The sequence below is a fragment of the Elgaria multicarinata genome, chromosome 1 (assembly GCF_023053635.1).
Source record: "Elgaria multicarinata webbii isolate HBS135686 ecotype San Diego chromosome 1, rElgMul1.1.pri, whole genome shotgun sequence".
Classification (NCBI taxonomy): Eukaryota; Metazoa; Chordata; class Lepidosauria; order Squamata; family Anguidae; genus Elgaria; species Elgaria multicarinata.
In genome coordinates, this window is record NC_086171.1 from 14,882,675 (window position 1) to 15,171,032 (window position 288,358).

The 288,358-nt window shown below is 40.2% G+C and overlaps 2 protein-coding genes across 2 annotated transcripts; both read right to left on the bottom strand.

Moving 5' to 3' along the window:
• Nucleotides 1-14,778: 14,778 nt before the first annotated feature.
• Nucleotides 14,779-163,686, bottom strand: AGMO (alkylglycerol monooxygenase). Its single transcript, XM_063123615.1, has 13 exons — nt 163,377-163,686; nt 160,221-160,351; nt 142,317-142,468; nt 105,000-105,103; nt 101,789-101,884; nt 90,272-90,338; nt 89,951-90,016; nt 89,784-89,863; nt 87,982-88,116; nt 86,997-87,113; nt 79,487-79,569; nt 74,374-74,479; nt 14,779-15,939 (listed from the first exon to the last, which is right to left on the bottom strand). The coding sequence occupies exons 1-13, from the start codon at nt 163,617-163,619 to the stop codon at nt 15,859-15,861; spliced, it is 1,461 nt and encodes a 486-aa protein (XP_062979685.1). The 5' UTR covers nt 163,620-163,686; the 3' UTR covers nt 14,779-15,858.
• A 29,525-nt stretch (nt 163,687-193,211) lies between these two features.
• MEOX2 (mesenchyme homeobox 2) lies at nt 193,212-272,213 on the bottom strand. The gene is made up of 3 exons (XM_063118334.1): nt 271,659-272,213; nt 212,292-212,464; nt 193,212-194,306 (listed from the first exon to the last, which is right to left on the bottom strand). The coding sequence occupies exons 1-3, from the start codon at nt 272,206-272,208 to the stop codon at nt 194,082-194,084; spliced, it is 948 nt and encodes a 315-aa protein (XP_062974404.1). The 5' UTR covers nt 272,209-272,213; the 3' UTR covers nt 193,212-194,081.
• Nucleotides 272,214-288,358: the final 16,145 nt, after the last annotated feature.

Below are 288,358 nucleotides of genomic sequence, written 5' to 3' on the forward strand. Positions count from 1 at the left end.
AGAGATAGAAAACACAGCACTGCTACCAACCCTAACTTTGGGGAACAACTGAATAGATGGGTGCAAGGGGATGAGCTCCCTTAGGGCATGGACGTGCCCTGTGCACTCTCCTGTCCTTGGAGGGCCATCAGAGCCCTCCAAAGGTAAATCACTGGAGTGAATGCCTATCATGAGTTTTCCCAGTGTTTTTTTTAAATAGTAGCTCCACCAAATGCACAAACACAACCTGAAATCATACTAACAGATAGGAAACACACAGCAGTGCTACCCACCCTAACTTTGGGGAACAACTGAATACATGTGGTGCAAGGGGATGAACTCCCCTAGGGCATGTGGACGTGCCCTCACTCTCCTGTACTTGGAGGGCCATCAGAGCCCTCCAAAGAGTAACCCAGTGAAGCAATGCCTATCATGAGTTGAAGTGAGCGTTTGCTTCTTAAAGACTTGTACCTAGACAGGACCAATCAGATTGGCAGATGCTTCCCCCTTTGGGCATATCCACCACCACCCCTTACTGGTAAAAGACAGATATAGCCTTTTAAAAAAAGTTCTTCTTGTTGTTTATTCAGCAACACTGCTGCTTTTAATTCCACCCCTCCTTTGTTTGTTTATTTATTTATTTATTTATTTATTTATTTATTCCATTTTATATGCATTACTGGCTTATCCTTGGCTCACTTCCTTGCCCCCAGAAATGTCTGCTGCCTGCCTGCCTTCCCTCCCTCCTCCCCTGTCCGCCACACAGGGATGGTTTGTGTCTGGCTTTGACTCAAGGGAGAAGTCCTTCCTGTGCTCAATTAGACTTTTGGAAGTTCCAAATCCATTTTTCAAGTGTGGAAGAAGATTCATATTTAGGTTGATCTCTACTCCCCAATTCATGGCATCTTGGGATTTCCTTTGAAATGGCCCCATTGAGCTGTCTGCAGGTTTAAGCTCCGCCACAAATCAGGGGATGATGGGATTGCCTTGTACCTTGGCATGATTGTGGGTCTAGATGGCATCTGTGAGTGTGCCCACTTCCCTTTTTTTATCTGTCCAAATGTCAGAGAACAGTCCACGTCTGCAAATGGGGTGCCCGATTTTCATAAATTCCCCAAAAATCAGGGATGATGGGACTGCCTTGAGTCTTGGCGTGCATGTGTATCCCTGGATAAGCTATCATGGTGGCGAGTTTGAGGTTTTTAACGTGCAAATTGACGGAGCTATCGAAAGGGGTGTGAATGGGGTGCCCGATTTTCATAAATTCCCCCAAAATCAGGGGATGATGGGACTGCCTTGAGTCTTGGCGTGCATGTGTATCCCTGGATAAGCTATCATGGTGGCGAGTTTGAGGTTTTTAACGTGCAAATTGACGGACCTATGGAAAGGGGTGTGAATGGGGTGCCCAATTTTCATAAATTCCCCAAAAATCAGGGGATGATGGGACTACTTTGAGTCTTGGCATGCATGTGTATCCCTGGATAAGCTATCATGGTTGTGAGTTTGAGGTTTCTAACGTGCAAATTGACAGAGCTATCGAAAGGGGTGTGAATGGGGTGCCCGATTTTAAAAAATTCCCCAAAAATCAGGGGATGATGGGACTGCCTTGAGTCTTGGCGTGCATGTGTATCCCTGGTTAAGCTATCATGGTGGTGAGTTTGAGGTTTTTCACATGCAAATTGATGGAGCTATCGAAAGGGGTATGAATGGGCTGCCCGATTTTCATAAATTCCCCAAAAATCAGGGGATGATGGGATTGCCTTGAGTCTTGGTGTGCATGTGTATACATCCATGAGGTGTCATGGTGCCAAACTTGAGGTTTCTAACTTTAACAGAAAAAAAGTTGTATACTTTTTTAGCTTAATGCAATCCTATGGGGGGGGAAACGGAGCTCCGATCAGGATCCGGAGCTCCGCAGCGGAGCGGAGCGGACATAGGCGGAGTGGGGGCAGAGCAAAGCGGCCCGATCCACAAATCTTGGATCTGGAAGAGAAGCGGAGCGGGGGATCCGTGCACACCCCTAATAATTAGCTCATCCCAGACCCAGGACAATCTTTCTCAGCAGGACACTGGGAACAAGATGGAACCCTGTCCTTATAAGAGTTTGCCTCTTGTCTTTATGGAGTCACACTTGGATCAATGACTCTTCTGCATTATGAAAGGGAGAAATGTGCCCCCCAGTTTTAATTTTGGGAAAAATTGTACCTCGGCACAATTGTACCTCGGCTCAAAAATGTGGGAAACACTGCCAAACATTGTTATCAACACTGCAGGACCAAAGTTTAAAATTAAACCTATATGTAATAATCAAAAACATTTTCAGATATAATCTTAGCTGTATATTTAGGAGTTCAATAAGCAGGATAGTGCTCCAGTTGTGTTATATTCATATGGGAGAGAGACAGTTATATGTAAGGTAATCTTTTAACTCTGCAAATATCCTGGTTCTGTTTCAGGCCTTTATTCAACTGGATCTACCTCCCTTACTCTGAATAGTAGTGCATATTTCAAAGGAATGTTCCACAAAGCTCCAATAGATGTCAGTATAGAAATAAAAAAGAAATTCAGAAGATTAATGCTCTCAAGAAGGCAGGCAGTTGGGAAAGTCTTGTTTGCATTCAAAATCTGGTAAGGCTTGAAAATGGTTTGGTTAACAGTTAATTAAAGCTGAAAAGTAAAAATGGCACAAAAATGCAAATGAGCAAAGAGTTCGTTTTTATCGTTAAACTGCAATATAAAGTGAATGTGCACACCCGAGCAGTCACGTCCTAGAGCGTATTTTGACCTAACAAAACATGTTTCTATAAGATTCTGATCCTTAGTCACTTGCTTAGAAATGAGCTGCACTGAAATGAATGTTTACTGCTAAGCAGTTATAGAGTGTTCTGCAACATTTGAGCATGTGTGTGTGTACGAGAGAGAGTGGAACTCACTTTATTTGATTGTGCGGTGAAGGTTTTGCTTTGTGTGGCTCTAGGTTTTGAACTGATTGGATTGACACCAGTATTACTGCCCTCACTCATTTACTATTGGCTGTTTCTTGCACTATTGGGTATTAAAAATGGTATAAATCAGAAATCGTTGCTCGCAATCAAGCAAAATGCATGGAGATCCCTGGTTATATGTGTGTGTAGAACAGGGGAGGAGGGCAGAGTTGAGGTGGGAGCCAAATGTGCCCCAGCTCTCCATGGGCCAGATGATGTAATGGGGCATCACTACACCCCAGTAGTATGTCACCATTGCCCTGCTGAATGGCTGCCTAGAGCACCAACCAACACTTTGTGTCAGGACTGCTTTACCCACATCCAGTGGCAGAAGGTGTGGTGACAGTGAAGGGGCTCCAGTGAAAGCCATGGCTGGAGCACTCCGGCTACAGCCACTTTGTCAGGGCCACATTCTTCCTTGCGGGGAAAGCCATAGTGCAGGTTAGCACACTGCTCACCTTCCCAATTGGAAGGGTGAGCAGTGCTCTAAGGGGAATCTCCCTGTTATCTCCAATCATTGATTGGAAATAACAAGGAGTGTTACTCCCCCTGTTCCATCCTTGAACCTCCAACAGACTCCAAGGATCCTGAGGGTGGGGCTTGGTCAGGTCATGGGGCCCACGGAAGGAGCCAAAGCCTTTGCAGGCTGGATGGGAATGTCTGTGGGCAGATCTACCCTGTGGGCTGAAGGTTCCCCTCCTTGTAGAGGCCTAGGTGGATTGGAATGGAGACATATCCATGCTCTATCAGTAGTCTTGGCAAGCAGAGATTAATTCACAGTTATTCAAAAGAGGACACTGGTGCTAATGCTGTAAAGGCAATAGCTATCCTAGCCAATATAAAACTTGTAGATTACATCCAATGGTGGCTTTTCACTAGTGAAACATTCTTTTATTCATAAAAGGCAGGACATCCAATTTTCACCAATCCCCCTGCCTACTAGAACTCTCTGTGCTATATCCCATAGGATCCTTGACCCCCTCCCCCTTAAGAAGCAGTTTTGTTTGGGCTGCAAGGGGGAGGGGGTCAAGGATCTGCAGTGGCTATGGTGGATTGGTGAAAATCCAGTGCCTTCCCTTGTGTAAGCAGATATTTTTCTGCTACTGCAGAAAGTACTTTCACCTTAACTATAGCATATATTCCAGACTCTTTCAACAGTGTCATTGTATAAAACGCTGAGAAGCTGCCTCCGCTTGATATCAAATGTATTATATGCATCTCTAATACAGAAATCTTAAGACTTTCATCCAAGGACAGCTGACTTTGAATCTTTCTTAGATCAAGGCAACTTTGTCAGAGTCTGGAACATATGCTAAAATTAAGTGGAAAGTGGCTAAACTTTGGAGAGATGTGAGTGATCAAGGTTAATCATGAAGATAGTTCACAAGAAGAACATAACCCCTAGAGTCTTATATATGTGACATCAAGTTGTTTGACCAAGTAGCTTACATATCGAATTGCTTTACACAACATGTATTTAGACAATTATAGGAGTCAATCCAGACATCCTGCCTACAGCCCTGGACTCTGATCCAAATACAGGCAATCCTCCATGTCATGACACACTTAAGAAGAGTTATGGTTTAAGTCCCAGGGAATAATTCTAAATAATGAATGTGTTTTGAAAAACTCCATGAGTTCTCAAAAGGCTGGCTTGAATAGAGAGGTGACACATTTGGCTAAGTTGTTTACCATGAATGTATTAGGATCCAGAGCTCAAATACAAAGATGTAGGAAGTCTCACCTTGGTATGAAATTACCAACCTGCAATAGCTCTGGGGTTCCCAATTAAGGGGGGAAATGTGTTAATACAATTATTCTCTGCCTAACTCTGCAAATCACTTAAGTGCACCTACATATGCTGTAGCATAAATTAATTTTATTTCAAAATATATTTAATTGCCATTTAAAAACTGATGTCAGAACTAGGAGGAAAGAGTTCATAGAAATACTACTGGATGAGGACAGGGACACAAAAGTGTCAAAACTGGAACAGAATTTTGAATGGAGTTCAGAGATAAGATGTGATGAGATGCAGAGGGGAAAACCAGAAGGTCAGGCCAAAATGGGATCGAGGTTCAGAGAGAAAGAGTTAACAGCAAGACAAAATTAATGTTTTCCAGCTCAGGATCATGGCAATATTCTCCCAGATGTAGGAAGATTTATTTATTTATGCCCTGCTCATCAGCAAAGCTTGGTACAAGAGAGGTACGAATTTTGTCCTGTCCTTCATCTGCTCATTGACTCATGGCACTCAGGGAGGGGTGGAATTTTGGGACAAAACAGGTGTAGGGAAAGGTTTAACTACCTTGTGCCCCCCTCCCCCTTCCCAGAGTGCTTGCAGTAGAGTAAGAGAAACTCATATGTATAGCTCCACTTTGCGTGATTACCTGAATGTTTAGTTTGGCCAACATTGGCTGTAACCTATCGAGGAAATGAATATGTGGGCTGTTTTATCTGTGCCCACCCTGTTTTGTGTAAGCCCCTTCTATTATAAATTAAAGTCTCTATAGCAATTTAATCAAAGTTTCAGCAACTACAATATATTGAGTAACACTTTCCCAACCAACAAGAAGCGTTGACACATTAGTCAGAGTGTGAGCCTCCCAGCAAGGCCAGGAAGAGTAGTAACCACAAAGGAACAGATATTCCAAGATTGTAATACCCATCGTCTTGTTTTTCCTATCCTTTGAACTCTGCACATGCATATCAATCCTTGCCTATCATTGGTTAGAAAAGCTTACCTATTACTGTATTGTGATTGGTGAATTATATGAGGAAGTTCTGCCTTTGTTTCTGAGGATGTTACCCTATAAGTATGTTAGCTTTGCCTGACACTAGCAGGCAGTCCTTCAGATCCTCTAGGGGTTGCCACCTTACAGCACTGCAGGCTGCTCGTAATAAACTTTTTCTAAAATGAGAGAAACTGGGTCTTAGAGGTTTTTGGCTGCCACTCAACGAATCCCAATTAGACGGAATCTGCCTTTTCAGGGTTCCTCCACAAACCCCACGTGACTTCCCCACAATCAGCTGTAATTATGGGGATCATCTATGTTGCAGTGCAAATCCAAACACAGTACAAGAGCAATACCAACTTGTGCGGAATGTGGATGTTTTCTCCTTCCAAGTCTCCTCTGCTATCTCTGAGTGATTCCGAAAAGGTGACCTTTCTGCAGAAACACAGATTATGCCATTGCCTATGAATTGTCATTGCTGAAGTTGCACAGATGTTTATAGCCAATATTTTGAAATGCGTTTCATGCTCACTCAAAGAGCAGTTCGATCAATTGGGAGCACAGTTGCTAGTATTTGCAGTGCAGTTCTCCTTTCCCCTAATACCCTAGAAAGTGATTAAAAACACAAATTATTTTTTAAAAATGCTAACCAACACCCTGACAAGGTCCATTGGGGAAGGCAGGGGTGTGTTTCCATTCTGAAAAGTTTATTTTATGTATTTGGCTTTCCCCCCCAATCTACACCCTGTCCCACACTCTTGTAGCTGTCAGCCTCCCACATTTATTTTTCATACTGGGCTCTCTCCAAAGGCACTACTGGTGGTCTTCTTCACTGTACACGATGCAGCTGTTTCTCCCACACTGCACAGAAATCCTCTCCTGTGCCTTTTCCAAACTCCAGTCTCTTCCTCCCATGTTGGGCTCATGCTTCCAAATTTATTCAACATTGTTTGCAGCAATAGCCGATAAACACAAGAAATCACACACCAGCTGCATGTCTTTTTCATTTACCTAAATTGCAAGAAAGGTCCAGTTCTTAAATCTTGTAATACAGACATTGGAAAGGAGGAGGAAAAGTAGAAGAAGGAGACGAAGAAACAAGATGCTTTTTAATTGTCTGTGTTTCTTGGTTTATTTTAAAAGGCCACTTGTATTCAAATCTGATCATGAGAACTTCTGTATGAACAGGTTAGTTAGACTAAAATGTTTAAGTTGACTATACCTCATTCCTTCTCTAATGTAGTTGTAGGAATCAGACAACTTCACCTGTGAGGCATAACTGAAAATCCCATACTGCACCCTTCCCTGATTTGGTGTCCAGATGTGTTGGACTGCAATGCCCATAATTTCCAGCCAGGGCATGATGGGAGCTGTAATCCAACACATCTGGAGAGCACAATATTGGGGAAGGCTGCCATACTGGAACTGGATAGTTCTCTAATTCCTACAATACTTTCCACTTTGGATAATCATACCTGGCTTTTCTTTCTCCCCCATATTATCATAACGTATCCTCCCTCCCCAATTTTCTTTTGGCAGCACTTGACACTGATCACTTAATTGGTTTTTCAGGCCAGACATGAGATCAGAGAAACAGCACTGCTCTGTTACTGTAGCTGTCTAGCTAGCATGGCCTCAGGACTTCTGACATCCTCTTCCACCAGGTGTTTAAGCTAAATTCAACTCACCGACCCAAAAAAGTTCCTTCTACATCTCAGATGCTACATATATAACAGTATTGTAACAATTATGCACATGAATACCTGGCAACATCCTTATCATTCTGAATGATCAATCACTCTTAAATAGTTAGATCTTGTTATAGCAAATTAAGGCTACAATCCTGTAACCACTTACCTGAATAAGTCCAACTGTATCTCAGTTGGAGAGGGGCGAAGAATAGATAAAAATAAAAGGACAGGACAGGTCAAGGAGCAAGTCAGAACCAGGAGGCTAGAGCAAGGAGCAAGCCAGACATTGGGAGAAGCCTGGAGACAGGATGAAGCCTGAACCAAAGAACGTGCCAGATGGCTGGAAGGGTGTCAGGGATGCCGTAGCTGCATCCTGCAGTGCAAAGCCTTAGTTGATCTCTAAAGTCCCTTCCAGGTCTATGATTCTATTTTTCTTGTTTGAAGACAAACCAGGAGGCAAGAGCAAGGAATAAGTCAGACATCGGGACAGAAGGACAAGCCAGGCAGCAAGATTGAGGAGCAAGCTGGAACCTAAAAGTATGTCAGAAATGCAGGACAAACCAAGTAGAAGGAGCAAGCCAGAAGTCAGGACCAAACTAGCAATTAATGGTACAGGAACATATCAGAGCTGAGGAAAGTCTTATGACTCAAGCAGAGCTTAGTTTAGCTGGAAAAGGAAGTCCTTTATAGTCCTTCCAGGCCAAAAAGATCCAATTGCCAGCTTGGGTGGGTGGACCAGAAGTTATTCCAGTGAAAGGCAACCTGCAGTTCAGTGGCTCACCTTTTGGGGGCAGCTATCCACAGATCCCAGCAACTCTTGACTAATGTGACAACCTGTTCTCAGAGAACTCTGAAAATTAATTTACCTATCTAGGTTAAGGCTACATTTCATCACTCAGGAATTAAGAGCCTGATGAGGACAGGGAAGATATTGCAACAGCACTCTTGTCTGAAATTCACATACTGACTGTGGGATGAGATGAGGACCTTAAGAAGCAGAGGGCAGGCAAGGATATGAGGAAGTCTGGTCGGGAGGTGATTCAGCATGCCCTAATGACTCCAGGCATTTGACCCTGGCACCTGTTAGATGGCCAGACAGAACTCATGGAAAGGGAAATCTGCCATCCTGGAAGGACAGAAACTTTACCACTTGTGACTGAATCATATCATAGAATCATAGAATAGTAGAGGTGGACTCGATGGCCTTATAGGCCCCTTCCGACTCTACTATTCTATGATTCTATGATAAGATCCAGTCACAAGCAGTAAAGCTTGTTGGATTCTGTAGGTAGTTCCGATGATTAAGGGCTCATTTCAGGTTCCAAGGGAGGGCCCATAGGAGGATGAAGGCCCATAAGCCAGGGATCTCGGCCTGGGTATTGAAGTGTCAGGGAAGAGAAGGCTGGCAACATAATGATGCCACAGTATACCTGGATTTGCCATGGCATTGAACATAATCAGACTCTATGCATTATTAGTCCCAAGAACCGCCCAGATGTGCACCTACCAAAAAGCAAGGTGATGAACATTTTAAGGGAGAAAAATTTGGACAAAGGCATGTGGACTTTACTGCTTCTCCATGACATAAGCTGTGAGTTACTCATCCTTTGGCAACTGCTTAGCAATCTGTGAAAATGGGGATATGGTAATGGTCTTCTCATTTCATGGATGGAGCCTACAGACTAGGGCTGTGAACGGACCCCCCAATCCATTCCAGATCCCGATCAGCTCCTTTTGGATTGGGTCTGCTCTGCGTCAATCCACCTCTGCTCCGCTCTGCTGCGGAGCTCCAGATCCAGATCGGAGCTCTGCTTCCCCCCCATAGACTTGCATTGCAAAGGTTAAATTCCTATAACTTTTTTAGTTTTCAAGTTAGAAACATCAAAATGGGCACCATGATAGCTTCGAAATAGACCCTTATTCATACCAATTTTGAAGGAAATCAGATATCCCCTGATTTTTTGGGAATATTTAAAAGATTCCCCCCCCCCCCATTTACAGAAATTCAGTGATCTCCATTATTTTTAAGCTACACACATGGAACTGGGCACCAGGATAGCTTTCACATAGATCCTTAGGCATGGCCACTTTGAAGGAAATCGGCTCATGCCCTGATTTTTAGCGATTTTTTAACGTTTTAACTCTCAACCATTCCCCCAATTTACAAAACTGCATTCATCTCCGTCATTTCCCAAGATAAAGACATGTAACTGGACACCATGATAATTTCTAAATAGATCCTTATTCATGCCAATTTTAAAGGAAATCAGATCATCCCCTGATTTTGGGGGAATATTTAAAATATTTCAAAAAAAAAAACCCCATTTACAGAAATGCAGTGATCTCCGTTATTTGGTAAGCTACACAAGTGTAACTGGGCACCATGAAAGCTTCCACATAGGATCTTGGGCATGGCCACTTTGAAGGAAATTGGATTATCCCCTGATTTTGGGGGAATTTTTAAATTTAGTCCTAAATCAGAATCTTCTTCTCAGGTTAGCCACTTCAAAAATGAACACAGGGAGAAAAATGTCTCTGTATGCCTCTGGCTTAGTACCCCCCTTCAACATTGAGATTGGAGGATGCTTCATGGGGTGATCACTTATCATCACGATTGGCAGATGAAGCTGTCTATCAATGATGAAAAAAGCTTCCCCCTCCCGCTTTTTAACCATTCAATAAAAATTAATCGCAGCAAACCGCAACTCAGCTAACCACTTCGCCTCGATCTGCTGCCTCCCCGACCCGATTCAGATCCGCCTTTGGCGGAGGCGGATCAGGTCACTCTGCTCCTGCTTCTACAACCTGAAACAGAGTGTGGCACAGCCCTACTACAGACGGGTGGGTCTTCACCCAATTGGTACCACCAACCAGCTATGGAGGGGCTGTAGCTCAGTAGTAGAACACCTGCTTTGCATGCAGAAGGTCCCAGGATTGATCCTGCCATCTCCAGGTAGGGTTGGACAAACTCTTGCCTGAAACCCTGAAGAGCTGCTGTCAGTCAATGTTGACAATACTGGGCTAGATGCACTCAGTATAAGGCAGCATTCTATATTTATTTATTTGCAATATTTATATATTGCTCCTCATCCAAAGGATTTCAGAGAGGTGAACAACAAATAGAATAAAAGAATAAAAAAACATAGTAATAAAATTTACTATTTTAAAAAGAACAAAGTTCTGATAAAAACCGTGTTCTGGTATGTTCCTCTGCTTCTTCTCCTTGCTCCTTTCACTGCTTGGCTCACAGTGAGCAGTTGTGTGGGAAGCAACAGCACAGAGAAGAAACATTGGGCTCTAGGCCTTGGCAGTGGGCCTTGGCAGGGTCCAAGGATGAGAGTCAGATGCTGGCCCGAACAAAAGCTTCCTCCACCAGGAAACTGGCAAGGGGGGACAGTGTCCAGAACGGATTGGCCTCTTCCTAACATCCTTTCCCTTCCCTAAAAGGCTGACCACCTTGTGGGCTGGCTGTCACTTTTGCAATAGTACATCCTGTCCATGGACTAGGAGTTGCCAAATAGTTTGGCATTTGCAATAAACTTGTAGCATCTGTTGATCCCAGAGTGGTGTGCAGCCTTCTTTGCAACCCTGTTACCCTGCGAGGAACGAAAAGTGGACGAAAAGTGCTACATTTTCTACAGGGATCCTATGAAATCATGGGCAAAAGGGGAATATTGGACAGTTAGAACCTAAAAGTAGCCATCCACACTTACTTAAGCAAAAACAGCAACGTGATTGATGGTGTCTGCGGCTCTAGCAAGCTCTTTTCCTCAATGCAAGTCGGATACCAGAAGGGAGATATGATGACATGGCGTGAGACAGAAGGTAGCCCCAGGGTCTTAGTGTCAAATTATACCTCCATTTTCTTAGCATAGCTTCATTTCTTGTGAACACTTTTGGCAATTTATAGGATGACATAATGTTCATATTTAAAGACTCTGTGTGTGTGTGTGTATGTATGAGAGAGAGAGAGAGACAGGGACAGAGAGATAAATCCTGTGGTAGTAAAATCACACTTGCTGAAGTCCAGGGTTTGAAAAGCTCCATTATTATTATTATTTTGCTTCCTCTCCTTTTAATCTAAATTAACCAATGTTACCTGCTGTTAGGGCTGGCTGTTGCTTCTGTACTCACGTCAGCATGTCAGAAAACAGTTTGTGAAATACAGGTACATCTTGAGATTTAAACTGGGTGGGAATGATTGACAGAACAAAGTAGCAAAAAGGCAAGCAAGATTAAGTCAGAAAGAACATGAAAGGGATTGAAGGACAGTGCTGAACTAATGAAATACAGTGGATGGATACACATGCAAGACATTTTCATGTAACACGAAGGGCTGGACATATCAGTCTATTTCTGGTGTGTATCAGTTTCGGGTGTGTTCTTTCATTAATCCGTTCCATCCCATTTCTACATTAATGTGATTACACACACACAGTGAATTTAAATACATTTAAATGTGTATATTTGAATATATAATAAAATACACCAATTTCTCTTAAAATACATTTCCCTAGTGTATAAAATCTGGTTTCCCTAGTGTATTTCCCCTAAAATATACACTTGTATATGCATTTTGGGGTTTTTTTTTGAGCCAAGAACTGCATTGCAAAACCCAGAGAAACGCAAAATCTGAAGGGCTGACATGACCCACACATTAGTCCGGGTGTGGTGTGGTGGGGTGTGCAGAGCAACCTAACTAGCACTTATTAGCAATGGGGGGAAAGCACTGAATTGACACTGAATTTCAGCAGCAAATGGCCACTTTTCCCCATTGCCCTAGCAAGTGCTAGTTATGTTGAGCAAGTGTTAGTTTACACTAGCACAATAGCACTGGTTGAGATACTGCCGTATATCCATTCACTTCAAAATGCAGGCCAAACAAAAAACCTCAACCGTCCCTAGTAATATGTGGATAAGCATAACTGTTTTATTTTTTGGCACCATAAAAGATGATAGATACTGAGCAAGTGTCCTCAGAAATAGAACACCTTACCAACAGTGTTAAATTATCGCTGTTAACTAAACCCTACAAGCAGCGGTGCTTGAAGAATTCTATCTCTAAACTGATCCAATCTCTACACAACTATCCATTGTATTTCACACTTCTCTGAATTTTGTGATGTAGTTCTTAAAATGTATTTTAAAATGCATAGTTTGTGAGAAAATATATTTATAAATGTGTATAGAGAAAAATATTTTCAAAAACAGACATCTGAAGACTTAGATAGATGCATCCCCCCCGTAGATTTTAACTTTTTCTGCAGATGAAGATGGAAATGGGAGATAGCAGATTTATGAGTGAACATATTTGAAATGAACATACAGTAGTTATTGACCGATTTGTCCCTTCCTGCCTCCAGATGTCCATATTAAATAACTAGAGTAGTTGTTTTCTATAGACAGCTGGCTGAAACGGACTGTATTTCAAACAGTGTGTATTAACTTGTAGAAATCTCTTCCACTAGGTGTAGTGATGGCACTTACGTTGATCACTTTAAAAGGTATTATATATTCATGGAAGACATATACAGGAAACAACAACGATACCTAAAATAGAACTTCCATGCTTAGAGGCAGTACCAGCCCTACGTTATTATTTTGTATGTATGTATGTATGTAGTTTTTGTTTGTTTTTATTCTTTTATAAACTGCTTTAGGATTTGTTTCAAATTAGAAATGGTATAAAATTATTGCTAATAAATAAATAAGACATGGTCTACAAATCTTTCCATAGGTGAAGAAAAGACAAAGGCCTACGGTCCAGAAATGGGAGGAAGCTAAATAGGAGCAATGTCAAAGTCAATCATGAAACTTTGTGTGGGCCAGAGATGGGGGAGACCACAGACTAATTGACCTGGTTCACACGATCAAAATAAATTGTGGTGTGTGGTGACATAACTTGTTGGAGAGGGTTAAATACTTAAAAGGTTGTCACACAGAGGAGGGCCAGGATCTCTTCTCGATCATCCCACAGTGCAGGACACGGAAGAACGGGCTGAAGTTACAGGAAGCCAGATTCCGGCTGGACATCAGGAAAAACTTCCTGACTGTTAGAGCAGTATGACAGTGGAACCAGTTACCTAGGGAGGTTGTGGGCTTTCCAACACTAGAGGCATTCAAGAGGCAGCTGGACAACCATCTGTCAAGTATGCTGTAGGGTGGATTCCTGCTATGAGAAGGGAGTTGTACTCGTTGGCCTTCTAGGCCCCTTCCAACTCTACTATTCTATGATTCTAGGGAAACAACTCTCCATAACCCTACATCAGGTTATGGATTATGGAAATCATGTCCTGTACACACAGCAATTTAAATGGCTTATTCTGATCATGCGAAGTGGTCCGTTGTCTATCACATTTCAGTATGGTTCCAAATTATAAATTAACTGCACAAGGCCTGTCATCAGTTTGCAGTCTCTTCCCACATTTCCCTGCTGAGTGCAGATGACAGAAACCTGAGCCAAGCTTTCCATTGGTAATATAAAAGAAATGTCTTACTTTAGTTTTTGACTTTGCACTTTTGCATTGAGTTTTATGCTTCCTCTGGGAATGGTGAATGCTAAAGGCTGCAGGCACTTTCTTATTCACACCCCTAGAAATAGCTAAAGTGCCAACCAAAGGCGACTCTGTCAAAACATGACATGTTTCCTATCATTTGCTGTGAAGATGGCACAAATTGTACAGAAGTGCTGGGAATTGAAATGTATTCAGTGGCTTGTAGAGAGCTGAATAGCAAAGTTGATGCTGCTCTCATAACTCCATTAGAGGTGATTAAAGTGCAGATTTATTCCATACTACCACTTCCTGTCTCCCAGTTTATATACCCAAAAAACTCAAACCCTCCCCCTCCCCAGTAAAACCAGGAGTTGACAGTTTGGTCCTTCCAAGTATGACATATAATATGAAATGAAGGCAACTCAATTTCTCCATCTGGACGGCATTGGGCTGAATTCAGGATTTGTAATAAAAATGATAGTTAAGCAATTATGATGGGCATATGGGTATATTTGCAGGCCAGATCTGGGGCCAAGTAGAGTTGCCAATATCTTGGCCATGCAAACCCTGAGACACACAAATGCTATTAACCATTAATGACATTTTTTTTGCCATGAAAAATATCAGTTTTGAAACTACGCAAATCAAAACCAGCAAAATCATATCGATATGTCAATTCAGTGTATGAAATAAGAATAGTCCTTTAGAGCACAATCCTATGCATGTTCAGACAGGAAAAATTTTTACATCTCCCATGCTGGCTGAGGAATGCTGGGAGTTGTAGGACTTTTTCCTGTCCGAACACGCATAGCATTGTGCCCCAAAATCTTAGTAAGCACCACTTGCCAAATTGCTCCTTTCTCAGTTTATTCTTAGCTACAAGTAACCTTTGCAAAACATGGGCATCATCTACATTTTGATTCAGAGATAGGCCCAATTGAGATCAATGGGACTTATTCCTGAATAAGTGTGTATAGGATTTCATTCTGTGTTACTGCATCATGTTGTTTTGTTTAACAATTTCAGTCACAATTATTTATTCTTATATTGCAACCAAACAACTGCAATTGTTCCTAATGTTTCATTCAGTCACTCTATCTTCTTTATTTATAAGCCATTTTCGAATAAATAATTTCTAGCCCAATTGGTTTTAGAATAAAAACACACACACACAATCTAATCATAAAGACATAATAAAATCAAACAAACAGCAAAACAGTAGAAATGGAAATAGCAGCATTAAGAAAATAAAAAAAGGTCTTTGTCGGGTGCCATAAGCCTAGGCAAGTCTTCCTAGGGATAGAAAACTTTGACTAGAGCATCCAAAGGAAGGACTCCAGGGTGGCCCTGCCATGCAGAAGAATGAAGCGACCAGGATGGGGAGCCAGATTAAGGCTTTTTATAGTGTTGGTCCTAGCTGAGAACACACAGAAAAAATGTCTTGGATTGAGGGTCTCCAAAGATACACTTAATTCATGGGCAAGTTGATGTTGTAGTATATATTTCTTCAGATATCCAGATTGAAATTGAATTATATTTCCATATGTAATTTGTTTGCAAGCCCTGCCCCTGTTTATTCATGCATAAATCAGTGGAAGTTGCTCATCTATATAACTGATGTGAATATTGCCTTGACCTGATTTGTATTTGAAGAGAAAGAGTCAGATAGTTTATTTCCATCACAACATTCATTACTGCCATCAATAGTTAAAAAGCTTTACCCATTTGGTTGCACATGAATGAAGCTGATAGAAACAAATTTTTTTTGCATTATGTATGAGAAGGTCTGGTACTCTCTAAATATACAAAAATAAAACTTGAGGCATCTTAACGTAAGTTTTAATAAAATGTTTCAAAAATAAAAGAGAAGTGGGTGAACTTAAAAACTCATACACACCCATACATTCCTACCACATCCCTATACATGGAATGTATTTTATCTCTAATTAAGGTGAAGATTTGACAGATTTCCTTTTCAGATTTTCTTTTTTGTGCTGGAGGCAAGTTGCTTCACAAGCTGTATTCCCCAAAAAGCAACGCAGAGAGAAAATAACACCTGTAGTATAAGAGAGAAATACAACACATCAAATTCTCAATTTCAATACTATTTTCTCCATTATAAATTGAATCTAGGATAAATACAGGTATGTTGCCAAATCATGAAATTTGAAATAACAGTCTATTCACTATAGTAGTCCATTAGAAATTTGATACAGAACAGCAGTCTGTGCTAAATATAGGCACTATTCATCAAAAATTACTCCTATGCAAATAGGATTGAAATTATTAAGAACTATGCAAGAGTTCTCACACAGGTTCCTTAGAATATTTTGGATTTGTGGTATGCTAAGAATCATTAGATGAGGCCTGAGAAGCCTGGATCACAGTGCAGTACTTTTCTGTAAGTAGCCAGCCACTTATGTGCCATCTAGAATCCAGTCTTTGGGAATTAGTCAGGTAGACTGGAGGGAAGGGAGACATTTGCAGGAACAGAAGCCATATAGGAAGGACTGAAGAATAAGTAGAGACATGCAGCCAGGCTGGAAAAGTAATGGCAAGATACTGAAAGAGAGGATCATGTTAGAACAGAGTAAATCACAGCCCTCTCAAGGAGCTGGCATTGACTTAGAATGATGCGTAGCTGGAAGGACCAATTGTACATCCAGAGCAAGAACTATTTGATGGTTTGTTGCCAGGGAACATGGAAATGTTTGAAGAAATCAACAAGCCAGGATAATTCTTGAAGGTGGATCAGTGGAGATTGGTGCCTTTCATTTCTGTAGGTCTGTGAATCCATTGTGGGTTTCATTCAAATCCAGCCAGAACACTAAAGGAGCTATCCAAGGTGCAGAAAACCCAGGTTCAGTGCCTTGAACAGCTCCTTTAGAATTCTGGCTGGTTCTAGCCCTGGAGCAAATTCCATTCCATTGTGGTCAGGAATTGAAGGGAAGTAAACCCCATAGAAAAGACCATCCCTGAGTTCCCGTGAATGTGTGAAGAGGGAGCATATGAAATTAAAGAATGAGAATACACTGCACTACAGAATCCATTTGATTTCCATTAAAAAAAAGGGGAGAATAATAGCATGACCAATGAAAGCCAAGTACATTTGAGGCTTTGTTTCTTCAGTAATGAAGGTATGATATACTAGTCATGAGTCCAGATCATAATGCAAAATAAATATTGCATTCCAGTTTTTAAAATGGATCATGTGCCTAATTTTGCATGGCAATCTTGAAGTAAGCAACTGGACAGTATGGGTGATGGAATGCATTCATTCATCTGTCATTCATGCTCTTGTAATCTCAAGGCTGCCCTTGAGGTTTGGTTAATGGCTGCAGCTGATGCAGAACACAACAGCTCACCCCAGGAATGGAGTGGGCTGCTGAAATACATTACACACACACTCCAAGTCTACAGTGATTTCTCCAGGCTTGATTTGTAGCACTGTTTCTGCCTCACAGAGATTTACATAGCTTGGGCTAGCAAACACTCAATCCTCCATCACATGTATTGTTGTAATACAGATCACAATGTATAGAAAAAACAGGACAGCCAGGACAGATCTACACCAAGCAGGATATGACACTGAAAACGATTTGAAAACTGTATATGGAGTGTGTCCTGGGCCCCAATGTCACTAATGTTATAAACCATTTTAAAGCAGTAGTGTAGATCCTGTCCCCAGTGAGTCCTCAGACTATCACCATCCAATCCAATTTAGGGTCAAATCAGTGGGTGACATAACTGGGTGGGTCTTTCCTCTCTCTAGCTGTAAAAAGGGAGTACTTACCAGGCAAGAGAAAAGGAATTCCAAAGAACACCTCCTCTCTAACTGATAGTGGCTCGGGTGGTTGCCACCCAAAGCTACTGTTACAATGACAGACACCACAGTTGGCAGCAGTTCAGACAAAACCCAGGAAAAGGGGTGGGGTTTAATGGAGGGATGATCTATACAAAATGTCTTCCTCCATAAGGATGGGGCAGAGAACTCTGAGATGGAGTTCTCTGCTATTTCCAGTATCAAGAGGCTCTTGATACCTCTACATACCAGTTGCTTGGGAAGGTTGCTATTGCACTCATGTTGTATTTGTGGGTTTCTTATGGTTGGCACTATGTGAACAGAATGCTGGACTAGATGAACCCTGGTCTTATCCAGCATGGCTCTTCTTATGCCCTTATGGATATGAAGACAGCATCATCAGACAAGGAGCTTCACCAGAAACCTTTTGGGCATCAAAGTCAGCATTGTGTCCGTGTTTACCTGCCAGCTGGCCAGGGGTCAAGGCCATAAGGGCTGCTGCCATTGTGGGCACCTTCCACCTCCACCCCAGACCCGATGTATACTCAGGAAGAAAATGTTTGGACAGCAATATAAACAGTTAAGAGGACTCCAAAAGCAATTCTGTTTGTTTTCTCGTATTACCCATAGTGGAAATTGTGTATAGTGTATAGTGACGTAAGTAGGAAGTGTCAAGAAAGCCTTTAATTACTGTATTTCCTTTTAGGGTGTCAGATATGCTTTGGTGAACCCGTTCAGTAAAATTCAGAATCTCGTTAAACCCACCCCTGTCAGTGAGGATTGGGTAAAAAGGACCTGGAGACACCCCTGCCTATAATAGCAGGTGAGATTGGGTAATTTATCCTTGCAGATTGTCTTCTCCTCTACATCCCAACATGATCATTAACAGCAACTATGAATGCCCTGTTAACCATACCATACTTGCATAGCCAAGACTTGCTGCTTTTGGAGTGGAGTCAGGGCCTAAAATGGTCCAAAAGTACTCTCTCTCTCTCTCTCTCTGAACATATGGGATTTCTTTTAGGCCCTCTCTTCACAGGATCTTTTTTTTTTTTTTTTTTTAGAAAAAGAGAAGCAACACAGTGGCTATTCAGACGTGACTGGTGGAGGGGTAATTAGGGCAACTATGGAGCGGAGAGAGTTAGCAAATCCACAACATGCTTGCCTGTCACATGTCATATGGTTTACTTACGCTCTCCGCTTCGCAGTTAGTTCCCGGGTCTCCCATCATTGCCAGTGCCAGTGATCCCAGTGGCCATTGCACTGAGAAATGGTGAATGCCAGCCACTCCATCCATCACTATGCGAGAGCAACCATAGAGAAAGTCCGTGGTGGTTAGAGTGTTGTTGGAACGATGGAATAGTCTAGGCCACCATCTCTCTGGTTGCAGCCCCAGAGCCTGTTTTACACATGGAACAGTGAGCCACCCTGGACCCCCTTAAAACTGCTGCAGGGCGTTGGTTAGGCGGGGTGGTTTAATAACCACCATTGTTTGGGTTTCCCACACGCACATGACACACTAAGCCATCATAGTTAGCACAAAATGTTTAACTATCATGGCTTAGAGTTATACCTGAAAAGGGTCGATGAGTGAAAGTTGCCAAGGAACAAAAGGAGAAGAGTTTATTGTCCTCTTATTCCGCTTGTGGGTTTCCTAGAGGCATCTGGCTGGGCATGGTTTGAAACAGGATGCTGGATTCATTAGGTCTTTGCCTACTCCAGCAGGATTCTTCTTATGTTGTTTTTTAAATATATATGTCTGAGGGCTGTATTGGGATACCCAACCTCACCTGACACTCTGTATAGGGAACGTATTGGCTTGCATTTTTAATATATCCTTTATTGGGTATGCCAGGGCAGATGATGCTCACCACAGAATCCTTTCTTTCTTCTTATTTCTTAAAATACTTCATAGTTAGGGGGTGGCCAGCTGAGCATGTTCATAGTTACAGGTGCTCATTTTATCCATTTTAAAAACTTTAAAACAAACAATGTTCTACATCAAAATGGAGCTTATTCCCAAGTACATGTATTAACATTTGGGGCAGCAGAGCTTTTATCAAGATCACAGTGAACAGGGAAGTCCATGGCAGTGTGAGCAAAAGGAAGCCCATTCTAGGCATGAGCAGAGAAACACTGTGAATCAGAGCAGGTAGTATATAAATATGCACAAATACCCATACTATGCAATGAACCTGTCTGAAAAATCTCTATGATCCAAAGCTAAAATAGTAATGTTTGCTTGATGCAGAGGCAAAACGCAGCATTGACTGTATAGCTAATCTATAGTCTGTCTCTGCCAACAGTGCCTTCCAGAACCTAAAGTAATGGTTGAATGTATTCCTCCTCAGCTGCGACAAAAGCCTCTTGCTCCAAATATCAAACCCAAACATAAGCAGGGGAGGACACAACAGCAACAGCAGACTTTCTCCTGAAATGTTAAACGCTGCCCTCTGCCGGCTCTGAAAAGATTAACTAGGATATGAACGATAAAATACAGCTCTTCTCCTATTTCATCAGCACAAGAGCATCAGAGGCAAATGCTTCTTCATAGTCTCTGTACTAGAAAATATGTTCAAGGAACCTAAAGATTTGCCATCAACCTGATTAGATCTCAAGCTTGAACATAGTTTAAGTGGAGGGAAAAATCTGTTTGATGGCACAATCACAGGAAAAATCAAAATAATCCTATTCGTATAATCTGCTATTTAGAAAAGGGTGGAAGTTAAAATATTCAATATGGATTTCAGCTACGTCGAGCTCAGTTATTTCATACTGGTTAATATAACCATACTAGGCTTCATTAAGAAATATGACTATGGAAAATACACTGAGATATACCTTTTCATTTACTTTGGTTCCTGTCTACAGTCTCAGGGCCTAAGGGCGCAATCCTATGCATGTTTAGACAGAAAACAATCCTACAAATCCCAGCATTTTCCAGCCAGCCATGCTGGTTGAGGAATACTGGGAGTTATAGGACAAAGCATAGGACTGTGCCTTTAATTGGTAGTCCACTAGCAAACATATTTAACCAGAGGGACCATTAATATACTACATACTGAACAAAACCATTTACCGGCAAATTAGTTTGCATCTTTGTCTGCAATCTGAGGTCACTGAACTGTGTACTATTGCAAAGGGCTTCTTTAGAATTGAAACTTGGGGAGGAAGGAAACAGAAAGCCATTTTCATGCCCTGGTGCCTCAACCTGCAGAAAGGGCTACAACTCTGGGTCAGAAAGGAGATCATGCTGGCGGGGGAATATTGGGAGAGATGTAGGCCATTTTCTGTCTAAACATGCATAGGATTGTGCCTGAGTGAAATGGGGTGAAACGGGCAGAGAAAATGACTTCTCTATCCTTTCCTTGGACAGTGAAACTGGCGAGCAGGGCAGGGTGCTGAATATTTTCTACAAGGGGCAAAAAATTTACACCAGTTTCTTTGGGGACTCAAAGACTTTCTTGTTTGTTTTTTGGTGTGTTTTTTCGGTGACCACAAGTGACAACAACAGAGCTCCCATGTTGGCAGACCAACCACTCTTTTGCATCTCCCACAGTGTTCTGGGCATAGCAAAATCCTAGGCCTTTGTGGGGAGAAATATGGCAGACATCACAAAAAATGATGGGTAATATTTGCCAAAATCGTCATCTTTCTGGGTAGGGGCGTGTTCTCAGAAATATTATCACAAAATTATTTTTCTTAGCAAACTGTCCTAGTTTTTAAAGCTGCCTGGCTATTCATGCATTATGATTTTATGATATTTGTGATTTATACAAGATGCTGTGGTAATTATACTGCAGCAAACCTTGCTTGGATCCTATGGGATCGCGCTGGTTCAGGAGTGACCACCATATTAATTTCTAAGTGATGACCAGTGCATCACAGTAACATAATGAGGGGCAAAATGAGATTTTTGCCTGGAAAAAAAGCCAACCTTACATCAGTAAAGGAGGAAACCGTTTAAAATGGGTGTGCTTATCTGTTCTTTTTTTTCATGATAAATTTATGTTACAATCCTGCTTTAAAAAGATCAAACTCTTATTGCAAATTTTGTTTTTATTTAAATTATATTGTCTCCAAACCTAACTCTGTTTTTTAAAAAACATATAAGTTGTCTCCTGGCAAAGCTTGTTATTGTTTTCCTTCTATGTCAAAGGGATGCCTGAAGTCTCAACAATTGTTAACCTCTCCCATGGTGTGCTAACAAGAGGTCAGATGCTCACATGTGGCTTGCACCTTGGGGAATTGCTCTCAGTGTTCTGCCAGGGAAAGGGACCGCCCGAATGCTTTCTCTCATAAGTTCTAAGCCATAAACTGCATCCTACTTGATGAGCGGTGCCAAAAGTGGACCCAAGGGTACGCAGGGGCTTGGCTGATGGGAAAAATGAGTGCTTCCTATGGAAGCTACAGCTGTTTTCCTGAGAGAGAGAGAGGAGAGAGGAGAGAGAGAGGGAGAGGGAGGGAGAGAGAGAACACGCAGATGCCGGATTTTCCCCCTTCTTTCCGTTTTTGACTACCTGTTCTGGCAAGAGCTCCAATAAAGGGGGATGAACACAGCAGGCACCCAGCTGTTTTAAATAAGCCTTAAAAACACAGGTAATGGTTGCATAAACATTGAAAAAAATGTGAAAAGCATTTCTCTCCCGGCACTTAAAGCTTTTTTTTTTTTTAAGGTGTAAAAGTATGCACAAACATTCTCCATCCTGAGCAGAAATTTTACGACCAGACTAAAGCCTTTGATTATGAAATCAGACCCAGTTCACACTAATAAGCGCACGATGGCTGCTTAAAACCCTAGTAATGCAGAAACCGTTCCATATCGCATGGAGCTGTCTGCCATAAAGATCACGGCACACTGATTCACCCACACAGGACAAACCAAACAGTGGGTTGAAACCGTATTGTAAAAATCAGTGCATTCACATGCCAAGCATTTTACCCAAGATAGGCTCACCATGCAGAGCCAACCTCAAAGCCATCTCAAGCAGCCACCAGACAGTTCCCTTTTGGGGGGTATCAATTGGGCCTCCACCATGATCCTGCTCCTCTCCTCTCCAAACTCATCAAAGCTCTGTACTGGGAAAGAGCTGAAGCTTCTAAAGAAACGACGAAACATTTTACAGGGAAGATGGGCTTCTAGTAGTAAAGTGTAGGATAAAAGAATAGGGGATGGGCCTTAACTTACGTGATAGCGCACATGCCATTTATGTAGAAGGTCTGAGATCCAATTCCCGGCAACTGTAGTTAAAAGGGTTCCGGTGATGGAAAAGACCTCTGTATAAATATTGGGCTACATGGAGCAATTGTTCCAGAATTGCATTGCCCTCATGTGGAATGTGTGAACACTTTTGATCCTTCAGGGGGGAAGTGTTTATAAGAAGTGCATGCCTGTTTCATCTCCTCTCTAAGGGAGCCATTCTGCAGCCACTAGACAGTATCCAAACTCAGAGGCAGTGCTCCAGCCTTGGAGGAGGGAATCAGCTCTCACCCTACCTCTCCTTGTCCCTCACAGCCAGTGCAGAAAGAACCACACTAGCTGCTCTCCAAGGTTGGGGAAGCAAACTCAGAGAGAAGGTAAAGGGGTTGGGTCAGGTGGAGGGGAGAAGACTGGAGAGGCAAAGATATGAGTTCCCTCCCACTCCGAAATGCTTTTCAGAGTGGGAGGGAAAAAAGCCCATCTAGTGAAAATGCAGGCTGCTAGGACAGGAAGTTGAAGGTTGCTTCTGCTGCTCCTCCTGCTCTGCAAAGGAGAAGCACCAAACTCTGAGTTCAGGGGCTTACAATCATTGCAGACAGAACTCATTTTAGGACTATATTATTGAACCTGTTGTCCATGGCAGAGTAAACGTGAAATAGTGAATGCCTCGGCCTACCCCTCTGTCAATATCAATTCATGATAGTCTACCACTTCGTATCCCTTTTTAAAAACAAGTCAATCAGAGAACTCTCCGCACTCTAAATGCTTGCAGCTGTAAATTCTCTAGAAACAAATTGTTCACATGGACCAATGAACAATCTCCATGAAGTTTAGTTTTTAATAAATAAATAAATAAATAATCCTGGACTATTTCCCCCCTTCCTTCCTACCTAAAAACAGAACCAAGAAAATAGTTCTCATCTTTCTGTTGTCAAATGCTGTTGTGTATAAATTGCAAAGAGGCCAGGAGGAAAAAAGTAATGAAGAGTTTTCTTTTCAAGCCTTTCCTTTCCGTAGGAGCCATCAAAAATTATTTTAATGATTCCCCAAGAGCTTACGTAAGGTAATCTTAAATAGCTCTTGTTCAGGACAAGTGGTGGAATGCATTCTTGTATCGGTCAGCAAGTCTGTTTATTATCACCTCTTCCAATCCTTAGCAACATCAAGTTCACAAGCAATAAATTTTAAAAATAAGATATTGACTTATCAAAGTAATTTGAAAGGCAGAGCTTCTTTTAAATAAATCTAGCATGAATATCATGCTAGCAGAATGTGTGACTTACCCTACCGATTAGTGTAACCAAATTTTTGTGCAAAACAAACATATGAACATCAATTATCTCAAATGTTGCAATGCCATTTATTTATTTATTTATTTATTTCATTTATATCCCACCTTCTTTTCTCCTCAAGGAACTCAAGGTGACATATATAATCCTCCTCTTCTCTATTCTATCCTCACAACAACAACCCTGTGAAGTAGGCTGGGCTGAGACTCTGACTGGCCCAAAGTCACTGAATGACCTTCCATGGCCGAATGGGGCTAGAACCTGGATCTCCCAACTCCTAGTCCAACACTCTAGCCACTACACCATACTTCCTAGTTCATTGGTTAGGCCAGAGGCAGGCAGAAGTTGATTTGGGCTTCAACTCCCAGAACCCCCCACTAGCATGGCCAATAGTCAGGAATGTTGGAAGTTGAATCTGAAACATCTGGAGATCTGCTTTCTGCACACCCTGGGTTAGGCTTTATACCTTTGGGTCCCCCACCCCTGGGTTAGCTACGTGATGCATTTAAGAACGAAAGAAGACCTATGCTGGATCAGACCAAGGTCCATTTTGTCCAGCATTCTGTTCACACAGTGGCCAACCAGCTGCTCACAGGAAACCAACAAGCAGGAATTAAGTGCAACAGCACCCTCCTACCTATGTTCCCCACAACTGGTGCACAGAGGCATAGAATCATAGAATAGCAGAGTTGGAAGGGGCCTACAAGGCCATCGAGTCCAACCCCCTGCTCAATGCAGGAATCCACCCTAAAGCCTCTGATAATGGAGGTAGCATATATCCATCGAGACCGGTAGCCATTGATAGGCTTCTCTTCCAGGAATTTGCCCAATTCCCTTTTAAAGCCATCCAAGTTGGTGCCCATTACTTCATAATTTTTGTGAACTGCCCAGAGAGCTTCGGCTATTGGGTGGTATAGAAATGTAATAAATAAATAAATAAATAAATCTTGTGGGAGCAAATCCCAGACTTTAATTACATGTGGTGTGAGGAGGTACTTCCTTTTATCTGTCCTGAATCTCCCATCAAACAGCTTCATGGGATGACGGTGTTTGATGGAAGAGAGCCCCAGGTGTTGCAGCCTTTCCTCATAGGAGAGTTGCTCTAGCCCCTTGATAGTTCCCCCTTTCTGCACTTTTCCCAACTCCACAATATCCATTTTTAGGTGTGGTGACCAGACCTGTACACTACACAATATTCCAAGTGTGCTCACACCATAGATTTGTATAAAGGCAGTATGATATTGGAGAAAATAAAACTGCCATCCCTTTTCTAATTATATCTAACAAGGAATTTGTCTTTTTGTTTAAAGCACTACTAAATAATTGGCGTCATCAGCAAACTTGGCCACCTCACTGCTCACTCCTAATTCCAGATCATTTGTCAACAAGTTGAAAAGAATTAGTCCCAATACAGATCCCTGTGGGTATTGTGCAAACCAGAGAAGCTCCTTAGGTTAATGTCATCCTCATCCTGCATTGAGTGTCACTTCCAAGATGCCCTCAAGATTCAGGAAAAGTATATGTCATGGAAAACACAACAACCATTTTTTAAAAGTATATTAAGACATTTGTATGCTTTTTTTCTCCTATAAATGCCATTCAAGGAGGCTAACGATAACTACAGCAGAGGCTATATATGGAAGGTATTCATATTTCTTTTGATATATATTTTGGGAAGATTGTTAAGTGCTCTTTGTGGGCGAACAGAGTGAGAGAGATAATGGAAATTTTCTTATAGTTAATTTCTGTTCTTTGTGCAGCTCAGAGGGCATCCTCCATGTATGGACGGTACCCCCTACTGGACAGAATAGGCAGGGTCCACTCGAAACTTAGGCCAGATCTACACCAAGCAGGATATAGCACTATAAAAGCGGTATGAAAGTGGTATATAAAAGGCAGGAGCCACACCAAGCTGGATATAGCATTATGAAAGTGGTATGAAAGCGGTATATGGCATGTGCCATGGGCCCCAACAGTTGTCAATGCGCTTCAATACCACTATAAAGCAGTAGTGTGGTTCCTGCCTCTTATATACTGGTTTCATAGTGCTATGTCCTGCTCGGTGTAGATCTGGCCTTTGTCTTTCCAGCAGGAGAAGCCATCCAACAGTAACCAACTATGTCATTTGGCTAATGCAAATTTCATTCACCTCTAGTGCAATGCCAATAGCATTAACTTGTGTGACGGGTTTATGGGAAATACAGTCGCCCAAGCCAACACAATTGGCGTTGCACTAGAGGTCCCTTACATTAGCGCTACATACTTTATGTTAGTGGTATGTTGTACCTGAATTCTGCCTGTAGTCCCCAGAGCAGCTAGAAGAGCAAGATTGTCCCTCAATCCCTCTGAAGAAATTATTTCCATCCACCATATATGCCTTTTAGCTATGGAAGTTCAACTTGCAAGCTAAATAAACTGTCAAGCAGTTAGAGAACATGAGAAGATACAGTAAATGGTAACGGAGCACAGACAGGAATGGAAAATGTACCTGGGAGGCCCAATCTGCCACCTGTACAGGCTCTGTGGAGGCAGAAGCCCTAATAATTCTGTACTGTTCTGGAAGAAAAGACATGGGCTGAACACCCTCTGTGATGCTCAGAGAACAGACATTCGCAGTAAGAAAAAAATCCATTTTCTCCTGAGCCTCACAAAGGGCATTTGCACCTAGGGATATAGCAAAGCAATATTCCTTCAGGATGGGCTTCGTTCTATCAGTATGTCTCTACAACACTACCCTCTACAAGACAAAGGCCATTGATGCGAAGGAGAACTTGTCTATTTTATAGTCTATGTGGGCGCTCTGCAAATGTGCTCTATAGGAAAACTTTCCTTAAAGAGATGCTGCTACAGATGCGCCATAAAGGGAATGGGCTGTGATCTCCTCTGGCAGGGTTTATGCTAAGGCCTGAGGGAACTCCCTGAGGGAACAAGAAATAGTGGACCTCAAACCTTATTTCCCCGTGACTTTTCCTGAAGAGCTATGAACAACAGCTTGCTTTTTCCTATCCTCTGCCATTCTATGTAGACAGAAATGAAGAGCACCACGCACATCCAATCTGTGCCAGCTCTGCTCCTGGGGATGCATTGGATTTGGATAGAAAGATGGTAGGGAAAATTCTTGGAAAGAGAAGGAATTTCTTGGTACAGAGGAAGAATCAAATCTTAGCACCACTTTATCTGTATGGGAAATGCAAAACTGGGGGGTGGGAAGAAGGAACTGCCAGCTCCAGGCCCCTTCTGGCTGAAGTAATGCCCACCCAAAAAACTCTTGGTGGTTAGACATTTAATGTTACAGGTAGCCATGAGTTCAAAAAGAGGCCCCATGAGAGCGGTTAAAACCCAGTTCAGGTTCCAGGTAGGAAAACTGTGTACCAGAGGGAAGCTAAGGAAGGAGACTCCCCTCAGGAAACATTTGTAGTGTTGATGAGAAGATAACACCCACTTTCCCTCACAACCCAGGATGCTGTTCAGCACAGCTGCTTAACATTTTATGGTGTTGGCCTTTGTCTAGATATGCTTGCAGGAATTCCAGAATGACTTTAATGTTTCCTAAGGGAGGAACCTCCCCTTTTTTTTGTCATGACAGGAAGGTTTTCCAAGTAACATTGCATACCTTGTTTGTGGATATCTTCCTTATGAGGCCCCCAGAATAGCTGCCCTCAACCCACAGAATCTGAGGCAGTAGGAGAAGAGATTGTGTGGAGGTGCATTCTTCACTGAGCTGCAGACTGCCTCCTTCACCATGCTGCTGGTTTCCTGTCCTTCCTTCTCTTTTCTCTTCCAGCCTCTTCCTCCTCTCTCCTCCACCTCCCTTCCCTTTCCAACAGCTGTGTTGCTACCCCCTCACCATGCTCCTCCCACTTTACTCAGCCCACATTCTAAGGCCCTAAGAGACAGGCATGACACATGGAAGTGACTGGTTTAGATAAGGCGGAAAATAATTTTCTTTTGTTTTCTAACTTTGAAGGTTAACATGTCATAGGTTCAGAGTTCAGGAATTCAAAAGTTGTTGTCTTAGTTTTTTTTCTAGGTACTTCAGTAATTCTTTCTCTGTCAACCACTTTGCAATTCCATTCATGAAACTTCCCCTGAGAATTTTTGGAAGTTTTTTGATATTGCACTGTGGTGACAATTTTCTCTTGTGGAACGTAGATCATCCTTGCTCCTAGTGAACTAATTGTACAACTCAAACATCTGAATGATATAAAAGTATTAACCACCAGTAGCTGAATGGCTGGACACATAGCACCATTTACTTCTGCTATCTAGTCATGGTAGACTTGCAGTTTCCTCTAGTGTATTTAAAGATGGTACCTAGCATTGAACAGAGAAGAACTGAAACTGCAGGACTTCATCTGTAATTCTCATTTAAACTGTGGATTTTTAAACTGCTCATAGCTTGGAATATATCTTAATAAAGAGGTTGCCTGCCTGCTCATTTAGTGAACTTAGCAGCTGGAAGTAGCAGAGACAAGTATGAGATCAGCTCATTCCCTATTGCTTTCAAGGCCAAATATTTTACAAAGGAAGCACAATGCCCCTCATGATGCTTCATAAAAATGGTGTTATAAAGGAAACACAGCCTAGCCTTCTCAATCTGCAACCACAACACGGAACTGTAGAGAACTAAATGTAAGTATTGTGGCAAAAGGATAAAAAGTTGCCTTGCATATGCTTCATAGCATTGGGGGGGGGGGAGTTTAGCAAGCCAAAACTACCACCCTAGCAAACTGTTCTTTTGGCTCTCACTTGAATATATATTTTTTTCTCCACAGGAAATTGAAGGTGGTACCTAGTCTACGTATCACATCAACCTCTAACAATAGCCAAGTAATAAGCTAATACAGTTAAAAAGAAACATCTAAAAGTATGTCTGATAAAGGGTTACTGTACCTAAAAAAGATGTTATAGAGCTGGAATAGGGCAGAAAAGGGCAACTAAAATGATCAAGGAATTGGGGCATCTCCCCTATGAGGGAAGGTTACAACATCTGGGATTGTTTAGCTTGGAAAAAGTAGGCTAAGGGGAGACATGATAGAGGTGTACAAAATTATGCATGTTGCGGAGAATGTGGATAGGGAGACATTTTTCTCTTCTCATAATACTAAAACCCTGGTCATCCCATGAAGCTGATTGAAGGGAGGTTCAGGACAGATAAAAGGAAGTACTTCTTCACACAGCACATAGTTCAACTATGGAATTCACTACCACCAGTTGTAGTGACGGCCTGGATGACTTTAAAAGGAGGTTGGATAAATTCCTGGAGAAGGCGATCAATAGCTACTAGCCTTGATGGCTTTGTGCAACCTTCAGTATCCAAGGGAGTAAGCCTATATGCACCAGTTGCTGGGGAATATGGATGGGAGGGTGCTGTTGCATCATGTTCTGCCATTGTGTGAACAGAGTCCTGGACTAGATAGACCCTCGGTCTGATCCAGCATGGCATTTTATGTCCTTATGTAATATGAAAGATTTCCTTCACTGGTAGGAAAGCTCTAAATAAAGATGGTTTAATTTGTTTGTACGCTTCTTCAGGGTAAAAGCAGAGTTGTACCCTTAAGCTGCAATCCCAAACCTACTCACAGGAAGTAAGCCCCACTGCCACATGGGACTTCTTCTAGGTAAACGTGCATATGAGTGCAGCATTAAGCATCAATATATATTGAGAGATAACTAAAGTACTAGAAGAAAATAGGTCATGAAAAGGACAGAAGGGGACATGAATTTTAAGGAAATTGAGAAATATTTAATGAAAGATGATGGAATCACAAAGATAAAGAAAACTCTGCAAGAGTAAGGGGGAAAACACAGATGAAGACAGGAAGAAAAACGTGTGAAAAAGATTCAAATTGTGGCAGCGGCTGACTAATCGAAATAGATAGAACATGGGGAGGGTGGGGGGGAATGAAGTACAAGGATTTCCTGCTTATATCAAGAACTGCTGAAAATTATATGTGATTCCAAATTTTAAGAAAATTTTATTTGTTTTAAGGCTTTCCTCTCATTACAATTGTTTACCATATATAAAACCACCATATTAATATTCCGTGACGTTGTCAGTATAAAGATATTTCTTATTGGTTTTTAGCATTCCTTGGCAACAGATGTAGCCAATCACAACTATTTATGGTGAATCCATAGGGCAAGAGTAAATGTGGGGTCCTCTTAACATGTTTTTTGCTCTGCACCCACCAAATTGTTTGGCTACTATTGCATAAATTACTACATTCATTTTTGCTAGGGAAAAGGGGTTAAATTTAATACAGCTGGACAGCTGAACAGCTGCTTTCATGATTTAAATAAAAACAAGCTGAAATCCTTGCTGTCAAATGGGTGATATATGACTTGTAATGGGATGTTTCCAACCTTTTCTTCCATATGGCTGCCTATGTTAGGAAATACACACAGCCTACAGTCCAGCCAGGTTCCCAGAAAACATCTGGCTCTCATTCCTACTCTGTTAGTTCCAAAGTTGCCTCCCACAAACATAAAATGATTCATAGGGCAACATCCCTTTGCTTAAGGATCCAATTAGGATGCTTCATTGATAATTTTATCATGTGCCACAAGCAGAGATATGGGAAAATGGAACATGTTCAAAAATGGGCTCTTCACATACATCTGATTCTATGTTATCTACACATGATAAAGTTAACAATTCAGGCAATACTTCCGAAGTCGATTTCAGAAACAAGCTAAGATGAAGTTTATCTGTTGTTAGAATTAATGATCCATTTGATTGTAATTCTTTGAGTCAGTGTCTCTTAATTTTTTAAGGATTTTGTTTTGGAACAGAATGTAAAATAAATTATCTAGTTTTCAACAGTGAAACTGTAATCAATAGATTACAACAATGGGCTAGATTCAGAGTTGCCCTTCTGCTCTTTCCATTGGTGGAGGGAGTCGGGATCACTCAGAGGAACGGGGTGGGCGGTGCTTTTCGCTGATGCCTCCTTCTCCCTGCAGCTACCATTGACATCTCACACACTCCTCTGGAGGGTCCCCCAACCTCCATACCAGATATTTCGGGACATGGGGGCTGCGGGGGGATTGGCAAAAACCGACACTCTGTTCCCTTTTTGCAGCAGGGTCATCTAGTTCACAGCATTCCACTCTGCACAATTCTGGATCAAACTTTATAATTGGGAAAGTATGATCTTTTTTTCTATAAAAACAATAAAACAGTTTGTGTTGAGTTAGAGCTCCATCCGATGAGCATTTTATTGCACGCTCGTTACTGGGCACTCACAGATTTTTTGTAGGTCCCTCACATGACGTCATCTGCCTCCTGTGCCCCTTCTGCCCCTTCTGGCCTTCCTCGCACCGCAAGAAAAACCAGAAAAAGGCCAAAATATTTTTAAGTTGCTGCTCTCTCCTGCTGTGTGTGGGAGAAGCAGCGTGATTACAATGCCCGACTGAATGGGCCTAGTTCTCCTTGTTTACTTCCTGTTTTCAAAAAGGAAGTAACTGAACAATGAAACCAGGGGTGGAGAAGTGACGGTAGCCAGCGTTTTTTCCAAGGTGTGATGGAGCTTTCAGTGTCCCTTACATCCAAGAATGCACAATTTAATCAACACTTTTCAAGGGATATCTTTGGCACATTTTACAAGTTTCAAGGGATGAATACTTCCCCTTACCTTTGCTTCTGTCTCTCTCTTCTCTTTCTTCCCTTCTCTATTTCACTCCCCATTTCCTTTTCTGGGCAGAGTGAGCTGCTTATGCAGGAAGAGACCAATTGGTCTCTTCCTGTATTGCCAGCTTGTTGTGTTGAATTCCTCTTTGTGTACCAAGAAAAGAGTCCCTAAGAGGAAATGCAGCAAGTTGGTGGTGGAGAAGATACCAACACCTTCCTGCATCTCCAGTTCGCTACTCCCCCTTCCCAGCCCCGAAAGGAGCTCCTTTCTCAGTGCAGAGAGAGTGAGCTGGCAATGAAGGAAGCAATCACTGCCCACTTCACCAGCTCACTGCATTGGATTCCTCTCCGTGTGCTGAGGAACGACTCTTTTCTCAGAACAGAGATAGGAAATGTAACCAGCACTCGCTGTGTTGGTTTCTCTGTGAGGTTGCAGAGTGGGGCACAGCCAAGAAAAGAGGGCTGGGATTGGGGAGGGACCCGATGTGGAACACTGGTGGGCTTCATCTAGCCTACGATCGAGGAATTCCCCACCACTGAGTTTAAGCCATATTCAAGCCACCTAGCGGATATTTAACTGTGATTACAGCACAATGAAGTTCTTATACAAATTTACGTCTTCACCAAGGATGAACTGAGAGCATAATCCTATGCATGTTTAGACAGGAAAAAGCCCTGTTGGCTGGGGAATGCTGGGAGTTATAGGGCTTTTTTTCTGTCTAAACATGCATAGGATTGCATCCTTAAGGACTGTCTGGTCCCAGTAACTACTCATAGATACTGACATTATTGTAAGATAGTTGATCTTTACATATAGATTCCAACTGATTGAAAACTGACCACAAGTGCTCTTATTTCCTTGTATTTCTATTCTAATGTTTCTGGCACCAGATCTGAACCACAGGCAATCATGGAATCTTTTCCTCCAACTATGTCATCTTTGCCAGCAGCAATATCTTAGTGTAACTCCAACATTTTTCTGCAATAGTAAACTATTAATTTTAATGGTGTCTGTACCGCAGTATTAAAGGTTTATAATGGATGAGAATCAAAGTGTTTTTTGAGAGAATCTCATTATTTTGACAGACAGAGACAATGAAGCATGGGCACTCACTTTGCATACTTAAAAAAAGTGTATCAAAGGCAGAATAATATACACTATGGATTTATTTCATGCTCTGGTGAAGTTGTAACAAAGAACAGTTAAGTAGGTGTTTTTTTTTCTACTGTAAAAGCCCAATTTAATATAAAAAGGGGCCCATTTATGAACTCAGTTATATAGCCACACACTCATTTCCTGTATTTATATTTCCAGTTTTCTCTCATACATATGCCTTCTGAAATGTGTCTTTTAAAGGAATAAACTGCTGTTGAAAAACTATGAGGGTTGAAAAAGTACACTTCCTCCAATGCACTTGCAAATTTCATTATATGCGAAAGTAGCTTTTATTTGCAAAGGCCAATATTTCAGGGAGGAAGTAGAGTAGAAGGGCAATGGGAGGTGAAACTTTCATTTATACTTTCTATGACCTATAAATCTGAATCGTACCCAGATGATACACAACAATTATTCTCCTAAGAAAGAGGGAATGAAGTAGGTGGGAGGTTATATTGGTGTCAAGATGAATCCAACAGGGGCTGGGCTGAACATCTTTACAAGGAATTGGCATAACTATTCAAAGAGATTACTCTGCTTTTAAATAATGCTTCAAAGATCCCCTTCACCCTCAGTCACCCCTGACAATCACCTTTTCCTTTTTCTTCAGACTGAAAATAGTTAATTCATCTAATCTCTACAAGGAACATACTTTAATAAGCAGAAAGACTAATTTGGATGTCAAAGTAAACAAAACAAATGCCACCCATTCTAGTAATGCCAAGAGCCAATTCATATGACCCCTGTGCTGAGGACAAGCCTCCTTGTTTTCAAATCTGGGTTCAAAATATCCTCAAAGCATGCTTCCAGGTAGACAGTTCCTAGTGCTCCTAACCAGTCAAAAAGCATTGTGTGCCTATTCCACCTTTCCCTCCTTAATTTTCTTCTGGAAAGTAAAAAGATGGAAGAAGCGGTCAGAAAACATGGGAGGGTTACAAATGAGAGGCAATGGAATTTGTATTCTATGAATGAAGCAGGGCGATTGACCGGCTATAGCTCAGCGGTAGAAAAGCTGTCTTGTATGCAGAAGGGCCCAGGTTCAATCCCTGGCAACTTCAGGTAGGGCTGGAAAAACGCTGAACTGTTGTCACACCTGCCTGTTCACAGGACTTACCTGAGTCATCCAGCAGCTGCCCATCCTCGATGAGAGCTACCATTTTAAATGAAGATGGAGGTACTGGGGTTTCCTAGATCTAAGATTTCAAACTATGGTGGCCATAAAGGGCCATTTCCAGCCTAGGCTGAAAGCACCCCGAGTGAAATCAGGGGGTCCATGCACAGCCCTAGTTTTAATTTATAAAGCCTTACACGGCTCACGAATGCAACACTGATGAAACGGCTCTCCTGTACCTGGATACTGCGATCAAGGGAGTCTTGGAAGATGGCAACACAGGAGAGGGCCTTCTCAGTGTGGCCTCGACTATAGAATGAGCTCACCACAGAGGCCTGCCTGGTGCCAACATAGTCAGCCTTTCAGTGCCAGGTTAAGACTGCCCTTTACCCCCAGAAATTTAAGGGCATATGATGGGGCATTTATTTCTGTCATCTAAAGAGGTCTAGTATTTTATTGAAACTGTTTTAAATTTTGGATATTTATGTTTTTATGCTGTATTTTACACTGTATTTTTAATGCTGAATTTTATTGTCTTATGAATTGATGTAAACTGCCCAGAGAGCTTCGGCTATTGGGCATACTAGAAATGAAAATAATAATCATCATAATCATCATAATAATCATAATAATTTTAGCCCAGTCAAAGTGTGTGGTTGAATGGCAGGTTGCCCAATTATACAAATTGACACTGGATTACATATTACTGCACAGAGACATCTCTTCTGAAACATCAGGGTCTCAAAGTTTATAATTCTAATTATTCAAGCTTTCTCCTAAATAGGCTAAAAATATTAGGTCAGGAGTGGTCTATCTCTTTTCAGAAACATTTTGTCACTGACTCTCTTCCCTGTAATCTCAAATGCTGAAATTGCTGTGACCACTTAAGACTACAAGGCAGAAAAAAAAACATAATTTATTTGGGGGTGGGACTGAATACAAATTAACAAGTGGAAATGAGAAATGGCTCCTGGATTATGTGATCCTCTGTCAGTTTATAGATGCATAGTCATTCCACTGTCATGCTGCACATTTAGGGAAAACCCGTGACAGATTAATTTGAGTAAGATTTGGATTTCTGCTCATTCAAGATAACTGACATTTTTTCTTGACATGGCTGCCTGCCAGGGTCCATTTATAGAATCATTTAGCAATCCATCTTTTCCAGTGGGAAGGAATAATGTTACATCGCTCCTAGTCTTTTGGGCATTTCATTTTAGTATAATATACATGTGAAGTCTTTTTATGGGATGGTGTGATTCTTTCATTAAAAGGTTTCCAGTGTGCTTGGTAAGTTTTTATATGGATAGTCTAGAAATTTGGCTTGACTAATCTTCTGAGAGTTACCAAACAACCTTATATTTTGGAAGCACTGAGACACTGTTTGTGCCATTTTTTAAAAAAAGTATACATGACTCAAAAAGAGCATATTAGATCCATACTGAGATCTAATCCTATGTATGCCTACTCTGGAGTCTGTTCTAGGCCATTCAGTGGGGCTGACTCCCAAGGAGCCATGCATGTGAAAACTTAGTCATAACTACATGAGGTCCCATTGATTTAAAAATGAACTATTGCACTTATGTCCTTCTTGTGGGTTCCTGGTTGACGGCTGGTTGGCCACCGTGTGAACAGATTGCTGGACTAGATGGACCCTTGGTCTGATCCAGCAGGGCTCTTCTTATGTTCTTATGTTTTTTTGTTCTCATTGTAAGCTGTAGACTAGCCTTTGTTCATAATGTCTTGCTTTCAGTACACAACAAAGGAACCTGACTGCACTCACAGCTCTCTGGATCACAGCCAGCGTGTATGGCAAAATTTTCCTGTTTAAAATATGGAAGAAGAGTTCCCCTGAAAATATATTTTGTTCACTTTACATCTCATTTGTTATTTCGGACAGCACTAATTAATCAATCCATGAAAAAGTTTATTCACATGATTCAGTGCAAAAGTGTCTTAAGTTGGAGTAAATTTTCTTCAAAGACTATTTTGACTACTTCTACTTTTGATCAATTCCAGTTGTATTATTAATGCTCATATGCATGTCTGATGTCTTTATGATTCACTTTTTCCATCCGCTCACTTTCAGGTAACTTAAAAACAGATGAGGTGAAATAAAGGCTATTCCTTATGGAGCATCAGGATTTTGGAAATATTCAAGATTGCTTTATTAATTAAGTTGAAATCTTCAAGAGCATGGAGAATGTTCATATAGTGGGTATTGGGGCCAACTACACTTACTTGTTTGGCTGCACTGCCCAAAGATATATGGGATGAAGGCAAGGGACTAAGACAGAATTCATTTTGTTGTGTGCGTAAGATGTCAAGTGAAAATTCTTTCAGACTCTTAACTTGCACAAAACAAAATACAGAGTTTGTATACTGAGTGCATAAAATGTTTAAAATAAGGCCAAAAGTATCAGGTAATATGGCATCAACACACTTAACAGATTTCTGACTACTCGTCGTTTTGGACCTACTCCCAGTTTGAAAAGTTGGATCAAACTCACCTTTACTTTGCCAAACTGATGGAAAATTGAAGTTCAGTACAAACATGAAAGCACCATTTATTTAGAACAACTTCTTTAAGTGATCGGTAAATTCTTAAAATCCACATTCTAAAGTAGTTCTTTTTCATTTTATTCTGAACTAACAAATGCCAAACAAAAAGATCACAGTAGTAATAGAAAATGAATTCAGCCTGAAATAAATTCTAGAGCAGAGGAATAGCATCTCTGCCTTCCTATACAGAAAAAATATTTTCTTTTTTTCAGCAATAGCATGTGTCATCTTGTAGGGATTGATGTAGATGATTCCAATAACTGCAGACATTGAATCCAGACTAAATTAGTCATATTGTGTCCCTACTGAAATCAATAGACTTCAGTTATCCATGATTACATGAATTTCAATGGGACTGAAGTGTGACATAACTTATGAGAGAGAAAGAAAACTCTCTCGCTATCTACATTCACCACACTATGCATAATTTTGTACACCCTCATAATGTCTCTTCTTACTCACCCTTTCTCCAAGGTAAACAATCCTAGCTGTTTTAACTTTTCCTCTTAGCTGAGTTGCTCCAGCCCCTTGATCATTTTAATTGTCCTTTTCTGCACTTTTTTCAACTGTATTTTAACGGGGTGACCAGAATTATACACAGTATTCCAAGTAGGGTTGCACCACACATCTGTATAAGGACAGTCTGATATTGGCAGTTTAATTCTCAATTCCTTTCCTAATTATGCCTATCAAGGAATTTGCCTTTTTCACAGCAGCCACACGCTGGGTTGACATTTTCATTGAACTGCCCAGCACAACCCTGAGATCTCTTTCTAGTCACTGGGTGACTTTGGGCCAGTCACAGACTCTCAGCCCAACCTACCTCACAGGGTTGTTATTGTGAGGATAAAAAGGAGAGGAGGATTGTGTATGCTGCCTTGGGTTCCTTGGAGGAAAAAAAGGTGGGATATAAATGCAATAAATAAATAAATAAATAAATAGTGAGTTTTCCCCTCCATGGCAGAGTAGGGGCTGGAGGAGAGAAGTGGCTGGGCCAGAAAGGTAGTCCTCTGTGGGCTTTATGAAGCCACAGGACAGAGTTTCCCCATCCCTAGGTTAAACAATGCAAGGAGGGCCTCTTCCAGTACCCTTCAGCGTCCTTATATTGGCCCAGCATAGAGGTGGCATTACAATAGTGAATGATGCAAGAGTTCAAATGTCTTATTCTGAATTTAGAACTGCAACATAATGAAGAAGAGATCAATATTACTTCACTACCCCATTGAGCTTTCCACCAGAAGGCATGCTGCCAGACATCTGCATTTGCTGCGAAACCTGAGGTGCTTGGTGGGGATAACAAGGGTTGAGTGGAATGGGATTGCAGTTGAAAAGTCAAAGAGTTAAGCACGCTCTTCTAGCACACAACTTTGTTGCTTCAAATTTCATCATCCCAACACCACTTCACAAGCTAAGGTTGGTGAGATCAATTGTCTAATTGATCCTTCTGAGATGGTAAGAAGCACTACTGCCCTACAAATGCACTAGTATACACATAATTAAGAAACTCATTCGTACTTAAAAATGACCTGGTTTGCACATAATCAACAGCCTTCAATTGGCTAGGTTATTGGGTGTGACATGCAAACCCAGAGCCCTGAGTTGTGTAGGGGCTAAACAATCCAGCAGTTAATTGACAGTTTGCTGTTGGGTTAACTGTTGGGTTTCCACATCATCCTGTTGATCATAGCTTGTTGATTAAAAGCAGAAGTGAGGAGCATGAAGGAGGCAGTGCACTTGCTCAGACCTGCTTGTGCAATTAACCCATGATTTGTCATTATATGCAAACTGGGTCAATAGATTCCTGACTCCACGCTATCAAGAGGCAATGTTAATTTGCTAAGCCATACTGTTACAACATTGTAGTTCTTTGCTGTATGTGCAGCCCAGCTCTGAAACCTGGCCTTCCTGTACCTGAAAGGTGATTTAAAAGAAAAGCCAAAGTGACTGATGAAAAGCACTTGCCCACGTACAGCAGCAGTGTCGGTACTTTTTGACCGTATCCATAAGGCAACCATTTCTAGCTGCAGCTATATATCTTGGCTACCTGCAAGGAGCCTGCTTCTCAGTTTGTGTTTCTGCTAAGGGCCCCTATGGCAACAGATTAAGCTCTCCTTGACAGCAAGTATGGACAGGTTTAGGAGAAGTCTGAACAGGGGATCAACTGGGAGTTCAGCCACTGGAAGATTTCAGGTCAAAGCAGAGAGTCCAAGATGAGCAGGAGTTTAAACACTGTAGATTCCAGATCTTATACAAATGTTGGAACTTGCTCCCAAATAAACATAATCAAATTTTCTTTGACATGTAGTTTAGTTCAGTACAACAAAGTTGAAAGGCTTTGACATTTTGTAATATTATTTTAATGCCACCTTGACAAATGGAAAGTTATGGGTTTCAGTGGATAAGGTAGAGTCAGGTTTTAGCTATCTGAACTGAGAGTGACCATTCGTGGATCAAAAAAGACCACTTGGGGCTTTTTGAAATATTAATTATATAGAAGTTACGGTATAGGAGATTTAGATAATGGGAAACATACACCTCTGGGATCACTTCACCTTGGGGAGCTCTCCAGCTGCAGAGATGCACTCTCAGACTTCAGAGCAGTGGAAATTGAACCTGGTACTAGCCCTATGTTTCCTTGAATCTTAAAGATGACTTGTGGAAGAAGAATTGTAACATGCTGCATAAAAACATATTGCTGATGAATGGTCAAGTTCTGCATTGCTGAGTAATCTAACAGTTTACAAGTGAATTTTTCTCATTTGCATGATTCATTAACAATTAATCTTAATAGTATTTAAGATAATTCTAATATTGTTAATCCAATCTGCACGTTGTATTTTCAAAGATATCCTGATCAATATGGTGAAATACTGCAGATTTATTCATTTCTGTAGCTTATATCCTCAAAAAGTAAAGAATATTCTAACAGATGGCATGTACATAGAGTTGTTTCCAGAAGAGATCCTTGTCTGACATGAAGTGAATCAATTCCTACTTTTTAAATAACAATTTCACACTTCGTCCTCTGCTAATTAATGCCTGCCATTTAAAACAACCATCAACACTTACTCTGATGTAGTAATTCATAACTCATTGCAGCCATTCAAAGAAGCATGTCCTAAGAACTAAGGGCCAAATTAAATGTGTAACTATGCATGATAATTTTATTTCCGTTTGTGGAAACACACAGAGCCGCAGTTTGGATGGAGACCACAGTGTTCCAAGGAGAGAGGGTTAAACCTTCTCCCCTCAAAATCCCACTCTCCTAGTTGTGTTTTGTTTTTAAAGTAAAAAGTCTCCATTGGACTCAATGGTGGCTTTCCCCACCCTTTTAACCTTCCTGCTTTATTTTAACCCATGGTATAAATTTTTGGGGGGGGAAATGAGTAGGGGAAAGGTTTAAACCCCCCCCTCCTCCTGGAGCACTGTGGTTCCAATGCAAATCAAGGCCACACATGCTTACACAAAGGTAAATAAATCTATCGTGTATAACCACACTAGGCATGACTAGCCAAACATTTAGTTTGGCCCTTACAAACTGTAATTGAAAGGACACCCAGTACAATCCTCAAGTAAATAAATGAAAGTAAATACATAACTCCATATAGGAAAATGTTAGTATGCCATTTTGGAATACAGAATTATCTGGAAATTCGACTGTATACATTGCAGTCCTAATCCCAATTAGTTAGGAACATAAGAAGCTGATTCATACCAAGTAGGATCATTACTCCATCCAGCTCAGCATTATCTACACTTGCTTGCAGCAGATCTCCAGGGTTTTAGGCATGAGATTTTCCCAGTCCTACCTGGAGATGCTGCAGGTTGAATCTGGGATCTTTTGCTTGCAGAGCATGTTTTCTATCACTGAACTATGACCCTTCCCTGGGTCAGATTTCCCTCCCTTGACAGGGCATGCTTGGGATCCATGAGTGCAAGCAGACCATGTTACTACATCTGAAGATCTCCCTCTTGGGCCATGGCTAGATGAGAGGGGTTGAGGGTGACAGTTTAGCGATTTTATGATCGCAAGATGGTCACCCTCGTCTACACGCGGCGCATGACATCCCAGGGAGAAGAGGACGTTGTGGCCGCATTTTGTTTTTTTTAATCAGAGAGGAGTGCGGGAAAAGCGGGCTAAAAGGTTAGGGCAAAATCCCGGGGAAAGAGAGGGATCATCCTTCCCTGCTCTCAGGATCCCCTGTGCGCCATGTGGATGCACAGGGATGATCCTGGGGCGATCCCCAGGATAAGCCCTCGTCTAGCCAAGGCCTTGGTCACTGCTGTCATGTTTCACCAAGACCAAGAGTATCCATTGGGACAAAGAAAGGATAGATGTGTGGCTTGGTTCAGTCTTCCTGCCTGTCCCTGGCAAGGGATGGCTGTTGGTAAAGTCTATTTATTTACTATTCTATACTGCCCGTCATGTAAAATATATCCAGGTGATGTACCAAATTAAAACCATCATATATAGCTTCGGCTATTGGGCGGTATAAAAATGTAATAAATAAATAAATAAATAAATAAATATACACACACACACACACACACACACACACACACACCCCAAAACATAATCACTGGCCAACATTAAACTAACAGAGAATCAAAACGACAGGCATTACATATCATCAAAAGCTAAGGTGAACAAAAAAGTCTTCCACATGTGCCTGACTGGCATCAGAGTTCTTCCAATATCACAATTTTGCTGATATTGAAAGATTTGCTATTTGCTATTTACATTTTCAGTTTGTAATATGCAGCAAAAATACCTTACTAAGGAAGCAGTCTTAAATACACTTACTAAAGTGTAAGTCCCACTGACCTTAGCTGGACTTACAACATACTCATAGGTATGTTTAGTCAGGAATACGTTTAGAATACTCAGTATGCATTTGACTCACACATACAAACATTAACAGAACTCCACTTTTCATTGGGGGAAAAAAAAAACTTTAAAAAGGGTCTATACTTTATACAGATGTACAGTTATACAGTTCAAGTGCTTCCAGAAAATAAATCAGATTAAATTCTGACTGCTCTGTAAACAAACACCATTCTTATTTATTTAGAAACTGACAAGAGACCCAGCGTGGTGTAGTGGTTAGAGCGTTGGACTGAGACTCAGGAAATCTAGGTTCTAGTCCCCACTCAGCCATGACGCTGGGTGACTTTGGACCAGTCACTGACTTTCTCAGCATAACCTATCTCAATGGGTTGTTGTGGGGATAAAATAGAGAGAAGCAGGATTATGGGTACCCTGCCTTGGGCTCCTTAGAGGAAAGGCAGGATGCAAATGTCATAAATAAATAAATGGTGAAGGAATACAATGCCAATTTGTCTTAGTGACCATTCACACGTTTATAATTAAACATTATCTTCAGCAGCATGTGGATCATCCCAGTGGGGTCCAACATTTGTATGGTGGAACTTTAAATGATGTGAACCTCTATCTGCAGTCTATAGCGATCGAGTCGAGAAACAGGTTTATCTTATCTCCTGTTAGTGAGAATCAGGACCGAGAATGCAACGTTTTAACCACTGAAGTCAAAGGGAGTTCTGACTTCCCTGGGAGATTAGTAATCGTTTTCCTCACATCTTAGACTGGCGAGTGTGCCTGCTTTCAGTACAGATAGACTGGCATGAATATATGAAGCTGCCTTATACTGAATCAGACCATTAGCTGCTAAAATCAAATATTGTCTACTCTGAACCAGCAATGGTTTCCCAAGAGTTCAGGCAAAGATCTTTCTTATCTCTCCTACATGAAATCTTTTAAAATGGAGATCCCATGGTCAGAACTGAGAAGAAAACCAGGGCCTCTACCTTGCAGCGAAGGCTGAATCCTCCACCTCCATTCCTAAAGTTGGCGCAATAATTATGCCACTGGGACTTGATACAATGAGACTGAGCATGTCCAGGAAACTCCAATACTCTAACTTGCAGGACTGCAAGTACTTACAATTCTCACACTCCAGTTCATTCTGGATTAACCCCTCCCAGACCAGTGAGATGTGCATGTCTGGCTTCTTGTAGTTTGCAAGTGAATTTTAGCAAGGTAAGTGTGCTCCTATTTGTGTGGAAGAAACCCCTGCAAATTTTCTACCCTCACTGCAAAGCAGGCATGAATTTACGGGATCCCATTAACAAACTATGCGACAACATCATATAATAATTAGGCAGCAACGGAACAATTGTTTCAGGGAATATAGTCAAAGAGCAGCAACATGTACAAGACTATGCATATTGTCATCTTACACCCGTGCTTCTCTTAACAGCACATCAAAGAGTACAGTACTAGTGGAACTATGGACTGGCAATAAGCGCGCGCGCACACACACACACACACACACACACACACACACACACACACACACACACACACAGAGGCACAGAGCATCTAGCTTTCCACCACAGGTTAAGAATAATTTCCATAGAAGTCATGATTGCCACCATGGTTACATTGAACAACTGAATCTTGGATCTGAGCACACCTAGAAATGTACACAGCCATATGTAGCCTTTTGGGCTGAAAACATAAATCATGTACTGCTGTGAAATAAGTCATCACTCATCAGCTACATTTCATACTAATGCTATCATTGCACTCTCTCTGGGTAATTTGCTCAGAAGCAACAGCTGCTGGGATCCGATATGCAGGCATGTAGCTGAGCAACTTGGCTTATGTGAATTGAGGCAGGCTTGGTTTTCATTTAAAGAACAAATGCACACACACACACGGCTAGGGGCTTTCATTTAAACAAATATTAAACTTCCAAACAGAATCAGCAGAAGGATGGAAACTTAATTAGGCTTATCTTGTGTATAAAAAACAGGTTGGCACCTATATCACTGGGGAAAGGTGGAGCTGCATTGCTTCAAGCAGTATTTCCTGGGGCTCACCTTTTCCTGGAGGGAAAGACCAGGTTAGGGTATCTAGAGAACTGTGAGGGGATCTGGTCACATAAGGGGACTTTCCCTCTTCTTCCACTATGCTTAATCTCCTTTCCTCCCTCAACAAGCTGTCCCCGAGGGCTGGGAGGTCCTCTGGAGCAGTGTGGGATATGGTGCGAGGGACTGCAAATGGAGAGGGAGTCGGTAGAAACTGGACAGCTTACCATGTGTAAGAAAAAGTGCTTTCTGTTCACACACAAGGTGCTGTGGATCCCAAGCATCTGACCAATTTTTGGCCTAATCTACACCAAGCAGGATATTCCACCATGAAAACGGTATGAAAAGTGTATATAAAAGGCAGGAGCCACACTACTGCTTCATAGTGGTATTGAAGTGCACTGAGAACTGTTGGGGGCCATTGACACATACCATATACCGCTTTGATATCGCTATATCCTGCTTGGTGTAGATGTGTCATGGGTCCCATCAGTTGTCAGTGCACTTCAGTACCACTATAAACCAGTAGTGTAGATCCTGCAGTGCCCTTCAATACCGCTATAAAGCAGTGGTGTGGCTCCTGCCTTTTATATACCGCTTTCATAGTGCAATATACAGCTTAGATTAGGCTTTCCACTTGCTTGGAGACAGGGTATGACTGGCATTGGCTAACTACTTGATGTTTAGTTGATGCTCAAAAAGCAAAATAAACACATAAAAAGGAATAACAATAAATAATATGGGTCCAGGACTGTTTTTCCTAGTCCTGGATTGTATGGAGAGCCTCCACAGAGAGAAGAGAGTCTCCTTTTCAGGCCACCACTCTACATGAGCAGAGGGTGATGGAGGGGTGGGTGGGACTAGAGTGCATCTTCTCCTCATGCGTAGATCCTGAATACCTGAATAGTTATTAAATGCCTTCAATTTCTGGCCAAAGAGTCACAAGCTGGGCACAAGATGCATTCCAGGTTGCAGCACCACCACTGAAAAGACCCTGTCTTTCATATTGACTCATTGAATTACCAAGATGGAGCTGAGAACAAAGCCTTTGACACAAATCTTGATTCCCAGGCAGGCCTATATGAGTGCAAGCAATCCCTGAAGTATGTCATACAGGTCTTCAGATGCTAGAACCAGCACTTTGAACCAGAGTTATAATATGGTCTAAATGTTATGTTACCGTTCTTCTACAGTTTGGAATGCAAAACAACACTCTTAATAGTCATTTACACATGGGATGCACAAACGTTTTGGCCCCAAGGGCTATATATGAAGCTGGTTCAGGGGCTGCACATGTGTGCCCCCCCCTCCATTCAGGCACACACACATATGCAACCCAGTGATCCTGTTACAGAATACTCTTCATCATTGTTAGCAGTGGTGGAGAAAGGGCAATCCGTCTGAAGATCTCTGGGAGAGTGAGTGGAGAATATAGGCAGGGGTTGATAGCTAAGGGCACCCATGGGGGCTGCAGCAAAAGACTTGGGGGGGGGCAGGTTGTAACCCTGATTGACATTATATTCAACTGGCTTCAAATCTCATATATTTTAGTTGAGTTCCCAGATACCAATTGGTTTTAAATCTAAATATATCTAGTATATGTTAACTAGGCATAACACAAACACACACACCACACACGGTAGGGTACTGCCACCACAACACACACACTGAAAGCCAAGGAGCGCTTTAAAACATTTTTAGAAGACAGAACAGAAACCAGCCTTGACTAAAAATATCCTTTGAATCTTTTGATTATTTCGTTTCCCACATGCCCAATTTTGCGTTATTCTATGTTCGTTAACTTTTAGCCAGTTATTTCCTGGCAAAGATAACTCGGTGGCTTGGTTCCATTGAATACAACTCCTTTCCATCAATAAGCAGAAGGGCCTACATTTTGGCAGGATTGTTACTGATTAATCACAGCTCTCCTCAACATGCACACTGGATATCAAAACACACAATAGGAAAAAATGTAACTGTTAAAAAATGCACTGTTGTTTTGATTCTGTCGTTTGCATTGTACTAAACATACCGTACCAGCTGAAACTTTAAATCAGATACAGATGGCTTACCGCTACCTTGGTGTAGCACACAGTTAAGTCTGTGAAGCATTCTCCCTAAAAAGACATATATTAAGAGGATTCAGGGGTCCCAGAGTAGAAAGTAGCAGAGGCAGTAAGCCTATGTACACAAAGCGCTGGGAAACATGGGTGGGAGTGAGCTGTTGCACTTGTGTCCTGCTTGTAGGTTTCCTGGGGGCAGCTGGTTGGCCACTGTGTGAACGGAATGCTAAACTACATGGATCCTTGGTCTGATTTAGCAAGGCTCTTATGCTCTTAAAGTAGAATTACAGCTTTATAAATTAGAGCTGAATCCAAGCGGTTTTGGGGAAAGCCCTGAAAGAGCCCCTGCTCTTTGCGGCGATTAGGGAGACTGAACAGGAGCCAATGTGATTGCATGTTCAGAGTGGGGGGGGGGAGTTTCCTGCCATCACTCTGAATTAGCTTTGTGTAGACAAATTTCATGAATCGTATGGGATTATCATGAAGTCAATTCAGAATAAGGTAAAGAACACTGCCATCAATCTCATCTGTCACCTTGATGTCATAACGTAACCAAATCTGATTGCTTAGGTGTTAGCAATGACATCGTCATGCTATGTGATTTCCCAATTAGCTGAGGTCGTATAATCAAGATGAGGAAAGAAGATCCACTTCAAAAATAAAATAAAATACTGAGGCTGCTGCTAATGGCACAGTCAATATCAGCAAAAGCAACAGCAAGAGCTCCAGTCTTTGGTGGGACATTTTGCTCCCTCCCTCCAAAGCTTACTGCGGATAGAGGGAGAAGCAAAAAAATAATGACATGGGCACCAGAGCTTAGGTATAACTATGGCCTCTTTTATTTAAATGAGGTAACTCACCCCTCCCTGGGTCTGCATGTGAGAGTGCGGGAATCCAAGCATCTTGTCTCCAGGCAATTAACCCAGAATAAAGGTCGAGCCACTCGGCCAAGCCAGGAGTCGGATTAAAACCCAGCTCCTTTCTTAAGTGACATGTGTGTGCTCGGGGGGGGGGGGACCTCCCTGTGTCATTCCCACCTGGAGCCATGTAACCCCAAGTAAGTGAGACAGTGAGGTTCCCAAAGGCAAGCTATATCCTGGGTCAAGAGCCAAGCAGCCCCTGATGACCAGGCCTCTGAACCTGCCAATCACCGTAAGGTGCCCAACGAGTGCTCACCAACCTCTTCTAATATCCCAAGATTCCCGCACAACCCTACCAACAAATCCACCTATTTGCCCACCTATTTAATATTAGTCAAATTTAATATTCAACTAATATTAAATTCCAGTATGGAGTAGGCAAAAACCCTGTACATCACACCCAATATGTGGCAGGTAAAATTCCTACTCAGCCCCCCCCCCCCCCCCCAAAGGGGATGACTAGCTAATCCCATACTAAATAAAGGCGGGAGGGTGGGGGCCAGAAGAGCGAAAGAGGCCAGGGAGGTGTTTCAGAGGAGGGCAACGAGGATGTTCAGGGGTTTGGAAACAAAGCACTACGAGGAGACGGAAAGAACTGGGCATGTTTAGCCTTGAGAAGAGAAGACTGAGGGGAGACATGATAGCACTCTTCAAATACTTGAAAGGTTGTCACACAGAAGAGGGCCAGGATCTCTTCTCGATCATCCCAGAGTGCAGGACACGGAACAATGGGCTGAAGTTACAGGAAGCCAGATCAAAAGAGGCTCACAAGGCCCCAGCAAGAGCTCAACAGCTGCATGCATGCCAAAATTGCACACTTCCTCTTCCTGTGTCAATGGCAGCCACCACTGAAGCAATGGGGGTGGGATTGCACAAATTCCAGAGCCTCCATAAATTGTGCACTTCCCCTCCACACCAATGGTGGCCTTAAAGACCCCATTGACGCAAGGGTAAATGGAGCATTTCCACCATTATCCTTGCATCAATGGGGACTTTAAGGCTGCCACTGGCATGGGGTGCGGGAGGGAGCAGAGTGTGCAAATTATGGAGACTCTGGAAAATTGCGCAATTGACCCTGTTGCACAAGTGGTGGCTGCCACTGAAGCAGGGAGGGGAAGTGTGAGATTTGAGCAGGCGGCTGCCAAGCACTTGCTGGGACCTTGAGAGTGCTCGGGTGGCAGTCCGCGCTCATATCAGGAGTGCCCAACTGGGTCTGGGGTGCTGGATGAGAGGGGGTTACCCATGGCACCCTATTTCCAAACAGTCAGATAGTCAGATAATGAAACCATCTGCTATGGGAGGTAATGGGATCTCTGTCACCAGAGGTATTCAGGCATAGATTGGACAGCCATCTGTCAGGGATGCTTCAAGCTGAATCCTACACTGAGGAGGGGGATGGACCTGATGGCCTTGCAACTCTTTGATTCTACCTTTATATGTAAAAGGAAGCATGTGAAAAGCAGCATATGTTGAACACCAACATAAGTAATACAGTCCTAATTCTCTGCACACAAAAAAGGCAAAACTATCATCCTGACTAGCTCAGTACAGCCCCATCTGTATCATTATCATCATTCTTTTGGCAACTTACTCCAGAAGAGAAAGATCTAGCCTTGTGAAAGTTTGATTCTTTTGATCATTTGCTAAAACAAAGGAGTTGGCTCTTGTCTTTTAGTAACCCTGACAGTTGTTTAAAATGTACTTTCTTCCCTTTTTCTTCCAGTATTTTTCCCATGAGAATGGGTGATCACATTTCACATTTGAAAGACTCACATTTATTTTGGGAAAGTTCACTGTGAACATTTCTTCCTACAGTTTCAATCGTGGGTAAACAACATGGTAGCCACAAGAGGAAGAGAATAAGGACTATTTAATATTGGGTTGGATCCAGATTTAGTTATACAAAGAATAGATAAGGAATGAAGGAAAAATTATTTGGTTCGCACTTAAATATGAATGGACTTAACTAGCACATTCCAAACTAACCAGAACACAATTATCTTTCAGTGTTTGCATTTCTTGGAATTTTGCAATGCAGTTCTCCAATCCAAAAATGCATAGAAAAATATGTATATTAGGAAACACTGCATACTAATTAGGGGAAACTATTTGCAAAATTTGCATATATTGGGGAAACTATATACAAAAATGTATACAATTTTTTTTTGTGTATGAAAATTTGTACGAATATTTGTGTAAACATTTTATTAAAAAAACCATTTGCGAACTGATGAAGAAATACGATGGAATGAACTTGTGCTTGCAAAAATGTGAATATTACAGAAAGTGAAAAATTCATCCACCCCGTGAATAGATCCACTGAAATCAATGGGGCTTGTTAGTCATGGCCAAATTCACTTGAAACTCATTAAATTCAATGGATCTAAGTATAACTAAGGGCTTTTCTACATGAGGTTGTTAATTCTGTTTCTACTCTTTGTTTCATCACAAAATTGAGATCCAAGCACTACATGAGCATTTCCTTTCCTGCTCTTTTGCTGCATAACCTCTAGGTGGCACTGTGGTATAGAACAATAGCACAAATATGAGTGGAAATAGTGTTTTCTTTTGCTTTCTTTAAATAATACCACATTTACCCTGCTTTAAAAAATCTCACCAAATGTGCTGTTTAAAAACAGAAGTGAAACTGAAGGATCGTATCATTGTTTAAAGAATCAATAAACAGCTGTGAGTAGAAAATGATAAGTACATAATAAATGTTTCGTGTAGACAAGCTCTAAGTAGGATTATAACCAATTATGTCATTAAAATATCTAATGAACCTTTAAGTACCAGCAATAGTAATGGATGATCTTTCACCACTTCCATCTGGTGAGAAAGCTACCAGATTTCGAGTACGCAACTCTCAGTCACGTTTTATAATCTCAAGACATGGGTAGACTGAAATATATGAGGAGGATCCATAGCAAACATACACACTGCAATAAGAATATCTCAGGTTCAATCCTTGGCACCTCCAGTTAAAACAACAAACCTTTACAGGTAACCTTGGAAATGCATTTCCAGTCAATAAACAGTGCTGGGTTGATATATCTGATTCAGAATAAGGCAACTTCATGAGCTGTAGATAGATCTTTCAAATAGAAAAGGAAGATCTTGGACAGACATTATACATGACATTTTTATTTGAATATTTTGTCGCTGGAGGTTAAAAGTTTTGTGTGCATTGTTCATAAATGCCAAATAATCTTTCATAAATTATTTTTTATTGTTAATCACCCAAACCACAAGACTCTGGCTGATCAAAGTAATAATGTGCAACATCCATGAAAGAAATGTTGTTTTCTTGGCTCCAAGCTAGAATTTATGTGAAAATTCTATTAGTAGATTCAAACTTCGGTCAGTTTGTGTTTGGTTTACATTCCTATAATTTAAGTCAATACAAATTATGTTTTAACAGAAGCTGTTTTTTTTTTAAAAAAAAAGTTGTAAAAAAACCCATAGTCATTCTTACATATGTTTGGTTATTTCTTTTAGGGATATCATAATATTATTTATTCTTATAGTATACACATTATGAGAAGCAACAATTCGTATTGATGTAAGTATGGTAACAATAAATATGCAGGGGAATATGTGGAGAATTTGCTGAAAGCATGGAAGATTTTGGTATGAAGACATACAGGTATGGATCCAGATTTAAACTAGATCAACTGTGCTCATGGAAATGGCCTTTTCTGCTTCCTGACAAAAGCCCCTCCAGCTACACAGAGAGTCAGAAGTAGGAGTGTGCATGGACCCCCCGCTCCGCTTCACTTCCAGATCCATGATTTTCGGATCGGGCCGCTTTGCCCCGCCCCCACTCCGCCCATTTCCGCTCCGCTCCACTCGGAGCTCTGGATCCGGATCGGAGCTCCGTTTCCCCCCCCATAGGGTTGCATTGAAAGCTAAAAAAGTAAACAACTTTTTTTTGGTTCAAGTTAGAAACCTCACGTTTGGCACCATGACACCTCATGGGCGTATACACACGCACGCCAAGTTTCAAGGCAGTCCCATCATCCCCTGATTTTTGGCGGGGCTCTAACCTCTAACGCACCACCCATAACCCTAAGTCACACCCCTTTCGATAGCTCCATCAATTTGCATGTTAGAAACCTCAAACTTGGCACCATGATAGCTTATCCACGTGTCCACATGGACGCCAAGTTTCAAGGAAATCCCATCATCCCCTGATTTTTGGGGAATTTTTGAAAATCGGGCACCCCATTCAGACCCCTTTCGATAGCTCCGTCAATTTGCACGTTAGAAACCTCAAACTCGCCACCATGAAAGCTTATCCAGGGATACATATGCACGCTGAGACTCAAGGCAGTCCCATCATCCCCTGATTTTTGGGGAATTTATGAAAATCCAACACCCATTCACACCCCTTTCCAATAGCTCCGTCAATTTGCACGTTAAAAAAAACCCTCAAACTCACCACCATGACAGCTTATCCAGGGATACATACGCCACACGCCGAGATTCAAGGCAGTCCCATCATCCCCTGTTTTTTGGCGGGGCTTAAACCTGCAGACCCTCTCAATGGGGCCATTTCAAAGGAAATCCCAACATGCCATGAATTGGGGAGTATGAATCTTCTTCCACACTTGAAAAATGGATTTGGAACTTCCAAAACTCCAAGTGACCACAGGAAGGACTTCTCCCCCCTGAGTCAAAGCCAGACACACACAACATCCCTGCAAGGCGGGCAGGGGAGGAGAGAGGGAAGGCAGGCAGGCAGGCAGCAGACATTTCTGGGGGCATAAGGAAGTGAGCCAAGGATAAGCCAGTAATGCATATAAAATGGAATAAATAAATAAATAAATAAATAAACGAAGGAGGGGTGGAATTAAAAGCAGCAGTGTTGCTGAATAAACAACAAGAACTTTTTAAAAAAGGTTATATATGTCTTTTACCAGTAATAGGGGGACGTGCCTGGGGGAGGGGGAAGCAGTTGCCAATTTGACTGGTCCTAGTAGTGACCAGTCTTTTAAGAAGCAAGGCTGTCAGTTCAATTCATGAAAGCCATTGCTCCACTGCTAAGAAGTGGAACTGTCACTTCAACTCATGATAGGCATCACTCCACCACTAAGAAAAGTCGACCGCTCACTTCAACTCATGATAGGCATTGCTCCACCGGGTTACTCTCTTTGGAAGGCTCTGATGGCCTTCCAAGTACAGGAGAGAGTGGGGGCACGTCCACAATGAGATGCCCTAGGGGAGCTCATCCCCTTGCACCACATCTTTTCAGTTGTTCCCCAAAGTTAGGGTGGGTAGCAGTGCTGTGTTTCTATCTCTTATTATTGGCTTAGTATATGATTTCACAGGTTGTGTTTGTGCATTTGGTGGGGCTACTGTTTTAAAAAACACTGGGAAAAGTCCGTTCAGACTAAGAAAGAGAAGTTTCCCAGAATCCCAAGTTACTCGTTTTGCCTATCCCCTCCTCCAACTTTGGGATCATGTGATCATGACCGGAAGTTGACTCTGCCCCTCAGCAATCGAAAAGGTAATCTTTTTCCCGCCTTTACCCTACTTTTTAAAAAATTCTAGCGCACGACCCGCACCACGCAGAGAGGTGAGAGTAGTCTCAAAATTACTCCCATCCACGACTGTCTAAGCACAAGAATTTTCAGAACAATAGCTTCAAAAACAACCCAGTTATCCCCGATTCTTTTCCGCAATGCAATCCTATGGGTGAAAACCGCCGTTTGACCCGCGCTGTCCCTGTTTGTTGACCCGATTTTTAAAAAAATATAGCACGCGACCCGCACGATGCAGAGAGCTGAGAGTAGTCTCAAAATGACCCCCATCCAAGACTGTCTAAGCACAAGAATTTTCAGAACGATAGCTTCAAAAACAACCCAGTTATCTATGGGTGAAATGTTTCAAGATGGCTTTCGGAGCGGTCCGCCTGAAAGAGGAGCTCCGAAAAATGGTCGCTTCTCTTCGCCTTGCTTCTAGGGGTCCGCGGTCCGCTTCTACTCCGCCTCTGGGCAAGGCGGAGCAGGCCAATTCGCTCCTGCTTCTGCACTTCTAATAGGAGCGGAGCACATGCCTAGTCAGAAGTCCTTGCTGAATAAGGTGAGATGTAGTGCATGTGTGTGGGTAGATCTTGCAGAAGGCAGATCCTGGATCCAACCCTAGACATTCCACAGAAATATCCTGAATTGGCGGAATTACAATATTTGTCAAAAATTAAATTATTGTTGCAATTTCTGAAAAATTGAGTTGAATATAAAACATATATATATATATATATATATATATGTTTTATATTCAACTCAATTTTTGCAGGACTTTAGCAATGAATTAAAAAATCTGGTTAATTTATTACATTAGTGTTACAAGGAGAGTGATGTAAACATATTATGAACTCAGAAATTGTTTTCAAGAAGTAGCTTGATTAACTTGTCATCTGCACATTTTTTTTTTTTAAAAAAACTTGTTTTCAGTATTTATTATTGATTTAGATTTTTAATGAAGCACATCACTCAGGGCACAGTGCACATACCAATATTTCTTTCAAACTAGTGCATAATTATTCTAATTTCACTAGATCTAATTATTTCAATTAAAGCAGATCCAAAATGGTAATCTCCATTTAGATCAGGAATGGGTAATTTCGGTATTCTAGGGAGCTGCTTTATTCTACAGACATTGGGCAGTATCCAAGGGTAATCCAATGTAAACTACTCCCATTCATTTCAGTGGACTTACATCTTGTAGGAGTACCATTGGATACTGCCCATCAATTCATGGGCCAGAACTCCCGTAAAAGAGCAATGGAAGTAGAAGGCGCTGTGGGGCTTGCATGCTTAGCCCCACCACTGAGATCATGCTGGTCCTTCTAGCTATTTATGTGCTGAGGAATAACTTATGCAGCAGGGAGCCATTTCTTTCATGTGGTCCATGCACAGCAGATTTATGTGCTGAGTTGTTACTCAAATAGTGTATAGTTGCTTCTATGTTTGGGGACATTCACTCAAACACACTTAATTTGGGAAAATTAGCCCACACACACTTATTAGATTCAAAACAAAACAATATAGCGCATAGTGTTTCTTAAACACACACATGCACAAATGTTACAGTCAAGAAAGTGGGCTTGATTAGTAGACCCACCTTCCTAGCACATGAGGCAGTATACTGATTCTTTACAGACCTAACTAATAGCTATAAAATATGTGGATTATCGGAAATTAGAATTAGCTGAGTATGGAGGAGAGGTGTCGCTAGGGAACTAACAGAGGGTGGGGGGTTGGAGGCCTGTACACTAAGAATAGCATGGGTGCTCTTGAAATAGGGATCGTAGGAGTAGAAATGGACAGATTTATAAGAGAAGGAAAAAGGCTATAATTACCTAACTCAAAGGAAGGCAAATCAGGAGGACTTTGTTTCTGGATTGAGTTGCCAAAGTTGTAAAAATGCTATGAACACAAACTACCCTTGGTTGTCTCAGTTTTAGTTCAAATTTACAAAGAGTGGGGTATTAGCCTCAAACTATAGAACAACAATTTAGTTCAAAATATCTTTAGATAGAAAGCCTTACCAATGGAGGTTCTCCTCAACTTTTTCCATTTGGATTAGAGATTTAGCTCTTACTTGAAACTCTTTGGAAGCTGTTTCCCCACATCTTAAGCTTGTGTGGAAGCCACCACCACAAACAATACCATTGGCCTCAGGAACTGCAGCTCATACTTTGGACGCAAGCCCTCATAAGGCACCAATAAGAACACAAGGAGATGGTGAGCAGACTTGTGTCACGCAAGGAACCTGGCTATAGACATAATGGTGCTTTACCAGGTGGTAAAGCTTTGACTTTGGGCAAACTGTTGTGTCTGGGCAAGCGTCAATTAAAAATGAAAGCATAAGGGACTCCTAACGCCTGGCCTGGTAACAGTAGGCCTTCTGCTAGGGTAGAAAAGGATGCTAGAAAAGAGTCACTAGGAGTGATATTAATAGCCAATTAATTAATAGCACTCTTATAACTAAGACAAACATTGTGGTAGATGTCTACACAGGAAGGGTGAAACAACGAATATCCAAATTCTAAAGCACTTATTTGACAAAAAGAATATAAAGGCTTGATTTCTCAAGCGTTGAAATCAGGCTGGGCCAGAAGAAAGGGGACAAAGGCTTGCTTCTGACTCCTTATTATTATTATTATTATTATTATTATTATTATTATTATTATTATTAATTTATTTATATAGCACCATCAATGTACATGGTGCTGTACAGATAACACAGTAAAAAGCAAGACCCTGCCGCATAGGCTTACAATCTAATAAAGTTGTAGTAAACAATGAGGAAGGAAAGAGAATGCAAACAGGCACAGGGAAGTGTAAATAGGCACCGGGTGGGGTGAAGCTAACAGTATAGAGTCAGAACAAACTCAATATTTAAAAGCTATAGGGAAAAGAAAAGTTTTTAGCTGAGCTTTAAAAGCTGTGATTGAGTTTGTAGTTCTCAAGTGTTCTGGAAGAGCATTCCAGGCATAAGGGGCAGCAGAAGAAAAAGGACGAAGCCGAGTAAGGGAAGCGGAGGTCCTTGGGCAGGCGAGAAGCATGGCATCAGAGGAGCGGAGGGCACGAGCGGGGTAATAGTGTGAGATGAGAGAGGAGAGATAGGCAGGAGCTAGACCGTGAAAAGCTTTGAAGGTCAACAGGAGAAGTTTATATTGGATTCTGGAGTGAATTGGAAGCCAATGAAGAGATTTCAGAAGTGGAGTGACATGGTCAGAGCGGCGGGCCAAGAAGATGATCTTAGCAGCAGAGTGGTGGACAGAGACCAGCGGACTGATGTGAGACGAAGGAAGGCCAGAGAGAAGAAGGTTGCAGTAGTCCAACCGAGAGATGACCAGTGCGTGAACGAGAGTCTTGGCAGAAGAGACAGACAAAAATGGTCGAATCCTGGCAATATTATACAGGAAGAAACGACAGGATTTAGCTACTGCCTCGATATGAGGAATAAAGGAGAGCGAGGAATCAAATATAAAGCCAAGACTACGAGCTTCCTTGACCGGAGTAAGCGTGACATCGTTGACAGTAAGAGAGAATGAGAGGTGAGGAGCAGGTTTAGGAGGAAACAAGCAGTTCAGTTTTTGCCATGCCATCCTGAATAGAATGTGCAGGAAGGCTGTCTGCCTCTTGAATAACTTTACTTCTGGTTAGATATTTAAGGAAGCCTAGGACAGTGTTCTGAACAAAAGGAGTTAGTGGGCCCGTTCAGACAACATTAAGGGCCCTATGGTTAGCTTAACCATGCTTCTCTGTGGTTAGCACTAACCACAAGTCACACGCTCACACATGAGACTGTTAACCTTGTCCAGTTCCTAGTTTCCTTAACCACACAATAACCACAAAGCAGTTAGATGAGCACCTGAGTCTTCTGACTGCTCCAGCCCATATCCCATCAGCCCTTGCGTTAAGAGAGCTGCAGTTGTGCTATTTAGGCTATTTAGGCCGCACTACACTGCTAGCTCTATGGTTTTGGCCCCTTAAGCACAGCTGCATCGCATAAGATACCTTAAGCCAAAGTTAGTGCCACTAACTCTGCTGCAAAACAGGGTTAGTGAAGCTGACCACAATGTGATTAGCAGAGGCACCTGGTTAAGGAAAACACATCTCAGATGACATCGTTAACCCTGCTGCTTAACTAAAAACCCTTAACAAGCATGGTCAATGGTGACATCTGGACAGAGCCGTTAAGGGTGCTTAGAATAGGGCTGTCTGGGCTTTGACTTCACTGAACTAGTTGACATGTAAGGACACCCCAGGATTGGGTTATTTTCCCTTCCAGGACTTTTTACTGGCCATTGTAACAGGTATCCTCCTGGCTGGATGGCAGCAGGACAACTAGGCAGACATTTCCAAGGGTTTCCCATAGACAGCGCTTTTATTAAATCAAGGCATGCTTACATGTTCAAGGTGGCTCTTCACTTAGCAGCATTCCAAAACCTAATTATCTTTCTTGGAAGCTATTCCAGCCTTACCTTGAAGAACAAGATGGATTCCAGGGCCAAGGTTTCAGGGCAATGTCAATAAATCCAAGGGTGCAGCATATCCATGAACAGAGAGCCAGTATGTCTGAAGCTCCTCTGTAACAAATGCCATCTTAATCTACCACCATGTAGGTCAGGAGTGGCAACTTTCTATTAACACGATGCCACATGAACTTCGATGCCCCAGGCATGTGCTGGAGATTCCATTGTGGTCTGCAGAGTGCAAAATTATTTATTTATTTATTCCATTTTTCTGCCGCTAATAGCCGAAGCTCTCTGGGCGGTTCACACTTTATCATGATTCCTTGTGGTCAGAGGAGAGGGTCTCATCCATGTTGATCAGGCAACAATAAACTCTAGATTTGTTGTTGTTTATTCGTTCAGTCGCTTCCGACTCTTCGTGACTTCATGGACCAGCCCACGCCAGAGCTTTCTGTCAGCTGTCGCCACCCCTAGCTCCCCCAAGGTCAAGTCTGTCACCTCCAGAATATCATCCATCCATCTTGCCCTTGGTCGGCCCCTCTTCCTTTTGCCTTCCACTTTCCCTAGCATCAGCCTCTACTCCAGGGTATGCTGTCTTCTCATTATGTGGCCAAAGTACTTCAGTTTTGCCTTTAATACCATTCCCTCAAGTGAGCAGTCTTAAGATAGATGCTTTTGAACTGTGGTGTTGGAGGAAAATTCTGAGAGTGCCTTGGACTGCAAGAAGATCAAACCAGTCCATACTCCAGGAAATAAAGCCAAGGCGCTATGCGGACCTTTGTTGTCAGTGTGGTGTCTCTGCTCTTAACTATTTTATCAAGATTTGTCATTGCTCTCCTCCCAAGAAGTAAATGTCTTCTGATTTCCTGGCTGCAGTCAGCATCTGCAGTAATCTTTGTGCCCAGAAATACAAAGTCTAGATAGCAGACAACAATGTTGCGAAGAATCCAATTACTGGCCAATTACTACAGTTTTAGAGAATAATTCATGTAATTGATGTCTTCATTATTTAAAAGTTTAAAATAATTTGAGTCCAATATGGAATTAGTAGTAATTCTGCAGCTAACATACAAAAGCAAAAATGCAAACATATTTTAGCGTTTACAGATAAAACATTGCTTATGTCCAAATGAATTCTCAGTGTTGATAGAGCAACCTGGAAACCAAGCTCCAAAAGACCTTTGTCTCCATTGCTTTTCTCTAAGTTTAGTTCAAAGGATTCCAAGGAATATGGGAAGATTTATTAATCTCCCAAGACTCGTAAAATGGTTGTTTTTCCCTTCTCAAACTCCCTTCCAGGCGGAGTTCTTTATATTCTCAAATCCTCCGAAGAGCTGAGGCAGCGGAATTTTAGGCTTCAGCTTTAACACAGGAATTCTTTTCCCTTGGGCTGGTAAGCAGTAATGTATAATAAAGTTCAAACCTAAACATTATTTTCTCGTATTCAGGTGAGCAGAGAAACCTCAAAAATTACTGACAGCAAACCTTGCTGCATGGCACCACGGCACACATTGAATGGAACTAAATTATCAATACATTTCTACACTTACGTTAATGAGAATATAATTTAACTTGACAATTTACTTCCATATTGCGAAAATGTAGTGTAAAAATTTATTTGTTATGCCTAATGAGCCATAACAGACAGCTGTACAAATGTGCAATACACTATGGAACTCCATGGGGTCAGCATCCCAATTAAACTTTCTTTTCACTCCTACAGTAATTAATCCCCAGCAAATTTTGATGACACCTCTTGTCTGCCAGCCAACAGATTATATATTTTGTGTAAAGGTATAAACACCAAGATCCACAGCTCATCTACATCAGGAATGAAGACAATATAAAACCCTTTACCATGGATAATCAGAGATGATGCCAAAGGGTAGAGAGAACCCTTCCTAAATATTTCCTGCTCCCACAGGTTTGAGTCATGGTATATAAAGGTCCTATATATTATGGATTAAATCCTTATTCCCCTAATAATAGTCCTTGCCAGACCTTTGCTCCCCAAACTACTTTTACTGGAAGCACCCTTGATGATAATTAACTAAAGGATTTGCCCCCCTCTTATGAATTGCTCGCAACTATGGGTGTAGGTTCAGGTCTGACAATTGAGCCACCCTCACCACTACATGATGAGTGGTACTGCGCTGGTGTCAAAGGAATCCTGTGGATGCTGCATAACAATAGAGGATCAGAAAAGTTCTGCTGGATCAGACTAAGGATCTGTCTAGTATCCTGTTCCAAGTAGCTAGGTGCTCTCAGGAAGCTAACAGGCAAGGCATGGAGGGAATAATGTTCACCAACTGGACTATATCCAATGTTGCACAAGTGGACTTCCAATTGTGCAACACAAGTTTCCTCACCCCTCCACCCCTTGCATGGTCCCAAAATCTGCTCTGTAGCCCCTCCCAGCCCTACCAGGGGGGGCTGCAATGGGTAAGGGAAACAGACAGTGGCATCTGCCGAACTGGCTGAAGAAGATTTTTTGCTCCTCAGCATTCAAAGATATATTGCCTCTGTAATGAAAAGGTGCCATTTAGCCAACACAATATTCAAAGATTTCCAAAATGTTGGTGTGTGAGGATTCCCCTTGGCAGAAGCTACACTGCATCTTCTATGCTGTGGCCATGACAGTGTCATACAAAGCAGCCCAGGAGAGGAAGCAATTTGAATTAACTCGCTTAGATGGAATCCTAAGTGTGCTTTATCAACTGATGTCAACCCATTTGACAACCCTGGCAATTGCGTTAAAATATGATTGCAATTGATAGGTATCATTGCTGGATAATAGGCACAGTTAAGTGCCAAATATTGAAAGAACTTGAGGTCTGTAATACAAAAATGGAAGACGGTGTGTCAAGTAAGGGATTAGAAAGCGACATAAGCTAGTAACAGACTTGTCTGAAAGGATGATAAACTGTTCAACCACAACATAATGAAAGGACAGGATATGTAGAAGGTAACTGTAAGGTTGAAGAAAATGAAGCATTATGTAAAGTGGGGTCCCCCCCCCCCAACCTAACAACAGTACACTAATTCTACTGGAATGTGGCTATGCTAAAAAGGATACGACTGACCTTTATAGGAAAGGAAGTGAGCGTAACAGCACAACAAATCCAGCCGGGAAGTAGACACAGGAAGAAATTAGTTGAGCATAACACCAGGCTACAGCGTTTGAGGATTACCACAAGGCAGAAAAAGAACTGTTAGGGAGCCTGGAGAATACAATCCCATAAGAAATTAATTGTCTCTAATAAAGAAAACTGGGACTGAAAAAGGGTACAGAAACCAATAGGGAATAAGGGGGTATTGCTGCAAAAACGAAGTACAGAAAAGTAATTACAATGGCTCTGACTGAAAGGTCACAATAATTACAAAAATATAGGCTTTCAAAACTATTTGTGAAAGTGGATTTAATTTCTGGGGACTCCAAAACAGATTTTCAATACAGCTTTATCATTGGTTTACTCTTCTGTTTGCTTCTCAAATATAAATCAATTAACATTAATAGGGGAATATTATTTCATGCATAATTTTACCTAATTTTTCATTGAAATGTGATGAGCAGTGCAATTAGCACATTGGTACAACCATAATTTAAGGGCAACCCGTCACAATTCAATGAGCTTTTACCTATTTTCAGAGTAGCAATGGTTTTAGAACAGCAATTCTGCTTTGAATGAGTTGTAATGAGCATTTTGATGCAATTAAAGACAAATTATTTGCTTAGATATGTGTACTCAGTTCCACTAATAAATAGGGACAATATCTATATACATAGAAGATCAGAAAGTAGTTCCTGATAATATTCTGTTCTGCATTTTAAAAATGTTTTAAAATGATTTTTTTAGTAAATTAAAAATATACAAGCACTTTAGTGTTTCTTATAATTGGCCCAACACTCTGTGTTAGGACTATGCCCATTTAAGAGGATGCTTTTGAAGAGACAACTCAGAATTCTGGTAAGATGGAGTTGCTCTCTCTCTCACACACACTCTCTCTCTCTCTCACTCTCTCTCTCTCTCTCACACTCTCTCTCTCTCTCTCTCTCTCTCTCTCTCTCTCTCTCTCTCTCACACACACACACACACACACACACACACACACACTCACTCTCTCTCTCTCTCTCTCACACACACACACACACTCTCTCTCTCTCTCTCACACACACACACTCTCTCTCTCTCTCTCTCACACACACACACACTCTCTCTCTCTCTCTCACACACACACACGCACACTCTCTCTCTCTCTCTCACACACACACACACTCTCTCTCACACACACACACTCTCTCTCTCTCTCTCTCTCTCTCTCACACACACACACACACACACACACACACACACACACACACACAGAAATGTAACTATGCAACTGAGGGAATGCAATGACTGAAAAAAGTGTGAGATTCAGCTGAGAAAAAGTATTAAAAGAAAAAGGGGTTTCCCCCCAGTGGAGAAGTAGCCAAAAAATGGTTAACAAAATGCATAAAGCATGACACAATCAGGGCAACCACTACCTCAGGATGCAATTTTTAGTGATTAGTATTAAAAGACTGGATATTATATTAACCATACTGGAAAGACATTTCTGAGCCAAAAGAACTATCCATAGTAGAAGGAAAAATTGTTTCCAGAGAACTATACACATCAAGATAACTTAGCATAAAATGTACATAGGATTATTTCTCTCTCTCTCTCTCTCTCTCTCTCTCTCCCCCGTTACATTCATTCATTCATTCATTCATTCATTCAATGAATGCCTGCTTAATTTTTTAATCAATAAATAATCTGTATGCATATTCAAGCAATATATGTTTTAAAATGTTTTTTAAATAATGTAAGAAGAGAAAATATATCTACAATTATGAACATTTGCAAAGCTGAAGGTGTGTGTGTGTGTGTGTGTGTGTGTGTGTATGTGTGACACATTACAGAACTAGATGCCTAGAGTTATCAATCCATATTTGGAACATGGCCAAGATGTCTTTCTCAGAAAATGTCTGGCACTGAAAAAGAGATATACCAGGTGCTTCGACACATGCTGAATTAGATATCGTGAGTGTGTCAACTCTTGTAGAGCTATGGGCATTGTAATATAGGATTTGTAAGTGAGTAGCTGTTTCCTACTAAAAGAGGAGGTGATATATAGCTATATCTATAAATTCTGACTACATACTGAACAATCTAAGAAAAGGAGACTCTATCTATGCCAAGCTTCACTACAGAGGGTAATAGAAAAGAAGAAGAAGAAGAAGAAGAAGAAGAAGAAGAAGAAGAAGAAGAAGAAGAAGAAGAAGAAGAAGAAGAAGAAGAAGAAGAAGAAGAAGTGGCGGCAGCGGCATAGTTTTGGAACTCTGGTGTTACTTAGCAGATTTTCACAAAATATCACATTAGGGGCTTTCTCTTTTAGTAGGTATACACTTTTGGATTTCTATACAAAAATGGGAATATAACCTCCCCTTCTGAAGAAATTATTTGAACATGAAATTTCCATTGCATTGAAGGGATGTCAATATGAATCTGCTGGAGCAGATTCACTTTCCCCCAAAGTGGTGATACGTCACCCTCCTCAAAGAACAAACAAACTGAAAGGCTAAAGGGTAGATTTCATTGTTTTGCTCTATTTGTAGTGCTGGAGCTAGCTTTGGTAGAAAAGACATGCTTGCACAGCCTTCTAAAGAGCTTAATTCTTAAAGTTTTAATAAGAGCAGAGCTTGCAAGATCAATGAAAATTCCTACAAAGTATAACAACACAGGTTGTTTGTAGCCTAAGTAGCAAGATGCTAAATTAGCTTCCAAAGGACCTGTGCCATCTTTCAGTGTTTTCTATTGTGACCTAGCAAGCTCAGTTCTTGGACAGCCTTAACTAATAATAATATCACTTAGAAAACTTCAATGAATGTGAAACTCTTAGAAAGATAAAGGTGGGAAATAAGAGTTCAAAGAGGCAGAAAGGGAGATCAACCTTAAAATCAGAAGTCTGTTGATAAAATAGGGAGACTTCACAGGTTGGATTAACTATGTGTATTTATCATAATAAATAATTCATATATATATATATATATATATATATATATATATATACACACACACACACACAAGCAATTTGCATTTAGCACAACTCATCTGAATCATACTGAAGCTGCATCATATATTTATTATATAGCATCCCTAATGGATTGCAAGGGACCACTCTGGATGAGATACTGCATACTGAGGCCCAAGAATATGTTCCAAATTAGTTTTTCTACTGCAATCTTTAAACTAAAACAGTCTATTGCACTACTATTTCTTCCAAATTAGCTTCCCCTGAAGAGTTTCCTGGAACCCATTTTTGATTGAATGTCTACATTTATTTATAACATTTATATGCCACCTTTCTTCCACTGAACCCAAGACAGTGTACATAGGGTTCCCCATGAGTTTCATATCTAGGCACCAACCAGACATAGATCTCAGCTTCAACAAGATTAGGGTATCAAGTGCCTTCCAATCATGTTTCAGACATGCCAATAGGCCCAACATAACCACTGACAAAAAACAAATATTCCAGTTCCATGATTTCTCACCTAAACTAAATCTTCCAAACTACAAGTGATTTTTCCACATATTCCTAACTTTATAGCTAACACCCTTCTAGTTTTTATCAGCACCTCATTATTTCCATTCTTCACATAGATTGTCATGGTGACTAGAAAATAGCAGCTTTTTTGTATTACAAATCCCTGCACTTCCCCTGAGGGACTGGATTACTGCATTATAATACCAGTATCTGTTAGTTAATACCACAGCCTTCACCCAACTTCAAAGCAAAGATGTTAAAGTCTCGTTTTCCACCACAAGGCAGGTGCATTTTTATTAGTTCTTTTTTTTCAAAATTGTTATGACTTCACTTGTGGATACCCCGCCAACAACCATTATTGAAAGCTCGGCTGTAATTGCTATGGAACATGCAACGTCTGAAGCACGAAACCAACACTAGCACAGCCTTCTAACAATCAACTGGAACCAAGTGTTGCATCATTAAAACTGAATTACAACACAAGTTGTAGTGTGTTTTCCATGTGTGCTGTGTTAAACAATGGTACCAAAAAATAGGGCTATAATTTATAGAATCCTAATTTACTCAAAATTCACAAAGAGTGAGAGCAGCCCTGACAGAACCTGCTGGCTCTAATTTAGCCCCAAAGTGTCACGCATCATAATGAAATGTCTGCTTGGTTTTTATTGGAGATGGAAATGCAGCCTCTTCTACATTTAAACAGCTTGTCAGAAAGGGGAGACTCTACATTTGTAAAACAGATTTGAAAATGCTTGAGGGAAGATAAGCAAACTGGCAAAAACCATCTTTTTCTTAATTGCTTTCTTAAGAGAAAAATCCATTTACATCTGGTTTGGTCTGAAGATTGCTGGCTTGATGTGAAATGATCAGATGCCATTACCTACCTTGTTGCTGTTAATTTTCTGAGAGAGATTAATTGGACGGCAAAAGGGTTTTATGGTCTTGTCATGGCGTTGTAATTTAAAAACAATTGTTGATTAGTGGTAATACAATACCACCATTTAAAATACTAGTAAAATACTACCAAGAGAAATGGTCTGTTCAATTTACTGCCTTTCACCACAGTGTACTCCAGCTGGAAATATTTCACCATCACACTGGTATGCAAAAAGGGGGGGGGAGTTTAGCAAGCTCTGCAATCTTTCGGCTTAGTTCCGGAAATTTTACAGTGCCCAGATTCCACTGGAAAATATTTGGTCACTCATATGCTACCTTGGACAGAAACTTGTCTCCTGGAATAGAAATCACACTAAAACTGCCAGCATCCTTGCGCAGACAGGCTCTAAGAATATATATTAGGCAAGGCCTCTGCCAAATCACTTGTATCTCAAGCCAACAGTACCTTTCAAATAGACTCGGAATGCCAGCCGCCAAGCAAGAATTCATTATACCATGAATAGTTAAATATTATTTTAGCTTTCACATCTGCAGTTTTAAGCTTATACAGTAGCAATTCATTTGCACTTTGCATTATACCTGTCCACAGGTTTAGACACGGCGGCCAATCACAATATTCACACGTCTCACTGGTAGCTTAATAATCTTCTTTTCTTTACTTAAAATAGATGGCTGCACTGAATGCAAGAATTTCCAAAATATTTTTTTACTAATCCACAGAGAAACCACTACAGCTATTTTAATGGGTCCACATCATAGGAAAAACATCACACTAAATGTTTAAAATAATCCAATATGTCTGGTGGTGCAGCAATGTCTAATAAGTAGCTAATAAATTTAGACTTTTTTAAAAAAAATTACGAACTTACCAAATGAAATCAGCCAATATTCTTTCACATATATTTGCATACGTTTAAAATATACCACAAGATTTTCTATATGATAAACTTCAATAATACTCAGCACAAATCCCCAAATACAACTGATTCAGACAGGTGCACAGGTAATAGCCCATTTTTATTAGAATATTACTGCCCTTGCGGGCCAAGATTTGACAGCAGAAAAGACACAATTTTTTTTTATTGACTTTCTGTTGAGCAATAAATTAATAGCTGTGTTATAGTGCATCATATCTCTTATTTTGCAACACAATTAGGAAAATAATTATATTCTAAGAGTCAAGGCGTACAACACTTTTTCATAGAACTTTGATTGCTTCTGCAGAAGCTCTCATGATTTTGTGGACAGTTCAGGAATGGAAAGAGAACTTTTAAGGTGCATACACTACATTATAATTTATTCTGCCCAATGCATTTCTATTAAAGTCTTTATTGGGGCACTATAAAACAACAAAGTGGCTATGTTCACCCAAAACTGATGAGAGAGTTTATTATATTCGGCGGTATATACATGCCACAAAAAAATAAAGTAAATAAATAAACAAAATGGTAAACTGGCTTATCAGTAATGATCAAGTGCGCTGCTGTGCAATGCATTATCACTCCTGCTTGGCTCCTCCTGCTTTAGAAAACTTAGCATTACATCCAAACTCAGCCCCATTGCTTGTATCTCCTCTATCAAGTCAGGCTTATCGTTGGCTCCCAAATCCAGGCTTTTTAGAGGAGCAACAATCCAGGGTCCAGGTTTGAACGTAACACTAAGCTTTCTATGCTGATAAGTTCCTGGCTACAACAGCCACTCCCGCTTGCAAGAGAAGCCAAACTTGCATGCGGTATGGATTTACTGGTTGCCTTCAGGCATAAGAATAAATAATGGTTTATCATGATGTGAATGAGCCTAGGTGAGCTTCAGGCTCAAGTGATCCTTCTCTCCTCTCCTCCTTCAGGACAACTGTGAAGAGAATGGAAGCTATTACTTCTGCTTTCTATTAACCGCAGATAAGTGTTGCATTCAAACCCTAAACTGTGGTCAATTTTAACTATGGTTTATTGAAACAAGCCAGATTCATAAACAACTGTTTAAAGTTATCTTGTTTCAGGGGCAAACTAAACGTTCCTTTATGCATGCATAGTGGAGCTATGTGTACTATTTTTATTTACCCTTTTTAATCACCCTGCAGTGATAGTAATCGGTGGGGCATAAGGGAACAGAGGATTCTACCCTCTGTCTCCTCCTAACACACACCAAGGTTTGTCTGAATGCAGCCTTTGGGTCAGAAAATTCAAACTATGCTTTCCATAAATACCATGCAGTAGACCTGCTTTCTGTTTGTGGCACATTATAGTCTAGATTGAATAGCTTGATGAAGGGGGGCAGGAGAGGTCTGGGGCTCATTCCAACTATTACTCTGTGAAAGGGGATCAGGCTTATTCAGTCAGAAGCAGCCAAACACATATGTCAAGTATGTTTGAAGCTTCCCCACATCTTGAATATGCACATTTCCCTATTAAGAGCCTTTCTACATTTAGCTAAATATTACACGGAAGCAATCTGATATTTATATTGCACCCCATGAAGGAAATTATTTAAACAGGGGCTACTAGAGATGACCTTTCATAATAAGCATTAAAAGTGTTGTGGATTTTTCCAGATTACAACTAGACCTTGTTCTGATGAGCTAAAGAAAAATGCAGATCTCAAGGAGAATGTTTCTTTTTCAAGATAGGGTCAAAGGAAAGTCAGCAGAGAGCTTGCCAAACGGATTTGTATCAGATGGATCTTGAGTGAGCAAATAGAAGTCCAGGCATCTTGCAAAAACAGATGGTACTGAGTTATGCAGATTGTTTTTAGGAGGACAATCTAGTAGTATGCCAGCTGGTAGTTTGCATTGTACACCCCTGGAATAGATAGATGGAACAGGTAGATGGAACAGGTAGATGGGAGGGGCTGTGGCTCAGTGGTAGAGCACTTGCTTTGTATACAGAAGATCCCAGATTTCATCTCTACCATCTCAAGGTAGGACTGGAAAAACTCTTGCCTGAAACCCTGGAGAGCCACTGCCAGTCAGTGTTGACAATACTGGGCTAGTTAGACCAATGGTTTGACTCAGTATAAGGGTGCTTTCTATGTTCCTATATTTCTAAGGAAGGAAAGAAGGATTGCACCTACCAGTACTCAGTCTTTCAAGTAACTGGTTCTTCTTTGGCACTGGTAACAGAGATTGCTCATAGTGGCTTGGAACAATTTTGATGTTGGATGTGGCAGTAGCAGTAGCAATTTGGTTTAAGGCATTGCAGGCTCAAGAGTGATAAGCTACAAAGCAATTACATATTGCGGAGTAAGCCTCAGGCCTTGCCTTTAGCTTTATGTTAACATGCACTGTGCATTTGTGCAGAATTTCTTAGGGATTACCTAATAAGATTAAGGGCCTTCCTAGACGAGGCCTTAGCGCGCTTTGTGGGCCGGTTTCCCTGCTGTGCGTCCAGATGACGCACAGGGGAATCCGGCGCCAGGCCGCACTGAGGCCTTCTCTAACGCGCCATAAGTGAGGTCGCTTATGGCGCGCCTTTTTCACAGCCCCAGCCTCAGGCTGGGGCTGCAAAATGTCTAGGAAGGTCCGTGGCTTTTTGTGGCTACTCGAGTAGCCGCGAAAAGCCACAGACCTGGCACAGCGCTCATACGAGCGCTGTGCCCATCATGCTGGGGGGGGGTGATCCGGGGGGGAGATGGGGGGGAAGGCCGGACCAGCAGGAGAGGGGATGGCGGAGGGCGACGAACAGGAGACGGCGAGGGAGGGCGGATGGGGGGGCTTAAATAAAAAAACCCCTTACCTTCTCCGGAGGCTTCGGGCCCCACATGGCCTTTAAAAAAAAAAAACATGGTCAACGCTGCAGGGCTTGCATCGTCCCTACGCGTTGGCCGTCTAGGAGGCTGGGCAGCGCGCTTTAAAGTTAGCACGCCGTCGCCCCGCCTCCCTGCCGGCTTATCCCGGCAGGTCTAGCAAAGTCCTAAGTTGGTTTATTTGAGTCTGATATACCTTCAGGTCTCCATTAAACTCAGTATGTGAATACGTAACTGAGCTTGCGTTCTTCTTTGATACTAAGAGTGATTAAAAAACTCTTTGGAAAATAATATTTGATGTTGTTTAGGTTTGTTACAACAAGGTATTTTGGGCTCTTCATTAGCAAGAACATAGGATATTTCTAAAAGAACTCCCTTTTAAAAAAATTCCATTAAAAGGCAATCTGTATTTTTTCTAAACATTTTCCCACATATTCCAACTGAAGAATATTGATGGCCTGGTTAGTATATTCATTTGCGTTTTTCAAGCATTATGCCATTTGAATACCCTGCACAAGATTAAAACATAATAGAACTGTCATACCTGGGAGATTACAGTATATGAACAGTTACATGTGCATAATGATATAATTACACTTGATGGCAGTAATAGCACACAGCGGAGGCTATTAATAGCACACGGAACTCTCACAAGCCTCACAAATGATGAATCTCCTGAGTGTAGAAATAATAGGTTGATGAGCAGGAATAAGTTATCTATTTCACAGGATTTGTTTGCACAAAGAATAGATGGAGTGCTCAACGGCACAATTTATACTTGGGGAATAATTTAAGAGAAAAGAAATTTTATGTACTGGTTTTATTTAATGAATTTTTGAATCTCCCCTTAACTCCATGAATACTCAAGGCGATATAGAATAAAACCATGAAAACAATAAAACACAACTATCTTTAAACCCTCAAAAACAGATAGATAATACACACATTACATAAAAACAGGGGGGTACTCTAAAATTAAGGCGTGAAATGAATCACCAAAAGCTCGGCAGAACAATAATTTTTTTACCACCTGTGTAAAGGCCAATATGAGGAATCCAACTTAACATTTGAATAATGATCTTAAAAGTTATTAGAAGATTGCATGACTGTTCCTTGTAAGCTGCATTAGCAAACTAGGTAATATTTTTAAAAAGCTTGAAGAACCCAAGTTAAGATTGGGGAAAAGTTTAGAATCAATGTGTCTCCATAGATTCTAATAGGAAAAGGAATGTTATGTAAAGTGGGATCAAATCGTGTCATGAAATAAAAACAAAAACATCACATTCACGTTCTGACTGTTCAAACAATGACATTTAACACTTCAAAATTACAGACATTATGTTGTAATGAGCCTATAAGGACTGATCAAGATTCATTTCATTGCCCTCTATGGTCCAGTTCACATGTTCACATTTGATGTGGTAACGGCATCACAAGGTGATTTTGCCTCATTAATTTCACAGTGTGAATATTCTTATTCAAGCATCCCCATGTGGTGATAGGTGATACTTTCTACAGCTTGACAATTGACAGGATGACTGACACGGCAGGTTCTAGCTGTCATCACATGGACGGGCAACCAAAATAGTCACTGTATGAAACCAGTAAGGTAAAATAATCTCATCATAACTTTACCACATAAAAAATAAACATGGGAATTAATTCCATCTCTTCTAGGGTTTGAGTAAAAGTCAAGATGATGGAATGCTGTGAGGTGACTACTTCTAATAGGGACATGTGCGGGAACCTTCAGCCTGACCCTACTGATACACATAGCTGATGGCAAACAGGGATATTTGGGAGACACAGTGCATGACAAATGGGAAATTCCATCATAGTACCAAAAGAATTGATGAAACAGCGGAACGTTTATTGTAGCATAAGATCACTGGATGGCTGCCACTCTGAAAATTCATCCTACTGTGCTATATATCAGTTGCAATTCCATTAGAAGTTACTACCAGATATTAGATGAGTAGGATTCCACTCGCACGGCATTTAAGCCACTCCAAAACCAACTATTAGAATGTTATGTAAATTAGAATGCTACATCCCATCTCTATCCATCTTTGTCTCATGCAACTATCAGGGCCAAGCTACATGTTACCTTTAATAATTAGCATGTAGCTACTTCAGTAGGTTGTTGTTGTTTACTCAAAATTAAGCACGGGGGCTCTGATCAGGATGTTAATGTGGAAGGGGGGGGGTAGAGGGGATCTAAAGTTTTCTACCAGCTGTGGTCCAGAGCTGGATCAGGGGGCCCCTGCACCTGCAATATGCATGGGGAAAAGCCCCCATTTGCTTCAATGGGTGCATTTCTTCCACTGCAAATTGCAAGCAACGTCCCCCTGACCTGAATCTAGACCACAGCGGGGGGGAAACGGCTAAAGCTTCCTAGCCCCACCCACAAAGGCTCCAATCTGGATCAGGTCCTTGCCTTCACTCTTGAGAAAGAAAAGAGCACTGTCATAGCAGTATGCTACATTTAAAGATAACACGTAGTTAGGGTCTGAGGATGGAGATAAGCAGGCAGACTAGCAGAGATGAAAAGTCCAAGAACAGCAACATCTGTACCTGAGTGATGAGTTGGCTTACACTGATCAAGTGGAATTGATACATTTAAACAATAAAAGTATATTATATTCTTTCTCTATTTTTTCTTTTTTATGGTTTTCTTTTGCTGAAATTTATAATAAAAATAATAAAAAAGAGTGTAGGGCTGAGGAGACTATCCAGATTCAAATCCCTGCTCAGCTACAAAGCTCACTACAGCTCTTGGTCTGATCTGCTTAGTAAATAACCTCATCTTCAGTTAAGCAGCCATTGTGATTTTGGAGCTAAAAAGTCAAGGACAACTGTTACTCTGCTACTCTTTCGGAGCAAATGCAAGCCCTCGTTGTTTCTGTTGATCAGATGGGCGTTTGGTGAAAGTGAACTTGTTACCTTCATTGTTTTGGCTTCTTACATTTTATTTTAATTGATATGTTAGCATGGAAGTTTGATAGCATTATCAAGATTATTATTTTTTCCTATATTCTACAAAGCTCAAGGAGACCTAATAAACAGGCAAAAACCTTTTAAATCTTTTGAGAGGCTGTAGAGATATTGTTCATGTTTTCGAACACTGTGATTTTAGCAGTGGTTGATTAAAAGGTTTTAATATTTTATTATTTTATCTTGCTCTGATATTATGTTATTACATTGAGAGCCCTGCTTGGAACTAGTAAGGTGGATACAAATTAAATAAAAGTAATGGAAATGTTGTTCCATTCTGAAGCTATCGGTGCAAAGGTAAGTTCTGCCTTTACAGTTGCAGCTGTGGACTGGAAAGCAGACTCTATTTTCAGAGTTTTTACTACTTGCTAAAAATGTTATGAGAAGCAGTGGATGCTGATTTTTCAGGACGTAAAAGAAGTCATGCTTAAATATCTGAATGGGGTAGATATGAAATAGATTTTTTTTAGAGTTCAAATATAATTTTACTTTCTTTTTCCATCATTGGTACTTAAGGCAATCATGACAGAACAGGAAGCTTAGGATAATCACGATGGTCATCTGCAGCACAGAACAGCTTCCAAGAATTCTCATTTATTGTAAATATAAAATGTTTAAAGTATATTTTTTAAACGCTCATGTCACTAGACTTGGAAAGGTTTAGCTTCAGATTATCGTATTTATCTAGGAAAGACTGTATTCTGCACTTGTACACAAATGTATATCACTCTTATTATTGCCTTGACTTGTCAAATGGGAATGACATAAATATTGCCAGATGTTCCTTTTGTAGCAAGGACTACAGAAAACATCATAATTTCCAGTTTCACTTGACGCAGTCTCCCAACCTTGAGGTCCCAACAATAAATGTTTTGTTTATGTTCCTGTGATGAAACAGACTTTTTATAGTCTCATCTTCAATGATATACTTGACAGTTTCCAACTTGACTTGTTTCTGTCTCCTCCAAATCGTTATAAATATATACTTTCTGATTGTAATTAAGCTCTGTAAAAATTCTTCCCTTGATTTTACCACCTGAAACTGCAGCTGTTGGCTGACACTATCAAAGCCTCACAATTCCAAACTCACGTGCAATTCTCATCAAGGGCAGACATTTCTAATTGATTCCAGAAGTCTTTCTTTTGCTCAGTTCAGGGGGCAGGAGAAGAATAATGAGCAGCTTCCAAACGGTGGGTGCTGAGCTTCAGGCATGGAGATTTTTAAAAAGCTCCAAGTTGGCTGCCCCGCCAGAAATGCAGAGCAATTTTACGGTCAATTGGCCAGAGCATCTGGAACCATACATCATCAGCTTTAGCTGATGGTGGTGAAGCCAGCTCACACACCAGCTAAGGCTAAAATCGGCAATGACTCTGTCACACCCAAGTGGAAACTAACTTAATCTACTGAATGCAAGGTTCAGCCATGGTTTTTTTTCCAAGGGGCATTATTGCCCCCAGGGCTCTTGTCTTGTCAAGAAAGTCCACCTTACTAGACTACCAAGGCAGAACTTTCTTTTTGGCAAAGATAATATATAGAATATTAATATTACAAACTTAAGTTTGTTTAAATCTCTGTCTGCTGAGATTTTTATCACAAAGCTTCATGGGGGCTTCCTCCCATTACTTCCTCCCTCTATCTTCTTTTTTAGGTTATACAGCTATGGAGTGCTTTGCAATTCTTACAGTTGATAGGAGGGCTCAAGGCTCAGTGGTAAAGCACATGCTCTGCATGCAGAACGTAAGGTTAGGAAAGGATCTTGCTTGAAATCCTGCCGAGCTGCTGCCAGTCATGTTGACAATACTGGGCTAGAGGGACCAATGGACAGCTTCTTTTGTTCCCATGACAGTAGGAAACACCTTCTCTTTCCCACCAATGCTCACAGTATGGACTCCTTTCCTGCTACGCAGATGAGCAGGGCTGTAGAATGTGTATAGATAACTGTATTTTTTAGATTGGAGGGTAATAATTTTAAAAGATGACTCACCTTTTGATCTAAATAATCCCTGAAAGATGATTTAGGGAGCCAACAAGGCTCACTCGGGAATGCTGGGAGTTGTAAGGTTTTTTTCTGTCTAAACATGCATAGGATTGCATCCTTGCAGTTAAAACTTGCAACAATTTAAAAACATTAAAATGTTTTTCAAACATTGAAACAATTTGAAAACATTAAAAACAATGTATAATATACACAGACACACACACACACACACACACACACACACACACACACATATATATATATATATATTACAACAACTTTACAACAGCACCACAAACAGAAATTGAGAGTAGGAAGAGATTTTTACAGAGTTTTGAAATTGTAAAAGAGATATATGGAATAAACTATAGAACCACTGTTGCCTATGGTACATGCTTGTCTTTCTTTTCTTTTTTTACAAATGTCTCTGACAAACAAGTTTCTGAAGGACTCCATATAGCTGCAAAAGCTACTATTCCAGTATGAGAGGTTGAAGAAAGTGAACATGTCCCATGGGCAACTATAACTTTCAAATCTCAGAAGCAGTGTTGTCTGTACACCTTTTGAGTGCTTATTCTAAGAGTGATGGAAAAACTTCAGCTGATGTATTCTGGAAAGAATGAAGTTGTCCCTCTTCAATGGTGCACAATTTATGGGCAGAGAACACCTTTAACTCAAATAAAGAAGGAAATTTGTCACGACGTGCTAAGCTGCCTGGCCATGCAGGAATAATGGGATGGAATGTGTTAAGAAGAGAAAATGAAGATCAGTTGCACTGTAGGGTGAAAGTAATCTAGTGTGGAATGATGATCAGACAGGCCTTCCCCAATCTGGTGCATCCAGATATGCTGGACTACAACTTCCATCATGCCTACCCAGCATGACCAACACAACTGGAGGGCCATGAGCTAAAGCACTGGAGCAGGAGTGGGGAAACTCACAATCTCTCCGCCTAACCTACTTTCTTAGGGTTGATGTAAGGAAAAGTGGGATATAAATCCAATAAAAAGAAAAAGGTTTAGAGCTGAATTACTTGGGTGTTAAAATATACAAGTTCAACATAAACAGGGGAATGTAAAAAGCACCACTGCTTATGGATAAAGGTGGCAAGAATAGAAACAACAACGTGTTTATGAAAATGACAAATTGTTGCCACAAGATATCACAGTATGTTGCAGGGTGGCTTAAATGTCAGGTTCAGATTTTGTAAAAGAACAAGCCCTGAAACCCAATTCAAAATATAAGGAACTCTGAAGAAAGTTCAAAATGAGCTAGATCAGTAATCTCTGCAAACTACAATCATAGTTTTGGTTAATTTTGTTTAAGATACATGAATATAATTAAGATCTTCCTAGTGAAATAATAATAATAATAATAATAATAATAATAATACAATAACATATGACAAACATGCAAACAGAGAGAAGATAATAATAATAATAATCTGATTTGAAAACATAAGACTGCTACCATCACATCTGGTACAAAATTATCACTAAACTCACCTGGTGCACAATTATCACTCGGCTATGCATGCAAGTTGTGTTTTTATATATATTCCACACCACACTTCTAAATTATTATTTTATATATATTCCACATTTCTAAAGTCCAGATTGAATTTATATATCTGTGTATATGCACACATATATATTCTTTAAGATACTCTATGCTAAATAAAGTCATCTTACCTCATACGTCATCGACAGAAGTGCAATATAGGTTTTGAGATAACCAAGTTTATGGAGAGCCAGAAAAGCACAGCAACGGGCAGATTCCAAAGCAGCAGCTTCAGGTCTAAAAATAATTAAATCAACAGAAATTAATGTCTGTTTTCTGTTAATCAGCTCAGCTTATCCTCGCAGTAAGGAAGAATCACAATTACATCCCTAAAACATCCTTTTTTTAATGAATCAGTTGTGCACTTTGTTTGGCTGCAGTGTTCATGATCCAAACACTTCGTAGTCCCTGAGGTACAAAATGTTTAATTGTTTATAGGTTGTATCCATACTAACACAAAGGTTTGACCACTTGTGAAACTCTGCAGTCATCCGTGGAGAAATACTTTGATTCTACCCTTGCAAGCAGTCACGTAAGCCGATGTGCAAATGCTTCCTTATGACCATTACACTATTTATTTATTTATTTATTTATTACATTTTTATACCGCCCAATAGCCAAAGCTCTCTGGGTGGTTCACAAAAATTAAAACCATAATAAAACAACCAACAGGTTAAAAGCACAAATACAAAATACAATATAAAAAGCACAACCAGGATAAAACCACATAGCAAAATTGATATAAGATTAAAATACAGAGTTAAAACAGTAAGATTTAAATTTAAGTTAAAATTAAATGTTAAAATACTGAGAAAATAAAAAGGTCTTCAGCTGGTGACAAAAGGAGTACAGTGTAGGTGCCAGGTGGACCTCTCTGGGGAGCTCATTCCACAACTGGGGTGCCACAGCGGGGAAAGCCCTCCTTCTAGTAGCCACCTGCCTCACTTCCTTTGGCAGGGGCTCCCGGAGAAGGGCCCCTGTAGATGATCTTAAGGTCCGGGCAGGTACATATGGGAGGAGGCGTTCCTTCAAATAACCTGGCCCCAAATCGTTTAGGGCTTTAAATGTCAATACCAGCACTTTGAATCGGGCCCGGACCTGGACTGGCAGCCAATGAAGTTGTAAAAGGACTGGCGTAATGTGATCTCGCTGGCCAGTCCCTGTTAGTAAACGGGCTGCCCTGTTTTGTACCAGCTGAAGCTTCCGGACCATTTTCAAAGGCAGCCCCACGTATAACACATTGCAGTAATCCAAACAAGAGGTTATCAGAGCATGGATAACTGTAGCTAGGCTATCTCTGTCCAGATAAGGGCGTAGTTGGTATATCAACCTAAGCTGATAAAACGTGCTCTTTGCCACTGAGTTCACCTGTGCCTCAAGTGACAGTTCTGGATCCAAGAACACCCCCAAACTATGGACCCGATCCTTTAGGGAGAGTGCAACCCTTGGCATCTGGCATGGAGAGGCATGCTGTCTCTGAATATAAAGAGCATCCCCTGATTTTTAGAGAATGGCAACATTAGCACTGTGTTCCCTTTGGGTATGATCCAATTTGCTTCAAAGTTGGCATGCATAAGGTCCTACGTGGAAGCTATCATGGTGCCCAGTTACATGTGTGTATCTTGAAAAATGACAGTGATGAATGCATTTTTGTAAACCAGGGGAATGGTTGAGGGTTAAATCTTTAATAATTCCCTAAAAATTAGGGGATGATCCAATTTACTTCAAAGTCAGCATGCATAAGGTCCTATGTAGAAGCTATCATGGTGCCCAGTTACATGTGTGTATCTTGAAAAATGACAGTGATGAATGCATTTTTGTAAACCAGGGGAATGGTTGAGGGTTAAATCTTTAATAATTCCCTAAAAATCAGGGGATGATCCAATTTGCTTCAAAATTGGCATGACTAAGGATCTATTTAGAAGCTATCACGGTACCCAGTTACATGTGTGTATCTTGAAAAATAAAAAAGTTATAGGCGTTTTTATTTTCCAATGCAAGTCTATGCTGTCCATCACCACTGAGAAACCTCCGTTTTCCCCTCCTGCTTTTACCCATTAAATAAAAATTCATAGCAACTCAACCGTTGAACAGATTTTTTTGTAAATCTCCACAAATGACCCCAATAAGCCATCTCTAAGCTCAGTTATTTTCAGGTTTCTATCTTTAAAAACAAATAAGTTACATGTGGTTTTTTGGCCAAATGCAAGTCAATGGGGGAAAAAACACAGTTTGACCCAAAATAGCATCCGGAGCTCCAGATCGATCTGGACCGATCCGGACCTCCCCGACCTGATTCAGATCTCGATTTAGGTGGTCCGGATCAGCCCAATCCGCTCCAGATCTGAGGATCCAGAACGGAGCGGAGCACAGCCCTAATAAAAGTACGCTTACTAGAAGAATGCCCATTGTATGCAGAGCTGAGGAAGCAATATCTTGAGCCCTTAATAGTTGGGTTCAAGGATAACTCCTCTGTAAGCATAACTCTATCACTATGGGCTGGTATAGATCATTATACATCATATAATGCCAAGTTTGTCAAACCGGCTCTGAAGAAATGGAAGTCAGTGGCTGCCATAAAATAGGGTGACCATATTTGGGAAACCAAAAAAGAGGACACCTAGTGTGTATGTGGGGAAGCAGCTTTCTGAGACCTGCAGAAAGTACATTATTCCCCCGCCACCTTAAAGAACCCGATTGGAGTGGAGGAGGGGAAAGGATTTCATTCTGCACCACCACCACCCACTCCAATTGGGGCCTTTTCTATAATGTCCACGAATGACCCACTTTCCCCTTTAAGACCTCAATTGGAGCTCGGGGTGGGGGAATGATGTGCCTCAAGAAAGCATGTCATTCCCTCCTGCCATACTAATGGCAGCCTTAAAGGGGAAGGTGTGTCATTCCAGGACATTATTGAAAATTACAGAAAATCCCCCCTGACACTATGGAAAGAACAAAAACCAGGACAAATCCGGGGAAATCCTGACAGTTGGTCACCCTACCATAAAAGACTAAACTTGTCAATATAATATAACATGTTAGCAAATACTGTTCAGGATTACCGAATGTTTTAACTTGCTCTTATTAGCCACTTTATTAACACTTTGTATTTTGGTATTTCCTCTGGCTAAGAGGAGTATTTTATTATGTTTCTGTATGTGTATGGCCTGGTTGGCTAATAAGCAATATGTTGTTGTTGTTGTAAAAGTAAATCTACAAAGAAGCAAGAACAGCTGCCACTCGCCCTCCCTTGCCAAAGCCTTGAGAGTTCAGTATCGGGGGTGGGGTGGGGGAGGGAAATCTGTTAATGAAATGATGATCTCCCTGCTTTGTCTCCCACACTAGTCCCATGCTCTACACTCAGGCCACCAGGATTCCATAACAACATGAAGACAGCACACGAGTGTAAATCTCTACGTCCCATTTTGGGAGAGATCAACAGTGAAATTCACATGGGATTTTCTCATTGTGCAGAAAGCTCCCTACTCTTTATCAGTTGTCCTGTTTTACTTCAAGATTGATCAGCACTGGGCCACTAATTTTGCTATGATAGGGAATTATTCCTACAAATGAGGTTACTATGAAAGCTACAAATTAAATATGACTATTTACAAAAGAGTAGCATCTAAACAAGAACCTCCAAAGAATCCCTAAGTGGCCAATATGCTGTGACATTAAATATTAAGTGGTTTATTGTGGCATGATATTTTGTAGGAAACTGCCCTACTTCAAGTGCACCTCAGGGCACAATCTAGCAGGTAGTCTCTGGAATTATGGAATTAACTGAAGTTAACATGTTATTAGCAAGAAAGAAATTGATTGATGATTTGAGGCTGTGGACAACTATTGAGCTTTTTGAAGAAATTAGGGAACCAAGCCATACTCTGCTTATAATGTGATTAAGCGGTTGCCACGGTGAGCAGACATTTCCCTTGTGTGCTGGTGGCCCTGTTTGGAACGCTCTAGAGGTCTGCCAGATTTCTTCATTGTTGGTTTTAAGCATCTTTTAAAGACCTTTTTGTTCCAACCAGCAGTGATTTTAAATCTTCGGCTTTTTAAAGTTTTTATTTGCTGCTTTGAAACTTTATTAGATTCATATGCTGTTTGGTATGTATTGTAATTTTTTTTTATGCTTTCAATTATGTACACTGCTTTATATGATTCGAACAACAATGACAATTGTTAATGTCAGATACATCTAAGCCCCATCCTGAAACCTATAAACCCTAAACATGCTCTATTCCACAGGTGTGCAGAAGATAGATCGAGATCTACTGGTAGGTCTTTGAGTAATTTACAGTAGATCAGCAAGAGTTTTTGAGACCCAATTGTTTAGCTATAGCAACAATATTAAAAACATAAATTAGGTTGCTGAAATCTTGAGGAAAGACTAAGAGTGGATTTTTGTTTGAAGAGACTGTTGAGCTCAGTTCTGGTATTGAAAACAAACCTCTGGACAGAACGTGCTCTTAATTCTAAGGGTAAGTTCACTCCCTGAGCCACTATTTTCTCTATAGCTCTGATTGGCAGACCTCCTCATTCTAGTAAAAAAGAAAAAAGTAGATTCTGCAATCCTGCAATCTGCCTGTTTCTGCTTTACATCCTTACACAGCCTGTTGGCCCCAAAACATTCAGAGCCAAAGAAAAATTAACTCCTTTGCCAGTTCCAGAGGAAGGAAAAAAGAAAGCACACGGCAATTCCTTAGCAACTAACAGTCATCCCCATCAACTAGATGGAACCAGAATGTGGCAATACCAGTAGCACTGAAGATTAGCTGGCAACGTGAATGTTCTTCTGAAGAGCATGTAATTTGGAATGCTTATTTTAACCACAATCTTAGTGCTATTATACAGTTCTAAGCAATGGGTTTCGTATGTCCGTTGCATATAACATAATATTTTATCCACATCATGATTTGGTGCTGGCTACAAACATGGATGGTAAGCACTATGTTTTTTAGAATCCTAAACTTCCATCATTTATCATATTTTTTTCCACTCCCATGACACTTGTGTGATAGCACTACGGTCCTCAAGATGTCTCATCCATTAGCATCAGTGCCATTTTACAAGGTGGGTGAAGAAGACAGCTTTTCTGAAAAGTGTCTCTGTGTTTAATTTGCACAGTATCATTTTGGCATTTCTCCCCTGCGTGATTTCAATATTGTAAGAGATAATTTTGGCAGTCAAGATGCTTTATTTGTTACAGAAAAGAATACAGAAAATAAATGCTCAATTACCTACCTTTGCTCCATAAGGAAACCAATGGAGGTCAGTGTCAGGATAATGTAGCCAATTCTCACGAGAAGAGTTACCTGTGATAACGTCTGTTAAACCAACAAGCAGACAAATTACTCATTTAGGTTAACTCTCTGGAGGGATATTGTGTTCTAAACTTGCCAGTGAGGCAGCCTGAACTTTCACTCTCAATTATATTACTTCGTTACTGTCTGCTTTTAGAGTAGTTTGATACTTTGAACTTTACAACTAAAAATCCACTGCAGATTCTCCATTCCCTCTTAATGTCATTATGTTTCAAGGCTCAAGGTTACAAAAATTGGATATTTTCCCCCAAATCATTCTTCACACAATGTTAGTCTTGAAAATCATTCTCTCACTCTTATTATGGTTTCCTCTCCTGACATTATTTGAACCCTTGATGACCTGAACCAAAAGGAGTAGACCTGTTTTCCAAATAAATATCATATCACGTATCTGCTCTTCCCCCCCCCCACACACACCCGTAGTAGCATTACATTTTTGCATTTTCCAGTTTCAGTTCTCTAGAGAGAAGTGGCAACAGAAAACATTATCCTGTTAAAAGAAAAAGAAATTAAAATATGGAAAAGAAAAGAAGTCAAGCAGTTTGATAATTTATCGCAGTCTTAACATGATCTCACATTTACCCTTTTCCGTCTTAGCAATTCAATATATTAACCTAGAATCAGTGGAGCACTTGGAGTACTGAACATACATATTGGATTCCAGATGAACATTAAGTTAAGAATATTCATTTAAAGTCTGAAACAAGGACTCTGGACTTGAATTCTCAACAGAGATTAAGCATATGGGGTAAAATGACAGGATTGCTTCTTGACTTACTGCCCTCATGTATACCTAGGGGCATATTTTTCAGCTTCCCTGGGTAGGGTAGGCCCAGCAGTAATAGCGTTTAAGAGCAACTTTCTGCCAGCAAAAGAATTTTATTGGAGATACATCAAGGAGGTGAATGCAGACAGACGCTACCAAAAAAAAAAAAAACACTTTTCAAAATCGAATGACCTGATGCTCTGTAATAGCACTGCACAACGCATCACTCCAAGAGTTACATTACATGTTGATCAGCTAAGATTAATAGATTAATTACAGAAAAGCGTCCCCCTGATTTTAACCCATTTTGTTAACACTCTTCTCTCCTATACTCCATAGGAAGGAAGGAAGGAAGGAAGGAAGGAAGGAAGGAAGGAAGGAAGGAAGGGGATGAATATTATACAAGACCATTCAATATGACCCCCCTGGCAATCAAAATGATGATATCACAAGCTTCTACCGCATTGTCTAAGAGTGGAATGCAGCTCCCCTTTTATTATTATTATTATTATTTATTTATATAGCACCATCGATGTACATGGTGCTGCACAGACCACACAGTAAATAGCAAGACCCTGCCGCATAGGCTTACAATCTAATAAAGTTGTAGTAAACAATAAGGAGGGAAAGAGAATGCAAACAGGCACAGGGAAGTGTAAACAGGCACTGGGTAGGGTGAAGCTAACAGCATAGAGTCAGAACAAACTCAAAGTTTAAAAGCTATAGGGAAAAGAAAAGTTGGTGATTGAGTTGGTAGTTCTCAAGTGTTCTGGAAGAGCGTTCCAGGCATGAGGGGCAGCAGAGGAAAAAGGACGAAGCTGAGTAAGGGAAGTGGAGGTGCTTGGGCAGGCGAGAAGCATGGCATCAGAAGAGCGAAGAGCACGAGCGGGGCAATAGTGTGAGATGAGAGAGGAGAGATAGGCAGGAGCTAGACCGTGAAAAGCTAAGCCAATCCCAAGGGTGGGAGGGCCCTCTGGAATACCACCAGATGTGGCATAGACAGGCAGCACAGAAAATCACCCACCCACCCCAATATTTTTTTTATTGTAGAGTTGCAAGGGGGCTATAAGGCCATTGAGTCCAACCCCCTGCTCAAATTAGGGATTTCTACTTGTGCAAGAGCACTTTGGGAAACCTGCCACCAGAAAACATGTCTTCTTTCTTCTTCAGCCACCTGTAAAGTTAGGGCCATAAAGATAAAAGCTAATAAAAACAATTATTTTTGAGAATATTGTTAAAGGAGGAAAAGTACTGGATAACTCTTTTGTTACAATATGTAGCGGTATTCCACACAGAAGTGTAATTGATTTAATCTTTTCTTTTCTTTTTTTAAAGCTGCAGCTCTAGCAAAAACTGTGGCAGAAGAGCCCTGCACTGCTCAACTTCCTAGTGGAGTCTGTGAGCTGTAATTTCTAGTGAACCACATAGAGCTTGAGAACAGATCAAATTGCATGAAGTTGTGTTTGGAGTTTTTTGAGCTTAGTATAATCTATCCTGAAAGAACACCACAGCCTAGACCAGTTGCCTTTCCGATGTTTTGGAGTGCAATTCTCATAATTCCTCACCATGGTGGCAGGGGCTGATGAGAGTTGTAGTAGTCCCAGACATCTGGAGGTTGCCTACCCCTGGCCTAGGTAGTGTCCACTTCTCCTCAAAGGCATCTGTGGGAAGGATGCAGTTGGCCAGGATCCTCAAATTTAATAGCAGTGTGAACTCTTTTTGTCTGGGTTTAGAGAACTCATCAAACCACAAGTTCGAGGCCATTTTGACTGAGTTTTGTTTTACTGAAGAGCTGGAAACCACCCCCACAGTTCTTTTAACCAAAATTTTTAACTCCTAATAAACTAAGGAAACAGATTCACTTCCCTTAACCACCACCAACCACAACAAAACACAACCTACCTATTTTACAAGCCAACACACACATATCTCCCCAGCACTAATGATCAAACCATAGATTTACTTCCCTACTTGTGATAAACAGATGCAAAAGGACGATCTTTAATGTAATAGAACTTTTTATTAGTTTTACTCCATTTTTGCCATTAGGCAAGCTTCCCAATATTGAGTGGATAATGAGTAAAACAAAAAATGTTCAGTTAGATTTCAACTTATACCTGTTTCCCTAACAGCAAACATGGTTTGGGTAAGACGTTTAGCTTATTTTGGGAGGGGGGGGCAATACTGACTGCATTTTTTTTAGTGCATTGCAATGCTATTTTATCATTCCTTAATGCTTATAGTGCTTTATATGTGGTTTTCATTGCTATAAGCCACCTTGGGCTGTCTATAAGCAGCAAAAGCCCCGCGGTTATTGTAGATAAGGCACCGTATCCATTAGACGACACAAGTGTACCTTCACAGCCACTGTGGGGCTTCCCTGCAATGCTGCGATTTGAAAAAACTTTTACAAATGGAGTGACGTCAACACGACACTTCCGCTGTGTGACATTGCTCAGAGGGCAATCCTGGATCAACCCGGGGGCAGTGCCTGGTGGAAGGTGACCAGCGGTTGGTCGTCTTCCACCAGGAAGAGGGCAGGGGGCAGCTCCAGGACCTGGACAGTCACCAAGCAACCCTGCACTCCCTCCTCAGCATTGGGTATGCTGCCCCAGGAAAGGGGAAGCACAGGTTTGAAGCAGGAGGCACCACCAACCTGGTGCCGTGAAGACAGTCCCCTTGAAATCCTTTCAGGTGAAAGGACAGGGAAAACAGGGAGAAGAAATTAAATAGAAAAGTTATCAATTTGTTTAAAAGATAGAATGAAAGAACATCATGTTAAAAAAAAATGATTAATTCGATTCTTGTCTTGCCTCTTTCTTCCCTATGACTTATATGAGTTTCTTCGGGTAAGAGCGATGAGTTAGGTGATAGCTGAGGAATGTGTAAGAACTGGCTCTTGATGTCAGTGTATTCTGATTCTAGCCAACTAATTCCAGAGCCAAAATCAATACCTCCTTACCTAAAACTGCAGTCCCATGGCTAGTAAAGTGTACCTAACTCTCATTTCACTGAATAAGTGTTATTCTGATGCTATTGTAGTCCTGAGAGAAAAACCTACAGCATTAGTAGTGCAGAAGAATAGCAACCAATTTTGCACTTTTTTCAGTTAAGCACCAAATTTACATCATTTGCAGACTAACACACATTTATCATATTTAGATATGAAGGCATGTGGTATAACTCATCTGTGCGCATGCACAGCCAATTAAATACTGATTGTGTTTGAGCATGGTACAGCACACAGCAACTCATATAACAATTATATGCTTTTTCATCAAAGCACCACATTTACAGGATTTGTGGACTAATGCATACTTATGATTTTCAGATATTGGGGCATATGAGATTGCACATATGTGTGCACGATCATCTGAGTAAACATATTGATACAATGCAGAGCTGGAGACCAGAACATTCTTCTCATCCAGGCACAAAGACACAGAGAGACATCCTAGAAAGATCCAGAAGTGGAAGATCCTTGATTAGAACGGGTCTGGGGGCAAAATCATATCCCCCTGGCCTCCTTGACTTGCTATGACATGTTTTCCTGTGGCTGCATGAAAGGATCACAAAAGTGCAGCAAGTCCAAAAAGGATAACCTGCCATGTGCTGTTCTGGGCAACATGCACCCACTTGATTCTTATGAATCCATGCAGTTTTATATGTAGCTAACGTAGATGTTATTTCAAATTTTTGTGCACATTTACATGTGTATTAAGTCAAATTCCTAAAAATTACCATTATATGACTGTTCTAAGCTATTCTGGTATTTTAATGGTTTTATGAATTTGGTCATACTGTCTTGTTTGATGCTCTGTGTTGTACCTTGGGATATCGGAGAATCCATCATGGGTAAAATTAGTCAAGCTTTCAGCAGCTTGGCCCCCTGGGCTAGCTTGCGCATTTTTGGAGGTTTTTTTTTATATAATAATAATAATAATAATAATAATAATAATAATAATAATAATAATAATATATTTATTACCCGCCTCTCCCTCTGGATTGAGGCAGGGAACAACACTAAATAAAATATAATACATAAAATTAGTTAAAAGAGCATATAAAACCAATACAATATTAAAGTAACAATCACAACATCTTAATCACCATTTATGCAAAATGTGGCCATAATATGCTTAATTTGCATAAATTGTAGATGCAATTTGCACAAAATTAAGTATATTATGGTTGCAAATTAAGCAAATGGTGACTGCAATTTGCATAAATGGAGATTTTAAAAATATTTGAGGAAGTTTCCAGATTTTGAGGAAAACACCCATGGCTCGGTTCACCAATGCAAACAGAGCCAAGGGGTCAAGGGAAATCTGATGAACCCCCAAAGGGCCAGAACCAAAATGTTCAAATAGAAACATTATTTCAATCAGCTGTGCATACGCAAACATGCCCCAATACCTGGAAATGATCACTCTATATTAGCCCATTTCAGTCTAAGCAGGGAAAAGCTCTTATTTCCTATCAGCAGCTGATCCTTGGAAGAGGGGATGGGGCCAGGAGAAGGAGCGAGGAATCCCTATGGACCTTATCAGGTATGTGGTTCCCATCCATAGACTAAAGGCTAGGTGAAGCTGAAATAACCCAGAGGCTTCTAGTTCACAGATAAGTAATAGAAATGGCAGATTGATCTAATTGTTATGCATAGAAATCCAGACATATGTATTAAATAGACAGGTAACATGCTTTCTAGTTACAATTCTTATGCTATATAAGATACACTCTACTGTTGTTCTGTTTGTTTGTTTTTATTCCACACTGATATTTGAAATGTATGAACTGCAAAGTGGACCTTGGCAGGTAAAGCACTGATTTTCTAGGTGATGATCCCAAAAGAACAAAAAAAGAAAAGAAAAGGTAAGCATATTAGATCACTAATCTAAACGTTACATATTAAATGTCAGGTTTGCAAGCTATGGCAGAAAAGGAACGTGACTGCTATACTTTAGTGTCAATGCAATAGCCCTCTTTCCAATTCAAACATTATATACGTGAAACACAAACAAATAAAATAAATGAGAATTTATATACTGCAGTATTTGTTTAAATAGAAAAGTCTCTGGAACCACAGCAGGATCTTTAGTTACGAGTTAGCCACCACAACTTTTTAAATGTAGTTATTGGCAACCAAACAAAAAAATAATATTTCTATTGTACTCTTACTTGACTGGTTTATGTTTTTATATTTCATGGACCTGTTCAGATGATCCGCTAAGCTACGATTAAGCATTTTGATCTAAACATTATGGCTTAGTGTGTCATGTGAACCATCCTTAACTATGGTGGATACTTTGGCCATTTGCTGCAAAAGGGTTAGCATGTTGTCTGAACAGGCCCATGAGTTTAGCTCTCTTTTGTTAACTGCCCAGTGACTTTCAGGTATTGGCAGTATAGAAATGTAATAAAATATTTGCATACCTAAAAAATACATAAACTTTGGTCTTATCAAGTGATATTTGGTACTGCATCAGGCAAACAAGCTGGTGGAATAGAAATGAGTTTACAAAACAGTAAAATTGGCCAGACTGAATGTTACAGTATAGCAGAAAGGAGGTAGAAGTGGATCTGAAGTGAAACTGAACTGACAAGCTGTTGCTGCTCCAGTCTCTTACAGCAAAGACATGTACCACTAATATATTTTGAGTTGGATCCAAGTCCTAATGAAATTCTAAACCTGTTAGTGAAGTCTCATCTAACCAAATGCTGTCTTGTCCAAACATTTTCTTTCAATGTTTCTTATCTCTTTCAAGGAAAGCATTCCATGAGGATCTTAACGTGCAGAAAGAACCCTTTTGTGCTTATTTGTATGAGACCAAGATAGAGTGAGTGACTATACTAAGTTGAGAATTATAAAATTCTGCACTGCCTCAAGTGCATGGAGTGGAACATATGTCTAAAAATGAGGAAAACAGTTGTGTCTATTTCATGGATCAATGCCACATTTGTGACATAGCCAAGTAAAAAGGTTCCAGTTGTGTCTATGGGCATTTCATAATTCAATGTAGTGGAAAATTGATATTGATGTTATACGCCAAGTTATATTATTCACATACATGCTTTCTTCTTACGATAGTTCCTTCTGGATTTTTAGAGTGCTCCTGGAACACAGCCTTCCATCTAGCTCTACTTTCTGTGTCATTCCTGGGATCTGGATTCTGAAATGTGGACTTTTATACAGTCTTTCCATTCTCTTGTAATATTAGCCTTTGAACAATTATTCCCTTTCTTTGTGGAGCTCATTAGCTCCACATTATGCAATTTGCAATTTGAATTTATAATGGCGAAATACACAATGACTCTCTTATGGGGTGCTGTGATGAAAGTAAATTTTAGAAAAATAGTACTGAAGTCCTTATACTTACTTACTCAACTATTCTAAGAGTGGAGATGTTAACCCTGGTTAAGGAATGAGCAAAAGACTAAACCAGAAGATGAAAAAAATGCAGGAGTGACTAACCAGTAAAAGTAAGAATTCTCTTGCCGTTATGTCCACGTCTTGCCCTCAAATAGTTTTGTGTAAAAATAACTAGAGCATCCTACAGCTTTGTGAATCAAATTTTAACAGCAACAGACATTATTTGCTTTACATATGTGACTTTTTTTAAGCAACGCAAAGCAGCAGTTCCAAGGAAGGATGAATTTTACTTACAGATTTGGAAGCGAACAAATCAATATAAAATCCCAGCATTAAACCAAAATGAATTACAGCATAGACAGAAAGGTAGTTCGGCAATTTGTGGTTGAAGGGGACTTCATTTCCAGTGATCTACATTTAATAAAACAGATAAGAGAATTTATCTTATCACCAATTTATTTTTCTCCCATTTTTATTTCCAGTAGTAAAAATGCATTATTTGTCATAAACATTCTACTGATGGTTTCTTTTAAACAGAAGTTTCACTGACACCTTTCATCTATGTAACTGATTTCCTTTAAGTTGGTGCAATATCTGCATACATACACCATTACATTTCACTCCCCACACCGTTCTCTCTCTCTTTGTTAACATGATGTTTCATTTCCATGGAATAAATACACATTTCAAGCTTCTATACAACAGATGGTGCATTGCCTCCCCACAACTTGGGACCTGGACCAGATCTACACCCAGCAGGATATCACACTTAGAAAGTGGTTTGAAAACAGTATATGGGGTGTGCCCTGGGCTCCCAATAGCTGTTAATACCATTACAGTATTGTAGTGTAGATCCTGCCTTAGTAGATCTGGAAACACATACGGAGCCCTAACTCTTAAAAATCACTTGGAGAACACACATGAAATGATATAATCCCATATCTTAATTCTGTCTTCTCCACAGTTTTTGTACAATTTGTTATTTAGGTAACAAAGACATACCTGTAAATAAACCCCACTGGAAGCAATAGAGCTTAATTTAAAGTCAATGTGTTTAAGCCTAAAATGCCAATAGTTAGGACTGCCAAGATGTACAGAACTGAATTGTGTTACTAACCCAATTAGATTTATGGATTCATTCTACGAATCTTTACTCAGAAATACATCCCACTGAGATGGAGCTTGCTTTTAGGTAAGCATGTGTAGGATCGAATCTTTATAGAAACAGAACTTTTAAGACTAAGAAATTACATTAAATTGAAAGCCATATTATACACACCTCTGGAATGTCCTCAAGAAGGCCAAGTCTTGGCTTGCCTGGCCCCCACCCTGGCCCTTTGAAAATGACAGAAAGCTTATTGCAGAATCCAGGTGTATCCCAAAATGTTTTCCATACATAGGTTAAATGATGAAACTAGAAAGAAGGAAGTGATCGCATTGTTAACATTCAAATGCTCATTAAAAATACAATTAGCAAAAAATAGGTTTTCAAAACAAAGTTTTTGAAAACATTGTTATAGAGAAGTAGGATCTTAAATGACAGTTTGAAGTTGGCTTGTTCCCTTAACCACGGTTAACATTAACAAGCTTGTTTGGGTCTGGACATAATGAGAAAATATGGTTAGTTGAAACCAGAAATGAGAGTTTCCAGTCCTCTCCTTGCAGCCATGCCAGAAGACGAGAGGGGAGAGACAGCATGCAAATCTTGAGGCATGTGCATGTAATACTAAGCCATAGTTTAGCATTTTGTGTGAAAGAAGCCATTGCATAACCAAAAACCAAAGGTATTTCAAACAGATACAATTTAAAAAGAGAAAAGAAAATAGCAGTGAGAACGTGGGGAGTGGTTTTCTATGTATAAAGACTGATGCTCATTTCAAATAGGACATGAAAAGGGATTATGAGAAAATAAATTCAACATTTCAGAAGTTACATTTTGGCCCTGTTCAGAAGACACCTTAAACCACAGCTGTAAACCCAGTGAATATGACAAAAAGCATTCTCAGCATGGTTAAAGCCAAGGTTTAAGGTGTCTTCTGAATGGGGCCTTTGTTTTAATAGGAACTAGTTTTATCTCTAATGAGGACCAGCACCAAACATTTGGTGCTTAAGGAAAGGATAAATGCTGCTTTTCCCCTACTGCCTGATTCCACGTACAAAATCTGACCAGACTGGCAGCTGAATCAATACTGGCGAAAGGAAAGCGTCTTCCATTGCACCTGAGGACAGTCAAGTAGTTTAATGGGCACAGAGTGAGTCACATGGCAAACATGGCTCTATCCATTCTGCACCTGTTGTTGAAGGTTGTCACCTCACTGCCTAATAGTAGATCCTGCCCTGTCTTTAATCTATGCAAAACCAAATAAATTTAAATGAACAGCCCACTGTGGTGGGAGAACATTTACCTTGTGAAATCAGGGTCAGTTAAAAAGAGTTATATCAGAGCCAAGCTGTTGGCCTTGGTCATAGGAGAGTCCTATCAACAATCAATGTTTAAATATGTTCTTAGATTGTTGATATAATCAAGGTGATTTAGTGCTTTCTGCATCTGCCCAAAGATAGCCGTGCACAAATTCTCCTTTGTGTGCAGCATTCTACAATGATTATGATGGCCTCTTAGTTACTGTGCATTTTATCCTTGTTCACCATGAGTAAGATTCTGTTTAATACACTGATATTAGCAATAACTTCAATCACCACCGAAATGTGTTCACAGCGTTTTCAACATAGTGCTGCAGATTGCTTATGGGGTAATTTTCAGAAGATTGGCAGGTTAAATTACACTGATGACATGAAAAGTTTGTCTATGATCACGGCTTTGATACTACACTTCATTGAAAGGAACATTATGTAACTCCATACAAGGGTACTTTGTTCTAAAGAGAAAACAAACAATACTTGAGAGTCAACAATATTTTTTTAGAGACCAACTAAAATTAGATTAATTATTATCTTTGGAAGTGAACCAAAGACAAGCAACTGAAAACAACAAAAGCAATAGTCAACACAGTGAAATTTAATCCGCCATAGCAATGTTTATATTAATACATACAAATATCTTAGCAGACCAGAAAGTACTACCTGGATTTTGAAAGGTTCAAAGGTGTTTATTGGGTGTGTTAGGCCATATATAACTTTATCTTTTTCTGCAACAAATGTCCCTGTAGAGAAGAGGGGAAAAAATAACGTTGAGAATAAAATCACTGTTTGTAACATTAATTTTTGGGAAATCAATTACCTACACTTACCAAACATTCTGTCCCAAATAATCAGTGTGCCTCCATAATTTTTATCAATGCAATATGGATTTCTGCCTATGAGGAAAAAGTTTGAAACAAATGTTGAAACTTGGTTCAAATAACACATCCACGTTGGTCACATTTGAGTCCCACTGAAATCAAAGTGAAAAGTTAGACATAACTAAAGTCCTTTTGATTCCAACAGGAACAACATAGGACAACCTTAGTCTGGATCCAGCCCACTATGACTTTTATAAACAATTCTTTATATAGATACATTAAATAATATCAAAGACTAAATGCTACAAACATAGATATAGTATTGCCTACCATGATGAACTCTGTGATGACTGGGAGTGTTGAGAACAAACTCCAGTGGGCCAAGATTGTTAATCACCTTTGAGAAAACAAGTAATGATCTTGTTAATGATTATGGAGTTGGGCTAAATGAAAGCAAGAGGAAAACAGCAGATGATACGATAGGAGAAAGTTAAAGAGAAGAAATACAGTTTAAACAACAACAGCTTATCCTGAACAAACATTTTATAAGCAAAGATGGAAAGATGCAATAATGTATATAGTATTAATTCAAGAAAAACTTGATTTATGTAAGATATGCTATTGTCTTTGTAATATAGTTTTAACCCAACTGAGATTTTATCTGCTTCCAATGTTTGCTTCCAAGTCCAGATCTAAAACTCAGGGTAGTGTCTTCTACAAGCCACTTGAAGGAGAACTCCCTCTCTTAGGTCTTGTTCAGAAACCGCAAAATACATCACATGAGGCCAGATAAGCAAATAAAAACTCTCATTTATAGACTGACAAACATTTATTTATTACATCTGCATAGCACTTCACATCTAGACAGATTCCAGAGTGGTGAACAATAAAAATACAAAATAGGATAAAAGAGTAAAATATCATGTTAAAATAATTGCTATTTTTAAAAAGAAGCAAAATTCTGATAAAAATGTGGCTGGTCAATGAAGGAAGTCTTCCTGAAATAAAGGCTTCCTGAAATTTAAAGTAAGGGAGCAATCAGAGGATACAATAAAACAGTAAAGCAAACCTACAAGCTATTCGCTTAGCTAGCTTGTGCTTCTGCAACTTGTGTTGCAGACTAAACCTCAGGGAGGTCCAAGGCACATTCCCCTCCTTCTTCAGGGACTGATCTCTGGTTCGTTGCAATACAGACCCCACAGGCCTGCCTCTCCCTGGTCTGTTGACAAATCTCCTTTATAAGGTTTAGTTGGCCAAGGACAACAAGCTATTCACATACCCTACTCATACCCCTGCTCCTCATTAGCAAAAACAGCAGACAATCCAAAGACTATTCTTGGCCCCAAACTCATGGGATAGAATCTCTTAAAGGGAAAGAGTTGAATAGCAGGCATCAAGCACAACTTCATGCCACAATCTTATTACTATTTCATATTTCCCCCCACCCTTTCTCCAAGGAGCTCAGCATATGTAATGTCCTCCTACTACTTCATCCTCACAACAACCCTTTGACGTAGGTTAGGCTGAGGGATAATGACTGTCTCAAGGTCATCCAGTAGGCTTCACAGCAGTCTGGGGATTTGAACTTGTCTCTCCCTGGTCCTAGTCCAATTCTCTAATTTCCGTACCACTTTCCAACATTCGTTCAGCTTCAGTTCATGTTGAGCGCCAACCATGCTGCAACTCCCAAACTAAACAGCAAGAAATGCATCCAAAAAGGGCTGGCTCCTTGCAAATGAGCAAATTTGTTAAAAGGAAAGAATGGAATTCTATCAGGCAGCCATTCGTGAGTGGCACCTATTAATCTCAAAACAATGCTTTAATGCAGTTGAAGAAAATGTATTTTACATATTATTCTTGACTTCCCCACCCCAAATAAAGAGGTGCTAAATAATTTCTGAGTATGTTTTCTTCAGTGTGTAGGGCAGCTGTGTGGTTCGAACTTGAAAAGGTTTATGAACTGACTAATTTTCCCTGAGGAATCTTAGTTGTGGCCACATGTTATATCTGTCTTACTAATAATCTTATTTGTATAGGACACATTTGTATAAGATGATCCCTAAAGAGTCTGGCAATAGTGGATAGAAAGTATTTATTTTATTCTCATTATTCAAAAGCCAAAGACAACACAAGTATTCATATCTGAATTTCCACAAACTGCCAGCAAATTTTATCTTCAAGCCCAAAACGCCACCTAAGAGTGAGAAAAAGTTCATATTTCAAGGCAGCTCAGCTTCCATCATCTATCAAGTAAAAGAGTCCTACTGCTTTAAGCAATGTGAAATGCAATGGCTAAATTAATTTAGGTTGTAATCCTATCTCCACTTATGTGGGAGCAAGCCTCACTGAAATCAACGGGGCTTGCTTCTGAGTAAACATGTACAGGCGTGCACTGTTAATAAAGTAAAGAAGGGCTCTCCTTGAACCATAGCCCAAAGCCTGAAAAATCGGTGGTTTATCGAAAAGACCACACCTAACTCTGACATCAGAGGTGGTCATACTTGCTGATGATCAATTAATCACGGGCATTTGATTAGCAGCATTTCAGTTTGTTTTTAAAATAAATATTGAAATCGTTTTGTAAAAATATATCATATTTAAGTTCCCTACATGAAGAGTACTACGGACCGAATTAAACGTTTTGGCTTAGTTTAGAAGTGGGCTAGAATTGAATATTTTGATCAAACTAAAAGCGCTTTAAGATATCTTTTTTCTCACCCCTGCTAACAACATTGCTTACAGTATTAATCCTTTGAAGGGTTTCATATTATGCTCTGGCCCTAATCCAGACATGCTTGGCATAGCAGTGGGCTGTGGTTCACCAGTGAACAGAATTCTGATGCTGTCAGCCTTGACCACCTGCTGGAGGGGGGGGGGAGGCAGAACTGGAAGCAGGCCCACCCAAACAGGTGATTGATATTGTTAGAACTGATGGTGCTGGCCATGGGTTTCGCAGTGCTTCCTCACACCCTTGGGTGCTAGATATGTGTTTTTCTTCCTGCACAGCACTTTTTCGCATGTGCAGGATAGCATCCATGGGAAACAATTGTGCTCAGGAGTTTGTTTACATGCACAGGTCTCCTATTGCAGTACTGAGGCCATGATGGGCACAGCACTCCTTTGGTATTCCAGGAACAGTCTACAAATAAAAATTTCGTGCAAAACCATATGATACTAAAATGGTAAAACAATGATGAGAAACTTACAAATCACATGTATTCTTACAACTATTGCTACAAAAAAGGTCTTCATAGGACTTCCGAAATATGTATCATTACCCATAAATACTTACAGTTGTGTGAAAAAGAAAGTACACCCTCTTGGAATTGTATGATTTTACATATCAGGACATAATAACAATCATCTGTTCCTTAGCAGGTCTAAAAATTGGGTAAATACAACCTCAGATGAACAACAACACATGACATATTACACCGTGTCATGATTCATTTAACAGAAATAAAGCCAAAATGGAGAAGCCATGTGTGAAAAAGTAAGTACACCCTTACTGCTTCCATAAGAATTAAGATGCTAAGTAGCAGACAGGTGCTGCTAATCAAATGCCCGTGATTAATTGATCATCAGCAAGTATGACCACCTCTATAAAAGCCAAAGTTTTTTTCAGTTTGCTGGCCTGGAGCATCCAGGTGTGTGTTAACACAATGCCAAGGCGGAAAGACATCAGCAATGATCTTAGAGAAGCAATGCTGCTGCCCATCAATCTCGGAAGGGTTATAAGACCATTTCCAAACAATTTAAAGTCCATCATTCTACAGTGAGAAAGATGATTCAAAAGTGGAAAACGTTCAAGACTGTTGCCAATCTTCCCAGGAGAGGATGTCCCAGCAAAATCACCCCAAGGGCAGACCGTGCAATGCTCAGAGAAATTACAAAAACCCAAGAGTTACATCTCAGACTCTATAGGCGTCAGTGAGCATGTTAAATGTTAAAGTTCATGACAGTACAATTAGAAAAAGACTGAACAAGTATGGTTTGTTTGGAAGGGTTGCCAGGAGAAAGCCTCTTCTCTCTAAAAAGAATGTGGCAGCACGGCTTAGGTTTGCAAAGTTGCATCTGAACAAACCACAAGACTTCTGGAACAATGTCCTTTGGACAGACAAGACCAAAGTGGAGATGTTTGGCCATAATGCACAGGGCCACGTTTGGTGAAAACCAAACACAGCTTATCAGCACAAACACCTCATACCAACTGTCAAGCACGGTGGTGGAGGAGTGATGATTTGGGCTTGTTTTGCAGCCACAGGACCTGGAAACCTTGCAGTCATTGAGTCGAGCATGAACTCCTCTGCATACCAAAGTATTCTAGAGTCAAATGTGAGGCCATCTGTCTGACAGCTAAAGCTTGGCCGAAATTGGGTCATGCAACAGGACAATGATCCCAAGCACACCAGCAAATCTACAACAGAATGGCTGAAAAAGAAAAGAATCAAGGTGTTGCAATGGCCCAGTCAAAGTCCAGACCTCAACCCAATTGAAATGCTGTGGTGAGACCTTAAGAGTGCTGTGCATAAACAAATGCCCTCAAACCTCAATGAACTGAAGCAACATTGTAAAGAAGAGTGGGCCAAAATTCCTCCACAATGATGTGAGAGACCGATAAAGTCATACAGAAAACGATTACTTCAAGTTATTGCTGCTAAAGGTGGTTCTACAAGCTATTGAATCATAAGGCCTACTTATTTTTTCACACATGGCTTCTCCATTTTGGCTTTATTTCTGTTAAATAAATCATGACACGGTGTAATATGTCATGTGTTGTTGTTCATCTGAGGTTGTATTTACCTAATTTTTAGACCTGCTAAGGAACAGATGATTGTTACTATGTCCTGATATGTAAAATCATACAATTCCAAGAGGGTGTATTTTCTTTTTCACACGACTGTATAATACCAATGTAAGTCTGTCTTAAGCAATTAGGTACAAAGGGAGATACATCATATAAGTGGGAGGTTCACAAAAGCCCTATCTCATAACCAGAAATATGAAATCTATGTTTTAAAAAAGTTGCTTCCTTTGCAGCAGGAAAGCAAACTTAGTGGGAAGAAGGGAACTTGTATGGCATTTCTCTAAGAGCATGAATGCACCTCTGTTTGTAGTTTCAGTTTGTCTATACCAACAGTAATCTTTATTGTTTGGTACCTGTAGCCTTTGAAAGTCATTCTTGTTTAAATAATGAGAAAAGTTCGTGAATGTGGATTGAAGTTTCCAAGGGAAGCTTTACATCTTGTGTAACAACAACAAATGACCAGCAATTAAATAAGTTACTCATTAATGGGGGTGGAGAATAAGGCTTTATCAATGTAAATCTAAGTAAAACCAGGGGATCTTCCAGATGTTAACATTAATTGTGTGGCAGTCTCTGCAGCACATTTCCTGTTCCATTTGGGGGTTATCTACATTTGGGGGCTTTTACTCTGGCTCTACTGTTTCCCCAAGACAATCGTGGCATATGATGAACACCCTTCTCCATAGCGAGCACGGCTTTTCATGCTTTACAAACTGCGTTATTGCAAACTCATTTTGTGACAGATTTTCCCTTTGCAGCAACTTGAGTGTGGTTTCAGTGTCACCCAAACTGCCTTCTGTGCAGGCTGGGGAGGGAGTTCCAATTGTGTCATTAAAAAGGGAAAGTTGTGTCATTAAAGGATGGAGTGCAGCTATGTAGGAGAGTAGCGAGCAAGGGGGGGGGGAAGCCTGTTGTTCCCAAGCTTCACTCTTACAAACAACTGCAGCAACAAAGGTGAGTATTGATATCAACTGTCCATTGCCCTCAAAGGAGCCTTTTTCTTCTTGAAGTAGCTCTTCATCAGCACACAAGGAAAGGGGCGGGGGGGGGGGGAGCCTCTATTCATTCATTGCCCTGTACCTACACAGTGATGACATTCATTTCTACTCATGCAACTCTGCCCACCCATCCCTGAACTAATGCAGTTTCAGGTAATGTTTGTCCCATGTAAGCATGTGTGCTTTTGTAAATATACACCACTTTACTGGCTACCATTTCCCTCTGGGAGGAGCTAACCTGATTTCATGAGAAATCCGGATTTCCATTGAATCCCCTCAAAATCCATCTCCATGTAGATTTGGCACAGGATAACATCAGAAACCAATGGGCCGCATAGGAGTTCATGTTGCATCTCTTATATTGACACCAGTGTAATGCAACTGGGGCTCAATAGTACAGTGAGGCTTCCGTTACCAACTTATACATATAGTAAAAGACCCAAACTAATATTGATGCCATTCATAAACATATAGATGCTCTATCTGAGATATACATTGCAGCTTTTTTAAAATCTAAGTTTTGATTCTCCATGGTACCTTAAATATGTGTATCAATGTAAATTAAACTTAAATGGAAGTGAAATGCCAGCAGGGTTAGGATCACTGTCCATTTTGTTCAGTTGCATTGAGCCCTTCAGAACTAGTTTGTTCCCTCATATTATTGTAAATATTATATACTTCGCCCAAGTCAAGGTGATAAAAAAACGCCTTATAGAATATGAATCCATATTTGAGACCATCTGGTGAGGAAACATAAAAATAAAAGCATGATTTGCTTTCTCTACTAAAGCTGTTGTATTAATTCAAGAGAACCCACCCATGTATTTATACAGATGGAACTGGTGGCCATATTTGCCATGTGAATTCTCTACAGGGAACCTGGGGAAAGGCAGAACCCCTAGGATATGGACTCGTCTGCCTGCTTTCACACTTTGAAATTTTCGGCAAACCCTGATTTATTCACCGCCAACTGTTTTCCTATCTGATTAGGCAGTTTTCTACTCCAGTAAGCATGTAATATGGAGGTAGCCAAATTTCCACATTGAGGAGTGAAACAATAATATTTTTGGTTTGGAAGTAAAACAAGCTAAAGGAACCAGCCTGTTGGGATCATAAAGGGATTCATGGGGATCTGAATTTCTGATATGACTGTACTTTAGGAATGAAGAGGTGAAAGCCTAGTTTTAATGGATAGTCAGGGGTAGAAACTGTTTATACAATAAATACAAGGGTATTAAGAAACGTGTTTATAATAAATTATCTTGAAGGCAGAATGTTGTCATTCAGGCATGTTTTTTCTTCTTTCTGAACCAGGACCTGAATGAACTTAGCATTTAATGTAAATATTTCACCTCTAATTTTCAATAAAAGGTCCTGCGTCTCAAGCCCAAGGCTTTCCTTCAGACAAGCAATAGGCAAAACTGATCATTATAAATAATCCAAATTTAAAGCTTGCATTAATCCATGTGGTGAAAAAATATGCCACTCTAAAGAATGTACATATAGCACAATGCTATGTATGTCTATTCAGAAGTAAGCACTGTGGAATTCAATGGGACCTATTCCCAGGTGAGTGTGTATAGCATTGCAGTCATAATCAGAAGTTTTATTTAAAATCAGTGGCATTCCTAAGGAAACACCATTGAATATCTTTTTACTCTACTGAACAGTAGACATATGAAAGCTGTATGTCACGGTGGGGAATGTGTGGCCTTCCAGATGTTGTTGGACCACAACTCCCATCACTGTTACCAGCACAGCCATAGTGAGAAATGATGGGAGTTCCAATCCAGCAACGTACCTGAGAGAACACCTTCTCCCTTACCTAACTGCGCAGTCACTGATGTCATCTGAGGGCATGTTCCTGGTGGTACCATATGGACCTATAGTCCGACTGAAGTCAACCAGGACAAGAGCCTTGAGTGTGGAAGCTCCCTTCCTATGGAATTCCCTGCCGTTGGAGGTCAGGCAGGCGCCAACATTGTATTGTTTTCGGTGCCTCAGGAAAATGAGCAGTATATAAATACTGTAAATAAATAAATAAATAAATAAAATATCTGAAGGGCCACATGTTCTCCACCCCTGTGGTATATATTTATAGAGAAAAAGTATCAGTTGACATGCCACATAGTTAATTTCCTAGTACACCCTTTCCCCAAAATGTATTATATTAAAATATAGGTGATAATGTAAAGAATGGATCCACTGAATATAACAAACACTAAAGCAAAATGCAGCACATACTACATGTGCAAAACTATTCATACGTCGCTTCAAATACCTGATACATTTCAGAAAGTATTTTCTTTCTTAAGGGAGTGATCTGCATCAGTTTTAATGGATATTTTGTTCATAAAGCATTATATTAGCCAATACATCTATCATTTTTTCTGAGCATACATGTATATTGTTATAATTTTACCCCTGTATTGTATTCTGAAGTGTTTCAGGTTTGCAAAGAAGATAATGAACATGAATAATTCTGCACCAGTGCTCTTATATATTCTGTGTTTGGACCATTTGCATCGTTTCCCCATAGTGAATCAAAATTACCTTTTGAAAAATGCCCTAGGCAGCACCAGCCAAATATGCATGTTGATCAAGATAAGAACATAAGAAGAGCCCTGCTGGATCAGACCAAGGGTCCATCTAGTCCAGCATTTTCACATATTGACCACCAACCAGCTGTTGACCAGGGACTCACAAGCAACAGCACCCTCTCACCCATATTCCCTAGCGACCAGTGTATATAGGCTTACTGCATCTGATACTGAAGGTAGTGCATAGCCATCAGGGCTAGTAGCCATTGACAGCCTTCTCCTTCAGGAATGTATCCAACCCCCTTTTAAAGCCAAACTGGTGGCCATCAACATATCTTGTGGTAGTGAATTCCATAGTTTAGCTATATTCTACTATGGAAGGCAAGAATGGACCTCCTATTCCAGGTAATGGTGGGCATGTTACAAGCCTGCCTGTACCTGGCTAATAACCACCAGCAGAAACAGAACTAAAGGTCTCCATTGAGCCTTATGTACTGTAATCCCCTATTACATCCACCTCTTTTTGGTTTTGTTTTGTTACACTGTTACAGGTAACATTTTCCCTAAGCCTTTTAGGACCTGATCCGGCCCTTAATGATTCTATTTCATAAGCAACCTTCTTGTGTTTCTTATTATATCAGTAATTTAGACAGGAACAACTGAACACCACTTCCTTTAGAAATTTAGTAGCATCATTTATCTAATATATATATATATATATATATATATATATATATATATATATATATTATATGAGAGAATATCATGCAGGGCAGTTATTCATGATTTAATGCTGCAATAGAGGTAGCTCCAAGATGAGAGAGGCATTTTGTAATAGAAGCACACATAATTAAATATAAATATACAATTCACATCTGTCAAGACAGCAACATCTGAACAAAATTACATTTATTTCTGTCACAGTAACACCTGGATCCCTTTCTTTATAAAAAGCAGGACTGTTTTATTTGTCCTAACAGCCCATTGTGATTTTGGTCTTTTATTATAACGAGCAGAGTGGCATAGTATAACATTCAGATTTATAATATTTTCAAAGGTAGGGTTATATTGTACATAAAAGGCCAAGTGTAACTGCACAGCAAGTACACCAAAGCAATATGCACAGGAAATCTGAAAACATAGTTTCTCTAATCAGGATATGAAGATGTGGGTACTTGACTCACAGCACTGTATGCAGCTTCCTCACAGAAGTATGTGGGCTACTTGACTAAAAACATAACTTGAACATATCATGTAATATAAAAAACAAAAAAACAAAAAACAAACCCTAAGTAATTCAGAGCTGGGGTAACACGTAAGCATTTACTCTAGAATGAAATATTTAATATGTGGGCCTGTTAGGAATTATTTGTCACATGCAGCAACCTGAAAAATGATCAGCCCTCAGTGGGCTGATCCCAATCGTCTGGCATACCAAAAGGTTCAGTTGGTTTTCATAGTACTTTCAACAGTCTCAGTCATGTCACCTGAAACCTTATCTTTCAATAGTCCCAGCCCTTCCTCAGGAAATGTCTAGGTCTATCTAGATCTCCTGCCCTGCACTCCTATGCTTGCTTGCTTGCTTGCTTGGAAGTAAGCCCCTCTGAGTTCAATGAGGCTTACTCACAGGTCTCATAGACAACACTGAAATAAGGGAATCTCATTGGTTCAATGCTGCTTAACCACTCCTTCAGGTGGTAATGAAATTGACAGAAACCCAGAATTTCCACCATTAGCTGTAGAATTCATGCTTTTAAAAAAGAGGCGACAACAGCAGCAGCTTTTTCCTTGATAATGGTGTGCTTATAGTAGAACAGAGACTCACCAGTCTGTAAAAAGCAAGAAGCATTTCCAAAGAGTTAATACCACCAATGACTGAAAACATTAGGCCTACATTGCCTTATCCTGGAAAAAACTATCTACAAGTTAAAATTATAGCACTAATTTAACCAGTTTGGGCCTCTGCCATTCCAACCCCTGGATATAAGCAGGATACACCAAGCAGGATACAGTGGTATGAAAGCAGTTTGTGGTATGTGTCAATGGGTCCCATCAGTTGTCAGTGCACTTTCATACGCCTATAAAGCAGTAGTGTGCCTCTTATATACTGCTTTCATAGTGCAATATCCTGCTTGGTGTAGATGAGGCCTCTTTCACTTGACCATGAAAAAGGACCTCAATGAGGGCCATACTGCTAGTCCCATAATACCCAACTGAGGACCAGAAGGTGGCAATGCACCTACAGTCTTGAGTCTCCTTAGCAAGCACCATTTACAGCAAAAGGAATGCTTTAGAGCCCATCCACCACCTCATCCTCATGTGTTTGAGTATTGTTGTGTTCCTCCTCCCTCCCCATTTCTTTTTCCTTTTGCGTTATGTCTTCTAGGTTGTAAGCTTGTGGGCAGTGAGTGCCTTGTTTGTTACTGCTCTTATGTAAGCCATTCTTGGAGACGTTTTGGCTGAAGACTGGGATAAAAATGCTTTAAACCAACAAACAAAGAGAAACCGGTAATGAGGACAAGGCAGTGGCAAAGGAGGCGTGTGAAGACATGCAGGCCCAGTTCAAACAACACAGGACTCAAATCAAAATGGTGCCACATATTTAGAGTGGGAAAAGCTTTACTGGATAAGCTTCCCCCAGTTGAATTCCCACGCCATCTTCCTAGCAATGAGTAGGGATATTCCTTCAGGAATGGCTAATAAGATTCAAGGGGCTGAGGTTTTGCTGCTTCAATCTACTGTGTGTGACATGACATCTTCATCTTGAACACAATAGGGGAGACCTCTAATGTAGCATAACCTGAGAAATAGGTTTGCTCACATTTAAGTATTGAAAAAAACTAGCCAATTCCTCCATGATCCAAAGTTTTATAATATTCTTATATTACATTAATACAGCAGTGTAAAATGACAAACAAAATCATAGTACATGATCAACAATGATATGTGAATATAAAAACAGGTTATTGGTATAAAGTCAAAAGAGGAAATTTGTGTACACCCTTGTATAATAAATGATATTTGAAAGTGTTTACTTGAAAGGTACGAAAAGAACCTGACAACTAATTAGTAATCTATGTAGCAAACACCAATGTCTACATGTAACTTCCATGAGCAGAGAAATGGAGGCCAGCAACAAAATGTGATCATGACTTTCATTTTTAAATGATTCAAGTATAGTGCTACTTCTTTCTTGAAATATCTTTTTCAGATATCAAGTTAGTTTATCTGTACTGCACCAATTTAAATACAATGTATAATGTGAAAATATAGTACTAAAAAGTACATTGTTTTGATTTGCTATCGTTCAAAATATTTTAAAACTAATTGGGACCAACTGGCTTCATTGCTTCTTATAAATATAAGGAATAAAAATGAGCATATGTTTCTCTTTAAAGAAGTCAGAAAAAGACTTTTCTTACACAATAAATCAGCTACTAGTGCATTTCCAAGACACTGTTCCAAGCTAACAACTCAGACATTGCTTAAAATCAGGAATTACCTCTGTATGTATCCAGAATTGGTAAAGGAGGTTAAATTGAATATGAACAGCATACACCGAAGATGGTATAAAGAGAGCCATAGGCAAATAGAACATCTGAAAAATAAAGAGGAAAAAATATCAAATGGATCCAAAGATTCCGATTGAAGAATTCAGATATTAATTGAACTTTGCAACTCTTTCTGTGAAGCAGACAGTTTACTCTTCTAATAAAGAAATGATGGGAAACTCAGAAAGACTAGCTGCAAATTTGTGACATGCTTGAGACAACAACAATGGGAAAAGTCAAAGAAAGAAAAGAAAGAAAATGTACCTACTCTAAACCTTTGGTTGCCATCCTGGTCATTACATATATGTTATTCTGACATTCTGAAGTATGCTTCCTTGAAACCTAGTAGTGATAAAGAGGTGCTATAACTAAAATGGTTGCCATGTTTCATTATTTAAAATTGCTTAGTTCAATTATTCTCCTCACTGCTGTTTTGACATAGGCCACAGCTAGACCTAAGGTTTATCCTGGGATTATCCAGGGTTTGCCCCTGCCTGAGCACTGGATCCCCTGTGTGTCACCTAGATGAACAGGTTTGACCCCTGGATGATCCAGGGATAAACCTTACGTCTAGCTATGGCCATAGAATGCTTAACCAGCCAAAATGCTGGATGGATGAATTCCTAGCAGATTGGAGATATGTCTATAATACTTTCCCAACTATTAATGTGGCTCCACTCAATTAATGCCATTAAGTAAGAATCTGAAAACCTCAATGACAAGTCAGCAGATGGGTTTATATCCAACTGAGTCTTATTTCACTACCAGCCTGCACTTGCATCACGAAGGTTTCTAAGGAAAGAATTTGGAGCTGAACTATTGAGAAAATGGAAAATGATGAATTCACAAAACATAGCTTTCCCAAAAAGTACTGAAGAGAGATTATTTTTTATTTTCGCACCTCAAAATATACTGGAAATGAGTCAAGCAGTAAGTGCAAGTGTGGTGGCTAGACTAGGAGTTGGGAGATCTGAAGTATGGTCTGAACAGGCTGATTGCCTTTCCTCCCACAGTTGCACTCATTCAATAAGTTTATTTATTTATTACATTTCTATACCGCCCAATAGCTGAAGCTCTCTGGGCGGTTCACAAAAGGCATCTTAACCAAATGCCAAGCCTTATTAACCATTCTCTTTTAGTGAGTACATTGTGTGAGTGAACACTGTTTTGAAACAACTAGTATTTTAGTTGCTGTTAAAAACTTTCCTACTAGATTCAAGTTTGTGGAATGTACATTATCTTTATTACCGCTTAACAAAATATTCAAAGGTCGCATTTGCATAGACTATCCAATTGCGTTGTGTATGTGCCCAATTCCCCCATCCCCTGCCCAAATCCTCTAATTTCATCAAAGTGCCATCATTTGTGTACAAGGTCAGCTCCTGTCTACAATCACTGCTCTCGGATAGTTTACAAAACTCAGCACAAGGTCTGGAGATTGCCTCACACTTCTACTGGATATCTCATATGCCACACATGAAGTGTTTTTCCAAAGTCAGCACAAGGTCTGGGAGTTTCTCTTACCTGTCTCCATTGAGAGAATGGCTGCAGATCTCCTAGAAATGGAAATGAATCCCTAAGATGCTCAAAATCAGGAAATCTCAATAGTTTTAGAGCTTTCCATGGCCTAGCACTACAGGCATAATCCCTCATTACTAACTTAAAGCCAGAACTGCTTTAGACTTGAGGCACTCCGCATAATATGACCTCACAGACAATAGCCCTCCACTCCTCAGAGTCAGTGGCAACTACAAATTCTTGGTGGCTACCAAGTCCCCTTCTCCACAGCCAGCATAGAAACACAGGCTAGATTAGATTTAAAAAATAAAGCCTTCTACTATGCAATGGAGTAACTGATCAATCCATCCTTATTCCCTCAGGAGGCTGAGTTTCCATGCTAGCTGTGGAGAAAGATATTTTCCTTCCTAGCTCGCATGGAAAGCAAATGGGCTGTTAGTGCATGAGGGACCCATCCCCCTTCACCGGTTCGCTCACTTGCCAGAATGAAATTCCATGCAATTTGCCTGTATGTAATTCTTGACTGTCTTTGGTGAGAAGAAGATACACACACACACACACACCCCAAATATATTGTTTTTGTATATCCTCGATGGACTTGAAAACCTTACATCCGATTATTATGAAACTTTTAGGATTAGTTCTACCTCTCTCTGGAATGAGTTAACACATTGTGACAATTTTGGCCACCATCTTGAATCCAAAAGGTGGCAAATCATTTTTTTTAAAAAAGATATACTGTTTCAATACCATTTGATCGATTTCAACCAAACTTCCCATCATGATTCAGCACCGCAGCAAGCATATTCTAAACATACAATATTCATGATTTTTGGGTGTGCTTTTAGACTTACAAAAAAACAAAAACAAGCCCCAAATATTGTAAAACAAAACAAGGGGCTATAAGGTTGGACCATGGCAGGGATCATGCTCAGGGGTACCAGCAGACATGCCTTCACTCAGGCAGGGCGGGCACAATGTGTCCAGTTCTGACAGCTGTGAAAGTTTGCTTAAAGGCTTCTATGTATCAACCTAAAGGTGATTCCAACCCCTGCAAAGCTGTGTCCATTCACTGGTTAAATATAAGGCTGATTCAGTGTCATGAACCATGCACACAGACCTGACTGTTCAACATGGGCACCCAGCCAGCTTATCCACACACCAGCATCTTATAGTGCAAGGATTCCAGTTAACCATAGGAACCTTTGAGCAGAAGCATGTAGATCTGGCATGTAGATCCCTTCCTAGATTAGGGCAAAATATTAAGTTCTTGCTTCCTGGTGTGGGATAGTTTCATGACACTGTTTTACTTTAATAGATTTAAAACATTTATATACCACCTTTTATGAAAAGGTTCAAGGTGGTTCTAAAAACAGAAACAACTAAAAGACTAATTCTTCACAAATTAATTAATTCAAACCTCCCAACCATGGAAATATGTCACAACTGCATACAATATACTTCAGCATGACAAATGCATTTTATTTTTATGGAGAAGGTAAAATCTAACTAAAAGTAAATTATTGAATTTACTTTTTAAAAATGCTTAAGACATAGATTTGAGGGATATAAAAATGTTGATGACAAACGTATTTGTAAACCAGTCATTTTACTGCACAAGAGCATCCATTTCACACAACTTACCCAAGATGTGTACTTCTGCAGGACAGATTGCCTTAATGCTGTGAATAGGTTATAATACTCAGAACTGTGATGAGTTTGATGTCCTGCCCACAATAAATTAATCTCTGCAAAACAAAACAAAAGTATGTGAGCCATGGAAACAAGAACAAAGCAATATTTCTCCCTATAATTAAGTTACTACAAAGTTTACATATATAAACAAAAACATGAGATGGCAATTAACGAGGTTAGCATGTGGTGCACAAACCATAGCTATTCAAGGTCCTTTTAGCTTTAGATATTCTGCCAGGTATATAAGAGCTGTGAGGCTAGGAACGCATATGAGGCTGCAATTCTATGCATGTTTACCTGGAAGTTGGATCCATCAAACAGAGTAGAATTTACTTCTCGGAAAATATCCAAAGAATTATACTACTTCAAGGCTGCCAAGTACACAAGGAAAGGCTGGGGCCAGCACCAAGGGTAGGCATTGTTGGGTACTTGCCAAGGGCCCACACCCCAGCAGGGGCCCATTGACACGACTGCCATGGAGTTCCCTTGCCTCTTTACTACTGCAACCTGCTTATACACCTTGTCTCTTGCTCTGGCCCAGACAACAGTGGTGGAGAGAAGGAGGAGCAGGAGATGCTACATCCTGTTTTCTTGCTGGTTCTCTGCCTGTCAAGCAAGCAAGTGGTAGCAGTGATGAGAAAGAGGAGCAAAAGCCACTGGTGACAATACAGTAATAGTGAGAAGGTAGAGCTACTGAAGGAGGGGGTCTATTGAGGATGTCTTGCTACAAAAACGTTTAAAGCCCCAAACGGCTTGGGACCTCGATACTTAAGGGAGTGCCTCTCCTGATATATGCCTGCCCGAGACTTGAGATCTGTTGGAGAAGCCCTTCTCCGCATCCCACCAGCACAACACATACACTATGGTGGTGCTTTTTCTGTTGTGGCACTCTGACTGTGGAATGCCCTACCTTGGAGGCCCGACTGGTGCCAACTCTGATTTTATTCCAGTGCCAAGTAAAAACATGGCTTTTAACAAGGTCTTTAATGGTTAAATTCACCAAGTTTGCACATTGTTTAATTGTTTTTACTGTTTTTAAATTATATACTGGTTTTAACTTGATTCATGGTTTAATTTGTTTTTAGCTGTGTATATTTATTGTTTTATATTGTATTATCGGTACGCCACCCTGAGATCCTAGTGATATAGGGCGGGATACAAATGGTTTAAATAAATAAATAAAAAATAAAATAAAAAACCTGCAGCTCATGCTGGGAGAGACCCAAATACTTGAAAGGTTGTCACACAGCGGAGGACCAGGATGATTCTCGATCATCCCAGAGTGCAGGACACCGAATAATGGGCTCAAGTTACAGGAAGCCAGATTCTGGCTGGACATCAGGAAAAATATCCTGACCGTTAGAGCAGGACAACGATGGAACCAATTACCTAGGGAGTTTGTGGGCTCTCCCACAGTAGAGGCCTTCAAGCGCCAGCTGGACGACCATCTGTCAGGGATGCTTTAAGGTGGATTCCTGCATTGAGCAGGGGATTGGACTTCATGGCCTTATAGACCCCTTCCAACTCTCCTATTCTATGATTCCATGACTACCTACATACCCGAGTCATTTAAATGGCCCATGCAGGAGTTGCTCATGGATAAGTAGATCCTACATAACTGGGAAAATATCTAAAGAACACCACATCTAAAGTGGCTGAAAATTACCTATTTATGAGTAGGGACGTGCTGGTGGTAATAAATATATCTTTCTACTGGACGATACAAAATCAAGATGAATCTTCTCCCAGTCTGAGGGAGTATTGTCATTGCCAGCTACTCGATTATCTCTCACTACTTCCAGTGTCATAAATTACCTCAAGCCAGGATCCAAGCACGTGTCAAAAAGCCTAAAATGTTCATGTCATTGAAAATAGATCTGGTATATTGTGTGCAAATGCATACAATATACCACTACCTTGTTTTCTTTAAAATAGTCTGGGTGGCCAGACTGCTATGAATTTTATAAATCTATGTCTATTTGGACAGTTATGACTAGGAATTTGGCAAGCAGAACTGAAGAGACAAAATCTTTTGCGGTCATCAGATGTGTAGCCTGAGGCTCTATGGAGCGTCTTGAGTATATCATAGTGTGAAGGTGGGTGGTGGAGTCTAAAAGTTGCAATGTTATATTTAAACTAATTTTTAGGTCACCTGTGTTTCAAAGAAAGAAGTTTACATAAAGTCTCTGCTGATAATGTGAAAGTTGACTGGATGGCAGCCAGGTGAACCTTTCTCAGTAACAATGGGGAAGGTAAGGTTTCACTGGAACAATTAAGTAAGCTCCTTTGGCAGAAATTGGGAACTTATTCAGTATATGACATTATAAAAGTTAATGCCTTGGTATCATCTCCTGCCAAAACTATATCAGGGATGATGATTAACACATAAGTGTAAATCTGCCAAATCAAATACATTAATGAATCTTCAGGTCATCCATTCTAAGACACCAGAGAAATTACAAACTACGTGTAAGCTAGATATTAACATATGATAACTAACAAATTATGACCTGTTAGTAACATAGGAAGCAACTTAATCATCCCTGGCTGTACCCCAAGACTCACAAAACCCTTACAACAGCTAGACTAAAAAACTATAATTTAACAGACCTATCAAAAAAAAATCCCTAACATGCAATCTGAGAAATCATTTTTGAAAATTCATCTTCTCCTGGACTATACAGTATCTTAAACTTCAATTCTTCAGGGGAATGAATATCCTAATCCACCCTTCCTAATGAGTTCACTAGGGGATGAGTTATTCATTCAAACTACAATACTGTGCAATAATTTGAATTTGAAATACTTCCTAGGACTACGACAGAAGCTAAATGAGTGAACAAAAACTAAAAAAAAAAATCTAAAAAGGGTGGAGGTTAAAGATCCATCTCTTTAGTTGTTTTAAAGGCATATACTTCCTATCACAAACTGTGTGTAACACAAACCTCAACTGAATGAGATACAGCTGTACAAACAGTACAGTAACTGGATCTTGCTTCTTTCCCTCAGTCATTTTTTAGTATTGTGAAAAGTTCAAGGAAGGGAATCCATGACTATTTTTTTACATTCTACATGCATTCAAGTTAAGGTCAAATGGTATTCAAAAAGAATTACTATGAGTCCATTTTATTACTAGCCAGTATTCAATTAAAGAACTTCCTAAACCAGTAAGAACAATGCCAAATTATGTTCTACATCTTAAATACATCAAACAGTCAACTAGGAAAATTTGTGAGTTTTAAAAACATAGTCCAGAAGTCCTTACACAGGTGGGGAGAACTGGAGCTCTAATTGCTGTATTTTACTTCAGGAGTTCCCAATCGGAAATCCACTGAACAGTGAAAATAGCCACTAAGGCTACGTGCACCCTCTTTAGCACGTAGCAATACCATTCAGTTCTCTTGAAGCAAAAGTACATTAACAGAACAATCCTATCACATGTCACCGAGACCTGCTGAGCTCTATATGATTTACTTCCCGGTACGTGGGTATAGGGCCACAGCATAACTTGGTCCAGTGTCTAATGACATTTTCTAATTCATATTAAAACTTTGATCCTGATCTTACTATACTCCGAATTAGGGATGTATGAATTAGGGTGTTGTTGTTTTTATGTCTATGTTCCGCATGTCTAGAACAGCTGTTCCATCCCACTAGTGAATTTTTAAAGTAAGCAGACCCTGCTTTTTTTCTGTCTACAGATCAATATCTCAAAATGTTTGCATAAATGTACATTTATCCAACAGGACAAGCGAACATAAAGCACATTTCATGTGCTATGTATACTTTATGCATCTTAAAAAACCATTAGGGATCCAAGCCATATTTAAAGGCAGCTCCATCTAAAGCACATCACAGTAGTCCAGTGTGGATGGTGATAGCACATAAATAACTGAGGCAATACTGACACAACTGGTGTATCAGCTAGTAAAAGCATTCCTGGTCACCACTGTCACCTGAGCTTCTCCAGTTACTGCAGAGTTCAGAAGAACTCCCAAACTGTGCACTTGTCATTCAAGCGAAGTGCAAAATGATCTAAGACCAGTTGCAAATCTCCATCCGGTGTACCCAGGTCCCAAAATAGTTAGTTTCCTGCCGATAGCATCTCCATCTTGTCCAGAATAAGTTTCAGCTTGTTTAGCTTCATCCATCTCAAAACCTACCTCCAGGCATCAGGTTTAAAGTTCACATTATCCTGTATTATAGATAGAAATGAGAGTAGAACTGGGTAGATGTTGTTTAGATGTTAAAAAGCATGAAAAGTTAGAACCTCGTAGCACCCCAGGGACAGAAATACCAAGCATCACCTTCTGTGACTACTTCTCCAGCAACAACCAAATCACACCCAAGGGCCGTCCTACATTAAAAATCCAGAACATCCAGAAAGTTATCATCTCCATTATATTGTATGCAACTGAGAGGTCCAGGAAATCTAACAAAGTTACAGTCCCCTTATCCATTCTCTGGGATAAGTAATCTACCAGGGTGAACAAGGCTGTTTCCATTCCAAAATGGGCCTGAAACAGATAAAAATAATCAACATTATCCAAGGGCACCACCTACTCCAACACTTTGCCCAGGTATGACAAATCTGACACTGCTTCCTTCAATGAAGTGGAAACCCCATCACCCTTCAGGGACTCATTAAGCATCTCCAAGGTATAAATACTCAATTCATCTCTGGCTGATTTAACAACCAGAGGTGGGTCTCAGTCCTCCAAGCACTTTGACCATGTCCTCAGGTCATGTCTCTGGAAACAAAACCCTATGAGGAGAGACTGAAAGAACTGGGTATGTTTAGTATGGAGAAGAGAAGACTGAGGGGAGACATGATAGCACTCTTCAACTACTTGAATGGTTGTCACAAAGAGGAGGGCCAGGATTATTTATTTGTTTATTTATTTATTGCATTTTTATACTGCCCAATAGCCGAAGCTCTCTGGGCGGTTCACAAAAATTAAAACCATTAAGAACATAATAAAACAACCAACAATCTAAAAACCCAAATACAAAATACAATATAAAAAGCACAACCAGGATAAAACCACACAGCAGAAATTGATATAGGATTAAAATACAGAATTAAAACAGCAACGTTTAAATTTAGGTGTTAAAATACTGAGAAAATAAAAAGATCTTCAGCTGGTGACGAAAAGAATACAGTGTAGGCGCCAGGCAGACCTCTCTGGGGAGCTCGTTCCACAGCTGGGGTGCCACAGAAAGCTTCTCAATCAACTCAGAGTGCAGGACAGGGACTAATGGGTTCAAGTTACAGGAAGCCAGATTCCGGCTGGACATCAGGAAAAACTTCCTGACTGTTAGAGCAGTACGATAATGGAACTGATGACTTGGGGAGGTAGTGGACTCTCCCACACTAGAGGCATTCAAGAGGCAGCTGGACAGCCATCTGTCAGGGATGCTTTAAGGTGGATTCCTGCACTTAGCAGGGGGTTGGACATGATGGCCTTCCAAATCTACTATTTTATGATTCTATGATATAATATGACTGGATGGTGTTATAAAGAGCTTAGAAGAAGATATGTTGATCTTAATCCAACATATTGATAGTATGTGCCAAAATGGCCTTAGTCTCCTGTAATTTATCTTGAAGTTTTATTCTGCTTTGAATTTGCAGGATGGAATTCATTACTAGAAAGAAACAGTTAATGCTAAATGAAATAAATGCTATACTTGCAATGGAATGATCTCACTCACTGAGATACAAAATACACAGCCATAGCTAACACACTGTAAATACAAAAGGTTTCAAAGCACTAACACATTCTTCCCAGGGAAGAACACAAATTCAACACAAATTAATGTGATGAATCAAGTGAGGGAGAATTTATACTAGCAAAACAAAACAAAACAACAAAACAGAGTTTACCAGCAAGACAAAGGAAATATTCATACCACTCTAAACGGCAACATAATTATGTGAACATTTCCATTCTCCTGTTTTCAGCTAAAAGTTATCCATAATTACAAATGTTACACCTTGTTAGGAACTTATATTAAATTCAGGTTATACACTGAGAGATGATGGCTTTAACAAATGAATTAAGATCATGTGGAGCACTGTTTTAGTGCTTTAAGTATTCTATTATGCTGCTAGTTTTCATTTGGTTTTACTATTTATTTATGTAACATATTTCTAGGCCACTTTTCAGAGCAGAATTTTTCCCAAAGCAGCTTACAACAATAAAGTAGGTTGTTTTTATGAAATTGTAACAATGTAAAAAACAACACTAAATACACACACACACACAATCATGAGAAGGCCAGAGTAAACAAGTAGGTTTTCAGAGCCTTCCTAAAAGCCTGCAATGGTGGGGGAATGCCAGGCCTTCATTCCAGAGCGGTGGGGCCACTATGGAAAAGGCCATCTCTCATGTAACTGGCCCACCTAACTGCCTTCACAGGTGAGCAGGTGAAAAGGCCCTCTCTTGCTGTTCTTAAAGTGTAGGCAGACTGATATGGGTGAAGGTGGTCCCTCAGGTAATTTGGTCCCAAACCACCGAAGGCTGTAAAGCTCAAAAACAGCACTCCCTTTTATCTGACCAGAATCTCCCATTAATCAGCTTCATGGAATGACCCCAGATTTTAGTACTAGAAGAGAAGGAGAAATTTGTCTTACTATCCACTTTCTCCACATCATGCATAACTTTGTACATCTCTATCATATCTCCCCTCACTCGAATTTTCTCTACACTAAACAAACCCAACTGTTGTAACCTTTCCTCATAGGGGAGTTGCTCCAGACTCTTGATCATTTTAGTTGTCCTTTCCTGCACTGGAACAACTTCTCTAGACATATTCATGAGACAACCATATCATCATTATATAAACACAAGGTTTAGACTTTTCCTTTTACCAAGATTTCAAGTGATGTGTTTGCTGCCTTTAATTTGATCTATGTTTTATTGATTGCTGTTTTACTAATTTTGTCTGCTGCTTGCTGTTTACTTTGCTACCAATTGTGGGTTTACTGCTACTTTAAACAAAAAATATATATTGTAAGTTGCTTTGCAGATGTCATGTCAAAAATGACTCAATTTTTAAAACAAATAAAGGTAATAAAAGAAGTAACTTTAATAATTCTCTACATTTTTATCCTGCTGCTCAATATCAGTTTTTGGCTTCTTCAAATATTTTTCTTCTGGGGCTGCATATAAATAAGTCTCATGGTCACAACTTAAATGTTTTTTAACACACTTGTATAATGTAAAAAGAGAAAAAATGTATCAATAAATGATCCATTTGTGGGGAAACTGACAATTTTCTGTTTTTTCTTTCTCGACTTAATTTCTGATTTTCCCATTTATTCTCATTCCATCATTCAAAAATTAAAAACCTTGTGTGGTCTGTAAATGATTCAGTGAGTGGGCTAACCTAGGATCAAATAGAAAATCGGGAATATGTTCCCAGGGTATACATGCCAAAAACTCTAGCAAGTGAGTGCAAAACCTGCCTCAAAGATCTGTATGTAAGCCAAAAAGCCCTGCCTGATCTTCTGCCATACCGTCTGAAAAGCACAGTATTCCCTCCCACAGATAAGATCCACAAAAGTTCTAGAAATTGAAAACAAACCACCAATCTCAGGCAATATGGGAAGAAGTTTCAAAAGCCAAAGTAAATAGAGACAATTGTGTCCTCCTTCAGAGATATCCCAAGGTAGCTTTTACACAGCCTATGTTAAGGATGTGCAATCCACATTCATTCAGCCTCTCCAGACTAAAACAGCTTTATTTTTTAAGGCTGCGATCCTATGCACACTTACTAAGGACCTGCTGAGGAGACATACACAGGATTGCACTGTAAGTGATACATGTTCAATTGTTCATCACTTTCTAAGGGGAAACAAGTCCAAAAGCCACATTAATCTGCATGGGACTTTGTATTAGTGCAAATCATCCTGAGACTCAGGATAGGGAAAATATTCATATTACAGATGGCAAGCTGGCCACAATTCACCTTGGATAAACTTGGAAATTAAGCAAATTTTAAAAATCAATCAATCAGAAGTAACTCACTTCATGTTCCAAGACAAGGCTCTAAAAAACAACCCTCTGGCAAAACAACCAAGAAGTTCGCCGATGATTTGATAAGGGGCTGCTTTTTTCAGTTGCCCCTGGAAAAACTGGGTTGGGGGGGGGAACCGATCTGCTACAGGTAACCCTCTTCCCCCAAGGGGCAGCTTTCACAGCATCAGTTGTTCAATGGATGTAGAGTAGGAAAGCTTGTAGAGTAGGAATGTAGAGTAGGAATTTTATACAAACTAGAGAAGACTTCCAGGACTTCTAACGGTTTTCGTTACTTTGTGGGGGAAGCATTATCAAGGCCCCAAAGGGTTTTTTTTACCAAAAAATTGGTGGCATCTCTTATACATGCACATTATAGATATGACTGTTCTTTCACTTCTATCACACTCTAGCATTTTGTTTTGTCATAGTGACGCATAGCAGAAATGAGAATTAATTGGTAGATGAGGCATGCATGAAATTCTGTTCATTAGCAGAGCAAACAAGGCCATATTGCCTTCTTTCCAGCAACATCTCCTTTCCTGCTCTGCCTGGGGCCCACTAGTAAAGAGAGACTAATCCTGGGTGGCACCAAGGAAGAGGGAACAGGAAAGATGGCTCTGTGGAGAGCCAGTGTGGTGTAGTGGTTAGAGTGTTGGACTGGGACTCAGGAGATCCAGGTTCTAGGCCCCACTCAGCTATGAATCTTTCCCTTCACACAAGGGGAAATCACGTTTGCTTACCGTCGCTTATCCGCCCACACGTTTATCCCTCATTACTTCCTCTTTTGAAAGAGGAAGTAAACAATGTGCAGTTGGGCCATTTTGATCACGCTGCTTCTCCTGCACACAGCATTTTCCATCTTTAAATATGTTGGACTTACTGGGGTGGTTTTTTTGTTGCGCAAAGAAGGCTAGAAGGAGAGGGAGGCAGGCGACGCCATGAGAGGGACCCGCGAATGCCCAGTAATGAGTGTAATAAGACTCTCATCTGATGGCGCTCTAGGTGAGTCACTTATTGGGCCAGTCACTGAGTGTCAGCCTAACCTCCATTTCAGGGTTGTTGTGAGGATAAAATGGAGAGGAGGAGGATTATATATGCTGCTTTTGGCTCCTTGGAGTAAAGGCAGGATATAAATGTAACAAACAAACAAACAAAAATACATTGCATTTAGACACCTTTCTGTAAAGCAACTCCCTCTTCTTAAGGTCAATGGGTTTAGCTCCCAGCTTGCCTCGGAAAAGCATTGGAGAGGGATTTGGAGCAAAAGGACAAGTTCAGTCACTATCATCTTCCATGGAAATGCTGCCAAGCTACTGCTAGTCAATTTAGATAACACTGAGCTAGAGGGACCAGCGGTCTGATTCAGTATAAGGGCACTTTCTATCTTACTATATTAAAGTGGGGAAGGACAGAAGCAAAATGGGACTCAGAAGAATTACAACTCCACCCACCCTCCGTCCGCTGCACATATCACTTTGCAGGCATTAAAAGAAGATTAGCTAAAAATGGGTACTTTCACACCTCCTAACGAGAACATAACTGATAAAGGGGTATGTTTTTATTGCCTATGCATATATGAAACAACTGCATGCAAAGTAAGTCCTTACTCCCATCCAGGATATCTTACAATAGCTTACCCACATGCTGAAAAGTACACCTTTCTCATTGCTGGGCAAAATTGACTGAAATTAACCTAAACAAATAGGAAAGGCATGAGATTCCCCTGCAATACATCAAGCTCTCACTAGAAGGTTTTTTTTTAAAAAAAATGCTGGAGAATCAGCAGCCCACATAGACATAATAGTCTTACGATGTCACTTTTGCAGCTGTGCTACTGCTCACCTACTCGCCTGAGAATTCATTTTCGCAGACTTATGTCAACAGCAGAGCCTACATTTAAAGAAACCAAAGCACTTTCATATTCTGGAGTGCATACATTTATAACTCCTCAAGTTGCACTAATAAAAAAACCTGAAATGTCACTGTGAGAATATATTCGTTCTGGAAGGATCTGAAAAGGAAACCACTGGAATGAGAATGAAAGAGAGAAGATAATTCTCCTTTTGTTCTTCTTCTTCTTTTTCCTTAAGTGTTCTTATTTTCCTGTGTTCTGGGCTGTCTTTGTAAAGATTGATGTTTGGTGTCACTTCTAGGAAGTGCAAACCGTTCAGCTTCATTGCAAACTATGTCCTCATCCTCTTGCTCTGCTGGATACCACATACTTTGGCAGCCGATATTCAGATGGGAAGCGCTTTTAATGGCAAGAATGGTTGCCAGTGAAACCTTTTCCCACAATGTCCAGATTTCTGAATGTGCATACAGTAAAAGAACGTAAAGCCAGGATACACCAAGAATAAGACAATCACCGAGATGAAGGCATTTCATTAATTCTCCTAAAGAGAATCAAAGGACAATAGGTCAGATGCATTGATTTGTTTGTTAATGTTTGGGCCAGGAGCCAAAGAACTACACAACCAATCCTACAAGTGTAGGGGATGTACACTGAATGTTATTTCCCAATTCCACATGGCAAGCTGCATTTGAAATGGAAGAGACTTTCAAAAGCAATTTTGGGACACGCCATGGGGCAGAGTGGTGGTGGTGGTAGGGCTGGTTTCCTTAAAAAAAAAGTCCAATTCAGAATGCTTAAGCCCATGGATACAGTCAACTAGCTCTTTAAGCCAACTAGATCTTGGCTTATGCATGCAAAATTAATCTCCATGTTTTATTTTTGAAAAGTTCCAAGAAATTGTGAACAAGAAGTATTGTATGGATAGAAAAAAGAAGAAGCTTTATTTTGTAATGTTTTTCCCCCTTCCCCTGAGTTTCAATCCTGAAATTTAAAAGAAAGAGAGAGAAAGAGATTGGGCCCATTGAGAAGACACCTTAAACCATGGTTTTAACCATGGTGGTTAAGCCAGGAAGCCAGGCTGTGTTCTGAGGTGTGATGGAAGACAACTGGAGAGCAGGCCATCTTAGTTGTGGCACCCTGCTTATGGATTCCTTTTTCTAGGGAAGGCTTGCCTAGTGACTGCATTAATGGCTTTTAAATGTGAAGTGATGATTATTATTATTTTTTAAAAAAAAATAATTTCCCAAGGCCTTTTAACTTGATGAGATTTTTTTATGTTGGGTTTTTTTCTGTTATAACTAAACCACAACATTCCAAGACAGATGCAAGAATTACTGAATAAAGTTTATGATTTCTATGGAAAAGCCTGACTTTACTATTGAAACAGAAGAGTGAATGGAGGAATGACTGACAGCTGAGGATAGCATGGAATGGTGGGTGGGGTGAGTGGCAGTTAGGGAAAGTCAGTTAGAAGGAGAAAAAAGACAGCGAGAGGTCAGGAAAGTGGGGGCTGAGTTAGGACTGAGAGATAGTGATGCCAGAGATAGTGATGCTACCAGGAGGAGGGCCTTCCCTGCTGTGGCACCCCGGCTGTGGAATGAGCTCCCTAAGGAGGTTCACTTGACACCTACATTATATGCTTTTAGATGCCAGGTGAAGACCTTTTTATTCTCCCAGTATTTTAACAGTCTATAAATTAATGTTAACTTTGCTGTTTTAAATTTGTATTTTAAATTTGTATTTTTACATTGCTGCTGTTTTTATCTTGGTTGAGCTTTTATATTGTATTTTATATTATGGTTTTATACTGTTGTTTTGTTTTGAATTGTCTTAATTTTGTAAACTGCCCAGAGAGCTTTGGTTATTGGGCGGTATAGAAATGCAATAAATAAATAAATAAATAAATAAATAAATAAATAATACTACACCTCCCAGCATGCCTTTGGCGGCCCTCAGGTGTCCATGTCCTCTGAGAGGTGCTTTCCTCCTTTCGTTGCTGATGCTGTTCCTTGACAGAGCATCCAGGAGTAGCATCAACAAGGAGGGGAGGTAAGCAGCTGTCAGTGGACACGCACAACTCCGGCCAAGTCCTGTTGGGACTGCCTCAGCCCAAACTTCTCACCCAGAAGTGCCTGTTTCTGGGCATGCACAGAGTGCTTCCCTTTCCTCCTTCCCTCCCTTCCTCTTAAGGGTGAAGGCTGCATGTGTGCTTCCCTCAGTTTCAGAGAAAACTGATATCTGGACAGGGTGCCTTTGAGCATGTCCAGAGTTTGGCCTCTCAAAGACACACTGTTGTATCTAGTATGGCAGGTCGGAGGAGGCACCACAAATGGATGCAGCCCATTTATGTGGGTTGTTTCCTTTTATATGGAATTAGGTTGACTGACTTTAGGAATCACAATGGCTGCTAAAGGCCAGTAAGTCTGGCCTCCCACCCAAGGCATGCTGGGAGTTCCGTCCAAGGCATACTGAGAGTTGTAGGCATAAACCTAGTTTTTTTATTAAATTCTTTAAAAATACTTAAAACTCCAAAATTCATGTTTTTAGATTTTTTCTGATCCATTTACATGAAGTCCTGTCTGGGTGAACAGCATTAAGGCAGTACCATATGTGGAAGTGGGTAAACATTTAGGGACATAGGTAACACACACATACTTTCTGCTTCATAGGTAGAGATTACATCATATATGAGTTGTGCAAAGCAATGAAGGTACAAAATCACACAAAATATGTAGAGATCTATTGACGGTGTGTTTAACTTTTCACAATATATACTTTTTACTAGTGCATATTAGTAAAGCACAAGTAGTTTTCATGAAGTCATGTAAGGAATACAATGCTATTATCAGTCCCCTCTCCTGGGGACATTTGTGGTTAAGGGCATAATCCTATGTCGATAGCCAGCAGCTATCAGTGTAGGGTGGGTGGAGTGCAGAGGTGATCTTAATTAGCCTTCACTCTATGTGAACAGGACCATTGTTTTAAATGCAGCTTCTTTTCTACTCACATACCGGAATTCTCTGGTTTCTTTTCCTTTTTGTTATTTGTTAACCCATCCTATAAATCCTTACAATAAGAGCTGTCCCTTACTGTGTCTCAGGTCCTAGCCTAGAAAATCCTAGGCCCTGAACATTGAGAATTCTTTATTGCAGAGAACACATGACAATAAATCTCACAACATCTAAAGTATCCACCTAGCCAAGGGTTATAAATGTGTTCAGGACAGATGACATGAGTGTCTCAGGTTTAGGGGTGGGGGTTGGATGAGGTGGCCTATGTAGGTAAAATGCAGGTGTTTGAGATTACAAATATGGTACCAATATTTTTAATGTTCTTATTCAGCTGCAAAAAGTTACAACTAATTTATCTGTTGACATTTTTCTGACTCAAATTACAAAAGATCAGTGCTCTGACTTCCACATCCTATCAAGTGTACTTCAGTTAAAACATAAATAATGCACCTCCCCAAGAGGACAGAAGAAACTTTATATTTACAACACAAATCACTGTGTTATTTAAAAAAAAATGATTAGGTGGCACAGGACACAAAGACGTACCTCCTGAATGAAAAATAAAAAGATTGTATCTCTTGAATCCAAGACATGTTGCTAAGAGCCATGACTAACCTTGAGTCACATAGATTTCATGTAACATTACTCACCATATTTCCCAAGCAGACTGAAACGTGACCTTCGTCTATCATGGGTTACCGAGTGCAAAAGGTTGCAAATTTAAGTACAAAAAGAGAAAGAATTTAACATCGGTAGAAAAAAATGAAGTATGCTTCCAAGCATCTTTCACGTGCAAATGACCATGATAGAATCTCATTATTAGTTCCTCATTGCCTACTCAGAATTTGGGCTGCAATCCTAAACACACCTACTAACTAGGGTGAAAGCCCCATTGAACACATTGGGTCTTGTGCCTGAGTAAGCATGCATGTGCTTCTACTATTGGATGTGTTTCTCCTATAGGAACCTTATGCTACATAGAAGATTTTGAAACCTATGATGTTGCATGTAGAACTACTGCAATCATCATCTTCATCATCAACAACAACACTGGGTGAACTGAAGCCCTTGAATATGCCAATAGTAGTGTTTATAATCCTCACATATTTATACAGTTGTATTTAAAGTTCTCATATATATTATATATATATTATTAGAAACACGGGGCTACTGCCAAAAATGACAGCTCTGTGCTAAATTCCCCATCTTTCCCTCCATAACGTATAGTAAAACCCACATCCTAATATAACCACATGGTGTACTCTATCCCACTTCACCAGTCAATAACATAGAATATTTATTTATTTAATTTTTACTTAAGGCATATTACAATCACAAATAAAACTTGAGTAAACAATAATAAAAATAAATACATTAAAACAATTAAAAACGCAACAACAACAACAGAATAAAAACTGCATTCAACTCAACAGACCAGCTTACACGCCAAAGGCCTGCTTGAACAAATAGGTCTTGGCCTGTTGGCAGAAGGACTGAGGGAGTAAACCTACACTCCTGAAGCAGCGAGTTCCACAGCCTGGGAGCGACCTCCGAGGAGGCCTTCTTTTGCAATGCACCAAATGCACATTCCTCACTTCCGCTTTTAATCGATAACCTACAATCAGCCATATTATTGATTATGACATGTGAACCCAGAGCACTTGGTTGTTTAGGGGCTAAACAACCCAGAAATTAACCCAAGATTTGTTGTTGATCAAAAGCAGAAGCCTAATAAATCTTTGTCTAAAAATACTTACTATTGATGAATAAATATGATATACAGGATCTTAAGCAGGAATGGAATAGAATTATTAATATTATTATTATTTATTTATATAGCACCATCAATGTACATGGTGCTGTACAGAGTAAAACAGTAAATAGCAAGACTCTGCCGCATAGGCTTACAATCTAATAAAATCATAGTAAAACAATAAGGAGGGGAAGAGAATGCAAACAGGCACAGGGTAGGGTAAGCAGGCACAGGGTAGGGTAAAACTAACAGTATAAAGTCTGCGCAACATCAAGTTTTAAAAGCTTTAGGAAAAAGAAAAGTTTTTAGTTGAGCTTTAAAAGCTGCAATTGAACTTGTAGTTCTCAAATGTTCTGGAAGAGCGTTCCAGGCGTAAGGGGCAGCAGAAGAAAATGGACGGAGCCGAGCAAGGGAAGTAGAGGCCCTTGGGCAGGCGAGAAACATGGCATCAGAGGAGCGAAGAGCACGAGCGGGGCAATAGTGTGAGATGAGAGAGGAGAGATAGGAAGGAGCTAGACCGTGAAAAGCTTTGAAGGTTAACAGGAGAAGTTTATATTGGATTCTGAAGTGAATTGGAAGCCAATGAAGAGATTTCAGAAGCGGAGTAACAAGGTCAGAGCGGTGAGCCAAGAAGATGATCTTTGCGGCAGAGTGGTGAACAGAAACCAACGGACTGATGTGAGAAGAAGGAAGGCCAGAGAGAAGAAGGTTGCAGTAGTCCAACCGTGAAATAACCAGTGCATGAACAAGCGTCTTGGCGGAAGAGACAGACAAAAATGATCGAATCCTGGCAATATTATACAGGAAAAATCGACAAGATTTAGCTACTGCCTCAATATGAGGAATAAAGGAGAGCGAGGAGTCAAATATAAAGCCAAGGCTACGAGCTTCCTTGACCGGAGTAAGCGTAACATCATTGACAGTAAGAGAGAATGAGAGATGAGGAGAAGGTTTAGGAGGAAAAACAAGCAATTCAGTCTTTGCCATATTGAGTTTCAAATGACGATGAAGCAGCCAAGCTGAGATATCTGAAAGACATGCCGAGATACGATCGTGAACATCAGGAGAAAGTTCCGGAGATGACAGATATAGTTGTGTATCATCGGCGTACAGATGATATTGGAGGCCATGAGATTGAATAAGCTTGCCCAAGGGCAACATGTATAAGGAAAACAACAACGGGCCAAGCACCGAGCCTTGCGGGACCCCTACTGAAAGGGGAAAGGAGGAACACGAGCTGCCATTAGCCAACACGCTGAAAGAGCGACCCGCTAGATAGGAGGCAAACCAGTTATAGACAGAGCCACAAAATCCAAGGTCATGAAGGGAATCTAAGAGAAGATCATGATCAACCGTGTCAAAGGCTGCAGTTAGATCAAGGAGAATAAGAACGGAATAATGGCCTTTAGACTTGGCAGTAAGGAGATCATTGGTGATCTTAGTAAGGGCTGTTTCGGTGGAATGCAGAGGACGGAATCCAGATTGAAGTGGATCCAAAGCAGAGTTACTAGAAAGAAAGTCAAGACAGCGAGAGTAGACCGCCCGCTCCAGGATCTTTGAAACAAACGGCAACAAAGAGACAGGTCAGTAGTTAGACAGAGATAGCCTATCAAGAGTAGGTTTCTTGAGAATGGGAGAGACTGTAGCATGTTTAAAAGCAGAAGGAAATGAACCAGAGGACAGAGAAAGATTAATAATATGAAGCAAGGAAGGGAGGATAGCAGGAATAAGATTAATAAAGACACGAGAAGGAATCGGATCACGAGAACAAGTGGAAGGCTTCGAAGAGCGCAGTATTGTAGACAGTTCATCCGCTGAGACCGAAGGAAACGCAGAGAAATTTGCAGGAGGAACTGACAGATGAGGAACAGGAACTGGAAGAGGAGCAGAGCTGGCCAGATCAGAGCGGATAGTTTGGATTTTAGCATTGAAAAAGGAGGCAAAGTTATTAGCAGACAGAGAGGCGGGGAGAGATGGCGGATTAGGCTTCAGAAGAGAGTTGAAGGACGCAAAGAGCCGCTGAGGATGCCTAGCATTTGACTGGATCAGCGTTGAGTAGTACTGCTGTTTGGCCAATGAAATGGCAGAAGAGAAAGAGGAGAGTACAAATTTGTAATGGACAAAGTCCGCCCTGTCCCTGGTCTTACGCCAAAGGCGTTCAGCTGCCCGGGAACAAGAGCGAAGGTAGCGGAGGAAAGAGGTGAGCCACGGTTGGGGTTGAGAAGGGCGAACTATCCGAGTTGTAGATGGAGTAAGATTATCAAGAGTTGAAGATAAGGAGGAATTAAAGGAGGAGACAGCTGAGTCCAAGGAGACAGCCGAAAAGACAGAAGGAAGGGAGGAGGCTAGAGACTGGGAAAAAGCCTCATAATTGATAGATTGCAAGTTGCGACAAGAGCGAGAAGCGGGACGTGAAGGAGGAGGATTATGAGTAATATTGAAAGAAACTAGGTGATGATCTGACAACGGAAAGTGAGCAGTAGAAAAGTCCAACACAGAGCAATTCCGAGTGAGAACAAGATCCAGACAGTGTCCAAGGGAATGTGTGGGTGCATCAGACCAAAGCTTAAGATCATAAGAGGAAGATAATGAGCGAAATCGTAGAGCTGCAGCATCTTGAGGGTCATCCACATGAATATTGAAATCCCCCAAAATAAGAGTAGGACAGTTATCAGAGAGGAAAAAGGACAGCCACAAATCAAAATCAGAGATAAATTTTGAGGACGAGCCTGGGGGGCGGTACAGAACTGCAATCCGCAGTCGCAATGGAGCGAAGAGCCTCACCACATGTACCTCAAAGGAGGAGAAGCAATGTGAAGATGGAATGGAAAGAGGCTGGAACTGGCACAAACTAGATAATAAAAGACCCACACCACCACCCCGACCCTCTGGGCGACTAGTGTGAGAGAAAGAGAAAGAGAGAAAGAGAGAAAGAGAGAAAGAGAGTCCTCCAAGAGAGACAATCCAGGACAATCCAAGACAATCCAGAAAACTGGATTGTCCTATTTTACCTAGTGAATGGATCACCACCTTTGTGTTTATATCTGATTTGTCTAAGGATTCCAGGTTGAGTTTTATTCAGCAAAAACGTTTGTATATTGGACACCACAATGTCTCTTTAATAAGGGTTTGTCTAAGTTGGGTAATTGGTGGAGGTGTAACACAGCTAAAGGTTCATTTAAGCATATGTTTTGGCAATGCCCTGCAGTTATTCCTTTTTTGGGAGGGATCATTATATGGAAAAAAATGTATTGGAGCACTGCTTAATATTTATTGATGTGCATGCTATTTTAAATTATCTACCCTGCTTCCTGGAAATTAATGTATGGTCAATGCAAATTTTAATTTTTGTGAACCGCCCAGAGAGCTTCGGCTATTGGGCGGTATAGAAATGAAATAAATAAATAAATGGATTCTCCACATCCTTCTGATAGCTTACAGACTGATATTATGATATTGGAAGGATAAACATTTACTTCCTATAGTGGAATGGATTTAAGACCTTACAAAGGTTTCAACATTTGACCAGGTGGTGTAAAGACACCACCTGTAAAAGGATACTAATTTTGATATTTGGTCTGCTTTTGCTGAAGTTTATATAGAGTTCACAGAAACCTGCATTTTAATATAAATACAAATTTCATATGTATGCATTGGTCTTGATATATTCAAATCTATGTAGCCAGTCTCTCTCTCTCTCTCTCTCTCTCCTTCCTTTCCTATTTTCTCTCTTTTTCTTTTGCTGAAATTTTGCAAGAAGGGTGTATGCAGATAGTAGTCTGCCTCTGAACTGAGAAGCTGACAACTATCTAATTCAGGGTGGCTGGAGCACAGAGGCAATCCTCGCTTCTGTGCTCCTGCTGCCCTGCATTTTTGGCTAGAGAGGCAAGGTCGCCTGTCTAGCCTGGGAACTTCAGAGCGGGGGAGGGAGGCCACGCAATGCACAGGAAGCTGGGTAAAGGAGCTTTGTGATCTCCTCCCTTCCCTGCCCCTGGGACCACCCCCTTTTTGCCATCTCCGTGCTCAGTTTCTAAGCATGGAGACATGTTAGCAGAAGTCTCTCCATTTTTAAAAGGAAACTGTAAAGTAGCCATCATATTGCAGGCAAAATGTCATAATGTCATGTATGCGAAAATATCTCCTTGAGTGCATCCTTGCATCTGTCTTATCTAATATAAACAAGAGCTCCGGCTCCAGTACTCCTGTGTCAAAGTTAACTCTCTGTAACTTACTGTAAGGCCAAAGGTATTGTTTACAGAACAGAGAGAATTGTTTAGCATAATTAGCTATGCCCCAGTGTTATGTTCTGATTGGTTAATGCTGCAACAGGGCCCTGCCCCTTGCAGGCTCAAATGCTGTGCTGAATTCCCAATGTCTTTGTCTGATTGCTCCCTTTGAAGAGACCAGATCTTGATTACTAATCAATAAAGAGCTTTTGAACCCTCTGTCGCTGAATGGTGGAGTCGTGCTTAGGGGCTGTTTGGATTTCGTCCCTGGGTGAAAGAACATTGATCTAACAGACATACCCGGAGCAGAGAGAACAGTGCCACCTTATCCATCCAATCCATCATCATAGATTATGGTAGAAACAAGGAATCCCTCCGATTGCTACCATGTTGCCTGCAAACTGTGACATATAATAATTAAGATGATGGGGGTTAATCTTTGGAAAATACTGACAGGGAACAGGACAAGATGATTTTGGAAATAATCACAACTATGCTCTCATTGGGAGCAATTATTTAAACCCTCTTCCATTTGTTCAGCTATGTCGGAGTTTCACACAGTTTCTCCAAACAGAAGCAGTAAAACAAAACAAAAAATCACTTATGAAAGTGAGATTCTACACAGTATTCAGAAAAACTACTCCCCAAAATGGTACTTTTAACAGTGCAATTCTATACATACCTACTCAGAAGAAATCCGTATTTATATCAGTTTAACAGATGATGAACCATATTTCCCATCAACATTTCACCACAACAAATTGTTATTAGTAAACCTTTCTTCCAGGCATACCATAAGCACTGTCTGAAAATGGAAGGCAGTAAATGCCCTCCTTAAACAACGAAGTTATTTACTCAAATAAGTAGGATATTTGGGCAATACTGATTTGCTTCTTTGCTAGATTATAAGGGTAACCTCCAATGCAGCTGGGATTAATTGACTGTATGAGAGAACAACACATTATTTCTTAGATCCATTATTTTTCAGTACATTTGCCATTTGATCCAAGTAACACTTTTTTTGGTAATGCTGCTTCCTCCACTGGCTGAAATTTCAGCTGGTAGCAACTTTGTGTAAGACTTATAGAGTGGGTTCCAATTTCTACCGATATCATTATTGTGAGTAAACTATGTGGTATACAAAGAACTCATATCAGAAAATAACTTTTTGCAGCTTCTATTTTTATTTGTTTGCTTCAATGGAATCTTTGATGATGCACAATATTTCTAATTTCTCTCTCTCTCTGTCAATTTGACCAATGTTTGTGAAATAAGAAACAGAAGAGAATTCCAGAGAATACTGTGGCCAATTATTTCTAAGTGTGGGAAAAATTCCCCCACAAATTGTATGAACCTTTGTCCATAGAAGAATATTATTAGAACATTTATAATACAAATCATGGGAATGTGTCATCCTCAATATTTATTCATCTTTTGGCATGGCTACATTTGAAGTCTGAGGTTCCTGGAATATCATCACTATTAAAGAGACAAGCCATTAACCAAAGAGGCATCAAAAATAATAATAATAATAATAATAATAATAATAATAATAATAATAATAATAATAATAATAATAATATATCAGTGCTGTGCATGAATATCCATGCAATATGGAACAGCACTATTACTGTTCCATTTCACACATAAATAAATAAATAGCAATTAATTTCTAAAATAATGTTTGTCCTCTGCCCAATGATCCCAGTTACATGGTGACTGATAGTGGTAGTAGTGCAGTAGCAGGAAAAACACTGTGCACACTCTTTTCTTTTTCAATTCACATTTCAGTGCCAAGCCTGATGCATTCTAGAGTTAAGGGCTCCTGGGCTCTTGAACTGAGACCTGGAGATAGTATGAGAGAACATCATTATCTACACATAGGAAAAAGAAACCAAATGCACAGTTACACTTGGCTCAGCAATACTACAAGCGAGAAGGATCTTAGAATTGTTGTACATCACAAGCTGAATATGAGCCAACAGTGTGATGTGGCTGCAAAAAAGGCAAATGCTATTTTGGGCTGCATTAATAGAAGTATAGCTTCCAAATCACGTGAGGTACTGGTTCTCCTCTATTCAACACTGGTTAGGCCTCATCTTGAGTACTGTGTCCAGTTCTGGGCATCACACTTCAATAAGGATGCAGACAAGCTGGATGGGGTTCAGAGAAAGGCAACGAGGATGATCAGGGGTCTGGAAACAAAGCCTATGAGCAGAGACTGAAAGAACTGGGCATGTTTAGCCTGGAGCAGAGAAGATTTAGGGGAGACATGATAGCACTCTTCAAATACTTAAAAGGCTGTCACACAGAGGAAGGCCTGGATCTCTTCTCAATAATCCCAGAGTGCAGCACATGGAATAATGGGTCAAGTTACAGGAAGCCAGATTCTGGCTGGACATCAGGAAAAACTTCCTGACTGTAAGAGCAGTATGACAATGGAACCAATTACCTAGGGATGTTGTGGGCTCTCCTACACTAGATGCCTTCAAGAGGCAGCTGGACAGCCGTCTGTCAGGTATGCTTTGAGGTAGATTCCTGCAATGAGCACGGGGTTGGACTCAATGGCCTTATAGACCCTTCCAACTCTACTATTCTGCGATTCTATGATCCCAGAAACAAATTAGGCTGCAATCTTATTATATATTTTATTTATTTATTTATTTATTGCATTTCTATACCACCCAATAGCCAAAGCTCTCTGGGCAGTTTACGAAATTAAGACAATTCAAAGTATAAAACAACAGAATAAAACCAAAATATAATATAAAGTACAAAAGCAGAACCAAGATAAAAACAGCACTTACCTGGTAAGCCCAATTGAACCAAATGGGGCTTACTTTTAAGTAGGCATGTATATTGCACTGTTCCTACAGTCTCTAAGACTGCCATGCAAGCAATACAAGCAAAGAATTTATCAGATGCACGTTGACTTTTATTTTCTTTGGATGAGAGAAGCAGCATTACATGCTCTCCAGATTACTTGAAGTAATCTGGAGAGCAAGTATTTCAGGCAGCATTCTGCTACACTAGATCAGGGGTAGGCAGTGCAGTGTTCACATGCACCAAGGATAACTTTTTTGGCATCAGCCAAGGGTCTTACCCCTCCCACTTCTTAAAAAAAATGATACATTTTCTTTCTAGCAGCATGGATTCCTATGCAATAGATTTCGATTGAGGCTGTGGGTCCAAAGGAGTTGTTTAGTGTATTGGGGGCACCTCTGCCTTGAACTCAATCTTTTGAGCAAGATACTTGTCCTTTGCCACACCTCTATGGCAGCCATTTTGTGGCAGTGTCCACAACCATTTCTCAAATTGTTAAATGTGCCCAAGGGCCCTAAAGGGTTGCTTACCCCTGCCCTATAATCATCTAGATAAGAGAAGCATTCAGATGCCCCCCCCCACTATTTTCAAAAAACATGGGAGGAGGTTGTGGAATCACACAGATTAGCCTTCCTGTGAGGAGTTGATCCTGGCCCAATCCTGGCCAAAGTGCATGCATGAGATCTACACATACACAACAGCACAACCCTTCTGATGTAAAGTGCACGTGTGGACAACAGGAGTGTGGCTAATCAGTGTGTTGATGATGGGACCGGTCTAGCCACATGACCTCAATACCGCCCCCCCCCCCCAGGATTAGATAAAAGCAAAGATCAACGGAGTGAGAAAATAAATATGCAAAAACTGAGGCCACACAGGAGGGGAAGGGGATGGGGGAAAGAAATTGCTGAGCTGAGCTAAAATTATGGAGCCAAGAATTCATATTCTGTACTAATGAAAGATTTACAGTGTACATAGCACAGACAGTGGGTTTTTTGGTGTGTGTGTTTTTACTTCATTGTCCAGCCAAAACTCCCCACTATGATGAAGAAGAACCAGGAAGGTTGCATCACTTGTGGTGCTTTTAAGCAGGATTTAAAACTTTGAGGGCATCCCAAAAGAGAGAGCTCCTAAGTGAGGCCAATTTTCCCCCTTTCAAAAACAGTTAAAACAAATGAACTTAACAATCCTCACAGGGGGGAGAATAATGGGGGTTCAATTACACTGGCTGGGAAGAAGAGTATAAACAGATTGGCGATCGTCACATACTGCCAAGAAGGAAAGGGATGATGCTGAGGCATCAAAATTTTACGAGGAGGAAGAATGAAAAATATTCACAGAAGAGACTCTATTCTTTCACTGTTGGCCTATTGCTTCATTAATTGATTTGGAGAGGCCATCTTGGTGAAAAGATTGCCCAGAAAGCAACTAAAAAGAGAATGCTTATGAAAAAAATGGGGACAATGAGACAGCCTAGAATGCCCTTCTGTTCACTTTATTCTAGCCAAATTTTAAAACCCATTTTTATTTCTTTAGTAAGAAAATTATGTAATATTCTTAGGGCTTTTTGGTTACAGTGCCTATCATTTGAAATGCCCGCCTAAAGACACGTGCCTGGTACTCACTCTGATACCTATCTGGCATCAAAAAAAGTTTTTTTAAAATTTATCTAGGCCTTTCAATACACACACACACACACACACACACACATATGGACTGCCTCAATGGGTGTCCTCCCTCAGTGAGCCTCTCTTCTCATGGCCATTGTCACCAACTGCTATTGCTCCTCATCCTCTTTTATCTTCATTGCTATGGCTTGACAGACAGAGCACCAGACAGAGCACCAGTGAGCAAGGAGGCAGTGGCATCTACTGCGCCTTCTTCTCACTGCCAATGTTGTCTGGCCAGAGCAAGGCAGGGGAACAAAAAAGTTGCAATGGTTAAAAGGAAGAAAAAATTCAGGAGCTCTTTTCTTGGGTAGTTGCCAAACCATGGCTACCATGATAGCAGCTTGGGTGGAATTGTAACTCTTTGCTACCTGCACCAGAGGAGTCAGAGGAAGCTGAACAAGCAGGCTGCTATGGTGAAGAGGAGGAGCAACTCAGCGGGCCCCTTCATTGGTTTGTGCCTTTGGCAGGTGCCGAAGCATGGCTCCCCTTAACACCGGCAATGGTTTTATGGTCTGGCCTGATTTGCTGAATTAATTATGCTTTTCCTATCTTTTACACTAGTTTATTGTTTGATTTTAACACACTGTCTTCTTTTAACTCCATGCTGACCTAAGAGTTTATGCTGAGGAGCAGCTTGTAATTTTTAAAGCACATAAATAAATGACTTCCCTATTCCCAAATCCTTGTATAAACCAAACCCAAGATTTTCAAGAAGCCTTGTCTGTTGACCTTTATGTCTGCTTCCTCTTGTATCACCACTCCCTTATTTTGCATTCTTTTTATTCCCTTACCATTCCTACACAGCCAGTCAGCTGGCAAAGTGGTCTGGCAGTGGCCATGATTACCGCAAGCATGAATATATCCCTTCACATGAGGCCAAGAGCTCTTAAAGGCCACAATTCTAGAGAGCCATAGGGCAGATCAAGAGAAATATATTCACAGCCAGATGTTTCAAAAAGTTTGATTATTATTTTTTAATTGCAGGAGATAAGCCAGCTGAACCAGAAAGCTAATCTGGAAAAGGTGACTGCCCATTCTACAAGATGATCGTTCACAATTCCCCCCCCCCAAAAAAATTTTCCCCACTGCATGTGTACAATCCCTTATTCTCACTACAACTCTCAAGGACTGCAGCAGAAGTAATTAGAGAAAAATATAAACCCTACTCTCTGCTTCTGACTGCTCCAATTTTTAATATAGAGAAACACCAAAGAATTGTTAATGAGTTGGTGCCAGTTTTATTCATAATTTTACTGTGTAGACCAGGTAATTACTACTCTGGGCTTTGTTTGCATCTTTCAGATACATATAATTGCTTGCATCTTTCAGATACAGCGATATTGCCCTCTGGTTCAGAAGATCCATTTTAACATCCAAGGCAAACAAGAGCAAGGTAAATGCTTTTAATCATTTGAGAGTTGACTAGACTCTTCTTATTTTTCTATGATGCTTTGGTTATACTGTTCGAATGAGAGAGAGAAAGATCTTGAATGGCAGAAGTAAAAAAAAAAGAAAGTAAGGCAAAATTATGTTGGCTTTTGAAATCATTTTGAGGATTTGAAATACCATCACAATTTTGCTTTACTTCAAGTAAAGTATGGCCACAGCTAGACCTAAGGTTTATCCTGGGATCATCCAGGGTTCGCCCCTGCCTGAGCACTGGATCCCCTGTGTGTCACCTAGATGAACAGGTTTGACCCCTGGACGATCCAGGGATAAACCTTAGGTCTAGCTATGGCCTATATCAAGCAAGTTTTAGAGACTTGAGGTTGCAATCTTATACTCATTCACCTGGGAATAAGTAGCACTGAACTCAGTTGGACTTAATTCTGAATAAACATGCATAGGATTGCACTGTAAAACTTAACTGAAATGGTTTATTCGAAGTAAAGCAAAATTATGACAGTATTTCCAAAAGAGTACTCAGTTCTTTTCAAGATACTCAATATGGTGTTTTTTGATTGTTCAAAAAACAGTATCGCACAAATACAATCTTCATAACAATTTTGCCTGTAGTCTTATCTCCATATTAAATTTAGGAGGCTGACATATTAAATTTAGGAGGCTGAGGCTCAATTCAAACATGTCATGGTTTGTCGTACTGCAGTTGAGAACCCAAACCATGATATGAGAGCTTTCAAGAAATCAGGAAAGCTATGGTTTAGAGCTGGTTTTTGTCAGCTTCCATTTTCTGTCTGCTCAGCAGTCCTGTCTCTAGGTGCAAAGTTCTTGAAAGCAAGAGCAATGGCTTCTAACTATGTTTTATCAATTCAGACATAACACAAAACTACAGTTAATCTTCTTTAACTACTATTTGGCATGATGTCTAAACTGACCCAGTGGCTTTTCTATGGCCATTCAGTAAATTCATGGTTGAGGAAAGATTAGAACCAGAAACTTCCTGGCTCAGAGTTCATAGCCTGCAATGAGATGCTCACTTACTTTAAAGTGAAATGCGATTAATAGCAGTGGATTTGCATCTGAGTAAAACACGCAAGGTGGCTGGGATGCATTCCATTACACCACATCATACCAGCTCTAGCACTTTTGCGAAAGCATTGTTTAAACTCCATGCCAGTATGTTGGCCTGGATCCAACTTTCCTTCTTTTTTGCAGTCATCTGGCACCAGATCACCTTGCAATATCAAGTGTACCATACAGTTAGCTGATTTTTATTGTCATGTCAGCAATTCTACGCAGGTACCTTTAGCAATTCAGAAATGACACTTAGAAAAATGTGCAGGCACTGCAACTAGTAGAAGACAAATGGACCCATTCTAGCTAAGGAAAGATAAATATACTTAGCAATAACCAGCATAGTTTTAATTGCTTGTCACAAGAGAACAGCTAGCAAACTTGGCATGTTGCCTCTACATACCTTCTAAAATGCCTTTTTGAAAAACATATACAAGTAATATCAAATGCCAAAGAGTGCAGAGGAACAATGTTCCTGGATTTATCATAAGAAATTCTATTGCCTTCAGAGGTAACCAATTTCTCCTCTCCAACCAAAGGTTTTAAAAGCTAGCATTACATAGAGATGGATGAATCTGTCAATTTCACTTTCGTCTGCATTCAGTTTTTTAAAATCTCAAGTTCTTTCTGTCTCAAATATGAAGAAATATGCTAATTTTGGTAAATTCTTACCAAAAGTGAATTGAAACAAAGGTCTCAACAGTCTCCACTTGTTATTCCCAGCATTGAGAGGACCACGTTGGACCTGCCTGCAGTATAACTGTTATGGATGAGGAGCCTGTCAGAAAGAAGCGGAGCCAACACAAATTCAGTACTAATAAGGATGAATTCCCTAGTAGGGATGAATTCACAAGGATTCAGACTGGCGACGTCTTTCACCAGGAAATCTGGTCCCTTTTGGGCTCGCTGGAATTCCACAGCGTGCCCAACTTTGCAAGCTGAGCCGTGGGGTTTCCCACCAAATCTGGGAACTTTTTCAGCATTTTTTATCTACTTGCGGAAATAGACATTTGCATAATTTGAGCAAATTCTGGCCGCAATTTGTGCAAATGTTTATTTCCACAAATAAAATAAAAATATTTGCTGAAGACCATGTTGGGGGCAACTATTGAAGACAAGCTGAAATCTGGGGGACCAAGCTGATGAAAGCTCATTGAGCCCCACCCGCCAACCGGCTTCCTCCAACATCCCTAATTCAGATCTAGGCTTTAGAGAGCTAAGCAGTCAAACCCTAGCGCCTGGATGGACACCTAAGACTTTTGAAAGACTGAATTGTTAAATTAAGGATTAAAATATAGGAGACATATTTAAATGAGATCAGCATTTATTTGGTTAACAAACAGCTCAAAAATACCATAGATATCGGCGAGTCTAATGACTACATATATGAAACCCTGGCTAAAAGAAATGTAAATCTATGGTATATTATTTTCTACTGAGGGCGTGTGTCTATCCAAATAAGAGAGAAGAGGAAGTGAGATAGATGCAGTTATGATACAGTCAGGGAATTTTGGAAAACTGAACCCTAAGAAAGCAATGGGAAACAGCAATCAGCACAAAATGCTCACAGCAAAAGGTATCACCTTCATCATTAATGCAGGAACAATGTTCTTCTTCCAAGAGGAGAGCCAGGGTTTGTGGGTCCCCAATCCACAGAACAGCTCGATCAATGCATGACATACTTGTGAAGAGGGTGTATGCTTTGGAGCACTTATTGAGTTTTGCATGAGATAAAGTGCCTGCAGAAGCCTCAGAACACACCGGGGAAGTAAGAGCTTAACGTGGCCTACAGCCTTGGGCTTCAAAAACCCAAAAAACCCATCCATCTTTCTAGCCTCAGGTCCTGCCTACCTATATATTTCGGCGATTTCTATATATTCACTGTGAAACTTGATGCAAATTCCTTATGTCTTTTTTTTTTTTTTTTAACTTCAGGGCTTGTGTCTTACTCAAAAAAAAAAAATCCCACTGCAGATTGCTCAGTACTTAAATATTACTTTTTTATTGGTAATTGCACTACAGATTATGTGGTGGAAAATATCCATCCTTTTCTAAGGCATAAAACCAAGTTCCTGTCTGTTTTGCGGATGTTAGAAATCCCATGGCTCTTGACAAATAAGAGTGGGAGTATTAACTCTCAAAAATCCCTGGCTAAGTACTCAAGAATATATTCTTTTTTATATTGTTGTTTAAACTCTCAAACACAGGAGACACCATTTGAAAGGAGGGCTTAAAAAATAAAGAAACAATTTATGAAATCATAGTAAACAAAATAAAACGACATTTTGAGAGAGCAATAAGAAAATACAAATATCCTTATTTATCTATCTATTGGTAATTCTTACAAGAAGTGATGCATTTGATTGCTTCAGTCAAATTATTTAAGCTTAAACTGCAAGAAAGACAGCTGCGTGAGAAATGATCTATTATGTACACATTCTCTGTACAAAAAACTTCTGGAGTCTTGTGGCACATCTGTCTATATTTTTTTTTCATTTTCTGTCTTTGGGTTATTATTTTTTTAAGTTTGGCAATCAATTCAGGATACTTGCAATCTATGCTAATATGCTATTTCCTAGAGTCGTTTGTGCATGTGAGAGAGAAGTTTTCTTTTAAAACATTCAGTCCCTTCTGTTTAGATCTTCTGATGTGGAAACCTCTAAATCTAAGCATGTCTCCTCAGGATGCTCAGTTCTACCCCTTTGAAGTTTACAGCAACTCTCCAACATATCAGTTACCTCAGATGACACAGGGCTGACAGATAACAAGAGCCGGAGCTACTGTGCCTAACAGAATTGATGGACGTCCTCGTTGGAGTTTGGGGAGGGGGGTCTTTTGTGTGCACAGATTGTTAAGACAAACACAAAATGCTGATGCCAAGAAAGGCCACCCTACAGAGCTGTGGATGGATGTTATTATTTTTTAAGAAGGAACCCTCTGATGATATAACAGGGTTGACCCTGTTAGTGAGGGCTTCATAAATCTTTCTCAACTGAAAGTTCCTGGCCGTGCAGGTTGGAGGGCAGACAAAAGAATCAAAAGAGCCAGGATGTGAAGTCTCTGTACTGTTCATGTTAGGCTTGCCTGTGGGACTCTGCAATAATATAACAATAGCCAAGATTGTAAGGCACAGCTTTAGTTCAGTCCCTTCTTTCAACCGCTTCTAATAACAGTTTTAATTTTAGATTCCTGGCGTTATTGTGCACTAAAGCCTTAAGACGATACTCATTCTTTTTCCTCTTTCAAACAGATGTGTTATATGCATCTCTTTTAATAATATGCTCTAATACGTCTGCTGTCTAGGATATAATCATATGGAAATCTAGAAGGATTCTCTATGATCTGGGTGACCCTAATTATTGCATATTGAAATTATTCTGTGAAATACATCATCTGTAGGATGTGTTCCATCATTGCTACTATAATCAATTGCTAGATAGACTCTTGCACTTTTTGCAAACCTGATTGAAAATAAAAGAAATCTAATAACCATTATTCGAGCACAAAATGAATTTGAGCAGTTATTCAGTGGGAGACTTCATCACCAATTCATATGGGATTTTAAAACAACATATTTATCATCTGTAATAATGCTGCACATTGGTACATACTAGCCTTAGGAAAGAACCTATGAATGGACCATACATCTTCATCCCCACCCCTAAATACATGATCCTTCCACTCCACTGAGCCAGAATGTCCATGGAAATTCATGGGTATCTTAGGTATGGTTTATGTGCATATACCCAATTCATGCATGCTTTGTATATGTGGATCATCATAGGTGTCAAGTTCCTAGGCCAACCTGGGATTATAGAAAGAGAACAGTGCGATCAAAAGGAACAAATTTGCTCCAGAACAAATTTGCTACTTTGGCACATACTTTTAAAAAATCTTCTCCTCCTTCGTGGCGATTATGTGATCCCAGTCAATCAGGAATCACATAGCTGGCAAGACATCACAAAGTTCTTAGGGCACAATCCTGTTGATTCCAATCAACAGGATTGCACCCTCGATTATCAAAATCCCGACCTGAAATGCTTCCGATCATGCAATGCAGTGTGGGAGAAGTGGTGAAGTTGATCTTCGCCTCCCCACCTTGCGTATTTTGACAGATGGGTTTTTCGGAGAGGGAGGATCGGAGGCTGGCAAAGGCTCAGAACAGCTTGTATCCTGTCCTCCTCAGTCTCTTTCCCTCTCTGCCCACTGAAATGCCCCATTTTCTCCCTTCTCTGAGATTGATTTTCTGACCTTGGAGGGAAGCCATTGCAGTTCTTTCCACACCAGCTGCCAGAGGGTAGGGGAAGGAGATGGATTTCTGACTCCCCCTTCTGAAGTTGGAGCACTCTCTAAGACCTCAGAGAGCAAAGCCCCCAATATCCTCTGGCCCCTGAGACAATGGCCTTAGCTGGACCTAAGGTTTATCCCGGGATCATCCTGGGGTCATCCCTGTTTATGTAAATGACACACAGGATATCCCGGGAGCAGGCAGGGATGACCCCGGGTTGATCCCGGGATCAACCTTAGATCTAGCTAAGGCCAATATCTATGGGACATAGGATTGCTCCTTTAACTAATCAAATTTGGCTACATAATGTCACAAAATCAATACAGAATGAGGGCAGGAAGCCTTTAACCTGAATGAACAAACAACTTCTTTTTCTTTTTTCAGCAATCCCCTAAAATTGCCAAAAAGGGTGGTGCTTTTTGCAAGGGGCCAGAATGTTTGTGAAGAGCACCCTCCATTTCCACTCAGCACTGGTTTCTTCCTTCACGATGCAGGATGGACGACATACATATATGGCTTTGGGAGTTGAGGAGTAGCCTTCGCAAGAGCTTACACAGTTCAATAAAACTTTGATTGAAGTTCATAGTAATCCTTTCCCCAAGTCAGAAAGAGAGCCTAGACAGTTAAGAGCATAACATCTGTATGTGCATGAACCCGCTTCAAACAACTTTCTTGAAATGAAACAGAACAAATACTAGGTGGGAGAGAGAGGGAATTAGTGTGGGTAGGTGAAGAGGGGAAAGAATTGCGGCTTTCAGTTTTGTAAATAAATAACTGGGAACATGGGAGTAGGTCGTAGGAAGCTTGTGAAAAGATGGCACATCTATTTCCTAATGTTGGAGAGGCACTTCTGGAAGCACGTCTCCTGTGAATTCAAAACAATGCACAAAGGGTGTTCAATTAGCTAAACAGATACACTGTATGGATTTGTTATTTAGAGTTTTTATGAGCTCACTTATAAAAATTTGCATACTTTTAAGAAGCGAGACACATTTTCATTAAGACTAAAGAGATAAAAAGGTTGTGTGTGTTTACAACTTCCTGTCAGGAGACACAGGTATACCATTGTCTTCCAAAATGTAACATTATCCATCTGGCCAGCAAACATCTGGATATTTATCTTAGCTCATCATTTCCTCCTGCAAGTCCAGAAATTGTCAGTTATTTCAGCTGAGATTCAGCCCAAGGGAGAAAAGAAAAAGTTACATCCTTCTTTGCCCAGGTTTTATAAACTGAACTTTACCTTCTTCCCTAGGATGCCAATAAGTATAAATATAAGCAGTCTGAAGTCCTCTTATTGTGGTTTTTAAGTCTATGCATATAAATTGCTAGGGCCACACAGCAGACACATGCGATTGCATTCATTATGCAGCTGTGTTTTCAAAGTTCAGCACAGACAATACAGATACGGAAGCTACTTTTTAAATAAAAACTCAATATATACAGGAGAATGAGAATAAATTTCCTCCCCCAAAAATACATTGCACAGAGTGAAAACAACAAGGATTCGCTCAATGTTCAGTCTCAAGACTTGCAGATAGCTACATGCATGTAAGAGGTCTTGCTTTTACCAGCTCTTTTAGGTTTGGACTTCTGTTTCTTAGACATGCTAAGCAAGACTCATAGAATCGTAGAATAGTAGAGTTGGAAGGGCTCTATAAGGCCATCGAGTCCAACCCCCTGCTCAATGCAGGAATCCACCTTAAAGCATACCTGACAGATGGTTGTCCAGCTCCCTCTTGAATACCTCTAGTGTGGGAGAGCCCACGACCTCCATAGGTAATTGGTCCCATTGTTGTACTGTTCTAACAATAGATCCCCAAAACCTCTACTAGAGGTAACTGGGGGAGTAAGCCAGATTTCACTTGTACTTCCATGCTCCCACTAGGAAAAGCATGACATGATTCAGAAAGTGCAAGGGGACAGGAGCAGGTAGAAGAAACATCATGGTCTGCTCCTGTTGGACTCTTCCCCCACCCCCACAGGGCAAACTGTCATCTTGGCCCTGTGGGGAAGAAGAAAGTGCAAGGGGACAGGAGCAGGCAGAAGAAACATCATGGCCTGCTCCTGTTGGACTCTCTCTCTCTCTCTCTCTCTCTCTCTCTCTCTCTCTCTCTCTCTCTCTCTCTCTCCTCCCCCCTCCCTCCTGAACTCCAGTTCCTTGTGTGTCATGTCTTTATTAGACTGTAAGCCTGAGGGCAGGGACTGTCTTTTTTGCTAAGTGTAAGCCGCTCCGAGAGCCTTTTTTGGCTGAGGAGCGGGGTATAAATATGATCAATCAATCAATCAATCAATAAATGATTCAAGACATAGTGTTGGTGGGAAAGTCTTCCTTCTAGAGTCTAGATCAACATCATGTAATTTCTCAACCAGGCCACTGTTACAAGATGTATGTACAAGCTAGAAGGAAGGCTTGTGTAGCTCTGCATACTTGGGGGCTGCCTCCATGACATCAGGTGGCCACCATTTTAAGCAAAATCCCTTGCTTTTGCTGCTTTGGGGTAGCAGTGACTAATCTCGATGCTGCAGCAAAAACACGGGGTTCCAGCAGTTGGGCCTGCCCCTTCCCTCTGCTAGGGCATTTGGTGACCAATCAGGGGTCGCCATCCACCCAGCCACTCTTCCACATCGAGGATGGAGTGAGGTTAGACAATCAAGGGTCATGTTCACGTCACTCCATCCTGAAAAGTTGGATTTCTCTGGATGGCTTCAAGGTGGCTGCTATGTCGTATGATCAATGCAGCGCCACCGTGGAGACATCTCAGGGCTTCCAGAACATTTTGACAGCCCCCTGATTTCACTCCTCTCTTCTGCAGCAGCAGCTTGGCTGTAAGGGCTAAGAAGCAGAGGAAGGGCCCTCCCCCTACCTACCTTAATAAGGCGGTTAGACATATTCGTAGAGGATAAGGCTATCAATAGCTACATGATGGCTCTATATATCACCTTCAGTACCAGACGCAGAACAGTGCTAAATTGAGCTCGCGTCCAGCTTGTGAGTTTTCAGTGGCGTTCCGACTGGCCACTGTGGGAACAAAAATGCTAGACTAGCTAAGTCTTTAGTCTGATTTAGTTGGGCTCTTCTTTTGACAGCAACAGATATATTCCCAGCGCCAAGAAATTTGAAACATCTGTAGCCTTCTAGGCAAAGGCGAAGAGCATAGGCACACTTCCTGTACAAGGAAATTTTTTGGGAAGTGGAACAAAGCCATGGCAAGGAGCGTAGAGACTAAGGTCTCTTTCCCCTATCCTGCCTCTCTATGTAGATATCTGCAGGTGATCTTGGCACACCATTCTGTGGGTACACCCAGTTTACCCTCTGGGAGTAAACTGGTGACATCACTTTCCCTGCTCTCTTTTCGAGGTGCAATGACTTTGCAGTCACTTGGTAGTGAGGTTCTAGCGAAACTAGATTGCTTCCATAAGTGCAGTGCATTGTGTATTTTCCTCCAGACACAACTTCATCAGGTTAGTTTTCGTACAAAACAGACCGTCTATTGTGTCCTTGAAATCCTCTGTGTATTTTGACTTTTTCCAGACAATTTAGGTCCTGCTACTTGGTGACAGCTCAAGTCACTGAATATCAGGGAAAGGGTGGTTAAGTGATTGGGAGAGTTACATCTGCACCAGCTCTAAAACTAAACAAACCCCTATATGAGCACTTGCCTGAAGCAATCACTTCTGGTTATCATCATTTTGTACGCCATCGTTTTATACACTACAGTGGCGCTGTACCAACAATATTAAACATAAATGAATTTCCTAATAGTCAGTTCCCTCCACCAGAAACAAGCCTCCTGTATCAACATGTCATGTGTCATTTCTACACCTTTCAAAGTAGCACGTTGTTTTCTGGAAAGTTTTAGAAGTGTTATAATTTTCAGGAAATCCTAATGACTAAAAACGGCTTTTAAAGCTCTTAATAACTGGGTTAAAGAATTAAGGTGGGGAAATTAAGTAAGGTCATACAAAAATGTGACTGAAATTGTACGTCCTCACCCCTTATAAACAGCTTGCAAATGGCCCTTCTGCAACCCTATAAATTTACTAATAGATGCTTGTCAAAATCGAAACAAAATCTACACTCAAAATTATGTCACCATAGTTTGGAGAGTTAGGAAAGAGCTCTGTGCTTACATGTACATCTCCTCCTTTTATTTTATTTATTTATTTTATTGCATTTGTATACCGCCCCATAGCCCAAGCTCTCTGGGCAGTTCACATTATGAACTCTCCTTAATAAAATCCTTCCTGTTTTGATCAAACCACAGTTTGCACTTCTGTCTCAACCAGCAATTGTGGTTTGAATGAGGCTGCCAAACTATTTGCTTCTGGTCTGCAATCCTGGTTTGGAGGGCTCACACAAACCACAGTTTGCTGGTTCATAATAGCAAACTGTGATTGGATCAAAGCAGAAAATATTCTATTATGCTGAGCTTGTGAAAGGAAGAGAGGAGAGGAAGGAGAGCACACCAGCACAGAACTCATTCCAGGTCCTTCAAACCATGATTGAGACTCTAGATTTTAGAGAATCAAAGAAGATAATATCTGAGTTCAGCCTAAGAAATCGGAAGCCTCACAGATCTGGAAATTCAAATGTAACCAAATAAAAGCAGCTTTGTTGACAGGATCATGTCCGGGTGACATATTTTCCTCCGTAGTAATGCAAAGTTATATTTGCTCATAGGCAGCTTTGGCAAGATTTTCAAAGTTCATCCAGTTTATATTGTGAAGAACAAGGATAGACTTCAGTCCCATTGTGGGACCGTTCATATACTTGGCTATTTTTTAAAGAAGTGAGAGAAGATTGTGGAGAAAGAAATAAGTTTTATTCATTTTCATGGGTTGCATCAACTAACGAATACTCCAGTATCCTTGGAAAATACAACAGCCTTTTCACACCATAAAACTTTTTTTAAAAAAATATGCACCAGTGATGAAGTCCATGTTGTACTCAGTTGCACGATTCTTTCTTTGATGGGACCCTGTAACTTCCTCCACATGCACAGGTGAGGAGGGGGGATTCTGAGCAGACCAATGGCAGGACGTGATTGAGTTAAACAGCCCCTAATGCTCTTCCTGCTCTTGGTCACAGCTCCAAGACTGCTTTGCATTAAAGACACAAACCATCTGGGAACAGAATTATGCAACTGAGTGTCACAAGTTGTTTGGACCATAGAAAATCACATTACCTTCAATGAAGTTATCTATTTTAAATAAGAGTTTGACAGCCTTCAGCCTTCAAGGGCAATCATTTTTTTAAAACAGAATGGAACAGATTTTCCTTCTCTCTCTCCCTCCCTCTCTCCCTGTTTGTTAATGCGAGCTTAGCTGACAGTATTATGTGCTCTGTGTATGGCATGTGTAATAATACTGGCTTTACACAAATACTATCATTTTCAAAATGGTAATCATATTTTTCAGAAGGACGACTTAGTGCTGCCAATACAGTTAAATGTCATTGTTTGTGAAGCATATTCCCTCTCTCTCACACCCACACACAGAACTTGGCTACCCCTTATGATGAATATTCCCCTCCTCTTAGTATTATTGTCTCATCTCCCATGCACTTCCTCATATCCCACCCACCCCTCTCCCTAAATCAAGTCTGGAGTTCCTCCCCATAGGATTGCTGTATGTCCGATTGCCTCCTTCCTCTTCTACTTAACTCAAAAACCCTCCCAACATTGTTCTAGCCCAGTTCTGACCCCAGTTCTTTTTCCATCATCATTGTTCTCATTAGGACCAAAGCCCATCCCTCGCTTCCACTCCATTCAACAGCCCATACTAATTCCCTACCTGTTCCCATCATTCTTCAAAATTGGTGCCAATGTTTTCTACACATCCAAGGACTCTGTAAAGTTTTCACTTTGAGTACAAAATTGGGAAGTCTTAAGTATTGTATGAAAGAAATCCATAAGTGCATTGAGGCTTCCCCACTAATTTCAGTGAAGCTGACCTTGTTAGGGTGAGGTTATAACACAAAAGAGCGCGGGCCTGGGTTCCTCCCAACATCACAATTTAAAGTTATTTATACCCTGCTTTCCAAACTAATTTTCTAAAGCAGCTTACATTAAAAAGAAACATATTATGATGTTAAAAATGCAATACTAGAAATCAAAACTATAAAAAAATACATAGCAGTATTAAAGACAGCAGAATACAGAATCTTAAAATGCCTGCCTGAATAAGAATGTTTACAAAACTGTATAAAATGGGAAGAAAGGGTGATTGACAGACCTCCATAGGGAGAGAATTCCACAATTGTAGTGCCACCATTAGAGCGTAGGGTCTCTAGCATTGAATGTAAACCCTGGGCAGGATCATATGGGTGAAGGTGGTATAAAGATAAATGACCGGGGAACAGGTTAGGACTTTAGAAGTTATTACTGGCATTTAAATGACAAGCATACATATCAGCGTATGAAGTGTTGGTACAGCTATCAGCCTTAGCCTCCCATGTTTCAGGCAGGCTGCCTACCTTCTTCATTTTTTAAGGAGCAGTATGTCTGCTTCTGATCATTCATCACTGCCTTGTTTTTTGGTCTGTTTTTAAAAAAACTCTCCTTTTTTTAATTAAGTCCAAAACTGTTCAAAGGATTGGTGGCATAGGGCAGAGGTGGGCCTGATATCTTCATTAGGTCTGGAGGGACATACAGAGAAAGGCCTTCAGACAGCATTGGGAGAAATGGCTCTTCCCAACCCATTGGGACAGCATGCAATGCTGACTGTATTCATTTATGTGGTCACTGCTGTTCATAGCTTCACATACACCACAGCCTCACTGTTATCTCCAGTTGGAGGAAGGGATTCCCCTGTGCAATCAGGAGGGAGAGTAGTACAAAGGGGAAGAAGTGACCTAGGTGAGACAGACAGACAGCTCCAGGCTGGCACAAAGGATTACCACTAGCAGGATGTCAGCTCTGGACGGGGGAATGGCCAGAGGGCACACTCAGAGGAGTGACTGCCACCACCATCCAGTATCTGCCTCTTGGGGCAACTGCCACACTCTGCCTAATGATAGGGCTGTCCCTGTAAGGGACAACAACTTGTTAAAGGAGTAAGAGCAATCAGATACATCAGTCTGACCATGGCTTTCCCAGCAACCATTGAGAAAATAGGATAAGGAATATAAATAAAATCTTACCATGAGCCATGCGGTGAAACCAGTAGTATCCGAAGTCTACTCCAAGGAATGTCAAATACCATGTCCAGAGTGAGTCCCATGGCAATTCCAGAAGTCTATAGTTTTCCCACACATAGATGTATGTTGTTAACTCAACACTTCTAGACAAAACACTGAAATTTGCAAAAACAAAACAAAAAACAGGGTTTAGAAGAACATTTCTGAGTTCGAATTGCATTCCAATTTTATGCATGTTTACTCAGAAGGAAGCTCTACTGAGTAGTCTTACTCCCAAGTAAGTGTTCATCAGGCTCCAATCTTGAGAGCACATTTTGTTAGCACACATTTAATCATTCTTCTTAAATGCTGCTTGTCCCAAAATATTAAAGAAGAGTTAGGTCACCCCTAATCTAGCTACAATCAGAACTTTACAAGTGCTTTTCCTGCAAGATTTCTACAAGCTGTTTGTTGTAGAAGTAGCCATATGGCTTCCATGTTTTTCAGGAATAAATAATAGTCTCAATCCACATTCTAGTAAAACCTTGGACCAACAGTTGCTGGAGCAATACACACAAGTCTAATCTAGCAGCATGCAAATGAAATAGGGGAGACGAATTATTCAAAACAAAACCAAAAAAGCCCCACTAACCTGAATCTAGTCAAATTCAAATGTCAAGAAATACTTTTGTAAGCCGCCATGAGAGCCTTTTTTGGCTGAATGGCGGCATAAAAATCCTTAAATAAATAAATAAATAAATAAATGGCATGACTAGAGAGTTAAAGAAGGTAAACAAATACACGCAGTCAGGAATACAAAATTCCTGCTATTTTGGTGCTGGAGTCTAGGGTGAGATTTACTTCAAATGAGATTTAGGTTGACCCAAGTTTATCTGTAATATTCTGCCCACCTGACTCCTTTAGCAGTGAAGAACCACTATGATCAAGTCTGATGCACTAAGGTACTATTTGGGAAATACTCTAGCAATGTTTCTAGGTTATTATTCCATAAAAGTAAAAGCTTTGGAAATGAGAGAAATAGGGAAAGAGAATGATAGGACCCTCTTTCACCTCTGGCTGTCATAGCCCACCTGTGCTTCACTCATAGCCCTCAAACAGCTGTCCTGGTTTTCCATTCAAGGTATCTGTTTAACTTCACTTTGGCAGCTGATGGGCCGAGAATTTCCATACAAGTTTCGATGGCAGATACACCTGCCATTTTTTTCTAAAGCAAAACACCTGGAAGATGTTTGATTTTCATAAGTGTCCAGTTCTTTAAATATTGCTGAAGATGATTTTATGTGATCAACCATATTTTTGCAATTTATAGCATGAGGCACCCATGAGTCTTAGCTTAAATTGTTAATCATATAGACAACTAGCCAGAAGGGAACCAATGCTAGTCTAAAGAGAACAAAAAAGTATTCTCTCAACATCATTTCCCTGCCCAGGAAATTAAAAAAAACACAACCGTCTGCACACAATGTTATCATTTATTGGCCACTATCCAGTGCACAGTTACATGCACCTAAGCCCCACTGAATCAAGAGGGCTTAAGAGGGCTTGACTCTCTGCTGGATTGTGGCCATTGGGTACTGTTTTCTCACTTTGGCCTTGTTAATAGAAGTATTGTAATGCTTTTGCAGCATATCCAGAAATATGAACAGATACATTTCCTCCATTTTTTATGAACTTTCATTTTGCCCTTGAGTCCTTTTTTCCATGGGCTGTAGCCAAAGTGTGAAACTCAAACCAACTCTGCAGTGCAACTAAATTAAAGTCACGCAAGTAAAATCTGCATATTTTTACGTTCATCCATAGATCACAAAATGTATAACATAACAACAGTTAGAATTCTTAAAGGACAATCTCTCAGATCACAAACTGAAAAAATGACCAACACTTATATATTTATGGTTCTTTAGATTGTATATTACAGAAGACAAAGGCTAGCATTTAGTTATTTTTAAATTAAGCTTATTCTAGGGGTATTTTTAATCTTCTAGTCTGCTCTCCATTGAGGGTCTCAAAGAAAAAAAGTGGGTTAATCTGAACTTTGATTATAAATACAGTTCATTGGAATGAAGCCTATTTATGTCTATGGGACTTATTCCAAGTAATATGTTTATAATCTGACCAATACCCCATGGCAAAATAGTAGGAAAATTCACTAAGATTCACATGCAGATTCCAACCTGGCTTCACTCTACCTATTTTGCACCAACATTATCTCCAGAATAACCTTTGTATGGAACTCTGTGAAAGATGCGATAAAAACACATAAAATTCATTCATTGCTTTCAGATAATGTTAGAAAAGACAACTTCTAAAAATCTGATTTTGCAAAGTAATGAAACTCAAACTATTAGGAAAATGTTGTCTCTTCATCGAAAACAGCAAATGAAAATCCACAGGGTATCACAGCAAAATAGTGGCTTAGGGCTTTGCTAGACCTGCCGGGTTATCCCGGCAGGGAGGCGGGGCCGAGGCGCGCTAACGTTAGCGCGCCTCACCCAGGGTTCCAGACGTCGGACGCGCAGGGACGTCGGATCCCTGCGGCGTCCGCCATTTTTTATTTTTTTTTAAAGGGGCCGGGTGCGGCCCGAAGACGGCGGACTGGTAAGTCCTTTTTTGTGTGTGTTTTTTACCGGGGGGGGGAAGGATGGCAGGGTGGGTGGCAAGGGGGGGGTGAGATCGCGCCGCACGCCGCCACCGCCCGAGCAAGCAGGAGAGCGGCGCTTGCCCGGGCAATGCCTGGCATGGGGCGGCATTGCCCGGGCAAGCGCCGCTCGCCTGCTTGCTCGGGCGGCGGCGGCGCGTGGCGCGATCTCACCTGCCCCCGCTTGCCACCCACCCTGCCATCCTTCCCCCCCTTCGGGCCGATGGGCACAGCGCTCGTATGAGCACTGTGCCAGGTCCGCGGCTTTTCGCGGCTACTCGCGAGTAAGCGAGTAGCTGCAAAAAGCCTCGGAAGTCACTACACTTCCCCCAGCCCCGGCCTGAGGCCGGAGCTGGGGAAAAGGCATGCCATAAGCGAATTCGCTTATGGCGTGTTAGACCAGGCCTCAGCGCAGCCTGCCGCCGGATTCCCCTGTGCGTCATGTGGACGCACAGCAGGGAAACCGGGTCTGAAGGCATGCTAAGGCCTCGTCTAGGAAGGCCCCTAAAAACCCACTTTAAGATTGTTTAAAGTTAAATTCTGGGCATTTAACAATTGTTCAAGTATGTATCAAGAACTAATAGATAATACATCTATTGATTGAAATGTACATTTCCATAAAAAAGAAAGACAAGTAAAAATTTCAAAATAGTAGGATTCCATAATGTGGCCTCTGTGAAAAAGGAAGGAGATGATGAACCCTCTGGGAAACCTCAGATTGAAAAAGGAAAAGCGCTTGCTGCAATCCGAAATCCCCTTTTATTTTCTGAACGAATGCCAGCTCTTGAGCTGACACCCAATTTATTACTCTGTCAACCGACTTATTAGAGTTGACACAAATCGAGTTGAAATACGCCTGACATGCTACAGTCAAGGTTCCCCCCACTACTACCCCTTTTCGCACTCTAGTACAAAGGCAAACTTTCGGCAAGGTGGCGGAAAGGGAGAGGAAGAAGAAGTGGGAGTTCTATTCCCTGCCTTCACTCAGCAAGCAAATATGATCCTCTTCCATTCTCGATTTGCAAAACCAGTTATGAAGTAACCTAAGGCTAAAAATAGTTCACAAAAATGACAAAAGTTGGATACCATTATCAGACGTGGGTAAGCCCTTGATTACAGGAAACAGTACCAACATTTAAAAAACAACTGTTCTGACTGACGTTACTGTGCTGGTACCCCAACTCACTAGAATTATAATACACTCCAATCTCACATATATTCAAAAGTCAAGAAACTACAAAAGGATTCACAAAGCAAAAATGTCTACCCAAAAAACAAAACAACCCCCCCCCTCAAAAACCATAATAAGTGCAAATGCTGGGATGGTTTGCTGTTGTTGTTGTTGTTGCTGCTGTTGTTGTTTTAATCCAGCTGCAAGGGGCTTTCTTTCCAGACACATGGAGGAGTTCTTATTGGGCTGGTTCTTTTAGCATTATCTAAAGCTTGTGCTACTTTTACCGAATCTTGTGTTGTGAACTTTTTATTTATACAGCACCATCAATGTGCATTGCGCTTTACTTCTACCATGATTCTTGTAACAATTAATTTTGGCTGACCCACCTCTTGCCCATTGTAACAATCTGTAATTATTTATTTATTTATTTATTTATTACCTTTTTATACCGCCCAATAGCCGAAGCTCTCTGGGTGGTTCACAAAAAATAAAACCATTAAAAACATAATAAAATATCCAACAATCTAAAAACCCAAATACAAAAAACAATTTAAAAAGCACAACCAGGATAAAACCACATAAGGGCTCAGTTGGTATATCAGCCTAAGCTGATAAAAGGTGCTCTTTGTCACTGAGTTCACCTGTGCCTCCAGTGACAGTTCTGAATCCAAGAGCACCCCCAAACTACGGACCCGATCCTTTAGGGAGAGTGCAACCCCGTCCAGGACAGGGCAAACATCACCTCGCCGGACAGATGAACCACCCGCTAACAGTACCTCTGTCTTGTCTGGATTGAGTCTCAGTTTGTTAGCCCTCATCCAGTCCATTACTGTGCCCAAGTACTGGTTCAGAACAGCCACTGCCTCACCTGGGTTTGATGAAAAGGAAAGGTAGAGCTGGGTATCATCCGCATATTGATGACATCTCAGTCCACATCTCCAGATAACCTCCCCCAGTGATTTCATGTATATGTTGAACAGCATAGGGGATAAAATAGAGCCCTGTGGAACCCCGTGGCGTAAGTGCCACAGCACAGAGCAATAATCCCCCAGCACCACCTTCTGGAATCGGCCATCCAAGTAGGAGCGGAACCACTGCAACACAGTACCTCCCACTCCCAGCTCAGACAACCTATCCAAAAGGATACCATGGTTGATGGTATCGAAAGCCGCTGAGAGGTCCTGGAGAACCAACAGGGTCGCACTCCCCTTGTCTCTCTCCCGACAGAGGTCAATCCACAGGGAGACCAAGGCAGTTTCCGTTCCAAAACAAGGCCTGAAACCCGATTGAAATGGGTCTAGATAATCTGTTTCATTCAAGAGTCCCTGGAGTTGTTGTGCAACCACCCACTCAAGTACCTTGCCCAGGAAGGGGATGTTAGCCACCGGCCTATAGATTTTAGAATCTTCCCAGTACAGGTTTGGCTTTTTCAGGAGTGGTCTGATTACCGCCTCTTTTAAAGAGGCCGGTACCACTCCCTCTCTCAAGGAGGCATTTACAACCTCCTTGTTGCAAAATTAGTTTTGCAATCAATCATTCTATGTACTGTATTTTTGCATTTCTGTTATCATCTGTATAGAAATAAAACTAAACTGAACTCTGGGCCCTTACACATGCCAAACCATAATATGGACGTACATGAGCAAGCTTTGCACTCATGTGCTACAACCTCCCTCTCCTTTGCTCAGAGTTTATGGACAGTTTGCCGTTGCATCTGAACAGCAACCTACGGTATGGTTTGAAGCTGGTCTGCAACTTCTGGTCTGGAGAGCAAACAAATGCATAATTAGCCATTTGGCTGTATTAGGAGTCTACGGTTTGCTGAGAACGAGAAGTACCTATTCAGAGTATGAGAGAAGAGAAGATAAAGGAAGGAGCGAATGTACATGTCTAAGGCTTGCTTATATAATGTCAAGTGATAGTTTGCCATTACGTGTGAGCTGATCTACTGGGTTGAATCCAGAGAAACTTCCTCTGGAACTTTGCAAGTATTACACAAAGAACTGGCTGGAGTGCAACAACCACCACCTCTCCCCATTGGCTATACTGACTAGAGCAGATGAAAGTTGCAGTCCAAGAACATCTGGGGGGCCACACATTCCCCACTCCTGCTCTAAATAGCCTGAAGTGGTGAGGGATAGTGATGTTTGGTAAGTCTCCACCATACAGTTTGCTGGAGTTGTTTCATACATTTAATGCCAAACCCTGTGCGTGTTTGCTCAGAAGCAAGACCCAGTAAGTTAAATGGGGCTTACTGCCATAGAGGTATGCACAGGATCTCAGCTTTAAGTAATCCAAATAAAACCTGGGAATGACACATGGAGAGTCATCAGACGGGTGTTTTATGACGTCCGCCTCCTGTGCGTCTCCCACTTGTTTTTCTGTTACAAAATAGAGCCCTTTTAATCCATCCTTTCCCTCTCTTTTTTTAAATGGAATGTGCTGCCATTTCCTGCTGTGTGCAGGAAAAGTGGTGTGATATAAACGGCCCCTGAATGAGCCATGTGGTTACTGCCGCTTCCTCTTTCTCTTCCCACGTCAAGAGGCTGTCGCTATTGTGGGACACCAGCAAGAGCCACAGTGACGGTAGGGAAACGCTAAAATCTACCTGTCTGATGATGCTCATGATGAATTACCTAATGCTGGTTCACAAACAGAAAAGGGATATACTCCTATAAATTCATTTCACCTCCCAATATGAAGCCACAGTTCTGTCTCTCAAACCTCGTTCATAGAATCATAGAATAGTAGAGTTGGAAGGGGCCTACATAAGGCCATTGGGTCCAACACCCTGCTCAATACAGGAATCCACCTTAAAGCATACCTGACAAGTGGCTGTCCAGCTGCCTCTTGAATGCCTCTAGTGTGGGAGAGCCCACAACCTCCCTAGGTCATTGGCTCCACTGTTGTACTGTTCTAACAGTCAGGAAGTTTTTTCCTGATGTCCAGTCGAAATCTGGCTTCCTGTAACTTGAACCCCTTATTCCATGTTCTGCAGTCTGAGGTGATCGAGAAGAGTTCCTGGCCCTCCTCTGTGTAACCTTTGAAGTACTTCAAGAGTGCTATCATGTCTCCCCTCAGTCTTATTATTATTATTTATTTATTTATTACCCTCCTCTCCCTCTGGATCAAGGTGGAGAACAACACTAAATAAAATATAATACATAAAATTAGTTAAAAGAGCATATAAAACCTATACAATGTTAAAATAACAATCATAGCATCTTAAAATTCTTAGGTTTGACATTCTTCTCTAGGTTAAACATGCCCAGTTCTTTCAGTCTCTCCTCATAGGGCTGTGCTTCCAGATCCCTGATCATCCTCGCTGCCCCTCTCTGAACTCCCTCCAGGCAGTTCCACACAACTACAATTTTAAACTGTGTTGCATAGCACTATTGTATGGGGAAGCATATTTCCTAAATTTCCAGAATTTCAAACTGCTAAGCCAAAGGATGGCTACCCCTTTGCTCCATCTAGTGGAACTCAAAATTTGCTTAGTATATTGTTTATTTAGCAAATACATCCTTCATGAACTAATCTATTAATTGGAAAAGAACATGCCATACCATACATCTTAATGCCAATAAATGATCCAATGCAATATAACTTTAGGGGGGGAAACTGTCGAATGTAAATTAAAATTCAGGTTAAAAATTATAAAATGCCTTTGCTAGCATTCTAACTCAGAATTTACATAATCAAAACATGCTATAATTTACTATCAGCTGTGTAATAAATGCAAAAGCAACTGTTCAGAGCAGGACTTACAGGTATCACCTACTCCTTTGAGAACTACACTTACAGTTTTTACTGTTTGAATACAGCATGTATATTCTGTTTGAATTGCTGTTTGAAGCTAGCATGCACATTCTAAGTTGAAGGCAATGCCCAGAGTTCATCGGTTTCCAGTACATGAGAACAACATTTGATACACACAAATCTGGTAATGTGTCCTGAACAAGAATTTGCAACTTCATTTAAGAGGTTAAGGATGCAATCCTATGCCCACGTACCTGGAAGTAAACCCCACTGAACTCACTGGGACTTACTAATGAGTAGTCATGTAAAGGACTGCACTGTAAATGATTTTCATTTAATAAATGAATATGAACTGATAAAATCAAAGGTTATTGACACCATAAAGATATAAAATCACAGCTAATAAAAAATCCAAACAGCATTTTGCCAATTTCTATAGGCAATGGATAGGTGGTGGTGGGGAAATTAAGTGTTCATTAACTATGTCATAGACTTTGAATGGAAAACATTACAGTAGCCTTGACTAACTAAAATGTAAGTGTACAGCCTATATTCAAAAGTATATTGACAAGCTGGCTGATTTCGCCCCCGCCCCTCTAAACTATGGACCTTAATTATGGCTGCAATCCTAAACTCTACTTTGGAAGTATACTACTTTGAAATAAATAGGAATTTAGGATCAGGCTGTAAGAGAAGGAATAAAAAAAAAAAGTAAAACCTACAAAAATGATCTCGATCTCTCTCTCTTAATTAATTTCATGTGTATGGTGCTTTAACAGAAGAAACGTACCAATATAAGAAATATTGCACATACTTGTACTGTAGCTGATATCTATATCTGGCTCCTGGAAGAGTGGGATACTTTGGTTTGTATTCTGATTTTTTAAAGCAAGTATTTCAAGACTTTTGGCAAGCACTATTTGCAATTTGCCAAGCGGCTGGGGAGTGGGACTGTGTACATGCAGGAATTTCATAAGTTTGACAACCCTCTACTTAAAGAAGGGAACATTGATAACTTATCTATAGTCAAAGATAGTTGATGGGAACCTGAGTAATCAACCTTCAGTCCCTCCTAGGTAGACCTGTCATTTGCAACCTTTGGACCTACAAGCAGAATTCATAGATAGTGCTGATATGAATGGATAGAATCCATCTGAAGTCCTACTTAGAGTAGCCCTATTGAAATGAATGGGTCATGTTAGTCATGATTAACTTAAGTCCCATTCATTTCAATGGGTCTACTCTAAGTAGGACTTTAGTTGGACTCTACCCTATATTCCATCAATGGAACATTTGTTGGTTTCAGTGGATGAGTTGGGTGGAATCCCTTCCCAAAAGTCAGTAAAGGGTGAGAGCCATTTGGGAGGTTGGGAGTTACTTGCTATTTGATGAGGTAGCCTCTTTTTTGTTTATTACTTTAAATGTCATGCTGCTTCAGTCAGCAGCTGGCAGCTGGACATTTCATATCTCTCTTAAGAATGGTGCTGCATATGTCACTATGTGTTAATGTAGCATGGTTCCTAGTCATGATGTATGGAAAAAAGAGATAGCTGTCCTTAAGGGCTTTCTTCACAGAAAGGTCACAAAAGGTCTCTACCAACCTTCACTGGAGGACCGAGGGCCATTAAAGTTTGGAGGGTGGATTAAGGGCAGCCCAGTTCATAGGTATCTGGGGTAACACTGTGATGTCTTCTTAACAAAACTCAATGGCCTTTTCCTTTGGTTTAGAGTTTCCATGTCCAGGCTGATCACCATTCATGGAAGTAATATTTCTTCTCAGCTGTTTGACCTTACTAAGATCTGGTTCTAATAATCTCCCTTGCAACAAACAAACAAAAAACAAGAACCTGAACATGCGAGTTGCCTTCTTGCATGGGCAGTGTTGCACAATCTCAACAAACCCATGCACGATTGCCCATTCCTTTTGCAAAATGGAAGATTGCAAATTGCAAATGTCAACACACAAGTCAAACTTAACTGGGAGCTGATGAGCTCATCTACTATGATACTGAGAATGGCGAAGCATGCAGAAATGAGAGAGGTGTGGCTGATTCCCAATCTTCCACCGGCAGTACTAATTAGAAAAAATGACTTAGTAGCCCACATGAGCTGTGAATGTTCATTGCCCATAAGGTATCTGAAACACCTCTAATGATGAGATCTGATGAGGAACGTGTGGGGAAAAAGAAAGAAAGAAAAGGTTTTAAAAACTAAATACCATAACTGCAACCATAGTCATAGTTCTCTTTCTTATGCAGGGTGGATAAAAATCAATATATGTTTTTGTTTTGTTTTTTAAAATATATTTTTTATTTAAATTGGATTTTTTTTAGTAAAATGCTTTTTGAGGAAAATTCTATCTAAAGATAGTTTTCTATTTAAGATACATTATAGTCTAAAGGTTATTCATCATGAAATAAGGATTAGTTTTTAATTGTGTAGCATGAGGTTGTTTAATTTTTTGGGTAAATGAATTCCATTAATCCATTCACAATGTCATGCTCTTCCAGAGGTATCTGTAAGATTATTTTTCTCCTTCCAATAAAGTACAGCAGAAAAATTGTCCAAATATGAATGATTAACCTATTAAACTGGAGATAGTTCACCTCACAATATTTTCATAATTATCTATCTATGATGTGTTTCTAATAGTATAACCAAATCAGTATTTTTTAAAATATAACTGTAAAACTAATCTGAAAAGTTGCTATTCTAAACATGAAACCTTCATCTGGTTGTAAATATTAAGATTATACCAGCAAGAATGAGTCTTTGGTAACTCTCAGTTGTGTAAAATATAGCGAGGAAGAGTGCACTTTTTTGGGGGGGGGGGTCACATGATTAAATCGAGTCTTTCTGAGTAGTGATTTAAATCATTATTTAAATCAAATCTACCCTATTATGGATGTCTTTCTTTAAAATATAGCTACTTCTTAATGCTTCACATTTCCATCAATTTTAAATATCTCTTATATTGTCATCGTAGCAATGCTGGAGAAATTCAAGGCAGACTAAAATGAGTTCGGATTTCTAAGACCTGCAGAATCCGCTGCAAATCGGCCTCCCTGGGCTGCGTGGAGTCTATATTTCAAATTTATTTATTTTTACTTCCCCAAGGTTTATGCAAATTCATTCTCAAGAAAATATGTAAGTTTCTGCTGAGACATATGCCATGCTGAAAAATATATGGGGGGAAAGTCAAATGGAATGGAGCACAACATGCTAAATGTTACATACCAACATAGATAAATTGATGTGAACTTTCTTAATTATTTGCATATTTTTCTTCCTAATGGGACCCTCCCCGCCTAAATCCACTTGTGAATGGACCCAAGAACGAACGACACTGGACAATCCACAAAACACACGCAGGACGGATTTCACAAAATCCAGACATCCTTATTGTCATGAGTAATTTACAATGCAGGGGTACCCCGTCTCTCCCCTCCTGTTTGCACTGGTGATAGAACTATTAGCAAAGAAACTATGCCAGAATGGGGCAATCCCAGGGTTGCAGGTGGTGGGAGAGGAGTATAAACTTGGTTTATATGCAGATGATCTAACAATTACTACCACTCAACCAAGTAGGCATCGCAGTTCCTGAAACCTGAACTATTTAAATTTCAGAAGGTAGCTGGATTAAGAATCAGCTATAGAAAATATTTTATAACATTCATCCAAAAGAACAATCGGAAGTAGCAAAATACTTAGAGATAACAGTCAGCTACTCTAAATGTCGGTACCTAGATGTAATAATTACTAAGAATTTGAATAAATAATACAATGCAAAATTATAGTACGTCTGGAAATTGATTTCTTCAGATGTATGTAGATGGAGAAAGATGACCCTATCCATCATGGATAGAAAGGCAGCTGTAAAAACGATGGCCTTTCCTTGATTACTGTTCTTATTTTGAACTCTACCACTTCCAGTTATTGTCATGGCAGAGACAGCTAAATGCATTTATTTTTGGTGGTAGACCACGAGTGAGGAATATTTTTTCATATAAGGGCTCATCTATACCAATGAGCCTTCAGGGACGGTGGAGGGAACTCTGGCTTTTTGGTTTCCGGGATCCTCCCCCAGCGTCCAAACACCAGCACGATATCCCAAAAGCCAAGAGGGACATTCAGGCATGGTCTGTGGTTTTTTTGTTTTGTTTTTAGAAGAAGGAGCCAGCTGCACAATTGCGCAGCCCTGATCCTCTGGAAAAGTGCGTTAAAAAAAATAACCTTAAAACTCGAGGCCGAAAAACCATGGCAGCCATCCTGGGGATGGTGAAATTGCTCCCCCCCCCCGATGGGCACAGAGTCACCCTGTGCAGCTCATTGCCCATTTAAAGATCCCTGCTACTCGTGGGGAGGAGGGAGGACCCAGGAGCTCACACCACGTAACCTGCTGTCCTCAGGGTTGCCCCAGGACTGCAGGAAAAATGGGAAAAAAGTAGTCCATTTCATCCCGGAGAAAGTGAGTGTTCATCCCCAGTTGACCCCGGGATCCCCTGTGCGTCATTTGGATGCTCAGAGACGACCTCGAGCTGACCCTGGGATAAATGGATGGTGTAGACATGCCCTAAGTTTACAAATCGGGGAGGATGGGGCATCCCCAATTAATTTTTGTTATTATGAGGTCTGTCAATTGCAACATCTGGTTTCCTTCATTTCAGAGGATCCCAACAGACAATGGTTTGCTTTGGAGAATGTTAAAGTAGATGGAGTTCAATTGACAGTTACTCCATTTATGAAATCTCTTCATTGAATTTTGAATAGGCTCACATACTCTATGTTTAATATATTGGTTAGGAGGTCTGCAGTTCTTTCCCCAGGGGTCTCACCATTGTTGCCCCTTCGTTTTCACCCAGTTTTTCTGAAAGATGCAGATAAACAAGGGTGTAAGGGACCAGGCTGTTCGGTACCTAACTAGTTTTGAGAAACTAATGGATAACAATACAGACTGTGTTAAAGGGATTGTAATACGTAAGATATTATTGCTCTGTGATGAAAGCAACAGTGATGGCCTTACAGCATGTGCTGGTGGGAGGCAAATTTAGGCACTTTTATTGATGACACAGTTTGGACTAAAATGTGGGTGAGACCATCATTTAAATCTACATCTGCTAACACAAGAGAAACGTCTCTGAAGCTATTACGTGGTTGGTATCTGACTCCAAGAAAATTGGCATACATTAAATCTACTTCTTCTCCCATGTGCTGGAGGGGTTGCCAAATGGTTGGCACGTATCAGCACATGTGGTGGGAATGTGCTGAGACTCAAAAATTCTGGACTGCAGTGTTTTCTGAAATTACCCAGATTGTAAAAACTGACGTACATATGGATTCGGAACTGGGTGTATTGAAATTGTTTGAAGTAAATATGAATTCGAAGCATAAGGAGCTAATCTCTCCTGTTTTGTTTGCTGCCAGGAAAGTAATAGCATTGCATTGGGAGGATTTCAAATTTACAGATTTGAATGAGTGGTATAAATTGGTGTGGAAAAATCCAGCAATAATGGAAAAATTGTCATATAAATTACAGGTCATGAGAGGTCAACGAAAGTATAGTTCCTTTGTGGCTGTTTGGTTGTTTATTGAATATACTAATATGGCAGAACATGGCCGGATAGTACCTGCACATTATAAATCATTATGGTTGTTGTAAATGATTTGATATTTATTTATTTATTTATTTATTTATTACATTTTTATACCGCCCAATAGCTGAAGCTCTCTGGGCAGTTCACAAAAATCAAAACCACAATTAAACAACCAACAGGTTAAAAGCACAAATACAAAATACAGTATAAAAAGCACAACCAGGATAAAACCACACAGCAAAATTGATATAAGATTAAAATACAGAGTTAAAACAGTAAAATTTAAATTTAAGTTAAAATTAAGTGTTAAAATACTGAGAGAATAAAAAGGTCTTCAGCTGGCGACGAAAGGAGTACAGTGTAGGCGCCAGGCGGACCTCTCTGGGGAGCTCATTCCACAACTGGGGTGCCACAGCGGAGAAAGCCCTCCTCCTGATATTGTTTATTTTCAAAAATTGAATATGCTTCCTGAGGGATTCTGGATCTTTGTACTTTGTAACTCAATCTAGGGTGGGTGGGGAGGGTGGGAAGTGTTGTATGATATTGCATTTTGTAAAACACAATAAAAATATTTTTTTAAAAAATAATAATAATAGTGCAATCCTATGAATGTTTACTTAGAAGTAAATCCCACCATGTTTAATGGGGCTCACTCACTAGGAAATGTGCTTCAGATTGCAGCAGCCCAAATATTCCTTCCCTTTTAAGGTTTTCAATAGTGCCACTGTTTAAAGAGATTTTTAAATTTGTGTTTCATGCTTAAAATCCATGGCTACAAATTCTTCCACTGAACCTAAAAAGACCTTTCTTATTATATGTCTGAAGATCTGCTAACTACAGGATTGATGCATTGCAACTCACCTTTTTAATACTAATCACAAGCTTTCAAAGGAAGTGGCAAACTTCTGCTGCTAGCTGAGAAAACGAAAATTAGTCCCTAGGAGAGGATATCATCAATAGTGCGTTAATCTAACCCTCAGCTGTTAATGATTTACACCGCAATTTTCCCTGATACAGTGAGCTGTGCTGAAATATTATTTTAACAGTTTCTGTTGGGTTTCCTTAGTATGTATTTATTGTAAAGGGGCTGAATGAAGCTTTAATGGAAATAACTTAACTATCCGTCTTTTGGAGGACAAAAAAATGTAATTGCTAACCCTGTTTAGTTTAGGGCTTTTTTCCCCTACTGCCCATGACTCATTTTAAACATGTAATAATGCTCGGTCAACTGCTTAGTAACAGGTAGAAATTAGATGAATTGGTCAAACTATGGTTTGTGCTTGCTCTTCAGGCAAGCATTGCAAATGAGGATCAAACTCTGGTTTGGAGGTCAAGCACAAACCATAGTTTGCTGGTTTGAAGGTAAGGTAAATTAGAGCTCTAATCAAGAGTTCAGAAGTTTACTCACACCAACACATGAAGTGTAAGAATGCTATCTCTGCCCTCCCTCTGTGGCCATTGTTATCACCCTCCTCATATTTGCAACAAATTTCTGAATCGAGGGGTTCTTCTCTCCGCACAATGTAGAACCATGGCAAATCAGAGTTCCTGTACATTCAAAAATCTTTTACAAATTAGATTTCAGGACAGAGATTCCAGCACCTAGATGAGAAAACTGTTAAGGCACTGCAACGGTGTCATATCTGATTCAGCTGCCCAAAATCAGTCTAAGCAAATAACGTTATGGTTACCCACACAGCAAAGCAATCATCTATTCTAATTCGTTTGTCTCATAGCCAGAAACATTTCCAGTTCAAAATGAAGCAAACAGAAATAGCGTGTGCACGACACACTAAGAACTGACCATAAGACAAAGCAATAAGACCATTACCATAACTGCATAGCCAGCTGTAATGCATTTTGATGCTATTGCATACTTAAGGTCACTTGTAGTTCATCCAAACATTATAGCTGCCTTGCTTAAACATGTCAAAAGGTCTGTCCAGTTCATCACTCTAATAATGGACAGTCAGTCGAACTAAGGAAGTTTGCCAAAAGGGCATAATAAAGATAGTTATCCCCCAATATTTGCCCCCCAGAAATAGTAAAGAGAGGTAGAACCAATAAAGCTCCTAGCCCTCTGGAAAACACACACTGAGTTTGTGTTTCATAGTTGAAATGCCACATGTTGCCCTGATTGTAGACGCCAACTTTCATTCTGATGTCTCAACCTTTAAGGCAGGGGTGCACAACCCCAGACCCCTACACAGGCCCAATCTGGCCTGCATAGGGGCCAATCCAGCCTGGCTAGGGACCCAACCTCTGGGGTTCCCCCAGAGCACCCCCCTTTCCCCTGAATGCCAATCATTTGGTGATTTCCTGGCTTTTGCACATCCCCGTCCCATTCTAGGAAATTGCTCTCCTAAGGCTTAGTTACTGGTAGTAAGAGCTTTGAGCTAAATTATGATGGGTTTTTTCATGCTTTGGGTCCATCCCTTTTGCCCCTGCCCCTTTTGCCTTTGCCGTGCCCACCACTGGAATTAGGCCTGCAAGAGATTCTCCAAAATTGTATTAAGCCCTTAGGCTGAAAGAGGTTGAGTATTCCTGCTTTAAGGAAAACAGTGCATGCAATGGCAACTCATAGGGGGGAGAGCAGGTCAGCAGAGGTGACGTCAACCACAGGGCATCCATTGCTTTTCTTCCATGCAATCACAAACCCAGCTAAATTACTCCAAGGATAAGCGTGTACGGGATTGCACCCTTAATGAAGTTCACAGAAGTTTCCCATTTCCCATCACATACTCTCTGCTCCACAGCAGTCCCATACTGCATCTCATATTGTTCAAGAGTCCCCACCCACCCTCCAGAGAGGCTTTTGTGGAGGGGATGGAACAGATGGCTCCAGTATTCGAGGCAATAAGCCTGTGTGCACCAGTTGCTGGGGAACATGAGTGGAAGGGTGCTGTTGCACCATGTCCTGCTTGTTCATCCCTGGCCGATGGCTGGTTGGCCACTGTGTGAACAGAGTGCTGGACTAGATGGATCCTTGGTCTGATCCAGCATGGCACTTCTTACGTTCTCATGGCTGTAGTGGGAGGAAGAGGAAATGGGAAACTTTGTTTCCATGAATTTCCTTAAGTTAATGTAACTGAGTTACAAAATGCCACTGAGTTACAAAATGAATGCCAAATGGTTGTATTAAACCAAAGGCCTCATTTTGCTTGATCAGTTAAGTATTGTGTGAAGAACTACTTTCATTTGTTTCTTTTTCAACCTCTTGCCAATTAGTTGCAATATAGGAGCCTGATTTCTATTATTTTGAGAGAGAAAAGAGGCAAACTCGGCACGCAGTTTGAACTATAGATGTGGAAAACTGGATCCTGTTAAAGCTGCATCTATATTATTAACCACATGTCTCAATAGCTTTTTCACATTCATCAAAGTTGAGAAGAAGTCCTGTATTCAAAATTTGTCAGTGGAGATCTCCCCCCACCTCCAACCCTGAATCAACCAAGCCATACAACTGACTGGACTTACTCTGGAAGTCGAGACAGGACTCCTGCAGCGACACACGCTATGCTATCATTCACCCGAGTTGATGAATGGCCCTTCTGAGCCCACTTAACAACAAGCTCCAGAAGAATCAGGGTAACGAACATCCCCGTCCCATTCTAGGAAATTGCTCTCCTAAGGCTTAGTTACTGGTAGTAAGAGCTTTGAGCTAAATTATGATGGGTTTTTTCATGCTTTGGGTCCATCCCTTTTGCCCCTGCCCCTTTTGCCTTTGCCGTGCCCACCACTGGAATTAGGCCTGCAAGAGATTCTCCAAAATTGTATTAAGCCCTTAGGCTGAAAGAGGTTGAGTATTCCTGCTTTAAGGAAAACAGTGCATGCAATGGCAACTCATAGGGGGGAGAGCAGGTCAGCAGAGGTGACGTCAACCACAGGGCATCCATTGCTTTTCTTCCATGCAATCACAAACCCAGCTAAATTACTCCAAGGATAAGCGTGTACGGGATTGCACCCTTAATGAAGTTCACAGAAGTTTCCCATTTCCCATCACATACTCTCTGCTCCACAGCAGTCCCATACTGCATCTCATATTGTTCAAGAGTCCCCACCCACCCTCCAGAGAGGCTTTTGTGGAGGGGATGGAACAGATGGCTCCAGTATTCGAGGCAATAAGCCTGTGTGCACCAGTTGCTGGGGAACATGAGTGGAAGGGTGCTGTTGCACCATGTCCTGCTTGTTCATCCCTGGCCGATGGCTGGTTGGCCACTGTGTGAACAGAGTGCTGGACTAGATGGATCCTTGGTCTGATCCAGCATGGCACTTCTTACGTTCTCATGGCTGTAGTGGGAGGAAGAGGAAATGGGAAACTTTGTTTCCATGAATTTCCTTAAGTTAATGTAACTGAGTTACAAAATGCCACTGAGTTACAAAATGAATGCCAAATGGTTGTATTAAACCAAAGGCCTCATTTTGCTTGATCAGTTAAGTATTGTGTGAAGAACTACTTTCATTTGTTTCTTTTTCAACCTCTTGCCAATTAGTTGCAATATAGGAGCCTGATTTCTATTATTTTGAGAGAGAAAAGAGGCAAACTCGGCACGCAGTTTGAACTATAGATGTGGAAAACTGGATCCTGTTAAAGCTGCATCTATATTATTAACCACATGTCTCAATAGCTTTTTCACATTCATCAAAGTTGAGAAGAAGTCCTGTATTCAAAATTTGTCAGTGGAGATCTCCCCCCACCTCCAACCCTGAATCAACCAAGCCATACAACTGACTGGACTTACTCTGGAAGTCGAGACAGGACTCCTGCAGCGACACACGCTATGCTATCATTCACCCGAGTTGATGAATGGCCCTTCTGAGCCCACTTAACAACAAGCTCCAGAAGAATCAGGGTAACGAACAAAGGAGTTGCCTAAAATGAGGTGGAAAGGCAAATATAAGATAGACAGTCAACAATACTAAATGTTCTGCCTTCATTTTCCAAAAACGATTTAGGTTTCAGTACCCATATTCTTACATTAATTCCCCTATAATTTGTCATCTGCATATCTTCACTAGCTTGGATAAACACTACACCTTTTTACAATTGATGTTGACAGTGCAATCCTGTGCACACTTATTAAGGAGCAAGTCCCATTCAACTCAGTCTGATTTAGAGCCAAAGCAGACATTCTGCAAAATACGTAGGATGCAGGTATCTATCTATTTTTGATTAAGTTATATGGGAGAAGGGGTTATGTCTTTACTCCCCCATACAATCAAAGTCTAAATCCTCCCCACCTCCACATTGCTAGTGCGCAGGGAAAATAAACCCACTGATGCCAATTGGATTTTTTCCCGGGGCTGGTGGGGGGGGGTGGCGGAGGTGGCTTAGACTCCACACATTTAGCTAAGAGTCATCAGGAGATCAAGTGATACCTCTGTATGAGTGAAAGCATTCATAACTTAAATATGACAATGGATTACTGTAAAGCGTTATATGAGGCCCTGTCCTTGAAAATGGTTTGGAAGCTTCAACTAGCACAGCATTCAGCTGCTAGAATTCTGGCTGATTCTAGATAGAGTCATGTTACATCAGTTCTGAAGGGACTACATTGGCTTTCTATTTGTTACTGAACCCAGTTCAACACACTGGCGCTAGATAGCTTGGGTCCCAAATATCTGAAGGTACACCTCCTCCCATATCAACCTGCCCATACATTATGGTCACCAGAGGATGCCCTTTTCTATAGTCCACCTATAAGAAATGTACATTCTGCATGTACAAAAGAGAAGGTCCAGGCATTTTAAATCACTGCATTTATACTTTCTACAGGTTTATTCCTGCCAATTTTATTGTACTGTTTAGGATTTCATGTAGCTCAATCTTTTCTTTTCTTTTAAAATGTATACTTCATTGCTATCTATTTTTGATAAAGCTATGGTTTCTACACTCTTAAAGTTAAAATAAATATATTGTGAATGTTGTTGATGCACAACGGGATGCAGAAGAATGCCATTTTTAAATCAAATGCACATTCAAGCCAACAGAAGTATCGCATTTTACTTATCAGCCCATTATTATTATTATTTATTTATATAGCACCATCAATGTACATGAAATGGCAGGTGGGGGGGGGAGGAAGAGGCGGTAACACCTCATATAAAAAAGGCCATTTTGAAAGAGGACAGTGATAAGAAGCTTGGGTGGACCTAGAATAAATTTCCCATTGTTTCATTGAAAAAGCTTGCCCTTTCTCCAGGGGTGGGTCTACACTACTGCTTTAAAGGAGCCAGTGTGGTGTAGTAGGAGACAGTGTGGTGTAGTGGCTAACGTGTTGGACTGGGAGTCGGGAGATCTGGGTTCTAGTCCCCACTCAGCCATGGAAACCCACTGGGTGACTTTGGCCCAGTCGCAGACTCTCAGCCCAACCCACCTCACAGGGTTGTTGTGAGGATAAAGTGGAGAGGTGGAGGAGGATTATGTATGCCGCCTTGGGTTCCTTGCAGGAAAAATGCAATAAAAAATAAAATTAAAAAAAAAAAGGTTTATAACTGTTTTGACAACTGTTGGGGCCCAGTTGCATTATTCCATAGTGTAAGCTGTATTGATAAGGCAGAGTGGACTCAGACATCTTTTTCTACAGCAGGTCCATTGGATAGGTGGAAATTGAACTCCCAGCTCCAAGATTAATTCTAATACTTATTGCATTGGGTGGGGACAGGATCATACAAAATCCCACTCCAAACCTTCACACATTCGATGCAATGAGTCCTTTTTCTAGTAACCCAGAACTCTGAAAAAGCAGAGCATATACATGTAGCTGTCATTATATCGTGTCATGCCGCTGATCCATAGACCACTATTTTTTAATCCAGCCTTCCCTAGCCTGTCATTCTCCAGATGTTTTAAACGACAACTCCCAGCATTCCTGATTCCTATTATTCCTGATGGGAGTTGAAATCTCAAACATCTGGAGAGCACCAGGTTGAAGAGAGCTGGTCTAACCTGACTGGCGACACAGGAGCTATCCAAAATCTCACACTGGGAATATTTACAGCCCTATTATTCTAGAGACCTTTAGATGGAGATGCCAGAAATTGCGCTGGAGACTTTTAGACATGTACCTATAGACTAGCTGGATGTGAAATGTGCTTCTTTTTCCACTGGAAAACAGCACAATCCTAGATGTGCCAATTCAGAAATAAGCCTGGGATCAATAGGCGTTATTCCCAGGTAAGTATGCATAGGATTGCACACTTACCTGGGAATAAGGTCTAGAACACAGAATAAACTATACAAGTCCCATACCGTTCCCGGTTATCTAAAGGGATGGCTCCTTTTCAACTGGGTGATTTTGGGGTTGAGTCACTTTTTCCAGACTACCTTACCTCACTGGGTTGATGCGAGAGGATAGACAATGGAGAGGACGACCACATGAGCCCCCTTAAGTTCCTTGCAAGAGGTTAAGGGGGGGGGGGAGGCGGGATATAAATCATAAATCTTTTGCCCGAATCTCTGGGAGGAAGAGTAGATAAATGTGTAATAAACAAGATAAATGTGTGCATACACCGTAGACTGGAGGGGAGTTGCATTATGCCCTGTTTTTCCTTGGAACCAATACAGCGCAAACCAGGGTTTGGATGGAAGAACATGCGAAATAAGACTAACTCGTCCAAGGAGGGAAGCGGTGCAGTTTTTACCAAGCTCAGCACCGCTCTTTAAATTACCACTCTAAAGGCTTAAATCCGCGCATGTTTAGACAAACCGAAACCGCTACAACTCCCAGCATGCCCCCGCCAGCCATCTTGGCTGTGCATGCTGGGAGTTGTAGGTCTTTGGGTTCTGTGTCTAAACTTGCCCGGGACGGCGCCCTGATCAGGTGGGCAGCCCGGCAAGGCCCCTCTGGCGAAAAACAGGCAGGCAGCTGGTGGGCGAGTTCGTGGCGCGCTCTCACCTGGTCCACGTATTCGGGCACCTCCTCGACGCTGCGGAAAGAGCTCTCGTTGGGAGTGACGGCGTAAAACATGCCGCGGAACTGCAGGGAAAGGGAGAAAGGCCGCGGAGGCCCCGCAGCAGCGGCGGCGGCCATGGCTTGCCTGCTTAGTGTTGGTTTGCGCAGCTGACCCTGCCAGCTGACGGAGAGCAGGAAGGCAGCCTCTCGCTCAGCTGGGGGAAAGTTCAACGCGGGAGCAGGCATGTGGGTTTAGTTTCGGGGTGGTGCCCCAGGCTGACACGAGGCGCGCGTACCTCGCAGCACCCTGTGGGCGTGAAAAGGGCAAGGTTCCCGGTCGCTGGGAAGGAACCCGGCTCCGTGAGCCATAGAAGGAGCTGCTACTGGGTCAAGGGTCGCTGCCCGAGGCACATTCTGCGTCTTCTTGGGGGTTCTTAAAGAAAAACAAAACAGTTGATTTTAAAGCTTCATGGCATATCATGAGAACGCAAGAAGAGCCATGCTGGATCTGACCAAGGCTCCATCTAGTCCAGGATTCTGTTCTGGTCAAGCAGCTGTCGGCCAGGGCACAGGTGCAACAGCACCCTCTTGCCCATGTTCCCCAGCAACTGGTGCACATAGGCTTCCTGCCTCCAATACTGGAGGTAGCATATAGCCATCATATAGCGTATGATGGTCTTATGTGTCGTCGTACCCCACCCCTGTATCCCCCACTATTTGGCCCTTCAAAATTTATTGGATTCAGAAGTTAACTGTTAGAAAGCAAATTTATAGATGTCATGTTAAGTGAACCACTGTTGAATCTGTGGTAAAGTTTGCTTGCTTGGACTTAGCTTGTTTTACCTAGTGGGGTGTCCTGGACCCAATTGGTGTGGATTCCGAAGTTAAACAGGACTGAGTTAAGACCTCTTATTCCCTTTAGATGCCTTTGTGTATTACTTCCATGTGAACCAGTCTCCCCACCACCACCACCACCATTTCAGGCTTTACAATTGCTTCTACATTTGTGGTCTGTTAGAACAACAACAAAACTGTTCGCCAATGCTATTGTTTTTTAAACAATAGCATTGTTTAAAAAACAATGTTAAAAAACATTGTTTAAAAAAGCAATTGTTTAAAAAAAACTCTGTGCATGTGCAGTTTTGCATTTTAAACTCAAATCATAACGCCCTCATGAACTACAGGAATAAAATAGAATTTGCCTCTGAACCTGCCAGGCTCTGGGTGGTCAGTGGTCGCAGGGGAGGGTGTCATCTTGAGTTATACCATGTGAGCTTTCTGGTTGGAAGTCATTGCTTATATACCTTTTGTTCTTGAAAAATCTGTGATAATTGCAGATAGCTGTATGCTTTTAAATTATATTCCAGTGATACGAGAATTAACAGATGGGCCACAAAATTGGACTTTGAAAGTCCTTATAATTGAAAAGTGACTTATATTTCAAGCCTGGAAAGATTAACACTCCCTGCCCCCACCAATTATTCAGTGGTCTGAAGATCTTACTGCTGCTGCATATGAGCTATATCCTACAACCATCAATTTTCTTTGAATGCATTTTAGATATATGGATAGCTTATATTAATGTATATATTTGAAACAGAAGTGCCATGTCTTTCCCCCCTTTTAATTCATGGTTATGGTGAATGGATATGCTTTTATGTCATTTTTTTTTCAAAGAAAAAGGAACTTAATGACTAACATAATATGTAATTTTCTCTCTGTTTCACTTTGTGTTGTGGAGGAACCCGAAAGGGCAGGTTCCCTTGGTTCGCTGAGTGGCGGTCAAAGACTCTCAAGACACAATTTCTCTCATCTTGGAAAAGTTTTATTACGAGCAGCCTGCAGTGCTGCAAGGTGGCAAACCCTAGAGGATCTGCCCACTAGTTGCAGGCAAAGCTAAGATACTTATAGGGTAACATCCTCAGAAGCAACAACAGAACTTCCTCATATAATAAACCAATCATAATACAGTTTTGCAATACAGTAACCAATGATAAACAAAGCATTTATGCATGTACAGAGTTCAGATAATTCTAAGACTAGAAAAACAATACGTAGATGGGTATTGCAATCTGGAACATCTGTTCCTTTGTGATTACTACTCTTCCTGTCCTCATTGGGAGGTTCACACTCTGACTAATGTGTCAACACTTCTTGTTGATTGAGCAAGTGTTGCTCAATATATTTTCAGCTACGGTTTGGATCAAATTGCTATAGAACTTAATTTCTAATAGAAAGGCTTACATCAAAACAGGGTGGGCACAGACAAAACAGCCCATTCACACATTTCCTCGACAGTGTTCCTTGTTCTGGAGCTTTTTGAGTGGCAGGCACCCTTCCCTCACGTGCCTGCTCTTTTTTCACTAGGCAGTGCAGCAGTAGGATTGGGCCCAGCAGGTACAATCTGCTCCATAGCACTGCTGCTGCACAAGTAGTCACCATGCTAAAGAAAATGCGGTTGTCCGCTTGTGGTTTCTTGCCTCAGCAGTTTGTCTGAATCCACCTTTGTCAACAGAGCTACATGGAAGAAAAGGAAATTGCCTTCTACAAATGAAATGCCATACAAAGCACAGAGACAAAGGTAAACAGTACAAAAAGAAAACACAGTTGGAGTTTGGAGGAAATTCCTCTTTGATTACAAAAGACAGGCAATAATATCTGCAAGGTATCATCCTTTTTCCATATCAGTTGCATATGTTTAACAATGCTCACTATACATAAAATGAATTGACTGATCTTGGTTGAACATAAAAACAACGGAGAGTCTTGTGCCACCTTAAAGGCTAATAAATTTAGAGCATTAGCTTTCGTGGACGCTCTCCACCATCAGATGCAACATGGGTCTGCTGTGGGCCACTACGTGATGTATATACAGAATAGATATCTATTGGGTTACTACCTTGTACTACGTTTAAGACATACAGTAAACCCCAAATGAAAAATTCATTGCAGCTAACATAAGAAACAATGTTCATCCCTGCTTATCCAAACAATCTATCAAAACGATGAGCATGTTCATCTTAATGGCTTGGGACCACAATACCTGATGGAATGCCCCTCCCAACATGAACACACCGGCCCAGGCACTACGATCAACATCTACCTCTCCACTCAGAGTGCCACTTCCAAGGGATTCTCATAAGATGGCAACAAGGGAGAGGGCCTTTTCAATGGCGGCCCCTCCTGAGGCCTGCCTGGTGCCGACACTGTCATCTTTTCAGTGCGAGGTAAAGAGTCACAGGCATTTCATGGCATATTATGAGGCATCTATGCTGTTTTAGAACAGGTCTATTAGGAAAAACATTGTTTAAATTGTTCTTAACTTTACATTGTTTTAATTTGTGGTGGACAGCTTGATGAAAATGTCCACCCAGTGTGCAGCCGCTATAAAGAAGGCAAACTCCATGTTAGGCATTATAAGAAAAGGATTTGAGAATAAAAAGGCCAGTATCATACTGTCTTTATACAAATCTATGGTGCAACCACACTTAGTATACTGTTTACAGTTCTGGTCACCACGGAACTGGAAAAAGTGCAGAAAGGGGGCTGGAGCATCTCCCCTATGAGATCAACTACATCAACTGGGATTGTTTAGCTTGGAAAGAAGGAAGTGAAGGGGAAACATAGAGGTATACACAATTATGCATGGTATGGAGAATGTGGATAGGGAAACATTTTTCTCCCTCTCAAAATACTAGAACCAGGGGACATCCCATGAAGCTGATTGGTGGGAGATCCAGGACAAATAAAAGGAAGTCCTTCTTCACACAGCATGTAGTTAAATTATGGAACTCACTACCACAAGATGTAGTGATGGCCACCAATTTGGGTGGCTTTAAAAGGGGGTTGGATAAATTCCTGGAGGCAAAGGCTATCAATGGCTACTAGCCCTGATGGTTGTGTGCTATCTCCAGTATTTGAGGCAGTAAGCCTGTGTGCACCAGTTGCTAGGGAACATGGGTGGGAGGGTGCTGTTGCACCATGTCCTGCTTGTTGGTCCCTGGCCGATGGCTGGTTGGCCACTGTGTGAACAGAGTGCTGGACTAAATGGACCCTTGGTCTGATCCAGCAAGGCTATTCTTATGTTCTTAATTTTTCTATGTTAAAAAAATAGACAATTTTTATGTTGTATTTTGTATTTTTATTAATTTTTCTAAACTGCTCAGAGAGTTTCAGCTATGGGGCAGTATAGAAATGAAAATAATAATAACAACAACAATAATATAGTATAACATCACAAGTAATTCCACACAATCGTGCCAGTCTTTTGTGGTTGATCTATCAGTTTCAATTTAACACTAAGTCGTACAGAAGAGTTGCCGCTTGGATGTGTTTGAAGACATCAAACTAGTTCTAGTGCAAGTCCATTGAATTCAACGCAATAAAGTTGTTTGAAAGATGTCCCCCTCCCCACGTGTAGTAAACTCTCATTTGCTTATCTTAGCCACAAGTGTAGCTTCGAATAAATTAAAAGCACAACAATAAAAGATATAAATGGCATTGTCCGTCCCCCACACCCACCTACCCAAAAAACCACCCTTCAGCATCAGTTTAGCTTATATGTCAAAGGCCAGCCTGAATCAAAAAATTGTTGCCTGCCTGTGGAAGGCCGACAGACAGAGATCCAATCTAACCCTTTTTGGAAAGGAGTTACAGTTGTTGGCATTAGACTCCGGAAACAGAACCTCTGCAGGCCTGTGAGCATGTGCAAAGTGCCCATTTCTCTGCACAATGACTACGGCAAGTCCTGATGTGCAGTAAAGGGGGAAACTGTGCACGCTGCCCCCGCCCTGTCCCTAAAGTTATGATTATACAACCCAAAGTTTCTGCAATACAATTCAAAGATCACAGGTCTAAAGGGCTGTGATTCTACTGTTGACTAATAGATCATTTCAGTATCCAAGGAAACTGAACTCTTAGAGGAAATTGAGGAACTGGCCCAATGTGATCTGCAGGCAGCTCATATTCTTGTTTTCTCTGAAGAACTCTGTCCCACCCACTCTATGAGCAGAAAACACCCAGACGCTTCCTGTTTGGGTCTCTTCAGAGCTCTGCAGCAGCATTAAATAATAAACTCATAAAGGGACTTAGGGTAGGTTTAGAATGGGTTGGGCAATACCATTTGCCTTGGCAGCTATTCACTGCAAATTGAAATTGTATCCAGACATGAGTTGGGGATAGTTTGTTTGAATGATTCAAAGTTATACATGAATATGGGAAATAGCTTAAAATAATAATAACTAGATTTTTTTTTTTAAAAAAAAAGTTTTCCAATGCTTTGTTACTTGAACTATTCATTCAAATAGCATCAAATGTGGCAATGTTGCTAATTATTAACATTGAGTATTAGCGTGATAAGGAAGGGGGTGTATTGTTTTGTTCTCTTCTAGGCCAATCAGAGCACAGCTGATTTTCGTTTATTTTAAGTTGAAGCCGTAATGCTGACACCTGTGATTGCAAAAGGGGTCCAAGTTCATTTTTAGATCATCAGGATTGTGTCATGTGTTTTTAGTACTTAGCTGCTATTCTAAATCTGTATCTAATTCCATCCCTTTAATTTGCACATGATTAACAGCCATGGCCAACAAGATCTTTTACAGTTAGCTGGTGTCCAACACACAGACTCTAGCCCAAATATTTCTGATGAGTCTTTTGTAAACAAGAACTGAAAAATTTCCATATTCGTAGCCAAAGCATGTGTAATAATATACTGGAGGAAATTGTATGATAGCGAACATTTTAAACATACCTAATCTATTTCTCCTTTTGCTATTCAAAAATGAGATCTGTGTTTTTGCATTGGCCCATGAGTTATTGATTGAAGAAACCCGTGTCATGCTTTCCCACTATCTAGTCTTCAAGGCAAGCACTACACTAAGCAATAACATACCACTGCAATGGAAATTACAGCATGAAAATACAATGGAACAGCAAATCTAAGAGGGGGAAATTTCAGCAACAACTAAACAGCCTAAATATTAAATGCCAATTTAATATTTTATTAAATTTTAATGTGTTGTCTAAAAGATTGCCATGCTGGTGCCATAAACTGGGTATGGTATATCTTGGAAAGCGCATCATCACACAGGGCTCCATCACACCAGAGTTATAGCCCACTATCAACATAGTTTGTGTGCACATGACTCAGATGACATCATCTATGTCCTACCCTGACCTCCCTTTTTCCCCCTACCCTGTTAGCGCTGTTTTTTGGCGAGGGGAAAGTCTGGTTCTTCCGGTAAATCAAAAGGACAATGCACTACCCTCAATGTGTATTTTCATCCATCATTTTCAATCTGATGTTCTTTGGGCATGTTTTCAAGGGGCAGAGAGGGGCGTGCCTTTTCTCCAGCATTTTCCACAAAAGAAATGTGGAAAATGCACCCTCCTTGCCAGCAGCGCCCTGATTTTTAAAGATAAAGAGATCAAAATGGGCACAGTGATAGCTCTTAAGGAGGGCTTTCAGCATACCAAATTTGAATCAGATTGGGTCATCCCTTGTTTTTTTTATGATTTTTAAAATTCCCCCCTTAAACCCTTTTCCTGGCAGTTCACTAATGCGAAGGATCAATCTTCCATTCCTTTGATCACGTGAAGCTGTTCAGATTCATAAACTACAGATCTGCTGGTTCCCTTACTCAAAAGTAAATCCCATTGATTTTAACTGCATTTACATCCCACTCATACTAATGCATGTTTACCTTTGAGTAAACCTCATTGAATAGAGAGAGACTTACTTCTGAGTAAACACATAGAACTGACTTAATAGTATGGTCACTCAGAAGCTTTCTTTTTTTTTTTTAAGTCTTAAAACAGCAAACTGGAAAGAAGTGCTCTGCAACCCCATGCTTCTGAGGTCTTACTAATGTTTACTCAGAAGTAAGTCTCTCTGGGTTCAATTGTGTTTACTCAAAGGTAAACCTCCATCTGATTTTACTATGTTTATGCTCCAAAGTCTCCAGGCAGGGTGAGGGGAACGGGTGTAGCCTAGGCAACAAGGAATAACTATGTTGGGAGGGAGGGCGTGGTGTCCAACTACCACCAACCAATGAACTGTAGGGTGGTAGTTGGACACTGTGCCCTCCCACCCTTGAGATGCACATGGGGGGGGGGATGTGCATCTCAATGGAAGAACAGTGATATGCTGGTGTGCACGAGAGGAGAGGTATAAAGATGAATGAAATGTAAAAGCGCAAAGGTGTAAGTTGATCAGGCTTTCACAGGCTATGGAAACGAGGGTGGATAATTCAAGGGTAAACCACGGCAAATGTGCAGGTGTGATGGAGCTCACAGAAAGATGTAGGTACAAGGCTGAACTAGTGTCAAAATGCACTTTATGCCCTCTCAGAGGACTTTTAGAGGACAACAGGAAGGTCCAGTGTGGTTGTTGCCAGTGTGGTGTAGTGGTTAGAGCATTGGACTGGGAGTCGGGAGATCCAGGTTCTAGTCCCTACTTGGCCATGGAAACCCACTCGATGAAGATGAGGAGGAGGAGGAGGATTATGTACGCCGCCTTGGGTTTCTTGGAGGAAAAAAGGTGGGGATATAAATGCAATAAATAAATAAGCTCCAGTGTGAATGAAGAAAAACATTTAAAGGTATTCCAGCACCATCCCCAAATACCAAATAGGGAGAAAGTTTTACCAGGTATGAGAAAAAGCACAGTTGAAGTACATGGAACAAGATCTAAAAGACACCAGTTAGGAGGCATGATTGAGGAAATGGGTGTTTCCAATTAAGGCTTTTATTATGTAATCACACTCCTTCATTCGTGAAATTTTACATGGGTCCAGATAATGTTATCTTCATCTTGTAACCCTCCCATGTTTTTCCATCATTCATCCATATTTTTTATTACCAGAAAAATATCCACTAAGGGGGAAAAGGCAAAATAGCTGCACAGTGCCCTTTAATTAATAGCTGTGGAGACTGGTGGCTCCAATGTCAGTGGGGTGGTGAATCTGCTCCGGGTTTCAGTCAGAACTCTGAAGGAGCTATCCAAGGTGCAAAGTTCTGACTGAAACCTGGAGTGGATTCACCATCCCCACTGGCATTGGATTCGAAGCCACCAGCCTCCACTGGCTAGGAGCCCTCTGTCTGGGAGCACTCCAAGTCTCCCAATGTGCAGGGAGGATGAAAGGTAAAAAGAATCCCCATGATGTAAGTTCCAACTGTAGTTCAATGGGATTTACTTTCTAGTCAGAATGCTTTGGCTTGTAGCCCTAGCTGCTGTGGAAAGCACGTAATTTTCTCCACCACTGTCATTCCAGAAGTAATTAACAGGATTCCACATACTTATGAGTGTTTCCAATCCATTGAGGAGAATGTTACAATGTTAGAAAGGAATATCATAACTATGGAATTTACTCAATTATGTTTAGTTAGGAGGAATCCTTTCCAGAGCAGCAGACTGTTTTGACAGCAGCTGTGACCAAGATGTGGATAGATTTCTGTCTGTATGTTTTTATTTACCAGTTCCGTAAAGTCTGGAGATTTTGGGATTTTATCCCAGGCTCATTGATGACAATAGCGTGCTTTAATATAAATGTAATATTTTGCTTTATATTAAAGGATAATGATACACAGAGATAGAATTGAAGCCATGCCTCTGATAGAAAATCAGTTTTATGGCAAGCTGTTTGTATTATTCTTTGGGTTACACATAAAATCCTGAAGGAAATGGTGAGGTGCTATTTAGAAAGGATATGGAATGGAGCCCCCCTCCCCAGTTGTTGATTCTAAGTCAGGAGATCCGTTCTGGTTCAACACAAGGAGTAGTGTGTGTGTGTGTGTGTGTGTGTGTGTGTGTGTGTAAGCGGGTAATAATAAAAAATAGGAATGGCTTTTCTTTTTATAAAGCACAGCCTCTGAAGCAGCAGTTTGGAGAGAGAGAGAAAGAGAGAGAGAGAGAGAGAGAGCTGTGTAGGGAGAGACTGAGAGCATCTTTCTAGCCGTCTTTCCCCTGGGTTTTTGTTCCAACTGAAAATTGTCTTCACCAAACTGGTTTTACCTCCATTGGAGAAAAGATACAAGTAATAGAACGTTTTTCCACCCTTAAGATTTACACCGATCCCCTATTTACACACGCAAGGGATGGTTCCAGAAGGAGGGCTTCATGCACTAGCAATTAAAAGGCATTGTGCAGCTGTTCTGTCTTTTTTTCCTTAAAGGATTTTCTGCCTTAAGGAAAAAGATGAAAGAAGTGGTAAGAAAACACAGAGGGTCACAAGAAGAAATGTTGCTGTCTGACCCCATAAACTTGCATGATTGAGGCTGGGCAAGGGCACCATAAAGGCCTTCTGGAACACCCACAGTAATATCCTATTGGCTTATGTACATGGAAAGAGGGCCAATCTCAAATTGTCCATTTTGCATGCACAGCGGAAAGTACTTTTGGCCTTTGCTTGTGTGAGTGCTCACAGGAATTCAATCTATTTTCCAACCAGTTTTGGTTGGAAGCCCAGCCGCTTTAATGCAACCTTGCCCTAGTCGTCCAGTGGGAAGATTGGAACCAGGCTCCCCTTTCTGTGATCCTACTTGTCTATACCAATGTGGTATAAAGACAAGTCTTGTGGAAGAATTGTCTTGACACACAAGTGGGCAAGTCCCCTTGCCAACACTGGTGGGTGCGGAGCCATCTTCTTGAAGGGAAGATAAGAAGCAATCGACAAAAGAGGTGCCAGGAATTTGTATGAGTGTGTTTAGTCTAAAACACCCCATCTGTCCTACTTCCCTCCTCGCTTGCCATGGTAACGTTGCACAAGGACTAGCCACAGCACCCTGCCTGTCGCCAGAAACAAACCTCTATTTCCCTTTTCCCACTCTGACATCTCAAACCCAATTCATCGTCCATCACATCTAGATGCACAGCAACCCTCCATTCAAACACTGAGCAAACTTTGGAGTGAATTTCTTTACCAGTCAAACTCTCTGTATGGCTGTCCACAGTATTCATTTGGTGTTTTGATTCATATGCTTGCTTAATGTGCCTAGGGCTGTTTATCTTATCTAAACTGACTGAAACCCTATTAAAATTTGCATAAGTGTCTTACTATTATTACAACAAGTTAATTCTTCATTATTGATCATTTGTACCTTTTAATTCCTGTGCTTTAAAAACCAACTTCCCATTTGAATATACCTGTGTATACATGTGTGTTTTGCATTGGAGGCAAATCCACCTAGACATGATGCAACTAATACGTGTGCTTCCCTGAATGTGTGTACACATGCCGATGCTGGTATAGAGAGGACACTCAGTAACACTATGCAAGGCTCTTCTGAGAAACTGGATGTAAGCATTAGCTCTGTAGCAGATGAAGAGTAGATGCAGGGGGCAGAATTGTTGCTCAGCAGAACCAGTAAGATTTCTCACTAACTTTGAAGTCTAATCGAGGCCACGTGAGGGACCAAGCACCCCAGTTGCCATAAATCATTTTTTCCAGGTGCTTTACAGACATGTAAGTTGTTAGTAGCCTGTTGTCATCTTTGAAAAGTAAGCCAAAGGTCCTTCTCTTTTTCCATGCACTCATCAAAAGCACTTTTTCCAAGAGGTGAATATATTCAGATGCAGGCTGGCACTGTTTCTCTAAATGGATCCAAAGCGTATTACAAATAAACATCTCCTGCTGATATCAGCAAGTGTTGGCTCAAAATTGTAGGAAATCTGTAGAGTGCTTTGAAAGCTTTTTGCTCTCATAAGACACATAAGGGCTGTCTTCACCAATGCCAAAGAAGAATGAGGGTGTATTGAGAACGTTTCTGATATCCACATATAGAGGTGATCACGCTTCTGAACTAATACCATACTGGGGGAGGGGGGAGCTGGGAGCTGGTGGCAGGTGCCTCCTCCCTTAATCTCCCAACAGTTAATGGGATACAGAAATTTTACAATAAAATAATATATGAACAAGTTTTCAGGCTGAATTGTTTGAAAACACTATTGAAATTGCAGCAGGACAGAGGACGGAGGGTGGATGCAGATTACATATAGTGATCTGAATCGTATGGGGGATAACAATAGTTTATTATCAGAATGAGCTATTATGTGTAGCTTCCTAACCCATCATGACTTAAAGTGATGCCCAAATGTGGCCATTGTGGTGTAGTGGTTAGAGTGCTGGCCTGGGGCATGGGAGACCCAGGTTCTAGTCTCCAATTGGCCATGAGGCTCACCAGGTGACTTTGGGTGAGTTACTGACTCTCAGCCTAACCTACCTCACAGGGTTGTTGTGAGGATAAGACGGAGAGGTGTGGGTAGGACCGTGTAAAACACCTTGGGTTCCTTGCAAGGAAAAGGGTGGGATTTAAATATAAAGAGAAATAAATAAATAAATTATTAAAAAAGTCATCTGGGTGAATGCAGGGAAGAAATAGAAGCCCATAAACAGAGCCACAGCCCCCTGGTATGTTTCCGTGCAAGCCCCATGGAATGGCAGTGGTGGATTGGGCCACCAAGCTATATAGGTTAACATTTTTAGCAAACCTATTGTACCAAATAATTCATGTGAAGTTACTGCTCAGTTAAGCAAGATGGGCCAAGTTGTCAGTGCATGTCTGTATTTGGACTTCTGTGTCTTAATCTTTTGAGCATCAACAATTCTATGCAATTCCACAGGGAGAGGGAGGTCAGGAAGTGTCAGAAATGAACTGGCATGAGGCCAGGAGGAAACGTTAGGTAGCATTAGTGCATGTTGGTTTGGGGATTCAAAAGCTGACACGTCTTCCCCTGAGTCAATATTGATCTAATATCCTGGAGCAACAGAGCATCTCTGTTGGGGAATGAGAGAGAGAGAGAGAGAGAGAGAGAGAGAGAAGTAAAACCAAAGCCGTGGCTCTTAAAGGGGCAGGAAGAATTCTCCAACAGTTTCTCAGAGGTGAGGCTCACCAGTAGCAGTAGCAGTAATAACACAGATTCTTTCTTCTTCTTTTTCTTAAGGATTTTTTGTTCATTGGTTTGCTGCTGCAGCAGGGCCAGATCTACACCAAGCAGGATATGACACTTTGAAAACAGTTTGAAAGCTGCATACGGAGTGTGTCCTGGGCCCCAACAGTTGTCACTACTGTTAAAAAACAGTAGTGAAGATCCTACCCAGGAGTTGCAAGTGGCAGCACCCACAACACTATGTTGAAAGCCTGGCCACCGTTTTGTATTCTTCGCAATGCCCTGGACGTAGTGTTGTTCCAGGCCATTGTCAGAGATGGGGGAAAGTGGAGGAGAATATTGAGAGAAAATTCTGTAAAGTGCCCCTCTTTTTCTAAGGCGGGGGCAGGTGAGAAAATGTTTTCTGAGAAATTTCAGCTCAGCTCTAGCTTCACACAGCTCTTAGGTCTGCTTATTCCTCTCACGTAAGTTTTCTACATGTGTGAAGAGTGTCAGTTGTGAGGCTGGCACACACAAACTTTGGGAGAAGCAACCGCAAGGTACACTGAACTACTGGGGATCACTGAAGAAGCTGCAGCTGAGATCTCTTGTCCTTTCTGTCAGTTTGCACTATTATTAATGATACAAGACAGCCAGTGTGGTGTAGTAGTTAGAGTGTTGGACTGGGAGTCAGGAGATCTGAGTCTTCTGTGACTTTGAGCCAGTCACAGACTCTCAATCCAAACTACTTCATAAGGTTGTTGTTGTGAGGATAAAATAGAAAGGAGGAGGATTTTGTGTACTGCCTTAGGTTCCTTAAATAGGAAAAAAGGTGGGAGAATAATTAAATAAAATTGGATAATCCTGTGAATGAAAACAGCAGTGTGCCCCCCAAAACCATGACATTCACCTCCAAAGTTTCAGGCGTACCCAAGAGACTTGTTTTGGGGAAGGCTGAGGGGGGGAAATCCTTTGCTGAGGACAGACAGAAATTAAGCATTAGAGTAACATAAGTCCATAGCTCTGTGGATACAAAATGCTAACCTGATATCTCAATCAGGAGGCAGAGAAAAACATTTTATAAGCCAAGTATTTCTTCACAATCAAACTGCACAAGTGTGGAGTGAGGTAACAGGCACAGAATCCCGCCTCATGAATTCTGCCTCCTGATCTTTACTTTACATGGGAAATAAAGAGAATCCCAGACATGCATTCCCTTTATGACGCTAACAGAGCATTTGCAGAGGAGAATTGGTGGGCATGGGAAGAATTAATAAATATATCCCAACCTCCACTTGTATTAATGGGTTGGCACATGTTTAGGAAACACATCTTTCCTGGTATACATCTAGGTCCTTACTGAGAACAGTAACTATTTTTAAAAAAATATCTTTTTAGATTTTAGGGCTATGAAGAAAATGACTAGGCATTAGTGGCACTTCACTGTTGCCGCTTCCTGTGGCTTGCAGAAGCAGCACGTATTAAGCTCACAAGGAAATTTATGAAAGTCTGATTTTAAAAAATCCTTTAGCCCTTCTTCCAAAGTGCTCAGAGCAATGTATCTGGTTCCCCTCTCTTTATCCACACAACATCCGTGTGAGGAAGGCTAGGATGAAAAACAGAAGTGATTGCCCGAAGTTATGCAGTGGCCTTCATGGATAAGTGCGCCCTTATCTGGACAGTGATAGCCTAGCTACAGTTATCCATGCTCTGATAACCTCTCGTTTGGATTACTGCAATGCGTTATACATGGGGCTGCCTTTGAAAACGGTCCGGAAGCTTCAGCTGGTACAAAACAGGGCAGCCCGTTTACTAACAGGGACTGGCTGGCGAGATCACATTACGCCAGTCCTTTTACAACTTCATTGGCTGCCAGTCCTGGTCCGGGCCCGATTCAAAGTGCTGGTATTGACATTTAAAGCCCTAAACGGTTTGGGGCCAGGTTATTTGAAGGAACGCCTCCTCCCTTATGTACCTACCCGGACCTTAAGATCATCTACAGGGGCCCTTCTCCGTGAGCCCCTGCCAAAGGAAGTGAGGCAGGTGGCTACTAGGAGGAGGGCTTTCTCCGCTGTGGCACCCCGGTTGTGGAATGAGCTCCCCAGAGAGGTCCGCCTGGCGCCTACACTGTACTCCTTTCGTCGCCAGCTGAAGACCTTTTTATTCACTCAGTATTTTAACACTTAATTTTAACTTAAATTTAAATTATACTGTTTTAACTCTGTATTTTAACCTTATATCAATTTTGCTGCGTGGTTTTATCCTGGTTGTGCTTTTTATATTGTATTTTGTATTTGTATTTTTAACCTGTTGGTTGTTTTATGATGATTTTAATTTTTGTGAACCGCCCAGAGAGCTTCGGCTATTGGGCGGTATAAAAATGTAATAAATAAATAAATAAATAAATAAGTAGAGACTTGAATTCACCACTCCACTTCATTGGACATGCCTTGTAGGTGTATTTAAATCCTTTCCACCATGTCACAATTTTATTGGTGAGATTGACTTGTGAGACTAAGACCATAGCTAGACCTAAGGTTTATCCCTGGATCGTCCAGGGGTCAAACCTGTTCATCTAGGTGACACACAGGGGATCCAGTGCTCAGGCAGGGGCGAACCCTGGATGGTCCCAGGATAAACCTTAGGTCTAGCTGTGGCCTAAGACATAAAAGGAACAGAGCCCTCTGTCATGGGGTTGCCAATTTGGCAGCTTTTACCAACAGCACTTTTAGCAACTGCCAGAAGCCGCAACCCATCTGATGGATACTTAGTTCCACTAAACATTAGTGCATATAGATGCAGAATTAGAGTACAACCCAATACACAACTACTCAAAAGTAAGCCCCACTGACTACAATGGAACTTATTCCCAAGTAGATATGTATAGGATTGCAGGCTTACTAGTACTTATGTACATGTGGGTGGTCTCAGAAAAGTGAATTTGCAAGGCCCGGGCTCTAGATATAGCTAAAAGCTGGACCCAGCAATTCTCTGGGCTATTCTGGCTCTTTTCTTTTTAATATATATTTGATACCACTGAGGTAATTTGCTAAGTTTATCCTTACACAGTCTGCATTTAATTTTAGTAAGATATTGGCTCCCACTTTAGCCAGGTTGTCTCACCACACATGGTGGCTTTTTTATTATTATTATTCATGTTTTGTTCATCTTTGAAAAAATTCCACAGTAACTTTGAACAGGAATCTGGCATTGCCAAAATTGAAACAATCCCAGTAGTACCGAAAGCCCGGTGCTTTGTGTACATCTCATTATCACAAGTCACTGAAACATTCAGATGCTGAGTATATTAGGAACACCAGGGCCAACCTGCATCAAAGTTAAAAAACAAACTAAAACAAACTAAAACCCTTTCTTCTTCGCCAAGGGATGGTAGCAATTTGAAATTATCCAGATGCAGGTGGGCTGCAGCTTGGCAAAGACAATAAACCCAAACTGGGGCTTAAATATGGAAGTCCTGAGTTTAATTTGGGATCAGAGAAATGCCAGGACTCAAGAATTCAAAAAGTGTGTCGACACTGGATATAGGCATGGGCAGATATGTCAGTGTTGATTTCTGTCAGTTCCCAAACCTTGATGAATGTGTTTTCATAGAATCATAGAATAGGTCAAGTATGCTTTAGGGTGGATTCCTGCATCGATGGCCTTATAGGCCCCTTCCAACTCTACTATTCTATGATTCTGTGATCTAAACATTATTGCTTAGCATGTCATGTGAACCATTCCTAACCATGGTGGTTACATAACCATGGTTAAAATTCTCTCACTAACCACACTATACTGCAAAAGTATTATCAGCTTACCATGGCTTAGTGAGTAGTCTGAACAGGCCCAAAGTATTTGTCATCTAGCATATCAGTTGGGGGAATAAACTGTGGCTGACAGGTCATGCCCAGAACCTGTTTTACAAACCAGCTCTCTCAGTGCTGTCAATTTCTCTTCCATCCCTTTTAATTTTATTCTGATGTCAATGGGGAGTCTTTGGGGACCAATTTCAGGGCAGCGAGTTTAAATCAGAGGACCATCTGCTAGCCTCAGAACCATTGAGTCTTGCGTCTAAGGCCTTTGCAGCAGTAGTATTTATTTATTTTATTTTATTGATTTATTACATTTTTATACCGCCCAATAGCCGAAGCTCTCTGAGCAGTTCACAAAAATTAAAACCATAATAAAACAACCAACAGGTTAAAAGCACAAATACAAAATACAGTATAAAAAGCACAACCAGGATAAAACCACACAGCAAAATTGGTATAAGATTAAAATACATAGTTAAAACAGTGACATTTAAATTTAAGTTAAAATTAAGTGTTAAAATACTGAGAGAATAAAAAGGTCTTCAGCTGGCGACGAAAGGAGTACAGTGTAGGCGCCAGGCGGACCTCTCTGGGGAGCTCATTCCACAACTGGGGTGCCACAGCGGAGAAAGCCCTCCTCCTAGTAGCCACCTGCCTCACTTCCTTTGGCAGGGGCTCCCGGAGAAGGGCCCCTGTAGATGATCTTAAGGTCCGGGCAGGTACATATGGGAGGAGGCGTTCCTTCAAATAACCTGGCCCCAAACAGTTTAGGGCTTTAAATGTCAATACCAGCACTTTGAATCGGGCCCAGACCTGGACTGGCAGTCAATGAAGTTGTAAAAGGACTGGCGTAATGTGATCTCGCCGACCAGTCCCTGTTAGTAAACGGGCTGCTCTGTTTTGTACCAGCTGAAGCTTCTGGAACGTTTTCAAAGGCAGCCCCATGTATAACGCATTGCAGTAATCCAAATGAGAGGTTATCAGAGCATGGATAACTGTAGCTAGGCTATCTCTGTCCAGATAAGGGCATAGTTGGTATATCAACCTAAGCTAATATTTTAAAACATGACTTCTTTAAAAATCACTTCATTTTGAAAGAGCCAATATTGCATAGGAGGGTTCATACACCCCTTCAGTGTTTCTTCAAATTGCCAGTATTTTTGAATAGAAATGGAGACAAATATCCTGAAGTTTCCCATTTTCCTGTGCCTTTTCATCTTTAGTTCACTCCTTTTTTCCAGAGCCACAACCCTGGGCCATCCCTGCCTAAGTAATGTATTTCAGTCTTTTTAAGAGTTGGCAACCCCATGACATCACAAGGCCCCAAGCCATGACATCATTACACCCTACTCCATGAGTAACAGCCCTATGTGAACCCAAAAGGGCTTTAGGCTTGTTTTTCTAGAACTGTGCAGCAAAATGTTTTGGGAACTAAGAAGAGTGTCAAAAGCAATTTGTGATTCGGCAGGATGATTTGCTGTTCTTTCTTTAAGGCAAAAGTTCTCCTGGGCTAGTAGAAACCTAAGTAGCTCTTTGTACCCCAATGTTTATCTCTATTTTGTGTAGTTCCATATGAGAAAACCGTTTCTAATGCTTAAGAGAGTCATGCATAACTCTAGAAGTAATTATACAGAATTAAAGGGCAGCAGTTTGGCAGGTCGTGAGTATAGAGTAGGCCTGCTCCATCATGCCACCCCATTTATGAAATGCTCTCCCTAGCTTGGTGCCATTTCTGATGTCATTTATGCTCGAGGGGAATGTTTGTTATTGTTTTATCTTTTTATCTGGTTAATCTTATTTTCTTAAATCTGGCTCTTTATTTGTTTTTATTTTTTATCTTGATCCATAAATTGTCTGTCGGGTTTGTTTTTAACTGCTGCTTTCTGCTGTTTTACATATATATACCATATTTTCCGGCGTATAAGACGACTGGGTGTATAAGACGACCCCCAACTTTTGAGAAGATCTTCCTGGGTTAAAAAGTCATCTTATACTGGGCGTATAAGACGACCCCCAACTTTTGAGAAGATTTTCCTGGGTTAAAAAGTAGTCTTATATGCCAGAAAATACAGTATATATATATATATATATATATATATATATATATATATATATATATATATATATCACATTTCTATACTGCCCAATAGCTGTAACTGTTGGGGCAGTTCACAAAAATTAAAATCACAACTACAGCATAAATACAAAATAAAATATAAAAGCTTAAATAAAAGCCAGTGTGGCGTAGTGGTTAGAGTGTTGGACTGAGAGTCAGGCGATCCGGGTTCTTGTCCCCACTCGGCCATGGAAACCAACTGGGTGAATTTGGGTCAGTCACACACTCTCAGCCCAACCTACCTCACAGGGTTGTTGTTGTAAGGATAAAATGGAGAGGAGGAGGACCATGTACGCCGCCTTGGGTTCCTTGGAGGAAAAAAGGCAGGATATAAATGCAAAAATAAATAAATAAATAAATCTACAGTATAAAAGTACAACTAGAATAAAACCTAGCAGCAAGGCAGGGATTTAAAACACATTAACAAATTTAAAACAGCAAAGCTAAAAGATTAGAATGCTAAAATTCCCAGGGAAATGAAAAGGTCTTCACCTGGCACTGGAAAGGCTGTAATGTAGGCACCAGGCGAACCTCTCTAGGGAGTTCATTCCACAGCTGGGGTGCCATAGCAGAAAAGGCCCTTTTCCCGGCAGCCACCCACCTCATTACTTTTGGCACGAGCTCCCACAGAAGGACTACTGACGATGAACTTAAGACTTAGGGTCTGGACAGGTAGGAGATGGTTCTTCAGATAACTTGGCCCAGGGCTTTGTGTTAATACGAGCACTTTGAATCAGGCCTGGACATGGACTGACAGTTTTACTTGTTTTGTTGCTGTTAGTTTTTATTTATTGTTGTTGGTTGTTGGTTGGTGATGGTATGTATGTGTGTGTGTGTGTGGGGGTGTATTGTTACTCAGTTGCAAGTCACAATGGAAGTTTTAAATGCATGAAGTAAAAGGTTTTGAATGCATGAACTCAAATAAATAAAACAGCGAGCAAGAAAGCATTTAATTAAGCAGTTGGCTTTTCCCCTCCAAAATGTTAAGTTTGGGACTATGGAAAGAACCTTTGGAAAGAAAGTTGTTTTCTAAGGCTTTGATCCCACTGACCTGGGAGTAAGTCCCATAAAAGTCAACATGACTTGCTTCTGAGCAGATATGCTTAGCATTGCACTGTAAAAGTTTCATGTTTTCCTTGCCCTTATATTGCTTTTCATGAAATACCAGTCAGGCTTGATCACCCCACCCCACCCCCCCGCAAAAAAAAGGCAACAGTCCCATAAATAAATAAATCTCAGTGCTGGGAAGGGCCTGAATTCTTATGCAAATATTTTGCTCCCACAACTACAATATCCCAGAAGAGAGAATAGGCAAGGCCACCTGGAGGGATCGGGGAAGCAGTAATTTTATTTCACAGCTTTGGAGATTCCAGCTGGAATTTAAAGGAACTGAAGTCAAGGATATAAAACTGAACGAGAAGCTTCCTCCGTGTCAAGACGCTTACGCATGTGAGCCAACACACATCCTCAAAATTTATTAATGTTTTTAAATATAGTATTCCTCTCCATTTGGTGCTGCAGCACATCACTGCAGCCTTTTGAAAAAGATCCCTATTTTACCCTATGCTAATCCCATTTTATGTTCCCTTATGCTGTCCTTTCCCAACAGAGTTTGGCAATTTTAGGCAATTCCGAGGTTGTACCATGCTTGACACATGACTTCACTTTAACAACACCTGCCTAGAGAATAATTAGCAGTCCACTTTTTTTTTTTAATAACAGGACTTCCATATACTACAGATGGCATTTTTCATACCAGACAGCCAACGATGTATGTTGGAAACTAGCCAAACTGTCTGCAAAAACTGTGAGAAATTCAAGACAGACATCTGAGTGGAAAGAGAGTTTGACTTCTTCTCCACAGACGCACACACAGGCACACACCCCACAACTATACATGAACATCTGTTAAAACCTTTCCTGATAGAAAATGATTTGCTCTTTCTTATCTAATACTGTGCAATGAAAATGATAGGACTGCCGATTCATTGTACTTTCGTATGTGAAACTGATGCCCCTGATTTACTTTCTGTGCAGAAATATTTCGTTGATGATTCTGTGCCAGCCAGTTGAGAATCCACAGGGTAAAAGTTGCATTCCTATCCGCACTTATATGGGACCAAGCTGCACGCAGTGTTCAAATGATGGGACAAGAAGTAGGAGGGCTCTTAATGAAATCAATAAAATCATCTTAGTACTAGCCAAATCATGCTCCTCATAGTCTTCCAAAAAACAGGCTACCGGGGGGAAGGGGGAGTCATTATTTGCAAAGGCAGTCTTCACAAAAAGTAATGGGGTGTGTCCCTCTGCCCCCTGTGGTTACCACACTTGTCCAATTTTATTTATATATTTACTTACTTATTTATTGTATTTCTATACTGCCAAATACCTCAAGCTCTCGGGGCAGTTCACGAAAGTTATTGAATAAGGAATACCCTGACCTGCACATTACTAGACCCCCATCTACCTATATGCTCCAATGAATACACAAAGTGGCTGTGGGCATGTCTACACTAGTCCTTATCCCGGGGATCGTCCCAGGATCATTCCTGTGCATCCACATGATGCACAGAGGATCCCAGGGGCAGGAAGGGATGATCCCTTCATTTCCTCGGGATAAATGGGATGGCTTTTAGCCTAATTCTTCTCATGATCTTGGGATCGTCCAAGACCACAGGAGGTGTGGGTGCTCATCCCGGCTTCGTCCCACCTCCTCACGAGTAAACACGAAGAGGCAGTAACCAGGTACAGGACACGGAGCTCTTCAGGTGCACCGTGCCCATCAGGGGGGAGGGAGTGGGAGCTTTTTTGAAAAAAGAACAACACTCACTTTTTGTTGGAGCGCACGTGCGCTCATTCATCTGTAAAAGAAAAAGAAAATGGCAGGCGCGACATCCCTTCTTCCTCACGGGATATCACATGCATTTGGACAAAGGAGAGGATCTTGCAATCAGAATATCGTGAGATCCTCCCCACTCCCGCCCCTGGACATGCCCTGTGTGAACAGCTTCACCGTTCACTTGCATGGCTGGGGCAGCTCTATACGAAAAACATCTCTCTGCATTTCCCTACATAGCAATTAATGGGTAAGTCTTGAATATAATGGAGCTCTGGTGTTCTTCCCCCAGGGAATGGTAAGATATATTATTCATTATTTATTAAAACATTTGTATCCTGCCTTATATCATTGGGATTTCAGGGTGACGTACAAATAAAATCAAACAGTATAAAAGAATAAATAACATATACAGCTAAGACTGTATTAAACCATTAACAAGCTAAAAACAGTAGAAAATTTTAAAACAATAAAATCTGGACTATAACTTATTCTGGTTTTATATAATATTTTAAAATATTTAAAGTTTTAAGTTTTGACTTTTTGTATGTTATGGTTTAATTATAAACTGCCCAGAGAGCCTGGGCTATTGGGCAGTATAAAAATGTTATAAATAAAATAACTGAATATTTGTAACTTTAGCCCTCAAATTTATTTATCATATTTTGACCCTGCTCCTCAGACAAAAAAGGGTTAGGATTAGGGTTAGGGTTACAATCAATTAGCAAAGAAGACAGTCCCTGCCCTCAGGCTTACAATCTAATTTTGTTTTGTTAAAAAGTCATGTCTTAACCTGGTGCTGAAATGAAGCCAATGCTGGTGCGAGTCAGGCCTCCAGGGGGAGGGCATTCCACAACCATGGTGCCAAAACAGAGAAAGCCCTCTCCCATGTCCCACCATAATGTATGTCTCGGGTTGGAGGGATGAAGAGGAAGACTCAAATCTCAAATCTCAGGCAGGCATATATAGGGAGAGGCGCTCCCTCAAGAAGGGCAAATGAGCACAAACCTAAGTGTCACATTTGAGCTAGTATCAAATGACACTGAAGTCAATTTTGAATTGCAGATTCTTGCTAAAATTGTGCCTGGGATTCTTGTGAGCATGGTACAATCAAACAGCTTAGGCAACTATGTTAGCAATAAGAGTAATGTAATGTTTTGACTTCCAGCTGGAATGCTTTATAAATTAAAAGGTCATGCAAACATTTCCTCTCTAAACTGCTTGTGTGTAAGCATTCATAAGAATCACAGAAATATCGTATTCGATTTCTGAGGGGTCATATTTAGGTTTGGCTTTTTTCCTCACTGGAATGCATGTACTCCTGTGCATTTTTTATGAAGGTAATTTGAAAGATAAAATGTATCTTGGCAACCACATATTTCAATGTTTTGTCAGCTGCACATGTGCAAATAAAGTTATACGTGCTTAGAAAGATCCTTTAAAAAAGAAAAAAAAACAGTCCACAGGTAAACACAAATAAGAAATGATGTAGTAAATTGTTTAACAGGTTTTCCACAGTAGCATGCTTGTTAGTGCTGTGGTAAAAATGGCCAATGAAGATATATATACATTTATAGATGTTGAAGGAAAAATAATGTTTAGAACACAATTATTGTTCAGCTAAAGTGCTTTAGTACAGCATAAAAATGAAATGTTGAGTACTGGCCTCCAGAGGGCAGGTAAAACTTGCCAATGCATTTATGAATAAGAAAGCTTCAATTTCCCCCCCCCAAAGAACTTTTACATACATAGTCCTTATGCCTTGAGCCCTCCCAAGTACACCATTGTTATATTTCAGGGTATTTCCACCACCCCTCAAACTGGAAATCATAGTAGCTTATTATATTGCACAGAGTAAGGTTGTTGTCAGTTGTGTCCTAAAAAAGAAAGACTCCCCACTGTCAACCCACAAATCTTTTTTATTTATTTGATGGGAGAACATGCAAGAAAGGAGTTATGTGAAGCATCATTGTTGGCAAGTCTTGAAACCAAATTGTTATAAAGAGGGTTGGCACAATAGAAAATGGTTGGGTATCAAACATATTGAACATTTAGAGCTGCTTCACGTAGTCTGAATGGAGCCAGCTCTATCATTAGACAGAGTGAGAAAGCTGGCTCAGGCAGCAGATGCTGGGAGGAGATTGGTCCCCTATATACATGTGCAGCCTGGTTTGCACTGTTGCTCCATTTGAATGTGAACAAAAACATGGCTAAGGGTCGCTTGACTCAACTGTAGGAGAAAGTGACAGAGTGAAATACTGGCTCTGGACTTCCTAAAACAGTAATGCCATGTTTTATCCGTTCAGCATGTCATTTGAGGTACCATTTATTTATACAGTGCAACCAGCAAAGACCAACAGCATGTTTGAAAATATTAGTAAATAAGATATAATAAATTGTATGCAAGTGGAAGTTTGCTCATAAAAGTGGGCTTTTCCACTCCCCCTCTTACAGCAGTCCTCTACAAATTTCACGGAACCCCCAGGAAAAGCCTGATCACACAAGCTGCCTCTGCCTGCAGATGACCTCCTAAATCTGCAGCAGCCTTCTATGCCACATGCAACATCCTAAATCTCTCCTGAGGGACCTCCGGATCTCATGAGATGCATCTTGTGAGATGCAATCAAGAGGAGGTAGGTATGAATGAATCTGTGTAATTTTTGGTTTCTTTCCATTTTTCTTTTTTCCATCCTTCAGTTTGATTAGTCCCAAATTTTGTAAATGTGTTCTTTTTTAAGTTAGCATGAATTTTTGAAACCATTTTTGTGTTTTATATGAACTTTTGTAAAGCAGTTTTATAGTTTTAAATTTTGTATATCGATTTTTAATGTTTAATATTTTGTAAACTGCCCAGACAGCTTCAGCTGTGGGGCTGTATAGAAATGTAATTAATAATAGTAATATTAACAACAATAACAACAACATTTTTTTTGCAAGTCATTTTCCTAATATAATTCTTTTTAAGCCTTAGTTTCAGTAATAATGGATTTTTGTGTGCAACTTTTCCACAATGTATACATTTTTGTATGTATATTTGGACTAGACATCTCCATTGCCCAAACTGTGAATTTTGAAGGATAATGGAGTTCCAGTTTGAGTCTCGTTTCAAAAGACAAAGTTAACTGGTGGAGGGGGGAGTTTTCCCCCTTTCCCTAGGACTAGGGAGCAAGGTTCCAATAGCACATACAGACTTCAACTTATCAACACAATATTTATTTAGTAACGTAAAACAAGGGTTAATGTTTGTTTAGGCAAAATATTTCTATCCCACTTCTCCACGATCTCATCTCTGAAGTGGCTATCATTATTTTTTAAATTAAAATAATAAAAATATACAATACAGATGAAAATCCCTGGTAAATGTTTCAGGCTTTAACAGCTATGTTACGAGAACAAATAGTAAACCACTTTTGTAAATACTTATGTGACAGTAATTCTGTCTCCAGATGGAAAACTTCCTGTAAATAAGAAGGAGACTTATCACCCATGGGGATGGATTTCTTTTTGTGGTTCTCCTTGAGACTGCAGTGGAGCACGTGGACTTTGCTATAAACTTAGTAGGTCCCCTGAGATGTACGAGGCAATTGAAGGAACAACAAAGGGGAAAGGTCATCCAGATGGAAGCCTTGTGCCTTTGAGCAGTAACTGTGTCTCGGATCACACCTTCACTCCCCCTCCCCTCGTTCTCTGTTTCAAGCCCACTGGAAGCATCCTTGCCAGGGCTTCTGAAATTAGTAGCTACTTTAAGGTCCTCATTGTGTATTTATCCTCAGCAAAGCCTGGGAATTGTGTGTGTGTGTCAGTGCTTTTGCCACTTATTTACAGAATTCATCCTTAAGTAAGTTATAGCAGATAAGTGGTTAAACTTTATTCCCAACATCTATATATTTGTTGTTTGCAGAGACACAAAATACATATTCACCCAAGAGACAAAACTGGACAAAACCCAGGAAATTCGACGTGAGGGCTGAGATTAATGTTTTGTTCTTAACTTCTACTGTTTTTCTTCCTCACAAACACTGCATGAGTTCAAGGTTTAAATCTTGATACATCATAGCAGTTTCAGCTAGGGATGGGTCAGAATCCAAAACAGATGCATTTGGGTATGTGGTGCACATGGAATTCCCTTTCCCTCAATCCAATTAAGGTTGGACATAGACTCCTTTAGAAGTAAGGACCAATCCTAATGGGATATATTTTGGCTTCCTCCCCTAATTCAGCACCCAACATGAGCTCTCCCTCTCCCCTAATTTATCAAGGCAGTGGGGAGAGCTTGTGTCAGGTCCTGCGATAGGGAGCTAATCTTCTCCAAACCCAATTTGGAGCCAGATTATTGTGCCGCAGGGCTGGTGGACATGCAGGAAAATCATCTGGTTTCTTCACATTATTTTCAGTGTCCATCCATCACTGGTCTCAAATCAGTTTTTATCAGGGCCAATAAGAGACAAAGGATCCAAATGGATGTGATATTGTGCAATTAGATGACATACATCTAAGTGATTTTGCAGGGAGTCAATTTGGATTTAGGAGGTGATGTGGAGAAGGGGGGCTTTAGCCCTTTGTCCCAGCTGTAGTCCCAATCTGCACACATTGCTCTAGATAGCTGCTGTTTGCATCCTCTTGGCACCATAGGAACATAGAAAGCTGCCCTTTAATGGGTCAAACCATTGGTCCATCAAGCCCAGTATTGTCAACACAGATTGCCAGCAGCTCTCCGGGTTTTCAGGCAAGAATATTTGCTGCTAGGGATACCCAAGAGTCCGGTTGGGGATCAAGGCCTGGTGATTTCTCACCAGCATGACCCCCCCCCCAGATGCCTGTCCACAGATTCCAGCACTTGCCCAATTTCATGTGCTCTGAGCTGGACAAGTGTGGGGATCCCTGCCTGTTCACGAGCTGCCATTTTGCATAAGAATGGCAGCTCAGCTAGTTGTGTAAAATGACGAGTGTAAATAGCCCCATTTCTGTAGAATTGCAGGCATAGATGGTCAAATCATGTAAATAGCCGAGCCACCATTCTTACACAAAATGGTGGGTTGGGGGGAACAGCGCACTGCTCGCCAAGTACCTGTTGACCATCAGGCAGCTCACATGGCATGCAGAGCAGTTTTGGCCAGCTGTTGGGGATCCAGTGAGTGGCACGTGAGACGGGCTCCAGTGAATATGGCCATCCCTATTTCCAGCACTACCTGTGTCAGAAATTGAACCTGTGACCTTCTACATGCAAACCAAGAGATCTACAAGTGAACTACGGCCCCTCCCTTGATGGGAAGCACCAATGGAAGCTTATTTCCTTGTGCAAATCCTTTGGTGGGAGGGGGGCAAAGGATTGACTCCCTCTTCTCTCATACCTTATTCCCAATCTGGATCAACTCCCCCCTCCTCCAGCTATTTATTTTAAAATCACACCATCGTGCAATTGCTAATTGTGGGAATAATGTCATATATGTTTGTCCCAATAAAATACTTTCCCAAGTAAAAAAAGTGTAATGAATATAACCCAGGAAATGTCTTTCAGTTCTATTTAAAACTACCCCCTCTCTCTTACCATGAGGCCAGTATGCTTTCTTGCAAGGCGTTTAACTTTTGAGGATATTTTCTGTGAGTTATTAGTAACTCCTCCTGGATTAGTGCTTTTCATGAACCAAGAGGTCATGCAGCAATTCAGTTAATTAAGGTTCAAAGGGCAGGGAAGTTTCCATCTTGACAGAATACAGCTGAATGCATACTAAAGGAATGTGATTCTCCCAACTAGTAATGGTGCAATGGAGGCCATTGGATATATCAAACCTCCCCTACTGAGGGCAGAGAGATGGGGGGCACCCTTGGAAGAGGCGATTTCCCGTTTCCAACTGCCACAGAAACATTCTTGCCCTTTCCTTCTCCAGTGGCAGAATCCGATATCGGACATAGGTAACAGGAGGCCTGTTGGCAGGGAGTGTCAGGGGGAGCCCAGAAGAACTGTGGGTGCAAGGGATTCACAGTTTTCCTGGGCCCTCTGTCCATATCCCTAAACCAGCCAGGAACCTATGCCAACCTGAAGGAAAGAAAAACCCTGGCCAGGGAGGTTAAAAAAAAAAGGAGCAAAAGTGCTCCTCCTCCCTCACTTCTGCCCTGCTGGCATGAACCTGTCAGAGCTTTGTATATCTCAGAGGCTCTGGAATTACAGCTTTCCAAGACAATGGTTAAGACTGCCTTGCCCACTTCTCTTGCAGGGGAGTGGAATATGTAATAATTTAGCAGTACAGAACTCAGCTGGTAATGATGCTCTCACTTAATTCCATGCAGCTCTAAGCTCTGAAGATATTTTACATCCTCGTTAGTCTTTATGTGGTGGTCCCGGATTTTCCATAGGGAGGTAAACCATTTTAAGTTCATCTCCATTCTCCCTTGCTTGTTGGTGGGGTGGTGGTGGAAGTTTTGCCCTATCCTGTAGTAGGAAAGGCATGGGATTTGTGGGAGTTCAGTCATGCCACGAGTGGCATGGCCAGCCAGCCACTGAGATGGGAGGAGCAAGAAACTGACAATTAGCTGTTCTTCCATCCCCTTTAAGCTTTGGTGTGAGACAGAAACCACTCCTGCCCTGGTGATTAATGACTTGATCATCCTTGATGGGAACTAAGGGAATCCCCCCCCCCCCGCAACGCTCCTAGCCTGGTTGATCGACGTTGGGGTGGGTTCCTCCCTGCTACTTTGCACTGTTGGTCAAGGATTGAGGCTGAAATAGGTGCTAAGAAATCCTGATGGTCACAATTGGAAGATACAGTGCTGGAAAGGGGAACAATAGCAGTAGGAGATTAGTGAGCACCAATGAGGTGAAGGGAAGAATACCCAGACCAACCTTCAAGGCTGACTACCATGAGAAAAGCAGGAATGGTGAGTCCTCCTTAGAGCACAAATCACTTTGTTAAACCCCAAAGGCTGGATGACTTGAGATTCCTGCTGATGATGCCTGTGTCTGTCTCAATGGCTTATGGGGCCTGGCTGTGATGAGCAAGATTCATCTAGTGGCTGATCTCAAGCTTGGACCTAAGGTGCGGCTGCCCAGCTGGGATGAAGGCCTAATCTTGGAGAAGTATCCACACTAAAAGTAATTGATCCCCATTGCAGTTAAGTTGTATTAATAAAGTTGAGGGCTTGTTCATCCCACATATTGCTCCATGTCCCTTCTTTTGGGTGTTAGGGCAATGATTGTTCAGTGGCGGCAAAATAACAAGGGCAACTGGCAAAGAGGGATGATTATAGCAACCGATTGGATTTGGTTAGAATGTTGCACTAGGATTGGGAAAGACCCAAGTTAAAATCCCCATTCATCCAGCCACAATTCTTCACTGGGTGACCTTGGACCAGGCATACTCGCTGGGTTATTGTGAAGACAACATGAGGTCATAGTGGTGGTACAAATATATTGTATTTTATATTATGGTTTTATACTGTTGTTTTATATTTGAATGGTTTTAATTTTTGTTAACCGCCCAGAGAGTTCAGGCTATAGAAATGCAATAAATAAATAAATAAATAAATAAACCAAAAGATCCACCTGACTGTTTATCATAATAGAGCTAACTCTGTATTATTGCAGAAGTTTAAGAATATTAAGATGTTTTACGAAATGGCAGAACTTGTTTCTTGTAATTCAAATAAACTGGGTGCCTACTTATCTCCAACCTGTCTTATATTCCTGGAATAGGTGAGCTTCCGGTTCCGGTTGGGCGAGGCAGCACACACGCAGTCTGGTAGCTCGCCTAATTTTACTCTTTTTATCTTAATTTATTTATTTATTTATTCTTTTACCCTATTGTTTGAAGTTCGATTTTATCTTGGCATTATTATTAGTGCATTTTTACATGAAGAAAGCTAGCTTCTGGAATTTGTTTAATTGTTCAGCTCGGAGTTGTCGGACTCCTCTGCATTTCTCTCCCCCACTGTTGGGGAACATTCTACAAACAGCGCTTGATCTGATGGTGTTATCTATCGAAGCTGCTGACTGTGAAGACACACGTCGGTAAGGAGAAGCTGCAGCCCTGATACAGCAGGAAGAGCGGGCAGAGCTAATTTAAATTAGGAGCATAATGGTATTCCTGGAATATCTAGTTTATTTACCCAACGTTAAAATAAGAACAGTCTTTTCTTGGGTGTGTTAAGCATTTTCCAACAGGCAATTTGAAAAGGGGATCTTAAAGGCACCCCTAATCTAAGGGTAGAAAATTCTGAGACTATTTTTCTTCTGTAACCTTATGTATACACAGAGGACAATATGTATTTTCCCCTTCAATCTAAGTTAATGATTGAACTAACTACATTTTCTCATTGTTGGAGCAGGTGAAGGGAAGATCCTCCTTTGAAAAACGGTGTGGTTTATTGAATAGATGCCACCTCAGCTTCCTTGGCAGGATATAAATTTAGTAAGTAAAAAAACAAAGAAATAAATATTACTGTTGCATAATTTATTTATTTATTTATTTATTTAAATATATTTGCCTTATCTTATATGTGTTAGATGGCTTACATATCTTAAATACCTTTAAATTGTGGTGTATAATTGCTTAGCTTACATCACATCTTCTGAACACTTGCCGTTTTCTTTTCTATTTCCACAAGGTAGGTACAAGAAAAATACCCATTAAATATTTCCCTGAGATCTGGGGAAACAGTTTAGCATGGTTCTTGTTGTTCTTGGCTGAAGACTTTTTTAGCTGTGGGTTGCTTTTTCCTGCTAGAGGAAAGAATTTCCCCAATGTATCAAGGTAGAAGCCTCATCCAACATGGAAAGCTCAATTGTTCTATCTGAAGTAACATGTGTTCAATTTTAGAGCATGTCACACTTCTGACATTTTGAGTATGCCTATGAAAACTCCCAAAGAGAACAAGAATTATTTCAAAAGGATCATTTATTAAACATTTCCTTTACAAAATACAATCCATGTTTTGTGTAATTTTTTGGCTTTATTGTTTCACTGTATGTACACAAAAGCTTGAAAAAGAGGGGAAAATGCCTAGACCCTGTATTGTGTATTCCGGTCTATGTTTAATTAATGTTGACCATTAATGGAGATAATCAACTCCACCTTATTCATTTTTTAAAAACAAAACATGTGGCATTAATATCTGAATATTAAATGACATTACTGCAAATGAAAACAGTTTTCAATTCATAACACAAACTACTATTCAAAACCCAACTGCTTTGAGGCAGCCTTAGTGAATTTATCAGGGCTTCTGTAGAGTAATTAGATTGTGGTTAGGAGCTAGAGGCATATTCATGTTAAATGGTCATGGTAACAAATTCTACATATGAATGGGTGCTTGGCTTCTTTCTTGACAGGTATGATCCTATTTTTTATTTTTAAAAAACTTTGCCATTATAAGGAAAGAAAATTTGAGGAGCAGGATTTAATAATTCCCTATTAGCAGCAGTTGATAGTAAATGCAACATAAGAATTGTTTTGTCTATGGTATAAGGACTTTCCCTAGCTGACTCTTCTGTATCATTCGCTTTCTGAACACAATTGTCTGCATGTATTATATATCTCTGGGACACAAAACAAAAATAGAGAGACACACACAAAAAAGCCATTTATTCTCATGAGTGACTATTGCTGTCAGCTAATATGAACGCATTGCTAAAAATGAGTGTAAAGTAAAAAGGCTGTAAAGTAGATATATACAGAGTTAAGATACATTTCTTATCTGCTAGACAGTATTTCCATTGGCACTGTGTTGTAGTTTTGTTTTCTTCAAAATATTTAATTTCTTGAGAGCAATGGCATTTTTTCAGTGCAAGCTAAAGCAAAAAAAAATACCTGCCTGTTGTCATTGAAATGACAGACAAATCTGGAATGTTCTAAAGCAAGTTTGTCTTCTGCTTCTGCTCACAAGGCACATTTAAGGTATGGCACTTACTGAATTCATGTATGAAAAATAAAAATTAAGAGTTGCAGAAGCCGTAAGTCCAAGGATAGATAGATATATTTCTAATTGCCAGAGAGTCACTTGCATACATGAATGATGTCCGTGTAAGGCTTGCTATGTAAGCATGTCTTTCCTGAGAAAAGAGCTCTGGCTCCTTCGTGTTTTATCATAAGTGCGCATGCTCGGAGCTGTGGTCACTGTCGTGGCTGTCGTCGTTTGCTAGTGAGTCCCCTGTGTGCTGGAGGCTGGCTGCACCAATGCCAGAAAGCTCCGAGGGGAGTAGGGTGCCCTTTTTCACGTTCACCAGTTCCTTTTCCCGGGCCGCGGCTCCTTGCTGCCCTCCTTTTACCCGCTTCCATTTCATCCGTCTGTTCTGGAACCACACTTTGACCTTTGAATCAAAGCAAACAAATGATAAAACAGAGTCAATGGTGCCACAGTTCAATCAATGCTTACACAACATAACTAATAATGAGCCACAGAGGACCAGCACCACTCACAAGGGGGGGGGGAATAATGGCTGGGGGTATCTTGACCAGAATCCTAGAGCTGGCACTGAAGACTGAATTTAGAATAAAACACTCTGAACAAACTTTTATGTGAATTTGTGTGGGCTTCCACTTGTATAGTTCAAGCAATTATCTGGCATTATTTTTCTTCAACAGCCATATATGTAACAAGTACTTATAAAACACATGTGAGTCATTTTTAGAGTTGAAAAAAAAAAAGATTCCAAGAAGCTATAGAATCTATTGCCAGTGTTAACCAATGTGCCATTATTAATATTAGTTTCACCAAGGTTCAGGAAGTGACATATTGACTCACCACTGCTATAAAATGCTGGAGCACAGACGCTCATTTGCACAATTGAAAGGAGAGGGTGTTGTTTTTCTTTAATACATATTATGCTTACTGTGGTTCTGGAATATCCAAAATGTGGCTTTCTAAAAGGAAAGCTGGATAGAGAAGTCTACATTGCGGAAAGTTGTGGAAAGGGGGAAGTTGCTGTGTCTTTGGCTATGGTTAATAATATTTGTTTCAGGCTTTAAATAGAAACACCAAGAAGTTGGCATGATACTACATTAGTAATGGAGCCATAATGTTTCTGCATGCTTAACTTATAATGTACATTCGTACACCTTCACAGGGCAAGAATAAGCTTTGAAAAAAAGTTAAATTCTATTGCAAATAGTGTTGTTGTTGTTGTTAATTTAAACCACCATTTTCAAAATATATTCTTCCTTTGTGAAATTATACAAAGTTCAAACTCATGGCTTGTTTCATTTTCATGTTGCTATTGTAACTAAACTAAATTTAAATATCTAGAAATATGGGCAAGGTGATTCTGGATTAGTTAGAAGCTGCTAAACTTTGCCCAGCTCATCCTTTTTTCTTTTTTTTTCTAGACAGTGCTTCGAAGCCAAAGAAGCAGGCTAGTAAAATAAACCTATTATAAGGAGGAAAGTATTTATTGGTAGTTCGTCTGATGTTAGGAAATACTGTTACGCCATCTGTCAAAAGCTTTCACAAAAACAATGTCAAAGGGCTCATAATGTTTGTACTCCTCATGCAGTTCCTTATGGTAAATTATATATGTCACTTTTCACAATGAATTTCCCCTAGTAAAACAGCGATATATTGCTAATGCCAAACACTGTATTAAGCTATAATGCTTGGGACGATCATTCTGATACAAATGGAGTGAGTTCAGTGTTCTACAGATTGGTCTATCGCTCTGTAAAATATTATCACCTTCAATTTTTCATATAATGGTCATTTATTCAAACATGCACACACATTAAACATAAGGGAAAATGAGATTAAATACTTAAAATATAAGAAGTGCCAGGCTGGATCAGACCAAGGATCCATCTAGTCCAGCTCTCTATTCACAAAGTGGCCAACCAGCCACCGACCATGGACCAACAAGCAGGACATGGTGCAACAGCACCCTTCCACCCATGTTCCCCAGCAACTGGTGCACACAGGGTTACTGCCTCAAATACTGGAGATAGCACACAACCATCAGGGATAGTAGCCAGTGATAGCCTTTGCTTCCAGGAATTTATCCTACCCCTTTTAAAAGCCATCCAGGTTGGTGGCCATCACTACAACTTGAGTTCCATAATTTAATGTTGTGCTGTGTGAAGAAGTACTTCCGTTTATTTGTCCTGGATCTCCTACCAATCAGCTTCATGGGATGTCCCCTGGTTCTAGTATTCTGATAGAGGGAGAAAAATCTCCCTATCCACATTCTCCACACCATGCATAATTTTGTACACCTCTATCATGTCTCCCCTTTGCCTCCTTTTTTCCAAGCTAAACAATCCCAGTTGATGTAACCTTCCCCCATAGGGGAGATGCTCCAGCCCCTTAGTCATTTTTGTTGCCTTTTTCTGCACTTTCTCCTGCTCGGTAATATCCTTTTTTAGGTGTGGTGACCAGAACTGTAAACAGTATACTAAGTGTGGTCGCACCATAGATTTGTAGAAAGGTAGTATGGCCGTTTTATTCTCAAATCCTCCCAAGATCACTTTCTTGTTCAGTCACTGCCAGCTCAGATCCCATTAGGTTATACTTGAAGTTGGGTGGGTTGTTGGGTTTTTTTGCTCCAACGTGCATTACCTTACACTTGCTTACATTGAATTGCATCTGCCATTTGGATGCCCACTCTCCAAGCTTGGACAGATCCCTTTGGAGCTCTTCACAATCCCTTTGTGTTTTAACAACCTTAAATAATTTGGTGTCGTCGGCAAACTTGGCCACTTCACTGCTCACTCCTAATTCCAGATCAGTTATGAATAAGTTGAAAAGAATTGGTCCCAATGCCAATCCCTATGGGACCCCACTATTTACTTCCCTCCATTGGGAGAATTGACCATTTATTCCTACTCTCTGTTTTCTGTTGTCTGATCCATAAGAGGACCTCTCCACTTATTCCATGACTGCTAACTTTGTTCAGGAGTCTTTGGTGGAGGACTTTATCAAAAGCCTTTTGGAAGTCCAAGTAAACAATGTCCACCAGATCACCCCTGTCTACATGTTTGTTGACACTCTCAAAGAATTCTAGTAGATTAGTGAGACAGGACTTGTCTTTGTGGAAGTCATGTTGATTCTTCCTCAGCAGGACCTGCCCTTCTATATGCTTACTAATTTTGTCTTTAGTAATGCTTTCAACCAATTTTTGAAAGACCTTTTTATTCTCCCAGCATTTTAACAGTCTATAAATAATTTTAACTTGGTGTTTTAAATTCATAATTTTGCATTGCTGCTGTTTTTATCTGGTTAAGCTTTTATATTGTATTTTATATTATGGTTCTATACTGTTGTTTTATACTTTGAATGTTTTTAATTTTTGTGAACCGCCCAGAGAGCTCTGGCCATTGGGTGGTATAGAAAAGTAATAAATAAATAAATAAATAAATAAATTTACCTGGAACAGATGTCAAGCTAACCGGCCTGTAATTTCCCAGACCCCCCCTGGATCCCTTTTTGAAAATTGGCCATCTTCCAGTCCTCTGGTACAGAGGCTAAGCATAGGGACATGTTGCATATTTTTGTGAGGAGGTCCGCAATTTCATATTTGAGTTCTCTGAGATCTCTAGGATGGCTACCATCTGGGCTTGGTGATTTATTTGCTTTCAACTTTTCAATAAGGTCGAGAACATCATCTTTAGTCACCACTATTTGCCTCAGTTCCTCAGACTCCCTTCTTGAAAACATCAGTTCAGGCATAGGTATCTGTCCTATATCCTCTGCACTGATGATGCAAAGAATTCATTCAGCTTCTCTGCAATTTCCCTGTCCTCCTTTAGTACTCCCTTAACTCCATTGTCCAAAGGTCCAAGCCTATGCGGCAGAGTCTTGCTATTTACTGTTTTACTCTGTACAGCACCATGTACATTGATGGTGCTATATAAATAATAATAATAATAATAATAATAATAATAATAATAATAATAATGGTTTCCTGCTTCTGATATATTTAAATAATTCTTTATTGTTGGACTTAATATTATTAGCAATGTGCTCTTCAACATGCTTTCTGCATCTCTTATTGTTTGCTTGCATCTCCTTTATGTCAGCTTGTGCTCCCTTTTATTTTCCTCAGTTGGGCAAGACTTCCATTTTTTGAAGGAAGTCCTATTTTCTACAAAAGCTTCTCTGACACTGCTTGCTAACGATGCTGGTGACCTCTTGCACTTAGTGCTACCTTTCCTAACCAGTGGAATACATTTTAGTTGAGCTTCTGTTATTGTGCTTTTGAGTAAGCGCCATGTATTTTCCAAGGATTTAACCCTCTTGATTCCCCCTTTTAACTTTCTTTTCACTAGATCCCTCATTTTAGAGAATTTTCCTCTTTTGAAATCAAGTGTGAATGTGTTGGATTTCCTGGGAAATTTCCCACTTAAGATTGATTGAATCTGATAGCACTGTGGTCACTGTTACTGATTGGTTCAACAATATTTACATCTTGTGTTAGGTCCTGGGCAGCACCACTTAGGATTAAGTCCAGGGTTGCCTCCCCTCTGGTCAGTTCCATGACCAACTATTCCAGGGCACAGTCATTTAGGACATCTAGAAATTTGACCACTTTGAATTTATCCAGTCAATGTGAGCATAATTGAAGTCACCCATTATTACAACACTTCCTCATTTGGAGGCCTCCCTGATTTCATTCTCCATCTCAAGGTCACTCTGAGCATTTTGGTTTGGGGGACGATAGCACGTTCCTAGCACTACATTAGTTTTGGGGCCCTGCATTGTCACCCACAGCACTTCTGTGAAAGAGTCTTCCCCGTTTAGGTGCTCTAATCTACTTGACACAATGCCCTCTTTGACGTAGAGAGCAGCACTGCCCCCAGTACGCCCTTCCCTGTCCTTCCTGTAAAGTTTGTATCCAGGGATGACCATATCCCACTGGTTCTCTCCACTCTACCAGGTTTCAGTAATTCCCACTATGTCCAGGTTCTCCTTTGAAACCAAGCACTCCAATTCTCCCAATGCTTCCTATCTATGAGAAGTGTGCATGGAAAAATGTAGGACAAGACCTTTAATCATCAGTTGGTCAATGAAGCATTGGGCATATAAATGGAACTTGAGTGGAAGCTGGACCAGATACTCTGTGAATGTATTTATTACACCTTCCAAAAACCACATACATCTCTACCTCAAGGCTTTATTCAAGTGGTCTGGTATACAATGATGCCATTTGAGATGTACATTAATGAGAAAAGAATATCCCATTTAGCTCAGATGTGCATGAATGCCTCCTCTTTTATCTTTGCAAATACCTTATGGAGACAGGAAGGTCAGGATTTAAATTTTCATTTGACTACACCCCACTATCATTATTTTAAATAACCTTATTATCTTGTTCAGGCAAAGGAAGCAAGTAATGCCCACCTGAAACCCAGTCAAAGAAAAGCAGAGAGATTATCCACAATTGTTATGAAGGATAGAAATAGAAGGAGTCAACCATTATGTCAACCATTATTGTAGGATATGGCTAAATGGATCAATCATTCCAGGGAAAAAGTGCCCCAAACATGAGGACTATGGAACCTTAGTAAAATTTAGTAGAAAGAAATCAGGAAGTGGCATAGACCAGCAAATTTTATGTATGCTGCTCAGGAACTGACATACACATGACAGGTAAGATGCACCTAATTTGGTGTGGTAAAGCTGGAGCCAGTGTAGATGGACATGATGACTGGACCGATGCCTATTTGATTCTAGCACTTCAGGTTAATTGGTTTGTGAACTGCAAGTTCAGTAGTAATTAGTCTGGGTCCAATTATGATGATAGATGGAGGAGGCAAACATGTTCAGTTTGGTAGATTTTTGAAAAATGACTCGGTGATGAGGGGATATATATGTATCTAAGAACTGTATTCACAAGATGAAGGAAGGAAAATAATATAGGATAGCATGTGGAAATGAAAGTAGCATGGGGAAACCAAGAATAATGCAAAAGTTTTAAACAATCAAAACATGTAATATCATGTCATGTACTATTCACTTTTAATATGTACTTTTAACTTTCAATACGGGGTGCTGCTATAACCTAGGCTGAGTTGCAATGTCTGGCAAACACAGGGTAGCTAAAGATAGGATTCATTCTGCAAGGTCAAAAAAATAAAAATAAAAGCATCAACGCAAAGAACCTCTAAGGATCTGGAAATGGGGATAGCAGCCTAGACAAATCTTTAGGAAAGATACTTTATGGCAATTTCCTACAGAGGAAAAAACACTGGGCTGGTCAATTCTAATAACACTCTTATTTTCTTTCTGCCTATAAGAGTACAAATGTGTTTGAGTAATTGTATTTTTATTTTAGATTGCATTGGAATGGCAACGAGAATGGAAAAATAGATAAAACTGCTTGAAACATAATAGGCCCAAATTGCAAAGGTCATATGTAAAAAGAGGTGTAAATTGGCAAGTGCCTGTGAGTCTAAGGAAGTGAGTAAGCCTGAGGGAGTCTAAGTCAATCTAAGGGAATCTACGTTGGCTAGCACATACATGCAAGGCCTGGAAGAAAGCATAAGTTAAACCATCTGAGCCTCCCTCTAAATTTAGATGCTTTCTGGCAAAATTACGAAGTGGTCTGTGTAAGATGAAACAACCCCCTTTCTCCCCTAGCCTTTTTCTTCACTTTTATTTCCATTAGACCTAGGCTGTGAATAAGACATGTCAATTAGTCTATTTTTCCTCTTAAGGTGACTTCCTGTCATTTCAGTAGGATGAAGGCAACATAAAGGCAAGTGCAGAGCTATCAGGAGTTGTCTTGTTCATTTGATCCATTATTACTGGATGGATAAAGCATGGTGACTGCAAGAGAAAAGCTATAGCTTGGTAGCTGAGCACATGTTCTACATGCAAAAGGGTTCAGGATTCAAGTCCCAAATCACAGGTAAAAGGACTGGAAAAGATCTCTGCCTGGGATCTCAGAGAATTGCTGCCAGAGTGGACAACACTGGACTAAATAGACCACCAGTCTGGTGCAGTATAATGCAGTTTCATATGTATGCCCAAGGTAGCTGAGCAATATATGCAGGTTACTGGAAATGAACACACATCACTAAAGCCCATCTGCATCTTCATAATAACTTTGCCAAGCCAATTTATTTATAGATCAAGTATTAAGGAAATTATCATGTTCACGTAGACTTGTCTACATGTCTCAGACTAAATAAAGCTGCGTGTTCTGCAGATCTGAACCCATTATTTCTTCAGTTTACTGAAATGGCCCATGTATGTGCAAATTGTGAATGTACCCTATCAAAGACTAGTTCTAGGGCAGTATCTAAGCTGACAATTGTCATGTCAGTTGGAGTGGTGAAAGAAGAGGAGAAGGAAGCCAACTTCTTGTTATGAGAAGAAATTACCCCAGACCCAGAGAGAGAGAGAGAGGATTAAAGCAACAATTGTGAGAAAAGTGGAAGGGACAGGAAAAAAGGATCATCCTTACTCCAGCTGGTAAGTATGAAATGGGATGAAGCTACAGCCAGTCCCAGCCCAGTTGGAAGTGAATAGAAAAACCCAAAATAAAGTCAACACCAAAATAATTCAGAGCCAATCTAGGCTTCTTAAAGAGCAATGAGATTCCCTCATGCATCCAAGCAGCTGCCTGGCCCTATATTGGAGAGGAGACTTTAAAGATGGTATCCACAGGATTTTGAAGATGTTAGGAAGGACCTGGCATCTTTAACAGATATATTAACTACATGCTGATCCACCTTCTTTAGCCACTGGCCCAAATACTTTATATGATTTCTCATGGGTTTGACCTTCTTCTGCCCTATTGGTAAGAACTGGAGACAATAATTTCTACAGAATTATTTCTGAAAAGATTTTTTAAAAGTTGTATTTGGAAATCATTTTTGGTATATCATTTATTTATTTTTTACTATAAGGAGGTATAACCACTTCAGGCCATTGAAATATTGAGATCACTCAGTGCAACTCCCATTTATTATCATATTCCAGAGGCTGCCCACTATTCCCCTCCCCCATTATTTTAAACAGTTTTATTTATGAAATATAAAATAAATAAATAAATAAATAAATAAAGCATTATACTAAAATTAAAAGAGCAAACTTCATAAATGATGAAAAATCCATCTTTTCCTTTGAGTTTTAAATGTGTCACTTTTAAAGTTCTAGTTAACAGGTTTTAAAATGCATGTTTTATTACAGACGGCTTACCCCACCAAGTTAAAATCCAGCCTCCGCATAGTTCACTTAACACCATTAGACTGTCAAATTCTTGCTGCTTACTTTTTAATAAAGAACAACTTACAGGGTTATACTTTGGAACAGTAATAGTACTGAACTGCATTTATCACATGTGCTAAATATAACAACCTGTGAAGGATGTTTCATGTGCTATTTCCTCCAGAGATCAAATTCAGGGAGATGAAATCTGAACTTCCTTTGGATTTCGTGACGAGTCAATAATGGAACTGATACATGATCCTGTTACATTTTAGAAATAGGATGGATGTGTGAATTCTGAAAATCAATTCTCTTACATTCCTGTTAAGTCCACACTTTATAGAGTTCCTGTATATCTGAAACTGTTAAGTGGCTTGCTTAAATGTCAGAATATATGCTGAGAAGAAAAATAATTGTCAGAATCTTAGAAAGAAATAGTAGTTCTAGAAAGCAAGAGTGAGGCCTTATTTCAAATCTCCAATCCACATATAGAGTGGCTGAGGAATGATTTGCGTTGTAGAGGAATGGCTTGCCGGGGAACTCTGGGAATTGGAGGACATTTTCCTGACTAAACATGCATAGGATTGCATTCTAAATCATGCTTTAGTTCTATTGAAATCATTGGACCTTGTTAAACATATCTAACTTGTCCCATAGATTTCAATGGAACTAACTTGTCCCATAGATTTCAGTGGGGCTAATTTATAGTGTAATCCTATGTATGTCTACTCAGAAGTAAGTCTCACTGAGATCAATAGAGCTTACTCCTAAATATGTGTGCATAGGATTGCAGCCTAAGTCTAGATCCAACCCATAATGACCAGGGGAAAGAAGAGCTTGCTAACCTAACATTCTGATTTCCATATTAACCCATAGAATCTTGACAACTCACATATATTATTTATTTAAAGAATGTTTTTATAACATCGTTGTGGCTCAATGCAATTCCCCACAATTATGAATCGCAACAGTTGTAGGACTTTTTTTCTGTCTAAACATGCATAGGATTGAAGACTGTAGTTTTAATTCAGACTTAAATGCACGAAGTTCAGCTGTTTGACATTTCACAAATATTTGCAGGCCAAAGTACCTGCATTGTCATATGTACTTATTTTATTTATTTATTTATTACATTTTTATACCGCCCAATAGCCAAAGCTCTCTGGGCGGTTCACAAAAATTGTACTGAATCAGCACACCTGATATCACAAGCTGCACATGGACTCTGCTGATGGATTGTTGTTAGTTCAAATGGACCTGCAGGATCAAAATAGGCAACATAATGATGTTGTGCCAAGCCAGATACTGCAGCATAAGAACATAAGAACAGCTATACTGGATCAGTTAGTCCATCTAGTCCAGCACTCTCTTCACACACAGTGACCAACCAGAACCACCCCCTTAGGCTAGAAGTCCCCTGTTGTGGTGGTACTTATTCACTTAGTTCCTTCATCATTCTAGATCAGCCTTCTTCATCCTGGTGCCCTCCAGTATCTTGGACTTCAAGTCCCATCAACCTCAGTCAGTATGGCCAATGGTCAAGAATGATGGAGGATGTCATCTGAAACATTTGGAGAGCACAAGGTTGGGGAAGGCAGATTTAGATGTTTTATGTCCTGGGTTCATGATAAGCCAGTGGTTCTTAAGAGTTCATAAAGATAAACCCTTCTAAAATAGTTTAAGTGTTGGGGTACCAAATTGGAATCAGGGTGTAAACAGGACTATAATTTCCAAGTGCGAGTCAAGGTTCTGTATGTAGGCAAATATGACCTATTGTCCTAACATAGTGCTGAATCCTGCCAATGCATTTTAGAACTCCATATAAGTCACATTAAATCCAAGTATTTCTAGGAGAGTGGCTTGTAGATTTGACAGAGAAACAGGTGTTGCATAAATCTAGATATTTGATATACTGACAGAGCAATCCTATTCATATTGACTCAAAAGTAAGGCCCATTGAGTTTGAATAGGGCTGCAGCTTGAAATCTACTTTTTCAACAGTTCTTTAAATGACTAGGGTTTTTTATGTTGTTTCAAACATATATCCGTTCTACATAGTGGAAGGAAAAGGGGGCTCTGTTAGAGGAGATATTACAACATCAGCAACTGTTTCTACATCAGCAATTATGGACGGATCTGCTAGGCACATCTGCTCACTGGTATGAAAGCACAGCTTCCTTTCCCTTAGTTGACAACTTGGTTAGTATTTAGGTCTCCCAGACTGATGAGTAAGCTGTTGCTTAAATAGGTTGAGGAATAAATGACCTCAGATCGAACATCTCCTTGGGAGCAGGCGCTAAAGAAAAAATCTCAAGCCATGTCTGTTTTATTCTGAGGAGTGTGTCACAGTATTCAGAGCAAAAGGGAATACAAGCATTGTTTCAGGATGTACAGGGCCGCAGTAGAAAGTTAACAGCCTGATAAAAGCTTTTTCCTCCCAGGGTCAAATTCTGGGCTCACTTCAATGCAGGTGGCTCCCCTAAAAATCAATAAAGTTGCACGGGATGTCAATCAGTTCAGAATTCACCTCATTGCTTTAAAATCAAGCCTGACAGATTTTTTTTTTAGAAAAGGAAAGAAGTTATGGTGATTTTCTTTTCCTCAGAATAATATCTTTCCTTTAAATCCAGAAAAAATAATGTGTTTGCGTGTGTGAGTATGCAGCTTAAACTGTATTTGACAGTCTCTTTTGCAGGCAGCTCCAGCAGACTTTTCCACCGGGACCAGATCTCACATTCCAAGGCCAGAACTGCAGGAAATGGACACCATTTCGGAAACCGAATAAAACATAAAAACCATACCCCATAATTTTTGTGATCTTTCCTTCAAATATGGTGGTTTCCTGACCCTCCAAACAACACATTATAAAAACCTCCTATATAGAAGAAGCAGGTGAAGTATCCACATGTTTACCAAAAGAGAGGCCTTCCCATTTTAAAGTCACACGAAGGATCAGGTTGGAGAAAGGGGAGATGTGCCACCATAATGCTATTAATAGGTGTTTTAAAAGTTGATTGCAACTTTATCTTAATTGAAAAATAGCTCCGTGAAACGTTAAAAGCCAATACATTATTGTCATCAGAAAGTGACTCACCCATCAACAAATGAAATAATCTGTTGTGTTAATTCCATCATTTGCCCCATTAAAAAAAAAAAAACATTTCTTCTCATTATGTCCAAAGAAAGAGTCAATCATAATATTTTCTTAGAACCAAATTAGATCCAAAACAGATCTGTGAACCAAATTTGGGATTTTTTGTTTGTTTCTTTTCTATGTTCAAAGTGCTAGGGGATGGATGGACAATGACTTAGACTGCGACCACTTCACTGGGAGTTGGATAATCATTTTACCAATGCAGCCTTGCTGGTTAAAATGTCCTTTAAGCTACTATTTGCACCAAAAGAGAAAATGGGATTGGGGAGGGAGTTCATCTATTCCTGTTTCATTAAGTGTCTATCTTCATTCCATGGAAAATGATATTACTATTTTTGTCTAACAAATTGTGACATATACACATATTGATAAAGCAATTTTATTTTAGTTATTATATGGCATGTTCTGATAGGAAGGGGCATGAACAACTCAATTTTAGAGGGGTTTTGTGTTGCTACACTTTCATAGCTTTCAGTTGCTTTTAATTATTTACTAACTAAATGTACAAAGAAGCTGTCATGAAAGAAAGGGACATAGAAATGCTACACTGCACCCCTTTTTTTAGTATATGGGTAATACATATCAAATGCATTATTTGTGATCAAATTTGGAGATGCAGAATAAGGGCTACTATAGTGCCATCAAAATGAAATATTGGTTCCTAGATTCTATGCATGTTTAGACAGAAAAAAAGTCAAACAGCTTCCAGCATGGACAGGCATTAGATTGCACCCTATATATAAAGTTGTAATTATATATAGAAATCCAATCTGGAGTTTCAGGGCATTAAGGAGAAACCAGTGGAGTAAAAGCCAGGAGGGAAGGATGGTAAGTAAAAATTAGTGTTAGACCAATCTGTCTGATTCACTTCCTATAATGTTTGCATCCACCCGCCAACACACTACTTTGTTCCATTGCATTTCCTATTAGTTTGCAAGTGCTTTTTTCAAAAAGTCCACATGAAAATCCACACTCATTTTTTGTGCAAGCAATTTCTCCTAATATATGCCTTTTTGTGTGCTAGTTTCCTGGTATGCATATTTTCATACACTTTTGGTATCAGAGAACTGTATTGCAAAATTCAGAGAATTTTGAAAACTGAAGGATAATTATGTTCTGGTTCATGTATTCGTTCAGGAAGTGCAAATTAGGTTGCCTCATATTAAAATGTGAACCAAACTAATTTCTCTCCCTTTCGTAGTAATAATAGCAGAGGAGGAATAATAGAACAGCAGGCAGGAACCAGGAATGTGGCTAAAATTAAACATTTTTGAACAGAACAAATAAATAAGATGGGGAATATTTGTATGAATTATAAGATGTATAAACCCAGATAGAGGGCACACTTAGGGTCAAACCACGAGTTACATTATTTGTACATCTGAGTCTGATTTTTTTCTTTACTTTAGTGTTACTTGGTGCAGTCCCAATTAGTATCTGGACTAACCTGACTGAGAGGGGAGGATTAAACCTTCCCTCTCAGCCATTATCTTCTTGGATCCAACAGACCCTTCCCGTGTGTTTGTGTTTGCATAGTTTCAGTGCAATTCGCTAGAATCCACTGCTCTCATTTTGACTTGAAACAATTTAAAATACAATCTGTGAAGCCAATTTCTTCTTTCCCATTGATGGACAGACAGCAATAGCCATGGTAAAGATCCACATGGGTTGTAAGCCTGTAAAAGTTGTGTAAAACAGCAAAGGGCCAAATTTGCACAATCACTGTCATTTAGTTTTTTTGCTTACACTGCCCACTTATTTTCTCAGCCCAAATTGCATTTTGTTTATATTCTGCCCATAATAAAAGGTCACATGAGAGTTCCGTCACTGGATCATCCTGTGTTTCCAGCCAAGCCACTAGAAATGTTCCAAACGTCTCTTAAGAAACAGTAAGTCCCAGCGAGATCTAACTGTTCCCATCGCACACAAATACACGTACACATAACAATTACACTGCACTCATTTGGATTTTTTTTTTTTAAATGAGCAAACCAGTTGTGAGATTTGACACTGGCTCTCAGGACCTATTCCTAGGACTAGTTTGATGCATGATGCCACAGGAAAATCACCACTAGATGTGCTGTGTTTCAAACACTGTGGACATTATAACAAAAACTTCCCTGTGTGTTGGTGTTTTTATTCAGTGCTCATTTAAACCAGATTGTCTTGCCTGCAAGTACAGCATTATAGAATGTCAAGGATCTGTGAACCAAGGAAGCACCACGGTGGTGTGCTAATGTTCCAACAACCTCAAGGGACCAGTTTAAACCTGACGTGAAGTGCATGATGCAAGTCGATGCAAGTCAACTTCAGAATCCAATATAAACTTCTCCTGTTGACCTACAAAGCTTTTCACTGTCTAGCTCCTTCCTTCCTTTCCTCTCTGATCTCACACTATTGCCCCGCTTGTGCTCTTTGCTCCTCTGATGCCATGTTTCTCACCTGCCCAAGGGTCTCTACTTCCCTTGCTCGGCTTCATCCATTTTCTTCTGCTGCCCCTTATGCCTGGAACGCTCTTCCAGAACATTTGAGAACTACAAGTTCAACCACAGCTTTTAAAGCTCAGCTAAAAACTTTTCTTTTTCCTAAAGCTTTTAAAACTTGAATTGTTCTGACTTTTATACTGCCTGTTTGGTGCATTTTCTTACCCTCCTTATTGCTTTATTATGATTTTATTAGAATGTAAGCCTATGCGGCAGGGTCTTGCTATTTTATTGATTTACTCTGTACAGCACCATGTACATTGATGGCGCTATATAAATAAATAAATAAATAATAATAATAATAATAATAATAATAATAATAATAATGTAGGGAAGTTTTTCTTGGGGTCTCTGTATATGCTCAGAAAGCCCTGCAGTGGCTGTGGATCTGCACTTCATCAGTTATGCAACACAGATGCAGCTTCGCAGCCACCATAGGGCTTTCCCACGAAGCTGCGAAGTGAAAAAGTCGGGGACATACCTCGACTTTTTCAATTGGAGCAATGTCAGTATGGTTCTTCTGCCATCTGATGTTGCTCCAGGACCAATCCGGGGGCAGTCCCTGGTGGAAGGCGACTGCCGATTGGTCGCCTTGCAGCAGGTAGAGGGCAGAAAAGCTGGGAAAACCCCTAAAGATTTAAGTAAAAGGGGTAGGGACAATGGAAGGGGGCATGGCCATCTGGGGAAACCCAGGGAGCCAGATTTGGATGCAGGGCTGAAGTTCCCCATGCCTGTCCTATAGTAGTAATGGGAAGACTTTAAGCTTTACGGGTTTTTTAAAAATCTTTTTTCCACCCAATTAGAATCTTGAGGTTCACCAACCAGAGCCAGGTGCAAAATAGTGGTTCAAGAGTGCAGACATAGCTGAGAATTAAGGAACAGGGTGCCTCTGAACACATTCTGAACCCAGGAGTTTAAGGTTATAACCCCCTTCACACAAAAAACCACACCCATGTTTTCCCCCAGGCATTCTTTTTCAGCGAACTAATTTAGGGGGGAAATGCTTTCTCGTTGTTGCTTTGTTAGACAACTGAGAGTCTGAGATCTTTGCTGATCTACTGCAGATCACCGAGAGATCTACCACTACATCCTGATCCAAAAGGCAATTTTAAGATGCTTTTTAAATAATGTGCTGCTTTTAATAATGTATTAGCTTTAAATGTTTTAATTAGTTATATGTATTTTATGGTGTTGTGTCCCACCTCGATCCAGAGGGAGAGGCGAGTAACAAATATATATATAATTACCTTCTGCCCACCCATGATCCGAGTTATATAAACCAGTGGTCTGACTCAGTATAAGTTAACTTCTGATGTTCCTACTGAAATAGTAACATGAGTTAGACTATTGGTTTATCTAATTCAATATCATTATCTACTGAGCAGCAGACAAGGGTGTTTCCCACCCATACTTGGAGATGCCAGGGATTGAACCTGGGATATTCTCCATGTACAGCATGTGCTCTATCCACTGAGGTACGGCCCTTCCCCAAAGGGGAATCTGTGTGCCTGTGTCAGACTAAGTGGTTTGAGGTGAAACCACTGGAGAAAAAGCAACATTTTCAAGTTTACAGAAGAAATTAGAAAGACCAGTGTACAATAATTTAAACTAATTTGACACAACTTCTACCCCTCCTCCTTTTTTAAAATAAAAGGAGAAAAGAAAATGAAACAAGCCCTGCTCTTTGCATTCCAGGATTCCCTAGAGGTTTCTACAGCTATACAGAAAAGAAAAATTGAGAAATATCTTTGGCTCAGCAGTTTTGGAGGCTGCTTGTTCCTCTTCTTCTTGAGAGCTCCTATGGTTCTGATATATCTCAAATTCTGCAGCAGCAGCATGATCAATTACTTCTATGTACTATGTATTGAATGAAACCCTTTTGAAGAATTGCCTTTGGGAGACAGAAATCAAGTCATACAGTTGCTTCATCCTAGCCTTTAAAAAACAGCAACAGTGGAATGTTCTTGAAATAACAACAACAGACATGCTCTTTTTCATGCCAGCAGCTAATTGTCAGGCAGCAACCTTCAGTAATATTTCTTTTTTGGTTAAAGTGAAGCAAGGCTTCTTTATGTGTTATTCCTATTCTTCAGACAAAGCTGGAAGTGGCTCCTAATACCTGGTAGCTTTTCTACCTGGTGTGGAGGATTTCTACATAGAATCATAGAATAGGAGAGTTGGAAGGGGGCTATAAGGCCATTGAGTCCAGGCGTCTACTCAGTGCAGAAATCCGCCTTAAAGCATCCCTGACAGATGGTTGTCCAGCTGTCTCTTTAAGGCCTCTAGTGTGGGAGAGCCCACAACTTCCCTAGGTAACTGGTTCCATTGTTGTACTGCTCTAACAGTCAGGAAGTTTTTGCTGATGTCAAGCCAGAATCTGGCTTCCTGTAACTTGAGCCCATGATGTAGAACAGAGCTGTCTGATGACCAAATTCAATTTTGGAGAAGCTTTACTGACCGTCAGGGCCAAAGGTACAATGAGGTGATGCCAAAGGCAAAAGAGCAGGCCCCAAAATATAAAACATACCAACATACTTGAGCTTAAAGTCCTTACTGCCAGTAACTAAGCCTTAGGAGAGGGATTCCAACTGTTTAGAATGGGGAAAAACTGCACAAAAGCTTGGAAACATCAAGGATGGGTAGTCAGGAAAAAGGGGCAGGCCAGATTTGTCACTGAGGCCTGAGGGTTCCCTATGTCAGATGTAGAAGACTCACAATATGGTGGACACCAGAGTGTGGGAAAACCTGGAGGCTCATTTCCTGCATCTACAACATAATAAACTTGTAGCACAACCCTGTCCGTCTACACAGAAGTCCCATTAAATTCAAAGAATCTTACCCAAGGTAATTTGGTATGGGATTGCCACCTAATCCTGTATATGTTTACTCAGAGGTAATCCTAGTTCTACTCAATGGAACTTACTCGCAGGTAACAGTGCATAGGAATGCAGTCTTAATAAATGTAGGCCACCTTCTTGAGGCAGTATGGTGGTTGTGGTGGGGAAATGCTCAGGAACCAATAAACAGTGGGTTATTGATAGGAGTGAAAAAGTATACACAGCAATGTACAATACCCTGTGGATGATCAATCTATAAATCAGAATTATATAGAAAAGCTACAATTAAGTTCAGAATTAAGTGCACTTAAGTCCATCAATTTCAGGGGGCTTAAGTGAAATTAAGTCAAATAGGGTTTTGAGGCCTTCCAATAGCAAGAATATGAAGGATTGTTAAAACAGAAAATCTGTGTGTGTGCACGCGTGCACCAGGAAATAATTTGGAAACCTCAAGTAACCCCTCCTATAGATATCAGGGCCATGGAACATTGGGATTTGCCTTATTTGGAGTCAAATCTTTGTCCATTTACCTCAGTATTGCCTAGGCAGATTGGTAGCAGCTCTCCAGGGTTTCAGACAGAAGCTGTATCACCCTTACCTGGAGATCTGGGACCTTTCGCATACCAAGCTTGTACTCTGCCATTGAACTACAACCTTTCCTGAACAGATGCAGTGGCTTGGGGCATATGTGAGCAAACAGACAGAGCAAAATATGAGACCATCTGGGGAATATTTTTAGAGCTAGTTGAACAATATGACACACCAGGACAGTGTGTTTGCAGGTTCCATCTACACCCTCTATTAGCACAGAAAAGGATGTCCTAGCTCTTTATATGCTGGCCTAGGAATGATTGCACATGAGAAAGCCAAATCTCCCCCACTTCATGATTCAATCAAGGCACTGCCATGTGCATTGATGGTGCTATATGAATAAATGATAATTCATTCATTGAGAGCCAGTGTGGTGTAGTGGCTAAAGTGTTTGGACTGGGAGTTGGAGAACCAAGGTTCTAGTCCCCGCTCAGCCAAGGAAGCTTATTATCATGTTGATGATAATGCCCTCTCACAGGTACCTTATGACAGCACTCCACTACCTAAAGTTGTCAAGGTTATGCATGCAGAGTTCCTGTGTATTTTTGTAAACCAGACTGATAGTGGGGTGTCCTTCAGCAAAATACAGCCAGGACCATAAAGGGAAAAGGTTTCCCTAGCACTAGGGTAGCTCCCCACTTCCCAATTATTCATGTCGCAGAAGGGCTTTTTCCCTGAACACAAAGAGTGTGACTACAGATGGGAGGGGTTTATAACAAAAGAGTTTGGAGAAAGTGATAAATGCATTCATATTGTATATGCTTACAAACACACACACACAGAAAGAGAGACACACAGAAGGCAGTGTGAATGTTAAATGGACAATATGAAAATGCCTTTATGCTATTCTGGCAGACATGGCACTGAGCTAATTAATTTTCCATGGCTGTTACAGTGTGTGAACTGATTTTATAATATCTGTTTCAAAGATAACATTGATGCTATCCAGTATATATATACACATAATATAAATGTCATGTTAAAAATGTATTTTATTCAACACATTATCATGTCTGCTTGTAAATGAGATAGATCTGGTATGAGGTCACTGCCTGCACTTAGAACCCCATTAATTTATTTTCCATTGATACCTGTCTTTCAGTAAGGTCCAGGTTTACTGCTATCTCATATCTCCGCAGTCTGGTGAGGTAGTTGTGGTGGGCAAACTCTGCTTCTAACTCTCTGATTTGCTCTTTGGTAAAAGCCGTTCTTTCCTTCCTTGGTTTACTGTTGACTTCAGATTTATAATTTCCCTCTTGAGAATCTGAAATAAATACAAAATCATATCAGGAGCCATGACAAGCTTATGATTTATTGGGCAGCAAACATCACAAAGAAAAATATCATTACAGATGAAAGTATCAACTAAATAATAAATGTCTTCTGTATTGATATATGCAGGAATTCTTATACAAGAGGTGTTGAGCCATAATTATGGTTGCTAACTATAAACTATTGAAGCCACTGCTGTTAATTTTAATGAATCAGGAATACATTCCATGTCTAAATATTAAGGACCTCATCTGGAGATATGCATTTGCAGCAATTGCCTGCCTAACTCCTCTTGCATATGTTTATCTATGTTCACTTCGTGCTTGGACTGCTTGAGCTTCATACACTGTTTCAAAATACCAATCTGAAGTGGTGCATTACCTGACCACCCCTAAAACCTGGAAAAGGGAGAGTTGAATCCAATTTTTCCCAGAAAGGACTAACCATGAGTTTGATCCAGACTTAGGGCTCATCTACACCAAGCAGGATATTCCACTATGAACGTGGTATGAAAGTGGTATATAAAAGGCAGGAGCCACACCAGGCAGGATATAGCGGTATGAAAGTGGTATATGGTATGTGTCAATGGGCCCCAACAGTTGTCAGTGCACTTCAATACCACTATAAAGCAGTAGTGTGGCTCCTGCCTTTTATATACCACTTTCATAGTGGAATATCCTGTTTGGTGTAGATGAGCCCTTAGTCAACCTTGGAGTAGACCCATTAAAATCAATGGTGAAACTGCTATTAATTTTAATGAATCAGGAATACATCCCATGTCTAAATATTAAGAACCTCATCTGAAGATAAACAAATAGAGCAGTGGGCTGCTTGCCTCCTCCTGCATGTGCTGATTTATATTCACTTAGTCATGAAATTGTTAGAGCCTCATATCTCCATACACTGTTTTCAAATACCAGAGAGCGTTTATGCTTGCTCATTGCGGGCGAAGGAGGGGAAAATAACGAGACAAGACAACTGTATATGGTATAAAATTTGGGCCACATTTATTAACGATCTGCAAAGGGAAAGTGGGTGGACCCTAATCTACGCCAGCCACTAGTTAGGCGTTATATCGGGCAAAGCATTCTAAGTCTGGAGAGTGGCATCAGATGATCACCACACACAGGCTATACTCCTTTTGGGGAGGGTACACCGACCCATGCCACTCACCCACTGGGTCGCACAACACCAGTTGGAGTGATGAGAGTTGGCCTCACAGGTGGCCTTATCCCCCTACTGGGGCCGCATGACCCTTAGTGGAAGGCCTCAGGTATCACCTGTCACCAAACAACAGTGCCACAGAGTGGTAACCATCCCTTTCTTCTAAGCGTGCCCGCATGTGTTACCCTCTGCACTAAGTGGGTGACTTCATAAGATCCCAATTAACAAATGTGAGGAACTAAAGTAATACACACTGTTGATCATGTGCTCCTGTACTGTAATTTGCATATAGATTACAGAGAGAGACTGATTCTCTTTCTACTAATACATTTTCTGGGACCATCTTCTGAAGATCTGGTATTGTTCTGCCTAAGGGATTATTCATCCTATTTTACAGAAAGGGTTGTGAAAACTTGTTGACTTCAAATTATAATATATTATTTTCTTTAAAACCCACTTATTTGATCTATTTATTTTCTATTAACTGTATCTGTTCTTTGTACTAAAAATTTTATTGTTGTGTGTGTGTGACTGTAATAAATCATTCATTTATCTTCACCTAGTCATCCATCGCATAGTCAGTGCAGTATGCATAGCTTATGTTCTTCGGTTCACAGATTACCAGTCGGAAGTGGTGCATTACCTGGCCAGCCCTAAACTCTGCAAAAAGGAAGGTTGAATCCAGATTTTCCCAGAATAGACTAAACATGAGTTCTATCCAGATTTAGTTAAGTTTGGAGTAGACCCATTAAAATCAATGGAACTCAAGATATTTATGATTTACTTGTCCCATTGATTTCAGTGGGGTCTACTCTAAGCATATATATAGGCTATATGTCTACTCTAAGTGTGTATATATAGGCTAAATGTATACATGACTGGATACTATTATTAGCATTATGATATTTTATGTAAGCATAGTTTGGTTTATATCTGAAAGGGCTTTTTTTTTATGCTTACACCGTTTTTAATGTAAGGATTTTATTATTATTTTTCCAAGAATTCTTCCAAATGCTTTTTCCAAGAATTTTGAATTAATTTTGGTGTGATTTTATAGTCTCTTTGTGCATCAGTACAGTCTGTACTCTAAAATAATTTTCTAAATTAATTGATAACATTAGACTAGGTCCTGTCTAGGATCCATTTCCCACATCAACATTTAAAATCTAGCTTATTATTTTCTGATTACTAATTGATTGCTGCTTCTGTTTAAATGTCCCTGTTTGAAGGTTTTCCTGCATTATTATTTTCCTTCATAGACATCAATTCTATGTTAGAAAAACTTGTGACATGGGACAAATACACACACACACAAACACACACACACACGCACCCCTGTTTTGCTGCATTTATGGAAGTTCTGTCCATGTAGGAAAATCACCATGTGCAAAGTGGCCCTAATTCAAACTATGACCCATGTATCAGATTGCTTTGCCCGCCCAAATTTTATAGTCATTTGTTTCTAATCTTGGCATGTCGTATGCTGTAAATCCAAAATTAGCTAGTGTTCAGTATGAGAATCACTAGTCAACTTTTGGCTTCATGAACCATCTTAAAAATGTCACAGATAAATTCACACTTCAGCTGCTGATTTAAATAGAAACCTGCATCAACTTCCAAGCAGACAAGCCCATAAGCAGTCTCTTTATGACTTTCGCTGAAGGATGAGTCACTGGCATGCCTGAGATTGCCTCGCTGGCCACAGGACCCAACAGCGACAGCTAGAGCTATGAACAGACAATAAGAACGACGTGAATCCAAGTTTACCAACTGCCTTGTGGCGGAACAGACAGAAAGTTTTCATTTTCATTTTAACATGAACCACCGAGACCTTTCAGCTTTGATTGCTACTATTACTAAAGTTATTTGAAATGTCTTTGATGGGAAGCTTGCTGGCCCATATGCTTGTGTCGTAACACATCCATTTTTAAAAGAAAGTAATGCATTAAAGGAAACAGTATAAAAATAAACTTTACAGCTCTATCATACAAAATGCTTAAGATGAAGCCCATAGAATCAAAGCAAGAAGAATATCTAAAAATCCTCTCTCTCACACACACCCATGGCAGATGCAAATCAAGAACATGTCTGGCTGTAGCCTTTGACAGATCAGCCTCCTAGACTTGCTCTCTAGATGCCTTCGGCATATAGGTTTGCTTTTGTAGAGCTGGAAAAATGTGCAGAAACAGTTAAAGCTGCAGGAGCTAGTTTGACCAGATACAAAAGAGGGCAGGGTTCCTGCAGCTTTAACTGTTGTGATGAAGAAGGAATTTCACCAGGTGCTGCATGCATACAAATGACACCAGCTGAAATTCCCCTTTCAATATGACAGTGGACTTAGCTAGACCTAAGGTTTATCCCGGGATCATCCCGGGGTCATCCATGTTCATGTAAATGTCACACAGGGGATCCCAGGAGCAGGCAGGGACGACCCCAGGACGATCCTGGGATAAACCTTAGGTCTAGCTAAGGCCAAAGATACAGGAGCCCTGTCCTCCTTTTCATACGGTCACCCTACACAAAAATGAATTATAAAACACCCTAAGAATGAAGCAGAACAATAGGAGCCTCTTTCATGGGGGAAGAAAACTTTCAGGAAATTGGGGGACAGATTTTGGCTCAGCACTAGCGTCATCTCTTCCATGGAGCTGGACAGTACACTTCCCCCTCACACCTGCGTTGTGGTCTATGAAATAGAGTTTGATGCTGTTGCAGCAGCATAAAAGACACCCCCCCACACCCCACACCCCACACAAACCTCAGGAAAAAAAGAAAGAAACTTCACTACAACCCCTGACATTGGTAAGTCATACCTGTGAGAAACTGTTGAGTATTTCCCCTTCCGGCTGAAGAAATTTGGTGAAATTGTACCCCAAATTTCTCTGCCTACAAATAGGATGGAAAATTTGGAGAGGCCATTTGTGTGCAGCTCTACTTCAAGTGCTTTATTCTGCTGTTGGTTTTTAATTTGGTTTAATGATGTAATGGTTTTATTCTTTTCTGCTGGTTTCATTCCATGCTGTGTTTTACTTTTTCTTTTAATATTTGTACCATATGATTTTCATATATTGTATGCAGCCAGAGAACTTTGGTTATCAGGCAGTTTAAAAGAATAGTAAATAAATTTTAAAAATAAATTAAAAAATAGTAATGGCCACTAACTTGGAGGATTTTAAAAGGTGATGAGACAAATTCATGGATGATACGTCTATTGCATCGTTACTACTCATGATAGTTATATGGTACTTCCATGCTTGGAGGTAATATTCCTCTTAATACCAGTTGCTGGGGAACATGATCAGACAACTATTATTGTGCTCATGTTCTGCTTGTGAACTTCACAGTGGCATCTAGTTGGTCACTTTGGGATTCTGGCTCTTCTAGTGTTTTGGCAGTTACGTCAGATTCTTAGAATCTTCCCTAGTTCTTCAATAGGAGCAATTTGTCTCATAACTGAGCTCCTGTGTGACTACTCACCCACTTTATCTGCTTTTGGAATATGTGAGAAGTTGTGGACTTATCAAAATCCACAATATTTTTCCAAAAATAGCAGGGCAAAGAGATGAGAGTAAGACCGGATCTACACCACTGCTTTAATGCGCTTTATAACAGTTTTGACAACTATATATAGAATGTGTCCTGGGCCCCAACAGTTGTCAAAACTGTTATAAAGCGCTTTAAAGCAGTAGTGTAGATTCTGCCTAACAACACTTGAATGTGGGAGAAACCAAAACTGTCAGATTCATTCATCCAGTAGTTAGTTCTTTAAAGTCTGGGTTTGAATCCCTGTGTATTCACCTACATTTGTGGTGTTGAATTTAATAGGGTTGCCACCTCTCTCTTTTTTCTGACAGGCTATCTTTAACAGCTACATGGCAGGCAGGCATGGCATGATTCTCCCAATGCTGGAAACAGCTGTATATCTATTGAATTTGGCCAGTGCAGATGGGTAAGGATTTTGTTTGGTTCATTGTTTGACAATAGCTTACCAAAATTCACAGATGTCTTTATAGACAGGATAGAAAGAATTTGAGATTTTTAAAAAAATGAAATGTGGGGGTAAAGCATCTATTCATCTATTCCTAAGCTGCTTGTGTCCAGTCTCTACCTTCCTTGCTCTGCATTATAGGCTGTCTTCTCAGCTACACCTGCCTTAGCCATGTGTTCAGCTTGTCAGCCCTGACACCTCCCAAGAAAAATGTTAACCAAACCAGTGTTGCATGTTCTCTTGCATCTCGCACAAATTGCTTGTTTAGGAAGTAAAGACGAATGACAAACTTTGCAAGTTTTAAGCGTACGCTCAATGAAATACAAGCTGCTGTTGGACAGTTTCTTCTCTGAGTAGTGAAAAATGCACGCCCTTCATTGCAAGCCAAGCTATTAAACTGAATGCATAGCAGGTCACATTTTGTCAGCTCAGAAAGATCCCGCCTGAAGCCTAAGCAACAGGGGAAGACTCACTATTTAGACATTCTTGCCATTACTGGATAGTCAGTATGTGGACATTATGTTGTAAAAGTTTTTTTGGCAGCACTACTTCTGTCAGCGGCAGCCGGTTTCATTGGCAGACTGGCACATGGGTAAAGTCTGGATTGCCGTTTTATTGCAATCACTGAATATACGTGTGTCCAAAGGCATCTGCTCTTGGCAAAGACCTCCAGGCTGAACCATGCTGGGCCTGTTCAGCATGGTGCCTTCATCACCACAACTGTTTGTTGGCTTTATGGTCTCTCTCGTCTGTTTATGTGGTTAATTTGAGACACCATGTCATCTTTCTACATATAATGAAATATCTTTTCACAAATCACGTTTGAATATAATGATCAAATCCAAAAGTGATTGATTTTCAAAAAAATGTAATCATTACTTCGAGAGTGACTATTGCATCGCACATACACACAGGGCAGAAAAGCATTCGATTCCTTTTTTGCAATCCCTTTTCGAATTCTTTTTGCAAATGTATTTATAAAATAAATTTATTAATTAATACTTATATTATTTTCTCATTACTGGTTTTCTCAGAAGGTTCAGAGTAGGGTGAGAAGACCATGATGGCTCAGGGTGGCATGAGTTGCAGTCCAACACAACTGCAGAGAACCAGTTAGGGAAGGCTGAAATAAATAATTGTTCCATTATACAGATTAGGAAACTTAGGGTGAAAGATAATGATTTATTAAAATTACCTAGTCAATTTACTACTAAAACTGGGGTATCTCCAACTGCTACTCCCATTATCAAAAACATTGCTTTCTAAAAGCATGGGTAATTATAGAACACCCTGGCTGCCCAATTTATTATAACAGTGAGCATCATGAATTTTAATCTATGCCCTTATTGAAGTAAGTCATTCTTATTAAAGTTTGGGGTATTAAATTAATTAAAAAGTTACATTATATTTGCTTTAATTTAATTTTAAATTTTCCTGCCTATTTTAACACATCATAAAATTCAAGACGGCAAGAGAAGACGGGTATATATAAGTCTAATGCAAACAAAATAAATTCTAAAATTGGAAAGGTACATAGAAATGTTAGACACTAACCACAAAGTCCTGGTAACAAGGCTTATGCAACAGAATTATAAAACTTTTAATGACTGTTTCCACAAATACCTGGCTTACACCCAAGTTTCAGCTCCAAGATTAACTTCTATTGCTTTACTCAGAATTCCATAGACCTACAGTACTAGGAAGAATATGCAAGTTGTGTGTTTGGGACTTACTTAAGAGAGAACCTCAAAACACAATATCTTGTTCCTTCTCTGCCCTTGGCCACCCAAAGGTCTCTGGTTTAAATTATTCCACTTTGGTGCCCCTTATGCTTGGAACTCCCTCTATGGGCACCTATTTATTTATTTGGCTTACAAAAACAATTTAAAATAGATTAAAACAATAAAACACAATAAAAACATAACAATGACAGAAAATTGCATCAAAACCAACAACTGACAGAGGCCAAAGGCCTTCTTGAATAAAGTAGTCTTTGCTGGCAGGCAAAAGGACAGCAGAGAGGGAACGAACCTAGCCTCTCTTGGGAGGGAGTTCCACAGCCTGGGAGCAGCCACTGAAAAGGCCCTTTCTTGTGTCAAATGCACCTCTGATGGTGGGGTGTGAAAAGAACAGTCTCTCCAGAAGACCTTAAAAACTGGTCAGGTTCATATGGGAGAAGGCAGTCTATCAGGTAGCCTGGTCACAAACTGGCTTTATAGGTCATAAAGCATTCTGGACCAGCCGATGTTTCTGAACAGTTTTCAAAGGCAGCCCTATGTAAAGCACGTACAGTAGTCCAAAGGAGATATAACTAAGGCATGAGTGACCATAGTCTGGTCAGATATCTCTAGGAATGGGTGCAATTGGTGCACTACTAGCCTCAGCTGGATCCGGAGTGGATCAGGAGTGAGATCCGGAGGTTTGGATCGATATTCAGCCCCCATTTTGCCCCCCCCCCCCGTTCCCCACTTACTTGCCTCCGCGGCGGACGGTGGAAGCAGGTAAGTGGGGAAGGGGGGACAAAATGGGGGCTGAATAAGCCCCCCTCGCCCTTATCTGGCTCCGCTGTCCGCCGCCACATGGACTGCGGTGATGGCAGACGGCGGAGCCAGGTAAGCCCCCCTCCTCCACTTACCTGGCTCCGTTGCCGCCACAGTCCATGTGACGGCTTCAACTGTGGCCCAGGCCTAAGGCCGGAAAAAGGCCATGGCCTGTTTCTGGCCTTAGGTCTGGGCTGCAGTTGAAGCTGCTGCATGGACCGCGGCAGACCCAAGTAAGCCTCCTCCGCCAGCTCTGCCGCTGTTGCTGCATGGACCACGGCGGCGGAGGACGGGGGAGCCAGGTAAGCTCCCCTCCCTACTTACCTGGCTCCGAAGCTTCGGAACGGTCCAAATTGCTTCGGACAATTCTGAACCGCTTCGGGACGATCCGGACCTCCCCCGATCCACTCCAGAACTGGGCTTCAGAAGTCCTGATCAGCCTGTTCCACTTCGGATCCAGGGATCCATAATGGAGCGGAGCACACCCCTAGTAATAGTACCCCTACAAAGGCTTGCAATGCTTGTTTCATCATCTTTTTTCTGCAGGTGATGGCAGATGCACATAAACGTGCTAAACTGTAAGTAACCTGGAGGTTCCGTTCTGATAATAAATATTCTAAGAAAAATGCTTCAGATCTCCCTGTTTTTCTTTAAAAGAGGAATCATAGTAATGAAATCTTTGTGGAGATTTAAAAAGGGCAATAAAATAGTACATGGGCTTCAGTTTCCACACTTCCCTTTCACATGGGCATAAATGTTCTTGAACAGGGATCTTGTTAAATCTGCCTTCCAAGAGTGCAGAATGTAGTATAGAATCATAGAATCATAGAATAGCAGAGCTGGAAGGGGCCTACAAGGCCATCGAGTCCAACCCCCTGCTCAATGCAGGAATCCACCCTAAAGCATCCCTGACAGATGCTTGTCCAGCTGCCTCTTGAAGGCCTCTAGTGCGGGAGAGCCCACAACCTCACCAGGCAACTGATTCCATTGTCGTACTGCTCTAACCGCCAGGAAGTTTTTCCTGATGTCCAGCTGGTATCTGGCTTCCTTTAACTTGAGTCCATTATTACGTGTCCTGCACTCTGGGAGGATCAAGAAGAGATCCTGGCCCTCCTCTGTGTGACAACCTTTTAAGTATTTGAAGAGTGCTATCATGTCTCTCCTCAATCTTCTCTTCTCCAGGCTAAACATGCCCAGTTCTTTCTGGCCAGATCTACACTACTGCTTTAAAGCACTTTATAACAGTTATAAAGCGCTTTAACTGCTTTAAAGTGCTATAAAACTGTTATAAAGCGCTTTAAAGCAATAGTGTAGATCCGGCCTCAGTCTCTCTTCATAGGGCTTTGTTTCCAGACCCCTGATCATCCTGGTTGCCCTCCTCTGAACACGCTCCAGCTTGTCTGCGTCCTTCTTGAATTGTGGAGCCCAGAACTGGTCGCAATACTCTAGATGAGGCCTAACCAGGGCCAAATAGAGAGGAACCAGTACCTCACGCGATTTGGAAGCTATACTTCTCTTAATGCAGCCCAAAATAGCATTTGCCTTTCTTGCAGCCATATCACACTGTTGGCTCATATTCAGCTTGTGCTCTACAACAATTCCAAGATCCTTCTCGTTTGTAGTATTGCTGAGCCAAGTATCCCCCATCTTGTAACTGTGCCTTTGGTTTCTATTTCCTAAATGTAGAACTTGGCATTTATCCCTATTAAATTTCATTCTGTTGTTTTCAGCCCCGCACTCCAGCCTATCAAGATCACTTTGAAGTTTGTTTCTGTCTTCCAGGGTATTAGCTATCCTACCCAATTTTGTGTCATCTGCAAATTTGATCAGCGTTCCTTGCACCTCCTTGTCCAAATCATTAATAAAAATGTTGAAGAGCTCTGGGCCCAGGACTGATCCCTGCGGTACCCCACTTGTTGCCTCTCCCCAGTTTGAGAAGGTTCCATTGGTAAGTACTCTTTGAGTCCAATTCTGTAGCCAACTGTGAATCCACCTAATAGTTGTTCCATCTAGCCCACTTTTAGCTAGTTTGTTAATCAGAATATCATGGGGCACTTTGTCAAAAGCTTTGCTGAAGTCAAGATATATGACATCCATAGCATTCCCATAGTCCACAAGGAAGGTAACCCGATCAAAAAATGAGATCAAATTAATCTGACACGACATTTAATTTGGCTAACATAAAAGCTTTCCTATATTTGGGGATTGGTAGGTTTGACATGCAATTTGGCATTATAAATGCTCCTACATAGTTCAGATAGTTATGATGGTGTGCAGTCAGTCTCAGGTGGTTTTGGAGTCTCATTCCCTGAAGCTGAGAAGTAACCACATAGTCCAGCACTTTGCCCAAAAATGGAATATTGGGGACTGGCTAAAAATGATCCAATACACTCATTTCATCACCAGCTGCATCCTGGAAAACCAGGGACTTCATTTGGCACCATTGTCTGGGAGAGTTCGCTCAGGAGCAATCGCGTCAACAGCTCTGGCCATTTATCCATTCTGGAGATCAACCAGGGCTTTCACAAAATCACCTACTGCAATGACAGGAAAATCACCAGAGGCATCAGAAAGACATCCAAATCCACCAGTCTCTTAGGGCAGGCCATTAATGGGCTTTAAGTACCAGTCCAAACCCCATGACAACAAAAGTATAAAAGGTTCCTCTACCCCAATTTACTATCATTGCACTATACACAAAAAACCAGATCCAAAGTTTGCCTTGCTGAATGAGTGGGGCCAGATACTCATTGGGAATGATACATGGTTGCCATGGAGGCCATGACGTCCTGAATCGCTCCAGACAACATCTGCATGATACTCCCCTTCTTTTTCAATTCCCACCAAGAGGAACAATGAAGAAACACAAAGAAGCAGAAACAATATAAACACTGTAGTCCTCCTACAAATCTTCCATTCATATCCAAAATGTTTTGGATATGACACAAACGAGAAGGATCAACACAGTCCTGCCCTACTTTAGTCCTCTCTCCCTACAGAAACAAAACCCAAATACCAGTTGTTTGCATTTGTGCATATCCTTCCCTATTACCTCTGCCTATGGGCTTATCTACACCTGCCATTTATCGAGGTCACCCCAAATGACATACAGCTGATCCTGGGTTGAACCGGGGATTAGCACTCAGTTCTCCTGGGATAGCTGGGACTGCTTTCCCCCCCATTTTTCCCCACTGTCTGAGGACCATCCCAAGCTTTGTGGGTGGTGTGGCTCTCCCTCCTGGGGTCCTCCCTCTTCCCCATGAGTAGCGGGGCTCAGGAAACGGGCCCAGAGCTGTGCGGGGGGAGTCCGTTGGTATCAGGGGTGAGGGGGTGAGCATTTTCACCATCTTTGGGATGGCGCTTGTCATCTTCAAGCACCATTTCTTGTGTGTGTGTGTGTGTGTGTGTGTGTGTTTTAACAAAATCACTCCTTCATGCAGGATCGTGCCTGCGCAATTGCACAAATGTCTCCTCTTTTTTTTTTTTTAAAAAAAAAAGGCACCCTGGAACGTCCCTCTTTACTTGCTGGACAACTTGCTGGCATGTGGCCCCTGAGGGAATGATCCCAGAAGTGGAAAACTCCGTGATCATCCCTCCCCACTCCCCAGAGGGCTGCAGGTGTAGATGGGATGTCTTTTCTCTTTTCACTCTGTTGTTTCTCTTTTATTAAAATTTAGATTACAAGCACTTTGGACAGACACCTGTCCTTATCTGCTTATGTTACTTTGTAGGGCACCTTGCAAATTAATGGCATGGCAATAAATGTTATTATAGTTATTGTACAGAATTTCACCATGTCAATAAATGTTGTTACAGTTATTATAGAAAATTTCACTTGTAATAATGCATTTTAGTAGCTCAAATGTAACCAGTTGGTGGGGGAAAGGGAATTTAGCAGATACAGACTTTTTTCCTCTCTCCTCATTTCTAAGAAGCCTCTTTGATTTTTGTGCATTTTAGACTTATGGCCCAGTGAAAATTTTCAGCTATCCCTCTGGAGAACAGATGTTGCCTCAAGCACCATTCTACTAGAGTGCAGATGCAGATGCTCATCTGCCTTGGCATTATGTGATGGATGCGATTAGTCTGGCCTCTATCCCCTTTCACCTGTCCATCAGCCTAAGCCACCAATGGCAAAACACCCAGGATCATAGAGACTCAAATGTCCAGTTAGCACACTTCTCTGACAGAGATGGTGATGATGATGATGATGATGATAGTAGTAGTAATAGTAGTAGTAGTAGTAATAATAATAATAATAATAATAATAATAATAATAATAGAAATTCACTTGCATTCATAGATCTTAGTAGCTAACTACAATTAATTCTCTGGAGTTACAAAACTATCGGAAATGTGTGGGTTTAGTAGATGCATGAGTTTTAAGATGTATACATCCGAATGTCGTCGCCCTCCCCATCTTTTCTTTTGCTGCCTTTTATTGTGCACAACTCTTTCCCTATTTTCTATTAAAACCAAGTTAGTTGGGATAGTTTTTAGATTTGCTGCTTCTAAAAAGTTTGATTATTTTGATTTCCAAAGCAGTACATTTTGTTTTGCTGGGATTCTCTTCTCTCCGTCCCACCACCCCAGCAGTTCCTAACAGCCAAGGCTAGGAGATTCCATCCCTTTTTGACTTCAGGATCTATATTCAGTATCACCTGAATTGTATTCTCTTTGGTGGAAAAGCCAGAGGAGAATTCTGGCAAGTTTCATGTCAGCTTCCCATCTGTTTTGCAGCTGTTGCAACTGAGGCAAACCCCCTCAGTTTTTCCTCTACTGCCTATATCCTATGCCAAATGGTAGGTGTAGCTGCAGAAGAAGAAAACAAGTCTGCAAGGGCCCCATAATACACTCCCCTTCCCCACATAATACTTTAAGTATTAACATATGGTATATAACACCTGAGGTTAAAGGGAAGCATTATGTATAGCATGTATTGTTCTCCACACTCACTCCAACTCATATACATTTTCATAAAATATAGATGAGTGTTCAGGTGATGGTTAGTTTGATAGCCTTTGTTCAGTAAAACTTTTGTTCTCTGTGATTAAGAAAACCCAAGGAGACAACAAATATTGGGAAACATACCAGCTTGCTTCCAAGTATTGTTTCCTCTTTAGACTGTTGAATGCTCAGAGGGGAACTTAAATTTAACTAGTGTAGTGAGAGAAAAGATTGTAATTCTTTATAGAAGGACATACAGCTTCTTTTAAAAAGGGACATAAAGCCCTTCAATTCCTGGGGAAATATTTAACTTCTATTTTTTTTTTTTTTTTTACAGATGACGAACAGAAGAATAGAGACATTAAACAAATGGCCATGACTGTACTGGGTGATTTTACTGTGCTACCTCCAGTATCCAAGGCAGTAAGCCTGCATGCACCAGTTGCTGGGGAACTTTGCTGGGAGTTTGCTGTTGCACCATGTCCTGCTTTGATGGTCCATGGTCCACAACTGGTCAGCCACTGTGTGAACAGAGTGCTGGACTAGATAGACCCTCCGTCTGATTCAGCATGGTACTTCTTATGTTCTTATGAGAGGATTAAACCAGAATACTAGATTCACAACCAACCTTTCTGCCATTTTCAGTTTAGGTATCAAAGTCACAGCTTTCGCTGAGACTTGATTCCATTGCCAGTACTTTTAATGCAGCCTTGCCCAACCTTGTGCCCTCCAGTTCTTTTGGACTTCAACTTCCATTAGCCCCAACCAACATCACCAAGGATCAAGAATGCTGGGGGTTGGATGGCACCAAGTTTGGAAAAGGCTGTTTGGCTGTTTTAATATCTCATATACCATCACCAAAGGAGAGAACTCTACTATTTACTATTTGTCATCTAGGCCAGAAGGTGTTTTGTCTTGTTCCTTTTAATACCTGGGATTGAAGACTGTCCCCTCCCTCTGAAGCTCTTCAAAATGCCATACATGCTGGTTTAACAAAGTAAAGTTAGAGGGTATTTCACTTTGTTATTGTCAGGATTATTAATCAATTGTTTTGATACTAATGCACATTAGAAATTGTTCTGATTTTTCTTTCATATGTATTAAAATGTATTATACCAGTTGTGAACTGTTTTTGAGCGTACTGTATGGAAAAATGGTATACAAATAAGAGATTGGTTGATTTATGCCCATGAAACAACACACGTATAGCTCTCATTTAGGAATATGCTATATGCCTCCAGTCTCAAAATAATCTGCTACCTGCATGTAGATTACCACACATGATGATACATGCATGAGTGTGGTCTTCAACTGCTCTATACTCTTTCCAGGTCCACATATTTCTTTCCCCTTTCCCCCTCTTTGATTCTTTTATGTAACTGTCTATGGGTTTTCCCCTCCCCAGTTCTCCCTTCAGGTATATCTTGAACTATTTCCCCATTTTCTTAGAACCTGCCCTATCATACTTTATCACACCCACACACCCCTCACACAGGATTCTGATAACTATGTTTTATTCCGATAGTTAAACCATAGCTCAATTCTGTGGTATGTTTACCCCAGCTACACATTTCATACAAATAACAACAAATACCATTTTAACTAGCAATTCTTATTGATTTTAGTGATGTTTTATCTATTTTATGAGCCTCGTGTGGCGCAGAGCGGTAAAGCAGCAGTTTCTGCAGCTGAAACTCTCCCCACGGCCTGAGTTCGATCCCAGCGGAAGCTGGTTTCAGGCAGCCGTCTCAGGTCGACTCAGCCTTCCATCCTCCCGAGGTTGGTAAAATGAGTACCCAGTTAGCTGGGGGAAAGGTAATAAAGGCCGGGGAAGGCAACGGCAAACCACCCCGCTATAAGGCCTGCCAAGAAAACATCAGCGAAAGAGGTTCCTTTCCTTTCCTTTATCTATTTTATCATTTCTTACTTTGTATTTTTTTTTGTATTTACATCAAAATGAGCACCATTTGGTGGAAAGGCAGGATATGAATATAACAAACAAGCACATACATAAAAATATGTAGTTTGTACTTGATAAACTAAAATAGAAGCACTTTTGCCTTCCATAGCTGCTATTGTGTCTAGCTTCTTTAGTAAATATGTGTATAGTATTTATTGAAAGACTTTAGCAATCTACCTTAGGATATAGAGAGAATTAGGCCATGCCCTGCATTCATTGTGATCAATATTTATTTTTCTTTTCTAAATCAATCTCTCTCTCTTGCTCTCAACCTGAGCACACTGTTGGCATTCACTGCATTCTCTTTTGATAAGCTCCAACAGATAGGGGTGGTTGAGAAATTTGTTTACTTTAACAAAATGTGCAAATTTCTTCATTAATGAGAAGGGGGGGGAACCCTTGTGATTTACAAATTGTACAGGGAGAAACTGAAACTGACAGATTCATTTATCCAGGCAGAGGTGTTTGACTGCTTAGCTATTTAAAGTCTGGCTTGGAATACCTGTATATTCAATACAATGTTTGTGGTGCAGAGTTAGGGTTGCCACCTCTTTTTTCTGACAGGTTCCTCCTCTTTAACATATATTTTATTCATTTATTATTGCATTTATATCCCACCTTTTTTCCTGCAAGGAACACAAGGTGGTGTACATAATCCTCCTCTCCACTTTATCCTCACAACAACAATCCTGTGAGGTGGGTTGGGCTGAGAGTCTGTGACTGGTCCATGACCATGTGGGGACTAGAACCCGGATCTCACGACTCCCAATCTGACACTCTAGCCACTATACCACACTGGCTCTCATATATAGCAGGCAAGTACAACCTTAGTTTACCTCTCCATGCTGAGAGTAGCCATATCTCTTAAATTTGGCTGGTGCAGATAGATGAGAAATTAATTACGTGTGTGTTTTTAACTTACCAAATTTGCACATTTCTTCATAAAAGGTACAGAATGAATTTGACTAAAAAAAACCTAAATGTGGAAAGATGTGAAACTGACAGATGTGATATTTCAGCAAATAATAATAAAAATAATAATAATGAAAATGTTATGCCTTCTCATTTCACTTTATAAAATGGGAAAAAGTAAATTTTCACTCCACTAGCCACAAGTTATTAAAATAAAAATCAAGACTTTAAATCGTCTAATGACTATAGAAGAAACTATGTTCATAGTAGATCATACCGCAATCAGCTAAACATCTTATTTGAATCTCTATTTTGATGCTGTATGGTTAACCGCATCATACATTATACCACTTTTTTTTTAAAAAAAATAATAATAATTCATGCTTGTTTCACATTATTTATTTGGAAAGGAAGCCAATAGTTAAATTCTCTATGGATGCAATCTTGTGCATGTTCAGACAGAAAATAAGTTCTCTAACTCCTAGCATTATGCACCCTGCCATGTCTGGCTTGGGAATGCTGAGAGTTGTAGCAATCTTGTCCCCAGTCTAAACATGCATAGGATTCCACCCTATATTAGCTAGGCCAAAATGTTCATTTCCAAAAGGGAGTGGGGACAGTGGAGGGCGCAGAAAGGAGCTCTTGTGATCTGTCCTATTCCAGAAATGAGTGTTTCGGCTCATTTCCATGGTCATTTTACAAAGTGCTCGCTTCCTGTTGCACTCATGGTGGGTCCCACAAATGTAAGAAAAAGACCAGAGGCTTGACAGCAATATTGGATACTGCCCATCGGGTGTAGGGCAGGAAGCCACTAGGAGGGGGCATTATGGAGTGTGGAGTTATGCAGCTAGGAAACATAGAAAGGCTCAATCTCTTCTTCATGTGGTGACATTTTTTTTATTTATTTATTTATTTTAAAGATAGGGCTATTAGGCTCTCATGCCACACTGTATATAATGTATACTTTAGCCCTTTGCCATTATTAAACCAGCTTCTCTCCAGTTTTTGCAGTTATACCCCACATGGGATGTTGCATGGCTTTGAGTCTAGCAATAGCTCATAGGAAGCACAGAAAATTCCCTTAGGCTATTTAGGGAATTTAGCCAATATTGGTTGGCTTTGCCCCACATCCCAGACATTAGATCATACTTTAGATAGACTGCATGCCACTACTAACATTGCTGCAACTTTAGCTGTTCCATAAAATCAAACAATGCCCCTATATTCACCCATGAAGAATTCAGAATTCTTCAGTGCCAGTGGTATCAAAAAAGATTACCCCAGCCCAATTCCATCAACCCACAAATGGGTTGGAGGAATGGGCAATACTTCAGGAATTGTGCTATAGAAAGCTGCAGGAGTGGTAAACAAACAATGCTATTTCCTTGTGGTCTTCCCCAGGTGGATCACAATTTGCAGTCAGTTTTCATGGGGCTTATTTACAATTAATGGAGACTGTTGAGGCAGAGGAAGTGTTTTATAAGTGAACGTGGATGCCTTGTTAACTGGATGGTTATGTGCCACCTGCTACCAAGCTGCTACAAACCACAAACATTCAGAGCTGAAGGCAAAGAGCTTTACACCTAGAATAAATCTAATGCTGATACTTTGATATGGGATGAGAATGCAACGTGGTGAAGAGGTTGCCCTAAACATTCTCTTTATGTACATCCATATCTTTATGTCATCCATAAGTATGGTTCTGATTTTATTAACATGTTTCCTTAGGCTATTATGGAAAGTACCCCCCCCCACACACACACACGTGTGCAAGTTGACTCAGACATTGCTGGCTTTCAAGTTTCTCTTTTCCTTCCCCAAATGCATGAGCTCCCATCTGACGAAAAATAATAAATAGCTAGCATGTAAGCCAAGGAATGTAGGCTTTAAGTTTTCCATACTTAGCAATAAAACTGAAACACACAAAGTTTAAGGCAGGTTTAGTTTCTTTACGGCATCTTTATTGCTTTGCTTTTCTCTTCTTCTTCTTCTTCTTCTTCTTCTTCTTCTTCTTCTTCTTCTTCTTCTTCTTCTTCTTCTTCTTCTTCTTCTTCTTCTTCTTCTGTCAGCCCTCAAGGTAGCATTACATTTTATTTATTTAACCATTTATTGATTAATTGATTTGACCCTGCCTTTCAACAACAACAACAACAAAAATGGCACTCAAGAAAGCTTGAGGACAACAAGGGACAATGCAGTTTGTATCACAATTCAGAAATAGTGTTTTATGACAGCAAGGAAGGGACTAAACATTGTTCAGGTCAACTAATTTCTGACCAAGTGGCATGAGGGATTCAGCCTCATGGCCTTTGTCCAAAGAACATAGACTTCTCCTACTCTTAAACATTTGCTTACCAGCAATAGTATGTTTTCAAAAGGGGAAAAAGGGGAAAAGAAATGCCTGAGCCCCATTCATTTCAGCTGTAAAAACAAATGGGAATGCCTACAAGTGAGTTCTATTCTCTATTCCGAAATCATTTGTTTCATTCAGAACTCACTCAGTTGCTAGCCTTAGAACAGGCAGCCCAAATCATGGAAAGGTGGCCTGGGCATAATGCTTACCTTTATAACAAACCTGGAGAATTGTTTTACAAATTTTCTATCAAGTTTGGAATTGATAAAATTGGGCATGTGCAGTCTGTAGCTATACAACACTATTTCTGGGCATGTGCTGAGTTGGCTGGATTAACCATTTTCTTGCTTATGGTAAACTGTGATAATGTACATCTCTCTCTTATTCTCATCTGCTCACATTCAGGCCATTGTTGTTTGAACAGTACTTGTACTTTACTTACTGCTGTTACTGGGTGGAGTGTTTCTGTGAGTGGCCACATGAAAACAACCAATCAGGAAGGGGTGAACGTAATGTGGTGACACATGACGTCATGATTCACTAGGCATTTCCAAATTACAGCTTCTAAAATGCTGTAAGATTATATTGTGTATGCACAAAAGCTCGCTTATGTTATTATTATTATTATTATTATTATTATTATTTATTTATATAGCACCATCAATGTACATGGTGCTGTACAGAGTAAAACAGTAAATAGCAAGACCCTGCCGCATAGGCTTACAATCTAATAAAATCATAGTAAAACAATAAGGAGGGGAAGAGAATGCAAACAGGTACAGGGTAGGGTAAGCAGGCACAGGGTAGGGAAAAACTAACAGTAGAAAGTAACAGTAGAAGTGGAACGAATATTTGTTTTAAGGGACAACTCTCATCCAAAATTACTCGAGCGAGTTTGTTATTATCCATGGAGTAAGTTTGCACATCACTCTGCATCAGTGATGAAATAAATGAAATTCTAATATATGAATAATGAAATGAATGAAATTTTTAACAATGAAAACGAATGGAATAACGAAACAAAAATGTTTTTCTTGCATATTCCAAAGTCCTTGGAGCAAAGGACTCAAATAGCAGTAGGAAAAGAATGAGTATGGTGAATCTGTCATGTATGTTGTAGGAGAGGCTGTCTACATGAAGAGAGAAGTACATGGAGGCAGCTCTTTTCCAGAAGTACAAAGTTGGAAATAACCAGTATGGAATGCTGTACCAGCAATTCAGCATAACTAGGCTGACATTTCCACATTATATTACTTTCTCCATTCTTTTTAAGTGGGTGGCCTGATGTGTATCTTTTAAAGCTGATGTTACATGTTAGCAGCATGCATAGAAAATAAATTAGGCTGCAATCTTCCTAGGGAGTAAGTCACAGTGGCACTTACTTTTGAATAATTATGCATAGCATGGCACTTCAGACCACACATTCACAAATCATTTTCTGTTTCATAGCCTAGACTGAAGTTGTCGGTTTCTTTGCTTTCTAAATCATGCATGATAAACCTCTTCTCTTTTTCTCATTTCACCTGCTTAGTTGAAGCTAACCCTTGTAGCACTGCTAGGATGTTTTAGAAAATCTGCCTCCACTCCAGTTTATCATGTATGTTGACATACATGTTCTCTACTCACATGCTTTATGTATCTTACTACCCCTCAGAAAGCATTAAAATGAAACCTAAAAGGGCCAGCTGTGCTCATAAATGTAGGTTAGTAAATACCCAGACATTATCTGTTTTTTCTTCTTTCAGAATCCACAGGGTTGCCAATGTGTGCATATTCTACTATTTCATTCACAGTTTACTTTTACAGCATCGTCCTGAAGTGTAACACTCACCATAAAAGAAAAGGAACTGTGGAAAGTACTTTCCCACATGCAATTAAATGGAATTACCTGTCTTTTAGGAGAAGCCAAAATGAAAAGGGTTGTAAAATATTAATAGTTTAAACATCTGAAAAAGGTTTTATTGTCCACATTCATGTCAAAGAGTGATACATTTGCTCCCCACCACCAAGACTATTAAGTATCTAGTATGTGACATATAACAGAGATTTGGAATCTAAGAGCACAATCCTATACATGACTACTCAAAGTAAGTCCCATTGAGTGGGTAAAAGTGAGCATAGGATTACAGCCATAACTGCTTCTTTTTCTTTAGAATTGAACAACTTGATACTTTAAAGCAAATTACTGCTTCTTTTTCCCAGATTGGGCAACAACATCCCAATGTTGTTCTCCAATCTGGGGAAAAGAAGCAGTAATTTGCTTTAAAGTATTAATGTTGTTGTCCCAATGTTGTTGTCCCTACATGCAATGGAAGGGCAAAGCAGCCCACTTCCCAATAGGCATCAGCAAGTGGATCTATGGATTGCAATAAAGATATATGGTATGGTATGGATAATGATTGAACAGGTTGCATGCTTGTAAATGCATGATTCATGGTCGGAATTGTAAGTGCAATATCATTAAATACAGAAAGATTTACAGAAGAAAAGAAACAGAGTATGTTTGGGACTGCCGCTAGGACTAGGGACATCTTGGATGGAGGCCAAGCTGTATACTGTCTAGTATAATGTTACATTTTGTCCTCCTGGCTCTGCTTGCTCTGTCTCTACACAGGCCTCAAAGGCTTTCCCCTGCCTGCTTCTTCTACCTGGGAGGCAGTGAAAGAAAGGTAAATTATCCATCTTTGGCTGCAATTAAGAGATTTTAAGATTATTAATAACTGATCAGTCTTAAATGAATCAATATTTTAACTGAGCAGAACATTTATTCTATTAACACTCTCGTTTCTACCTTTCCCATAGGAACAGTATTACAGCGGTTTCTACAGCATTATTAAATCCAATCTTTTATTTCTTTTTACATAATATAATGTGACCTACTACACCAACATCCCCATTCTCTTCTTTCCCAGTTGGATAATTGTATATTCTATAGAAGAAAAGAGCAGCCTGCTGCTCCCAGACTGTGGAATAGCCTGCCGGAGGAGACTTGTCAGCTTGACAGTCTTTTAGCATTCGAGAAAGCTATCAAGACTGACCTCTTCCAGCAGGCCTACCCACTATCCAGTGGAATTTTAGGATGCTTTTAGTATGCTTTTAGGATGTTTTTTAACAGTGTATACTATGTTTTTAATCAGTATTTTATGTATTTTATGCTTGCTGTTGTTCCCCGCCTCAATCCAGTTGGAGAGGCGGGTAAGAAATATTATTATTATTATTATTATTATTATTATTATTATTATTATTATTATTATTATTATTCCTTCTCTAGCAAGGGAAAATAAATGAAAATCCTCATCTATAAATTGCACATTTGAATAAAATACTATCAGGCAGATCAGATTTTTTTAAAAATCATCTTCTGTACATCACTGCTCAATTAACAGGGTAATCCTATACAAGTCTGCTCAGGTGTAAATCCCGGGTAATTAGGTCTAGGATTGTGCTGCATCTTTTATATCAGTATATGATGACAAGATCATCATGTAACAGAGTTGTCAATTTGGATCTTATAAGATTTCTTACTCTCTTTCATAAAGAGTTTATTTTGTATTTGTAGTGCATGTATTTGTTTGCTTTTAACTAAAATATTTATAGCCATCATTGTATTTAAAAGGGTGGGTAACAATCAACTAAAAAACCAATAACAACAAAAACATTAAACAGAGATAAAGGTTTGGATCAAAACAAGTGTTCCTTCAAGTAAGTAATGGAGGTCCAGAGGGAGAGGCGGGTAAGAAATAAATGTATTATTATCATTAGTAATATTATTATACAGTGGAATAAACTGTATTGTGCCTTTCTTCCAAGGAGCTGAGACTGATGCTCACAGGTTTTCCAATTGATCATCTAAGTACTGAATAATACCAGACTTGCTTAGTTTCAAAGATGGACAACCTTGGGTTCCTATGTGCCACTTTGTAGATGTATCCCCATAAATCCAATTTCTAAAAATCCAAACTCTGAAGCTAATATTAATGAATGTGTCAGTCAATTGTACTTTTCAGTCAAGTATTTGTCCAATATCTGATGTTACTCCAGAATCTTGCATATGATGAAGTAGCTTTAGAGTTCATGGAAGCTCACACCACAAATAAATCTGTTAGTCTTTAAAGTGCCATAAAACTCTTTGTTGTTCTTCCAATATCTGTGTAAGTTTCAACGGTACAGTTTCCTGTTTGGTTAATTGAGAATTCTGTAACTTTAATCTGAGGACCATGCAGGGTTGGCATACCTTCAGTACAGATTTACACAACGACAACGTCTTCTGCCCTTGACTGGGTGCTTTCTCTTTCAGCCTAGATTGCACCTTTTATGTGGCAAATAGCTCATCTGAATCACTCATCATAAGCATAAATCATGATTTGGCATAGCACCAACCAACCCACATTAGGGTCATTCAACCCAGATCTTTCTCTTTTTAAACTCGCTCCAGCGTTTGATTAAGTACTAAAATATGTCAACAAATTAGAGTTGAGTGAGTTTTTAAAAGGTTATTTCAGGATGACTGATCATGTAAATAAGTCATCAGGCCTGCTGGCCATCTCATTATGCTTGCCAAGAGCTTGCTTAATTTCCAAACCCCTCAGCGTTACATGCTTAGCAAAACTGTCTAGGCAGTTCAAGAACGAGCCATATTATATGGCCCCAACAAGACATTTATTTGACATTGGCTACTCCTGTCCTGTCTAATCTTTCAGGGATCTCTAAACTGAAGGCTATACCCTTTGTTTACATTGCAAATGATCAGGAGTAGTCACTGCCTAGGAAAGGTGGCATCTCCAAGTATTAATGCTGCCCTGAGCTTTAGTTTGGATGCCGGTCAGGATTTATTGATGGAAGGATACCTACGTTATACAGATTTCAATAGTCAATAGCTGCTAAATTTGTGAATCCCAAAATCAATCTGCTGTACAAATATGAAAGTACACTGTCTTATAGTGAGAACTACGAGATGCTAGATTTTTTTCTGATAAGTATTTATTTCTTACAATCCACTGGAAGGTCGAGAGTAGAAAGCTTCAATGAATTAAATAATAAGAACAACTTAACTTGGTTTGTCTCCAATTGCTGGCTTCTCTGGGCCTAAGATTGTTCAGGCCCAGAGGAGATAGCATGAGCCCAATCACTGGCTTATACTTTTGCTGCCAAACTGAAACTCTTCCACCGAGTTCTTTCACATGACCTAGTGTCATGCTGAAACCTTCTGGGCTTTGCTGTTAAAGAGGCAGTTCACAACAGTGCTTTGTTGAAAAGTCCACCTTCAGCTTGAATGACCCATCTAGCAACTTTGTTGCTGATTTTCTAGCACCAGCCATGCTCAGTCCCAAAAAATTCCCACTAAATTTTATTTGGATGAAAGCCATGCCACTGTTCTGCCAATCCTCACCCACATATAAGCACCAATTGACCAAATGGCCTGGTCTCAAAGGAGTCAAGGCTCATTTTTCCTGAGTAAAACAAACTAATGGAATGCTAAGGCATGTAAAGTGATGAGATGTGGAACAGCTTATGTGCATGCACATACATGAATTTCAAGAATTTCCTTTCTATAGATACATACAGGAGCACAGGAAACGCCTTATACTGAGTCAGACCATTAGTCCATCTATTTCTATTTAAATTACAGTTATAATTTCTAAATGTGTATCTGTACACATATTTGCACATGCAAATTTATTTAAATTGGTGCCCTATATTTTGGTGATACATTTTATTTTCTGTTTTGGCTTTGTGTAAGTGGCAACCCTATATAATACTGGTGATCTCAAAATAAAAATGCTACCTGTATTATATTAGGCAACCCTTGTAATTCTGCAATGTGCTGTACATAGTGCTACCTTAGTACCGAGTTCAGAAACTTCAACCAGTTCAAAATATGGCAGTCAGGTTGGTCACCAGTACACCTATGGGTGACCATATTACACCAACATTAAAATCACTCCACTGCCTGCCAATTAGTTTCCAGGTGAAGTATAAAGTGTTGGTTATTACCTTTAAAGCCCTACATGATTTGAGTCCAGGTTACCTGTGGGATCACCTTCCCCTGTACAATCTGCCCCGCACACTCAGTTCCTCTGGGAAGAACTTACTTCAGTCAGTCATAAATAGGCTAGCTGTTACCCAGAGGGACTTCTCTTCTGCCGCTCCCAGACTGTGAAATGGCCTGCCGGGAAAGATTCAACAACTTAATACTCTGAGTTTAAGGCAGCTATAAAGACTACAGTCCTACCCAGATGAATTTTATGATGTCCGATTATTATATTGTATTGTTTTTATATGTTTTTAATCAGTTTTATGCATTTGATTTATATGGTATTTTTGTATTAAATGTTGATCCCCACCTCGATCCAGAGGGCAAGAATTTATTATTATTATTATTATTATTATTATTATTATTATTATTATTACTATTATCCTCAATATGTGATATACCTTGAAATGTACATGAAGGTAAGTATGGGCTGATATTTCAGGTAAAAGCGAACTTTCTTTGTAAAACTTCCTTTTTTTTACTTCTCTATAAGCTCTCTGTTACTTCCCTCTAACTTCCTCCTTAATTCAGCTGCCTGTATTTTATTGCCCTGTATTTTATGATTTTTAATTGTTGTGAACCGCCCAGAGAGCTTTGTCTATTGGGCAGTAAAGAAATGTAACATAAATATAAACAAAATATAATCGAGAGCAGACCGTAGCCACATCGCAAAAAGTGCTCAAATGAGCAGAACCTGTGAAGATTTCTTTTTCCTTCTCTCTGTCACACACCCTGCTCCCACCAATCTAATTCTAAATTTTGTCTAGAGCTTTGTTTTTTATTCTAATTCAACTTCCACAAGGCTGCTACTTGTTGAGTGATCGTACTAGGTTGTTTTTCATTGTTACATAGTTTTGTACATGATTTATAGGCCTCTAGGGCAATGAAAATATGTAGCAACAACTCCTTTTGCAGATGTAAACAAGGCTATGAGTAAATAGATCAACTGTCCTGGTATTCCACCATATATGTGCAATAGTAAGCCAAAATAAAATTTTCGTATTCTATTTTTAAAAGGATAATACTCCACCCACCCCAGATAATCTTATGTCTGTGGAAGAAAAATAAACCTAGATTTTAGTTCATTCAAAACTGTTGAAAAAGAAAAGATTAAGAAAGGGAGATGTCAAACACAAAGCACCTAGATACAGGAACCACCATTTTCTGTCTACAATGTTAAGGTTGTTTCTTGGGGTTAAGAGAACAACCTTCTTGAATCCAGCAGTGAGAATCCATGTGAACAGCGAAGAAATCTGTGTGCAACTCCCCCAAGAGATAGTTGGCTGCCACCTTGATAACACCAATAATTCTCAGAAACTTTTGCCCTTTTCCAGTAGACACTGTACCATATTTCAGCCCAGGCTGTTAGTTCCTTTGAGAAAACATTAGCTCATTTTATTGCATAATCCATGAATCCTGGTTTAATAAACGATGTGAATGAGCTGCATACTGGTGTATGCAGCCTGCTGGCTCCTGCTTCGCTCCTCTCTTGATAAGCAAACCAGGAAGGGGAGAGCTTTGTATTAAGTCTAAACCCAGAACTATTTTGCTTATGGTTTTCAATACTGCCTAGAGTTGCTACTGAAGCAAAAAGTGAAGCATGTATTGAAGTTCTTCCTCAAACAAAACATCTGAGGAAGCCAAAAGTGCTTTGATGAGTCTACTGCAGCCTTCTCCAACCTGGTGATCACCAGCTTGGGGAAGGCTGCTCCAGATGTGTTGGTCTAGGAAGGCTCACCAAATGGGTTGGGCTACTTCCGGGCTTATGTGTCACTGGCAGTGGAAGCCGCCGGATGCAAGGATGATGATGGCGGATAGCGGAGGCAGCAGGTAAGTGGGGGCAGGGGAGGGGCGCTTACCTGGTGCCTCTGACGTCTGGTGGCAGAGGCAGATGGCTAAGGCATCAGGTAAGTGAGGAAGGGGAGATTTTTCTGGGTGCCGGTTGCGCAGCAGCTCCCAGAAATGTCCAAGTTGCCTTGGAGGGCCCAAATTTCACCTCGACTTCGGGGCCAAGGCAGGTTGGGCAACCCCCGAAGCACCCCCGAGCCAAACCGAGGCTGCTTTGGGGGCTCCGAATTGGCCTCCGAGCCAGATTGGGGGGGGTGGTGGTAGTAAAAAACAAGCCCTTGTGAGGTTGAAAAGTGTGCAATATTTTTGCATGTTGAATAAAACCTTGCTTCAGCATGAAAAACATTCACATTAGATTAACCATGTTGATTAAAGAAAGCCTATGAACAAAATAAATAAATGAATTTGACAGGGTGTTTTTTGTTTAAGTTGTGTAACAATCCAACACAGAGTATTCATTCTTGGCTCCATGTTCTGACAGTGCAGCTGTTTAAAGAGAGAATAATATTCAGTCACATGAGTTAATGATAAAAAAAGATGAAGATTGGGTGTTTGTAGGCCTCAGAATGAATCAAAAGCAAGCAAAAATTCCATGTAAAATGTAGTTATGCAACCTGCTCCATTACGATTATTTACATGGCTAACCTATGCATTGTGCTCCCTTCCTCCTTTCCTATGGTTAGGGTGACCATATGGAAAGGAGGACAGGGCTCCTATTTCTTTAACAGTTGTATAGAAAAGAGAATTTCAGCAGGTGTTATTTGTATACATGCAGCCTCTGGTGACCAGATACAAAAGAGGACAGGGCTCCTGCAACTTTAACTGTTGTGACGAAATGGGAATTTCACCAAGTGCTGCATGCATACAAATGACACCTGCTGAATTCCATTTTCTATACAACTGTTAAAGATACAGGAGCCCTGTCCTCCTTTAAACTCTCTTCACTGGCTGCCAATTAGTTTCCGGACAAAGTATAAAGTGTTGGATATTACCTTTAAAGCCCTACATGGTTTGGGTCCAGGCTACCTGCAGGATCGCCTTCTCCTGTACAATCTGCCCCACACACTCAGGTCCTCCAGCCAACAAAAACAAAGCTGATAACTATTACGCAGAGGACCTTTTCTTCTGCCACTCCCATTTTGTGGAATGGCTTGCTGGGAGAGATTCGTCAACTTAACAGTCTTCCAGAATTCAAGAAAGCCATAAAGACTGATCTCTTCCGGCAGGCCTACCTAGTTGAATTTTAAATTTGCCTTTTAATAATGTGCTGCTTTTAATAATGTATTAGTTTTAAATGTTTTAATTAGTTATATGATGTTTGCATTTGTGTTGCACCCCGCCTCGATCCAAGAGGGTGAGGCGGGTAACAAATAATTTGTTGTTGTTGTTGTTGTTGTTGTTGTTGTTGTTGTTGTTATAAAAGGCTACAGTATTCTTTTGTAGAACTGGCCAATCAAGTCAGTCAAATCATGTATTAATTTCATAAAGTATGACACATAAAGCTTAGACAGGGCAATCCTAAGTGGTGGGAAGAAGACATTCTCAGGAGAAAAAATTGCCACTTCCCAAGGATAACTGCAGCCAGTGTGGGAGTTGAGGTGGGTGCTTTCCCCCATTTTGTCCCCACGCTTCTATTTTTTTTTAATATCCACACCCCATTGAAACCAATGGGAAGGAAATTATGTACATTAGGTTAGAGGGCCAATCTGGTAGGCCTGATGGAGGAGTGAGGGGGCTTTGGGTGCAGTAAATCCAAGTCTGCCCTGACACAACCTAAGCATGCCCATTTTGGCCCCTACCACTGGTGTGCCACATGGGAGCTCGCAGGGTTCTGCAGGGTGGGCATGCCATTCTGCACATGGAGCTCCTCTCATGGTGCAGCAGCAGCACTTCTACCCCATCCAAAAGCCCTTCAGCTGTTCTCTGCCCCCACTCAGGATTGGTCTCTCAAACAAGCAGAGTAGAATATTCTCTTTTTTCTCATCGTCATAGTCACAATATCTTTAATTATCTCAGATATTCCAGTACTTTCTCTCTAAACTATGGAGGGAATTTGCTTGAATTTCTCTTGGCATGAGCCTATTCACAAATACTTAAATAATTTCCATAGGGAGGTCAATATTTAAACATGGTGAATCAATGCTCTATGCTAGTATTAGCCAAGAGGCTTGTAATTTTTACATATACTATTAATATTTCTAAGCAGGATTTCTGCCCATAGGCCTTCAAAGAGCCAAGCAAGTTTTTTTTAAAAAAAGTTAAATATAAAACTTGCAATAAAATGCAAAAAGTGTGTGTGTGTGTGTGTGTGTATGAGAGAGAGAGAGAGAGAGAGAGAGAGAGAGAGAGAGAGAAATTCCAGTTGTGCAATGAAGAAAAAAATCTCCATTGTTTCATTTTCAAAAAATAAAATAAAATAGTCCCTCCCCCATCCAATTGGTTTTTCAGGATATGGCAATAATGATGAAACTAACTTATTATATAAAAATAAGAGATCAAATATTTTAGAACAGATTTATTTAGAGATCAGGGCCTTAGCTAGAACTAAGGTTTATCCCAGGATCATCCCAGGATCATCCCTGCCTGCTCCAGGGATATCCTGTGTGTTATTAACATGGATAGGGATGACCCCGGGACAATCCCGGGATAAACCTTAGGTCTAGCTAAGGCCCAAGAGTCCTTGTGTTGTTGTTTTATTTGGAATGATAAATTTAGTGAAAATATTTCTCATTCTTTATTTTCTTTCATTTGAATTACTGGGGCTGTTCGTATGCCACATTGTATGATTATTTAACCCATGTTGAGTCTACGGCATGTGCAGGGTGTGGGCAGCCGGTATTTTGAATATGCAACTCACAGTTGTAGTGTTGTTCAAATGGCTCATGTGAGGATTAAACAAGTCTTGCATAACCCATGATCTGCTCTAGGGTTATGTGAAGTAGGCATGTGCTCCGCTCCGATTAGAAGCGCAGAAGCAGGAGCGAATTGGCCTGCTCTGCTTTGCCCAGAGGCAGAGTAGAAGCGGACCGTGGACCCCTAGAAGCAAGGCGAAGAGAAGCGCCCATTTTCGGAGCGCTCCGGTTTCCGCGGTCCGATCCGATCGCCATCTTGAAACATTTCGCCCATAGTATTGCATTGCGGAAAAGAAAGGGGGATAACTGTGTTGTTTTTGAAGCTATCTTTCTGAAAATTCTTGTGCTTGGAGAGTCGTGGATGGGGGTCATTTTGAGCCTACTCTCAGCTATCTGCGTGCTGCGGTTCGTGTGCTAGAATTTTTTAAAAAGCCGGCGGGAAAATACCTTTTCCGAAGGGCTGAGGGGCAGAGTCAACTCCCGGTCATGATCACATGATCCCAAAGTTGGAGGAGGGGATAGGCAAAACGGGTAACTTGGGATTCTGGGAACTTCTCTTTCTTAGTCTGAATGGACTTTTCCCAGTGTTTTTTAAAACAGTAGCCCCACCAAATGCACAAACACAACCTGTGAAATCATATACTAAGCCAATAATAAGAGATAGAAACACAGCACTGCTACCCACCCTAACTTTGGGGAACAACTGAAAAGATGTGGTGCAAGGGGATGAGCTCCCCTAGGGCATCCCATGTGGACGTGCCCCCACTCTCTCCTGTACTTGGAGGGCAATCAGAGCCCTCCAAAGAGAGTAACCCGGTGGAGCAATGCCTATCATGAGTTGAACTGGCAGCTGCTTCCCCCTCCCCTGGGCACGTCCCCCTATTGCTGGTAAAAGACAGATATAGCCTTTTTAAAAAAGTTCTTCTTCTTGTTTATTCAGCAACACTGCTGCTTTTAATTCCACCCCTCCTTTGTTTATTTATTTATTTATTCCATTTTATATGCATTACTGGCTTATCCTTGGCTCACTTCCTTATGCCCCCAGAAATGTCTGCTGCCTGCCTGCCTTCCCTCTCTCCTCCCCTGCCCGCCTCACAGGGATGTTGTGTGTGTCTGGCTTTGACTCAGGGGAGAAGTCCTTCCTGTTCTCACTTGGAGTTTTGGAAGTTCCAAATCCATTTTTCAAGTGTGGAAGAAGATTCATATAGGTTTATCTCTACTCCCCAATTCATGGCATCTTGGGATTTCCTTTGAAATGGCCCCATTGAGATGTCTGCAGGTTTAAGCCCCGCCAAAAAACAGGGGATGATGGGACTGCCTTGAGTCTGGGTGTGCGTGTGTATCCCTGGATAAGCTATCATGGTGGCGAGTTTGAGGTTTTTAACGTGCAAATTGACGGAGCTATCGAAAGGGGTGTGAATGGGGTGCCTGATTTTCATAAATTCCCCAAAAATCAGGGGATGATGGGACTGCCTTGAGTCTGGGCGTGCGTGTGTATCTCTGGATAAGCTATCATTGTGGTGAGTTTGAGGTTTTTAACATGCAAATTGACAGAGCTATCGAAAGGGGTGTGAATGGGGTGTTGGATTTTCATAAATTCCCCAAAATTCAGGGGATGATGGGATTGCCTTGAGTCTTGGCGTGCGTGTGTATACCTCCATGAGGTGTCATGGTGCCAAACGTGAGGTTTCTAACTTTCACAGAAAAAAAGTTGTATACTTTTTAACTTAATGCAAGCCTATGGGGGGGGGGGGAAACGGAGCTCCGATCCGGATCCGGAGCTCCGGAGCGGAGTGGGCATGGGTGGAGCGGGGGCAGAGTGAAGCGGCCCGATCCGCAAATCACGGATCTGGAAGTGAAGCGGAGCGGGGGGTCCGTGCACACCCCTAATGTGAAGGTTTTTTAACCCTCATATAACCCATGTTTGCCGGTGCAGATGAAATTACTATCCCCAAGCAGGGATACATACTTAACCTGAAATCTGCAGAAGTTGTAGCTTGTTGTGGGTTAAATAACCCACAATTAACTGTGGTCTGTTGTCCAAATCCAGTCACTTTCAAAGACAGAATACTGCGAAAGCATTTCTTTATTAATTGTTTATTTGTAGTACAATGATGAACCATTTGTAAATGGTTTTTATCTTCTTTTGTAATAATTTGTATGTGTGTCTTTCTGTGTGTGTTTCTTTCCTACTTGTGCGTTGAGATATTCTAACTTCTTATTTGCTTTGAAAAAAACCCATAAAGCATATTTAAAGGGGGGAAACACACAATGTGTTTCAATGTCTGAACCATTTTTTATTTGCAAATGAGTACATGAACTGCCTCTACTGGAATGGGTGCATTTGTGATGGTGTTAGATGACAAGAAAACTTAGTGATATTTGAACTGCAATGACAGTTTCATATGCAAGTCAAAACTTCATAGTGCAGTCAATGGATGTGTTCTGACATTGCCACAAGAAGATGAGAAGCTTCTGCTTCTATTTTCTATGAACCACAGTTTTGCATTATGTCTGAACCCTGACAAACTGTGGTAAGCATTAATGATGGGTGCTGGTGTCAGTTGGAAATGTGTTAATATAGTTTATTGAAACAAGGTAACTTCAAGCTGTGGTTAATGATTCTGGCTTGTTTCAATAAACTATAGTTAATACTAACCACGATTTCCAGTTTGGACAGTATGAGAAATCACAGTTTGTTGAAGATGGAAGTGAAAGCTTCCAATCTCCCAGTTATAGCCATGGAGGAAAAGAGGAGAAGGAACACATGTGCCAGAGGCTTGTGTACATAATACTGAGCTATGGTTTAGCATTATATGCAAGCTAGGCCATCAAGTGATAAACATGTTTGCATGAACTCTTCCATAGAGAACCAGTTTTGTTACAGACATGGTGTTCTAAAATAGAATGTAGGAGTATGTTTTCTAGGAAATCCAGTAGAGAATACTCCTCTGCTTTCTGTTTCATCATACTACTAGGATATGGGAGGAAACACTGAATTTGAAAATGTCATTCAGATCTGTTTCTTAATTTAGATTGTTTAAAAAATCTATTGATTGCCATATTTTAATGGCCAACAGCCAAGGTTCTTTTTGATCCAGATTCTGTCCAAGGAGTAGTGAAAGAGACTTTGTAGTTCTAGTGGATGAAGACCATCTGTATTTCTCCTTATCCCACTTCATAGTAGACACATATTGATCTCATCATTCCAAGAAGCTGCAGGATGAACAGACATATTTGGAAATGCCAAGTTCTTCCTCTCAAGTCTATTCATGATGAAATCCTAGCTTGCTGATTCTCACAAAGCTCACTCCTCTTCCCCCAAGTTATCCCATTACCGAAGTGGCAGTTCCTACTCAGTTCTTCATGGCTTTTATATCAAACCCCAACAATCCGGCTCTCAGATTGCTCAACTGGCATAAATCAGGGGTGGGTGGGAACAAGACTGTGAAATGAACGTGGAAAGAAAGACTTGACTCTTGATGCTGGATGCCTATTCTTGAAGCATTCTGGAGTAACTCCAGATGACTTGATAGCCATGTCATTTTTTTCCTAAGTTACTGCATGTCATGACTCTGGACATGTGTCCAGCATCTGTAATTAGGATTTACTATGGCTCAGCTTCATTATTTAAACACACATCTGGAAATGAAGGCACAGATGCTGAAAAAAGTTTTTGCTGATAAAAAGAACAGCAGAGGTCTCTTTGGCAACACTACCAACTCCCAGGTCTGTTCTCTTTCTCCATTTTTCATTGAATGCAGGCTTCAATTCTTAAGTGTCTTGAGGACTGAATCTGAGCCAGGGCTCATCAGGTCTTTAATTCTAGAACCAGAACTCAGCCCTCAATCATATGAAGTTGTAATAACACAGAAGGGGTGCACTTCCTTCACTAATAAATAACCACAACCAACTTTTGTGTATATTGGATTAGAATCAGAAGGACTTCTAGATCAGAAAGCAGTGACTTTTCCAGGCACAAGACTTCTAGCAACTTCCATTTAGAAAATGAATTACATTTACTCTTTCATTCTTATTTTATTACAGCTCTTTCGTTCTTATGAAACTTTGCTGAACAATATATTCAAATATAATAATTGCACTCCCCGCTTTGCACTACGCACTCCCCGCTTTGCTCATTGTGAAAAGTGTGTGCAGGATAGGGGTGGTGTTGCACCAGCCCTGGAGGGAGACACGATGCAGGTCATGTCCATCCATCAGCCTGTGGGGGGAGGGCAAGTGGCCATGTAAGCTGAAGTAGGAGAGTTAATGATGAGTGCTCTGAGGTACCTTTATCATGATCAGGATCCCCTAGACTGGCCCCAAAAGGGAAAACCCATATAATCAGCCCTACAAACACGGTTGCATCATCCATATGCAGCCTGCATCTGTGCAGAATTACAGCAAATGCATATGGATCCCACAGTGTTGAACTGTGTGTATATGTGTCTGGGAATTTCTAATAGTCTGATCTAGGCCTTAGCTAGACATAAGGATTATCCCAGGCAAATGGAGGGATAGTCCCTGCCTGCTCCCGGGGTCCCCTGTGTATCATTTGGATGCACAGGGATGATCCCGGGATATAGGGCTGGTCTAGCCATGACCTTAGCCAAATTCCTAGCACCATGATTCTAAACATTGCACTTGGGAATTATATACTGCAGTCTTGGAAATTTCTGAGAGATTCTAAAACAATTCTGTGCTTTAAGATAAACTGCACAGCAGTGCCTACTCTAGCCCCAGAAGCAAATTTACACAGAAGCAAATTTGGTTTGCCACTGAATATACATTCAACTGGGAGCTGCAGTCCTTGATGACCATACCTAAATGATGCCCCTGTTTGCAAAAACACGTTTATACATTTGCAGTTTATATTTTTAGGTTTACACATCAGTCTGCAATTCTAGGGACACATCTCTGGGAGTAAGCACAACTGAATACCATAGAACTTACTCCTGAGTAAGCATGAATAGCATTGTGCTGTAAAACATTTTAAGTATACACTTAGAAATGCAATGTGTAAAATGATGTTTAAATTGGACTGTGACTCTGAAAGGCTTTAATGCCAAATGGCTTGAATGAACACCAACAAAAGAAATAAAAACAAACCTTTCTTAACATCAGTTCTTAACATCAGCATGTTTTCTTCTTATGGCTCATAATTTAAGAACAACTTCACTCATAGAATTTAAATATTCCAGTTACAGAATGGGAAATTTTACTTTATATTTATTATATTATATATTTCTTTAAAGAAACTAAATTGTAAGTAAGGGAGGAGATTAAAATAGTTATTGTTCTCTAAGAATCCAGATGTAGCTTCATGACAGTAATAAAATACCCCAATAAGCAAATAAAAAGTTTGATTAAGGAAGTCAGACATTTTTTCACAGCTGCCCAGTTTACAACATTAAAGATGCTTTGCTAAGCACATCAATGGTAAAAAGAAACCGTTTATACATTTGGTTTGGTACAAAGTTGAAATTGTGACTGTCCCTTTGTTGTGGTCATGTGGCCAATACCTCGTGCAATCCATAAAACATAATGCTAAGTGTTTAATAGGCCTTACTTTTTCTTCCTTCCTGTAGTAAGGTGACTTAGCTGTTACACAAATAAATCATCCAAGGACATGGTTCAAAACCTTTAGAGGATCTTTTTCATACTTCCTGAGAAGTGCACCTGTGCTTATTTAGATTTCTTTGTTCCCTTCTCTATATTTATTTTCCAACCATTTTGAAGAGGTCTGAAAATATGCATTTAAATAATTTGATGTGTATTTGGAAATGCCCATAGCAAACAGAGCAATGCTGAGGGGAAATAAAAATAAATGTAAAGGAACAAAGAAACGTGCAAGCAGATACACTACATCATGAGCAAATGCCAGATCCATGAAATCATAGGCATGAAATATTCACCAACATCCTTCACTGAGAGCATAGAAAGCCGTAGGAAATAATGAGTATTTTTCATATTTACGTATCCTAAAACATTTATCCTAAAACCCTAAAACAGGTGAAACATTTATGTTTATGAAGTGTTTGGTTTCTCAATATCAAATGATTTGGATCATTTTAAAGAAAGAAGTATGAACACTTTTAATGATGTAAATCATGGGTGGGCATTTTCTACGAGTCTGAGGGCCACTCCTGTTGCCGCCATGTTACCAAATTTGCCAGTGGAAAAAATTAGAGATTTGGGCCTTTGCTAGACCATGGGTTAGCCCATTGCGAGCCTGGGCTCGCCCTTGTGCGTCTAGATGATGCACAGGGGATCCCAGGCCCAGGCAGGAGAAACCCTCCCTTGGCCTGGGATAACCAGCACCACTTTTGGCCCGGTATTTCCCATGGCCTCGGGCTGAGCCCGAGACCGCGGGCATGTAGACCGGTCCGCCGCTTTTCCCGGCTACCACAATTATTCGTGAGTAGCCAGGGAAAGCAGCGGACAGGGCGCAAATCTCTGCAAGAGTGCTGCAGTCATCAGGGCAGAGGGGGGAGAATCGGAGCCATGGGGGATGAGGGGGGAAACGGAGCCATGGGAGGGAAACGGAGCCATGGGGGATGGGGGAAATGCAGCCATGGGGGTTGGGGGGAATCGGAGCCAGGGGGAAGTTTGGGGCGGGGGGGGAGTGGGGAGAATAAAACACTTACCTAAGTGCACGAGCGCTCATGCACATCCGTCCCCTTTAAGACGAAGATAAAATGGCCGACGCGACGGGGCTTTCCTTTACCCCATTGCATCTGACGTGTGGAAAGGAGCGACAGTTCACGCTACTTCTAGCACAGGCTGGTCCCTCCTCACCACCGGATTTGCAGGTAGGTCTAGCAAAGCCCTTGCTGTCAATTTTCAGTGATGAACCACTATGGATGGCTAAAACAAACTAAATTTGGCTGTTTTAGCCTTCCATACTGGTTAGACACCAAAATTTGGCAACCAACCACCACCATTATTATCATTAATCATAATACTAATTATTGTTGTTGTTGCTGCTGCTGCTGCTGCAAATTTTGGTACTGTGACAGAAGTAGTGGGCAGTGGCGGGAGGGAGTGCACTGGAGGCCTGCCTGGACAGCATGTGGCCTGGGTGTTGCCCGCCCTTGACATAAGTAAGAAATTGCCATTCACATGGATACATGTATAGTATTCTTCTATTAACTTCTCTCCCACCTTCCCCCTGTCCACACTTTCTCTTCATGTTTGGACAGAATCAAATTGGCCTGATGTCTAGTTTTGCCCTAGTATTCCTTGAACTTGCAGAATTTCCTACAGGTTATTATATATCATCTTGACATCAAATCCTTTTACACATAAATTTAGAGTATCTTCTGCACCAGTGCAGTCTATGTTGTATCTAATGCACTCTGAAATGTTTATCCCCACTCCTCCAAAGAATACCCAACGCTTTCTCTTCTCATCTAACAGATACCAATTCCCTATATATTCTTCTCTCTGGATATTTGCCAATGCATAACCAATAGACCTAAGTAGAAGGGATAGAGTATTTGATGAACACACAAAAACAACCCGTTTGAAACTCCAGGCCCCATGTTCTTAAGGAGTGGAATAAATTCCTTATAAAAGGAAAGCTGCAAAGTCATGTAAGTTGAGATAACTGTGCAATTCAAAGTGGCTGAAAGTAGGCTATGCTCCACCCAGTGGAATTTAGTTTAAGGGCAAATTCTACCAAACAGGAACATCTGGATGCATTTGCTTTATTTTCTAAATTAATTTCTGTTGAAAATTCTAGGTTTTGACCAACTTTTTAATTTGTTCATAGAAACCAAACCAAGGAGTAAAGCTTGTATCAAAGTAACAGAATGAAAAAGTTTGCAAAAAAAAAAAAAAGAGGATTGTGCACTCCCAGTATTGTGCAAAGTACAGCGTGCAAAGGAGAGCTCTAAAGTCAGCAGAGGTCCTGCCTCCAGGGCATTACAAACCCTGGTTTCTGAATTTTTACAAGGCGCTACAGATGGCTAGAAATATATCCATCAAAATACAAGCTCAGATGTCCTGGACATTTGCTCATGTGCTTGTAATCCGGTACATATTTCACTAAAGAACTAGATACTACGCTGACTGGTGAAATTGTCAACAAGCAGTTTTCAACATTCCCTGCTGTTTACCCTCCACAGCTGTGCAGACGTGGCATACATCTGGGGAGAAAAAGATCCTTCCAATTATTTTTCAGTTTTAGTATTGCATGTCTCTAATGCAGTCAATGGTGTTGTACCTTGTCTTTTGTCATGGATCACTGCCATACATTGATAGGATTATTAGCAGAATTGCATATTCTCTGGATTAAAAATAGTAATAATACAATTCTGCATGAAGGAAACCATAATTCTAGGCCAAGAACATCAATTCTGCAACCTAAATAAATTAAGCCAAATAAACACATTTTGTAGGGTGACCATATGAAAAGGAGGACAGGGCTCTTGTAGCTTTAACAGTAATGTAGAAAAGGGAATTTCAGCAGGTGTCAATTGAAGAGGGTGAAATTCCCTCTTCATCACAACAGTTAAAGCTGCAGAAGCCCTGCCCTCTTTTGTATTTGGCCACTCTACTATAGCTAGTGTAGCTTTAACTGTTGTGATGAAGAGGGAATTTCACCCTCTTCAATTGACACCTGCTGAAATTCCTTTTTCCACTTTACTGTTAAAGATACAGGAGCCCTGTCCTCCTTTTCATATGGTCACCCTACATTTTGGTATATCTGCTTCCTTTGCAAAACCTATTCCACAAAATCCTCCGAAGCAGAGAGTAAAGAACTACTGCAGTGCATAGAATACCCACTCTGTCCAGTGGAGGTCCTGTTCAGCTCCCCCAATGGCTTCTGGGATTTCATAAAGCACTGTCTGCCCTGAACCTTTTTGATTTTATTTGAACAGACACAAGGACTAAAGACTTCCTTCCCTTACTCTGTTTTAGGACTGCAATCCAATTAAAGGAATTTTGGTCAATAAATCATTTGAACTGTAGGATAAAACGATCCTATGCTTACTTACCAGGGAGTGTTTCCCATTGATCTCTAGTCAGGTTTACTTCTGACCAGACACACTAGTTTCATTGTCAAGTAATCTATTGATGACATTTATCCATTTGCCTATAGGCAAAAATAATATTTCAGAAGCAAATAAACAGCATATGAGTTTTATAGGATTAGACATTGTTTTAGAAGAGACTTGCATTCCTCAGAGAGTAAAAAAGGGAAATACCTCTTTTAAGATTATGCTTGCATTCTGCAATTTTTAGAAGTGCACAGTTTTGGCTATTAATAATAGGACTTACTTCTGAGTATACCGGCTTAGGGTTGCCAAGGCACACATTACTTTAAAAACATAGCTAACTGTTATGTCTTTTTTACCTTAGTGTAAGCACATGCAACGTACTCTGGATTGGTACCCTAGTATAAGGGGAATGAGGGAGTTAACAAAAAAATACAGAGCACTTACTACATTATTTGCAAGCCATTTTCATTGTGTAAATGGGCTAATTCCAACATTGCACAAGCTGACATCTGCTCAGAATTTAATCCACTAAGGATGTCTCTTCTGCTATTGGAAGGTAACTGTCATATATAATCGAATGACAGTACAACTTATCCAAAAGTGGCAGTACTGAATTAATTAACTGTAAAGAACACCTCTGTGCAATGTGATAATAACCATGGAGATGAATGAAGTATTTAGCTGCAGAAGATGTCTAATAAAACAGGGTGACCATATGAAAAGGTGGACAGGGCTCCTGTATCTTTAACAGTTGCATAGAAAAGGGAATTTCAGCAGGTGACATTTGTATATAGGGAGAACCTGGTGAAATTCCCTCTTTATCACAACAGTTAAAGTGCAGGAGCTATACTAGAGTGACCAGATTTAAAAGAGGGCCGGTCTCCTGCAGCTTTAACTGTTGTGATGAAGAGGAAATTTCACCAGGTTCTCCATATATACAAATGGCACCTGCTGAAATTCCCTTTTCAATACAACTGTTAAAGATACAGGAGCCCTGTCCTCCTTTTCTTATGGTCACCCTAAATAAAGGAGAAAGTGAAACTTTCCTGGTTCACATGTAATAACATCCCATGCGTTAAACAACAACCCATGGGTTAACTGCTGGGTTAAACAACCCAGTACTCCAGTTCAGATGTCACACTCAACAACCTATGAATGGGCCAATAAGTAGATTGTTGATTAAAAGCAGGAGTGGTTGTCACACTTCAGGCAGCACACCCGTTCTCGCATGACAGCCCTTATGTGAAGGCACCTAGGAAATTGCCTCCATGATATATTATGCAAAGAGAACAGTGTATTGTTCTAATATGAGTGGCATAGAAATTTATTTACTGGCTCAAATACAGGTCACATAAAAGAGCAACTAACTCAATGGAAGAGACATGCCTGGGTTTCCTTTTGGAGTTCTTTCCTTTTTCACATTTCCTATGCTCCTATGGAATTGGCTTTATTTTAGTAATTTTGAAAGTCCTACATTTCATTCCTTTGGCTAGGCAACTTCACTTTCACTGAATGCAATGATCTGAGGTTTGCTTGAATTCCTGCTGTGTGGAAATCTACTGTACTTTCCAGCAGGTGTGAGAACACTGGGACTCCTTCAACTGCAGCTCATTTCCACTTACTGACTATTTTATCTCAATAGATGAAGCAAAAGTGACTTTTGTATTTCCTGGCAGTCTGCTGCTTCAAAGAGTTTAATAGTGATTTGTTTATTTCTAAGGAAATGGAGGCCAGTCAGTGATGACAGATTTACTGGTTATGTGGATATCATACACACACAAAAAACCCATGCAGTGTATAAGCTGTGTTTTTAACCCACAGTATAAGGAATTCATAACAAAGGTGACACTCTGCATTTCTGAAATCTAGTCAGTCTCATTCTTTGCATTTACAGAGTAATTTTCATACTGTTGTTAAGAATTGTATAGAAATGAATTATCCCAAATGCTGAAAAATCAGGGTGGATCTTCACAAGTAGTTTATTTCATCATTGTAATGCCTGACTCACTTGCACAATACACGACATGCATTTCAACCCAATATCCGTATGCTATTTCTATCATCATATTCTAGATTGCCTGAGACTAATTTTATAACTCTTTTTTATCTTCTTGTAGGATTCTTCTACTATACATTCAAGTGTGTGCTACCTTCATATTGAAAATTTTCCAGCTGGGAGTGGCCAACACTGAGTGGAGATAGGAGAACGGCCCTGGGGGTGTTCTACAGGGAGGAAGTGCTCTGTCCTCTATTTCATGTTGTAGTGGCATTGCCAGTGAATACTTTTCCTTCTCCCACTCTGTTTCTTTTAACCTGTAATTGCTGCTTCACATCTCCACTGCTGTGCACCTGCGCATGTTCAACACATTAAAAACACATAAGTGAAAATACAATCCTTACTCTGCATTGTTCAGCTTTAAGGAGAACCCTCACACTCCATCCATTTCTCATGCAATTGATGCCATAGGGCTCTCAGTATGGTGCACAGTTGTGTAAAAAACATCACATACCACACATTATTTCCTGCAATGAAACCTATGAATAACAACTGCATGAATGAAATATAGCAGCACAGTGATTCCCACCCCCCAATGTAAAATTGCCCAACATAGATCTGTCCTTGGTTACACAATAGACTTTAGATCTCTTGAACTTGTAATACCATCATCGTCAAGAAATAATAATAATAATAATAATAATAATAATAATAATAATAATAATAATAATGTAATCATTTCAGTTGATAAGGAATGTGTTCTGATAAGTCTCAGGATGCAGGAAGGGTTCTTAATTGTTGGCTATAATCTTTTTAATATGGCATAACATCAATAGTTCATATAGTTAAAAGAATGAGAAGGTGGGGAATATTACATAGCAGCAATAAAGCATTAAAATTAATATGAAGATTCTAAGTGAGCCAAGATGAATTGAACACCATGACTGATCAAATTTAGACTACAGAAAGCAAAAAGCAGAACTGTCAGCAGTTTTAAGGCATTAAATGGGCAAAGTCCTATTAAAATGGAACATCATGTTCCTTGCATATAAATGACAAGAGTGAAGAAAATCTGCACAGGCATAGTATTTAGTATCTTATTATTACAGCACTCAGAGGAGAATAGCATGACTATTCTGCTGGTTATATTACTTGAAAAAAGCCAAAGAGGTTGCAGAAGCCAGTTCTACAGTGTTTGGCAACTGTTGGCGTCTAGTATTTGTGAAATCGTTGATTGGAGCAAACAATGAAATCCAATTAGTGAAATATTTGATCCAGATTAATTTTGCTTTAAAGTGTGGCTTCCCAGCCAAACATCTTCAAAATTCGTTGCTTGGAATGTATGTGCTAGCTCTGGTTATGCACAAAATATGGATCTATATCACATCTATGGAAATAATTAACTAAATTCCACAGCTAAGTGATTCACATGGATTAGGAGGATTCTAAGACAGACCGAGGATTTTTCATATGTATTTCTTTCTGACTCTGGGTAGTCTTTTGTGAATAAAAATGCCATGTTGGTGTCATTGCTGAATTCAGCTGGGACAGCATGCTGCAGAGACCAAGCATCCTTTTTTAGCGCTGTAGCTAACCAACAGGGATAGGATAAAGCCTCCCAAATAAATTTAGGGCTGATTCTGTCATAACATTTTTGATTCACAGAAGACTAACCAGGAAGGAACACCTATGAAATATGGGCCACAGCTAGACCTAAGGTTTATCCTGGGATCATCCAGGGTTCACCCCTGCCTGGGCACTGGATCCCCTGTGTGTCACCTAGATGAACAGGTTTGACCCCTGGACGATTCAGGGATAAACCTTAGGTCTAGCTATGGCCATGTTGTGCCTATCAGTGAATTCCATCACTCTTAGCAAGGATATGAAGGATGCTACTTCAGCTTTTGTGACTCATGGCAGCTAAAGAGGAGGATAAGGCCAAGCTACTCAGCCCAACTGAGTTTAGCAAAGTCATACAGCTTGGCTTTAGTTTCAGTTTAAATCCTCCCACCCACCCCGGAGCCATGTCATCCTATTTGCTTATTATGGCTTTGTTGTTGCAACAATACTTTGACAGGATTACTAGCTCTTAGGAACCAGGCTATGGTATCTGGGGCTGCTGGTAACCATACCAGCATGTTAAGGCCTTCAGGGAACAGAGAACTTAAAATGTTACCCCTAAGATCCTAGTTATCAATCCTAGCTCCTCTTACAGTTGCAGAAAGGGATGAAGGGTGTGAATAGTGAATTTCATTTCCAGTGTTTCAGCTTAACTGGTTTCATGATCGTAATGTCAGGAACTGAGCAAATGGCATGGAAGGAGTGAAATGCTTTGTAAACCTGGCAGAGATCATTTCCATCTATAACAAACTGAATATTTAGGCTACTTGCTCATTTTCCACTGCTCCTCCATTTTTCTGCCAGCTCTTTCTAGCTTTTCAATTATTTAATATACCGAGGTGAATAAAAACATTATTTCAACAGCATGTCCTTTCAGATATTTCTTTACATTTACTACTTCTTGCCTATTAAGCAGACAGCAAGTTCAATAAGTACATAGGCACAGACAATTACAAGCCTTCCAAAATAAGTATTTAAGAGGTGTATAGACTGGTATAAAAAGTCTAAACCCACCTCCCTTGGCAAATGACAGGATAAGAAAGTAGGAGGCTGGGTAGACTGAAAATCAACACGTAAGGAAAATGTCATAACTATGAGGCCAGTGAAAAGTCTGCTAACACTGCCAGATCAAAATGTGAAAAATAAGAGATAGTATAGTTAAAATGTCTGAAATAAAGCTCACATGGACTTGTGATGCTTTGGAAATGTATGTGATAATCTTTTAAAGTAAGGGAAAGTGGGCAACTATAAAGATACCATAAAGCCAAAAATCTAGTAATCTTTTAGACCAGATTGTCTTATGAAGGTACAAAGGCTTATAGTTGTATATACATCACCTATACAAAGGAAGTGATCTCCAGATGCTCTTATCTTATGTGAACCGCCCAGAGAGCTTCAGCTATGGGGCAGTATACAAATGCAATAAATAAATAAATAAATAAATAAAAGAGTTGGGGCTGCTGTATCTCCTTTGAGCATCATGGAGCAGCATAATGATAAAAGGAAGAAAGAGTTGGGTGGGAATAAAAGGAAAAACAAAGAACAGCAACCACTTTTCCCAGGAGGATCGGTGACTACACTGGATTAATTTTAAAACAAGAGGTTCAGAGTTCAAGCCAAGCTCTCTGGTCTGAGCTGACCTCAAGTATTGGGATGGGGTAGGGGGGCAGGGGTGGATTTGCATGCAGAAAATCCATGGTTGTTTTTTTAAAGACTATTTTTTCACTGCACACCTATACAGCTGCATAGCTGTGAATAACATAATTCATTTTAAAACTTGCATTCGTGCACAGTTGTGAAGGTGTGCATGTAGTTACCAAACTTTTCAAACAAGCAACCAGCAGAGCCTTCCAATTCTCCCTGGAATTGCAGCACTATACTGTGGTTCGTGATAGCTTCTCAAATTATGAACACAAGTGATAAAAGACTCATGACCTTTCAAACTCCTTCTACTTCTCCCATAATCCCAACACTATGCACTGATTGATTGTAGCACTTGATTGAACTATGATTGGGGGGAGAGAGAGAGAGAGAGAGAGAGAGAGAGAGAGGAGACATGTACATGCCCTAATACCTGTTCTGTTATTCTGAAGAAAAGAACTATTCTCCTTTGACAAATGGCAGAGAATAGAGAGAATTGCAAGATTGGTTTAGCATGTCCTACTTCCACACTTCTACAGTGAAGAAAGAAGGAACTTCCGTCACCCCACATGAACCTATTCTTGTCCTCAGCAGTAGCAACGATGGGGCTTTTTAAAAGGCAATTTTACTTTGCTTCCTCTAGCAGCTGCTGCCTTTATTTAGGGTAGAACAACCATTGTGTGAAATCATCTCCATTGGAAGCATTTTTTTACAGTGTACAGCTGTTTAACAGCACATATGTAAGATAACGGGCTAGAGATAAGATAGTTGATAAGATTCATAAGTGATTTGGCAGCAAATCAATTATCAACCAAGATGTGTCTGAGTAAAATTACACTTGAGTTCTTTCCTTTCTTCGTCCCTCTCATATGAACAAGGTGCCTACAAGAAATCAGTGCAAGTCTTAACATCTGTGAAATCCTTTTATTGTCTTTGGATAATGTCTTGATTTACTATCTTAGGCTGATCCCTATAAGATTATTATTTTACTTCAGAAAGGTACCCTGAAGTTGGCTTTTTATAAGTAAGATTAATTTAGCATTCATAAAAATTAAGTGATTTATTCCTAGCTAGAGCCAGGTGTAGCTCAGACAAAAAGCTGTAAAAGTGTCTCCGAAAGAACTGTGCAAATGCATCTCAATCCTGACACTCATTTCTCCCTGCTATTTCTGTCCTGGAACAGAAGCCTCTTGAGCTGAGCCTTTCGTTTGTGCCAAACTGTGTAGCGGGTTTGTGAGATGGAAAAATAAGTCCTCTGGGGTCTGGCAACAGACTAGCCAATTTATAACTCATATGATCTAGTTCTCATTTAAGTTACACTCTTCAGAGTTGAGACTCTAATACCCTGATCCTAAACAAATTGTCTACCTAAGTCCCATTGAAATCAATGTTGTATAAATATAAATCTGAGCTGGCTTTTGGCCACAAAGTGTAAACTAGAGAAAATCAGGAATGCCTAAATCCTGTTGAAATGAATAGGATTTAAACCGTGTTTATTTGGAAGTAACTCCCATCAAACAATGGGACTTCTGCATAAAAATGACAGGGTGTTAAGCACTTAACTATGGACAACAGTCAGATTAATTTCAATTCCACTCTTGAGAAAGCAAAGCATATTTATTTGTATTTTGGTGTCTGGAATTCTTGCATTACATGGAAGTTGTGTTTCATTGATTTCTATTGCACATGCTACAATGGGTTTTAGAATGGAGTGACTCAGAATATGAGTTTACAGCTTCTGTCCACCTCCCTTCCCAGCCTATTCCAAATTTGGTCCAAGACTTACTGAGTAAGTGGCAGTTATCTCAGCAATGGAGAAACCACGGTAGGGTCTCTATTAGACCTAAACCTCAATCACAACGGGGGGTTAACATGCTCCCTACCTTCGCTTGCTTCTTCACCTGAGTTTTCATTACTCAGTTATTTCCTTTTTTCAAAAGAGTAAGTGGCCCATTGAGTCCATTGTTCTAATGGTGCTGCTTCTCCTGCACACAGCAGGAGAGAGCAGCAATTCAGAGTTTAAAAAAAAAAAACATTGGACTTAATGAGGGCTTTTGTTGTTGTTGTTGCACAAGGAAGGCCAGAAAGAGTGGCAGGGGCATGGGAAGGACCTGAACAAACTCTGTGAGGACACTGTAACAAGCATGCAATAAAATGCTCATCAGATGGAGCTTCTAGAGCACTGGTCTAGAAGCATCATGGGTGCCAGGATCCCTGTGAAATGCATTTTCCAGGGTTCCTGATCCTTATTTAGACCTGTTGGGAACTCATAACACTTCAGTTCCCAGAAATCCTATCATAATCATATTTCTAGAATATTATGGAGGTCATGTCAAGAGGTCTATCCATTCCAAGCTTTCCCCCACCCCTGCTGCCAACAGTCACGCTTTACAGGAAGGAAGGGATAAGAGGTTTGGTGTGTGTGTGTGTTGTGTGCTCATGGGGGTGGGATGAGGACTCACAAGCCGCATCTTACTGCTAAAAATGTCCTTAATAAAATGATGATGTTGGGAATAAAATGCTTTTTTCTGGTCTGGGAATTTATTTATTTTTAGTTAAGCTTATCCTGTATTGAAATACAAGCCAGATCTACAACAAGCAGGATACAACACTTTAAAAACTGTTTGAAAACAGTATATGTAATGTGTCCTGGGCCTGAACAGTTGTCAAAACCATTATAAACCATTAAAAGTAGTAGTGTAGATCCTGCCATAGAGGCTCACCTGTCACTATATATGAGTTTTGTAAAAAGCACAGTCCACCTATAGTACTTATTTATTCTTAGCTACATTTATAACACCATTCACTTAAACAGCTTCTTTAATAAGATTATTGCAATGAAATTACTTGAAATAATTAAAGTAGAAAGGTTTTATGTATTTAAAGTAGAAGGAACATCTAAACCATATTTGTGTTCTTCTCTTCACCCAACTACTTAAGTACTTACTACTTAAGTATTCAAGTTACTACTTAAGTAGGATCTGAGACTTTAATTTCACTATATTAGAACCAAAAAAATATATGCTTCCAACAAAAGATTTTATCAGCAATTAGTAAGTGTTATTTTACCCAGAACAGTCTTACCCTCTGTTTTTGTAATGAAGAAGTCATTATAAATCAAATAGAAATGAAAGGCTACATTCTGTGAAGACATCTACAACTTTTCTGCAGTCTGCTAAAGCTAGGGAGACTTTTTGCTATATCTTGCACAGTACCAGGAAAATTAATGAAGCATCATCGAACTGAAACCGTAATTAAGATGCCATTTAATCCAATAGGATTTAGGCAGCTGAATTGTATGCAAGTTGGCAGGCAAGGTTTCTTGCAGTCCTATTTTAATTACTGCTATTTTAATGGAAAGCTATGCTGATCTATCTATAGTTCATTTCCAGGACACTTTCTAGAATAGCAATTCCCAAATTGTGAGTTGATAGAACTGGATTACCAGCTATTGAAGCACAAAGGACGAAAGTGATTTCTACATGAAGGTACAGGAATGACAAGTGAGGGCTGCACTAAGACTATTACCATGTATCTCTTTACTAAAATGTGTGGGCATCACTAATTTTGAAGTTCATTCAATAACCAAATGGAATAGTTGCCTTGCAATGAAAGGGTGTGATTATTTTATCTGTCATCTTATAGTTGTCTTCCACTTGTTTTTTTTTAAAAAAAATACACCATGCAAAAATTTGAATACACAACTAATATAAATTAACAAAAGTTATCTTAATATCTGCTGCATTTTCATTGCACAAAGTCTTCATCGTTCAACCACACAACAGCACTGTGAGGTACAACATTGTAATATCCTCTTTACAGATGGAGTCATGGATAAGTCAAGGCATGGCTTCAATACATTTCTCCGGCTGTCCAATGGACTGCTGCAATGGTTCTCACAGGAAACAGAGGCATTCATACATTTCCTAGTTTTATACAACTTCTTAGTTATGTTATTAAAATTCACTGTTGGGATAACCTCATAATTACTTATGTCAAACAAAGGAAAACAAACTGAACCATAAATTGGTTTATATACTGTCAGGTTGAGTTTCACAGACCCAAAGTGAAGAACCTTACTTAAAAGCCATAACAATACAGGAGGGAGGAGGAGTAACATTAGGAAAACAACCCAGAATCATTTGTCATATTAGGATTGCTAATATGTAATGTATTGTTCCCTCCCATATCAGGCCAATCATGTAAGCCTCTGTACTACAAAGCTATGTTGGCAATATTTTTATTTATTCTTTACAATATTTGCTCCCTTTCTACAGAAGTAATCAAAGTGGCTAACAAAGCATTGAGTTGGATCCAGATTTTAGTCATGCTTAGAGTATGTCCATTGAAATCAACGGGACTTACATTAGTAATGACTAAAATAGGTTCTATTGATTTCAGTGTGTATAAGTACAACTAAATCTGAATCCATTCTCCAAACACATAAAACAATGATAAAAAGAATTTCAATAAAATAACATTAATTTACAACTCAGCTGCAGCTGCCAAATAACTAGAAAAGCCTGCAGGGAAAGAAAGTTTTCATGGTCCTTAAAAAAGCAAGCAGCTATATGTTGTAAGAAAAATCAGTCTTGCGAGGATGTTCTGCACAACATCGCCTATTTCTTATAACCATTCCCTATCCAACAGCAGGGGCACCTGTAGAAGGGCCTCAAAGGTAGACTGAGGTATGAGAGCAGGTTCACATGGGGAAAAGCAATTCTTGAGATACTATGGCCCCAGGTCATTTGGGACTTTCAAGCTCAAAGGAGTAACTTGAATTGGATCTAGAAATAAACTAGTAGCCAATGTAAACTGTAAATGTGATCTGCTCTGCTGGATACAATCTAAATCCTATCAATGGAAGTCTTCAAGGGCAGCCCCAGTTAGAGTACATTACAGTAATTTAACCTGAAAGTGACTAGAGTATGAATGACTAAGGCAAGGTTTGATCATTCATACCCTAGTCCAGGAGTGGACAACTTGTGGCCCTCCAAATGTTTTGTCTAAAAATTCCTATCAGACCAACCATCATAGTCAATAGTGAGGGATGATGGGAACTGTAGGCCAGCTCATCCCTGCCCTAGTGCTTTTCAATTTAGATTATAACAACGGAGTATAGAAAAGAGAAACCAATGGAGAGGATGCACCAATAACAAGAAAAACAGGGTGTGTAGATGAAATCTCAAGGATGCACAAAAGTACAGATCTTATTGGCTCAACATATTTCAAAATATACTACTTGTTCAAGGCTGCTTAAAATGCACACCTCTGTGTTCTCTGATGTGCACTGTAAACAAAAGATTTGGTCAGACAGCACACTACAGAACAAAAGTATGTATTTCAAAATGTGTTGGGCCAATAGGATGCTTATTTTTGTGCATCATTGAGATTTTATCCCAACTTTTCCCCTTCCCCTCCCCCCACATTATATTAATATAATGGCTGTAATGCAGCTGCTTTTAAAGATGTTTCAGGCATTTCAACTAGTAGTATGAGGCGAAAAAGTTTCACTGATGAAATCCCCTTGGTTTATTGTAGTCACTCAATATATCATATTTTATGTTAGCAAAAAATGTATATATTTGTGCTTGACGAATAAAATACTACATTTAAAACTAGATTTAAATATGCATAAATATAGTGTTGTACACGATGAATGAAATTTACATTCACTTTCTAATTAAATACCCCAAGTGTAAAACCATTCCAATTGGAAGCTAATAAACCTGTAGCTTTTATTAAAGTTTCAGAAGTGTTTTAAAATTCAAAAATAATAAACAAACGGATAGGTTATTGAGTGAATATAATACATTGCAGCTAGAATCTTATGCCTATTTACTTGAACTCAATGTGATTTACTTCTGAATATGCTTACATATATAAGATTGCATTGCCTATATACTGTAGTTTCCGTAAGCTTTTTAACGTACTGGCTTACTGGAACAGCATCTGAGCTTGTGATATGTTATAGAGATGTAATTTGTTGATTCCAATAGAAATTACTCTTAAGTAAGTGTTTAGAAGGAAAGCTTTAATTTTTAAGAAAATATAATTTATATATTTAACTTCTGACTTGTATTTATTGTAAAACAGTAATGCTGCCCTGAGATCCTTGTGATATAGTGTGGGATATAAATCTTTTAATAAATAAAATAAAATAAATAAGAGAAAATATTCCTTTTGATTTGTGCTAATGGGATGCTGATAAACTCTTCTATAAATGAATCTAGCAAACTGGTCCTTATGTGTTTACTCAGAAGTAAATTCCACTATATTCAGTATTGCAGCCTTAGTTCATAATAATCCCTTACAGGCACATGATAATATTTTCCAGAATATGCAAAAGGCCCTAATTCCTATAGCCCTGGATAAAGCGAAATTAATTAACTTCAAAGCCTCCCGAGCACTGAAAGAAAAGACTCTAACTACAAAGCCAAATGTTTCCTTGTCCAAGAAAAATATACCATCATAGAACATTGATTAACCAACCTATTTAAATTTTGTTATATTATTCCTATCATTCCAAAATTTCCAGTGTTCTTCATTTGCACACATGGAACAATTCTTTATTTTAGCGGTTAGAAACACTGTACAAATAGATGGAAAACACTTTAATTCACATCATGTTTTATTTCATTAAAAAAAATGTATGACACTTAACAGTTTTCCTTTCTATTTTTTATTTATACAGGACAACCAAAGTATTTGGTATCCAAGATCTCCTAGTGTTGTTTGATTCATCAAAAGGAGGATGCAGAATAAAGATCAACAAGTTGCATTATCTTTTTTACTAGATGGGGTCTAGGGGTGGTTCCAGATGTGTGTGGGGGTGTTATTGTGCAATCACTCTGCTTTATTCATAGAATTTTATAGGGATCCAGACAAAGTCATCTACAATTTTTAGTCTTCCCATGTTTTTCCACCACTTCTTCCATCACTTTTCTTATCAGAAAAAAAAACCCATTAAGGAAAAAATATGGAATAGCTGCACGATGCCTTTTGACTGTTAACACGGAGAACCCTCTACCTCAAAGCAGCCTAGGTAAACCTGTTTTATTGCTGTGAGTAAACCCACCCTAATACACACCAGGAATGCGTGAGAAATTTGCTGGGTAAAGGTGTGTTTTTGTATGTGTGTGGATTTACCCAATTTGCACCTGCCAGACTCAGTTGTGGTCCTGAAGGTAATTTATTGTCAGAAATTTGAATATTTCTGAACTTCTGATTGTTTCCACAAAACAGACCAAAATGTGTTTGACAATATGTAATATGTCCACATTTGTAAAATGGATATATTTTGAAACACAAATAAGCTTTAGTCAATGGGTGCATGCATCTAAAAGTGAATGCATTTAAAAATGTGCACTGATATGCATAAATTATGAAAAATGCATAAAGTTTTTTGTGGTGTTTTTTTTTTTAATGCAAGCTCATGGAGAAATGAGCTGGAATAAGCTTGACTTAAAAAGAAAGGAAGGCAGAAAGAAAACAATCTTGTTGATACCAAAATTGGCAGATCTGTCCATCCCTAAGACGCACTCAGTGGTAGTTCTGCCAACTCGCCTACTGAATGATAGAGCAGTAGGACTTAATGTCTATTAAAAACACTTCAGTTTGAAAATCAAAGTGGGTTACCACTGAGCTATAACTCTGCCAGATTTCAGCCTCTAACCACTCAAAAGATTATTGTACTATAATATATCCCATATTATAACACAAAGATTTATTTAAGTACAAGGTTGGGTTTATTTTTAACACATACAAAACTGGAGTCGAAGAAATAAAAAGTAAAATTTTATTTCTACTAATGTTCCTAAGTGACATAAGCAGGTGTTTATAGGTTACCTGGCTACAAGTCTTTCTTCAGGGACTTCATTAGTGTCTCATTGAAAGCACACAATATATTAAAATTGCAAATGTTAATTTTATGTATAGACGCAGATGTAGAAATAATTACTATAATTTGAATAGAAAGCCATATGGAATCAGTTGATATTGGATAGGGGGTTACTGGGCATGTCTACACCATAGGGTATAGAGTGAGGGAGGGGGAAGATTGTGGATTTACCTGCTTCTGCAATCCTTCCCCAGCATCTTGATTGCCGTGTGATGTCTCTGAAGGAAAGAGGACATTGCGGCCACCATTTTTTTTCTTTCAACCGAGCTGGGGAGTGCAATTGCACTCCAGCGCAAAGTAAGTTTAAAAAAAATAAAAGACACGAACCTGCTCCCCATCCCTGATGGGCACAGACTGCCCCGGTGTAGCTCCGTGCCCATTTTAAGAGCCTCACTACTGGTGGGGAGGAAGGAATGACCCGGGAGCAGCAGCCACACAGCCCATGCTCCTTGGGATGGTCCCGGGATCGTGGAAAAAATGTGTTTTCTGTGGTCCCAGATATCCCAAGGAAAGTCCCTGGTCATCCCAGGTTGCCTCCGTGATCACTTGTGCAACAACCCCAGGATATAGGGCTGGTGTAGACATGCCCACTGTTAATATAGTTTTTTGTTTATTGCTGTTTTGTTTCTATTTTGCTTTGCAAAATGTAATTGTATAAACATTTTTATATTTGATATTTTATTGTATTTGTATGTTAGCTGTTTTAGTTCATTTATAAAGAAAAGCAGAACATTAAAAATAAATAAAATCTGGTCATGCAATGCAGAATGTAGAACAAATCAGGCTTGTCCTAGTAGGACAATATGCATTTGGATGATTTGCTAATCTGTTAGCAAACAATAACTACATGCAGTCTGGACTCTTAGTAATGGAGGCAGTCTTGCCCATGGCTAGATACAAAGTTAATGGAGGTTAATAGGTATCTCGGTTACTTAATGCAGTATTCCCACATGTAAGTAACAAAGTTATATCTTGTTGGAGGGATGTGGGAGTTGCTTCTTCATAGTCTGATTTCATAAAGCTCTAATAAAGACTGTAAAGGGATACCACAAGAATTAGTCAAATGTATCAACCACAAGAATCAACCACATAGCAGGATCGCCTCTGGGGCTTGGAAAAAGAACCCACAGACACTCCTGAAGTAGTGTGAGACTGGACCATGGGGAAAAGGCTCCCAGGCCAGTCCTGGAACATATGAATCAGGACTGTAGTCGTTTCCAAGACGGCTAGCTATATGGAAAACCCCTACTGCAAATGAGACAATTTTTGTTTGGTAGACTTGCAAAAAATTAATGGTGCCTTTTTAAAGTGTCTATTCATGATGACAATACAGAAGACTAGTAGCATAGCCAGTGTGCAAGAGCAGACCCATCCTCCCTGTCCCTGTATTTTGTGGATCTGTTCTCTGATTTCTGCGCAAATCTCACTCGTTATGTCAGTTGGTTTGCTCAAGGCAACATCCTAGTAACCTTTTCAGTAGGGCAGCTAGGGCTGGACCTGGGGGCTGAAGATCAAGACCCCGCAGCCCAGAGGGCCCCCAAATGATCACACAAGGAGCAGCAGGTGATTGCAGGAGAGGCAAATAGACCTTGCATCAGTACCTGAATCAGTGTGGGACCACCAGGGCTAATACTGCTCACTGCAACATCCGTTCTTATTTTAAAAAACACTTTATACTCAGGGATGGGTGGTTAGGCTCATTTTATTGTTTTTGCTTTAAAGATACTTTTCTAAAACAAAGTAAATTCCAAGTAAATATGTTTAGCATCAGGGTAATGGAAGCAAACTCAATTTAATGGAGAAAGAGAAATGTTAGTTGTGTACTTCAAACTGACATAGTACACATGGCTATCTAAAGAAGACCCCCGTAAGACCACTCAGTCCAAGGTCTAAAATGAACTAACTGCACCACTGAGCCTTTACCACACATAATGCAACCACATAAGATACTGTCAAAAATAACATTATTTTGGAGATACCGAAAAAATGTTTTCATTGGGTTGGATTCAGATTTAGTAATACTTAGAGCAGACCCATTGAAATTAATGGGACTTAATCAATGGGTTTATTTAAGGATGACAAAGTCTGGATCCAGCATATTATGTTTAAAATAGATTGAAAATAATTTGTAACAGTTAGAAATTTATCATTGCGGTTGAAATTTTTCAGTATTTTCTTTTACATATTATACTGAAGCACAGTTAAGATACACAAACAAATCTTCCTATCTGAAATGTACTGTGTCAATACTATTGTTTTGTTTTCGTGTGTTACTAGCCAGTGCAAATTAAAAATGCACTTTCAGAAGTATGGGGAAATACTGGTAGCTAAAAGTTTTGTACTACAGGACTTAACCCAAACTATATTAATATTCAAATTCCAAACTGCATAAAAACAGAGGGTAATTTACAATATCAAAACACATAAATGAAAACTAAATTGCCCTCATTCTAAATATGCATATGGTCTCATGCTGTACAATACTGTAGCAAGTAACCTCATATGCATAAAATTTTTGTAGTACATTATTTTCCACCCTTCCTGTTCTATGCATCATTCATCTAAGCAAATGGGTTTAGGATGGAGATTATGCAGTGCAAACCTATGCAGGTCAGAAATAAATCCCATTACATGCAATGAGACTTACTTCCTAGGAAGTGTATTAAGGATCATTGCCTAAATGTTTTTAAAAGTCTTCATTTCAAAATTGTAAAGTGCACATAAATTGTTTTGAAGTTTTGATATTGTTTCATAATGAGGAACCATCCAAAGAAATTTACAATTAGTGCTGTGCAGCCTTGCATGATTGGAAATTTATTTATTTATTTATTTATTACATTTCTATACCGCCCAATAGCTCTTGTCCATATTCAGAGGACATGAGATGGATGTCCATTGCTCAGAGTTAAAAAATATAATAAAATCTGAGTTCATGCAAGCTCTAGTGCATGCCTCTCTCTAAAATACTAGCATGTAGTAGATATTATCAGTCATGCAACACAGTACTATGCATATTTATACATTTATGGCCCTTTTAATGTAAATTCTTAATGTCATATTTTAATTCTTTGTATTAAAACTAACTTTTACATATTTAATAAAAACCTTTTGAGTATCCTTTTGTATTTTACTTCTTTGTATTGTAAAGTTTTTGTGTGCTTATCTGTGCATTTATAAAGTTGATATGACCATGACAGTTGAAATAACAAATGAACAAACATACCCAGAAGTAAGTCCCACTGTGCTGAAAGGCACAAGTCCACGCTATGTGTACCTAAGAGTGTAACCATAATTACAAGCCTAAGTGTGAATGGCACACTGATTCCTGTGTAATTATATTTGTGAACACTATTAGAAAATATACTATAAACAAAATGTCTTATTTAGACACATATATTAAAAAGCATTTTATATAATTTTCATATTAAGAATGGTAGAATTAGCTAGTGCGTGGTAGTTCAATTATAAGTATACTTAATTAGAAGTAAGGTTCACAGATTTCGAGACAAAATACTTCCAAGTCAATATATTTTGGCTCACATATGACTACACCAATTCTAAGCACACCAAGCCTAATTCAGAGCTCTCTGGGCATTTCAATATGCATACGAGATTCAATGAGACATGTAGTTTTCTTATTCAGAGCGATGTCTGGAGAACTCCACACAGAGACTTGTAGTTTCCCCCTTCAGTGCAATGTCTGGGTTTGGACACCCTGAGTTGGGATTTATGCTGTACAAAACAGGAAAGCCTTTGCATGTGTTGGAGATCTGTTTGCATAACAGAGCACCTGCACATGAAGGAGGCCACTGGAAATACATCTTGTTGAAAGTAACAGGATTCATTTTCATGGCATGAGTTTAGGCTTTGGTTAGCAGGCCCAGCCCAAGTCATTCAGGTTCCTGATGTGAAACAGCAAATTATGCCCACCCTGGTGCATAGTACCCAAGACTGGCCAAGTTTTTTGGTATCTGAGACAGAAAATCCCACAAGTGCCTTTCTTCCTCCCTGGCAGTAAAAATACAATATTAATAAACTAAACAACCAACCATTTGCTGTCCTTTCAGAACACACAAAATCAGCTGCCTGAGAAGGCCACCTAACTCTGCCTAATGTAGAACTGGTTCTGTGAGTTAGGTTTAATTTCTTTGAAGTACATCTGTAATTGCCGAAGGGTATGATCCTATGCTTTTAAGACAGAAATCATTCCTTCAGCTCCCAGCATTCCCAAAGCCCTAATATTAAACTGAATAATCTACTGATTAAACCAAAGTTTCAGTCCTAATCAAGACATATCTCACTACATATAATATTGTCCTATCAGCTTAGATCATGCAAACTAACTTCAATATGCAGTAAGGTATGTCTCTCTCTTTTTGTCAAATCTACGGGCAGGTTCCAAAGAACTGTGCAAGTGCGAAGCTTTGAGTTGATGTATGTTAAACATGGAAAACTGCTTTTTAGTCTGGGGAGGTTTTCAAAAGCAGCTTGAAATGTGGCACAAGAGTCTGCTGTTCAAGTAAAAAAGTAAAAAAAAATACTCCTGGACACACCCAAGACTTTGGCTAGGATCCAAAGAGCTAGTTTAGATGTGCCAAATGGCTTAGAAATGTCTTGTGGGATTCCCTCTCTTAGAACACTACAACACACACACACACACACACATACACACACCCCTTTTAAAAGTCCCCTTAGTTTAAAAACTGATTTGCCATATGCCATGGGAAGTTGCTGTCTGCAAAATATAAACCTAAAATCCCCATGGGCATTAGGAGCTAGTTGCACTGTTCTTTGGATTTGTAGTTATTGGATGAACTTAAAGTAGTTCTCTGGATACTGGCCTATATGAGTTGACAATTCTGTTCATGATAAATGATATTTTGATAATAAAATCGAAGCATAATTAACAAATTAACTCTGTCTAGGAAAAAAATCTCATAAAATACATTTTACTTGTGTGCTATGAGTATGCTGAAAGGCTCAAGAACTTTGATGAATCAATTTCACTGTTCCTTATATATGTGGGTCATTTTTCTTACTGAAATGATTTGGAGAGTAATCAGAAGTCATTGAAGTAATTAATTCATTTAATTAACACACATCTATCAAACCATTTTCTCGGAAGTGATAGTTTTAAGAAGTGCATCGGTGAATGTATATGCTTTTAAAAAAGGTGAATGTTGGAAATCAGGATTTCAAACTTCAAATATAGAATTCCTTCTTAAATATGTGTTCTGGGAAATAAATCCTACTGATACCAATGGAAATTGCTAAGAAAGTATGTCAATTAATAAGTTAGAACAGACTAGCATCAAAGTATAACAAAGCTCTCAGTAAAACTCTTGATAGCTAAAGTACATTTTAGAAGTCCATTTTAAATACAAACTAAACTTCTTTTTTGTCATCTATTAACTTTTGGAATTAATATATTTAATGTGAATTTAAAGATGAATTTCTACATGTATATAAGATGCATTATCCTTTCTCATTATAACTTTCAGAAGCCTCAACATTCAACAGTCTGTAAATGGCAAATTTTACTATCAATAGTAAATGGATGCTACGAGCAGTGTATGTGACTATTCAGTTACACAGCTTTTGGGAGATTTTTTAGCAAAAATATTTCCCACGAAATGTCAAAATGCAGTCTCATAAATATGCAATCATTATTAATTCAAAATGTTTCAAAATACTTTTTAATAAGAAAGAAGTGAGATGATGGGCCGTACAGATCATTTAAAAAGAAAGAAGATAAATTATTTAATGATTGTTGTTTTTTTCATGTAAGGTTACCCTACAAAAATTGGGTATATTTTGGAAGTGAGAGATACTATCTAGAAAGAGCTACTGCAGACACATGGAAGTACTGTCAACAGTTGTCTGCTAGTTTTGATGACTGTATTTCCCATTGTGATATCATACACAGATCGTGTTGGAAACAGATGACAGTTTCCCTGTGATTCTGCTGCAATCAGTCATATACAAAGAAGTCCTCTTAACCTGTTGAAAGGCAGTACAAAAGAACGGCAAAAATTATAGTGTGTTTATCTATCTGCAAATGTCTGTTTTACCTAATTTATAAACTATGACTTATGCATCACAAACTTATTACAAACCACAAGCTCATTACAGAAACACAAACATTTGTTGTTGTTGTTGTTGTTGTTGTTATTTTCTAGAATTTACTCTCTTTCTAGTGCAAATAGGCCCACAGATTTCTACCACAATGATGCCAGATGAAGAGCATTATTGACAATTGTTCATTGTCAGTATGACTGTGAAGATTCAATACTTTTTTGTGAACCTCTCTCCTGATTTCGTTTGGGTAATCAAGTAGTCTAGTTTATGGTACACATGGTTTTGAACCTTGGACATTCTTAAAATTTATTTGTATGTTACAAATTGCTCAAGTACAATTGTGATAGACATGTGTGTAGGTACATATCAATACACAGGTATATAAGTTTCAGAGGGAATGAAATAGTAATTTAAAGCCTACTCTCTATTTCAATGGGAAACTGATCCCCATTCTTTTAATTAAATTATGTCAAAAATTAGTAATTTGAACCAGAAAACAAAACATATATAACTTAAATATTTTAATAAAATCCTGAAAATTACTCATACAAGCATTTGCACGTACAAAACTAGGGGATGGGTGACCTAAAATTGGGCTTTACTATCTATGGTTACTTTATTATCTATCTGTTATTAAATATACTTTTCAGAACCATACAGTAGCCCTGAAGTTATATATTAAAGATATGTATTTTTTAAATATATATTAAAGATATATATTAAAGACTGAAAATGTGAACAATTGGCATTTAAGAGAATTTATGCCAACAAGAATAATAACCCAGTCTTGGACAGATTACTCAGTCACACTAAATGCCTTCATCTAGGTAATGTTTATAGGAATTGGTTGTATGGCTGTTATTGGAAAAACAACAGGAGTCATGCCCCTATGTTAATTATGTTGTGTATTACAAATACTTTGTAATTCAGCATTAAATATTTGTCTGAATTTCTATAAAAAACTAAAGGAGGTTAATATTTAAAAAGAGATTAATATGTCTCTGAAATTGTTATGTAGCACTTTTCTTAACATTCTGCATTGTATGTATTTACTATACTTAATCTTCTACAAATAAAAATTATTTCCCCTAAAATTAACAATAATTAACAAACACTTTGTTTACACATATCACATGATAAAAACAGCTTAACAAATCACAGTTTATATCAATTTACTATGTTTTCAGAGAGGGAAAACCCCCAAAATCATCAGGAGCAAACCACTAAAAACACCTAAGTTTCCTGATAGAATTGACACAGAATGTAGATGATCTAGAAAGAAAAGTATTTTTTTGCTAATTAAAAATATATATTTGATGTGAAACAAAGTAATTGTTTCATTTGTAATTTTTAAAGCATCATTATAGACAACTTTCCCCTTAAATTAGTTTATACTCAAATTAGAGTGTGTTTACTTGATCAGAAATTGGAATTCACACCTATTCCTCTGTGAATATGTTCTGTACACTTACACACCTATGTAAGGTATAACCACTGCAATTTATAAGTATTTAAACAGTATACCTATCAGTTTAAAGTCCCTACCTGGAGATGATATAGAGCGAACTGTATGTATGTTATTAAACATCTATATGCATTATGCATATCACATTACACAGTACTACACATCAGCAACACACATGTAACAGCTTAGTTTACGTGCTTTTTAGTGACAGGGATCCTTTCCTTTTAATTATCTCTTTTTAAAAATAAAACTTTTCACATGTCTGTATAACCTGTCTTACAGGGCAATTCTGTAGATGTATTACTCAGAAGTCCCACTGAATTTAATGGAGCTTACTAAATAGGCATTGGATTAATCTATAAAACTAAACGAAAATAAAATAATAGATACAAACTTCTCACATAGTTAGAATGTATCTGCAATTGAGCAACGGTTTAAAAATAATTAGGCACTCCTAAACAGGAATTGGGCTGGCTCCTTGACTGGTGATGGCACTTCTTCCAAGTACCTCTCTGATCAGAGGGAAGCTTGAAAAGGAAGACGGAAGGGAAACCCAAGTGTCAGAAGTACCCATACTAATCCAGACTCCAAAAGAAGTTTCCCCTCTGGACTGTAGGAAAGTCTGAACAAGTGATGTCACCATCCATCACATGGCCCCTGCAGCTCCCTGCCCGTAATACAAGGTCCCAACCACCACAAGGCGACCAGGCATCATGTGCCTGGGCACCCAACATCTCCCAAGAAGGGACTGAAGAACACATCAAAGGCACAGAGACACACAGGCAGGACCAGCTTCTTGGGAAGCAGCCCGGCCCGCCCAGCCTGGCTTCCTTTCCCTCTTCCCTTCCCTCCTCCTCCTCAAGGACACGAGAGGCGCGTTTACCTGAGCTGTCGCTTTTACGCTTGCCCGCTCGCTTCTCGGTTTCCACCGGGGACAGCGCCTGCCTGCCATAATCTCCGGGCGCGCACGTCGCCCCCGTCGGGGTGCTGGTCCCCAAGCTAGATGAGTTCGAGCACAGTCCCGGGGGGCTACTGCCCAGCTCCGGGGGTCCTCCCGAGTCCGGCTGGAGGCACAGGCTGTGTCTGGCCGAGGCGGAGGGAGGAGGGGGAGGCGGCGGCGGCGGCGGCGGCGGGGAAGCCATCTGCGGAATGTGCCAGTTCGTCTGCAAAGACTGGTGCTGCTGCTGGGGCTGCTGGTGGTGATGGTGGTGGTGGTGGTGATGGTGGTGGCCCCTGTGATGCTGGCTGCCAAACATGCCCTCCTCGTTGGGGTATCCCGCTATGATGCAAGAGGAGGACGAGGCGGAGAGCTCCGGGTAGGACATGTGATCGGAGCGGCCGTGCAGGGCGAGCGCCGACTGCGAGAAGGGGTGCAAGCCCTGGCCGGGGGCATGGTGAGGGCTGCGCAGGCAGCCGAAGAGCGTGTGATCCATGGCATGCAACGCCGCTCCGCGCGGCCGCCCCGCTGCTGCGGCGGCGAAAGAAGCCCTGCCGCGGGTCAAGAGGCGCCTCGCTCCGCCGCTCTCCTCCCAGCCACCCCCAAAGTAAGCGGCGGCGGCGGCAGCTGCCCGCTCAGATGTAATCCAGGTCTCCTGCGCGCAACTGGTCCCGGCCGTGGCTTCGCTCGGATGGTCAAAAAAGCGGGCGCGGTGCTCGCCGGCGGCGGAAAGGAGGTGGTCCCGCACGAGTGCTCCGAGGGGGAAGCGGCTCGCCGAGGTTATAAATACAGGAGTATGTAACGTGAGCCGGGGGCTGGCTTAGCTGCACGGCACTGACCACAGGCGAGCTGCCTCCCAGCGCCAGCCAGCCAGCCAGCCAGCCCAGCAGCCACACCGCCAGCGACCCGCAGCCTCCCCTCGCCCTGACCCCGGCTCAGCCTGCCCCTGGCCCCGCTGGGCTCCGCACGGCAGCCGGAGCGGCGGGGCGCGGGCCAGGTGATAGGAAGACGCGCTTGGCAACCTCCTCTTGCCAGGGCCTCGCTGCTTCCTGGGCCTTCCTCCCAGTGCACCCAGCTCCTCCCGCCTTGCCCCTCAGACACGAGGGGGCAGGCGGAGGCAGGGGCTCCTACCTCCTACAACCCCCCATCTCCATGCTGCACCGAGGGCGGGAGAGCGCACAGGTGAGCAAGTGAGGGCAGGCAGGGGCACACCTGCCACCTCCCAGTCACTCTCACCTGTCCGCTTCCTCTGTGTGTGTGTGTGTGGTGCAGAGGGAAGGACTGGACCCAGCAGAGCTGTCCAGAAAAAGCAAGCAAATGCGAGGGACGAAACTGGATAGAGGAGGCGTCGCTTCTTGCTTGCTTAGCTGTGATTCCCCTCTGGCCAGCCCCGAGATGGAGATTGGGCACAGTGGGATTGAGCTTTTGCAGGAACAAGGGCCGCCTTGTGCAGTTACTCTTCTCTTTCTGGACACAGCAGGGAGGGGAAATTGGACCTGCTGGATGATGAGCAAAGAGGAGCAGCGGCCTCCTCTTGCTGGGTCTCTCTGAGCTAGAGTCAGGGCAGCCTCCTCTTGCCCTCTCTCATTTGCTCACCAGCATTCTTCCTTTGATTAGTGCAATGGTGGGAATGGGCCCAATTTCCTTGCTATGATGCCCAGAAAAAAAGTGGCAGAGCAAGCAGGCAAAGTGGGTGAGAGGTCCTGCAAGGAGCAGCCCCTGTCTCCTCTTGCACATTTGCCTGCACTGGCCTTCTGGATGGGATGGGATGGGCCCCACTGGATTCAACCTCTCCCCCTCTACACACACACACACACAGTGCTCAGAGAGAAGGGGTGATTAAGTGAACAGCTTTGCCTACAAGATAATCTTCTACCCACTTGAAAGGTCTGATCCTCCATAGATAGTGGCACTATAGCAACTGATCAAAGATTGGTGATGATACCTCAGTAGTTGTCCTACAGCCCGGATTCCAGATATATGCCCTTGTGAGAGGATTCTTTGGAGAATATTACATGATCAGTGTTATGCACTACAGAGTACTTTCTTCACCTCATTCATTTTCCTGTCTGCCCAAACTTTATTTCCATTATACAGATGTCACACTGAGGCTTACATTCCTGTTCACTGAGGACTCTTCACATGTCACAACACATATGTACAGAAATCAATTTAGGGCCAGAAATTAAATGGAATCCCTGTACGGATAAGTACCTGGGATAGGACATGCCCATTAATTGCAATATCAATATTCAAAGAGGGAAGGCTTGGGATGCATAATTAAAAACCTACATTCATTGAAATAAAATGGGAAAATCTACACATTGTTTAAAAATGTACAGCGTGGAAATAGATATGTTCCCAAGAGTTGTCAGACTTGTACTTTTGGAATGAACCACAGCACACTCGTACCATTACCACCACCACCTCATACACAACATATTCTAGATGACATGCTGCTTTTGAAACTGAAAGCTCCATCACACCAGGGGTTAACACGCTCTCTACCTCGCTTCTCCGCCCCTGTTTTCTTTCCTCAAGTTATTTCCTCTTTCAAAAGAGGAAGTACAGAACGAGCACGAGGCCCATTGAGTCTGCTGCTCTAATGGCGCTGCTTCTCCTGCACACAGCAGGAGAGAGCAGCAATTCCATGTTTAAAAATACATCGGACTTAATTAGGGTGGGTTTTTTTTGTTGCGCACGGAAGGCCGGAAGCGGCAGAAGCACATGATGTCATGTGAGGGACCTGAGCAAACTCTGTGAGTGCCCAGTAACAAGCTTGCAATAAAACGCTCATGGGATGGAGGGTTTGAGGGGACTTTCAAAGCAAAGTTGTGATATTGCTTTAAAGGCTAAAGTTAGAAAGGAGTTCCTTAAAAATCCCATTGCTTGTATGGAAGCACTTAAGCTTGTCTAAAGTATATTTTTGGATCTTGGTTTTCATTTCCTAGAATCTCAATCTCCAGTGTTCTGATTTTTTAAATGTATGACATGGCCCTATGAATGATCTATGTTTCAAGCTGGGAGCAAACCGAGGATTTTCTTGTCTGTGTTGAATATTGGATCCACTGGACTCAGGAGCTCAGTGCTCTCCATCCTTACATATTTTTCCAGAGTCCTGGGGGTGGGGTGGAGTGGGGAGAGGGGATTCTATATGAATATATCATATTGAAGCTATCATGATTTCCTTCACTGACAAGTACAATTCCCTCTGCCTCATCCTCTCAAAAGGATTAAAAAAAAAGAGTAGCTAGTTACCCTGGGTGTAATTTTTTTCCTTTTTTAAAATTGTGAATATAAACAAAACAGAACAGAAAATACATCATGAAAAAGGGGCGGGGGGGAACATACATTACGTATATAAGATTGTCATTTTCCACCATGTGTACCATTCATTAAAAAAAAAGGAGGGAGAGAGAGTTATACAAAAGTTTCAGGAAAAGCAGACCAAATATCCTTGTATTTATCCACTTGCAAGTTGTGTCTGTATAACACTCCCTGGGTGTAATATATTGACTAAAGCTGCAGTCCTAAACACACTTATTAGAGAGTAAGCTTCACTGAATGCAATGAGGCTTTCTTCTCAGTAAACTGGCATAGGATTGTGCAAGAGTTTGAGCAGTGAGTTCATGATTCAGAACTCCCAACCTTGAACTTACAAGATGACCTCAGGGCAGCTACTGTATCTGGCCTAAACTCTCCCCCTATTTGCGATATTGGAATAATAACGTGACCTGGGTTTATTAATAGAGTATAAGGATTACTGAGGTAATATATGTGATGTACTATAAAGATGTTAAGATTTTTTTATTATTAAATATTAGACCTCACTCCTTGTCACTCAGATAGAGGGATGTACAGCCCTTCGGTGCACAGTGGTGGAAGTGTCACTCCTTTCTCAGTCTTCACTAGCCTAATTATGTGGATGTCAATAAAGTAGGTTGCAGTTTAACTAATACTGAGAAGGGGTGTCTCAACTCTTCTGTTGAATCCTTATCTAGAAGGTGGATAACCTGGGCTAATTTTATGTTATGTGAAGATTGTTGAGAGCAAGCAAGATCAGGATTCCTTTCAAACTTGAGTCTCTCTCAAGAAATGCTGTAAGTATGATCAGCAGAAGCTGATGTGCACTAGAACCAAATCCAATGGATTATAGTTGACATTTCCTGGAGAAACCAATGCAGCTTTCATTTTTACAAAAAAAAAAAAATGATCTTTCAATTTCTTATTTGCAGCATTTTCTACAAAGCTAAAGCTCTTCTGTTCGGCCCAATATGGGGCCTGGCCTGAGGCCTATTTCAGTGAAGTGAATATATTTCATATTGCAAACAGCTGGTGAGCGTTGTTCAATTACAAGTCTGGACAATTCATTTTACAGCATGGCTACTCACACCTGCCAATTACTTGATATTGATAGATATTGCTTTGTTTTGTGATTAAAGAATACACATGGTAGAAAATACTTGTTAGTAGGTTTTTCTTATTTCTTATTTATTTAAGAATATTTATATACAGCTTTCCATTTTCTCTGGAGCAAATGTTCTCCCTTTGAAAGTATCCCTTCATTTGCCAAATATTAATAGTTAATCTTAACCCTCTGGATAAGTTCTCTATTTGTTAAATTGTAAAGGCTAGAATATTAACTGGAATTAATCCACAGATATCAGAAAGGTCCACCTTTCCCCTATTAATTCAAGTTAGCCTGCTAGAAATGGTTGCCATCCTGCCGCATCCAGGCAAAAATCATAACCGAAGGTACAATTTTCTTCCACTTCTATCTATTAAATTCTTTTGAAGCAGTTATGTTGGTGATCACCTCAGAAATGTGGAATTGCCTTTCCCTAAAGTTCTTTTAAAGGGAGGGGGAGAAAACATTTGTGCAGGACACCCTTAAACATGAACGAAATTTAGGATCTGAGTGCTTTTTATACTTTAGCTTGTTTTGAAAAGCCAGCCCTTAGGGCTGGGAAAGTATAGATTGAGATAAAATAAATAAATACGGAATAAGCAACTAGAAAAAAAGAATGTGACGTTGTGTACTGGAAAGCGAATATAAACGGGACAAGCTTTCTGGGGATCGCCTCGCCTTTCAGACGGAGAGACCAGGCAATTGGTTGTGTGAGGTGCTATGAAGAGAGCGGGAGCGAAAGCGCGCGAAAGGCGCTCCAGCTGCTTCCCGCCTTAAAGGCCAGGTGAGATTCTCTCACCTGCACAGCACCGCAGGCGTGTAGTGGTCGCGCGCCACGAGCGTCCCTTGTGTTCGACTTGATTGGCAGCTTCTTCCCCGCTTTTTTCGCGCCTGACAGGATTCGGGCTTTCTAGTGCCCAGCGGTGGGACAAAAGTCTCCCCTCACTTTCCTCGACGACAACTTGAGGAGAGTTGAGAGAGGGCAGCGGGAGGTCTAGTGGAGAGATCCTCACAGTGAAGAATGCCCCGTTGCAAATTCTCACGCCGTTGAGGTGTAGTTTTTTGACAGCAACGACGTGAGGAATTGAAGATCATTTCGGCACCCGAACTCAACCGAGGAGCAAAATCACCACCCACACACACACAGAGAGAGAGAGAGAGGCGACCTAAGTAACACGCAGTTGAGTTGACTGTTTGGGGGTCCCACCCATCCTCTGTCAAGAAAACAAAGCGCACAAACAAAGCGCAGGTTCTTGTCCTTTCCAAACAACATATCTCGCCTTTGCTCCTTCTTACACACGCGCGCACACATCCATTCGGGAAGTTTATTTTGTTCCCTTTGGTGGTGGGCGCTGTTTGTATTGTCTCAGGTGTCTGGGGACACTTCGAAGACGCTCCGAGAAAACAAACGCTGACAAGACAGAGCGGGTTTACATTAGGATCAAGTGCTGCTGATAAACAAACGATCATTAGGGACAAGTGGGTTCCCGCCCTTTCCCTCCCTCGAACGCTTAAAAAAAAAAAAATTAATAAAATTCAGGACATTTTCTCCAATTCAACGAGATTCTAAATTCTCTGCGTGAAAACACACACACGCACGCACAAGTCATTTTCATCTACCACTGGGGAAAAAAGAGGGCTGTATGAGATTTGCAAGAGGTAGTTGCTCAAACGGAAATTGGGTCCTATTTTGTGGGAAATTAGTTTTGCAGACTTTCTTTAAAAAAAATCTCAAGGTTTTGTTCAGCAGCTGCTTCAGTTTGCCTCATAGTTTTAGACTGAGCTGGAACCTGCAGTGCTCTATAGCCGGTAAGAGTCTTTCCCACTTTTTTTTTTAGATCTATTTCTTTTGATAATGTTTAATTATCTTAAACAATTATGTAGATTTGTTTTTCTAGACGATCTCCTGGAAAGGCTAGTGATGGCCATAGTTGCTGGGCAGTCCAGAACTACACTCTCCCCTTCCCTTCAGGATGAAAAATCTATACTTTACTTACAGTCTTGATGAAATATTTTGTGCCTTGTGTTTATCGTTTCAATATGTTCTCTAATGTATATATGAACGTAAAGAAAAATAGGATGGCTGAAACTCACCCCCCTTTTTAGCTACTTGAAGCTGCTTTTTCTGCTTGCCCACCTCATGAAACATTTACTGATGATCTGTCAATATCTAAAATAGCTATACACATGGATCTATAGATATAACATAACACTTTATATAGGTATTAGGTAGTATGACAAAACTAACTTGGGCTGCAATCCTGTATACATCTACCTGCTTGTAAACTCCATTGAAAACAATGAGACTGACCTTTGAGTAGACATGTATAGGATTGTGTTGTTAATCTGAACATTGATGTCACTTGATAAAATTAAAAACTTTACCAGAGTAATTTTAGCTTTCATTAGGATGGTTTTCACTGAGCGAAATACCAGGGAACCACAAACTCAAAAGAGCACACTGCCATTTCAGGTGAACTATAAACAATGGCTCCTTTTCATCTCTAATAGGTGCGACTTCCCTTAATGTGCCCATTGACTGGGCTAAGTTCCCTTCTCCAGTGTCAGCTGTTAAAGAGCCCTGAAAGTTCTTCCCAACCTGTTGTTGTCAATCAATCACTGATGACATGGGACAAGGAGCCTTGAAAGGGAAAAAATAGAAAGGCAAAGAAGGCAGTAGTTTAAGCCATAAAGTGTTTCAAGCAGCTAAGTAAAGAAGTTAGAATAGCTAATGTTCCAGATCAAAGACAATATGAAATATAGCTCTTTAATTCTATAAATGGGAAGAATGCTGCCAAAATATATCCTTAATTTATTCTTAAGGCAATATAAAGGGGGAGTCCACAAATTATAAGAGAAAACAAACTGAAAGAACCAAACTTCAGATTTTTAATGTGTGTGTGTGTGTGTGTGTGTGTGAGAGAGAGAGAGAGAGAGAGAGAGAGAGAACACTGTGGGGTAGGAAATAAATAAAAGACCAATAGTTGAAGGCAATACAGATTTAAATATAGTGTACATAATCAGAAGTTGTCTTATTTTCAAATCTTTTTCCTAGGCATCACATGTCCCACTTCCCCCTCTCTGTTTCTTCTGACAAACAGAATATTTTTGTTTAAATATATTTGCTAGTGCATCGAATAAGTGATAAAGACACAAAAAATAATTCTTATTCTTATGAAACATTAAAGAAATTATTATCTACATTTATCATTAGGTCAACTGTACTATTTTCCAAATTAGATCAAGTAATTATTACGTTTTTAAAATGTTGATAGATATTTTAGATATTCTATATGGTGGTTAAATTTAGACATTATTGAGTATAGCAAGTCACCATGTGTATTTCTGGACATATTTTATCAGATCCAGTGTATTTGATCATATTTGATTAGACCCAGTTAGAAAAGAAACAAAACCAGTGTAAGTTATTTACTCCAAGTACATAAACATGAGTCATTCAAATGAGAAAAAATATATATACTTAATTTTATAAAGGTTTTCCTTCTGAATGTTGTTTTTACAGTATTATTTCTTTGTGTCACATTTGTAAATATTCAGCTTATATTTTCTAAATTTAAAATTAATGAAAATGTATCTAACAAATAAACACAATTCTTTCACTAAATCAAGAGAACTGATCCTAAGCAATAAAACAAAACACCACTATATATTTCCCAGAATTTAAGCATATATTTCATAGCTTCTTCTTATGTTAAGTTGCATCACTTCTTTCTGTTTAATACAGCTGTTTGCTTTATTGTCCAAAATTATTACCAACCAAAATTATACTAATTTTATTGTGCTGTTCATGACTAACCATGGCTACTGTTTAATTTCATGGCTAGCTGTTGGCTGCTGTTTTAAGCCAGCATTTTTAAGATGGTGGCTTAAAAAAAATTAATGCCAGAAGTAGATTTCATGAAATTCACAAACTATCACACACCTCTTGACCTACACTGATTTAATTAAGCTTTTATTGGGCTGAATTGGGTCTACTGCCAGGATATAAGCAAATCTTATTATATCATTAACTGCTTACTTGGACATGTTTGTTTCGCATAACATCCTGCTGCTAAATACATATACCAAGTTCTGTTGATTCCAACAGAGCTTAATTTAGATAAGCATGCTTAGATTTACTGCCTTTCACCCTGATCTTATGATCTACTGTGCCAGACAAAAAGAGGACAGAATCAAGAGTGAGGTCAGATGAGGTAATGTACTAGGGTAGCATTATAAATTTGGTGTTGCATATATGTGTAGCAAAACATACAAGACATTTCACTGCCACAAAAACAAAGGCAATGAAACAGTGAAACATGTTATATGAATGAAACGTGAGCAAAAAGGAGTCATGGTGACCTCAAGATGGATAATTTGAAACAGCAAACACAATCCTGTCTACCTTGATAGGGCAAGGAACTCCTTATACTAGAAAAAATGAGACTAAAAACATGTATGTTAATCCATAAACGTAAATAGAACATACCTAAGGTCCATAGTCAAAGAGCACATGCTTATATGATGCATGCATATGATGCAGCTAGCTTGTGCTACTGCAATTTTTTGTATATTAAGAGGTTTTTACAAGCATCCAAATGATGTGGCAACAAATTTCTTATTCCTAACCTCTTCCAAACACATAATTCCTCACCCAGAACTGAAATGGAGACAGCAAGAATGATACATACAATAAGTGTCTCTGTGTGTATTTGGGCATGTCTACACCTGCCTTTTCCCCCAGGATCATCCCTGTGCATCCACATGATGCACAGGGGATCCCAGGAGCAGGGAGGGACGATCCCTCCATTTCCTCAGGATTTCTTTTTCCCCATTTTTCCCTGTGATTGCGGTACAATCCTGAGGACTACAGGCAGTGTGGGAGCCCATCCCAGCTTCTTCCCTCCTCCGCGTGAATAGCCGGGGTCAGTAGGGGAAAGGAGCCGGGATGGGGTCATCCAGGGACGTCAGGGAGGGGGAGTGGGGTCAGGCCTTTTTTGGTTGTTTTTTATTTACTTTTTTTGCTGGAGTGCAAGTGTGCTCCAGCTCCTGTCTTCTTCTTCTTCTTCTTCTTCTTCTTCTTCTTCTTCTTCTTCTTCTTCTTCTTCTTCTTCTTCTTCTTCTTCTTCTTCTTCTTCTTCTTCTTCTTCTTCTTCTTCTTCTTCTTCTTCTTCTTCTTCTTCTTCTTCTTCTTCTTCTTCTTCTTCTTCTTCTTCTTCTTCTTCTTCTTCTTCTTCTTCTTCTTCCAGGCACAATGGTGCAACATCCCTTTTCCCTTCCAAGATGTCATGCTTCCATTTAGATGATCCTGTAAGCAGTTAAATCCGGGATCATCCCCCCTCCCTCCCTCTACATCCTATGATGTAGACATGCCTCATGTGTGTGTGTAGAGGTAGATAGGTATTTGTTTTCCTTTTGAACGTATTGTTCATACTTTTAATTGTAAAACAAATTACCTATCTATTTGTGCATAATGACTTGATTTAAGGTAGCTTATTATTATTTTTAAAAAAATCTTTAGGGGATGAAACTACCAGCAAAGCTTCCTGTAATGTTAGTAGTTAATGAAACCAATTCTCACATTGTGTATTGGCTTTGTTCTAGTTTCCATGGTAAGGAACAATCTATAACACACTGCTCTTGGGCAAACACTATTAATTTAAATAGGACTGTTTTGTATGAAATAAATGGATTTAATGAAAAAAGTAGTGCTTTGTGGATTGCTGCCATGATCTTAATAGGCACCACTTCATCCCTATAAGCAGGGCCAGATTAAGGCCACCTGATGCCCTAAGCACAGCCCAATAATGGTGTCCCTTTGGCCCTTCCATTGCTTAGCTGGCAAGACATTAAGCCTCAATAACCGCTGAAGGTGAAATAAGACATTAAAAAAGTTTTCTTCAAGGCCATTTCCCACGCCAGAACACACAACTATATTAAATATAAACTGTTTTTTATAATATTTATTTAACACTAAATAGCAGCAAGCAATACAAGCCAATTACTTACTTATAACTAGGGCAACAGAAAAAATACAAATTTTCATCAAGGTTTTATGCATTTTTAATAAAACTGTTATAACGGGAAAATGCAAATGCAAAAATTTATTGAAAATGATTTTTAATCACCCTCCAAAAGATTATAAGACAAAATAAATTCTGATATTATCTCTACTGAAATTATGCCCTAAGCATGTGCTTATATTGCTTAAAGGTTAATCCAGAGCTGCCTGTAAGTATAAATTAGTACATAGTACATAGTAATGAATAGAATTTAGAACTATATATATATATATATATATATATATATATACACACACACACACACACACACACACACACTTTGTTTGATAATTGAAATGTAAGGTATTCATAAAATTCATGTCCTCTCCCCCACTCACATTTTTGCTTCTTTCAGACAAAAACTTGTGATGTCTCTGTAATAAAATATCATTTTACTTTGATAAGGATATAGGATCTTCCCCATTATGAACTAGAATGAAAGATCCATGGGCAACATTCTTCCATATACAGCAACGCCATCTGAATTTTAACTGCACGCATGCAGCAGGACTTTAAGATACCCCTTCCAACCACCATTACTCATAACCCCAAAAACCATTCTGAAAAGCTGAGGGACTTTCTGGATGCCTCTTACATCATAAGAGGCAACAATCAGAAGGGGGGGGAACTCTTTAAACTAATAAAAAACAAAAATGTATTTGTATTCTGATGTTATGTCTGAATTATTTGATTAACTTTGGGATGTATAACTATCTCTGTCTGTCTGTCTGTCTGTCTGTCTGTCTGTCTGTCTGTCTATATCTCAACTGATGGGTCGCGGCCCACAATTGGGATATTCTTACTTAAGGTGGATGATAGCAGCATTATACAAAAGTATTGTAAATAAGTAAGAACTGTGTCCCATAATTCTGCCTTTGGTTCCTTGGAGGAAAAAAGGCGGGATATAAATGTAGTAATAATAATAATAATAATTCATGTTTGACTAAAATGGCACTGAACTTGGAAAGGTGGAAGACTAGTCTAGTAGGTGATGGATCCCCCAAAATAACTAGATTAGTGGCATGTGGTTTATTTTAACTTTTTTTAAGAACAAGAAGAAATGTCAAATTAAATTAATTTGATTTTTATTATTTAAAAAAGTGTTTTACATACACTGCTTGTTTTACTGTGTATTTTTGTATAGTTATTTCTACTCAGTTATGCAAGTCCTATATTTATTTTACTATCACATGACTCATTTGCCAAAAGCAATTAATAAAACAGTTATCTCATTGTGTGTTCTCTAACTATATATGAATTATGTTTTCTGTTTCAAACTTCTCTTTAAACTTTATGTAACTGTGCCTATGCCTGTGCTGGTAAAGGGTGAAAAATAACAATTGTTAAGCAAAACTGTTTCATACTGTGCAATCTTAAGCATGTTTACTCATAAGTAACTCCTGTTAAGTTCAATGGGTGTGTTTACCTTTACAGTCTTTCAACATAACCTATGCATATTTACTCAGAAGTAAATCCCAGTGTTCAATGAGATTTATTCTCAGGTAAGTATGCATAAGATAGCATACTTGCAGTTCAATCTTATAAATGTCTACTCAAATTTGTTTTTAACTGTGCATATTTATTGTTTTATACTGTATGCTTTTATCTGTACGCCGCTCTGAGATCTTAATGACATAGGGCGGGATATAAATGTTTTAAATAAAAAAATAAAAAAATAATTTTAAAATAAGTAAGGTCTATTGAGTTCTGTGGAACTTACTCCTAAGTAAAGGTGTATTTACAGCCTTAGTTAATTTTCTTCAGAACTATGTTACACTACATAGTCCTATTTAGTCTTTTTTATCATTATATTATGAACAAAATATGGCTAAAATGTCTAATGTTCATTATGTTCAGTGTATCTCTCTTTATAAACAAGTTATTAGATATTTTACATGTTCTATACAACTACCTTCCAAGATCTGCAGATGTTTCAATGCACACACAAGCTCTTGGAGAACATAGCTTCCCAATCTTATCTAACTTCAGTAAACAGGGCATCCCCACATACACAATAATAAGTCAAGGAACTGTCCTTGACTTTGTACCAAAAAAATAAAGCTTTGTGCATATATGTGCATCCATATATGCAGGAAATGTCAGCATTTGGGGAATACTGTTTACTTGGACAATAGTACCATACATTTTAATTGTATTTGCATACTATTTAGCATTGGATGCAAGGTAACTTTAAATTAACAGTTCTTAACAGCATCTCCCTTCTAAACATGTTTGCAACTCTGTTCAATACTTCCATGTAAATGTGCTTAAGATCACAGGACAGCTTGTTATTACATGACATCTACCCAGGTTTAGATTGTTATATTTTTGGACATGTCTTTTAAAACCATTTTTGTATAAGCTGAATCATTTGTCAAGAGGCACTAGCTGGGTATTATAACTAAGAAGTTATATCACTGACTTATATTTGTATAAATACTTTGAAACCTCTCCAACTTCCATTAAATTCAAAAGAAAAATTCCTAGTAACTTTAACAATGCCAAAATGAGTCTTCATTCAAAATCCATCTTGGGATCTTGTGCAGCAGGCACCAAAGCAGACATTTGAGAATATTTAAGATCCTTTTTTCCTGTTAGGAAACAATACAGTGATTCTAGGGTCAGCATCTTATTTGTCACATTTCTCCAAATTAATATTTACCCTTTGACCTGATATTTGTGTTCAATCTCTATTGGAATGCTGGTAATGATAATTAAATTACTACTAACTTCAAAGGCCACACCTCAGCGCTGGAAGGAAGCTGGCAGGTACACAGACTGCATAAAAACTGATACTACATCTACCATGAGAAATATGTTGTGTTTGTAAGTCTGTTCATGGTATGAACAGTTGGTTTCTCACTTGGGATGTGCCAGAGGGTTCTGCCATGGACGTGCCACCACAGATAGCTGCAGAGAAATCAGTCGCATGAAAAGAGGGAGCTCCATGCCCTTAGAGTGCTGGTGGCCTGGATTAAAGAAGTGAAATACTTTACAACTGGGTTACGTAGAGTCACAACTTAATTAATACTCAATAGAACAGTCATGCATTCAACACTGTTAGCTGTGCAGGAACACTGGCTAAAGCAAGAGCTGCCCCATGACCTCCCCTGCTGCCAAGTGAAGGTAAGCCTAATCCTGTCCTGAAGCAGAAGCTATGTTCTGCCTGCTTCTCCCTATCTTACCATGCCTTTCTGCTGTTTTGAAGTAGGGCCTCGTCTATCCCTCCAAGCCCCAACTGTGTGATTCAGGCCAAGTTCCAAAGGGAAAGGAATTCCTTTTCCTACCTCTGGGTCCCAAACCCCTGAGTGGCAATTCGCTTTCACCATCTTCATTCTAGTACTGCTTACTAGTGACTCTGCTTGCATTGCCCTGCTGTTGTGACCAGCTACTTACACTATTTATGACGCCATACTCTGCATTAATTGCCATTCACCCTTTTGTTCTGTATGGCTTTTTAGTATTTTAAATTTCTTTGGTCTGCACACTGTCCAGATTCTCCCCTGCTATTAATTCCTACTGTTGATGCTTTTTTAAAGTTTTTGAATTGTTTTTAAAGCTTTGAATGTTTTAAAAGTTTTTTAAAAAAAGTTCTTAAGTTTTAACTGCAATTTGCCTTGGGACACTATTTGGGACCCGGAAATTGTAAATATTTTTTAAAAAATTAAAATCCCCTAGCATAAACAATGCAGAGGAGGCAAATAAAATAAACAAGAGGCAAAAATAATCTATTCAGTCCCTAAACAACCATCTATTCCTATACTAAGATCCTATACTGTCGGTAGATTGACATTGAGTTTCAAATGCACTGTTGGTGGGTGGCACTGGGCTTATAATACTCCATACTGGCCCCATATTCCACTGGTCAACTTGGGTATGTGACATGTGTCTCCATGCTGATAGCCATGTTTTTCACTTCTTGCCAAGACTGAATGCAATGCTGCCCTGCACACACCTGCCCTGCACGTTGGAGACAGGAACAGAAATCATGTCAGTTTGTGTCAGTGATGGCTTCCACATTCAAGTCTCTATGTGTGGGATTAGATACAGATGTGTGGGATTAGATACAGAAACTATAATATGACATACAATCTTATTCTTTGATTCTAAGTTCTTCTCCTAAATTCCTCTTAAATCAATTGAACTTCCTTGCAAACAAATGTGTAGAAAACTAGTTTTATTGTCATTGAAGTAGATGGCTTTGGTATCCGTATAAAGGACAATTGTCTCTTTCCAGTGTGAATATTGGCCTTGATTAGGGACATTACTAAGCATGTAACAACAAAGAAAACTGTAAGGCCCAGTACAGTATTTGGAAGTATTGCTGAAGGAAGGTACTGCCCTTGGGTGTTACTGTTCCAGTGTTTTAATTGCAGTTATGTCTGTACATCTGTGGATTTTTTTTATATATTTCATGTCATAGATAGTGAAATACTTCCATATGAGCAACTAAAATGAAGTAAATGAAAAACTTTCCATTCCTCTAAGTATTTCAAAATGGTAATGTTGAGAAGGCACAACCAAATGGAATTAACTTGTAACATGTGCCATTGTTGATCAAGCAAAGTAGTATATATCAATCCCTAAAGCAAACCAGTGGCCAATGGTACTGATCTTACAAAAACAAAGCAATTGTGATGATGCACAAACAGTTAAGCTCTTTAAGCAGTGCTCGTCACCAAACACTATCATTTCTGCCAAAATGTAAAATGGAACAGCTGATGATGGATGATTTATTTATTTATTACATTTCTGTACCACCCAATAGCTGAACCTCTCTGGGTGGTTTTTAGGGAAAGTCAGTTGAATATACGCTTATAATATTAACAAGTAATAGAAAATGTTTATCAAAAACAAGTACATTATTTCCAATAAAAATGACTCAATCAAATTTATGGTATGAAATCTTTATTGAAAACGGATGTACCTCACATTATGTAATTGTTAACCCATATAGAATTCCATTGTATTGTGGATTTTGCTGTCAAATTAGAACATACAATTCTGAGGGAATCCCAGGAATAATGTTTTATAAGCTAGTTAAGTTCAAGTATTTGGATGAATACTGGTATCTCTTGTCTTAAGCATTATGTGGATCAGACTGTGGAACATCTAACTGGAAAAAATATACTGCAGGTAAGCAAAAACATTTTCATATAAACACAGTGTGTTGTGACCAGGATTTATAACAGAAGACTTATGCTATAGATTTAATTATGCATAGCCTATTGTAAGAAGGGGGAAAGATAAGTTGAACTTGATGCATCACATTTGTAAATGTTAAAGAAGGTGACAAATCAAATCATTCACTTTAAAAAATTGTGTTAGAAATAACCATTTCATATATGCTCTGTGATGGTACAACACCAGTCCAGTATCCAATGCTAATCCTACTTAAAGTAGATCCATTAAAACAAAAGGGAGTTAAATTAGGCTAAAATTGCCATTGATTCCTATATTATCAAGGTCAAGTCTGTTTAATAACAAAAAGTAGATATATGGTTCCAAGATTCCAAACTGTCCTAAGAAGGAAATCAAAATCACGTTTTACCTTGCCCGTTCAAAGGCTTTTTATATTTAGTCTTTTCAAATGTATGATAAGTTCTTTCATTAAAAATCACACTGCAGCTGTGGTAACCAGATTCTTTGTTTAAAATATACCTTGACTTGATGATGATAATATTTGGCTCCAAAAATAGGACATACATTTCACTTACGATATGTCAGAAATGGCATGGGTCCAGAGATGTGGGCAAAACATTTGTAGTTAACCAAACATTTCCAACTAGATCCCATAAACCCAAGCAGGCATAGCTTGTTTGTTTTATATTAAAGTAAACGTTTCCTCTATTGATATTTGCAACACTTCATTCCAAATATAAGGAAATAAAACCGTATAACATTAAATGTAGGGACAAGCTTTCAGGCATTTATTGTGTATAGCTAGTAAACATTTCCTGGCAAACAATTTTGAGCGTCCATAAATTCCATCCTAACACTACTTCCGCAGCTACATGCATGCACCATAATACACGAGGGTATTAGCTCAGTTTCTCTCATCCGGAATGGGTGGATTGGAACTGAAAATTCTTCGCCACCTCCTTTTTGCACCACATGCCTTGAAAACCTATCCTTTCTCAGAACAAACTGCACCTTCTCAGATCCGCTTTGTGTAT

Excerpts from the sequence above, each read along its gene's own strand:
- AGMO (XM_063123615.1), bottom strand. The coding sequence starts at position 163,619 with ATGCCTGCTCCCGCGTTGAACTTTCCCCCAGCTGAGCGAGAGGCTGCC. Across the intron at positions 142,469-160,220 it reads GTCCTGTCTCGACTTCCAGA|TGTTTTGTCTAGAAGTGTTG; the intron begins GTAAGTCCAGTC and ends TGCAAATTTCAG. Across the intron at positions 15,940-74,373 it reads TTCTGTCGATGACGTATGAG|GTGTTATTTTCTCTCTGCGT; the intron begins GTAAGATGACTT and ends CTTATACTACAG.
- MEOX2 (XM_063118334.1), bottom strand. The coding sequence starts at position 272,208 with ATGGATCACACGCTCTTCGGCTGCCTGCGCAGCCCTCACCATGCCCCC. Across the intron at positions 212,465-271,658 it reads GCGTAAAAGCGACAGCTCAG|ATTCTCAAGAGGGAAATTAT; the intron begins GTAAACGCGCCT and ends TATTTATTTCAG. Across the intron at positions 194,307-212,291 it reads TGGACCTTACTGAAAGACAG|GTCAAAGTGTGGTTCCAGAA; the intron begins GTATCAATGGAA and ends TTTGATTCAAAG.